We start from the raw sequence: 264,845 nt of genomic DNA, 5'->3' as shown, positions 1-264,845 counted from the left end.
GTACAGGATACCCTAAACGTGGAGGATACGGCGGGGGCATCTACAGAGATGTCGGTCCCTTTCGGGACCTTACCCAACTTATTTTGATAAATTTATTTACAAGGAGTGGGGAAAACCGCAGCGGGCCTTTTCAGTCCCGAAACTTTGAGGAGAGTCTCCTGAAGAAATGGACATCTCCTCCGATTGTTGACCCCCCCCCCCCCCCCCGGTATCCAGGTTAAATAAGGTAACTACGATTCCGGTGGAAAGGACTCCTGCTTTCAAGGAACCTGCCAACAGAAGGGCCGAGGCTGTTGCTCGGTCCATGGTGGGGTCAGCATTGCGGCCAGTGTTAGCCATGGCCCTGGTGTCGCAGGCGCTTACTGAATGGGCTAAATTGTTGCACCGTGAATTGGAGAAGCGACAGGCTTCCTCGGTCTGCGTGGAGCTGGGGGACCAGTTGGTGCAGGGCCTTAAGTATGTCTGTAATGCGGCCTTAGATACGGTCCCCTTGCTCTCTAGAGTTGAAATGGCTGTGCACCAGGCATCTAAGAAAGCACTGGCGGACTTGCCCTTGAAGGGAGAGAGGCTATTTGGAGCCTCGCTGGATAACATTATTAAGAATGTTACTGGGGGTAAGAGTGCATTGCTCCCACAGTCCAGAAAAGGGAAGGAGCCACGTCGTAGGCAAGGGCCCTCCTTTTCCACTCAAAAGCGGATTTTTCGTCTGCCCAGGTTGGCAGGTAAGCATTCTCAGTCCGACAAGGTGCCTGCTAAGGGACAAAAGCGTCCCTGGTTTCACAAGCCAAACAAGCCTGCGAGCAAATCTGTTACCGCATGAAGGTTTGCGCCAGAAAGGTTTCAGGGATTATACTCCAATGTGTTTGTAGTCCCAAAGAAGGAAGGGTCCTGGACCTCAAGGCCCTGAACAGCTTTGTGAAAGTACAAAGGTTCAGGATGGAATCGGTTCGCTCAGTGGTCGCTGGACTACATCAGGGATTTTCTGGCATCCCTGGGCATCAAGGACGCATACTTGCATGTCCCCATATGCATCAAGCATCAGAAGTTTCTGCGATTTGCGGTCAGGGACGAGCACTACCAATTTGTAGCTCTCCCTTTTAGCCTGGCGTCGACACCGATGGTCTTCACCAAGGTGCTAGCCCAATTTTGGCTTTGCTAAGGCAGCGAGGGATCGCAGTCGTGGGTTACCTGGATGACCTCCTTCTGAGGGCAGCATCTGCCTCAGAATTAAGGGAGGATGTGGCAATAACCATGCAAACACTTGGGGAGTTTGGTTGGGTACTGAACCTACAGAAGTCGGTGTTGGTGCGGACCCCACAGCTGGCATTCCTGGGCCTGCTTCTGGACTCCTTGGAGGCGAGAGCCTTTCTTCCTTCGGACAAGCTGCAGACTCTTCAAGCTGCGGTGAAGTTGTTGGTGTCCCGCAGATGGTCGTCGCTGCGTTTTTGCATGAGAGCCCTGGGTCTCATGATAGCTACTTTCAAGGCAGTACCGTATGCTCAATTCCACACTCGAGTCTTGCAAAAGGAGATCCTGACCAATTGGGACAGATCTCCGTTGTCCCTGGATTGTCAAATTTGAGTGAGCCAGCTAGTCAGGGACTTCCTGTTCTGGTGGCTGAGGTCGCCGGCTCTTCAGTCCGGGAAGTCGTTCCTTCCTCTTCATTGGACGGTGATCACAACAGACGGGGTGTACAGTCAGCCCAGGATTGGTAGACCCAGGAAGAATCCCGCCTGCTGATCAACGTGCTGGAACTTCGGGCAATCAGACGGTGCCTCTCCACATGGTCACAGAGGCTGCAGGGGCGTCCGGTCAGTATCCAGTTGGACAATGCCACAGCGGTGGCGTATGTCAACCATCAAGGAGGAACAAGGAGCTTGACTGCAGCACTGGAGGTCTCTCACATCCTGCATTGGGCAGAGCAGCATGTGCCGGCTCTGTCGGCCGTGTACATTCCGGGCGTAGAAAACTGGCCAGCGGAATACCTAAGTCGTCAGATGCTGGACCAAGTGGAATGGTCGCTACATCCGGATGTATTTTGGCTCCTTTGCCTAAGGTGGGTCACGCCAGATGTGGATCTTCTGGCTTCTCCACTCAATCCGAAGGTACAGAGGTTTGTGGCTAGGTCAAAGGATCCCTGGGTGCGGACGTGGCACATGCGTTGGTGGCTCCATGGGGGCACTATCGACTCATGTATGCTTTTCCCCAACTCAAACTTCTACCACATCTGCTTCACAGAGTGGAGGCCGAGGGGATTCCGGTAATTCTGATTGCCCCAGATTGGCCTCAACGTCCGTGGTATGCCAACATAGTACGAATGGTGACAGATGTTCCTTGGTGACTGGCAATGCGATAGGACCTTCTGTCACAAGGTCCAATACTTCACCCTGCTTTACTGTCACTGGCTTTAACGGCATGGCTGTTGAAAGCCAGGTGCTAAGGGACTGAGGTCTGTCTGATTCGGTAATATCCACTATGTTGAGGGCACGGAAGTCATCTTCTCGGAAGATTTATCATCGTACGTGGAAGGACTACATCTCCATGTGTAAGGAGATGGGGTTGCGTCCACTTGCATATTCAGTTTCCAGGATCCTGCTGTTTTTGCACCGAGGAATGGATCAGAAACTTGCATTAAGCACCATTAAGGGGCAGATATCAGCTTTGACAGTCTTTTTTCAGCGTCCCTTGGCGACTCATTCATTGGTGAGTACGTTTGTTCAGGGGGTTTGACATGTGGCCCCTCCGGTTCGACCACCGCTACCTCAGTGTGATTTGAATCTGGTGCTCCTGGTGCTTCAGAAACCACCGTTTGAAAACATTAGGGAGATTCCCTTTTTGACACTCTCTAAGAAAGTAGTCTTTCTACTTGATCCTCCACAAGGATAAGGCAGTGCTGCATCCGCAACCTTTTTTTCTTTCAAAGGTTGTTTCGGCCTTTCATCTAAATGAGGGCATTGTGCTTCCATACTTATGTCCTCTGGGGGTGTATCTGTCTTCTACGGCTCCTTTTCGGAGGTCAGACTTGCTGTTTGTATAGGTGGCTGGTCCGAAGAAGGGACTGGCAGTCTCATCGGCCACCATCTCTCGGTGGATCAGACAGATTGTAGTTCAGGCTTATGCCATAAGGGGACAGGCGCCCCCCCTTTCCTGTTAAGGCACATTCTACGAGGGCAATTGGTGCCTCTTGGACTTTCCGACATCATGTGTCTGTTTCCCAGGTGTGAAAGGCGGCGACCTGGTCATCTGTTCACACTTTAACTACATTTTACAAGGTTGATGTGAGCGCATCTTCGGATGCTTGCTTTGGCCTCAAGGTTTTGCAGGCGGCTGTTTAAGGTTGCAACTCCTCCGTTGAGGAGCTCTGGTTGTTATAGGTGAAGTTATTGTTGTTTGCTGTTCCCACCCCTCGTTTCTTTAACACTGCTTGGGGACGTCCCTAAGGTCAAGATGAGCTGATGTGTCCATCAATGAATGATAAAGAAAATAGGATTTTTGTACTCACTGTAAAATCCTTATCTCTGAAGTTCATTGCCGGACACAGCACCCACTCCTTTTTATGTTTGTACTGCTTTTGATGAACTGAGCTGCTGGATGCAGTGTGAGGGGTTATAGCCAGTAGGACGGCCCCCTGGGCGGTACTGTGCAAATGTTGCTGTTTTTAACACTTTCTGCCTAGTCCTCTCCTAAAGGGGCAATATAACCCTAAGTTCAAGATGAGCTGCTGTGTCTGTCAATGAACTTCAGAGAAAATGATTTTACGGTGAGTACAAAAATCCTATTTTTATTAGTCTTGGAGAGAATTGAAGAGGGATTGGCACCATTCTCAGTTTTTATTGCTTTCTGTGCCCCCGTTAGGAAGATTCACCCTCTCTAGTTGTCCAGTTAGCATTGAAAGTGAAAGTAAAAGAAAATCCCAAATTTTAGGTTGTCCTCAGAAAAGTAATAGAGGGGAAACCTTCCAATGGGGACACTAGTTCTGGTGACCTGGTGGTTCCAAAGAAATTCTCTCAATCTGCAGGGATTTCCACTCACTTCCTGTTTGGTACAGGAAGTGAAGGAATATCTCTGCAATGGGACACAGATGGTGAACAAAATCTGACAAGCCTCATAATGCTCCCTTATCCAAAAAAAAAATACCCTGTAGAGGAAAGATGCATATAATTACATATTCCCTGGGGTCTCCAGTCCAGCAGCTGTCTTCAGTGAGGAGGAGAGATCGCAGACAACAGCTTTAATGCCTATGCAGCAACAACCATAGGCTTACTATGGTGCATCCATTTTCTGCTATCCCTCCTCTATTCTGAAGTAAAGAGGACTGGTGCAAAGATACACACAGGGATTGATTTACTAAAACTGCATAGTGCAATATCTGGTGCAGCTGTGCGTGGTAGCCATTCAGCTTGTTCAATTAAGCTTTGACAAACAAATAACCTGGAAGCTGATTGTAGAGATGTACTAGATTTTGCACTCTCCAGCCTTAGTAGGTCAACCTCATTCTACCTCATTATTTTGGTTGCCTATAGCAAGCAAAATGATAATACAACAAACATAAAGACCTTGTAGGGATGTGCTTCCTATAAGCCTCCACATCCAGCAGACTTCTTAGAAGACTCTAATTTCCTGTGATTGTAACTCACACTATATCCCCAACAGATGTTTCCATTAATAATTATTTTCTATAAAAATATGTTTATTTATCAGGAAACAATTGTCCCGTCTCACAAACGATAGGAAGCACCTGATGTTTACCTAACATCTATTTTGAGAATGTTTGCAGGTCCTAACTGAGACTTGCTTAGCTAAAATGCACAGAGCTGACTTTGGAGAAAGAATGTTAATAAAATTGCATAATATTAGATAATTTGCAGTTGTTAACCACTTCAATACCGGGCACTTAAACACCTTCCTGCCCAGACCAATTTTGAGCTTTCAGCGCTGTCGCACTTTGAATGACAATTGCGCGGTCATGCTACACTGTACCCAAATGAAATTTTTATCATTTTTTCCCCACAAACAGAGCTTTCTTTTGGTGGTATTTGATCACCTCTGCGGTTTTTATTTTTTGCTAAACAAATAAAAAAATACCAAAAATTTTGAAAAAAAATGTTTTTTTTTTTGTTTCAGTTTCAAAACTTTGCAAATAAGTAAGTTTTCTCCTTCACTGATGGGCACTGATGGGGTTACACTGATGGGCAATGATAAGGCGGCACTGATGGGCACCGATGAGGTGGCACCAATCAAGTGGCACTGATGAGGTGGCATTGATGGACACTGATATGTTTACCAAGCCCCAACTCTGTCCTCACCTGTATCGCTCCCCCCGCCACGATCCCCAGCCTGACAGCTCGCCAGAGTTCAGTGCAGGGAGAATATACAAGCAGCGGGAGGGGAAGGGGGGATGTTCTCTGATCAGGAATGAATCAGGGGTGCGGAGGCAGTTGGGGGGGTGATTTGACTGGCGGGGGGCACATATGGACCCCCCAAGCCCCATGCAGAACCTGAAGCCGGTGGGAGTGGAAGAGGAGGGATGCTGCACAGTGTGCAGAGACCGCCCTGTCCGCCGCCGGCTCAGCGAGGACAATGGAGCGATCCCCCTGAGCAAGCGGATCACCACGAGGCGGATCATTACTGATCTGTCCCGTGTGAAAGGTGCCGAAGACTTAATGAACTACCACCGTGCTCAACAGCACGGTGGTAGTTCATTAAGAACTACAAGGTGACAGCCACAAAGGCAGTCGGAGCTTGTAGTTTTCTGATTCACAGAACATTGTAAATGGATGATACGGGCAGGCAGAGCCCATTACGGCCAGGTTTCTTATAGATTGTGACAGCTAGCAGGAGGGAGAAGATTGCCCACTATCTTTCAGACTGAGGGTTGTGGACCTGAATATGGGGCTAACATACTACAAAAGGTGAAATTATCCTTAAAAAAAAAAACTAAAAGCCACATTGCATACATATTTAGGCATGTGTAGTGTGCGTTTGCGTGTAAATGCATTTTTTTCTGCTCTTTAGCTCCTCCCAAGAACATGCCTTTGGTGTTTTTTTTCTGCCTGTAAGTAGTACTCTTCTAATATGCCTGTGCATGGACAGATAGAGGTGCTTTTACAGGCTGATAAAAAAAAAGCACTCAACAGTATTTTTAAGCTCTGTGTGCATGAGGCACATATTGTCATATGTGTCCAAAATAAGACACTAATTTGCAATATATGTCTAGTTTGTTCGTATTATAATGTAAGCACGCCTTGCTGTAGTCTTTTGTGCGAGCTTTATTGTGTTTCTCATGTTTAAAATGCATAGCTCCCAATTGTCCCTGATTTCGAGGGACTTTCCCTGATTTGGAACTATGTCCCTCTGTCCTCCTTTCCTCTTCATTTGTCCCTCATTTTGGTCTGATCTATATAGTTGTATATAAATGCACTTTTTATCTTTCAGAAAAGTATTTCCCAGTGCTAAAAACTGCTAAATGTTCTAATTGCTGCTGCATTTGTAAATTTCAAAAGCCAGTATAAAGGAATAGTAGTGGTAAAAAAACACTTGTGGGTTTAATCAATCATTTTATTTTTTGTATAATTCTCCTTTAAGGGGCATGGCAGGGGGTGCGTCCTATGCTTACATACTTTTGTTAATAGGTGTCGCTCGTTCCCACCTCAAAAAGCTGTGAGACATGAAAATGTCTTCAAAATGCTTTCTTGTATGATGTATCTTTTATATGTCCTGAGAAAATTAAGCCTTGTCATTGTATTTTAATCAGTACAAAGAGTGTACAAAGAAATGCAGAGGTTTGTTAACACTATTAGGCCAATGACTTTCTCTGTAGCAGATGTAGTAAGATTTTGATCCTAATGCGAACAGTTTAAATTCAGCTGTATTCAGGACAATGGCAGAAATACATATCGCTGTGTGTCGCTATGCAGAGTGCGATTCCATAGGTACACCGTGGCAGCCTTTTTAGCGATCTGGCCACAGGGAATTTGTCGCTAGAAGCAGAATCATCTGTGAGCTATCAGCCCGAAGAGGGCAACTGTATTGAGTTTATTTAACTATTTCTTTTTTTTTTTTTACACACAAACACTTAAAGTGGTTGTAAGCCTCAGATGTGAAATATGAACTAAGCATATTCCTCTATAGTATGTACTTGTCTCCGTCCAGAGCACTAAGTGTAACTTCTGTCTGCTGCTTCGTTCCTCTGCAATCTGAATGAGTTGCTTCTAACAAGTTTTCCTGACACAGAGAGAGAGAATGTGACAGGGGTGCGACCTCCAGCTCAGGTCTGGTCCTGTGTGCTGTCTTAAGGAATCAGCTGTCAGACCTCTTCTCACTGAGCTCTGAAAAGTGTAACTTTAGCTCTCCACCCCCTGTTTTATGTACACTCAGACAAGCTTTAAAATTCAAGACTTTGAGCGGATGTAGAGAAGAGACTTCAGATCGCCCCAAATGTAATTTGTCCTCCAGTAAGACCAAGTTTCTTTGGAGATTTTAAGGGATATTATTGGTGCAGAAACTATGAGGTTTGCCAACATAACTGTCAGAGGGAGAGACAGTATCTCTCCTTTAGTTCTAATGTCACTGGTTGAACATATGATGTGGGCTCTTTCATCACATGTTCGATCAAGAACGCAATTTATTTAATTATTTGCCCTTGCGGCCTACATTATGTGGGTCACACTATTCGCAAGTTGGAAACCAGGCTCAAGGAGCATTTGGCGAATATTTTCAAAGATTTTTTGAACCAGAGTTTATCCAAACATTACTCTTTGTGTCATGATAAGAGCTTAAATTGTACATCCTTTAAAGCTATAGACAAGTTTGACCCTCATCGGAGGGGCAGTCATATTAGACGAGAGAATTTATAGATGGAGACCTGGTGGATTTTTTGTTTAAAATCTTATAGACCATTTGGCTTAAATGGGATGTTAATGCATTTATCAACAATAACTGAATCCCTAGATTATTCTTCCTTTTTTTTATATTTGTAATAATATTTTTTTGGTTAGGTTTTCTTCATGTAATTTTTATACATTTGCATTTTCTGTACTAGCTGTTTGCTAATTTTAGCAATTAATTTTCAATTTGTGGATGTTTTGATTACTTCCATTTTTATCTATTGCTTTTGTTTCCAACTTGGCCTGGTTCTTTTTCCCCTACGCTCCCTTCAGAAATCGGATTAGTATATATCATATATTTCTTATCTGCTCTCCCAAAACATGGCTGCCATGGGTGTGTTTTAGCCATGTAAGTCTAAACTGTGGTGTAAACATCCAGTTATGACGAGGTTCCGCTTCCTGTGGTTCTTATTCTGCCCTCCCTCCTATATAATGAGGATATGAAGAGCTCTGACCACGCCCCTGACGATGTTCCTATTGGACGAAACGACACATAGGGTGGAGCATTGACGTCACTGTAACGTGGCGAATGCGGCCATCTTTGTGGTTGGAAACATCTACTATCCATGACGAAATGCAACTTTTGATATGCCTGTTTTTATTTCTCAAAATGTGAGTACCCTGGCTTTTTATAAGAAATACATTTACCTTGGTTTTAAATACTACACCATGAGGAGTTGCTTTCTTGTATCCTATGCTTGTGGGTACATAGCCTGCTGGCTGGATTTACCATGCTTTTTCTAACTGATTCTGTTTGTACACATCTATACTGATGATTGTTACAAGTTTTTTATATTTTTTATTGATTAAATAATTTTTAGATCGGAGTGACCTGCTCTATGTGGAGGCTTTTTTCTTTTTTCTCTGTGTACTGCCTGTGGCATGGATGACTACATCCTCATCGGTACGTGAGCTTGGAAGTTGACTATCTAATGTATGACGACTTGGGTGTCCATCTCTTCACACACGACTTGATGTTCCATCATTCTGCTTGGATGATCCATTGGGGATGATCCTCTTTCACACCTGATTGATTTACCACCATATGTGTGTGTGGGTCCACATCTGAGGGTAAGAGTATCCACTACCTTATTCTGATGCCATTGTACACTGGGAATTTCTCTATATGAAGTGGTATACCTTCTCTGAAGAGGAAATATATACATCTATTCTGGGGTTGTCTTATACACATTGAGCTCCTTGCATGAATTCTAGCTGTGTTCTGAAGAGGAATACACGCATTGAATATTTCTAAAGTGACTGTGTTATTATCACATTTCTGTCACAATAGACAATTTGTGCACTTGCACTATTCTGTTTATTTACAGACTATGTACTGTCGTTCACTCCAGGTGGTGAATAGTGGACACTTTTTTTATTATTTTTTTTATTTGGCTGTGATATGTCAATTTTGATTTCTTCATATGTTTTTGGATAGCACACAATTCCATTTACACATATTTAGGAATTTTTTATGTGGATATTCCCCCTAGTAGGTTTTTCTCTTGAGGGCATATCCTGGTAGCGCTGCATTTTTTATTTATATTCTTGTTTACACAATCCAATCATTGTTGATGCTGGCTGCTGCACTTCACATTTAATATTTTGGTTGCGCAATTATAATTTTGTCTTTTTTTATCCTATGCATGTACCTATGAATTACCATTGAGTGGGACTACAAGATCCAGCCTTCTATGATCCAATTGAAGTGGTTCCGTGGCGCTGTGGATATATCATGCTTGTTTGACCACCTGTAATTTAGTGGTCCATTTTCTTTGGTAAGAGGCACGGTGTGCTGATGTTCAGTTGAAGATAATCTCATGTTCACCTTATTGCATCTCTGTCTGCAGTGGTTCCAGTATTTCCCCTGAACATAGACTCTGTTTTAACACTAGGGACTCTTATTTTATAATTTGATGCTTCTAGCACTGCATATACTTAACCTTTATCTGAATGAGTTGCTTCTGACAAGTTTTCCTGACACCAAGAGAGAGAATGTGAAGGGGTGGGACCTTCAGCTCAGTTCTGGTCCTGTGTGCTGGCCGAAGGAGGGTGCGTCTCTTCCCTTCAATCAGCTGTCAGACCTCTCCTCACTGAGCTCTGAAGAGTGTAACTTTAGCTCTCTACCCCGTTTTATGTACACTCAGACAAGTTTTAAAATTCATCACTTTGAGTGGATGTAGAGAAGAAAGGGCCGCAGATAAATAGGTACATGCAGGAGGATTTACAATCACTTTAAATTGGAATTTGCAATGCTGTGTTTGCGTTTTCTCCAACAAGGGATTAGCAGACTGCTACCCCTAGTTAACGCCTTGATAGAATGTGTCAAATCTGTTTTGCCCTTTTTTACACAGTTTAGTGCTTACAAGAACAAGTTGACCTTGTCTTATCTGTGCGATAATTGGGTAGTTTTGTCTCCTAAAATGAAACTTGGAAAACTTGTGTTATTTTCAGGGCTGTTGGGAAAAGGCTTTAAAGTTATTAGTTGCTACACTGTCATTATTGGGTACACACTCAAAAATGGTGTCTGAAGCACAATGTTTCCTGTATGAGAACACCAAAGAAATTTAAATTGATGGGTTGTAAACTACTACTCCCCTGCCTACTATCACAGTCTTTCATAATGATAAAAAGGGTTAATCTCACCTTCCAGGTGCCTCAACATCTTCTCTGACACCAATAGCCAACCTCTCAGCAGCACCACATCAAATGAAGAGTGCTATTTGATATTTGAACAGTTTTATTGTAATATTATTGTAATATTGGTTACAAGGAGACCCAAGCAACAATTAAAACCTGACAGGATTTCTAACCTTTTGGCACTCTTTTCAAAACCTCAATGCAGGTGTTGTGAATAAGCTCTTAATAAATCAGCGCTGATGTACAGTATCTCACAAAAATTAGTACACGCCTCTAATTTTTGTAAATATTTTATTATACCTTTTGATGTGACAACACTGAATAAATGACACTTTGCTACAATATAAAGTAGTGAGTGTACAGCTTGTATAACAATGTAAATTTGCTGTCCCCTCAAAATAACTCAACACACAGCCATTAATGTCTAAACCACTGGCAACAAAAGTGAGTATATCCCTAAGTGAAAATGTCCAAATTGGACCCAATTAGCTATTTTCCCTCCCCGGTGTCATGTGTCTCATAAGTGTTACAAGGTCTCAGGTGTGAATGGGGAGCAGCTGTGTTATCGCTCTCACTCTCTTACTGGTCACTGGAAATTAAACATGGCACCTCATGGCAAAGAACTCTCTGAGGATCTGAAGAAAAGAATTGTTGCTGTACATAAAGATGGCCTAGAATAGTGAACCTTGGCACCCCCCAGATGTTTTGGAACTACATTTTCCATGATGCTCATACACTCTGCAGTGTAGTTGAGCATCATGAGAAATGTAGTTCCAAAACATCTGGGGTGCCAAGGTTCGCCATCACTGGCTTAGGCTATAAGAAGATTGCCAGGACCCTGAAACTGAGATGCAGCATGGTGGCCAAGACCATACAGCGGTTTTTCAGGACAGGTTCCACTCAGAACAGGCCTCGTCATGGTCAACCAAAGAAGTTCAGTGCACATGCTCAGTGTCGTATCCAGATGTTGTCTTTGGGAAATAGACATACGAGTGCTGCCAGCATTGCTGCAGAGGTTGGAGGGGTGGGGGATCAGCCTGTCAGTGCTCATAACATACACCACACACTGCATCGAATTGGTCTGCATGGCTGTCATTCAAGAAGGAAGCCTCTTCTATAGATGATGCACAAGAAAGCCCGCAAACAGTTTGCTGAAGACACGCAGACTAAGGACGTGGATTACAGGAACCATGTCCTGTGGTCTGATGAGACCAAGGTAAACTTATTTCGTCCAGATGGCCTAGACCAGCGAACCTTGGCACCCCCAGATGTTTTGGAACTACATTTCCCATGATGCTAATGCACTCTGCAGTGTAGTTGAGCATCATGGGAAATGTAGTTCCAAAACATCTGGGGTGCCATGGTTCGCCATTACTGGCTTAGGCTATAAGAAGATTACCAGGACCCTGAAACTGAGATGCAGCATGGTGGCCAAGACCATACAGCGGTTTATCAGGACAGGTTCCACTCAGAACAGGCCTCGTCATGGTCGACCAAAGAAGTTGAGTGCACATGCTCAGTGTCATATCCAGAGGTTGCCTTTGGGAAATAGACGTATGAGTGCTGCCAGCATTGTTGCAGAGGTTGGAGGGGTGGGGGATCAGCCTGTCAGTGCTCATACCATACGCCACACACTGCATCGAATTGGTCTGCATGGCTGTCATCCAAGAAGGAAGCCTCTTCTATAGATGATGCACAAGAAAGCCCGCAAACAGTTTTTTGAAGACAAGCAGACTAAGGACGTGGATTACAGGAACCATGTCCTGTGGTCTGATGAGACCAAGGTAAACTTATTTGGTTCAGAAGGTATCAAGCGTGTGTCGCGGTAAGGTGATGAGGGAGAAAGGAGGTGCTTGACCTAATGCATGAATCAAGTTGATAAAGTATTCCAAACAAATAAATGAATACAATGAAAATTACTACATGTTCATAAAAACAGGTTACAATATTCTCATTTGATAAAACAGTGGAAATTATTAAAAAACCCATGCCAGGGTATAGGCTGAATCAATGGCTTAAACGTTTTGAGGGGATTCCTCTTCATCAGAGCCTTGGAAGACAGAAAATGGTCTGTATCATGTGGTAGATTTTTATAGAGAGCGATGACTGTGTGGGAGATGTTTCACATGACAGATGGTGGATTCTCCTCTGTTCTAGTGGTGTTCCCATCCACATCACAACGCTCTTGGTTCCGTATGGTATGCACGGTAGTTGTAGTTCATTAGTTGTTAATGTTGGTCACCTGGACCGCGGCCTGGAAACCCCGCCTCCCGCACACAACTATATGCAGCCAAACTGCCAACTCAACATCTGTACAGCTCTACAGGCAGGACATGCCCCCCTGGGCCGATCACATGACTCCCGTGTGGCGGCAATCAGGTGAGGAGTACAAAGACAAATAGGTCTTGCCTACAGTCAAGCATAGTGGTGGGAGCATCATGGTCTGAGGCTGCATGAGTGCTGTCGACACTGGGGAGTTACAGTTCATTGAGGAAACCATGAATACCAAAATGTACTGTGGCATACTGAAGCAGAGCCTGATCCCCTCCCTTCGGAGACTGGGCCGCAGGGCAGTATTCCAACATAACAACCCCAAACCCACATCCAAGATGACCACTGCCTTGCTAAAGAAGCTGAGGGTAAAGTTGATGGGCTGGCCAAGCATGTCTCCAGACCTAAACCCTATTGAGCATCTGTGGGGCATCCTCAAATGGAAGGTGGAGAAGCACAAGGTCTCTAACATCCACCAGCTCTGTGATGTCATCATGGAGGTGTGAAAAAGGACTCCAGTGGCAACCTTTGAAGCTCAGCTGAACTCCATGCCCAAGAGGGTTATGGCAGTGCTGGAAAATAATGGTGACCACACAAAATATTGACAGTTTGGGCCCAATTTTGACATTTTCACTTATGGGTGTACTCACTTTTGTTGCCAGCAGTTTAGACATTAATGGCTGTGTGTTGTGTTATTTTGAGGGGACAACACATTTACACTGTTATACAAGCTGTACACTCAATAATTTACATTGTAGAAAAGTGTAATTTATTCAGTGTTGTCACATGAAAAGATATACTAAAATATTTACAAAAATGTGAGGGGTGTACTCACTTTTGTGAGATACTGTATCTGTGACTGGCCAAACTCTGAAAGACGAGCTGCATAAAGATATTCATTTATACAAAATAATGACAATATACATAATAATGTGATACATGTGTGATCATTTTAGTTGCTTTTCCCTATATAATAGAATGGATACATATAAAATGTAATGACCCCCGAAAAGATATAACATTTACCTAGGTGCACAAATTTAGCAGATCACAGCATAACCAATGATACATGTATATGTGAATACATAATATGAGAAGAATAATCAACATTTCAGCTGCTAAAAAGAATAGTCTTCAATAGATATCTACCATATTAATTTAATGTTCCTATAGACTTCAATCCAAATGTTCTTAATTAAGGTGTTAATTGTAGATTCAGATCCACAGTGCTTCATTGGCTCATCTTATTCTTTTTCAGCAAAATCAATTTTTTCCTGTGATATATGTAAGGAGAGTATTGATTTAGAGCATTACCATGTATCAGTTGCGTGAGTAAGCTATGTGGAAAACTCAAGGAAAAATGTGTAATAGTTACTATAGTAACTATAGGGAACACAAGAATACTAATGCCACGCACACGCGATCGGAATTATGCTCGGAAAAGCTCTGATGGTTTTCCCGACAGAATTTCCGACGGGATTACGGGAAGCTGTCTTGCATACACACGGTCACACCAAATTCTGACTGTCAAGAACACGGTGACGTACAACACGTACGACAGGACTAGAAAAAGGAAGTTTAATAGCCAGTAGCCAATAGCTTCTGTCTCGTAGTTGAATCTGAGCATGCGTGAGTTGGAATTGCATACACACAAACGCATTTTCGGATAGGAACTTTTTCCGACCGAAAAATTGAGAACCTGCTCCCAATCTTTTGCTGGCCGAAATTCAGCCAGGAAAGGCTGATGGAGCATACACACGATCGCATTTACCCGACCAAAAGCTCTCATCGGTCTTTTGCTGACCGAATTTCTGATCGTGTGTACACAGCATAAGCCTATAGTGTTTGACTATGTGTGTAAGTATAATAATTAATGTTGCATTCACAGTAAAGACACATGTCCCTCCTAGTTGCGATAGTTAAACTTGATTTTTAACTTCAAATTAAATTGCATCAATTCCATCAAACAAAAGAAAAAAAAAACATTTCGTAGGGCAATTTCCGAAGTAATGATGGCACAGTCATGTGAAAAATGGGTTTTCGTTTAACAGGTCGTTCGGTTTTCTATTCATTTATGGCCTGCTTTAAAGTACTTGTAAACCCACAAAATGAAAAATGAACAAAGAATATCTTCTTATAGAATGCACTTGCCTCAGTCCTGAGCACTTAGTGTGGATCCTGTCTGCTCTCTCTTGTTCCTCGGGTATCTGCATGAGTCACTGCTGACAGACTCCAGGAAATCTCTGGAGACAACCCTGTCCACCACTAGATACAGCAGATGATTAACAGCCTTGAATGTACATGTTTCTCAGTGAGGCTGTGTAGAGGTGAGTCCTCTCCTCCAGATTATACTCAGCTCTGTCCTGTGCAGTGTGTGACATCAGATCTCTGCCTCCTGAAAGCTGAGAAATACCATATAAACTGTATACTTTGGAAAGCCGTAGAAGAGAGGGGGCTGTAGATAAACAGGTGCAACTTATGTAGGAGGATTTCATTCATCACTGTGCATCACCTGAAGCTAGTCACTTCAGTGGGCTTAGGTAAGGGTTTATTATCTATTTAAAGGTCTGATATTTATTTTTCCAGTTTGACATTAGACCTGCCATTAATCTCCATTTGAGCTTCAAGGGTAAATTCGCCTTCATACACTTTTTTTCCCCTAAATTCCAGCTCCCCTATGTACCAATATAGAATTCAAGTACTTTTTTTTTTGTAAAAATATCAAAGCTTTTCATTAAATCTACAGTCACATACTCTTCTTGTCCTAATCCACGTTTTCAGACGTTTCCATTCCTGTCTTCCTGATCAGACTTTAGGTCATGACACAGGAAGGAGTTGACCAGCTTACCTTATTAGTACACACCCTGCATCATCCACCCTCCCATTCCCAGATGGACATTTTTAAAATGCAATCAATCACTGATCACCCTTCTTACTAAATACACAATATACAGATCAGATTGCATAGTGTATGGCCATCTTTATACACCTAAAATTACTAGTTGCGCTTTCAGTGCCATTAATTGTTAACGGCACATCAAACACAGAAGCAAACACACATTTTGCCATGTGAAAAAAATGAGGAGCAAATGCTGCAAAATGCACAGTAAAAACACACAACTCACAAAACGCAAAAATATCCCATTGACCACATGTAGTGCAGCCAATTGAAATCAACAGGCTCCCATATGTGTGTCACAGGAAAAACGAGACACAAAATGTGCGCTCCCACTATGCTAGATGTGAATGGGGCCTGAAAATAAAATTGGTGCAGTAACACAAGAACAGTGAAACTCCATTCACATCTGTGCATTTCCTTGCATTTCAGAAATGTGCTGCACCAAAAATTGCAGTAAAAAACGCACCAAGCTCCACTCTAAAAAAAAGTTCTGAAGCTTCTTCCACATTCAGGTGGATGGGCTGCCCTGTGTGATCAGTGAAAATGCTCCCAAACACCTCCCCCCCTTGCTAAAAAAAAAAAAAGAAAAAAGATGCAGGTGGGAATGTGAGTTTCCGCTATGCAGAGTTGTGAACAGCTGAGTGTTTCTGTCCACTCCCTCCTCCTGTACTTGTATAAAGATGGCCATACACTATGCAATCTGATTGTGTATTTAGTGAAAAGGGTGATCACTGATTGCATTTCATTTAAAACAGTGGTCATCAATCCTGTCCTCAGGGCCCACTAACAGGCCAGGTTTGCAAGATAACTGAAATACACAGTTGATATTATTTGCTGCTCAGTGATAGCAGTATTCTAGTCTGTGTCTCCCCAAGGGAATACATAAAACCTGGCCTGTTAGTGGGCCCTGAGGACAGGGTTGATGACCACTGATTTAAAAACCATGCAGCTGAGATTGGGAGGGTGGATGATGCAGGGTGTGTGCTAACGAGGTCAGCTGGTCAACTCCTTCCTGTGTCATGACCTAAAGTCTGATCAGGAAGAAGACATTACTAATGGAAACGTCTGGAAACGTGGATTAGGACAAGAAAAGTAAGTGACTGTAGATTTAAGCTTTCATATTTTTTGCAAAAGAAGTACATGAATGCGATATTGGTGCATAGGGGAGCTGGAATTTAGAAAAAAAAGTGTACAAAGGTGAAATTACCCTTTCAGTTGACTTTCTGCTAAACTGTATTCATTTGCTTCAAGGTGCTTTTGCATTCCCATTGACTTGTAAGGACGAAAAAGCCATTCTGATGCAGACAAAAGCTTGTCAACACAGGCCCTAAGTCAGATCTAAAGCAGAAATTGTAAGTTCATGTGATCCCTTGCTACACATTGTGCAACATTAGCCAACTTATTATGAGAGATCATGTTTTGCGCTGTATTTTATACTGCATATAATTATGTTTTTTTTTGTTAGTAAGGATTAAATCAAAGGCTGTCAAGAACCCTTGAAGTGTAACATTGGTCAGAAAATTCAGTCCTGATAGACCACTTCAGACTGGCCCCCTTTCTAGGTATAGCTATGCAAAAAATTTAAATAAGTGCCTATAATTTTTAAAATCTAGTATTGCGCTGCCTCACCCTGCTCTGCACATGCTCAGTTGCTATCGAATGTCAGCGCTGTGCTTAAATTCAGAGCCACTAGAGGCCGATCAGCTGACAGTTTTAAGATTTACTGTTTGTTGAAGGGGTAAGAATGCAACAGAAATTACAAAGACTGTGTGGAGGGAACAAATATTAGGGAAGGAGAAAAGAAAATCATGAGAGGTGACAGGACAAACTCTGCTGCCAAGGTGACACAAAACAGTTAAACTTACAAGGATAGTGTCTTATCTTATCTGCCTGATATTCTATCCTTTCTCCCTGAGACTGAGCACTGTAAAGCTTCTGTCAGACTTCCTTTTAAATTGAGCCAAGACACACAAAGGATGTACATATTTTAATTGCAGCAAGTAATGTATAGTTTTTGAGACCAAAGAGAGGGGAAGAGTTGTCAGTGAGGAAGTGACTATTCAACAAAATGGAAGCCTTCGGCAAGAAGACACAAGAGCAATGCTGGAGGCAATTTACAGCGCACACTAATTTTGGTTGCACAATTATTAATGTGGAATGTATTTCCTTTTGTTAAAGAACATTAACTGTTATCAAACTGTTATGGATAAAGTTCCGCTTTAATGCAGAAGATAGGATAGATTTGCAAATATTCTACTTTTCCTAAAAGTTGAAATTTTTCTATGATGTTACCTTGAAATAAGCAATTTGTCAGTGTAAGAGATACAGATTAATCCTTTGTAGATCACTTCAGTGATGTCCTGGCAGATGCCGTGTTGGCACAGGACAGCACTCAGATATCTTCTTCATAGCTCGACCAGTAAAATTAACTTTTCCTCTTTTCTTTCGAATTGTAGTATATTCATAGGATTTTAGTTTGCTATAGTAATCTGAAAACTTGTTATAAAGAATGGAAATGGGCATTCCATTTAGAATGATCCCAAAAGCAATGCAAAGGAAAGCAAACAGACGACCAAGATGAGTTTCTGGGTAAGTGTCTCCATATCCCACCGTAGAGATGCTGACCTGTAAAAATAACAACAGTGTTCATGTGTTCACTTTCTTTATAGCACCGTTTCCTTTTTTAGTACTCATAGGGTAAACCATCCTCTGCACATCCCAGATGTCATTTACATTATTTATAAAGAAAGCCTAAAAGTGCACTAATTCCGTTTTTTTTTTTTAAATAAAATTTGATATGTTGATTGTACTGGAACATTATCTATCTGGTGAAGTATTTAGCCAAAAAATGCCGCAGAATTGTTCCAAATGCCAGGAGTTAAAATATGCAAAAATCTATTCATTTTCTATAGTATAGAAAAAGTGGAAAGGGGGGAAAAAGTGGAAAGGGGGTCCCCTTGTGTAGTTGTTAATTTAAAATTATGTAAAATATATAAACACTGTTTACATATGTGGGTGGGACATATGTATGGGTTCGCTTCTGCGTGCGAGCACGGGCAACATGAAGTGATTTAAAAAATGTTTTTATTATTATTTATTTTATTACATTTTCTTTATTTTTACATTGTCCTTTTACATTGTTTTGATCATTTTTACTACTGTCACAAGAAATGTAAACATCTCTTCTGACAACAATAAAACATGACAGGTGTTTATGGAGAGATCTGGGGTCAATAAGACTCCACGTCTCTCCTCTACAGAGGAAAGAATTAAATAAATAAAAAGAAAAAAAAATTGATTCAATGCTTAGAAAAAAGGGCGTGTTCACATCCGGGCGTAAACTGGAAATGAGGTCATGCCGTCGCTTCAGTTCTCCTAAGCCATAGAGATGAACGGAGGCCAACTTTCCTCTGCTCATCTCTGTGGCCAGCCACCACAAGTGCCGGATCAGTTCTTCGGTCGGCCAGGTAAGCCTGAGAACTACCGGAAAGAGGCAAGAGGGGGGGACCAACTGCTCCCGACACTTTTAAAAGCGATTTAGCAGCTAATGAGCTGTTCGGATTACTTTTAGCAGAAAGAGCAGAGACTGAGGAAAATTTTAATACTGGGGTTATGGCATCCAGCTGAAGCCATAACCCCGGTATTAAGCATCAAAATAATGACGTATTTTCCCAGTTGGGCGGTTAGCAAGTAGCCAAATCCCCTCACATTTAAACCAATTCTCTTTTGTCTTACAATTACTAAATCTTTATATGAAGTACCATCCTATAATAGTGCTACAGGTTATACAGTGCCTACAAGTAGTATTCAACCCCCTGCAGATTTAGCAGGTTTGATAAGATGCAAATAAGTTAGAGCCTTCAAACTTTAAACAAGAGCAGGATTTATTAACAGATGCATAAATCTTACAAACCAAAAAGTTATGTTGCTCAGTTAAATTTTAATAAATTTTAAACATAAAAGTGTGGGTCAATTATTATTCAACCCCTAGGTTTAATATTTTGTGGAATAACCCTTGTTTGCAATTACAGCTAATAATTGTCTTTTATAAGACCTGATCAGGCCGGCACAGGTCTCTGGAGTTATCTTGGCCCACTCCTCCATGCAGATCTTCTCCAAGTTATCTAGGTTCTTTGGGTGTCTCATGTGGACTTTAATCTTGAGCTCCTTCCACAAGTTTTCAATTGGGTTAAGGTCAGGAGACTGACTAGGCCACTGCAACACCTTGATTTTTTCCCTCTTGAACCAGGCCTTGGTTTTCTTGGCTGTGTGCTTTGGGTCGTTGTCTTGTTGGAAGATGAAATGACGACCCATCTTAAGGTCCTTGATGGAGGAGCAGAGGTTCTTGGCCAAAGTCTCCAGGTAGGCCGTGCTATCCATCTTCCCATGGATGCGGACCAGATGGCCAGGCCCCTTGGCTGAGAAGCAGACCCACAGCATGATGCTGCCACCACCATGCTTGACTGTAGGGATGGTATTCTTTGGGTCGTATGCAGTGCCATCCAGTCTCCAAACGTCACGTGTGTGGTTGGCACCAAAGATCTCGATCTTGGTCTCATCAGACCAGAGAACCTTGAACCAGTCTGTCTCAGAGTCCTCCAAGTGATCATGAGCAAACTGTAGACGAGCCTTGACATGACGCTTTGAAAGTAAAGGTACCTTACGGGCTTGTCTGGAACGGAGACCATTGCGGTGGAGTACGTTACTTATGGTATTGACTGAAACCAATGTCCCCACTGCCATGAGATCTTCCCGGAGCTCCTTCCTTGTTGTCCTTGGGTTAGCCTTGACTCTTCGGACAAGCCTGGCCTCGGCACGGGAGGAAACTTTCAAAGGCTGTCCAGCCCATGGAAGGCTAACAGTAGTTCCATAAGCCTTCCACTTCCGGATGATGCTCCCAACAGTGGAGACAGGTAGGCCCAACTCCTTGGAAAGGGTTTTGTACCCCTTGCCAGCCTTGTGACCCTCCACGATCTTGTCTCTGATGGCCTCGGAATGCTCCTTTGTCTTTCCCATGTTGACCATGTATGAGTGCTGTTCACAAGTTTGGGGAGGGTCTTAAATAGTCAGAAAAGGCTGGAAAAACAGATAATTAATCCAAACATGTGAAGCTCATTGTTCTTTGTGCCTGAACTACTTCTTAATACTTTAGGGGAACCAAACAGAATTCTGTTGAATTGAGGGGTTGAATAATAATTGACCCTCTGAATAAACTTTTCACTATTTAAAAAAAAATTAAACAAAGAAATAACATTCTTTTTTGCTGCAGTGCATTTCACACTTCCAGGCTGATCTACAGTCCAAATGTCACAATGCCAAGTTAATTCCGAATGTGTAAACCTGCTAAATCTGCAGGGGGTTGAATACTACTTGTAGGCACTGTATATAGATCTCTTTATACTTTCGTTTTATCCATTACTTGTTAGTGTACCAAGTTTTCACGTCCCAAATCTACATACCAGGAAGTCATGAACTTTTTTATAAAGCAAGCTGGAGCTGGACGGGTAAGGCTTTCTCCAAATACTAAGAAAGCTTTATCTTTTCTGCAACAGAAGTACATGGAAGTATGGAATATTGGTACATAGGGGAGCTGTAATTTAGAAAAGAAAGGTGAACTTAGCCTTTGAAGTGATTGTAAAATCTCGTTTAACTACTTAAGGACCGCCTCATGCCGATATATGTCGGCAGAATGGCACGGATGGGCACAATCATGTACCGGTACGTGATTCTTTAAGTCCTGTGCTTCGTGACCGTGTCCCGCGATTGGGTCACAGAGCTGAAGAACGAGGAGAGGTCTGTGTAAACAAACCTCTCCCCGTGCTTCCCTGTGTTGCTGTCACCAATCGTCTCTTCCCTTTTATAGGGAAGGACGATCAGTGACATCACATGCCAGGCCACGCTCCCCTACAATAAAAAAAACACATAACGTCATACATAACATTACACTGCCCCCTTGTGGTTAACTCCTTCACTGCCAGTGTCATTTACACAGGAATCAATGCATTTAAATGATGATTCGATGTGTCTGCCATAATGTCACAGTCACAATAAAAATCACTGATCGCTGCCATTACTAGTAAAAAAAAAAATATTAATATGATATAAAACTATCCCCTATTTTGTAAACGCTATAACTTTTGCGCAAACCAATCAACAATCTTTAATTGCTTTTTTTTTTTAACCAAAAATAGGTAGAAGAATACGTATCGGCCTAAACTGAGGGAAAAATTTTTTTTATATATTTTTTGGGGATATTTATTATAGCAAAAAGTAAAAAATATTGAATTTTTTTCAAAATTGTCGCTCTATTTTTGTTTATAGCACAAAAAATAAAAACCGCAGAGGTGATCAAATACCACCAAAAGAAATCTCTATTTGTGGGAAAAAAGGACGCCAGTTTTGTTTGGGAGCCACGTCGCATGACCGTGCAATTGTCAGTTAAAGCGACGCAGTGCCGAATCGCAAAAAGGGGCCTGGTCCTTTGGCTGCAAATTGGTCCGGGGCTTAAGTGGTTAAAAAAAAAAAACGTCATACTTAACTTCTCTTTCTTTAGGTGGTTTGCATAGAGTGGCCTAGATCCTCCTCTTCTCTGGTCTCTCTTCTGTGCTCCTGGCCCCTCCCTCCTGTTGAGTTGCCCCACAGCAAGCAGTTTGCTATGGGGGCACCTGAGCCGAGTCACAGCTCCCTGTGTCCATTCAGACTGACTGTCGTTGATTGACAGCAGCGGGAGCCAATCGCACCACGCTGCTGTCTTAGACAATGAGGAGGGGAGTCCTGGGCAGCTGAGTCACTCCTGCAACACTGCTGGATAAAGATGGGCTCGAGTAAGTATTAGTGGAGTTGAGGGGCTGCACACAGAAGGTTTTTTTTTTTTTCTTAATGCATAGAATACATTAAGATAAAAAAACAAAACTTCCACCTTTACAATCCCTTTAAGCCCCACAGGGTCATAATTGTAGATCTTTGCAGAGTGTACAAGGACACTGAGATTTTTCTTTTTCTTAAAATGTTTTCTTCACCCCTCTTCTCATTTTGAGTAGTTTCCACAAAAATATTTTTTTTTCACATGATCATTTTAATATATGTGCTATTACTAATAATGAACTGTCTAACCTTAATTCTTCCTCTTTATGTTTTAGTTTCCTTCCTTTTCTTCTCATTATTTTAGTTTTGCATGCTTTGCACAATGGAAAAAAAATACCAGTGTTTTTTTTAACTCTACCAAACTGATGGTCTTGACTACCCAATTTCATTATAACCACATATTCTATCCCATTTCTTTATTTAAAATTTTCCCTAATAAATTCTGCTCCCTTCAACGTCCTTTCTAATTACTTCTTTGTCTTTTGATGCTTTTAAAGCCCCATACACACTATCAGATTGTCTGCTGATTTTTTCCTTCAGATTTACCAAAACCATGTAGTACAAGGGCCTGCCTGATTGCATACAAATTGAAACCCCTAAGGTTTGACCTCATATTATATGGTTTTGGTAAATCTGATGGAAAAAATCAGCAGAAAATCTGATAGTGTGTATGGGGCTTAACATAAATCTTTTTTTTATTGGATTGTTTATTGTCATCATCAACGATTGAGCAATTTCTTCTAACTCTCAATATCTATCTCTTCAGTATACCCTGGTAATGTAAAGCATGAAAAACTGTAAAAAAAAAAATACAGAAAAGAGGAAGAAGATTAAAGTTAAGGTTAGACAGTTCATTACTTGTAATAGCACATGTGATTTAGATACGTGAATGCCCATGTGGCAACATTTATGTGGAAAAAAAACTGCTTATAAATTAAGATAAAGGTCAAAACATATTAATATTTGGAAGAAAAATATAAATGATGATGTCCCTGTATGCTTTTCAAATGTCTATCATTCTGATTCCAGGGGGGCCAAAACTCTTGGGCATTGAAAAACTGTGTGTCGAAAGTAGAAGGGGGCAAATTTAAAACAAAAAGTGTATCAAAGGTACAGTATACAAATTTGGTGCACTACTAAGCAATGGTCTCAGTATACATTTAATGATTTATAGGTAATAAATGAGGTATAAAAGTACGTACAAAGGTATGACAATCAGGGACGTGTAGAAAAGGTTAATGAGTGCTATACAGTATATATCGTCTAATAAGAGCAATACAAGGTAGAAGTAAACAGGGTAATGTTTGTAAAACTATAGCCATACACAGTAAGAATTTTGTTTGAAAAGTTTTCAAAATGTATTTATTTTTCTAATGGCTAATGATGACAGTTGATTACCATTTCTGTCTGTATTGCTGAAAAAAATCCAAGGATGGAAATTGTTAAGGTCTGAATGACAAACAGGAAATGAGAAGAAATCCCTGCAAATTACTTCAATACTGGGCACTTTTACCTCCTTCCTGCCCAGGCCAATTTTTTACTTTTCACAAACTATGATATATACAGTGCCTGGAAAAAGTATTCATGCCCCTTGAAATTTTCCACATTTTGTCATGTTACAACCAAAAATGTAAATGTATTTTATTGGGATTTTATGTTCTAGACCAGTGATGGTGAACCTTGGCACCCCAGATGTTTTGGAACTACATTTCCCATGATGCTCATGCACTCTGCAGTGTAGCTGAGCATCATGGGAAATGTAGTTCCAAAACATCTGGGGTGCCAAGGTTTGCCATCACTGTTCTAGACCAATACAAAGTGGCACAAAATTGTGAAGTAAAAGGAAATAGATACATGGTTTTCAATTTTTTCTTACAAATAAACATCTGAAAAGTGTGGCGTGCATTTGTATTCAGCCCCTTTTACTTTGATACCCCTAACTAAAAACCGATGGAACCAATTGCCTTCAGAAGTCACCTAATTAGTAAATAGAGTCCACCTGTGTATAATTTAATCTCAGTATAAATACAGCTGTTCTGTGAAGCCCTCAAAGATTTGTTCGAGAACCTTAGTGAACAAACCGCATAATAAAGGCCAAGGAACACACCAGACAGGTCAGGGATAAAGTTGTGGAGAAGTTTAACGCAGGGTTAGGTTATAAAAGAATATCCCAAGCTTTGAACATCTCACGGAGCACTGTTCATTCCATCATCTGAAAATGGAAAGAGTATGGCACAACTGCAAACATACCAAGACATTGCCATCCACCTAAACTGACAGACTGAGCAAGGAGAGCATTAATCAGAGAAGCAGCCAAGAGGCCCATGGTAACTCTGGAGGAGCTGCAGAGATCCACAGCTCAGGTGGGAAAATCTGTCCACAGGACAACTATTAGTTGTGCACTCCACAAATCTGGCCATTATGGAAGAGTGGTTAGAAGAAAGCCATTGTTGAAAGAAGGCCATAAGAAGTCCGTCTTGCAGTTTGCAAGGAGCCATGTGGGGGACACAGTAAACATGTGGAAGGTGCTCTGGTCAGCTAAGACCAAAATTTTACTTTTTGGCCTAAAGGCAAAATGCTATGTGTGGAGGAAAACTAACTGTACTTCACCTGAACACACCATCCCCACTGTGAAACATGGTGGTGGCAGCATCATGTTGTGGGGATGCTTTTCTTCAGCAGGGGCATGGAGCCAAATACAGGGCAATCTTAGAAGGTTCACCTTCCAGCAGGACAACAACCCTAAGCATACAGCCAAAGCTACAATGGAATGGTTTAGATCACAGCATATTCATGTCTTAGAATGGTCCAGTCAAAGTCCAGACCTAAATCCAATTGAGAATCTGTGGCAAGACTTGACAATTTCTGTTCACTCTCCATCCACTCTGACAGAGCTTGAGCTATTTTGCAAAGAATGGGCAAAAATGTCAATCTCTAGATGTGCAAAGCTAGTAGAGACATCCCCAAAAAAGAATTGCAGCTTTACTTGCAGTGAAAGGTGGTTCTACAAAGTATTGATTGACTTAGGGGGTCTGAATATAAATAAATAATGCACGCCACATTTTTCACATATTTATTTGTAAAACATTTAAAAAAAACATTTATCCTTTTACTTCAACTTCACAACTATGTGGCACTTTGTGCTGGCCTATCACATAAAATCCCAATAAAATACAGTACATTTTTGGTTGTAACATGACAAAATGTGGAAAATTTCAAGGGGTGTGAATACTTTTTCAAGGCATTGTATATCTGAAAATTGATCAATCCTGATGTACTGATGGCCTATCTCAGTTCTTGAGGCCAAAAAATGTCAGGATAGTACAAATATCCCCCAAATTACCCATTTTTGGAAAGTAGACAGTCAAAGGTATTTAGTAAGAGCCATAGCGAGTTTTTTTGACTTTGTAATTTTTTTGTCATACCTTTTTGGAAAATCAAGAAATTAAAAAAAAAAGTTAATTATTTTTTTTTAATATACTGTCACCAGTGCAGTACAGCGTGTCATCATATAACTGCTGTGCTGGTAATCAGGGACAGTGACTGGTGACAGTACGAAAAAAAAAAAAAAATATATATATATATATATTTGTAGCACTGGCTTAGTATTGCCTCTGTAATATATGCAGAGAATTGCTCTCTGAATCATTGCATTGCATTTTCTGGCTAAACTGATAGCAGCCCAGGAGAGACACTATGGGGTACAGCTGCACAATTTAAGGCAGATTGGTTACTGCTGTAGCTAAGAAGGAAGCCCACCCCTAACAACAAAAACAAGGAAGGACAGAAGGATTGAATATTAGCCCAGGAGAGCTGTGATTGGGGGGGAGGGGGGAGAGTGGAGGACACAGGAGCAGGGGCAGACAGGCATTGTGGGAGCCAGACAGGGGGAAGTGTCCCATGTGCTTGTCTACTGAGCACTTCCAGAGCCTGTGATTCTTTCCGTGACTCTCCTAAAGGGAGGTGCAGATTTGAGAGGGGATTTTGCAGTGTGTTATTCTGCCCTTTTTTGCCTGATTACCGTAGTTGTGCTAACAGTGCAGTGAAATCTAGAGACGAATTTCAGTAGTGCAGCAATCATCATCATCATCCAATTCAGAGGATTCTGTAGCATGTGTTGCACCCATAACCATCCAGTCGACTGAAACGGCGATCAATCTACCAATTGCTGGAAGGAAGATATATCAAGTGCATCTAATCGTGAGAGATCTTCTGTCATCCTTGTGTGAGTGGATCTTGCTTAATCCTGCTAGGTCCTATTTACCACTAATGCAGCTCTATCTGAAGGTGGATCACTGCATCTGTTAATCTTTGTTACCCTGTGACACTTTGCAAAAATACCCCTTTCCATTCTGTGGATTACAAATATTGCTTCACAAAAGTCTGAGTACTCAAGCGCAGGATTTAAAGGGCCCCAACGCTGGCAGACTTTGTGTGTGTGTAAATAGGCCTCTCACTGGAGGTTAACCACTTCAGGACCGCCGTATTGCCAATGTACGTGAACACAATGGCACAGGCAGGCACAATCACGTAGATGTACGTGCCTGCCTTCCAGCGGGTGGGGGGTCCGATCGGACCCCCTCCCGTTGGATACGACGGTCCGGTTCGCTCCAGGAGCGCTCCGTGATGAGGGGATGGCCGTTGGTTTTTGGCCACCCCCTCTGGATCGCTCCTGGCCAATGAGAAGCTTCCTCCCACTGTGTATTCTTTACACAGGAAGGAGGAAGTGATGTCATTCTCCTCGGGGCGGTCTTTTTGACCGGACTACGAGGAGAAGACAAATAGTAAGTGTGCACCAACACTACACTGACATGTAGGTACACACAGGCACACAAACCCCCCCCCCCCCGATCCCCCCCCGATCGCCCCCCGATCCCCCCCGCCCCCTCCCCCCCCAGTCACAGTGTCACTGATTGCATTGATCATTTCTTTACTGATCAATGCATTCAGTGTCAGTTGTGACAGTAAAAACTGTCAGGACAGTTAGTGTTAGGTCCAGGGTAGCCCCCTATCACCCCCCAATAAAGATTTAACCCCCTGATTGCCCCTAGAGTTAACCCTTTCACCCCCTTTTGCCAGTGTCACTAAGCGATCATTTTTCTGATCGCTGCATGTGTCGCTAGGTAGCTAGTTATTTTTTTAGGTTCACCACCAGGTTTTTATATCGCTAGGTACCCCGATATACTACCCAATAATGGTTTTAACCCCCTGATTGCCGCTAGTTAACCCTTTCACCCCCTTTTGCCAGTGTCACTAAGCGATCGTTTTTCTGATCGCTGCATTAGTGTCGCTACAGTCGCTAGGTAGCTAGTTATTTTTTTAGGTTCACCGCCAGGTTTTTATAGCGCTAGGTACCCCGATATACTACCCAATAATGGTTTTAACCCCCTGATTTCCGCTAGTTAACCCTTTCACCCCCTTTTGCCAGTGTCACTAAGCGATAATTTTTCTGATCGCTGCATCAGTGTCGCTAGTGTCGCTAGGTAGCTAGTTATTTTTTTAGGTTCACCGCCAGGTTTTTATAGCGCTAGGTACCCCGATATACTACCCAATAATGGTTTTAACCCCCTGATTGCTGCTAGTTAACCCTTTCACCCCCTTTCACCAGCGATCACAGTATAAGTGTCACTGGTGACGCTGGTTAGCCAGTTAGTTATTTAGGTTCCCCGTCAGGTTTTTATATAGCGCCAGGGACCCCCATATACTACCTAGCGGGTGATATCAATTAGGTTTTAGGGTCAGGGTCTGCGTCGCCCCAGGCAGCGCTAGGTTAGTGCCAGTACCGCTAACACCCACACGCAAAGCATACACCTCCCGTAGTGCTATAGAATCTGAACAGATCAATAACTGATCTGATCAGATCTATACTAGCGTCCCCAGCAGTTTAGGGTTCCAAAAAAAACGCATTGTTAGCGGGATCAGCCCAGATACCTGCTAGCACCTGCGTTTTGCCCCTCTGCCCAGCCCACCCAAGTGCAGTATCGATCGATCACTGTCACTTACAAAACACTAAACACATAACTGCAGCGATCGCAGAGTCAGGCTTGATCCCTGCCATCGCTAACAGGTTTTTTGGTAGCATTTTATATTTAAATCCGGAAGGCAGTGCTTGGTTTTCGGGGTCCCGTACGTGGCTAGGCTCCCAAAAAGTCCCCCACATGTGGTATCCCCGTACTCGGGAGAAGCAGCAGAATTTATTTTGGGGTGTAATTTGACTTCTGCCCGTAGCATGTGTGAGCAATATATCATTTAGTGACAACTTTGTGCAAAAAAAAAAAAGTTTGTAATATTCCCGCAACTTTTGGCAAAATATAAAATATTCCATGGACTCAACATGCCTCTCAGTAAATAGCTTGGGGTGTCTACTTTCCAAAATGGGGTCATTTTGGGGGGTTTTGTGCTATTTTGGCATTTTATGGCCTTCGAAACTGTGATAGGTAGTGAGGAGTTAAATCAAAAATTTGCACCCTTAGAAATCCTGAAGGTGGTGATTGGTTTTCGGGGTGCCGTGCGCGACTAGACTCCCAAAAAGTCCCACACATGTGGTATCCCCGTACTCAGGAGAAGCAGCAGAATGTATTTTGGGGTGTCATTTCACATATGCCCATAGCATGTGTGAGCAATATATCATTTAGTGACAACTTGGTGCAAAAAAAAAAAAGTTTGTAATATTCCCGCAACTTGTGGCAAAATATAAAATATTCCATGGACTCAACATGCCTCTCAGTAAATAGCTTGGGGTGTCTACTTTCCAAAATGGGGTCATTTTGGGGGGTTTTGTGCTATTTTGGCATTTTATGGCCTTCGAAACTGTGATAGGTAGTGAGGAGTTAAATCAAAAATTTGCACCCTTAGAAATCCTGAAGGTGGTGATTGGTTTTCGGGGTGCCGTGCGCGACTAGACTCCCAAAAAGTCCCACACATGTGGTATCCCCATACTCGGAAGAAGTAGCGGAATATATTTTGGGGTGCAATTCCACATATAACCATGGCATGTGTGAGCAATATATCATTTAGTGACAACTTTTTGTAAAAAATATTTTTTTTTTGTCATTATTCAATCCCTTAGGACAAAAAAAATAAATATTCAATGGGCTCAACATACCCATCAGCAATTTCCTTGGGGTGTCTACTTTCCAAAATGGGGTCATTTGGGGGGGATTTGTACTGCCCTGCCATTTTAGCACCTCAAGAAATGAGATCGGCAGTCATAAATTAAAAGCTGTGTAAATTCCAGAAAATGTACTCTAGTTTGTAGACGCTATAACTTTTGCGCAAACCAAAAAATATACGCTTATTGACATTTTTTTTACTAAAGACATGTGGCTGAATAAATTTTGCCCTCAATGTATGACTAAAATTTAGTTTATTAGATTTTTCTTATAACAAAAAGAAGAAAATATCTTTTTTTTCAAAATTTTCGCTCTTTTTCCATTTATATCGCAAAAAAAAAAAATCGCAGAGGCAATCAAATACCATCAAAAGAAAGCTCTATTTGTGGGAAGAAAAGGACGCAAATTTCGTTTGGGTGCAATATTGCATGACCGCGCAATTACCAATTAAAGCAGCGCAGTGCGAAATTGCAAAAAGACCTCTGGTCCTTAAGGTGTTTATTGGTCCGGAGCTGAAGTAGTTAAAGTGAACAAACACCATTCCTGTTTTAATTTGCTGAGTGGTTGTACTATATCATTGCATTTAATATTGGTATTCTGTTAATCAGTTTATCTCTTTTCAGGGCTTATCGCTAGTTCTAATAAAGCCCAGCTAAAAGTTTAAACTGTGTATTGGTGTTACTTGGATCCAGGTGAGGGACAGATGGGCCGTATATTACAGGTGCTCTTGCACCATATCTCAATGGTGATCCCTCTTTGAGGACAGGTATCCTGTTCCCACTTCCGGGAGTCTGGGCCACGGCCCGTGACATCACCGTGGTGCTTTCACCTCCTCCTCTCCCTGACACCAGACCAGTAGCAGAGAGAAGCGGGGCCTCGCACATGTGCAGTAGGGTTCCCGGCGTGAAGTTGTAAGGCTACACAGCCGGGTACCCTTTTTTGCAATGGCGGCGGCAGCACCCAACAGCTGATGGAAACATCAGCTGCAGTGTCAACATCATGGGACTCCAGGATAGGTAAATGTCCTATTGTTAACTGCCAGCAGCTTTGTATGTGTAGCTGCTGGCTTTTAATTATTAATTTTTTGGGCAGAACACCGCTTTAAGTGTGTACCTGTTAAATGTATTATTAAATATGTGTCTTTCTTTCCAGTCTTTCTTTGCTTTTTGGCAGCTGAGCGAAACTTCAGGGCAGTGTGCCTGTAGTGATTTAGTCCCCTTTCCTGCCATGCCCCCTGCCCAGCCCTGCTCTTTCTGACACTTATTACATAGATAATCTGTCTGATGCTGATGACTTCAGCTGTGCACCTACAATAGAAACACACCCCCTGCTCCATCCTGATGTGATGTGGAAGGAAGCTACATACCCTCCTAACAAGTCTTGGCCTCTCCCGTCCTTACCAGTTTGGAAGATAGACTGGTTAGCAGAAATATAACTGTTTTAAAAAGTTAATTCCAAACGTATTTGACATTTATATTTTAGCATGGGAAAAGTGATTATTGATTACTGTGCTGATTCAGACTGAAGGATTGACATCGGCTCATTAGCATTAACACACACTTTAAGTTTATACAGTATTATATATATATATATATATATATATATACACACAGTTGTGCTCATAAGTTTACATACCCTGGTGGAATTTATGATTTCATGGCCATTTTTCAGAGAATATGAATGATAACACATAAACATTTCTTTCTATCAAAAAACTTCACTTTCACATGGTTAGTGTTTGGCTGAAGCCATTTATTATCAATCAACTGTGTTTACACTTTTTAAATAATAATCACAACAGAAACTACCCAAAATGACCCTGATCAAAAGTTTACATACCACAGTTCTTAATACCGTGTATTGCTACCTTTAACATCAATGACAGCTTGAAGTATTTTGTGGTATTTGTGGATAGGGCTCTTTATCTTCTCAGATAGTAAAGCTGCCAATTTCTCTTGGCAAAAAGCTTCCAGGAGACTGAAATGGCCACTCCAGAACCTTTGCTTTATTCTGCTGTAGCCAATGACAGGTTGACTTGGCCTTGTGTTTTGGATCATTGGCATGTTGGAATGTCCAAGTACGTCCCATGCACAGCTTCCTGGCTGATGAATGTAAATGTTCCTCCAGTATTTTTTGATAGCATACTGCATTCATCTTGCCATCAATTTTGACCAAATTTCCTGTGCCTTTGTAGCTCACACATCCCCAAAACATCAGCGATCCACCTCCGTGTTTCACAGTAGGAATGGTGTACCCTTCATCATAGGCCTTGTTGACTCCTTTCCAAATGTAGTGTCTATGGTTGTGACCTAAAAGCTCAAAATTGGTCTAATCACTCCAAATGACTTTGTGCCAGAAGGTTTGAGGCTTGTCTCTGTGCTGTTTGGCGTATTGTAAGTGGGATACTTTATGACATTTTGCATAGTAGTGGCTTTCTTCTGGCGACTCGACCATGCAGCCCATCTTTCTTCAAGTGTCTCTTATTGTGCATCTTTAAACCACATCACATGTTTTCAGAGAGTCCTGTATTTCGCCTTAACGTATTTAAGGGTTTTTCTTTGCATCTCAAACAATTCTCCTGGCATTTGTAGCTAAAATGTTAGTTGGTCTACCTGACCGTGGTTTGGTTTCAACAGAACCTCTCATTTTCCACTTCTTGATTAGAGTTTAAACACTGCTGATTGGAATTCTCAATTCCTTGACAATTCTTTTTCTTTCCCCATGATTTAGAATCCAGAAATGTCAGTGCAGCACTGGAAAGGGTCTATCAGGAGTCCAGGAACTTATTGACCTTTTATACACAAACACTAATTACTAGCAAACAGATCACAGGTGAGGATGGTTACCTTTGATAGCCATTCAAACCCCTTTGTGTCAACTTGTGTGCATGTTATCAGGCCAAAATCACCAGGGTATGTTTTCTTTTGATCAGGGTCATTTGGGTAGTTTCCGTTGTGATTATGATTTAAAAAGAGTAGACACGTTTGATTTGATAATAAATGGCTTCAGCCAAACACTAACCATGAGTGAAAGAAAAGTTTTTGTGTTATCATTCATATTCTCTGAAAAATGGCCAAGAAATCATAAATTCTGCCAGGTTATGTAAACTTATGAGCACAACTGTATTAATGTAATAAATTCAATATAAAATCTGTAGTTCTTTTATAAGGCAGTGTGCTGTAAGCCCTAGTAACCCGTCTACTTGAGATGCTTTTTACGTGATCGAACCTGTACAGTCTGCTGAGTTTAGAATGGTACCAAAAGCTGAAGGTATGTGGGCTCTTGTAAAATTCAATTCATTCATAACATTTTAATTAGGTTGTATGAAACATTGATTGGATTTGTTGGACCTTTGTTAAGTAGGCCTTAGCAAATTTAAGGACATCGCTTAGGAGAGGACTGCTTTATGTATAGTGAAGATAGGATTGTCTTTTGTATGCTATGGCAAATCTCAGTGGTGCTACCTAACTGGGTACTCTTTTGCATTTCCTGTTTGTGAAGGTAAATACATTTGTTATCAATCTATATATATATATATAGATAGATAGATAGATAGATAGATAGATAGATAGATAGATAGATAGATAGATAGATACAGTATATATTCTTTCTGGAGGGGGTTGTCATATTATTTTGTAAGATTGTCCCTCTAGTGCAGGGGTGTCAAACTGGCGACCCTCCAGCTGTTGCAGAACTACAAGTCCCATCATGCCTCTGGCTGTGGGAGTCATGCTTGTAACTGTCAACCTTGCAATACCTCATGGGACTTATAGTTCTGCAGCAGCTGGAGGGCCGCCAGTTTGACAACCCATGCTCTAGTGAGACTCAAGACTCCACAATGTTAGTAATGTGGCACTTTTATGCACATATATTAGATACTGAAAATATGATTTGTCACGACTCACTCTTGCTCTAACCCCTTACATCTAATTTACAGTATAGTGTATTCTCTCCCTTTTGTCACAATGATAGACATATGGCCAGTTCATAAAACTTTGAAATTTAAACTAGTTTTCTGGAACAGAAAATAGCAAGGGATATTTCTTCTTTGTGCAAATTTCTTTACATACTATAAAAATACTTGTTATTTACATGCAGTTCATTCCTCAGATTGGAAAATGTAGTAATGTATGTATTTAATGCTATTCCATTGTTTTCTTTTTTTATTAAAATGTAACCCTAGTAGTGAAGATCAAACCAGGGGAAATGCGAATTAAATTATGTTTGATTTGTCTGAATATTAAGGCATAAATACATCTGATCTGTAGAGAATTAAAGATATTAAGAAGCTAGACAATCGTGATTCATTCATATTATTTACTAGATTAGTCAAGTGTGTGTGTATGTATATATATATATATATATTTATATTTATGTGTGTGCATTCAGACAAATCAGAAAATTTGCAGCTTTGTGTGAAAAGCAAAAGCAACACTTACTGCTGCCCACCACCAGGCATGAGGAATACTTGTGAAGTTTGTGCCAGTGACATCATGTTCAACCGTGTAGACCATAGCTGAAAAAGAAAAGATTCCCATGGCAATGAAGAGTAATAGACAGCCCACTTGTTGGTAGCACTGTCGAAGAGTAAACCCAAACGCTCTTAGTCCTGTAGAATGGCGTGCCAGCTTAAGGATACGGAATATACGCATCAGTCTCATTATTCGAAGTACTTGTCCAACTTTGCCGACTCGTCCTACAGCCTCTATTTCATGCTCATGGCTGGACCTTTTACCACCTTCATCCTCATCAGAAAACTTTTCAAGAAGCATTTGTAAATAGAGTGGCAATATTGCAATGAGGTCCACAGCGTTTAGAACACTGCGCAAAAAATGCTGTATGTCTGGAGTTGAGATGAGACGTAATATGTACTCTAAAGTAAAGAATGCAATACAGATGGTCTCCACATGCTCCAGATAAGGTCTACCACTAGCAAGCCCAGCAGCATTTTTGTATTGCATATCTTCAACTGTGTTAAGTGTCATAGCCACAACCGATATGAGAACAAAGAAGCTGGATGCTACTGCCATGGCCTTGGCTGTGACTGAAGAGAAGGGTTTCTCCATTAAGTTCCAGATATGGCGTCTCAGCTGTCCATAAAGCATTCCTCTAAAGAGTTCCTCATTCTCCTCAGTCTCCATTTCAGCTTTAAGTTCTCTTTGGATCTTTAACTGTTCACTGAGCTCATCTTGCCTCTCCTCAAATGATATCCGACAGCAACGAGGAGTATGTTTTACCCTTACACCCCAATAGTTGATTTCTTCCAGAAAACTGCGAGGGCACAACTCATTCCTTATCCACAACACCCCAGTACGATAGAAGTTGTAGATATGATGGAATATAGCTGGGTCACGGTCAAAGAAATAGACATCCTCCACTGGGCTGTAATCATCACATAGATCTAGTTTACGTTGCTGATCTGTATATGTTGCCAATCGCCCTATCCGAGTTTTGGGATAACTAGCTGCTACCATATAGGATATAAAGTACGCTGTCCCACCCACGTTGATATGTAGCAAGTTGCTGCGAGCATTTCCAAAAACAGAGGGTGAAAGTAAACGTATGTCTTGGTCATCATCATAGGATCCATGTTCATGGCTAGAAATGAACTGCTTTTTCCATCCATCCAGTCGTTTTTCTTCTCGTTCCGCCCATCTCAGTTCCTCTACATCATCATCTTCATCCTCAATGTAATAAACAAAATTGCTTTCAGAGTTCCACTGATAGCTGGTAGAACCTCTACCCAGTCGAAATCTGTCCTCATTACCACGGGGTCTTCCAGATCCTTCTCTAAAAAATGACAAAGGAGGAGCCCTGGCCCTCTGCTTGTACTGCAGCATGTCTGGTTAAGGTTCAACCATCTCAGACATGAAAAGGAGATCAGTCATACCTGTATGCCAGGACCAATGGCTATCTCTCCAGGGATGTACATCATGTCTATCTTCCCTTGTATTTTATTTGCATGTAAGGAAACAATACCAAAGCATTTTATGCTGTATGTGTCTCTGGCAGTTTTAAGTCCTGCTGACAAAGAAGATTTAAATACTTAAGAAGGGATTTTCATGTTATTATCCTGTTCAGGCTGCAACTTACAACATTCACTGGAGCTCTGAACAAATGTATCACACTGATAGACATATAGCCAGTTCATAAAACTTTAGCACTAAATTAAGATTAATGTGCTTGCTATATTTTGAAAACATATTTATTATATATAGCAGAAAATGAGGATATTTCTCAGTAAAGATGGCACGCACGTGGATGTGGTAACTGAATGTTTGATGCAATATTAAAGTGATGTATGCTAAAGCATTTTTAAAAGAACAATAAATGTAGAGATTAGTAGTAGTATTCAATATAGGTTATCATATTTAAAGTATGTGTGTAGCCAACACTTTTTTTTTGTTTTAAACTACACATTAATATATACAGTTTATTACATATCCCCAAATGCAATAACATATTTGCCATAATGATTTTCATGGGCCAGTTTAATTTTTAAACAATAAGTCCCCCTCCTTATGCTGCAAGATATATGTGCACAAATGCGGCAGTGGAACAAATGGGGGAGGCTCTCACTAATGCTATGGGGATGATTTGGCAATCAGCATTCAATAGAAGGAAATATAGCATTAGGCAATTAGGAACAACTCATGAATGCACATTGTCACTGTTTGCAGAGGAGGGAGGTGGGAAAACATGTTCATAGTAAAGTAAGTAAAGCGATATTAAACCCCCCCCCCAAAAAAAAAAAAAGTCATATATAGCAAGTAACCAATCATTAGATGTGTTCCCTCTGTTTTCATTTGGTGATCTGGCGAGTAACACAACTCCTGTATTAGAGAAGTTGTTGCACCACAGGGTTTTCAACTGCTTCCCTTCCAGCCTATAGCAGAATGACAGCCGAGTGGGAGCTCTTCAACAAGTCATGTTCCTGTGATCTTTCTGGCATGGTGACTACAATATAGAGCATTATCCCTCTCGTTGTGGTGTGCGCCCATTCTCCTTTTACTTATACTGGTCGTTGTCAGTGGTGAGCCGGGGTGAGCACTCTAGCTCCACTGAACATAGTGGATGAAAAATCATTGTACCAGGCTGGTCCCCGTACCATGTGATTGCTGTAACCATTCACAGTGATCATATGACAGTTGTACACAATAAATGGCTTTCATTCATAGCCATTCATTGTGTACTATTGTGATGATCTCTGTGATTGGTCACAGTGATCACATGATACAGACAGGACCAGTCACAATGCATCTGTACCATGTAATAGCGGTGACCAATTGTAGCTATCACAAAAGTACACCCTGTGACTGAATGGATGCCATTCATAAAAATGATTGTTTATAACAATGATCACTGTTTTAAGCAATCATAGTGTAAAAAAAACAAATCCTGATCACCTCCCCAGAGTAGTACAATGTCGTTGTTAGTGATGGCCGAACGGTTCGCCCGGCGGTCGTTTCGCGGCGAATTTCCGACATTCGCGGTCCGCACGTTCGAACGCCTTTTTCCGTCGTTCGCCGCGGCGGACTTACGTGTTTAATGTATACAAGAACTTTAACCTTTGGTGACACGTTTATCATGTGATACAGGACAGCCAATTGAGACATGACAGCACATGGACACTTGTACATTACCCCTAACCTATAAATACACCCGATCCGGTGGCCATTTTACATTCTTTCTTCTGTTAAGATAGGGACAGGTTCCTGTGTGGAGTAGGGAGAGATAAACCACTAGCTATTTGGTACACAAAAGTTCTTTTCAGGACTGGTATAGGTGTTAGGTGTTGATAGGTTTGCTGTGCTGCTGATTCTTGCAGCAGCCTGAGTGTCTTTTGTTAGTTTAGAGAAAGGGAAAGGACGGTGTATGCTACAGGGACAGCCAGATTAGTCTTTCATCATCATCATCATCATCATCATCATTAGCTGTTACTATCAAGGTCCACAAAAGAGCTGTTCCAGTAACCACTAATCGTTCTCTTTTTTTGCCAATTTGTATAGGGACAGGAAGGAAGCAGTGTTGTCAGGCAGTGAGGGTAATTTTAAAGACTTGCTGTTATTATTAGTTCCACAAAGGTTCTTTTCAGGACTGGTATCAGTGGTACAGTAATAGGCTTGTACATGTATAATATTCTTTCTTCCAAATATAGAAAGGATATTATACTTGACTGCTGCCCTTCTGCTGCAGTCTGCTAAACATTCACAACTCACTTGTTCCACAAAAGTTCTTATAAGGACTGGTAACTTGGTATAGGGTGCTACGGTACATAGGCTTGAGTGCGGTACAGTCTGCTGTTCTGTAAGGACCGCTATCGGTCCACAATAGATAGGGTTGACGTGCACCACTGCTGACCGCTGCCCTATACTGCAGCAGTCCTTCAGCGGTATAGGGACTGACGTACAGTCTGCTAATCACTAACACACAACCTGCTTGTTCCACAAAAGTTCTTATAAGGACTGGTAACTTGGTATAGGGTGCTACGGTACATAGGCTTGAGTGCGGTACAGTCTGCTGTTCTGTAAGGACCGCTATCGGTCCACAATAGATAGGGTTGACGTGCACCACTGCTGACCGCTGCCCTATACTGCAGCAGTCCTTCAGCGGTATAGGGACTGACGTACAGTCTGCTAAAAACTAATACACAACCTGCTTGGTCCACAAAAGTTCTTATAAGGACTGGTAACTTGGTATAGGGTGCTACGGTACATAGGCTTGAGTGCGGTACAGTCTGCTGTTCTGTAAGGACCGCTATCGGTCCACAATAGATAGGGTTGACGTGCACCACTGCTGACCGCTCACCTATACTGCAGCAGTCCTTCAGCGGTATAGGGACTGACGTACAGTCTGCTAAACACTAATACACAACCTGCTTGTTCCACAAAAGTTCTTATAAGGACTGGTAACTTGGTATAGGGTGCTACGGTACATAGGCTTGAGTGCGGTACAGTCTGCTGTTCTGTAAGGACCGCTATCGGTCCACAATAGATAGGGTTGACGTGCACCACTGCTGACCGCTCACCTATACTGCAGCAGTCCTTCAGCGGTATAGGGACTGACGTACAGTCTGCTAATCACTAACACACAACCTGCTTGTTCCACAAAAGTTCTTATAAGGACTGGTAACTTGGTATAGGGTGCTACGGTACATAGGCTTGAGTGCGGTACAGTCTGCTGTTCTGTAAGGACCGCTATCGGTCCACAATAGATAGGGTTGACGTGCACCACTGCTGACCGCTCACCTATACTGCAGCAGTCCTTCAGCGGTATAGGGACTGACGTACAGTCTGCTAAACACTAATACACAACCTGCTTGTTCCACAAAAGTTCTTATAAGGACTGGTAACTTGGTATAGGGTGCTACGGTACATAGGCTTGAGTGCGGTACAGTCTGCTGTTCTGTAAGGACCGCTATCGGTCCACAATAGATAGGGTTGACGTGCACCACTGCTGACCGCTGCCCTATACTGCAGCAGTCCTTCAGCGGTATAGGGACTGACGTACAGTCTGCTAAACACTAATACACAACCTGCTTGGTCCACAAAAGTTCTTATAAGGACTGGTAACTTGGTATAGGGTGCTACGGTACATAGGCTTGAGTGCGGTACAGTCTGCTGTTCTGTAAGGACCGCTATCGGTCCACAATAGATAGGGTTGACGTGCACCACTGCTGACCGCTCACCTATACTGCAGCAGTCCTTCAGCGGTATAGGGACTGACGTACAGTCTGCTAATCACTAACACACAACCTGCTTGTTCCACAAAAGTTCTTATAAGGACTGGTAACTTGGTATAGGGTGCTACGGTACATAGGCTTGAGTGCGGTACAGTCTGCTGTTCTGTAAGGACCGCTATCGGTCCACAATAGATAGGGTTGACGTGCACCACTGCTGACCGCTGCCCTATACTGCAGCAGTCCTTCAGCGGTATAGGGACTGACGTACAGTCTGCTAAACACTAATACACAACCTGCTTGGTCCACAAAAGTTCTTATAAGGACTGGTAACTTGGTATAGGGTGCTACGGTACATAGGCTTGAGTGCGGTACAGTCTGCTGTTCTGTAAGGACCGCTATCGGTCCACAATAGATAGGGTTGACGTGCACCACTGCTGACCGCTGCCCTATACTGCAGCAGTCCTTCAGCGGTATAGGGACTGACGTACAGTCTGCTAAACACTAATACACAACCTGCTTGGTCCACAAAAGTTCTTATAAGGACTGGTAACTTGGTATAGGGTGCTACGGTACATAGGCTTGAGTGCGGTACAGTCTGCTGTTCTGTAAGGACCGCTATCGGTCCACAATAGATAGGGTTGACGTGCACCACTGCTGACCGCTGCCCTATACTGCAGCAGTCCTTCAGCGGTATAGGGACTGACGTACAGTCTGCTAAACACTAATACACAACCTGCTTGGTCCACAAAAGTTCTTATAAGGACTGGTAACTTGGTATAGGGTGCTACGGTACATAGGCTTGAGTGCGGTACAGTCTGCTGTTCTGTAAGGACCGCTATAGGTCCACAATAGATAGGGTTGACGTGCACCACTGCTGACCGCTCACCTATACTGCAGCAGTCCTTCAGCGGTATAGGGACTAAGAGTTTTGTCACAGGGTCATTTAAAAAATGACATGCAGAGGAAGAGGCAGGCCCTTCCGCAGGGGTGGTAGGGGTAGGGCAGGAGCAACAGGCTTGAGCCAAAGTGGGAAGTTGCAGAAGGTGCGTTCAATTACTTTAAAGGATGCACCAGACTTGGTTGAGTGGCTCGCTCAGCCTTACTCTTCTGCACCCTCCTCATCCTCTCGATCTGCACCCTCTTCTTCACTCTCTGCTATGTGCACCCCCAAAGACACTACCACCAACAACACGACCACCACCACCACCACCACATACCTTCCGCTTGAGTCACTGGAATTATTTTCCGATCCATATCAAGAGGACATTTCTGATGCGCAGCCACTCTTGGTATTGGATCAGGAAGAGGAGGTAGCAACAAGCGCTACTCAGCAGTCTGACGCCAGTACCCAGATCAGCCCAAGGAGGAGGTTGGTCCCCGGTGTTGCTGCCTACTCCGAGATCTCTACTTATAGCGGTGGGGAAGGTGACGTTGATGATGACGTGTCTAGTGATGTCACGTGGGTGCCCACAAGAGAGGAAGAGGAGGGGAGTTCAGAGGGAGATATGGACCAGCAGATAGGGAGGAGAAGCAGCAATGACTTACATTGCACAGCAGGGACAAAGCAGACTGCAAATGTATCAGGAGCGAGTCATCGACCATGTACGGTCACATCTGGCGCTCCCAGGACACCGGCACATGGCTCCGCAGTGTGGGCTTTTTTTAACGTGTCCGCTGCTGACAATAGCGTTGCCATCTGCAATCTTTGCAGTCAACGCGTTAGTCGCGGTAAGCCCAATACTCACCTAGGGACGACCGCCTTAAGAAGGCACATGAGCAGCCATCACCGAGCCCAGTGGGAGCAACGGAACACACAAAGCCACACTGCAGGCTCTCACCGTCCAGCCTCGTCTTCTACTTCTCCTTCTCCTCTCTCCTCACAATTGTCCTCCACTCCACCTTCCATCACGCCAAGCTCACATTTTTCTGCAAAAAGGCAGGCTTCCGTGGGCCTAATGTTTGAGCGTAAAAAAATGATGATGCCGGATAACCCTCTTGCCCAACGGTTGGCGGCTGGCTTGTCAGAACTCATAGCCCGCCAACTACTGCCATATAAACTGGTGGACTCGGAGGCCTTTCGCAAATTTGTGGCCATTGGAACACCACAATGGAAGGTCCCAGGAAGGAAGTATTTCTCAGAGAAGGGCATCCCAGAGCTATATGGCCATGTTCAGCGGCAAGTGAATGTATCTCTGGCACACAGTGTCGGTGCCAAGATACATCTGACCACAGACACGTGGTCTAGCAAACACGGGCAGGGAAGGTATATCAGTTTTACTGCCCACTGGGTGAACCTTCTGACGGCCGTCAAGCATGTAACCCGTGGCACCCGTGTAGATTTGGTTTTACCGCCACGGATTGCATGCAGGCCTGACTCTTCTTCTCCTCCTCCTACTCCATCCTCCTCCCTCTCCTCCTCAGCTGCCTCCTCCTTTTCCGCTGCTAGCGTCTCTTCCACTGCACCGCCCAAGCTCCCCAGAACCTATTCCACATGCCAGGTGAGACGTTGCCATGCCGTGCTGCGTCTGTTGTGCCTGGAAGCAAAGAGCCACACTGGCCCGGCACTCCTTTCAGCTTTGCGTTCACAGGCAGATGAGTGGCTAACACCGCTCAATTTGACAGTTGGTAAAGTGGTGTGTGACAACGGTGCCAATCTGCTTAGCGCATTGAAACAGGGCAAAATCACGCACGTGCCGTGCATGGCACACGTCTTAAACTTGGTCGTGCAGCGATTCCTTGTCAAATACCCTGGGGTCCAGGACATCTTGCGGCAGGCAAGGAAAATCTCGGCCCATTTCAGAAGATCTTACACGGCCATGGCTCGCCTTGCTGACATTCAGCGGCGACACCATCTGCCGGTCAGACGTCTTATTTGCGATTGCCCGACGCGATGGAACTCAACCTTCTATATGCTTGATAGGCTGCTCCAGCAGAAACGTGCAGTTAACGTCTACCTGTATGAACTCTGCGAAAGAAACGGTTCTGGGGAGCTGGGTTTTTTTTCACCGCGCCAGTGGCTGCTCATGCGCGACACATGCAGACTTCTGCGGCCATTTGAGGAGATCACCAAACTGGTCAGTCGCAGCCATGGCGCCATCAGTGACATGGTACCTTATGCCTTCTTTCTGGAGCGTGCATTGCGTCGTGTCATTGATCAGGCTGTGGAGGAGCAGGAGCGGGAAGATGAGGAAGTCGCAATGCTGGATGAATTCCCAGGGGGGGCTACTCTATCTGAGACAAGTCAACAACAGGAGTCTGATGAGGAGTCAGAGGAGGATGGTGCCGGGGCGGATGAGCAGGAGCAAGAAGAGCATGCTTTAAACCTTTCTGGGATCCCTGTTGTGCGAGGATGGGGAGAGGAGAATGAAGAGGACGACATTATCCTGGATGATGAGCAGGAGCCAGGCCACCACACCGCTTCCACTTTAGTGCAAATGGGGGCCTTCATGCTCCAGTGTTTTAATAGGGACCCCCGTATAAAAAGCATGAGGGTCAAGGACCAGTACTGGGTGGCAACGTACTTAGACCCCCGGTACAAACACAAAATGGCGGAAATGTTACCGCCGTCGCAGAGGGCTGTCAGAATGCAGCACTTCCAGGCCTTGCTTCGAGAAATGCTGCATTCTGCTTTTGCGTGCGCTGGCAGAGGAGCAATTCCCACTCCCAGAGAAGGATTTGCGGGTACCAATCCAACAGCGCCTGCAAGAAGAGGCCGGTTTGAAGATGTGTTGGTGACTTCGGATATGAGGTCATTCTTTCAGCCGACCCATCGACAGGTGTCATCCGGATCCAGCATCAGGGAACGCCTAGACCGTCAGGTGTCCGACTACATTGGGTTAACGGCCGATGTGGACGCTCTGAGGAGTGATGAACCCCTAGACTACTGGGTGGGCAGGCTTGACCTCTGGCCAGAGCTTGCCCAATTTGCAATCGAACTGTTGGCTTGCCCCTCATCCAGTGTCCTGTCCGAAAGGACGTTCAGCGCAGCAGGGGGGATTGTGACCGATAAGCGTACTCGCCTAGCTCACCACAGTGTTAACTACCTCACATTTCTAAAAATGAATGAGGCATGGATCTCGGAGGAATTCAACACATGTGACCAGTAGACCATGTATATGTCTATAAACTATTTTTTTAATCAAGCACACAGACCTTCTTAATTCATTTGGCTCACTTCCTTGACCCAAAAAAGCACACCGTACTATATGCCCCTACCCTCCTCTTTGAAGAGGTTGAGCGGTGTCATATTTCTACTGGGGCTGCTTATGATATCCCTGTGCTGTGCTGACTTCCTCCTGGGGGTTCTTATTATGAAGGGATCACACTATCCCTGTGCTGTGCTGACTTCCTCCTGGGGGTTCTTATTATGAGGGGATCACACCATCCCTGTGCTGTGCTGACTTCCTCCTGGGGCTGCTTACGGTGCTGCTGTCAGTGCTGTATGTCACGGTGCTGCTGTCAGCGCTGTATGTCACGGTGCTGCTGTCAGCGCTGTATGTCACGGTGCTGCTGTCAGCGCTGTATGTCACGGTGCTGCTGTCAGCGCTGTATGTCACGGTGCTGCTGTCAGCGCTGTATGTCACGGTGCTGCTGTCAGCGCTGTATGTCACGGTGCTGCTGTCAGCGCTGTATGTCACGGTGCTGCTGTCAGCGCTGTATGTCACGGTGCTGCTGTCAGCGCTGTATGTCACGGTGCTGCTGTCAGTGCTCTGTATTACGGTGCTGCTGTCAGATGCCTCTATCACGGTGCATGTGTCATTCCGGTATGTCACGCTGCTGGTGATCATCTCCTGCACCCTCTTCTTTGCCTACCCTGGTCCCTGACCTTCCCTCTCCTCCATTGCCTTCATTAGCTCCATAGTCCTGAATTGTTAGAACAATTTCCCAAATAAAATAAAAATGCTTGTAGTTATCGATCCCAAATTCACCTCATACATGTATTATGTCATTGTCCAGATGGTGGGACTACGTTTTACCCCCTAATAATTACCACGTGGCCGCAAATTCGACATGAAGGTTTGCAAAGTTCGCCTCCCATTGAAGTCAATGGGGCCCGCGGCGAACGGTCGGTTTCGCGAACGTTTGGGTCCGTTCGCATTTCGCGTTCGCGAAACGTCCCGTCGGAAGTTCGTCCATCACTAGTCGTTGTGGTAACACTGCAATGCTCTGGTCATAGTGTGTAAAAAAATAGGAAAATAGGGAAAAAATGTTTAAAAGTTTTTTTTTTTTTTTTTAACATACTGTCCCAAGTCAGTATCCCTAATGACTGCCACACCAGTCATATGACGCCATAGTGCTCTGGTGATTGTAGAATAAAACAATATTATAAAAAAAAACCTTTTGTTTAATTTCTCAATTTTACAAAAAATTGTAACAAAAAATGATGACTTCAAAAAACTCACCATGCCCCAATACCTTGTATTACTTTCCAAAAAGGGGTCATGTGGGGGGTATTTGTACTGTGTTGGCATTTTTGGGCTATGGAAAAAAAAATTTTTGCTTAATTTCTTCATTCTACAAAAAATTGTAACAAATAAAAAAATGACTTCAAAAGAACTCACCATGCCCCAATACCTTGTACTGTCTACTTTCCAAAAAGGGGTCATTTGGAGGGTATCTGTGCTGTCCTGGCATTTTAGGATCTCAGGAAATTAGATAAGCAATCAGCACATCAGGGTTAATCAATTTTCAAATATATATACCATAGCTTGTAGACTAACTAACTAGGTAACTTTCACATGGACTAAATAATAAACAATGATTTTTAACCAAAGAAATGTGTCAGGATACATGTTGGCCTAAATTTTTAAAGAAAGATTATTTGCAAAGTGTCATAACAGAAACAACTATTATTATTACAACTATAACAGCTATTATAGAAAACTATACTTTTTTCCCTTAAATAGCAAAAAAACAAAACAAAAAAAACCCAGTGGTGATTAAATACTACCACAATAAAGCTCTATCTGTCTCAAAAAATGATACAAATTTTATTTGGGTACAGTGATGCATGAGCCCGAGTTCACATATGTGCGTTGCGAATTGAAGCTCCAGTTTCACTGTGAAGATAAAAATCAGTTGTTCAGAGGTTCCTCTGCGTTTTGGTTGTGGATCAGTGAGCAGGGAGAGGGGGGGAGGTGTAGTGAGGAGAAGGAAAGAATTTGTGTTCAGAACGGAATGCATCTGCGAATCAGATGCGTTCCCATACAAGATAATGGGTTGTAATTCGCACAGCAATGCCCAGAAAATGCACACGTATTTTGTGCAATGCGCAGTGCGAATGCAACGCATATATGTGAACCAGATGCATTCAAATGAATGTATTTTAAAATGTCCTGCAAATTGGATGCAGTGTAAGCCACATCTAATTTGCATAGGTGTGAACGGGGGCTGTCTGAGCAATTGTCATTCAAAGTGTGACAGAGCTGAAATCTGAAAACTGGCCTGAGCAGGAAAGGGGTAAAAGTCCCCCTATTACATGCTGTGCGTGCATCTTCCTCCGCAGTCAGGTGAATCTAGTTGTAGTACAGGTGGTCTAAGCACAGGATTTTCAAGCACATGCTAATTCAACAAACAGGTCACACATATAATACGCTATAAAATTTAGAATACTTTGTGTATAAAACATGGTTCCACAGGTTTACTACAAAGATTGTGGTCAGACTTTCACACACTGCACTTTCAAACCAGGTTACAAATGATATCGCATTATAGCAAAGAAACACAGAGGTACCTGGCTTTATCTAATCATTCATGGATACTGTACAGTTGCAATAAAAAGTATGTGAACCCTTTTGGAATGATATGGATTTCTCCACAAATTGGTCATAAAATGTGATCTGATTTTCATCCAATGAAACCAGTGTCCGATGAAAACATGGTAACATTTAATTATCTGTGTTATTAGTTTAAGCCAGGGGTCTCAAACTGGTGGCCCTCCAGCTGTTGCAAAACTACAAGTCCCGTCATGCCTTTGCCTGTGGGAGTCATGTTTGTAACTGTCAGCCTTGCAATGCCTCATGGGAATTGTAGTTTCGCAACAGCTGGAGGGCCGCCAGTTTGAGACCCCTGGTTTAAGCAGACTGTGATTGTCTATTGTTGTGACTTAGATGAAGATCAGATCACATTTTATGACCAATTTGTGCAGAAATCCATATCACTCCAAAATGGTTCACATACTTTTTATTGCAACTGTAGGTACTGACTTTCTCCTTACTTGTTTTCCATGCCCCAGTTATGGGAGACAAATCCAGGGCTGACTGTAATGTGACTCAAGTTTTTTTTTTCAAATATAAATTTTATTAAGTTAACTCCGGTAGGGAATACCCCACAATACAGGCAGTAAAAAGACAAAAAACAAGTAGAGCCCTCAGTACAGAAAGCAATATAGTATCAAGAGCGTGTAGTCACTCAAACAGTGCAGTGAACCAGATACAATAAGACAACAGGGTATATAGGAGAGCATTGCTTTCGCAGAAAGTAAAAACAGTGAACCTGCGAGCTCCGTGAAATGCTACAGGAGTGGGGTATAATTTCTGAGCCTCCTCCGACTAACCACAGGGAGGAAACTCAGAGTTACCGGAGATGGATAGGGGTAAGAGTAGGAGGGCGGGAATGAGGGGTGGAGAAGAAGAGGTGGGGGAGGGGGAAAGAGATAAGGGACAGAAAAGAATAAAGAATAGACCAACAGACATGGCGGTGGATCGGGTCACCCGTTCCGTAAATGGGACCAAGGGAGGATCACGACTTTAGCAGGGATTGGCCTTCCACGGAGAAGATAAACAAGCACCAGTTATCCCATGTTTTTTTATAAGTCTCTTGTTTGTGCTGTGCAGTAAGGATAAGGTCTTCAAATTTACGTATGTCCTCCACCTTCCGCAACCAATGCGCCACTGTTGGCGGGGCACTGTGCTTCCAGTATAGGGGAATACATGCCTTAGCTGCATTGAGGAGGTGACACATAAGGGATTTCCTGTATTTTTTAAGGGGAACCACTGATAGATGCAGCAAAAAGAAAGCGGCATCATCCGGGATGGGGTAGGCCGCGAACTGCTAAGATATACGACGGACCTCCACCCAGAATGACCGCAGTCTGGAGCAGGACCAGAACACGTGGAGCAGAGCACCCTTCTCCTCATTACGTGACTCAAGTTTTTTAATACAAAGCTACAAGTAATTAGAACTAATGTCATCCCTTGATGTGATTGGGAAATCTGACTGAATGAAACAATTGGTCTGCCCATTAGCTTAAAGTGGTTGTAAAACCTTATATTTACCCAGTGAAGTGACTGGACTCAGATGATATACAGAGACACATCCTCCTTCATAACGTGTACCTGTTTATCTGCAGTTTTCTCTTCTTTACAGCTATTCAAATTACAGAATTTATACAGATTTTCTGAGCTTTTAGAAAGCAGGGGTTGTGCAACTGAAGTTACACTCTGTAGAGCTCAGTGAGGAGAACTGAGAGCTGACTGGTGGAAAGGGACACACTCCACACAACTTTAATGTGTGCATGTCTTTGGGCATGGCCACATGCACAATCTTCCTGACATGCACTATGCGAATGCATATATCTTTGGTCACGGCCATGTACATTAACTTTCTGACACTAAAACTATGAAAGACCTTGGGCACCCTAAGGAGAATAATGATGTGGCTATGCGTATCGCTGAAAATAGTGGACCATATTACATAACCAGTGGAATGGATTTTAAGGGATGTGGTTAAATAAAACTTAAGCCTACTCTGGTCTGGGTAATGTGTAAGAAAATCACAAGTGTTGGGTGTAAGTAACATGAAGAGCGCAAGGGTCAGGAATAAATAACACAGAGTGTAGGAGTAAGTAAAACACAGACACAAAAATATGTAACGCACAGAGCACATGCAGGGAGTGCAGGAGTCAGGGGTAACACAGGCCAAAAATGCACACCTATGCCACAGTCTTTAAACTCACAAAATACTCCGGCTACAAGTAAGGCCGCGTACACACGCGCGGACTGTTTGCCCAACCTTGTTCGGCAAACAGTTTGTCAAACAGTCCGCTCAAAATTTGCATGAGCGGACTTGCCCACACACGAGCGGACTGTTTGACGAACAAGGTTGGGCAAACAGTTCGCTCAACTTTTGAAATGAACGGACTCGCCCACGTAAGGCGGAGGCAAGTCCGCCCATTTCGAGCGCGTGTACAGGTAGGCGGGGCCCGCGAAGGAGACGTCGCGGGCTCCGCCGCCTGGAATGGGCTTAAAGGGGAACCCCAACGCCGAAAAAAATCGGCGTGGGGGTTCCCCCCAAGTCCACACCAGACCCTTGTCCGAGCACGCTACCCGGCCGGCCAGGAAAGGGGGGCGAGCGAGCGCGCCCCCCCTCCTGAGCCGTACCAGGCCGCGTGCCCTCAACATGGGGGGGTGCCTTGGGGAAGGGGGGGGCCGCGCGGCCCCCCCACCCCAAAGCACCTTGTCCCCATGTTGATGAGGACAAGGGCCTCTTCCCGACAACCCTGGCCGTTGGTTGTCGGGGTCTGCGGGCGGGGGGCTTATCGGAATCCGGGAGCCCCCTTTAAGAAGGGGGCCCCCGGATACCGGCCCCCCACCCTATGTGAATGAGTATGGGGTACAATGTACCCCTACCCATTCACCTGTGAAATAAAGTACAAATAAAAACACAACACAGGGGGAAAAAATATTTTATTGCACAGCCGGGGGTCTTCCGTCTTCGGGGGTCTTCTCGCCGGACTCCTCCGCTATGTGTGTGTAGCTCTTTTGCCAGCGGAGGAGTCCGGCTTTCTTCCTCCCCGCCGCCGGCCTCTTCTCCCGACTTCGGGGGTCTTGTCCCCCTCTTCGGTTCTTCTGCCGGGCCACCGCGCCTGGTCCGGTGGCCCGGTCTTCTGTCGCCGTCTTCCGTTCTTCTGTCGCCGCCTTCGGTTCTTCTGCCGGGCCACCGCGCCTTCTTGTAGCTCTTTTACAGGCGGTGGCCCGGTCTTCTGTCGCCGTCGCCGCCTTCCGTTCGTGTTCTTCTTCTTGTTCTTGTTCTTCTCCTGGAGATGTTGACTCGACGAGCTCTCCGGCCGGAATGCCGGGGACGCGCTGTGCGGTCACTTATATAGTGACAATGGGGCGGGGTCACATGGTATATGTCACATGGGTTGGTCACATGGGTTGATGTCACATGGGGACTATGACATCGTAAGGGGGCGGGGTCACCATGTGACATCAACCCATGTGACATATACCATGTGACCCCGCCCCATTGTCACTATATAAGTGACCGCACAGCGCGTCCCCGGCATTCCGGCCGGAGAGCTCGTCGAGTCAACATCTCCAGGAGAAGAACAAGAACAAGAAGAAGAACACGAACGGAAGGCGGCGACGGCGACAGAAGACCGGGCCACCGCCTGTAAAAGAGCTACAAGAAGGCGCGGTGGCCCGGCAGAAGAACCGAAGGCGGCGACAGAAGAACGGAAGACGGCGACAGAAGACCGGGCCACCGGACCAGGCGCGGTGGCCCGGCAGAAGAACCGAAGAGGGGGACAAGACCCCCGAAGTCGGGAGAAGAGGCCGGCGGCGGGGAGGAAGAAAGCCGGACTCCTCCGCTGGCAAAAGAGCTACACACACATAGCGGAGGAGTCCGGCGAGAAGACCCCCGAAGACGGAAGACCCCCGGCTGTGCAATAAAATATTTTTTCCCCCTGTGTTGTGTTTTTATTTGTACTTTATTTCACAGGTGAATGGGTAGGGGTACATTGTACCCCATACTCATTCACATAGGGTGGGGGGCCGGTATCCGGGGGCCCCCTTCTTAAAGGGGGCTCCCGGATTCCGATAAGCCCCCCGCCCGCAGACCCCGACAACCAACGGCCAGGGTTGTCGGGAAGAGGCCCTTGTCCTCATCAACATGGGGACAAGGTGCTTTGGGGTGGGGGGGCCGCGCGGCCCCCCCCTTCCCCAAGGCACCCCCCCATGTTGAGGGCACGCGGCCTGGTACGGCTCAGGAGGGGGGGCGCGCTCGCTCGCCCCCCTTTCCTGGCCGGCCGGGTAGCGTGCTCGGACAAGGGTCTGGTGTGGACTTGGGGGGAACCCCCACGCCGATTTTTTTCGGCGTTGGGGTTCCCCTTTAAGCCCATTCCAGGCGGCGGAGCCCGCGACGTCTCCCTCGCGGGCCCCGCCTACCTGTACACGCGCTCGAAATGGGCGGACTTTCCGAGCGGGAACAGTCCGCTCATTTCGAAAGTACAGCGGACAGGCCCACACACGGGCGGACTGTTCGCTCAAACACAGTTTCAGCGGACAGTTTTTCGGAATTTCCGAAAGACTTTGTCCGTCCAACTGTCCGCTGAAACTGTCCGCTGAAAGCCCACACACGAGCGGACTGTCCGCCCAAACACTGTTCAGCGGACAAGGTTGGGCGAACAGTCCGCCCGTGTGTACGCGGCCTAACAGACTCACACCTCAGTACAAAGGATCATTAGTTAAATAAGTAAATAAACACTTTCATTGTTTACATTTTTATGGTCACAAAAAGTTATCACTTTACCAGAGCCTACCTATTTAAAGAAGCACCTCTTCTTTAATAGCTGCTGTTGAGAACACTTGGTCTGGACTAAGTAGAGATAGAGAAGAGGAGGATGGGGAGATAAGAGAGATAGAGATGGGTGTGTGGTGGGTCAGGGAGAGAGGTAAGGTGTGGGAGAAAGGGGGTGTGTGAGAGGAAGGCAGAGATAGTGGAGAGAGAAGAGTAAGGTGGAGGGAGAGAAAGAGAGATGGAGAAGTGAGGATGGGTATGTGTGTGTGTGGGGGATGGGGAGAGAGAGAGTGTGTGTGTGAAAGGTGGTGTACGAGAGGAGGAGAGAGAGTGGGGAGAGATGGTGAAAGAGAGAGGGGAGAATAAGCTCAGAGTACAGAAAGTATTTACAGCCCATTCATCAATTATAAACTCGCTCAGGCTCAGTGGCCAAGCTTGGTCTCCCCCCATGATCAGGCAGCATGCAGGCAGCCAGTATCTGAGCTGGATTAGACAGCTTCAGATTGTAATTTTTTTACCACTGGTTCCCAGTAACCACACAACCCCCTTCAGAGTCCAACACCAGGCTGCCATTGTAAATCTGCTGTCCTCACAACCCCCTCCACAAACATGCATGCAGCCATGCACAATTCTTCTGAAGGCAAAGTGGGTACTTGGATGGATCGACACACTGAGCTGCTGGCTCCTGTCTCCACTCACCACCATCAGACCTGCAGTACAGAGCTGAGGAGAAGTTTCAGAGCACCTCCCTTGGCTCTGAGCTGTAGGTCTGACAGGTGGTGAAAAAGAAAAAATGGTGGCCAGATGCTGGTGGCATTGGGATCAAAAGGACCCAGCATGCTCAATACGTCCAATACGTCCCTCAGTACGTCCCCTTTAATTGGCGTGGCATGCCCGCCTCGTACAGCGTGACCATGCCCTGTCATCCGGAGCAGCGATCACTGTCATGTCAGTAGTAGCCCATCCCCCCCACAGTTAGAATCACTCCCTAGGACAAATTTAACCCCTTGATCGCCCCCTAGTGTTTAACCCCTTCCCTGCCAGTGTCATTTACACAGTAATCATTGCATTTTTATAGCACTGATCGCTGTATAAATGACATTGGTCCCAAAATAGTGTCAAAAGTGTCCGATGTGTCCACCATAATGTGGCAGTCACAATAAAAATCACAGATCACCACCATTAATGATAAAAAAAATATATAAAAATTGCATACATCTATCCCCTATTTTGTAGCCACTATCTACTTTTGTACAAACCAGTCAATATACGCTTATTGTGATTTTTTTTTTTTTACCAAAAATATGTAGAAGAATACATATTGGCCTAAACCGAAGAAAATAATGTTTTTTAATATATTTTTGGGGGATATTTATTATAGCAAAAAGTAAAAAAATATTGCTTTTCTTTTCAAAATTGTCGCTTTTTTTTGTTTATAGGGCAAAAAATTAAAACCGCAGAGGTTATCAAATACCACCAAAAGAAAACTCTATTTGTGGGAAAAAAAGGGCGTCAATTTTATTTTGTTGTAACGTTGTATGATCACACAATTGTCAGTTAAAATGGCGCAGTGCCAAATTGCGCAAAGTGCTCTGGTCAGGAAGGGAGTAAAATCTTCCGGGGCTAAAGTGGCTAAATGACAGGACCTAATTCTTCTGCACTTGGTATAATTTATCACATAACTGAGGGGATTGTAAGTCCACTGAGGCTGCTGTATTTCAGGTCAGGTGAAATTAGCGGCCTCTTTCTCTTTTTCTCTGTGTGCAACATTCCTGTGAAAAGAAGAAAAACCTTTGCTGAAATCTAATTTCACTGTGTGGGATGGAGTAAAAAAAAAATCTGAATATTCAGTAGGAAAAGCAACAAAATTCACAATCAAACAGACCTTAATAAATACTTCTGTGTGTGTAAGGAATTGATTATGTGCACATTATATATTACAAATAATCATTATTAATAGGGATGCTTTTATACCTTTCTACCGTGCTCCATTTTACATCTAGAAAGACCATAAAAGCAATTATTTTTCCCAATTACAATAAGATTTTCATTGCAGAGTGTGAGAGTTTCTCATGCCTATTGCTTGCTATGTCTATTCACTCCCCTGATACCCGCTGCCAGCATTGGTGCTTGCACAAATGAGTTTCAACTAATTTGATTACATTTTTTTCAATTCCGGCATGAATCAGAATAACAGGATAACCATGGTTCTTAATCCACTCAGGTGACTGGATGACCGAGAATGGATAATAATTGCTTTCTCCTGGTGTGAAAAAAGGAGGACACTTCAAAATGTTTTCAGACATATAGACAGTGTTCATGTTTTCCAAAAGAATCATTACCAAGGCCTCACCCTGGGCTACAGTATAATAAAGACCTTTACTATTATTCATTTTAGTCATTTAGGGAAAAAAAAGTACATTTTACATGCATGCCAATGTTTTTCTTTTGCAAGATAAAAACAAGAAAAAGCACATAGTGACCTTAAATTACCATAAGACAGACCTTGAGTTGCTGTTGGATGTGCATGAATCACAGCATTTGTTCTTTTAAAAATTATAGTATAGACAGGCATGTGCATACTAAAAGAACAAATGTGTTGTGCTGTGATTCAGGTACTTTTGTTTCCTAAATGGTCAAAATTTCTATGCACTTTGGAGTCTACCCCATGCTGAAGTCTATGCCTCTTTTAATACAAGAAAGCATTTTGCTTGTAAACTGCAGCTTGGCATAGTATGCTTTTATTAGGTCTATGATTTATCAGAACACCCAGATCCGCCTCGACCACTGATTCGCCCAGCTGTTCGTCTAGTGTTTTGTTTGGTATCTAGTACGGTTACTTTGCCTTAAAAGCAAGGAGGCTCAGACCTCTGCAGTTTATTACTGTGCCTTTACTACACAAAAATGCTGTACATACAAACTGCTACAATTATAGGAATACAATACAAGACTGACAGATATACTTTCAGTAAAAGAAACAAAATGCTACCTATTTCCTATAAATTATCAGTCTATAGTCTCTAAACAGTAGACATACACTTAAAAGTTACTTAACTAAGGTTACAGTGGATTCACAAACTCTGTAGGCAATGAGGACCCATGCTTAATCTATAAGCAGTTGCTGGAGATCAGGCAATAGCATTTTCAGGTATAGTTTCTTCTGGCTGTACAGACTTCCCTTGGTGTTAATTCATTATAGAGTCCTCTTGTCAGCTTATGTCTGACGACCTTTGCTGATCTTTTATTTGGAAAATTTACCATCCCCACGTGGATGTGTCCCCTTTCGCATCACTGAGTTTCAAGGGGAGAAACATTCTTCAATTCACTCTCTAGACATGTATATATATATATATATATATATATATATATATACTGTATTTATATCAAACGCAACACACCTAGAATGCTTGATGCATGTATGTTTTTAGCCCACAAGTGCATCATTTTATATTTATCAACATTAAACCTAATCTGCCAAAAAAGTTGCCCAATTAAACAGTGCGTTGAGGTCAGTTTGTAAGTTGGAGTCATCCTCTAAGGATGTTATTCCACTGCACAGCTTGGTTTCAATTTTGGACATCAATTTTGTTCTGGTGCAACGTCGCATGACCACGAAATTGTCAGTTAAAGCAATGCAGTTCAGAATCGCAAAACGTGCTCTGGTCAGGAAGGGGGTAAAATTTTTCAGGGATGAAGCTGTTAAATCTAGGCACCACATTGGCCTTGCGCCATTCTAGCGGTACCGAGTCAGTCATTAAAGTGTCTCTATAAATTGGAAACATTGGCCCTAAAACACTGTTGTCAGCTCTGCACCCCCCATTCTACGTTGCAACAATTCCTTTGTTGCAGTCGGGTGCTGATGCCTTAGTTGTACCTCTTTCTGTAATTCTAAAGTTGGAAGGTATGATGGGTATCTGGAACATCTGGAAGGCTGTGCCGAAACACTGGGGGGGGGGGGCACACCAGCCTTAAAAGTTTGCCTACCCCGCTATAAATTTTCAATAACAAGTGTTTGGAACCCATGAATCCATTTCAACAGTGATTCTCCAAGGGAGATTGTTTTCAGTAAAAGTGTGATGCCGCGTACACACGACCAGACTTTCCGGCAGACTAGGTCTGACAGAATCAGTCCGTCAGACAATCCGACCGTGTATGGGCTAAACTGATCGTTTTTCACATAAAAATCAGACAGGAAAATCGTTCATCTGTATGCTGGTCCGACGGACCAAATACGACGCAAGGGAAGCTATTGGCTACTGGCTATTGAACTTCGTTTTTTAGTCCCGTCTTACATCATCAGATTCAAAAGGAACGGAATTTCGAACGGACTTAGTCCATTCGTGTGTGGCCAATTACGTTCGTTCGGAAGGTCCGTCGAAACTCCGCCGAAAGTCCGTCAGGAAGACCGTCGGACCTAGTCTGCCGGAAAGTCCGGTCGTGTGTACGCGGCATTACACATCATTTTTTATAACAATATGAACTATGGAGTGGAAACAAAAGGGAAGCAAAAAATCCAGGTAAAGTGTCTGCAGATTGAAAGATGGCAAAGCTGAAGCCTTAACTGACCTTTCCATAATACACCAGTCTGCAAAGGCAGCTCTAGAGGAAACATTTACATTGACAGCAGACAACACAGTGGGAAAGCCAAATGCAGTACTTGCCAACTGTCCTTGGGCTGCAGGCAGAATTGAATTATTTCTAATTCCTGCTAGCTTCATTTTAGTTCATTATTACGTATTCATAACTGCAAAGTGTTCTGTGCAAAATGTCATGTAGTTCACACATTTCATAGTATTGTGCTGGGCAAGAAGACACAGATTAACCAATAAATCCAGTCATATAGAGAGCACTATAACAAAGTATAAACTGTATGCACAATTAACAGCATAAACACACAATTTGCTGCATCATAATTGTGCCTATTGAATATTTTATTTTATTAAAATATACATTTTTATATATTTTACCCACCTAAACAAACTGTAGGAGTCCACCATATGATTCCATGAAACATATAATGTTTAAAGTGGTATTAAACCCAAAACCAAAGGTGTATTATAGTGCAGCTTACCAATCTTTAGATCTGGTATAGATGTTGGTTTTCTTCTTTGCTTTTTTCTGTCTGTTTTCTCGTGGTGATCTGGCCTGTAACACACCTTCTGTATTAGGGTTCCCTCCGCTGTGGATGAAGGAACACAGGGGTACCTTTGGATGGCAGCAATGTTAATCTGGCTGGAGGTAAGTGTTAGCTGTACTAACAGATTTTGATACACTAACAATTTGAAGCAAAACACCAGCTTACACTGCAGTTACACAGCAGCTACAGCAACAGTTTTTTTCTCTTTTGGGATAAAGGTTTTATATGAATAAATAAAAGCTAATTATTGTAAGCAACCCTCTCAGTGGTAGATGGTATGTCTCAACACTCATTTTGCAGGACAGCTTGTTCTTTTGTAAAACAGCATACGTATTAGCTAGATAACCATGTGAAAATAAAATACTTTTTTATCACTTCACTGGGATTTTTTGAATTTCATTATTAACACTTGTTATTTATAATTCTTTTTATAAATTATGGTAAATATGATTTATTAGAGGGGTAGATCAACTTTTTTTCACTTCTATTGCAATCAAGGAATCACTTATAGGTTTTTATATTTAATTTTAATTACAGTATTTATGTATGTGTGTGTTTTTTTTCTTTTGTTACCTTATTGTGTTTACATGTATCTTGTAAAACTGAGCTGCAGCAATTTTTAGTTGTACTAGTTTAGATTTAGATTTAGAGCGGTATTTATTTTTCTTTTTGAAAATAAAAGAAAGAAAACTTAAAAAAGAAAAATAACACAGTCACCAAATCTAATAATTGGTAAGCCGCAATATAATAAATATTTGCTTTTGGGTTTTTATACCACTTTAACTCTGGACTCCTTGACTTTGTTGCTTCCTTGTTCTACTTAAAGTGGAGCTCCACCCGATTTTAACACAATAGCTCACGATGATTATGTAGATGTACTAATTTAAAAACGGACCCCCCCCTTTTTTTTTTTTACTGTATTTTACTGTTCCTTTTGTTATGCTGATCAGTCTGTCTACTTCCTGGATGTGGGGACTGCGGATATGGGCGGGGATAGTGTGGCTGGGAGCTTTTGTGATTGTTCCCAGGAGTCTGTGCGATGGCCTGGTGCGAGTTATAGCGTGATTTCGACGCTCCATTGCCATCACAACGGGGCGGGACTTCCGACGCCACAGCCCGTTGTGATGGCAACTTGAGCTGTTGACGGCGTACCTAATTAAAGTTACTTCGCATGTGCAGGAACGGGGATATGATGGGCGGTGCATGCTGGTCGATCAGCGGCACAGTATCCTGGAAGAGGATGCCTGTGGGATTCACATGCCCACAGGCAAGATGACAACAGTCTGTTTGGAGACTTTAAAGTTTATTTTTCCAGAGAAAACGGACATCCTAAAGCCTGAAAAATGGGAACAAGTGAGTTACAACTTTTAACCACTTAAGACCCGCGCTATAGCCGAATGACGGCTACAGCGCGGATCTCCTTTGCCGTGACTACGTCTATTGACGTAGTCCCGTGCACGAGCGGCCTGCGCGCCCCGTGATCGGCGAGTCTATGAGACTCGCCTGATCACCGATCCGTGCAAGGGGTCGATCCCGACCCCTTATCACGTGATCAGCTGTCAGCCAATGACAGCTGATCATGTGATATAACGGAGTCGGTAATCGGCTATTATTCCTCCTCACGCTGACAGCGCGAGGAGAGAAAAAAAAAGCCGATCACCGGCGGCCGTGATCGGGACATCAGTCCCGATCACGGCCAGCCCTGCCAGTGCCCACCTGCCCCCTGCCAGTGCCCACCTGCCCCCTCATAACTATACATAATAAAAAATTAGTGCCCCCCGTCAGTGCCACCCAGCAGTGCCCATAGTGCCACCCAGCAGTGCCCACAGTGCCACCCAGCAGTGCCCACAGTGCCACCCAGCAGTGCCACCCAGCAGTGCCCACAGTGCCACCCAGCAGTGCCCACAATCTGCCTCAACAAAGGTGCTGCACCCCAGTGCCACATATCCGTGCCCATCAGTGTCATCTACCAGTGCCCATCAGTGCCCAGCAGTGCCGCCCATCAGTGCCCAGCAGTGCCACCTATCAGAGCCACCTATCAGTGCCACCTATCAGTGCCCATCAGTCCCATCTATCAGTGGTACCTATCAGTGCCCATCCGTGCCACCCATCTGTGCCACCCATCCGTGCCATCTTATCTGTGCCCATCTTTGCCCATCAGTGCCGCCTTATCTGTGCCCATCGGTGCCGCCTTATCTGTGCCTATTAGTGCCGCCTTAACTATGCCTATCAGTGCCCACCAATGCAGCCTATCAGTGCCCACCAATGCAGCCCATCAGTGCCCACCAGTGCAGCCTATCAGTGCCGCCTCATCAGCGCACTTCAATGAAGGAGAAAAATGACATGTTTGCAAAATTTTATAACAAACTATTAAACATGATTTTTTTTTTTTTTTGCATCTTTTTTTGTTTGTTTAGCAAAAAATAAAACTCCCAGCTGTGATTAACCACTTGCTTACAGGGCACTTAAACACCTTCCTGCCCAGACCAATTTTCAGCTTTCGGTGCTCTCACACTTTGAATGACAATTACTCAGTCATGCAACACTGTACCCAAATGAATTTTTTGTCCTTTTTTTCCCACAAATAGAGCTTTCTTTTGGTGGTATTTGATCACCTCTGGGGTTTTTATTTTTTGCGCTATAAATGAAAAAAGACCGAAAATTTTGAAAAAAAACGCATATTTCTTTGTTTCTGTGACAGAATTATGCAAATTATTAATTTTTCTTCATAAATTTTGGTCACAATTTATACTGCTACATGTCTTTGGTAAAAATAACCCAAATTAGTGGATATTATTTGGTCTTTGTGAAAGTTAGAGAGTCTACAAGCTGTGGTGCGAATCGCACAAAATTGATCACATCTGATGTACTGGTGGCCTATCTCGCTTCTTGTGACCCGAACAAGTCAGGAAAGTACAAATACCCCCCAAATGACCCCTTTTTGGAAAGTAGACATTCCAAGGTATTTAGTAAGAGGTATAGTGAGCTTTTTGATGTTGTCATTTTTTTCCCACAATTCTTTGCAAAATTAAGATTTTTCATTTTTTTTTTTTTTCTCCACAAAATTGTCATTGTAATAGGTTATTTCTCTCACGTGGCATGTGTATACCACAAATGACACCCCCCAAAAAATTCTGCTACTCCTCCTGAGTATTACAATACCACATGTGTGGGACTTTTTCACAGCCTGGCCACATAGAGAGGCCCAACATGCAGGTAGCGCCATCATGTGTTCTAGGAACATAAGTTACACATCTAACTTGTTGACTATTTATTACACTTTTGAAGCACCAGGACAATGACACGTGACACTGATGACAGATGGCACTGATACGTGGCAATGATGACAGGTGGCACTGATGACAGATGGCACTAATATGTGGCACTGATGACAGATGGCACTAATATGTGGCACTGATGACGCGTGGCACTTATACGTGGCACTGATGACACGTGGCACTAATACGTGGCACTGATGACACGTGGCACTGAAACGTGGCACCGATGACAGATGGCACTAATACGTGGCACTAATATGTGCCACCGATGACAGATGGCACTAATACATGCCACCGATGACGCGTGACACTGATGACAGATGGCACTGATAAGTGGCATTGATGACACGTGACACTGACAACAGATGGCACGTGACACTGACAGGTGGCACTGATGACAAATGGCACTGATACGTGGCACTGATGACAGATGGCACTATGTGGCACTGATGACACGTGGCACTGACGGCAGGTGGCACTGACGGCAGGTGGCACTGACGGCAGGTGGCACTGGGGGCAGGTGGCACTGGGGGCAGGTGGCACTGACGGCAGGTGGCACTGGGGTGGATGGCACTGGGGGCAGGTAGCACTGGGGTGGATGGCACTGGGGGCAGGTAGCACTGGGGTGGATGGCACTGGGGGCAGGTAGCACTGGGGTGGATGGCACTAGGGGCAGGTAGCACTGGGGTGGATGGCACTAGGGGCAGGTAGCACTGGGGTGGATGGCACTGGGGGCAGGTAGCACTGGGGTGGATGGCACTGGGGGCAGGTAGCACTGGGGTGGATGGCACTGGGGCAGATAGCACTGCTGGGGGCGGATGGCACTGCTGGGGGCGGATGGCACTGCTGGGGGCGGATGGCACTTTTTATTTCATTTTTTTAATTTTTTTTTTTTCCGGAATCAGAACGGCTGCCGCTGCAGCCGTTCATCTCTCCCCTCTCGCACTGTCTGTGCGAGGAAGGAGAGCGGCGCTGCGAGATGATCTCATATGTTTACATATGAGATCATCTCCCATTGGACACGCCGATCACGCTGTAAACGGCCGCTGTGATTGGCCGTTTACAGCGATCTGTGTTTGCCTGTCCCCGGGGGACACGGCGAACACAGAACTTCCGCGATGCGCGCCCGCGGCGGCGCGCATTGCGGAAGTAAACATCAGGCCGTCCAGGGACGACCGCCCAAACGAACGCGCCTGCTCTACGGCCGTAATTCGGCTATAGGGCGGGCGCGAGGAGGTTAAATACCACCAAAAGAAAGCTCTATTTGTGGGAAAAAAATGATAAAAATTTCATTTGGGTACAGTGTTGTATGCCCGCGCAATTGTCATTCAAAGTGCATCAGCGCTGAAAGCTGAAAATTGGTCTGGGACTGAGGGGGGTTTAAGTGCCCAGTAAGCAAGTGGTTAATCATATAATCTTTGTCATTGTCCCAAAAAAAAAAAAAAAAGTTGTAGGCAATGGAACACCGCTTTAAATCTGCCTATATTTTGCCTTCAGTGGTTTCTCTGCTCCTACTAATAAACATGCTAAGGACGTTTTAATAAACCTTTTAGAATTGTATTATTTACATTATTTTAGATCCAGTGATGTCACCACTGGGTCTCTATGCATAGTTTACATAGTTTATAAGGTTGAAAAAAGACAGAGGTCCATCCAGTTCAGAGTGTGTGTGCTTATCTTTATCTTCTAAGTTTTTTTAAATAGTAGTGCCACATAAAAAAAATATTAAAAGTCAGCAGCTACAAATACTGCAGCTAATAAATGGACACTTACCTGTCCAGGATGCCCGCGATGTTGGCAGCAGATGACGAGCAATCGCTCATCTCTCGGCTGCCCCGCCACCATCCTCTGTCAGGGAATCAGGAAGTGAAGTGTTGCGGCTTCAATGCCCGGTTCCCTACTGCTTATGCGTGAGCGCGCTGCTTGTCTTCACTGGTCCCCTTTGTGTTCTGGGAACTGTGCGTTTCCCAGAACACAATGGGCGGGCATCTGCGGCTAGCTATTCCCGGAAGTGGGGGGTATCTGCACCCCCCTCCCCCCGAAAGGTGCCAATTGTGGCACCGGAGGGGGGGGGGGGAATCCGATGAGCTGAAGTTCCACTTTAGGATGGAAGTCCGCTTTAAGTTGTTGACACTCTCAGCTAGTACCACTTCCTTGGCGAGGGACTTTTAACTGCTCATAACAGGGGAAAGGGGGCATTCTACGTCTAGCGGAAAATAGATTTCATCTCCAAATATATAAAGGTTTCTTCACAGTAAGAGCTGTGAATGTGTGGAATAGACTCCCTGCAGAGGTGGTTCTGGCCAGCTCAGTAGATTGTTTTAAAAAGGACCTGGATTTTTTCCTAAATGTACTGTACAATTTATTTGGGTACTGACATTTATAGGTAAAGTTGATCCAGGGAATATCTCATTGCCTCTCAGGGGATCAGGAAGGAATTTTTCCCCCGCTGGAGAAAATTGGATCATGCTTTGCTGGGGGTTTTTGCCTTTCTCTGGATGAACTGTGGGTATAAGATTGTATACAGTGCCTTGAAAAAGTATTCATACCCCTGGAAATTTTCCACATTTTGTCATGTTACAACCAAAAATTTAAATATATTTTATTTGGTATAATGTGATAGACCAACACAAAGTGGCACATAATTGTAAAGTGGAAAGGAAAATTATAAATGTTTTTTAACATTTTTTACAAATAAATATCTGAAAAGTGTGGCATGCATTTGTATTCAGCCCCCTTTACTCTGATACCCCTAACTAAAATCTAGTGGAACCAATTGCCTGTACAAGTCCCCTAATTAGCAAATAGAGTCCACCTGTGTGTAATTTAATCTCAGTACAAATACAGCTGTTCTGTGAAACCCTAATGAACACACGACCGGACTTTCCGACAGAAAGGCTGGGTTCACACTGCAGCGGTTTATGAGATCGGATGTGATTCGCACCGCACTGCAGTGCAAATCACATGCGATCTCTGTGCGATGCGAGTTCAGCCATACAGATAGTATCGCATCCGGCCCAAACTCGCACAGGACCCTTTTTTTGGTCCGCAGCAGAATCGGATTGCATGGGTGTTCACACCATGCGATCTGATTCCTGTCCAAGTATGCAGATCCCACTGCGATATGTGAACTGATCTGGGGGTGTCATTAACGTTTCACTGACACTCTCAGCAGTTCACATAGGGCAGCGTGAACTGCCGCCGGGAGGCATGCAATGCGGGAACCCGCAGCGGATTCGCAGCGTTCCCGCATTGCTGCAATGTGAACCCTGCCAAAAGGTATGACGGAATCATTTCATCGGATATTCTGATTGTGTGTGGGCTTAATCAGACTTTTTTCTTCAAAAATTCTGACGGACCTAGAAATAGAACATGTTTTAAATCTTTCCGATGGAATCAATTCCTATCGGGAAAACCATTCATCTGTATGCTATTCTGACAGACCAACAATGACGCAAGGGCAGCTATTGGCTACTGGCTATGGAACTTCCTTTTTCTAGTCCCGTTGCACGTATTGTACGTCACTGCGTTCTAAACGATCAGACCTGGTGTGATCGTGTGCAGGCAAGTCCATTTCGTCGGAACTCCGTCGAAAAAACCGCCAGAGTTTATTCTGACGGAAAAAACAGTCGTGTGTGCGCTGCATTAGAGGTTTGTTAGAGAACCTTAGTGAACAAACAGCATCATGAAGGCCAAGGAACACATCAGACAGGTCAGGGAAAAAGTTGGTGGAGAACTTTAAAGCAGGGATTGGTTATAAAAAAAATATATCCCAAGCTTTGAACATGATGGGAAGATGGATGGAGCCAAATACAGGGCAATCTTAGAAGAAAACCTGCAAAAGACTTGAGACTGGGGAGGAGGACAAGGACCCTAAACATACAGCCAGAGCTACAATGGAATGGTTTAGCTCAAATCATATTCATGTGTTAGAATGGCCCAGTCAAAGTCCAGACTTAAATCCAATTGAGAATCTGTGGCAAAACTTGAAAACTGCTGTTCACAGATGCTCTCCATCCAATCTGACAGAGCTTGAGCTATTTTGCAAAGAAGAATGGGCAAAAATGTCACTCTCTAGATGTGCAAAGCTTGTAGAGACATCCCCAAAAACACTTGCAGCTGTAATTGCAGCAAAAGGTGGTTCTTCAAAGTATTGAGGGGGGCTGAATACAAATGCATGCCACACTTTTCACATATTTAACAGTAAAACATGTTTAAAACCATTTATCATTTTCCTTCAACTTCATAATTATGTGCCACTTTGTGTTGGCCTATCACATAAAATCCCAACAAACTACATTTATGTTTTTGGTTGTAACATGACAAAAATTTGGAAAATGTCAAGGGGTATAAATACTTTTTCAATGCACTGTATATGTGATTGTATGATTTTTTTATTGGTTGAACTAGATGGACTTGTGTATTTTTTTCAACCTGACTAACTAGATTGCAGAAAGGATTCTTTATTGTTACATAAAGATAAACCTCCTTTCTCCTAACCTCATGTTTTCTTCAAGGACCTTTGAGTAAACAGTTTATTACAGTTACTGGAGTCACCCTTGATATATGTACATTGTAATCTTATCCCCTCTTCAAGGAGAAGTGTAGCCAATGCTATTTTGGCTATACTTCTCATGTAGGTCACAGGAGTGCAATTTGTTCTGCACTTCTGTGAACCATTTTTTGCTGACACCCGGTTAAAATCTGCTGTTGGCTAATGCCACTCAGCTGGTCCAGTCTCAGGAAAGATTCCACCCAGATACCTAGGCAGGCACCGATTCGCTGAGAGCCAGCCTCTCCTGCCCGCTCCACAGCCCAGCACTCTAGTGAGTGCTGGAGGGGCAGAGCAAAGAGTCGGTGACTGACAGTTACTACTCTCTGCTCAGAGGGGGAGAACTGAGTGATCAGCTGTGTTTTATCGCTCAGTTCTCACTGCAAAGCCACCGGGGAACAGATGCAGCATTAGATCACTGCTGCATCCACCTAGGTGGGTATACAGTAAATGTTTATTTTTTATTTATTTTTTTATTCCAAACTTCTCTTTTAAGTGCCTTTTCTCAAGAGTGAATCACTATAATCTATGCAATTGATCATCATAGATGAGGTTCTTCATCTCCCCTTTCATTTTGTTGCCCGTTGCCAAACTCCTACATCAACAATGTCTTTCTTGAAGATTGGTGGCCAAAACTGCATATTCAAGATGAGGCTAAACCAGTGTTTGTAATGGGGTACATTTTTGATTTATCATATGTCATTTTGAATGCAAGACAGTGATTTGTTAGCTGTGGCTTGGCATTGTAGGATACTGCTAAATGTGTCATCTACAAGCTCCCCAGATCCTTCTTTATCACTGATTTGTAATTTGCCCCTTCTGATGTGCATTTTGGCATCCAAGTGCATAACTTTATATTTCTCAGTATTCAACCTCATTTGCCATGTACCTGCCCAACTCCCTATTTTGTCTAGGTCTGTATGCATTGCAGACATCATGGCTGGTGGAATATTTGGCCTTCCAGGTTCCTTCTTTACCGCTCATCAACCTGCTAAATACATTTTTAAATAAAATTATTTATTTTCCTACATACCTTATTTCATACGTCATCTGCTACCCCAGATGATGTCTTAGAGGACGAAACATGTCGGGTCGACTTACCGACCGCATCACGCTTTTTCTGCAATTTAATTTAAAGGCTCATTTTGTCTTCAAAAATTTTAGTGTTTTTAATTCTATTCAATCTTATTAAATACTTCTTAACGTTACTGCACTATGTGAGTTTTCATATGATTTATTACATATGACCATATGGAGTTTTGATGACCATTTCGCTCCCTCCCACCACTCTGCTTTTAACCAGAATAAGGGGAACATTGGTGATCCCTTTGAAGTAGGAGCCTGCCTTCAATACAAACCTATGGTGACTTGTGAGGCGTATGCCTTTTCAGGTCTACAAATTTTGGTAAGCCTCACTCTTATGGGTGGCGGTACTGGCAAGGATTCTTTTGGGGCACCATAGAGTGTGAACAATTGAATATGCAGAACTAATCACTCTTTCACATGGACTTTTTCTCCTCACAATTTATATGAACAATCTATATGAACTTATATTATGCATCTGTGCACTTTATTATATTTTTTGCACTTTATTGAGATTTTACCATTAAGTTGGCTTATGTTATATTTCAATAAGTTAGAAGGTACTGATGTACTTTATTGTGTTTAGTTTATTATAGTGTTTCTGTCACTAAGTTGGCAAAAGTTACATTATTTTATTTATATGGTAACGTATTGGTTTATTATCTGTTAGCGCAACATTTTTCTCTATATGCACTTTATATTTTATTATATTTTAGGGTCTTTAAAAGAATACATTTACATACACTTCAAAATCTTTTTCTTGAATTTAAATACACTTCAACATCTTCTTCAACCTTCAAACCATTCTTTCCTCCTGTACTTCTGTGCCCTCCCCATTATAAAGAAGTTTGTGCCTTGGAGTTCTGCAGAAATAAACTGTTTCTTCCAGCATCAGTATTTTGGCCAAACATTCATTTCCCAAGCTCTTACTGTTTTCCCTGGTTTATTAAAAACATTAAATAGTGTCCCCATACAGCCACCCTAGCAAAATTTGACAGCAAGCTAGCACTAATTACCGTATGTGTTTCATTTACATAAACAAAGAAAAAAAAAACTGCACAGTGCTCTATATAAATACAACATATGCCATTAATATACAACAAAATAAGGTTTCATGAATGATGATGATCCACCAAATAAAAGTTACACAACATCAGTGTCAAAAATATCAGTGTTCAAATATTTGTTAATTCCAAAAGTGCTTAAATCAATATCCAAACAACTATTACTTCCAAAAAGTACATAAATGTCCACAACAAAAATCTTCAGTGCTCAACCTTGGAGTATGATCAAGATTTCCACTCAATCTGCAGTGCTCCAACTGTAGTGCTTAAAACCAACACCTTCACCTCCAGACTGCGTACAAAATTTATGCTCACCCCAGTCCAAACCCCTAGATTATAAGAGGGCCCATGTGAGCTTATGACAATTGAAGATTTCTGATGTGGACTTTTTGGACATAATATTTGTTTGGAAATGTACTTATGCACTGTTGGAAGTAAAAACTATTCGGACACTGATGGTGTGTAACTTTAATTTGGTGGATCATCATTTTCAAATATTTTATTAAGTTTTGCATCATAATACAGTGTACAATTCGCCATTGTACATTGTGCAACGAGGTCGGTGTGTACATAAAACAGTATACCAGTAGGTACGTGTCCACTAACTTATTACAGGAACAATAAACACTAAGCATGTAATGATAGGATCTCTTGCGCGTGAAGGTATTCTCTCCCCTGATGCAGCACCCAAAGTGGGATCTTTAGTGCCACATGAGTGGAGAGGCCCCGCTAGTGAGTCAAACATTTCAAACATTGCCTATTAGTAGACAAATAAAACAGGTGAGATGTATCTGTTAAAGGGGGTCAGAAGTATTGCTCTGTCAATGTGCGAGGTCAGTTTTCCATCTGTGGTGGGGGGTCAGTTTGACGAAGGTGTCTTTTTGGTGAAGCTTGTTATAGAAATGGGAGATGCCTTTGATTTTGGAAGTTGGATTGGCGAGATATTCCCAGGTGTTGGGGTAAGTAGTGTAGAGGGGAAGGGATATATTACGTAAGCAGTGCCAGATACGTAAAAGGGTAAAGTACTCTGAGGTAGGGAGGCCGTATTCAGATTGTAATTGGGAGAAGGGCATGAGGCGATTGCCTAGGATTAGGTGTTGGAGGGAGTGGATCCCTTTGAGGGTCCAAAGTGAGGTTGAGAGGTCCGGCGTCCAATGCGCAAGAGATTTCGAAGGAATGTTGAATTGAGGGGTGGCGGGGGCTTGAGTTAGGAGGGTAGTCATTTTTTTCCAGGTATGGGCAGAGGCCCTCATGGTCGAGGTCAAATAGGTCGGGATTGAGGTGCCTAGAGGGGTGCTGAGTAACCAGCTTTTTAGGTTAGGTCTGGTGAGTGCGTAGTGTTCTATCTGTGCCCATGGTGGTCTCGGGGAGGGTTGGAACCAGCTAGGTAGTTGAGCTAGAATGGCGGCTAGGTATTAGTCCTCAAAGTCTATGGATCCCGTGCCTCCCGCTAGTTTGTGTTTAATCAATTTCAGGTGGGTGCATCTGGGTTTTTTACCTTTCCAGTGGTACTGATTGTATAATGTTTGGAGGGATCTGAAGCATGAGGTGGGAAGTGGGATGGGGAGCATTCAGAAATAGTATAGTATTTGAGGGAGACATATCATTTTGAAAGGCTGCAAGTCTCCCTGACCAGGAAAGATCATGTTTTGCTAGTTCTTGTGAAGACGATTGGATGGTACGCAAGAGTGGCAGGAAATTAAATGCGTAGAGTTCTGAGTGATCTTGGTAAATGGATGCCTAGGTAAGGGATATCTGTATGTGCCCATGCAAAATGGTATTGTAATTGTAGGAGGTTTTTCGTGGTAGCGTCAATGTTGATGTCTACTATGGATGATTTGGTCGCGTTTACCTTATAGTATGATACAGACCTGAACCAGGTTAAGAGTTTTTGTACTTCAGCCAGGGAGGAAGTCGGATTGGTAAGAATCAGGATGACATCATGCGCAAATAAACTAATTTAATGGGATGTTGGACCAATTTGAAGTCCTGAGATGGCAGGGTGGAAGCGAATATGTCCTGCTAGGGGTTCCATGATTAAGTTGAATATGAGGGGGTATAGAGGGCAGCCTTGTCACGTGCCATTGGTAATGGGGAATACTTGGGCCTCCGGGTTGGAGTATAATGCCATAATGGCGCTCAGGATATGACCTTGGAACCCAAATTTTTGAAGGACTGTTTTGAGGTAGGACCAGGGCACCCTGTCGAAAGCCTTCTCTGCATCCAAAGAAAGGAGCATAGAAGGCGTTCCGGTGGATTCTGCATGGTGGATGAGGTTGAGCATCCTTCTGGTGGCATCAGATGTCTGTCTGTCTTTTAAGAATCCCATCTGATCATGGTGGATGAGAGCGGGCATTATTTCAAGTAGTCTGGCTGCTATGGTTTTAGCATATATTTTGAGGTCGAGATTGAGTAGGGACATTGGGCAGAAATTTTGGGGGACGTTCGACTCCTTCCCTGGTTTTGGTATTGTTATCACAAGAGCTTTTAGGTATTCACTAGTGAATGTAGAAGAGGAGACAGCGTGGTTGAAAAGTTCAGTGAGGTGAGGGGTTAGGTGATGAGAATATTGTTTGTAGTATTCTCCTGTCAGTCCGTCTGGGCCTGGTGCTTTACCACTTGGGAGTGAGTTAATAGCCGTCTTAATTTCTTGCTCTGTGAAGGGAGTATTGAGGACATCTAGTTGTTCTCCGGTCAGTGTGGGTAGATTCAGGTTCTGGAGAAATTTGTCGATGTCCTCTTGTACAGGTTGTGGGGTATGAGGATCTTGTTTAAGATTGTAAAGGTCTTCATAGTAGGTGCTAAAAGAGTCAGCTATGTCTTTTGGGTTAGTAAGGTGGCGTTTCGTGTGGGGGGTGGAGGAATTGGGTAATTTTGGTTATGGCACGTCTGCCTTTAAGGCGTTGTTCGAGTTTTTCCCCCCGCTTTATTGGAGGTGAGTATGTGGTCACTCTTAGGTTCCTTTGGAGGAATTCGTAAGAGTGGAGTAGTAAGGATTTAAGTTCTTGTCTTAAGGACAGTAATTGGTTGGTCAGTGGGTCTCGAGGGTTGGTTTTGTGGTTTAGCTCTTAGGCCGCAATGTCAGCTATTAATTCGTCTACTCGCTGTGTCCTCTTCTTTTTATGTTGGGAACTCAGTTTAATCAGCATCCCTCTCATGTAGGCCTTATGTGCGCTCCATGTCTGTTCCTCTTTAAGGTCTTCGCTGGTATCAATGATTTCATTCACCGTAAGGGTGCAGTCAGATAGGCCTCTTTCAGTGTTGGTCACTCTGTTGCCTAGTGTAGATAATGTATATCTGAGGAGATTTTAGAGAATAGTGAGGAGAGGTCAGTCATGAGAGAGGTCTGGAGAGAGAGGACCATTTCTTTTAGAGTGGTGTCCAGGACTGGCTGGCCTGAGGTGGGGAAGGCGGCCATGGAGGATTGCAGGGCCTGATTGGAGAGGAAGGGAGTTAGAGCCTGGGCCTCGATTTCCGGGTGTAGCATCCGCTGCGGCGGTGTGTCAAGACCCATTTTGGCTTTAGCAGGGCTGCCAAGTAGAGGGTCCACCTCGTGGGGTTGTGGGTGCTCAGTAGAGGTACCTGTATCTGTCTGGTCCTCCGGGATTGCATCTGGGAGATCCAAGTATGGTGCTTGAGGCGCGGCATGGCCGGCACCATCTTGGAATGTCGCGGCCTGCTCCGCCGGCTTGTAGACGAATTCTGTTAGTTTCTGAGGCGTTTGGTCTGTGAACCTTTTCCTGGATGGGTTCATTGTGGTCTCCAGAGTGTCCGGATCTAGGATGGCCATGGATGGCTTGGCGATTGCGGCCTGTGTTGCTGGATGCTTTCCCCCGGCTGACGAGCTGAGAGACTAAGCGTCCATCTGCTTCTCCATTCGGCCACGCCCACCGGTGGATCATCATTTATGAAACATTATTTTGGTGTATATTGGATGGGACATACTGTATTGTTTTTATATAGCGCGCTGCACGTTTTTTTGTTTGATTTTCTCTGGTTTATGGTTTTGCATTTATATTTCTAAAAATACTGCACATGTCGGTCCTAGATTTTAAATTATTTTCTACCTTGGAACTTTTGCATACTAACAATATACATCATATCTGTTAAAATTCTTTCCAGCCCCTCTCAATACATTTTAATACATAATAATTATACATACCTAAACTCTCTCCAGTCCTCAATCAGATCCCTCTTTTCACCCTTCAGCCCATGACCAGTTAGTTCCTCCTCTACATCTCCTCTAAGTGGAATACAGTCTGCAGTGACTCCTCACTCCCCTCCACCCTCTTTTAGTACCCACCAATTCTCATTCTACCTCCTCTATCCCCAGTCCATAACCAGCATCCACTTATCCTCATTCCCATTAGTCGACAATCATCTTGCTCTAGAACTCCAACCATGTTCAACCCCTCTCAGCCTATGATCAATGATAGGATCCCACTTTCTCTGCCTCCTGTACTGTATATAATCAAATCCCACTATCTGAGCTACAGTGGAAAAAACAGTCGGTGACACTTTTTTTTTTTGCACTAGCATCCAAATTTTCAGGACAAGCTTTTGGGGTGTATCCCCTTCTTCAAGGTCCAAGCAGTACTAATACACAAAAGGAAGTAATGTTGTGTACCACAACACAAAAAATGCATCAAAGGATGTTACATTGGCGAAACAGGACAAAAAATAATTCCTTTACACAGACACACCATTAAGGAACATAAGAAAGATGATTTCTGCACACCTGCAGGACATAATTTCTCACAACCAGACCACACTATTGAAGATACAAATGTTTTGGTTCTTAAAGGGAACTTCAAAACTACTCAGGAAAGTAAAACTCTTGACTAAAGCCGTGTACACAGGATTGGAAATTCAAGAGCTTTTGGTCGGAAAATGCGATTGTGTGTATGCTCCATCGTACTTTTGCTGGTGGAATTTTGGCCAGCAAAAGACTGAGAGCATGTTCTCAATTTTTCGGCCAGAAAAAGTTCAGATCTGGAATTCCGATCGTCTGTACAAATTCCTACGCATGCTCTGAAACATTTCGACACATGGTCGGAAGCATTGAACTTCATTTTCTCGGCTCGTCGTAGTGTTGTACGTCACGGCATTCTTGGCGGTCGAAAGTTCAGAGAACTTTTGTGTGACCATGTGTATGCAAGCCAAGCTTGAGTGGAATTCTGTCAGAAAAACCATCCAAGTTTTTTCCGATGGAAAATATGCTCGTGTGTACGGGCATTAGAATGATAATTCTATTTGACACAGAGATAACAGACTAAATGTGGACCTCATATTTCTAAATGCCCCCTCCTATTCCATAGCTTTCTCCCTGCCTTATCTCACTAACTATTCAGGTTTAATTACCAATGCTGTGTACGTTTGTGTGTTTTTTTTCCCCCTCAGATATAGTCCTATTAACAGCCTGCTAAAAGATGGGGGTACGCCCCTAAAGCTTGTCCTGAAAGTTTGGGTGTGCAAATAAAAAAGTATCATGGACAGTACGCAATTGTTTTTGTAACAATGCACAAATACAGCTACAATCACCTCAAGCAACAATAGAAAGATGAAATCTAATCTCACACTCTTCTGCCATAATTGCCACCCGTTATTCAAAATTAATGCATAGTAAAGTTAGACACTTCTCCTGGCTCCAGATAATATATACTCTGATATGGAATGCGTACTGCTGCGTAAGACCTGTGCACATCTGAATGGGCAGTAATAGATACCAGTGTGTATGAAATGTTCACATCTGAAAGGACAGTTAGGTTATACCAGTGTGTATGAAATGTTCACCTTTGCTGGTCTATCACTGATATAAGAACTGTTTGTACAATCATGTTGAAAATGTTCTTACTTGTTGTTTGCCTCTTCATAATAAACGGAAATAGGCCCCTTTCACACGGACGATCCGTTTAGGTCTGCCTGTCAGTTTTTCAGGCGGACCTGAAAGGATGCTCCATAGAGGTCTATGGAGCGTCGGATGTCAGCGGTGACAAGTCCGCTGACATCCGATCCGTTCTGATCGGAAAAAGTGTGACGGAGGAAAAAGCTATTTTTCCATCCGTCATTGGATAAGATGGCGGCGGACACTGCGGTCCGTCGTCACCCGATCTCCCGTAGGGGAGAGCGGCGCTGTGACAGGTCCGTCCCTGCACAGTGTGCAGAGACAGACCTGTCATCTTCCTGCTCAGCGGAGATTGCTCCGGCGATCCCCGCTGAGCAAGGGGATATCCACAGGGCAGATCAGCACTGATCCGCCCCGTGTGAAAGGACCCATAAATTAACAAACACATTTTTTGAACCTAGTTCAAAACCTCAACATTTCTCTAATAGCTAGACATGATGGTCTGTGCAATCAATCAATATGACAACAGCAGCAGTTGGCATGCTGTCTTTACAATTATCAGAGACATAATCTGTTACTATTGCTAAAGGTTACATGCTGCACAGTGTTACTGTTTCTTTTAATCTTATTGCACAGAAGAAGACTCTGGGGGTCTCTCTAATCTGTCCTTGTTAAATTCATAATATAAGATGAAATAATTAACTGTGGGCTGGAACGCTTCACTGAGAACATCAGTAAGCAAACTGAAAACCTGGAATTTTATTATAATAAAAATGAAAGAGCAAGTCTAGACAAAAGGGCTAAAAAAACCTTCCTAAAGAGTTTATCTTTACTTTAGTGGTCTGTAAAATCTAGCACAACCAGTTTACTATTCTCCATATTCCCACCCAAAAGATTTGAAACATTATTATTAGACCGGCCATAAACGGTTCGAATCTCAGTTCCTGCTGAACCGGTCCAGATTTTCTGTGCATGCGTAGTCTTGCTCTTACAATTTTTTTCATACAAAAACCATACTAATTAGACGAAAATCGGATGTTGAGTTCACATCCGACAAAACTTTTATAGTCTGCACATCCAGCTTTTGTCTGACGAAAAAGCTAAATCGGCTGTTGAAAGCTCTGTACTAACGATCCAAAAATCGGCAGACAGCTCGTTGTACGAATTTTTCCATCCGCTTTTCATATCGTGTGTACGGGCCTTAAGTGTAGGACAATAGTTATTGCCTGGGGAAAATGAACACAGATGTTCCATTGAACTTGAAATTTTCCACATTTTGTCATGTTACAACCAAAAACTTAAATGTATTTTATTGGGATATACCAACACAAAGTGACACATAATTGTGAAGTGGAAGGAAAATGATAAACGGTTTTCACATTTTTTGCAAGTAAATATCTGAAAAGTGTGGTGTGCATTTGTATTCAGCCCCCTTTACTTTGACACCCCTAACTAAAATATGAAATGTGTGACCTCACATAAAGTTAAGAGTTACAAAGTACTACTGTGCACCCTCATCCCAATTATGTATAAACTGTGTATGTCGAGATTTCTGGTCTCCAATCAGAGATATCGAAAGAATGTGAGCGGGGGGACTATTACGGTACAGATAAATTGGTTAATACAAAGTAAGAAAGAAAAGGGACAGATATTACACAAAAATAATAATACAATTTATTAGAATAAAAATATTACAAATTCAGATTGTATCACAATTTCATAGGGGAAGGTGAGGTATTTCGACTAGTTTCGCTGCTCAGCTTCTTCAGGAATTACCTTCATCTAAAAATATACATCAATTACTCATAAATATAGAAAATATATAGAAAACATCAAGGATCACAAAATAACAATTAATTTAGCAAAACAATCATGGAGACAGTGAAGGCAAAGTCTTACCTATACGCCCTTACCCCTGGACAGGCCGGAGCCATGTTGGGGAGAAAAAGAGGCCTTACCCGGCGACTGGGAGGGGGATTGAACCCCAGCTGCCGACCGATATATCTAAACAAAGATATTATTTATTGATAAGTGAAGAAAAAATGGGGGGGGGGGGGAGAGAAGGAAGGAAGGGAAGAAGGGGAGAGAAGACTCTCATTTGTGAGTAAGGAGATGGTCATGTGCAGGCCCTGCCTATAACCACCACTGATCCTAGATAGTGCCTCCTAGTGATAATAGTGGTTACTGGAATAAGTGCCACTAGAAAAATGGATAAGTACTGGAGAAAGTGCCACTAGAAGGATAAGTGAACCCAAATCTAATATAGGTAAGTACATCTAAACAACCACCGTGATACCAAGACACCACAGCAATCCGGAGCAACCAGAAAAACCCTTCAGATAAAGTGCAAGGGGTAGTGATAAATGATAAACGTGAATAAAAAGGAAAGAAAGAAGAGAGGCCATGTGAAGTGTGTGCCAGTCTGTTTGAACAAATATATATTTACCAATAAAATATCGGATCAATTAGCTTTGTAAAGAGAGGGATCCCAGGGTATAAACAAGGCTGGTCAGTATCAAATTGAAGACCAGCAACGGCGGCACGAAGCAAATAGGTGTGTGGAACAGACAAGCTCCCAATTGGAGCAGTATTTTAAGGATAGGAACCATCTGTATAAAATCATGAAGTAATGACAGATCAGAATTAATAGTATAAACAAAGCATAATCTGTAAGATATAAAGGGTACCCATCATACCACGTCAAAGTGATCCACTCACCGGTTGCTTAGTAGCCAGATATATCCCCAGGATCCGGTCGGCATGCGGGGATAGCGTTGAACCGCCATTTTATATCCCCCTCAACCCATGATCTCTGACGTCAGAGGGGTCAGTGACCTGAACAGTGCGCGCGCTAGAATATGTTCCACTCACGCGCACTGCGCATCCGGGCACTGCGGCGGCAGCAACGCATAGGCCAACCTAGTTGTCATGCGTGAGCCTGAACACCGTCCCGGACAAACGGCCCACGCGTGGAAACAACGCCTGCGCACGCAACCTCAGGCCCACTAAGAGCCCTAACTAAAATATAATGGAACCAATTGCCTTCAGAAGTCACCTAATTAGTAAATAGAGTCCACCTGTGTGTAATTTAATCTCAGTATGAATACAGCTGTTCTGTGAAGCCCTCGGAGGATTGTTAGAGAACCTTAATGAAGAAACAGCATCATAAAGGCCAAGGAACACACCAGACAAACAGGGATAAAGTTGTGGGGAAGTTGAAAGGAGGGTTAGGTTTTAACAAAAATATCCCAATGCTTTGAACATTTCACGGAGCACTGTTCAATCCATTATCTGAAAATAGAAAGAGTACGGCACAACTGCAAACTTACCAAGAGCCTGGCTGTCCACCTAAACTGACAGGCTTGGCAAGGAGAGCATTAGTCAGAGAGGCAGCCAAGAGGCCCATGGTAACTCTGGCGGAGCTCCGGAGACCCACAGCTCAGGTGGGAGAATATGTCCACAGGACAACTATTAGTCATGCACTCCACAAATCTGGCCTTAATGGAAAAATGGCAAGAAGAAAGCCATTGTTGAAAGCCATGTGGGGGGCACAGAAAACATGTGAAAGAAGGTGCTCTAGTCAGATGAGACTAAAATTTAACTTTTTGAATTAAAAGCAAAACGATATGTGTGGCTGAAAACTAAAATTGCGCATCATACTGAACACACCACCCCCACCATGAAACATGGTGGTGGCAGCATCATGTTGTTCGGGATGGTTTTCTTCAGCAGGGACAGGGAAGCTAGTTAGAGTTGATGGAAAGATTGATGGAGCCAAATACATGTCAATCTTAGTAGAAAACCAGTTAGCCCTTGTACACACGGTCAGAGAATCTGTCGAAATGAGTCTTATCGGACCGCGTCATCAGATAATCCGACTGTGTGTGGTATGCTTCAGACTGATTCCGTCTGAATCTCCGTCCGATCCAAATTTCCAACATGTTGGAAAGATTTCCCGACCAACTGGGCCGGACGGACCTAATCCGATCATGTGTACAGCATTTTCATCGGACCAAGTGCCACGCATGCTCAGATCAAATTCCTACATCAAAGCTATTGGCTACTAGCCTGAATGTAGTCCCATCGTAACGAAATTACGTCATCACGTTCTGAAAGATCGGATTTTTCGCCAACTTGGCCCGACCGTGTGTATGCAACAGTTTCGGACACAATCCGTCGGACTAAATCCGACGGGCAAAATCCGACGGATTTGGTTGGCAAAATATCCATCCGTGTGTACGTGGGCTAAGTCTGCAAATGTCTTCAAAAGACTTGAGACTGTGGCAGAGGTTCACCTTCCAGCAGGACAGCGACCCTAAACATACAGCCAAAACTACAATGGAATGGTTTAGATCAAAGCATATTCATGTGTTAGAATGGCCCAGTCAAAGTCCATACCTAAGTCCAATTGAGAATCTGTGGCAAGACTTTTATATTATTATTATTATAAACAATTTATATAGCGCCAACAGTTTACACAGCGATTTACAATGTATAGGGGACTTGAAAATTGCTGTTCACGGATGCTCTCATCCAATCTGACAGAGCTTTAGCTATTTTACAAAGAAGAATGGGCAAAAATGCCACTCACTAGATGTGCAAAGCTGGTAGAGACATCCCCAAAAAGACTTGCAGCTGTAAATGCAGTGAAAGGTGGTTCTACAAAGTATTGAGGGGGGGTGAATAAAAATGCACGCCACACTTTTCCCATATTTATTTTATTTATTTTTTGTTTTGTTTTTTAATCAGAAAAATATTTTATTGAACTTGTCAGGTTACAACATCATCCAATGTGCATGTACATATTAACGATCCTCAATCATCAACTTATACAGTATCATGTCATTGCCACACATCACAACATCTCTGACATATCCCTTCCATCCCTCCATTCCTCCGCTAACATGGCTCATAGTATTCATGATTTATCCATAAAACATCCCAGACACATACTCACTTCTAGGGACATAGCAGCAGTCGGGACATCACAAGCTCATTGGGACTCAGACCAGGTGTATCCAGCCATCTTGCCCATATATGTTCAAACCTGCCCGGGCATCCCCTATGTTGATAAATGTATTTTTCCATAATTAGGGTGTTTCCCATATGTGTTATCCAAGAGGTGCTAGTAGGTGGCAATGCTGGCTTCCATCCCATCAGAAGTAGCTTCCTGGCTTGGAACAATGCCCTCGAAAGTACAACCCAAACCAGTTCTTCAGGGACTACCTCCTCCAGAAAAATATAAAAAGGGAAAACACTGCGCTATGGTTTGTGAAAAAATGGCCACAACGGCCACAACAGCAGCCAACACCAAAAACAAACAAAGTTCAACAGATAAAATAATAAAAATAGTGTAGCGCTTCAATAATAAATGTAATCAACACAGATTATAAAAATAATAATAACAAAACAGAAATCGCACAGAACCAAAATGCCTAGAAATGAAAGTCCAACATAAGGCACTCATTCAACTATGTTGATGGCGTAGGGGTGACTAAACCGTCACATAGATGGAAAATGGTATACTGGACGAATGTGTTCATGCGGGTAAACTTGATTGTAAGCATCAAATGAAAAGTAGATAAATACTTCTTACCGGAGCAGTTGGACTCACACAGTCATATGACGGTTGAGTCTAAAAGGCTTGGGGTCACACTCTGGGACCGAAGACTGTAAGGAGAAAGGTCAGTTGAGCTGGTGGAGGAGCTCCAGGCGGTTGTAGGCTCAATGGTGGATCCTTTCAGATGGAACTTCAAAGGTCAAGGTAATCAAGCTCAGACGCAGCCCGTTGTACCAATACTCCAGCCTCCCCCGAATGGGGAGGGGGGTGTTTGTGAAGTTTTAAACCAAAGCAATGGAGAGAAGAAAAAAGAAAAAAAGGCTCCACATGGTGCGGGTCAAACGATATAAAAACGTTGGTTTATTGAAGTCAAAAGGTAATAAATGACTTGGTGATCACATAAAAAAACAAAATGAACTAAAAGCAATGTGGGGTACCAACAGCTCGCCCGACGCGTTTCGACATATGTGTCTTCAACTGGGGCATGTTGGAACCCACCACATTGCTGACGAATATATAGAGAATGAGATAGAGGTTACGCCTAAAAAGAGGCGGGACATCCAATCTCAGACAGCCTCTTAAAGCTACAGTGTACAATTTAGTCAAACCAAAGTATACCAATTCAGACACTATAAGCAAATACAAATAACATCTAAGAATGTCACTCATGCAGACTGTTAGATAAATATTGATGGTAATAAAATCTATAAAATAAGTAAAAAGTAAGTCACCATGCTCGCTCGTGGATAGCACTGAATAGATTACATTGTTCACAGCCTAATCAGATATATAGATACAGCATGATTCAATTCACTTATAAAGCATATACAGAGACCACATCAAGCACTAATACATAAAGATCAGACCTGCGTTGTTCGTTATACATAGATTATATTAGACCTTTGCCAAAAACTGCCAGTTTACATTTACATTATTCACAGCCTCATCGGACTTATATATTACAGTCCCAATGCACACACAGAGCACATACAGAAAGCCCGTCAAGTTCTAGTACAAACAATCAGACATACACTATCAATTATACATAAGCTGCACTATACTGTCCCAAGAACGAACTAATTTGTTTATATTATAACATAAATGGAGCTGTAACATTCTCAGTGATAGTGTCTAATAGCGATCTATCAGGATGTCTCTTACTTGTTGTACCAGCAATATATAACCTGAAGATGTGCATGAGTAATCATGGTGATAATTCATACATGATGATCAGTTTCGTAAAATTCAGATCAGATAATCTGAAGTGTCATGACGTGTAATGACACAGGAACGGCTAAACCAATCACTCAATGTGTGTGTCATGTGGCTAAATGTGGGAGTGGTTGAGAAAGGCTCAAGTCTGAGGGGTAGAGGCGTGTATATTTACATGTCATCAAGCAAGAATGTAAGGAGGGAGTGTCATTCAGAGCTTGGCGCCAATTTACTCCTTGTTGTGCGTTCCACTTTGCGGGCCATATCAAGTATCATGAGCGCTTATAGGTGCATGACAATGAAATGGGGCGTGTGTATAAAAACGTCACAAGTTACGTGGTCATGCAAAAAAATAAAATAAGAAGGGGGCGTGTAAACGTCACGCTCTATATCTCTCCACGGAAGCGTAGGGAAGGGGGAGGCATTTACATCTGGCGCCAATTTACACATGGAGAGCGTCACACGCCAATGGGCGTGACCGGCAGCAGAAGGGCCAATCCGAAAGTCTGTCACCCTGCACATGCGCAATGACTAATGACGTAATTACGTCATGTCATGCGCAGTGATGGAGCAAGGGTGGATACAACATGCTAATCCCGGGGAATATAAAAGATGTGACAGTATCACGTCACGTCCCATAATAAAGCCCGACGTAACCGTGGTAACCACGGAAGCGTCATCGCATTTGAGGTCAAAAGGATACCGCAAGTAAAAGGACGCAAGTAAAAAAAAAAAACGAAAAGAAAAAACAAAATATCACTCCACAATCAGAATGTACATCTTACTCAGGAGATTTTTACCAAAAATAGCCAAAGGTTGTGTGAAATAAAAAATAAAAAATAAAAAATAAAAAATAAAGAATAATCACGTGGGTCAGATGCAATGCGTACAAATTACGCACATATTAGCCTAAAAAAATATATATATTTTGAGGTGCCTGAAACCCAAAAATGGCCGTAGAATATGATAAATATGGCATATTCTCAACTAATGCCAAAAGTGAGGCTAAACATAAAAGTGAAAATGTGAAAGGAAATCCGTCACAGATCCCACATGATCTAGAAAAAATGCATAATAAACGCATATATCCAGATTCTGGCAGTGATCTGGAAGGGGATATGTGAAAGTAAAAATATGATGGGAACGCAAAATATATACGGTGAATAGGGCAATGTGTCGCAGGGAACACGGATTGGGTGATAAAATAAAAGGTGAAGGTAGAGTGCCCAATAAATAAATAATGGGTATGTTAGTGTGTAAAACCGAGAAAAAAAGGGGCTAAAGAAATGAATCAGATAAATAATGAAAAATACTAGTGATCCATAATAGGATAGATTAGGCCTGATTAATAAAGCTGTTAATGTCCCAATCTGTATTCATGCCGAAGGGGGAGTAGCACCTCAACTCATAAATCCAAAATGTCTCGAGACGCGAGACCCCCCTCAAGCATGAATCACCTCTCCAGTTTGGGACAAATTTGTCAATAATTTGAAAACGGGTACCCATAGGATCTCTATTGTGTTTTTCAAGGTAATGTCTCGGAACGGGGTGTTTATCGCACCCTTTTTTGATTTTACTAAGATGTTCGTTGACTCTAATGGAGAAATTACGAATAGTGCGGCCGACATATTGTTGGTTGCAAGGACAGGTAATCAAGTAAACAATATACCTCGTGACGCAAGTGGTGAAGTGTTTCATAAGGTATCTACGTGCAGTGGATGAGGATGTAAAGGAGTCACTTTTCCCCTTACCCAGCATATTGTGTAGGCAGACGTTGCATTTTCTGCAGGGAAAGTAACCCTTACTCTGGGGGAAAAATTGTATCGATTTAGGGATATCTATTACATTAGGAGCGATATCATTTTGTATAGATCGAGCTCCCCTGTAAATGGTTCCAGCTTTATCTGGAATCGTCCCACCCAAAACTTTGTCACTTTGTAGTACCTTCCAGTGCCTGTTAATAATTCTCTTTATGTCATTGTGTTGTGTGGAAAAAGTTGTGAAGAAAGACCATTTATATTTATCACTAGTTACTGTTTTGACTTTTTTTTGTGTAAGGGAGGCCCTGTCGGTGTGTAACGCTGCTTGGATCTCAACATCAAGAGTATGTGAATCATAACCTTTGTCCTGGAACCTCTTACGAATGGTGTAGGATTGGGAAATGTAGTCACTAACATTCGTGCAGTTGCGCCTGAGCCTGAGAAACTGACTGCGTGGGATGGAATTAAGCCATTGGCGATGGTGGCAGCTGTCAACAGGAATATAACCATTCCGATCCGTTGGTTTGAAGAAAGTCTTCAGGACCAGGCGTTTCTGCACTATTTTAACCTCTAAATCAAGAAAATGGATGTTAGTTGTACTGGCCTCAAAAGTCAGCTGAATGCCGCGGTCATTGGCATTGAGGGTTGCCATGAAGGAGTCAAGAGAAGGCCGACTGCCCCTCCATAGGAGGAGGATATCGTCTATATACCTAGCCCACAGCACCAGTTCAGGCCTGTTGAGGGCATAGACGACATCCTCCTCCCACTGGGCCATAAACAGGTTGGCCAAGCTGGGTGCATATTTGGCCCCCATGGCAACCCCTCTATTCTGGGTGTAAAAAGTGCCCTGGAACCAGAAATAGTTATGAGACATAGCGAGCTCTAATAGCTGCATGAGGAGATTATTCTTTATTTTTTATTTTTTATTTTTTATTTCACACAACCTTTGGCTATTTTTGGTAAAAATCTCCTGAGTAAGATGTACATTCTGATTGTGGAGTGATATTTTGTTTTTTCTTTTCGTTTTTTTTTTTTACTTGCGTCCTTTTACTTGCGGTATCCTTTTGACCTCAAATGCGATGACGCTTCCGTGGTTACCACGGTTACGTCGGGCTTTATTATGGGACGTGACGTGATACTGTCACATCTTTTATATTCCCCGGGATTAGCATGTTGTATCCACCCTTGCTCCATCACTGCGCATGACATGACGTAATTACGTCATTAGTCATTGCGCATGTGCAGGGTGACAGACTTTCGGATTGGCCCTTCTGCTGCCGGTCACGCCCATTGGCGTGTGACGCTCTCCATGTGTAAATTGGCGCCAGATGTAAATGCCTCCCCCTTCCCTACGCTTCCGTGGAGAGATATAGAGCGTGACGTTTACACGCCCCCTTCTTATTTTATTTTTTTGCATGACCACGTAACTTGTGACGTTTTTATACACACGCCCCATTTCATTGTCATGCACCTATAAGCGCTCATGATACTTGATATGGCCCGCAAAGTGGAACGCACAACAAGGAGTAAATTGGCGCCAAGCTCTGAATGACACTCCCTCCTTACATTCTTGCTTGATGACATGTAAATATACACGCCTCTACCCCTCAGACTTGAGCCTTTCTCAACCACTCCCACATTTAGCCACATGACACACACATTGAGTGATTGGTTTAGCCGTTCCTGTGTCATTACACGTCATGACACTTCAGATTATCTGATCTGAATTTTACGAAACTGATCATCATGTATGAATTATCACCATGATTACTCATGCACATCTTCAGGTTATATATTGCTGGTACAACAAGTAAGAGACATCCTGATAGATCGCTATTAGACACTATCACTGAGAATGTTACAGCTCCATTTATGTTATAATATAAACAAATTAGTTCGTTCTTGGGACAGTATAGTGCAGCTTATGTATAATTGATAGTGTATGTCTGATTGTTTGTACTAGAACTTGACAGGCTTTCTGTATGTGCTCTGTGTGTGCATTGGGACTGTAATATATAAGTCCGATGAGGCTGTGAATAATGTAAATGTAAACTGGCAGTTTTTGGCAAAGGTCTAATATAATCTATGTATAACGAACAACGCAGGTCTGATCTTTATGTATTAGTGCTTGATGTGGTCTCTGTATATGCTTTATAAGTGAATTGAATCATGCTGTATCTATATATCTGATTAGGCTGTGAACAATGTAATCTATTCAGTGCTATCCACGAGCGAGCATGGTGACTTACTTTTTACTTATTTTATAGATTTTATTACCATCAATATTTATCTAACAGTCTGCATGAGTGACATTCTTAGATGTTATTTGTATTTGCTTATAGTGTCTGAATTGGTATACTTTGGTTTGACTAAATTGTACACTGTAGCTTTAAGAGGCTGTCTGAGATTGGATGTCCCGCCTCTTTTTAGGCGTAACCTCTATCTCATTCTCTATATATTCGTCAGCAATGTGGTGGGTTCCAACATGCCCCAGTTGAAGACACATATGTCGAAACGCGTCGGGCGAGCTGTTGGTACCCCACATTGCTTTTAGTTCATTTTGTTTTTTTATGTGATCACCAAGTCATTTATTACCTTTTGACTTCAATAAACCAACGTTTTTATATCGTTTGACCCGCACCATGTGGAGCCTTTTTTTCTTTTTTCTTCTCTCCATTGCTTTGGTTTAAAACTTCACAAACACCCCCCTCCCCATTCGGGGGAGGCTGGAGTATTGGTACAACGGGCTGCGTCTGAGCTTGATTACCTTGACCTTTGAAGTTCCATCTGAAAGGATCCACCATTGAGCCTACAACCGCCTGGAGCTCCTCCACCAGCTCAACTGACCTTTCTCCTTACAGTCTTCGGTCCCAGAGTGTGACCCCAAGCCTTTTAGACTCAACCGTCATATGACTGTGTGAGTCCAACTGCTCCGGTAAGAAGTATTTATCTACTTTTCATTTGATGCTTACAATCAAGTTTACCCGCATGAACACATTCGTCCAGTATACCATTTTCCATCTATGTGACGGTTTGGTCACCCCTACGCCATCAACATAGTTGAATGAGTGCCTTATGTTGGACTTTCATTTCTAGGCATTTTGGTTCTGTGCGATTTCTGTTTTGTTATTATTATTTTTATAATCTGTGTTGATTACATTTATTATTGAAGCGCTACACTATTTTTATTATTTTACCTCCTCCAGAATCCCAAGTATACAACATGTTGGGTCTTTGGGTACCTTCGTTTGGAACACCATGTTAAGCATGTCTATCACCTCGGTCCAGTACTGGTGGACCGAGGTGTAATTTCTTAGGGGTGTAGTGTACTCTTAATATTATATACAGTTGGGAGACTTTTTAGGTTACATTTAGAGAGCAGGTGGTTATTGCCTGTAATGCTCCCTCCCGTAATTTGGCCTAGGTCCTTCTCCCACGCTTTCATTGCCCTGCATGGATATGCCCTTAGGTGCATTTGAGTAACATTTGATAACATTGAGATATAATTCCTTTAGTTGCACAGTTCGATTGCAGCACGTGGAACACCGGGGTGGGGGCGAAAGCACCCATTCCCCTGCACCCCCCTGAGCCACAATCGCATGCCGTAGCTGGTGGTAAGAGGCCACATGTTTGGCCGGTACATTTAGCCTGGTTCGCATTTCCGAAAAAGATAGCAATCTACCATTTTCAAATATATGAGATAGCACCATGTGTCTTCCATGTGGGCCCCTGCTGTAGCTTGGCCAGCTCCACATATGAACGATTGCCCCAATTGGGACTAAAGTCCATGAAGCCCCGTACCTCCTGAAGTTGCCTGCTCTTATGCCATATCTTTTGAATTAGTGACAGTGTCTGGGTCAGTTTATTAGACTTTGCAAACGCTTGTGCCCCTAGTCCCATTGGGATGGTCTCCGCTCCAGAAGCAAACAGCAACAATTTTGCTATTGAACTCTCTTGAGCTGGGGACATAGATCTAACCAGATGTTGCAGTTGAGCCAATATATAGTACAGCCATGGGTTCGGAACCGCCAACCCTCCGCCGTCTTTAGGCTGCTGCAGTTGTTCAAGCCTGATCTTAGGGGGTTTAGTGTTCCACAGCAATCGCCAAAAAAGGGTGTTTACTACTGTGAAAAATTTTAGGTGAATTACTACTGGCGAATTGTGTAAGAAGTATAGTAGCTGGGCATTAGAATAATTTTGATTAAGTTGGCCTTACCTGCTAGTAACATTTTTAGGTTATTCCATGTATTTATCTTATCCCGAAACCGAGATAGTAAAGGGTTTAAGTTTAGGGAGCAGTAGTCCCTAAGTTTTGGCCAAACCTGTACCCCCAGGTATTTAAAACTGGTGACCAAGGGAACGGGGCAAGAGTCGGGAAGGACCACCTCCCGCTCCTCGTCCAGCATCAGCAGGGCTGATTTAGACCAGTTTATGGTTAAACCAGAGTAGTGGCCAAAGTAATTATAGACATTACCCCTAGCAGCAAGTGGCCAGGGTCCCCAAGGAAGAGCAGCATGTTGTCTGCATACAACATAATTTTTTCATGTATGCCTCCATATTGGAACCTGTGGATCTGGGGACTATTCCTGACCATGGCCGCCAGTGATTCTATCGCAATCGCAAAGAGCAGGGGGATATCGGGCATCCCTGCCTCGTTCCCCTGCCCAGAGCAAAAGCCGGTGACATTCTATCTGCCATTCTAATTGTCGCCTGTGGAGAGGCGTATAGCAACTTGACCCATACAACAAACCGTTCCCCCGAAGCCAAATTTACCTAGTACTGCCCACAGGTATCTCCAGTTGACACTGTCAAATGCCTTGTTGGCATCTAGGGATAGGAGGGCTGTATGTCCCCCATTGTCCACCTGTGTTTGCATGTTGACAAATAGCCTCCTTAAGTTTGTGTCTATGGATTTTTGTGGCATAAAGCCCATCTGATCCTGGTGAATAATAGATGACACTATCCCATTGACTCGAAGCGCGAAGACCTTAGCCAAGATTTTTATGTCACTCTGCAGCAACAAAATAGGCCTGTAGGGGCCCGGGGCCAACTGGATCCTTCCCCGGTTTTAATAACAAGATCACATTTGCTCTGGCCATAGAGTCTGGAATTTTACCTTCATCTAGACATGCATTAAATACCTTCAACAATTCTGGTAATATTTGTTCATCAAATTGGGTATACACCTCCATGGGGAGGCCATCCTCTCTAGGTGCTTTACAGGTAGGAAAAGACCGGGCCACCAGGTGTAGCTCTTCTTAGGTGATAGGGGCCTCCAATTGTTTTGTGGCCCCTTCAGACAGCGAGGGTAAATTTATGTTGGATATGTATGCATTTAAATCCTCATCTGTGTAAGCCTCCCTTGACCTGTATAGGTTGGCATAAAAGGAATCCAACTCCTTTACAATAGCTTCTGGGGTATTAACCACCTTGCCAGTTGAATCACGAATGGCACCAATGGCTAGTGACTGTTGTTGGGATCTTATTTTTCCTCCTCTTCGTAAAATGCCAATTTTGTAAAGAATCTCTTGCGTTCTGCAGTGGAGGATCTCAGGTGATCCAAAGGATTTTGGGCCGACATCCATGCCTGCCTTGCAGAGTCACTAGGATTGGTCATCTATGCCAGTTCCATCCGTCTCACCAGACTCCCCGCCTTCTCCAATAACTCTGAGGAATTTTGTTTAACAATTTGTATTTCCTGTATAAACATTCCTCTCAAAAAAGCTTTAAAGGTTTCCCACTTTGTCAGGCTGTCCGTTTGCTCTCTATGTGACTGGAAAAAGTCCTGTATCTGTACGGTCATTCGATCCTGGGAGGTAGTTTGAGCCAGAATGCATTTAGTTTCCATGGGGCTCTGGGTAGGGAGCTTGGTGGTTGGGTGGTTAACCATAGTGCCAGTGGAGAGTGGTCTGATACTCCCCAGGGGAAGTACAAATGACCAGGTCAGGGTGCCCACACACAGGTCAATGCGGGACATTGAGTCGTGGGTCTTGGAGAAATATGAAAATTGTTTACTGTCCGGGCTGCGTATGTGCCACAAGTCCGTCCAGCCCACCTCCGTCATCAGTCGGCTAAGAGCAGTTCCCCAGCCGCCCTCAGGGGGGTCTCTGTCCAGTCTGGGATCTAAATAGCAGTTGAAGTCTCCCATAATCAGAACTGGGATATCAGGCTTGTTAGACAGGTAGGACAGCAGTAACTGCAGCACCTATCGAGAGAACGGGGGGGGTTACATATACAAAAGCTATAATCATGGTAAGTGTATACAGTTTACAATGCAAAAACACATTATAGATCCGCTCCAGTGAACATGAATTACTAAATGATGCTTCACTGCAAACCCTGCCTTGTGCATACAGAAATAAATAGAAAATGAAAAAATAACTTGTATAAAAATCAATTAACACAAATTATTATATAGTGCATATCACCAGATGAATAGTGATGGCAAATACATACAATCTTTTGAAACAAATCACCCTGTGACTAAATAATTGTTCAACACTGAAAATAAATAAACAAAGAATGGGAATCAAGTGAATTGTTTCAAGTTCTATCAAACAGTGTTCACTTCCTAAAAAAATTGTTACAATCACCACTGTGAAGCTTCTTGAGAACGTAATACAGTGAAATCATAGTCCATATGTTGAATCATAATCCATATAATGAAATAGTGAAGAAACGCTGAAAAAAAACATTTATCAGTGTCTCTTGAATAAAAAGCAGAATACATCTACACTCCTCCACCACACCACTCTAGATGTGACTCCTCTCCCTTTATGTGATTACACTCACCCGCTGTATATGCCTCACACTTTCGTGTTTGGCTGGATACGCTTTTCCCCTTAACAGGGTTTAAATGGGATATCCAAATTTCCAATTAAGAATAAAGGGCTGGTGCCACAGCTGTTCTCATAGATGCCACGGCTGTTCTCATAGATGCTCTCATGCAACAAAGAAAAGATTTTCTTCCATAGCTTGATACAGTATAAAACTTTTTAATCACACATAAAAAACCTCTCACCTTACACTCAAATCAAAGGATGAATAGACACGCTAAATATAAAAAGTCACAGCACTCTTGAATAACTCATACTGAAGCATAGGTGGTCACGGCAGACCCAGGATATGCAGGAATGATCGATAGTCTCTCACTGCTCCTTAAAGGGGGAGTTCGCCGGGACTCCGCGTTTTTTTAAATTTTTTTAAAGCCAGCAGCTACAAATACTGCAGCTGCTGACTTTTAAAATAGTGACACTTACCTGTCCAGCGCGCCCGCGATGTCGGCACCCGAAGCCGATCTCTAGATCGTCTCTCGGGTGCTGCCGTCGCCATCTTGGGTATGGGAATCAGGAAATGGAGCCTTTCGGCTTAATTTCCCGGTTCCCTACTGCGCATGCGCGAGTCGCGCTGCGCAATAAGGACGGTCCCCACTGCCTCTGGGATCTGTGTTTCCCAGCAGGCAGTGGGGCACTTGCGGAAAGGGGCGGGCACTTGCGGAAAGGGGCGTAAACTACGCCCCTTTCCGCAGAGAACTATCCCGGAAGTGGGTGCAGATACCTGTACTGTACAGGTATCTGCACCCCCCTCCCCCCTGAAAGGTGCCAATTGTGGCGCCGGAGGGGGGGAGGGTTCTGATGAGCGGAAGGTCCACTTTAGGGTGGACCTCCGCTTTAACTGTACCGCCGCTTTGCAGGGATCGATGTAAGATGTTCAGCATCCTATATGTACCTCTCTCATTCGCCTAGCAGCCAAAATCCGATATGTATCGTCATACAATTGACTTAATCATGGAACTGGTCACTAGGCAAGGTGAACTGACTTTTATTTTCCCCAAACTGCTCTCAATGGGTGGTGTATAATCAGAATTTTAATCTATACAGATATCAGTAGTGAATGGTAGCGGAGAATTTCCACAGAGGCAGTCGTCCCCATAGTGCAGCCTCTCCCCTATCCACACAATTTCTATTGTTATACTGTATCAAATGCTGCATGCATTGGAGAAGGGGGGTGACCTACAGACTTAAAATGAACAGATTGGAAATGGATTTTATTGATATCTATATCTCCATTAAGGAGAACTAAATACCACACATGAAACAAATATAATTAATGCATTCAAGATGCCTTACAACTTAATAACATCTGACCCATTTACATGGATCATGTCAACATGCAGGGACATACACATGCATTAACCCACATGTATATATCACTAATTAAATCACTGGTCCTATTTAAAGGAAAATTCAAAAAAATATATATATATATAAAAATACATATATACGTATATATGTATATATAAATACATATATACATATATACATATATGTGTAATCACACTGCTTATAGCGCACGTACAACACACATATACACACGATGATAACATATATAAAATTATACACAATGACAATTCATTGTATATAAAAAGAAAGAATAACAGCAAGAAAAAAAACATGCTACGAATATAACATCCAGCCCAATCAAAAATTGCTAATGATGCAACCTTAGATCGAGTTCAATATTCATCCCTCTTGGAGAGAGACACCTCATCAAAAAGATCCACCAGGTCTCCCTCTGCGAAAGATCCCTGACCCGGTTGGACCCCCTCCAAGAGGGATGAATACAATCTATGCCACAGAATTAGATGCATGCAGCATTTGATACAATATAACAATAGGAATTGGGTGGATAGGGGAGAGGGTGCACTATGGAGATAGGGCGCAACACATGCCAATGCAGATTGAAATGTTGAGAGCGACTGACTGCCTCTGTGGAAATTCTCCGCTGCCATTCACTACCGATATCTGTATAGATTAAAATTCTGCTTTTTATTATTGTGTAATTGAGCTTCAGATTGTTGGAGCGATATTTACATATTATTTTAACAGTTTGTTATATTGTATCTTGGATTGACTCTGTATTAATGAGCAGTGTGAACTGAAGCATTGATGGAATGGGGACACAGGTGATGCACATGTGCGGTTATTATACACCGCCCATTGAGAGCATTTTGGGGAAAATAAAAGTCAGTTTGCCTTGCCTAGTGACCAGTTCCATGATTAAGTCAATTGTATGACGAAACATATCGGATTTTGGCTACTAGGCGAATAAGAGAGGTACATACAGGATACTGAACATCTTACATCGATCCCTGCAAAGCTGCGGTACAGTTAAGGAGCAGTGAGAGACTATCCATCATTCCTGCTAATATCTGGGTCCGCCGTGACCACCTATGCTTCAGTATGAGTTATTCAAGAGTGCTGTGACTTTTTATATTTGGCGTGTCTATTCATCCTTTGATGTGAGTGTAATGTGAGAGGTTTTTTATGTGTGATTAAAAAGTAATATACTGTATCACACTATGGAAGCAAATCTTTTCTTTGTTGCATGAGAGCATCTATGAGAACAGCCGTGGCATCTATGGGAACAGCCGTGGCATCTATGAGAACAGCTGTGGCACCAGCCCTTTATTCTGAATTGTAAATTTGTATATCCCATTTAAACCCTGTAAAGGGGAAAAGCGTATCCAGCCAAACACGAAAGTGTGAGGCATATACAGCAGGTGAGTGTAATCACATAAAGGGAGAGGAGTCACATCTAGAGCGGTGTGGTGGAGGAGTGTAGATGTAATCTGCTTTTTATTCAAGAGACACTGATAAATGTTTTTTTCACCATTTCTTCACTATTTCATTATTTGGATTATGATCTGAAGATTCAACGTATGGGTTATGATTTCACTGTTACATTATATTACGTTCTCAGGAAGTTTCACAGTGGTGATTGTAACAATTTTTTTAGGAAGTGGACACTGATAGAACTTGAATCAATTCACTTGATTCCCGTTCTTTGTTTATTTATTTTCAGTGTTGAACAATTATTTAGTCACATGGTGATTTGTTTCAAAAGATTGTATGTATTTGCCATCACTATTCATCTGGTGATATGCACTATATACTAATTTGCGTTAATTGATTTTGATACAAGTTATTTTTTCATTTTCTATTTATTTCTGTATGCACAAGGCAGGGTTTGCACAGTGAAGTATCATTTAGTAATTCATGTTCACTGGAGTGGATCTATAGTATTTAACATTTTTAAATTCACTGGTGTGGATTTATATTATATTCAGCTGCTTATTCTATCGTTTAGATAAGGATTATTGTACACATTTTGTTTTTATAAAGTGGCGGCTTAGCTTAAAGTTTGTGCTCAGCGCAGTGGTGATACACACTAGATGGGTAAAAAGTGAGTGTATCTTTGTTTTACAATGCAAAAACACAAATCTACCGGATATGTCAATAAGGGAGTCCAGCTCCTGGTAAACCAGGGCTTTGTGTATCAATATACTCACCCCGTGAGAAAAGGCGGAGTAGGTGGAGTGATAGACCCTCCCAACCCATGCATACTGTAAAAACCCCACCGTGTCCCCCTGCAAATGAGCCTCTTGTAAACCAATGATGGCTGGATGAAATTTCCTCATACCCGCAGAAATCATGGTCCTCTTCAGGTGGTCTTTTACCCCCTTGACATTCCATGTCACTAGTGTTGTAGATGACATGGTAGGCCTAAGTATATCCAGTCAAAAGGATAAATCAGTGACATGGTCTTGGAGAGTGTTCTCACCGATCGACAGGCGCCAGCCCGTGAACAGACTGGAGGAATCTTCCGGCAGTGAAACATGTGTGAGGTAGCAATGAAGTAGCATGCACATTGAAGAGTCATTAAGTAGTTGAGGTAGATCTTGCGCAACTGTGCAACAAAGAAAAGCAGGTATAGGGGTGGCTATGAGCCGTAGGCTTGCTTTCTGCCAGCTGGGCATAGCAGGAGCCTTCCGGCAGGTATGCGGTTTTAACTTTATATGCTCTCATTGTGCCAACTGGGCACAGAAACTTGGGCCACTTCAACCATGACAACAAATAAACAAGTGGTGTTGTGCTCTGTCGGCTTCCACCTGTACCCATACACAGGACTGCAGGAAGGAATTTGTGTGGAGTTGTGCTCGCTGCTACTCATTAACGGGTATGTGCCCTCTTTTGGCCACAACAAGATTGAAGATTGCAAACAGAAATCCTCATCACCCGGCCTGAAAAATAAATGCAACATCAACCTTCTCTGTTTTCTTGACCCCGGCGGATTGCTTGTTCATTCTGATCCAGCCACCCTATGGCATCCTGTGAGTCATTGTACTGCACAGCACCCTTCTCCCTGGCCAGTCGCAGCACCACTTCCCGGTCTTTATAATTCAGGAGTCTGGCCAGTATTGATCGGGGGGGGGGGGGTTGCCTGGTGGGAGAGGGCGTGGGGGCACCCTGTGTGACCTCTCTACTGCATATAGAGGGGAAAAGGCCTCCTTCCCAAATATTTCCTGCATTCAGCTTTTAACAAATTCTGTGGGGTCTCTGCCCTCCACCTTTTCAGGCAGTCCCACTATGCGGACATTATTCCTTCTTAGGCCGTTCTCAATGTCATCTGTTTTGTCAAAAGCCTGACGTGCATGCTGGGCATTTATCCTCACCTGCCGGGACAAGTGTGGCAACTGATCTTCCATGTCACTCACTGTTTCCTCTACTGCAGTAGTTCTCTCTCTAATTTTCTGAATGTCCTGGCGGAGAAGGGACACTCTCTTTTAGCCCCCAAATTTCTCATTTAAATTATCCACAGATGCTGTGCATCTGTGTACAGCATGTAATATTTCACTTAATGTGGGTTGGGGGCTATCCTTCGTTTGCAAGTCAAACAAATCAGGCATAGGATCAGGGACTGACTCCATGGGCTCAGGGTCATCCATGCTGGCTGCACCTTCCCTGTCTGCCTGTTCTGTGTGATGTGCAGAGTGCTGTGCTTTGCCTTGTGAAGCTTCCATAGGGGCTGCTAGCTTCTGAGTGTAATATAACATGTCCCTGGGCTGTTCATTAGACTTACAGGGTTTTTGTTAAACTTACCCCCCTGCTCTGTTTTCTTTTCTGGGCCCTGGGGTCACTTTGGATGCTGTGACTGCCGGGCGCCATCTTGGAAATCCTGTGAGGCCGCAGCCGCGGCTTCTCCTCAGTTTCCATGGGTCATCATGCCACTTTTTTTCGGCCGCTATTTGTTCCTGGGGTGTTAATGGATTAACAGGCTCTGGTTCTGGTCAGTTTAGGGCGTCTGTAATGACGAGGAAAGGATCGATGTGCGGATCACCAGCGGGAGCTCCTTGGAACAGGTCTGTTCACATGCCTTGATAGGCCACACCCCCCATATTTATTTGTAAAAACATTTATTTTCCTTCCTCTTCACAATTATGCCCCACTTTGTGTTGGTCTATCACATAAAATCCCCAAAAAATACATTTACATTTTTGGTTGTAATATGACAAAAATTACAAAATGTGGAAAATTTCAAGGGTTGTGAATACTTTTTCAAGGCACTGTATGGCAGAGTAAGGGTCCACTTCTGCATTGGCGAAACATTAATTCTGAATGATACTCCAATGTATTAAACAGTAGTGGGCAACGTACCCACACTTCAATGCTTAACCCTTTCATGACTAAGCCTATTTCTGACATTTGGTGTTTACAATTTAAAATCCGTATTCTTTCCAAGAAAATTACTTTGAGCCCCCAAACATTATATATTTTTTTAGCAGAGAATCAAATGGCGATTGTTGCAATATTTTATGTCACACTGTATTTGTGTAGCTGTGTTTTAAACACAACTTTTTGGGAAAAGGGACACTTTCACGAATTAAAAAAAACAAAAAAAACAGTAACGTTAGCCCAAGTTTCTTGTATAATGTGAAAGATGATGTTACGCAGGGTAAATAGATACCAAAGATGTCACGCTTTATAATTCACTCTTGGAATGGTTACAAACTACGGTACATAAAAATCTCCATAGGCATTGCTTTAAAAATGTTACAGAGGAGGTCTAGTGGTAGAATTATTGCTCTTGCTCTGAGGATCGCGGCGGTATCTCACATGTGTAATTTGAACACCATTTTCATATGCGTGCACGACTTCTGTATGCGTTTTCTTTGCTGCGCAAGCTTGCGGGGATGGGGGCGGTTTAAAAAAAAAAAAAGTTTTTCTTATTTCTTTTATATAATTAAACTGTGTTTTCAAAAAAAAAAAAATTGATAGTTTTTATTGCTGTTACAAGGAATGTAAACATCCCTTGTGACAGTAATAGGTGGTGACAGGTACTCTTTATGGAGGGATCGGGGGTCTAAAAGACCTCTGATCCCTCCTTTGCACTTCAAAGTATTCAGATCGCTGAAAACTGTGATTCTGAACACTATATATATTTTTTAAACTGGCGCCATTGGCAGTCGAGTAAACCGGAAGTGTCACTGTGACGTCACTTACGTGTTTACATTCAGGAGCCTGGAACAAAGCCGTTTCCGGTCGGAACTCCCGGTGGAACGGGAGGCCCGGTAAGAGTGGCGGGAAGCAGCGGGAGGGGGGGGATGTCCCCTCCCGCTCCTTCGGTATAATAGCCAAGCGGGTTTTAGCCGCATCAGTTATACCTGGAAAGCCGATCGCCGGCTCTAAAAAAAAAAATGGTACCGGGATGATGCCTGCAGCTATCATCTCTGTATAACCCCCGAAAGCCGAGTACGCACATCTGTGTACGCTCAGCGGGAAGGGATTAATAAAGCACATGCTGTGCATTATGGTGCACTTCATTAGAAAAAATAGGTCATGTCCAACCTTTGAATTACATCACAGGACATAGAGCCATAGTAATTACTATATGGGTTATAGGCCACCTTCAGGTGATGGACACTGGCACACCCTAAGACCCTCCCACTACTGGGAGTTTTTGTAGCAAAGCAATAAATGTGTATTTTCTTAAACGTACATCACAGGACACAGAGCCATAGTAATTACTATGTGGGATATCCCAGAGCAATGTTAACTGAAGGGAGGGAGACGCATCAAAATTAGAGCAGCATGAGATCAGAGGACTCATACTGCTGCCTGCAGTACACTGTGTCCAAAGGCGATATCCTCATGACTTTTTACATCTAGCTGATAGAATCTGGTAAATTTATGGACTGAAGACCAAGTTGCAGCCTTGCAGATTTGAGCCATGGAGGCTTGGTGATGCTCTCCCCACGAAGCACTAACAGCCCTTGTGGAGTGCACTTTGATTTGAAAAGGTAAAATCTTATCCTTTAAACAATAATCTTGAACAATTACTTGTCAAACTCATTTGGACATAGTAGATTTTGATGCTGCCTGTCCTCTTTTAGGACCTTCAGGAAATACAAACTAAATCAGTTTTTCGAATCTGAGCGGTCGCCTTCAAGTAGACCTTGACTGCTCTAGAGGCTATTCAGTTTGCATTGTGCGCTATACAAGTATTTCATTCATTCATGCTCTCACCACATCAAGAGAATGTAGTGACTTTTCTTACGTAGAACCGGGGTCTGGAAAAAAGGAAGGCAGGACAATATCCTGGTTTAAATGAAAACTTGACACTACCTTCGGTAGAAAGTTAGGAATAGGAGGCAATACTATCTTATCCTTGTGAATAATTAAATATGACTCTTTTCAAGAAAGAGCAGCAAACTCTGATACCCTTCTTGCAGAAGATATGGCTACCAGAAAAAACTAGTTTCCTTGTCAAAAGGACCAAGGCAATGCGTCATATTGGCTCAAAAGGCTGTTTTTGCAATGCTGACAGAACTAAATTCAAGTCCCAGGAGTTCAGGGGTGACCTAACCGAAGGATTAAGCCATGTTACCCCCTGAATAAAGCTATGAACCAAAGAATGTGAAGCAAGTGGTTGCTGAAATAATACCGACAAGGCTGAGACCTCGCCCTTGATCGTACTCAAGGCCAACTTCATTTCTAACCCCATTTGTAGAAAGTCAAGGATTCTACCTATGACAAGATTCCTGGGGTGCCAACCTCTGGATTCACACCAGGAGACATATGCCTTCCAGACTCTAACAGGGATATGCAATGAGCGGACCTCCAGCTGTTGCAAAACTACAAGTCCCATCATGCCTCTGGGTGTTATGGTTGTAGTTGTCAGTCTCGCTATGCCTCATGGGACTTGTAGTTCTGCAACACCTGGAGGTCCGCTAATTGCATATCCCTGCTCTATAATATGATTCTGGAGGCCGGCTTCCAAGGTAGATACCACTGAACCGGACAGCCCACACTTCTTCATAATGTGCGTCTCAATAGCCAAACCATTAAATTTAACGTTTGTAAGGTAGGATGGAATACCGGACCTTGCAAGAGAAGGTCTGGACATGGTGGTAAGGTCCATGGGTCCCCTACCGCCATCGTTCTGATTTCTGCAAACCAAGATCTCCTGGGCCACAAGAATCACGGACTTTCCTTCCTGCTTGATCCTGCGAAGAAGCCGTGGAAGCAGCAGAACAGGAGGGAATGCATAAATCAGCTAAAACTGATTCCACGGGAATACCAAGGCATCTGTTCCGCAAGCTAGCGGATCTTTTGTTCTTGACACAAAGTTGTTGATCTTTTTGTTGAACCTGGACGCAAACAGATCTATATCCCGAATCTCCAATCTTTACATATTGCCGGGAAGATGTCAGGGTGAAGAGACCATACTCCCGGGAACAACTGCTGGTGACTCAAGTAGTCCGCCTGCCAATTCTCTATTCCTGGAATGAAGACTGCAAACAGGCAAGGTACATTGTTTTCTGCCCAAGTTAGGATATGATTCACCTCTCTCTGGGCTGCACGACTTCCCGTGCCTCCTTGGTGATTGATATAGGCCACTGCTGTGGCATTGTCAGATTGGATCCGGACAGAACAATTCCATAAAATGAGCATTCAGGCTCTCAGGGCCAAGTGCGCTGCTCAAATCTCTAGAATATTGATGGGCAAGGTCATTTCTGACCTGGACCATTTCCCTTGGACAGTCACCTCTTCCAGGGCTGCTCCCCAACCCGAAAGGCTGCCCTCTGTTACCACCTTCCAGGTAACTGGTAGGAAGGATTTTTCTTTCTGCAGATTCTTGATCATCAACCACCAACTGAGGCTCTGGCGCAACTTTGGAGACAAACACATTGGGAAATCTAGAGCTTGGACCTTCTTGTTCCAAGCCAATAGGATACTGTTTTTCAGTGGCCTCAAATGAAGACACCATCCTTCCCAAAAACCACATGCAAAGAAAAACGGAAGGATTCTTCTTTGCCTTGACTACCTGAATCAGCTCCCTTATGGCACTGATCTTTGCCTGGGGTAAGAATACCATCTATGATCAGACCCAAGTATTCCAATCTTGATAGTACTAGGGAAGATTTCTCTAGGTTGAAAATCCAACCTAGGTATTCCAGGTAGTTGACTGGGGTGACCATACTATGGTCCAAGCAGGCTACCGACTGGTCTATCAAGAGCAGATTGTCTAGGTGTGCCAAAATCATTATACCCTGAGCCCTTAATCTGGCTAGAGGAGGGGCCAGAACCTTTGTAAATATTCGAGGAGCAGTAGCTAGTCTGAAAGGCAGAGCTACGAACTGAAAAATGAAGATTTTTCTATCTCGAAACGTAGATATTTCTGGTGAGGAAAAAAAAATAAAAAATGGGAGGTATGCATCCTTGATGGCGATTGATGCCAGAAGTTCTCCACCTTGTAGGATGAAGACTACTGATCGGATTGACTCCATGTGAAAAGAGCATCTATTAAAAAACTGGTTTAGATGTTTGAGATCTAGAATGGGTCTGACATCTCCATTTGGTTTTGGTACAGAGAAAAGGTTTGAATAAAACCCCAACCCCTGCTCTTCCATGGGGACCACCGATATCACCTTTTTTAGACAAAAGATGGTTTCAATGCTTGAGACTTTTTTTTCTGGATCCCTGGGAACGTTTGATCTGAGAAAACGAGGAAATAGGGACTCTCGGAACTCTAGTTTGTACCCTAGCGTTATTGAGGAAGCCACCCATTTGTCTTGACACTCTTTCTGCCATAAGGAGCCTTTAGTATTTTGTTTTGTAGGTTTCCTTCCAGGACTTCTTTTGTCCTTGAGGTTTAACTCTTGAATTTGACGGTGGAGGCCGTCGAGACTGCCTGGAGGCTGATGCTCCTGGCACTGGAGAAGAGGCTAGTTTAAATGAAATACGCTTACTCCTTTTCCTAACTGGCAAAAAGGTACTTGACCCCCCTCCTAACCATAGCCCGATGCACAAATGCAGAGGTACTAACCAGAAGAAATCGCATCCACCGCTTGAGCAAATAGTCCAGCAACTGCCACTTCTATTTAACACTCAACCTGGTGCTTTTCGCAAATGTGCCAAGGGAATGCCTGTGTCACCAACCTCTTACATGCCCCTTTTTGCTCGTGTCCCTCTGACAGCTGCAGCCAGCAAAAAATGTAGCTTTTAAACATACTTCCACGCTGGATGTTGCCGCACAACGCCACGCTAAGCCCACCCCCTTCATCATGTTGCGTCCCCCTCTCTTTTCAAAAGAGTGTCGTCTCACGCAGGCGCAAGCCTCCCATCTGATAGGATCGGCATGTGTGCGGGGGGGGGGGGTCAAGGAGCAGGCCCAGTAATCAAACCGCCATGCAGGGGCGGTAAAAGAGCGGAATCGCTGATCATTCTGGCCTCCCCCATTCACGTGGGAGAGCTTTGTCCAGATGGAGGGTTTTTTGTAAGAAAGTCCCCCCTCAATCTTACCAGAGGCCTGGGCTGCTCGCTGGAGAGAGTCTGCAGCTACTGCTGAGACAGCATGATCTTTGAGGAAAGCATGACAAGGTACGTGCTCTATAAAGTCCCCAGTGGTGACTTTTAGGCATGACAACATTTACTTTAAAGGAGACAATTCATAAGAAACTTTAAAAATTCCTTAGAAATCTCCACTTAACTTTCACGCCACAGGGTTTTCTGTGGTAAAACCAACAAACCCAATCTTCACCCTTCATGGTGGGCTCCGTTTTAAAAACCTTCACGAAACTCCTGGCCCGTAAAAGACTCCACCAGAAAAAAACCTTATGGCTGAAAAAACCCAAAAGTACTGGGATCCAGTTCTCTAAAAAGAGAAGTGTTACGGGCCAAACCTCATTTCTTCCACCACGAGGCCCGGGTACCATTCAATTTGGCCTGAAGAGACACTTTGAATGGATCCAGCTGCATAGCTATCCCCAGCAAGGATTGCTCCAGTGGATCTCAGCACAGTACATCTTTACTCGTGACCAACACCTTAGACACTGGTGAAAAAAAACTGACGTACTCCCAGTAGTGGGAGGGGTTAAATAGGGAGTGGACTTCCTCTCTTAGGCCCCCGTACACACGGTCGGAAATTCCGACGGAAAAAGTCCGATCGGACCGTGTTGTCGGATAATCCAACAATGTGTGGGCTCCATCTGACTTTTTGCGTCGGAATATCCAACCAACAAAGTTTGAGCGCTGGATATAAAATTTTACAACATGGTCCGATCGTTTGTAGAGAATTCCGATCGGACAAAGTGCCACGCAAGCACAGATCAAATTACAAGATCAAAGCTATTGGCTACTAGCCTCAACATAGTTCCCTCGTAATGCACGAACGTCATCACGTTCCGAACGATCGGATTATCCGACAACTTTGTCCGACCATGTGTATACACCAGTTTCGGACAAAATCCGTCAAAAAATAAAAAAAAATAAAAAGCGACGGATTTTGTGGTCGAAATGTTCGACTGTGTACGGGGGCTTAGGGTGTGCCAGTGTCCATCACCAGAAGGTGGCCTATAACCCACATAATTACTAAAGCTGTCCTGTGATGTATGATGTATGATTAAGAAATAAATAAGTTTGCCTTAATGCCATGCATTATCAATCATGGCAGATTGCTAAAATGTGAATGGGTCCTCAGTAATATTAGTTTGTAAATATGTCACATAAGTCATAAGTCTAATTAGTTCAACCAGTAGAAAAAAATAAATAGAATGCATAAATAGAAAACCTCCATATACAGAATTCTATAACCAGTTATTCCAGAAGACAAAAAAAAAAAAAAAAAAAAAGCAAACAAAGCATTATCCAATTTGTTTCAGTGGTGGAAAAATCGTTTTTTTTGTACTCACCGTAAAATCCTTTTCTCTGTAATTCACCGACTGACAACCCATTTTGTTACAGAGAGGAGCTGTGTCGGTCGGTAAATTACAGAGAAAAGGATTTTATGGCGAGTACAAAAAAAATCCTATTTTCTCTTATATTCACCGACCGACAGCTCCTCTAACTACATGGGACGTCCCCAAGCAGTGCCAAACGAGGGATGGGAAAAACCGCATAAAAACTTCATCCACCATGGCAAGTGGGAACTAGTGAAACTAAACCCACAAAAAAAAACAGCAGCATGTGGAAAAACACCACCACATAACCGGGCATCAACATGAGTGATCCCCAAGACTGCAACCATTTGCGGAAGTAATGCAACAGGCATTAACATAACAGTACTGCGTTTTTATCGACAAACCAGGAAAAAAAATAAGGATTGCATATTTAAATTGCAACTACATGGCCGCCTGCAAAACTTTGCGACCAAAACAGGCATCAGCCAATGCACTGATGTCTACTTTGTAGACCTTGGTAAACGTATGGACAGACAACCAGGTCGCCACCTTACACACCTGAGCGACTGACACTTGGTGATAGAAGGCCCAAGACGTTCCGATTGCCCTTGTAGAGTGGGCAGTGACCGGAAAGGGGGGCACCTGCCCCTTCAAGGTGTAGGCTTGTACTACAATCTGTCTGATCCACCTGGAAATGGTAGCCAACGAGACCGCCATACCCGTCTTTGGACCAGCCACTGAAACAAACAGCGAGTCTGACTTCCGAAAGGGAACCGTGGTAGACAAATACACCTTTAGAGCCCGAACCACGTCCAAAACGTGAAGGGCCACCTCCTTAGGATGCTTTGGCTTAGGACACAGATGGTAATACAATGTCCTCATTGATATGAAAAGCCAAGACCACCTTCGGTAGAAAAGATGGTTGCGAATGCACCACCACCACCACCACCACCTTATCCCTGTGGATGACCAGATAAGGCGACTTACAAGGCTGCCAATTCTGAAACCCTCCTGGTCGATGTGATGGCCACTAGAAAGACCACTTTCTGGGAAAGTCAACAGGGGAATCTCCCTGATGTTTTCAAAACGGCAGTTTTTGAAGGGCCAACACCACCAGGTTCAAATCCCATGGGGGTAACGGTGGACACACCGGAGGGACTACGTGTAGTACCCCCTGAATGACGGTACTAAAGGAGTGCGATGCCAAGGGTCGTTAAAAAAAAATAAAAAAATAAAAAAAAAGGGAAGAAGACAGCCAAAGCTGAAATTTGCCATTTGATGGTGCTTAATGCCAATCTATGGTCAACTCCTTGCTGGGAAAAACAGCAGGATCCTGGATATGGAAAAGGAGCACGGGTGCCATCCTTTCTCCTCACACATGGAGATGTACGATGGTATATCTTCCTAGAAGATTTCCATGCCCTCAACATAGTTGGAATCACCAAGTCTGACAGACCCTGGTTCCTCAACACCTGGCTCTCAACAGCCATGCCGTTAAAGCCAGCGATGGTAAAGCAGGATCCTCTCGCAACGGCAGTCGCCAGGGAGCGTCTGCCAACAGATGCACCAGATCTGCGTACCAGGGTCGCTGAGGCCAATCTGGGGCAACCAGGATTACTGGAATCCCCTCGGCTTTCACTCTGCGAAGCAGACATGGCAACAGTTTTAGTGGAGGAAAGGTGTAGATCAGCTGGTACTGATCCCACGGAGCCACCAGCACGTCTGACCACAGATCTCTTGTCCTGCACACAAATCTTGGCACCTTCCGATTGAGACGGGAGGCCAATAGATCCACATCTGGTGTGCCCCACTTCAGGCAGAGCAGCCTGAATATCTCCGGATGCAATGCCCATTCTCCTGGGTCCAGCATCTGTCGACTCAGATAGTCCGCCTGCCAATTTTCCACACCCGGGATGTAAATGGCCGACACGTGTCGCTCTGCCCACCAAAGTATGCGAGCGACCTCCCGAGCAGCGGCTGAGCTTCTTGTTCTCCCTTGGTGATGTATGCCACAACCGTGGCGTTGTCTGACTGTATCCTGATCGGACGCCCTTGAAGACTCGACGATCAGGTGTGGAGGCACATCCTGATCGCTCTCAATTGGAGCAGATTGATCGGCAACTCTGATTCTTCCATCGACCAGAGGCCCTGAGCCGACTGAATCCCCATCACTCCACTCCAGCGGGATAGACTGGTGTCTGTAGTGATCACCGTCAATTTCAGAGGAAGGAACGATTTTCCCGACTGAATCACCGGGGACCTTAACCACCAGATCAGAGAGTCCCCAACTGGTTGGCTCACCTGGATCTATCGATCCAGGGACCACTGAGATTTGTCCCATTTCAACAAGATCTCCTTCTGCAGTACTCGTGTGGAACTGGGCATAAGGTACTGCCTCGAAGGAGGCTACCAGGAGTCCCAGTACTCGCATGCAAAAGTGGAGTGACGACCACTTGCGGTACAACAGTAGTTTGACCGCAGAACTGAGAGTCTGCAATTTGTCTGAAGGGAGAAACTCTCGCTTCCCTGGAGTCCAATAGCAAACCTAGGTACTACAGATGCTGGGTCGGCACAATCACTGACTTATTTAGGTTCAACAGCCACCCAAATTCTTGCAGGGTCTGCATGGTGATCGCCACATCCTCTAATTCTGAGGCGGAAGATGCTCTCAGGAGGAGATTGTCCAGGTAGCCCACGATCGTGATCTCGCGTTGTCACAGCAACGCCAATACTGGAGCCAGTACTTTGGTCTTGGGGGGCTGATGCCAGGCCAAAGGGAAGAGCCACAAATTGGTAATGGGCTTCTCCGACTGCCAAAACGTAGAAATTTTTGATGCCAAAGGCATATGGTATGTGCAGGTACGCATCCTGGGTGTCTAAGGATGCCAGGGAGTCCCCTTGATGGAGTGCAGCGACTACTGAGTGAACTGACTCCATTCTGAACCTCTGCACTTTTACAAAGTGATTGAGGGCTTTCAAGGCCAAGATCGGACGTACCCCTTCCTTCTTGGGAACCACAAACAGGTTGGAGTAGAATCCCTGGAAGCGTTCCAATTCCAGAACTGGTACAATCACCCCCTGATTCAGCAAGTCCCTTACCGCCCCCAACAGGGACTCCTGGCGAACCGGGGATACGGGTATACTGGAGGGGAAGAATCTGTTTGGCAGCCAAGAGAAACTATCTTGTAGCCTGTGGAAATCAGATCGCAGACCAATTGGTCGGAAAACCGGGAGGACCACCAAGCTGCAAACTCCCGAAGGCGACCCCCCACCATGGGTGGGGGCAAACCTTCATGCGGTAGCACTTTTGTTCGCAGGCTTATAAGGCTTGTGGTTCCAAGGACTCTTTTGACCATCCGTGGGCGTCCTGTTGGGCTTGGGACGTTTCGTTGAAGCACCGGACGGACGAAAAAGCCGCTTGTGAGTGGAAAAAGAGGGCCCTTGCCTACGGCGTGGCTCCTTAGTCTTCCTGGCCTGTGGGAGTAGAGTACTCTTACCACCAGTGGCATTTTTAATAATTTCATCTAATGAGGCTCCAAAGAGCCGGTCGCCAAGGAAGGGAAGATCCGTCAGGGCTTTCTTGGATGCCTGGTCAGCCGACCAGCATTTCAGTCAAATCAGGCGCCTTAGCACCACAGCTGACACTGAAGCCCTGGATAACAGAGGGAGTGTATCCAGGGCCGCGTCACAGACTTGCCTAAGGCCTTGCACTAGTTGGACTGCTAGTTCCACGCAGACAGGGGAGGCCTGTTGCTCTCCCAATTCGCAGTGCAAAACTTTTGCCCACTTAGTCAGTGTCTGCGACACTAGTGCGGATGCCAGTACAGGTCGCACGGCTGACCCCACAACCGTAAACAAGGAACGAGCCACCACCTCGGCCTTCCTGTCCGTGGGATCCTTGAATGCAGGAGACCTCAACTGGGATCGTGGTTACTTTGTTTAACCTGGATACTGGGGGGTCCATGACTAGAGGAGCCAACCATTTTTTGAGAAGGCTTTCCTCAAAGGGGTAACGCACCGCCATGTATTTGGGGGACCAAAAAGGTCCGTTGCAGGTGACCCCATTCCTTGTAAATGAACTTATCAAAATAAAGTCAGATACGGGAACACCTTAGGTGAACGTGCTGGCTTGCGGGACCCAAAAGGAACCGGTACATCAGCAGAGGGATCCGCTGGCTCCTGAATCTTCAGGGCATCACGCACAGCTGTGATAAGTGCTCCAACTAGCGCTTTGTTGCGCACAGACCCGGACGGGGACTCATCCTCACTGTCCGAACGGTCCAGGTCAGTGTCATCTGACAAGAGCAGAGGTCACCAGCCGCAGCAGGACCAGAGTCTGAGCTCTCCTCAGAGGATATGGGGGGGGGGGGGGCAGGGGCCGCTTTTTAGCATCTTTCCTCCCACGTACCACCTCTATCTTGGCAACGAACGAATTGAGGACCGCCATAAGGGTGTCCATAGGGACTGTGCAGTCTGCAGGTGACCTGTTGCAACTGCCTGGATTTTGGGGAAGAAACCAGTTTCTGAAGCCATGCTGACCCTACCCTGTCTGCCACCCGAAGGGGACTTAGGACAGTGACAGTCCCACCCTCCTGCTGCCACTGGCTGAGGGGCTGTAACCCGCTGGACTCACCACCCTGGGCCGTTCTGTGCCGTGTTACCACAATGCCTGATGATCCCCAGCGCTCCCAGATACAGAGAAAGCAAAAAACTGTCGGTGGCCGGCTGGTCGCACGATTGGTGAACGATCGGTGGGCGATCAAACACACATGTTCAGAATACAGGATAACCTTCCCAGCACCCTGTGATGACCAAACAGGAAGCAGAGGGCACAGGGGCAGCTGCTAGATTACAAAAAATGTGGTCTGGCTACAAGAAAATGGCCGACTGAAGCCAGAAGCCAGTCTGACCCTTGCCCATACTTAAACAGCGCCATGAGGGACTAGAGAGAACATGTGGCTGGCACAGCGCTGCACCAACACAGGGGCATGACTACACAGGCATGCAGCAGGACTAAGCCTCAGGACCCAGGCACCCAGCACAGCTAAAAGCCCCAGGTGAGAGCCCAGACACACACACCCCGCTCAGCACATGTACAGAAGGAGGGAGTTAGGGACTCTTAAAGGGAGTGCTCCTAATCTCAGCTTGCTACCTGTACAAAAACAACTGTCCACAGAAGCAAGCAGATTCCAATCTCTCCACCATAACCAAGACCAAAGAGCTGTCCAAGGATGACGGACATAATTGTAGATCTACAAGGCTGGAATGGGCTACAAGACCATAACTAAGCAACATGGCAAGGGTGACAGAATGCGTTTCTTCCATTTGTGAATAATTGCACAATATAAAAAAAAAAAAAAAAAAAAAAAAAAAAAAAAACTGTCCATCTCCTTCAGTCTGGGGCTCCATGCAAGATCTAGTGGAGTTTTAATGATCATGAAAAAACAGCCCAGACCTACACGGGAAGAATCTTGTCAATGATCAAGGCAGCTGGGACCAGTCAATATAAATATATATAAAAAAAAAAGTTGCCAACACTACACCATGAAGGTCTGAAACCTGCAGCACCCGCACAGTTCCCCTGCTCAAGAAAGCACATGTACAGGCCTGTCTGAAGTTTGCTAATGAACATCTGATTCAGAGAACTGCGTGAAAGTGTTGGTCAAAATCAAGCTCTTTGGCATCAACGCAACATGTTTGGAGGAGGAATGCTGCCTATTACACCAAGAACACCATCCCCACATTCAAACATGGATGTGGAAACCATTGTGCTTTGGGGACAGGACAACTTCACCACATCAAAAAAAATAAAAAAAAAGGACGATGGATCCATGTACCATCAAATCTTGGGCAAGAACCTCCTTCGTTCAGCCAGGGCATTAAAAATGGGTCATGGATGGGTATTCCGGCACAAAGACCTAAAACATATGGCCAAAGCAGCAAATGTGTGGCTCAAGCACAATAAGGTCCTGGAGTAGTCTAGCCAGGCTCCAGACCTTAATCCCATAGAAAATTTGGGAGCGAGCTGAAGGCTCGAGTTACCAAACGTCAGCCTCAAAACCATAATGACTTGGAGAGGATCTGCAAAGAGGAGTGGGAAAAACTCTCCGGAGATGCGAGCAGACCTGGTGGCCAAAAAGAAACATCTGACCTCTGATTGCGCAAAAGGGTTTTGCCACCAAGTACTCAGTCATGTTTTGCAAAGGAGTCAAATACTTATTTCACTCATTAAAATGCAAATCAACTTATAACACTTTTTTGAAAAGTTTCTAGATTTTAGTTATTCTGTCTCACTGTTAAATGATCATTCTAGTTTAATAGTTAATAATTTTGTCAGTGGGCAAATATTTTACCCATCACTGTATCTGGATGAGGAAGATGGCAACATGCCAAGGATGTATCCTGCCTACTGAAACCAGAAAACCCATAAGGACAATTTAAGCCTTCAGATCCAGAAATGGGACAAATGCCTCCTATTTGGCTTGGGAAAGGCTTAAGTACAAATCTTAACAGGCAAAAAAAAATAGCGCTAGTTTGAGGAGAGACCCTGGAGGTGTACACAGATCAAATAAAATGTGATTAAAAAAAGTCTCAATAGGACGGACAAAGTCCATAGCAACAGTCTCTAAGATCAAGAGGGAGAGGAATCCATGTACCAGCACTAGGGGCAGCCAATGTGAAGAGCTAGAAGCAGTCTCTGCAATACAACAAAGGAAAAGAAACACCACACCTCTAAGTGCAGTACTGGTAAACCATTTAATAAGTCAAAAGTGAAACTACTCAAAGGGTGCAGAAACAAGTATGATAGTAATCCTGCAGCAAAATCCAGAGATGGTTTCTCCTAAACGTCCATGTCAGGCCTGAAGGAGCAAGCATGCTTCGAATGCTAAGCCACCGCCTCTCACCCTGCACCCGGAAGGGACATCTTAGATCACCTGTGTGTTCCCTGCTGTTCTCAGGCTGCAAATGCTGGCATATACCTGTACTTCAGAGACACTGACTTTTAGGAGAAAAACACCTCCGGATTTTGCTGCAGGATTACCATCATGCTTGTGTTTATGCTCCCTTTGTGAGTAGTTTTACTTTTGACTTATTAAATGGTTTACCAATAATGCACTTAGGTGCTGTGTTTTTTTTCCTTGGAGTACAAATCCTGAAAGCCATCTTTACTGGGCCAAGAAATCTCTCCTTCCCAAAGTTGTCTGTGCTCATTTTATTAAAAAGCCTATAGCTTGTTGCACAAATAGGCTAATCTTGTGTCACTACATACCATTGCTCGCATTTACTGTTCTGTGTATCTGATCTGCTTATGCTCTGCAAACTGAAAACGCAATGTAAATTCACACATTTTGTATGGCACTATATTTAATTCTTTCGTTTCCACACACTATGTATCTGCTACATTAATCCCACCCACTCTGTTGGCATTGCCAATATACAGGCTCCTACCTGCATATCCAATAATCTTGTCCCAGAAAATAGTATCTCACACATGCAAGTCAACGCCCTTAAAATGCCATGCGTGACAATACTTTAGTATTCTAATTCTACTGGCAATTTTTTGCCACTGGAATCATTCTATGGATAAACAAAAATGGAAGACCCAACTACATGCACATGGGAAGGAAAAAAATATATAAAAAACACACAAGTTCAAAAACATTGGGGATTAATAGAAGATGGACCAAAGATTTCATACCCTAGTTCATCTGCCTAGAGACCCTAAAGATAATAGATGGAGTTGGCTTGAAGTGTGAACCACAGACGATACTTGGCAGGTCAACATGCCTTTTCCATTTTCCCACCAATGTTTCTTCATTCCCTGTTCATATATTTAGATCCCCTTTCTAAAAAAGTTGAGCATGCAATATTGGAAACCACCAAGCTATTCATACAGCCTGACCCAATAATTAACACCCAAGTAGTCCTGCTGTGTTTTTAGCCCATTGTCATTTAGGGTCATAGTTCAATATAGTATGCATATACAGTATAAGCCTCCAAGTATTGATTGGCATGCATGCAATTTGAAAACCACAAGTATGCCATCTGCCTAGTGCAGATTAGTACGTTGTTGTGCATCAATACTCTTTCCTGTTCCATTCACCAATTGTGCTGCAGTGTATAGACCCATTTGACCACATTGCTAGAGACCTGCACTCTGGAGTCAAGTCAAAGTTACTGCCCTGTATATTGTGTCATTACAAGTGTTTAAGGGTGATCTCCTTTAGGAGGTGCCTTGTATTTCTGACCTTTTCAAGTCAAAGAATGCAGCAAGATGTTTTCCAAGTGGTAGAGTCACTTTTATAGTTTACCCCTTTGGGTGGCACAATACAGGATCTTGGTTTTCCAGTCTTGTATCTAGGCTTTGTCCACTTACAACATATGGTGAGATATTGTATATAAAATTCTAAAGGTTTTGCCAAGTCTTGACTATGCACCAATGTTTGGCATCTCTTCAAATTTGCAGTCTTTTATACTAAACGGCCTTTTGAAGGTTGCAATGTGTCTCAAGAACTAGAGTATTTATATGACTTACTGATCAATCTGTTATGCTTATTCCAAGAAAACCTGGCTGCTATGATTTTGTATAAGGACAGACCAGCAGTCTCAATGCGGTGTCCAAGGAAGGCAGATGCAGTTTCAATGGGCCAGTTTTTAATGTGCTTATTGGCAACATTGCAAATCTGCTACGTTTTTACAAAATTAAGACCTCAGTCCATTTTATGTAAATCCATTTTAATTTTGAAAAGGATCTCCAGTGGTTTATTGACAGGGCATTGACCCTCTGCATACCTCTAGAAAAAAGGTCAGTCATGACAGATTTACAGCTGCATTCACACATACAAAATTTAAAGGTTAAGAAATTATTTGGCAATTTGAATATTAAATAACCCGTTTTGTTTAGTCTATTGCCATCGCCCCAACCATTTCAAAATAACAAAATCCAAAAAAGGTTTACAGAAACATATTTACAAATCAACAAAAACATTTCAAAGTGCTTAAGAATAGCGATTGTGTTCTCTTAAAGATATGTACAACTGCCTATACAAGTATGTACATGTGAATTCACTATATATATATATATATAGCACAATGTTTCTTTGCTGGGTATGGCTTTTATGGAAAGTGCTTTTTACAGTACTTGGGTCAGTGGGAGTGTGAGAAATTGCTAATACTGGCAAAAAAAAAATAAAAAAAGTTTGGGAGAGGACTATAAATACATGGTAACCACATCAAGAGCTGAACAAGATTACTACGAAATATATACAATAGGCTTCCATTTCAATGTCCATTCATAAGAGGCTTGACATGTACAAAATTCCTCACATACGGGGGGTTAGGATTTGTTCAGCTTCTGGTCTGGCTACCATCCAGAAGAATCCAGTTGAAGCAGTGTAGACTGAAGGAGAATGGTGAATGCCAACCATGTGCAGCTTTACTCACGACAGATCATCTTCTGTATTTACAACAGATATCTGAAAAACAAAAAAGTAAAAAAAGGAGGTCATACAAAAATTGTCACAGGTAGTTTTAGAATATGTAGAACAGGCACATGGTGGCAGGCAGAAGCAGAATCAAAGCCTAGGCAGATCATTAAAGTTATACAAGTGGTTATGCTTTTATTAGTGCCACCACTAACCTTCCCATTTCACTTATACTTTAGCCCACTATTCAGATAGCTGCAAGGATAAGGAATCTTGCTGAACGTGTATAAAAAAACCTCACAAGTAGGCAGAAACTATAGTCGTGTCCAACATAAGCACCCCTATAATTTTTTAAACAGGCTATACCCTTATTTCACCACATATTCCCAATTTCCGGGATAAAGCCATGCAAATTCCTTTATACCAGTGGTCATCAACCCTGTCCTCAGGGCCCACTAAGACCAGGTTTGCAAGATAACCGAAATACATTACAGGTGATATTTGCTGCTCAGTGATTGCAGTATTCTAGTCTGCATCTCCCCAAGGCAATACATAAAACCTGGCCTGTTAGTAGGCCCTGAGGACAGGGTTGATGACCACTGCTTTATTGCCCGTCTATGCCGAGGAAAGGGGTTCTCCCCTTAAAGCGTCAGCCATTGTGTTTGAGGTATCGGTCGATTTACTTGACATCAGATCCGGGCTTGATGTTCGGTGAGGTGGATCCCGCTGTATTATGCCTTTTATCAATACTGGTTTGTGAGTAGCCATTTTGCTATACGTTTTGTTTTTATAAAGCCGTCTATGGTAATGCACTAGGTCAGTGCGCCTTCCTTTTTTTTGTTTTGATGACCACTGCTTTATACCACAGTGGCTTACCCCTTATAGTGCTGGTCTCTTGCAGTGCCTAGATTGTCCTTGTGATCCTGGACCATTCCTGCTGTGCTGTACCCACAGTTAAGACTTTGAGATCCTGTACTACCACTGTTGGTCCAGGATTAGATAACCGTTTGCTGTACCATATTGATGTTCTGAATGTGCCCCCTGCCCCTGATGCGTTTCTCATGCCCTAGATTGTTCTGTGGACTCTCCCCTCTCTCCTGCTGAGTCTCGTATGCTTGTGCATCGAATATTTTAGAAATGATCCTCATTTTTAACGGATGGAATGAGATATGGGATACTCTTCATCCCAAGACTCCACTGTGGAGGACTTTTTGGATCCTTTCATCCATCATACCTGGGACATTTTGCTAGAACCAAAAATTCCATGCACATATGCTTTACACCAACATGAACCCAAGGCTTAGTTTGGTCACTGCACTGAAGACAAACATTCCCTGTGTATAAAATCCAAACACAGCAATTTACATCAGAATATATCAAATCATGGCGCAAGCCCAGTCAGTCAATGCACATATTTTTACATACCATCTAGCATTTTGACATAGTTCTAGTAAATACTGAAAACTGCTCAACAAGGTCGAACTAACCAATACTTAAAAGAATGTTATGGCCTAGTTTTACTAGGCTCTCTAGGGGGTCTCCTTTCAAAATACTGTATACAGTGACCCAATTAACTAGAAGTGGCAGACATTAGATTTCAAGAATATGGCCACATTTCAATACAGTTCCAGCTATTCCCTACAACGTAATACAAAGTGTCTCCCTCCAAATGTATGCCTTCTCTCTCCATACCATTAACCCCTCCTATCTGAATTTTCATGCTTGTCGTTTGTTCATTTCATTAGCCAAAATCTATGGAGAAAGTGCTCAACACAACCACCAAATTTACAATTACTCAGTCTTTATTAAGTGTCAAGATATAATCCACAGAAGTATATTGCTTAACTACCTGAATCAGACCTCACGTGCACAGCCTTGGATTTTGCAGCGACGCACACACGATGACCTTCAAGTTCAATAACCTTGTTTCTATATCCAACACGACTAGACATTTCACTGATGTGATAGAATGGTCTCCATTATACTAATGGCTTCTCCCCCACTTAGTCAGTTCAGCTACAGGTTTCATATCACTGATGAAAAACCCCAAGTCAGTTCTGACAAAGTAAACTTTATATGGAGGGCTACCATTGCTCACTTTCTGAAAGCCAGTTGGCCAACTTCTACTGACCCACTAGCTTTCATATGGCAATGGCGGTTATTTACAAAAGGCAAATCCACTTTGCACTACAAGTGCAAAGAGCATTTGAAATTGCACTGAAAGTGCACTTGGAAGTGCATTCACTGTAGATCCGAGAGGGACATGCAAAGAAAATAAACAGCATTTTAGCTTGCACGTGATTAGATGATAAAGTCAGCAGAGCTTCCCCTCAGATTTTACAGTGACTGCACTTCCAAGTGCACTTTGCGCTACAAGTGCACTTGAAATTGCACTAAAAATTTCACTAAAAATTGGATTTGCCTTTCATAAATAAACCCCAATGTGTCTTAAGAATTTGAATATCAACAGTGTTCCCTGTACACTCTAAGACCGTGTTATAGACTACTTATACTATTACCTTCAGGACTGGGAACTTGCAAAGCGTTTGCCTACCCATCTTGATTAGAAGGACATGCCCCATCAGCATCCACAAAGGTAAAAAACAGAACCAACAGGCCCAAACAAATCATGATCTGCTGCAAAAAGCTGCATCTGTAGACTGACATCCACCTGGTACACTTTTTTAAAAAGGTATGAACAGAGGACAAGGTGTTGGTTTTACAAAGCTGGTTTCAGAGGCTTGATGTCAAAATGCCCATGAAACTCCTATAGTGTTAATGCTGGAGGGGCTTTGGCCTTTAGGTGACCTTGTTGGAGATCTAAGGGGAGTACCACGATAGGTTCAAAGGGTGGTGTCTGCAGGGCAGTGAGAATAAGATCCCAAGACAGCACAGTGCACTATGAAAGGTGGTATGATCTGAGAAACACCTTAAAAAGGTTATCGTAAGGAAAAGCAAAGTCAGGTTTTTGGAAAAACTGAGAAGGCTGAAACATGTCTCTTAAAAGCAGACCTGAACCCCCTGGCATTTTAGCCCATTTTGAGCTGCACCAATGTGCTATTAAAATAGGAGTAACAGCAACGCAGTTGCATGTGTTGACTGTGGTCCATTACTTAATCATACAGTGTATGAATGTAGTGTTGCACATTCATGCATAAGCATTAACAGCTACTGACATACAAGGAATCAAAATCTTTACACTTCAATGATTACATATTCCTCTGCACAAGTCAAAGATAATATAATTTTTAGGTTCAAGCATTTCTTCAAAACTGAAGTGAAAAATATAAAATTAATGTATAATGTAGTCTTGTGTCCTTTATTCACCTGCCACTTGCGCTTAGGGGAAGTTTGTCAGGTAATCTGTGCCACTCCACCTCTGCTCTAAAAACTGGCCTTTCTACTTGCACGTAGTATACCGCTCCAGGTAGTAGTGCAGAAAGGTCACAAGTTAATGTCTTTTTTGAATTGAAAACCACACAGCAAAATTGAGTCACAAAATATCTGACATTTCACACCTCTTTACTGGTGCTTAGTCACAGCTATGACTAAGCACCGGTAAAGAGGTGTGAAATACATCAGCCAATCTGCAACGCTGCTGTATAAACGTTTTCCATTCAATAAACAGACGTTTTGGAGTGCAGCTATATGGATTTCTTTGCTTGCTCCTTTCTACTTGCGTATTGGCATGAATCATCCTAGTCCCTGGATCCTCATAGTCTCTCTCCAATAGGGGCTTTTATTATTCTTCCCTCTGGTAATAGCTATTGGTGGGTGCATTTTCCTTTAAGAAGCTTCTCTAAGTTCCAGGGTAGGTCTCACCCAAGGCATGGAGACATGTGAAAACCGCTAAGCGCGATTCTGAATAAACCTTTACATTTATTGGGCCAAAATAAATCACAATAAAACCACTTGGTTTACAAGCATAGACACGTCTGCTTAAGTCACTTCCAGTTCCTTGTGTGGTGGTACATGAGGAACTCGAAGTGATGCAAGCAGACATGCATCTGGAAATAAATGGTGTTTGTCCAGAACTCACATTTACACATATTGTGCTGAAATAGCACTTACAATAAAACCACTTGCTTACAAGCATACAGACACATCCACTTGCATCACTTGCAATTCTTCACATGCCTCTGCTCATGCCCTACAGAGGCCTTAAGAGGGTCCAGGCATTGGGAGAGCGTTTGAGCACAGAGGTGATTGAGTGGCACAGAAACTTCCCCTGAGCAAAAGCGCGATGGGTGAATAACAGACACGAGAGACTACATTATACAGTGTTCATTTATATTTTTCACTAACAGTTTTGAAGATGCACACTATAAATTTAGATTAATCTTTGAATTCTGCAGAGGGATATGCAGTGATATAAACTATGTGGATGAACACCTTTTGGTTTGTTTTAAAATGTATTTGAATTACGAATTGGTAGCATAGGGGTACCACATTCTCTTAGGTTGAGCTGCAGATGTGATCAGTTATGGCACCAGCCATTTGAAGGCTTTAAGGGCTTATTCATGGCATGCCTTATGGTTAAAAAATAAAAACACACTGTCACCAATTAGTGTCACATTAAAGGTCTGAGCAAGTAATGGCAACTAGTTCAGAGAAACCTTGACCCCTAAAAGGTTGTAGGAGTCCAGCCTGAACACTTGTAAAACAAGAGGACTCTGAATCTATAGCCTCTTGTTTTACAAGTGTTCAGGCTGGACTCCTGAAACCTTTTAGGGATGGATCCCTGAATTAAACCCTCCTATTTTCAGTCCAGGAAGCCCCCACCTTGGCCTCTGTTTAATCAACTGCCATGATGCTGCACATGTGATCTGTTATGGCACCAGCCATTGGATGATTTGACAGTTTGGTTGAGAGCACAACCAATGTGATAGTAAGCATTCCTAGCATGCCGGTAATGTAACTTTTGAAGCTTAATTCAATAGATTTACTTCCGTTGCCAATACCTTGTGCAGACATTAACCAATTTGCCACTAGTCACTGTTTAGGTATATGCACGGCTGCCCTTATGGCTCATTTACTATTGCTCAGTTCGCTTACAGTTCTATCACGTCATGGCCCTTTTGCTTGATGTTTAATTCATGAGCCGTTTGAGCTGTCCCTCATCACAGACTCCTTGTGTTATCCCTCATTCATGAATACATTTGTGTATGCGGTTTTGAGATTGGAAGTACTGAAGGAGAACTCAGTAGGTCAGTGGATGGTAACACTTAATAGGGGAGAGGATAAGGTTGGTCAGTAGCGCAGTGCTGTGTGTACAGGGGGATCACAGGAGAGCAGAAACATCCCTCATATGCACAGAAGGAAACAGATAGTGACACCTCTTAGGACAGTGATGACAAACCTTGGCACTCTAGATGTTTTGGAACTAAATTTCCCGTGATGCTTCACTACACTGCAGAGTGCATGAGCATCATGGGAAATGAAGCTCCAAAATATCTGGGGTGCCAAGGTTTGCCATCACCGTCTTAGGACGTGGATTTTGGCCGGCTCTTCTGTCTATCACATGTGATGTGTCACACAAGTGCCTGGGATGCACGAGAGAGAGAGAGAGCGCAAGAGAAGGGCCAGCTGTGATCAGCGCAGCATACCAGGTAGTTCCCTTCCCTGCACTGCATTGCAATGGGAAGGAGCAGTCCAGGAGTCTGCAAAGAAAGATCGCAATCTACCCATCACCTGCCCATGTTTGAAGAGTTGCTGATTCCCTGTGTAAAGTAACAGGGGACATGCCACATACTTGTGTGATTACAGTAAACATGGGCAAGACCCTGTGTCCATGACCATATTGCTGGTCACTATACCCGTCACACCAGCCATACCCCTAAAAATGGGTCTGGCTTTCACAGGGATGGACCATGGCCCTGGACCTGTATAGTACTTTGCAGTGCCGAGGTACAGTGTTGTGTCCACAGCACCATTACAGGCTGTCCCCAAAACATGGGGTCTGAATACATCTAAGGTTTAGCAAAAATTAATGAGGTTGCACTGCTTCTGTTATATAAAGACAGACGAGTTGCTGAAGAATTGGCTATAAAATAAACTTGGCAAGCCAAGAGAAAGCTCTTTTCCATGGAGACGAGATTGATCGCCTCAGGACACCAACAAAAACAGACTCACAAAGTAGGCAGGATTATAGAAGGATACCATGGGGAGGGTCCTCAAAAGCTTTGCCAGTGTCTAGTCACCTGAAAGCCCCAGCCTTAAAACACAGGGTCTCTGAAAAGAAAAAGCATGCGTCTTGTAGGATTAAGATGTGTTGTGTCCTGGGTAATTTTTTTGCATTTGTAATGAATCAACCCTCCTGTGAACCTCCCTGAGTAAATGACTAAAAACAAGCTTCCCCATATTTTGCCTTCTGTACACTTTAAGATAAAGCCTTCTGAAATACATACCGCTGGGTATGTGTGTCCCACACTGGCACTGTGTCTTCCGATATCGATTGTGAGGTCCTCTTCTGTGGTTTTCAAGTAGACAGGATTATCAAAATTCATGCTTTTCATGTTTTTTCTTTGCCAGTTCCGCCACATTAAGTAAGCTCCTGTGGCAACCATCACTAGTAATACTGCAACATGAATGAGTGCATTAAATATTGTAGAACAGCCATCGAGTCACATAAATCGCTTCACTTCTGAACTTCCAAAGTATCTGACATATGTCAGTCAACAGCAAGGATAAAAGGGTCAATGAACATTGTCCCAACTTTTACAAAATTTCTTATGGAAAAATGGTACTTACAGAGAGGAAGAATAGCCCACGCTGCAGACGAGCCTTTGGTGGCAAGATTTGCTTCATGTACTGAAGTATTACCATTAACTTCTAATAATGAAGAAAAAAAAAAAGCACTTTCAAAAACATGATTTTTACACCTACCTGCATATTGTAATACAAGATACTCCAAGTTATATAGCAGTGTCAACCATTTTTCAGTCAATGCGTCCTTTAACCACTTGCCGACCGCCGCACGACGATATACGTCGGCAGAATGGCACGGGCAGGCATATTGGCGTATATATAAGTCCCTGCCTGCCCGCGGGTGGGGGGCCCGATCGGGCCCCCCCCCGGTGCCTGCGGCGGTCGGCATTCGTTCGGGAGAGATCAGGGATGAGGGGACGGCCATTCATTCATGGCCACCCCCTCGCGATCGCTCCCGACGAATGAAAATCCTCGGTGACATCACTTCCTCTCCTGTATTGTAAACACAGGCAGAGGAAATGATGTAATCTCTCCTCGTGTCGGTCTTTTTCGTTCCGGCACGGAGGAGAGAGGATCGGTGAGTTGCACCTAACACTACACTAACAGTAGAACACGCCAGGCACACTTTTCACCCCCCTGATCACCCCCCAATCACCCCCCCAATCACCCCTGCCCCCCCAGTCACAGTGACACCAAGTGCATTTTTTATTATTTTTTTTATTTTTTTTGCATTGGTGTCATTTGTGACTGTAATAACTGTTAGGGCAGTTAGGGTTAGCCCCCTTTAGTTCTAATGTACCCCCCTAACCCCCCCAATAAAGGTTTAACCCCGTGATCACCCCCCGTCGCCAGTGTCACTAATAAGCGATTTTTTTCTGATCGCTGTATTAGTGTCACAGGTGACGCTAGTTAGGCAGGTAAGTATTTAGGTTCGCCGCAGCTTTTTATAGCGTCAGGGACCCCCATATACTACCGCATAGCCCCCTGATTGCCCCCCAGTTAACCCTTTCACCAGTGATCACCATATAACTGTTACAGGTGACGCTGGTTGGTTAGTTATTTTTTTATAGTTTCAGGGCACCCGCCATTTATTACCTAATAAAGGTTTAACCCCCTGATCACCCGGCGGGTGATATAAGTTTGAGGGTCAGATAAGGCCTGCGTCGCCCCAGCGTCAGGTTAGTGCCAGTACCGCTAACACCCACGCGCAAAGCATACACCTCCCTTTAGTAATATAGTATCTGATCAGATCTATATTAGCGTTGCCTTCATTTTAGGTTTCCCAAAACGCATTGTTAGCGGGATCAGCCCAGATACCCGCTAGCACCTGCGTTTAGCCCCTCCGCCAAGCCCAGCCCAGCCCACCCAAGTGCAGTATCGATCGATCACTGTCACTTACAAAACACAACACACATAACTGCAGCGTTCGCAGAGTCAGGCTTGATCCCTGCGATCGCTAACAGTTTTTTTTGTAGCGTTTTGAAACAGTCGCTGACAGGCTAGGTGCTTTTTTACCTGTGAGTCTCACTAGTGTACCCCTAAATTTAGAGCCCAAAATGGCAAAGCGAAGGTACACTAGTGAAGAGGCCTACACGTTTCTGAGCATGACAGATAGTGAAGAGGACGTCACTCATCTGTCAGATTCAGGCTCAGAATACGATCCTGTAGAGGACAGCGGCTCCATGACAGATAGCTCTGACGACGGAGATGAGGCCGCTGCTAAGAACAGGTGTGCCCAATCCCGTATGTATTCTGTTGTTGAGGTGCAGGAACCGCAGGTCACTCGTATGGAGCAGAGACGTACTAGAGCCGCTCAACCTTCTGGTGAACTGGCAAGCACCAGCGGCCTAGTACACCCTGGACGTACATCCAGCACTGCAGTAACACGTGGTGACGTGGCGAGTCCCATAAGTGCAGTTCAAGCTGGCGAGGTGGCAAGCACAAGTAGTGTCCCGCTGCCACCAAGAAGAAGACAAAGACAGGCCCGTCGTACCCATAGTGCCCTTCCTGCAGAATTCGCCAATCCTATTTGGGTGCCCACATCTTCTGCAGAACCCGTACTTCCCCCCATTCACTGGCCAACCTGGCATTAACGTGGAAACAGTTGATTTTACGGCACTTGACTTTTACTCACTGTTTTTCACCGAAGATCTCTATAGATCTATTGTGGACCAAACCAATTTGTACGCTGCTCAACACATCGCCACTATTCCCCAGTCCGCCCTTGCCAAACAATGGAAACCAGTTACGGTTTCCGAATTTAAAATCTTTCTGGGCCTCTCCCTCAACATGGGCATAACCAAAAAGAGTGAATTGCGGTCATATTGGTCCACTGACCCAATTCACCATATGCGCGTGTTCTCTGCTTCCATGTCCAGGGCACGATACGAGATGATTTTGCGGTTCATGCACTTCAGCGACAATGAACTCTGTCGTCCTCGTGGAGACCCTGAATACGATCGGCTCTACAAAATTCGGCCCCTCATAAACCACTTCAACCAACGTTTTGCAGACATGTTTACTCCCCATCAAGTTGTCTGCGTTGATGAGTCCCTGATTAAGTTTTCTGGTCGCTTGTCATTCAAACAATACGTCCCCAACAAGCGTTCCAGATACGGGGTCAAGATGTATAAGCTCTGTGACAGGGCCACAGGCTATACACGTAGTTTCATGGTTTATGAGGGTAGAGATAGTCACGTAGAGCCGGAGAACTGCCCTGATTACATAGGAAGCGCTGGCAAGATAGTGTGGGACATGGTGTCACCCTTATTCGGAAAGGGGTACCACTTGTACGTGGACAATTATTACACAAGCGTGCCACTGTTTAGTCACTTGTTTGATCAGCAGATTGGAGCATGTGGCACCGTGCGACCTAATCGCCGGGGCTTTCCCCAGCGGCTTGTAGAGTCCCCTCTTAGGCTGGGGGAGAGAGCCTGCTTGCGCAGTAATAATTTGCTCGCTATGAAGTGGAGGGATAATAAGAATGTTTTCGTTCTTACCTCCCTTCATGCAGACACGACGGTCCAAATTCCTACGGCGACTGGTATTGTGGAGAAACCCCTCTGTGTCCACAAATATAACCTTAACATGGGAGGGGTGGACCTCAATGACCAGTTGTTGGCGCCGTATCTAGTTGCCCGTAAGGCCAGACGCTGGTACAAAAAAGTGTCTGTTTATTTATTCCAATTGGCTATACTGAATGCTTATGTACTACACAAAGCTTCAGGACGGACTGGATCCTTCCTCAAATTCCAGGAGGATATCGTCAGAGCCCTTCTGTATCCAGACGGTGCTCCACCTCACCTTCCCCTACCAGATGCAGTAAGCCGGCTGCATGAGAGGCATTATATTTATGTCCTCCCGAGTACCCCTACCCAACGAGCCCCCCAAAGAAAATGTCGTGTCTGCAGAAAGCGCGGATTTAGGCGTGACACCCGTTATTGTTGTCCCCGCTGTCCTGACAATCCTGGTCTTTGCATTGGTGAATGTTTTGAACGCTACCATGAACTAGTTGAGTATTAGCGTAGGGTACAGCATTGCACAGGCTAGGCACACGTTCACAGGGTCTCCCAAGATGCCATCGCATTTTGAGAGACCCAAACCGCTGGAACCGTTACAACAGAAGTGTTAAAGTTACATAAAAAAGTGCTTAAAAAACAAAAAACAAAAAAAAGTAAAAAAAACAAAAAAACCAAAAAAAATATAAAATAAAAAAACCAAAAATAGTTGTCGTTTTATTGTTCTCTCTCTCTATTCTCTCTCTATTGTTCTGCTCCTTTGTACTGTATTCTATTCTGCAATGTTTTATTGTTAACCATTTTTTGTTTTCAGGTACGCCATTCAGCTGTAGCGTGGATTTATTTATCTTGACAGCAACAGCGTTTGCTCCCACGATACGTAAAGCCACGACTCCAGCGCTGTCGGAGGTGATTTCACCACCACAGTTAAAAAAAGAGCATATATGCCGAAGCATGGGGGCATAAGGGGTGGAGGAGCGATCTGCTCCTACCTTTTGCGGGAGGATGCCCCCATGCTTCGGCATATATATATTTTAGGCACAGATTGTGTTAAATGTGTTATTTTTTGCGATTTTTTTTGTATTTGCTTTGCAGGTATGGTAAGTCCTACTGTTATACTGTAATGTTACTTTGTTTTATTGTTAACCATCATTTGCTTAGCAGGTACGCCATTCTGCTGCAGAGCGGATTTATTTATCTTGACAGCAACAGCGTTTGCTCCCATGATACATAAAGCCGCGACTCCAGCACTGTCGGGGGTGATTTCACCACCACAGTTAAAAAAGAGCATATATGCCGAAGCATGGGGGCATAAGGGGTGGAGGAGCGATCTGCTCCTACCTTTTGCGGGAGGATGCCCCCATGCTTCGGCATATATAAATGGTGCATGTATGCCCACCATTAGAAAGTGGGTGGATGAAGGGTGGTATCTAATGGTGGGCATACCCACCGATCAATATTTTTTTTTCGTTCAGCCCACAGGCTGCATGAAAAAAAAATTACAATATATGCCCAACCAGTTCCAGCAACATACTGGTATGTTGCGGGACTTTGAGTGCTTATACCAGAATGATGCCTGCAGGTTTAGGTATCATCTTGGTATCATTCTTTTCAGCCAGCGGTCGGCTTTTATGTAAAAGTAATCCTAGCGGCTAATTAGCCTCTAGACTACTTTTACAAGCAGTGGGAGGGAATGTCCCCCCCCCCCGCACCATCTTCCATGGTTTTCTCAGGCTCTCCTGTCCCAACAGGGAACCTGAGAATGCAGCCGGTGGTTCCGCCAGCTGACCATAGAGCTGATCAGAGACCAGAATGGCTCCAATCATCTCTATGGCCTAAGACACCGGAAGCTACAAACATTTCATGACTTAGATTTTGCGGGATGTAAACAGCGCCATTGGGAAATTGGGAAAGCATTTTATCACACCGATCTTGGTGTGGTCAGATGCTTTGAGGACAGAGGAGAGATCTAGGGTCTGATAGACCCTAATTTTTAAAAAAAAGAGTACCTGTCACTATCTATTGCAATCATAGGGGATATTTACATTCCCTGAGATAACAATAAAAATCATAAAAAAATATATATAAATGAAAGGAACAGTTTAAAAATAAAATAAAAAAGCAAAATAAATAATAAAAAAAAAATTAATAAAAAAAAAACACCCCTGTACCCCCCTGCTAAGGCGCAACGTGGAACGCAAGCGTTGGTCTGGTGGCATATGTAAACAGCAATTGCACCATGCATGTGAGGTATCACCACGAAGGTCAGATCGAGGGTACTAATTTTAGCAGTAGACCTCCTCCGTAAATCTAAAGTGGTCACCTGTAAAGGCATTTAAAGGCTTTTAAAAATGTACGTAGTTTGTCGCCGCTGCACGTTTCTGCGCAATTTTAAAGCATGTCATGTTTGGTATCCATGTACTCGGCCTAAGATCATATTTTTTATTTCATCAAACATTTGGGCAATATAGTGATTTTTAGTGCATTAAAATAAAAAAAAGTGTGTTTTTTCCCCAAAAAATGCGTTTGAAAAATCGCTGCGCAAATACCGTGTGAAAAAAAAAAATGAAACACCCACCATTTTAATCGGTAGGGCTTTTGCTTTAAAAAAACACTTCATGTTTGGGGGTTCAAAGTAATTTTCTTGCAAAAAAAAATATTTTTTCATGTAAACAAAAAGTGTCAGAAAGGGCTTTTTCTTCAAGTGGTTAGAAGAGTGGGTGATGTGTGACATAAGCTTCTAAATGTTGTGCATAAAATGCCAGGACAGTTCAAAACCCCCCCAAATGACCCCATTTTAGAAAGTAGACACCCCAAGCTATTTGCTGAGAGGCATGTCGAGTCCATGGAATATTTTATATTTTGACAAAAGTTGTGGAAAAAATACATTATTATTATTATTTTTTTTTTTTTTTGCACAAAGTTGTCATTAAATGATATATTGCTCAAACATGCCATGGTTATATGTAAAATTACACCCCAAAATACATTCTGTTGCTTCTCCTGAGTACGGGGATACCACAAGTGTGAGACCTTTTGGGAGCCTAACCGCGTACGGTACCCCAAAATCCAAGCACCACCTTCAGGATTTCTAAGGGTGTAAATTTTAGATTTCATTCCTCACTGCCTATCACAGTTTCGGAGGCCATGGAATGCCCAGATAGCACAAAATCCCCCCAAGTGACCCCATTTTGGAAAGGAGACACCCCAAGCTATTTGCCGAGAGCTATGGTTAGTATTTTGCAGACCTTCATTTTTGTCACAAAGTTTTGAAAATTGAAAAAAAGAAAAAAAATATACATTATTTTTTTTTTTCTTCATTTTCAAAAACAAATGAGAGCTGCAAAATACTCACCATGCCTCTCGGCAAATAGCTTGGGGTGTCTACTTTCCAAAATGGGGTCATTTTGGGGGGTTTTGTGCTATTTTGGCATTTTATGGCCTTCAAAACTGTGATAGGTAGTGAGGTGTAAAATCAAAAATTTACCCCCTTAGAAATCCTGAAGGCGGTTCTTGGTTTTCGGGGCCCCGTACGCGACTAGGCTCCCAAAAAGTCCCACACATGTGGTATCCCCGTACTCAGGAGAAGCAGCAGAATTTATTTTGGGGTGTCATTTCACATATGTCCCTGGCATGTGTGAGCAATATATCATTTAGTGACAACTTTGTGAAAAAAAAATAAAAAAAAATAAAAGTTTGTAATTTTCCCGCAACTTGTGGCAAAATATAAAATATTCCATGGACTCAACATGCCTCTCAGCAAATAGCTTGGGGTGTCTACTTTCTAAAATGGGGTCATTTGTGGGGGTTTTGTGCCATCTTGGCATTTTATGGCCTTCAAAACTGTAATAGGTAGTGAGGCGTGAAATCAAAGATTTACGCCCTTAGAAAGCCTGAAGGCGGTTCTTGGCTTTCGGGGCCCCGTACGCACCTAGGCTCCCAAAAAATCCCACACATGTGGTATCCCTGTACTCAGGAGAAGCAGCAGAATTTATTTTGGGGTGTAATTTCACATATGCCCATGGCATGCGTGAGCAATATATCATTTAGTGACAACTTTGTGAAAAAAAAAATAAAAAATAAAAAGTTTGTAACTTTCCCGCAACTTGCGGCAAAATATAAAATATTCCATGGACTCAACATGCCTCTCAGCAAATAGCTTGGGGTGTCTACTTTCTAAAATGGGGTCATTTGTGGGGGTTTTGTGCCATCTTGGCATTTTATGGCCTTCAAAACTGTAATAGGTAGTGAGGCGTGAAATTAAAAATGTATGCCCTTAGAAAGCCTGAAGGCGGTGCTTGGTTTTCGGGGCCCCGTACGCGGCTAGGCTCCCAAAAAGTCCCACATATGTGGTATCCCCGTACTCAGGAGAAGCAGCAGAATTTATTTTGGGGTGTAATTTCACATATGCCCATAGCATGTGTGAGCAATATATCATTTAGTGACAACTTTGTGAAAAATTTATAAAGTTTGTCATTTTCCCGCAACTTGTGGCAAAATATAAAATATTCCATGGACTCAACATGCCTCTCAGCAAATAGCTTGGGGTGTCTACTTTCTAAAATGGGGTCATTTGTGGGGGTTTTGTGCCATCTTGGCATTTTATGGCCTTCAAAACTGTGATAGGTAGTGAGGAGTAAAATGACATATGTATGCCCTTAGAAATCCTGAAGGCGGTGCTTGGCTTTCGGGGCCCCGTACGCGGCTAGGCTTCCAAAAAGTCGACCACATGTGGTATCCCCGTACTCAGGAGAAGTAGCAGAATGTATTTTGGGGTACAATTCCACATATAACCATGGCATGTGTGAGCAATGTATCATTTAGTGACAACTTTGTGTAAAAAAAAAAAAAAATTTTTTTTTTTGTCATTATTCAATCGCTTGCGGCAAAAAAATAAAATATTCAATGGGCTCAACATGCCTCTTATCAATTTCCTTAGGGTGTCTACTTTCCAAAATGGGGTCATTTGGGGGGGTTTTGTACTGCCCTGCCATTTTAGCACCTCAAGAAATGAGATAGGCAGTCATAAAATAAAAGCTGCGTAAATTCCAGAAAATGTACCTTAGTTTGTAGATGTGACAACTTTTGCGCAAACCAATAAATATACAATTATTGACTTTTTTTTTACCAAAGACATGTGGCTGAATACATTTTGGCCTAAATGTATGACTAAAATTGAGTTTATTGGATTTTTCTAATAACAAAAAGTAGAAAATATCATTTTTTTTCAAAATTTGCGGTCTTTTTACGTTTATATCGCAAAAAATAAAAATCGCAGAATCAGTCAAATACCTTTAAAAGAAAGCTCTATTTGTGGGAAGAAAAGGACGCAAATTTCGTTTGGGTACAACATTGCATGACCGCGCAATTACCAGTTAAAGCAGCGCAGTGCCAAAGTGTAAAAAGACCTCTGGTCATTTACCAGCAAAATGGTCCGGTCTGAAAGTGGTTAAAATGCTACATTACAAAAAAGTAATACACCTTAATCGTTTTACATAATGCAGCAACAGCCACACATGTAGGATATCCAGGGAGTTATTCTTTCAAAGCAAATACACTTTTGCACCCTGGTACTGAGTAGTATTCGTGTTTTTCCACCCTCAGGCAGTGTGACCCCAGCATTGAAGAGCAAACAAGGATGCTGTGCAGGTGCCAGAAATCAACCAATGAAGTCATTGGTTGTTAGATCTTGGCAGATAGAATGTTGTAATGGTGCACAATGAAAACTTGTGTCTAACTAAAGGGCAGGCTTGTATACAATTTGTAGGCATTTCATCAAGGCACCCCTGAAAAAAAAAAAAAAAAAAAAAAAAAAAAAAAAAAAAATCTGAAGGCACCCTAGTTGAAAGGCTGTATTAATAGAATTACAGATTTTAGGACATTGCCCATGGAAACACTGACAAAAGCTACAGCACACCAGTATTCCTTGCACTGCAATCCAAATAATTCAAGTGAACAAGCGGCGAAGTGAAGCAAGCAAGCTATTCAATAATTGATTGAGGTTGGAGGATCTTTAAAAATAAGGCAAATCAACTAAAATTATTATTTTTTTTTTAATTTTAAACTGGTCACCCTGATGACTAGAAACCCAATGTAAAAAAACCTAACTTCCTGTTTCGAGGCACTGGTGACTTATCTAGAGCTGGAAAGGCTGGATCACCAGTGCCTGTCAGGGAGTTTGATTTGGTCTGAGATCTGTAAGGGAAGAAAAAGGTTTACACATTGCTGGGGTTTCAGCAGCATGCATTTTGTCAAGCTATGGGAATGTGTAAATAAACCGACAAACCTAGCACAAATGTCATTGGTGGGCAGACAACAAAGTGAAGCTGGCCACCAAATTATTAATTTTTAAATGCAAACGTAGGTTCCAAGAATGAGGGGTGGATGGACCAGGGGGACTGGAGACAAAAAAAAAGTGTCAGTACAGTTGTAATTTTTTTGCAATAGGGAAGGTACACTTTACATACTCATTTACTCTAAGCCAGGGGTGTCAAACTGGTGGCCCTCAAGATGCTGTGGAGCTACAAGTCCCATTATGGCTCTGTGGGAGCCATGCTTGTAATAGTCAGCTTTGCAATGCCTCATGGGACTTGTAGGTCTGCAGCAGCTGGAGTGACACCTGTGCTCCAAGTCAGAACGGCTAACAAATGTATGGCTGTGCAGAACCAGAAAGCAGGCACCACTAGAATCCTGAAATGCCTCAAAGTAACTGGAGCCTAAATATTTCACTGTATTTGACATGGAAGGGGCAATAGGGTGCCAAGTCAAGTTCCTGCAAAGTAGTAGGGTGCAAGAATTTCAAGATGCCAGGGCATGTGCAGGTGTTAGCCAAATTCTTCCTGCACCTATTTTTATAGTTTTAAAGATCTACAAGTTTAAAGTGTAGCTAAAGGCTAAATTTTAGATTTGGATAAGGTGGAGAGGGATTTGAACACCTGCCCATTTTCATTACTGTCTGTGGCCCCATTAGGGAGATTCACCCTTTCCATTTGTCCCGTTTACCATTATCAAAAGTAAAGAAAATCCCCAAATTTCCTTGAAGACAGGAACGAATAGACAGATGGCAAAAAAAAAATAAAAAAAAAAAAAAAAAAAAAAAAAGAAAAAAAAAGGAAGTTTTGCCTTTATAATTCTGCAATAAAGCTTTTACATACTAACCACTAAGACTAGAAAATGAAAAGCCCGTGACCCCCCAAGTCAGACACATTAAATAGACATCCAATGTGGTTAATGCCAATAGAGAATGCCGAAGGATGAGTAAATGTATGCATGGACACTACTGTAAAAAAAAAAAATAAAGAAAAAAAACAAACAAAAAAAAAACCAAAACAAAAAAACAAACACACCACAAACTACACAGGCTAGTCCAAGTACACAACTGGGGCAAGGAGTAAAAACGAAGGACTCAAAATTGATTGCCAGTAATACATGTACGACTCAAAAATGTAACATTCTGCTATAGAATAGCAATCTTGTATATTGCAAATGTCCTCTATACTACACATGAGGTTGTGAGAAGCAGCTCAACACGTGACTACTATATGGGAGGGGAAATCTAGGTATATCTAGGTTGGTGTTTGAAACCTAGTGAACCAAATCCATGTAGTATACCATGAATAGGAGACTGATCTTTGCCTAGATGAAGCCAGAAAGGGGCGCTTCTGCTCAATGCTTTAGGCTAGGCAGTATTTCAGAGTTACTGGAAAGAGTCAGTAAAAATGTTGTGCATAAGCTTTTCAAAAACTCTACATTCAAGCACTTACCCCCTGGAAGTGCTTTTTCAGGATGTAATCCTGTAATGACAGCAGTGGGCTCCTCAGCTTTACTACCTTGAAATAAACATAACATGGATTTAAGTACTTGTCTGCAGATTGTGTGCAAGAGGGAAAAAATAAAGGGTGGCAGTGTTCATGCAGTAAACTGAACTGCTCAATAAAATAAATAAAGTACAAATCAAAACACGTGACAGGACAACAGGGAAATGAAATCAACTTTGCACAAACATTAAACAAGAATATTGCAGCTAGTTGTGACACTGGGAATGGTTTACAAAAAGGCAAATCCACTTTGCACTACAAATGTAGTCACTGTAGATCCGAGGGGGACATGCAAGGGAAATAAAAAACGGCAGATTTTATCATCCAATCTAAAATGCTGAGCTTCCCCTCATTTCAGATCTACCCCTCAGATTTATAGCAACTGCACTTCGTACTTGTAGTGCAAAGTGGATTTGCCTTTTGTAAATAACCCCCATGGTTTCACAAAAGACAACACATTAAGTATAAGTAGACCGGTATGGTAGGGCAGCTTTAAAGGACTTAAACCCGTCACTAAAGGTCTCCAAAACCAATCCAAAAATTGTTGGCCTCTAGCCTCCAAACAGATATGGGTACATCAGGTACAGACTAGTAATGTGCCAACATTACAGCTGAAAGTGCTTACTGGTAGACTAGATAATACTGGAATGCCAGTTTCCCCACTTTTCAAAATGTAGATAGCTACACATTCTATATAGAGAAAAAATGACCTTAATACTAGGATATTAAACCTGGGCTACACCAACTAAGCATGGGGGGGAGGGGGCAAATTCACGTGAGCAGAGATTACCACTGAAAACTGCTAGTATTTCCTTTGATAAGGGCAGATATTCTATAAAAATAAAAGAAACCTCACTGTAAAAATTATGCTGGCCTACCTACTATTCCAGCCTAATGATCCCTGTCAGAAGAGATGCAAGGTAGGCTTTCTTGGCTTGTTTACAGAGGGGAAAAAAACTCCCACATTTTACTGCAGTCTCTGGATCTGATTCCATTTGGCATATAGTTTTCACTAAAGAGGACCACCGCCATCTGCTTATTAGGTTTACAATAAGTTAATTTACACTAGGTGACTATTACTATACTGCCTGTATACTGCCTGCCTGTTGACCAAGCCATTTAAAAGCTTTTTTAACTCAATATACCAGAGATGTCTATGTAGTCCCGATGGTTAGGTTGAGAAAAGGTAGAGAACCAAAATGTTTGTGCCACCCATCTCCATGGCAAGATGCTTACTTTGAGTCACTAGAACAGGAACCAAAAAAGGACACAATGTCAATGGTAACAGATCACAATAGAAGCTTGAAAGGTTGTAACCCATGCTCACCAAGCAAAACTAATGTGAATGGTGTTCAGCTAGTGCATCCCATCCATGCTCTTCCTCAACATCAGGCACATGGCAGCACTTTTGGATAGTTATCTAGCAAGTGTTCAATCAGTTGCTAAAATTATTTTTTCCGGAGGAGGAGAAAGGGAGGAGAAAGGGAGGAGAAAGGGAGGAGAAAGGGAGGAGAAAGGGAGGAGAAAGGGAGGAGAAAGGGAGGAGAAAGGGAGGAGAAAGGGAGGAGAAAGGGAGGAGAAAGGGAGGAGAAAGGGAGGAGAAAGGGAGGAGAAAGGGAGGAGAAAGGGAGGAGAAAGGGAGGAGAAAGGGAGGAGAAAGGGAGGAGAAAGGGAGGAGAAAGGGAGGAGAAAGGGAGGAGAAAGGGAGGAGAAAGGGAGGAGAAAGGGAGGAGAAAGGGAGGAGAAAGGGAGGAGAAGCCCAAATGCACACCTTTCACATGTGACAACTGACCTTTTCTACAGTTCCGGCCATCATAAAGTTCTGAGCCATCAGGACATGTGCAAGAATATTTGGGTGAACGATCATTTATCTGTGGAGCAGGTAAACACAGATACTCACAGCCTCCGTTTTCTAGTCTCTCATTACACCAATTTTTTCCTGTTGGTCAAAGTGTTTTATGTTATTACATTTGATTAAAGACAAATGGAGGGGGGGTGTCAGATCAGAACACAAGAGTGTTGCACATACAGTTCTGGTCCCAAACTGATAACACCACTTGTCATGCACAGCAACACTGAGCCAGAAGATATACTGCATACATTAGCCAAAGGACATTCAGAGTATTGATAATACAAATCTATACAGTGGGGACATTTTATCCCTGCAGTTTGCATGTTTGCCCACTTACAAAGTAATGAAAGGTCTAATTATAGGTGTATTTTAAATGTTCAAGACAGAATATCAACCAAAAAAAACCCAAAAACTATAAATGGAGTTGCAGTTCAGTGAGTAAAAATAAAGAAGTATTCGATCCCCAAGCAAAACAGGACTTATGGGTTTCTCTACCAGGTACTGAGGCAAGATGTGTGCAAACCTGGTCACCAACTACAAGAATCAGGAGGGATTTTGGTTCACTCCTTTACAGATCTTTTTGAGCTGCCAAGAAAACCTTAAGGATTTAGAAGTTTCAGTTCCCTCCATACATTTTCTATGAGATCAACATCTGGAGACTGTCTAGGCCACTCCATGACATTGTGCTTCTTCTTGAGCCACTCCTTTGTTGCCTTGGTGGAATGTTTAGGTTCACTGTCATGCTGGAAGACCCATCTTTAAGGTGTTCTGGCTGAGGGAAGGTGGTTCTCATTCAAGATTTTACAATACGTGGCCCCAGCCATTTACCCCTCAATGCTGCAAAGTCAGCCTGTACCTTTAGAAGAGAAACAGCCCCAAAGCATCATGTTTCCACCTCCATGCTTAACTGTAGGGATGGTGTTCTTGGGGTCAGTTCACATTTTTTCTTCCTCCAAACAGAGCAAGTTGAGTCAATGCCAAAAAGCTCAATTTTGGTCTCTAACCACAGCACTTTCAATCATTCTCTGAATCAAGATGTTCATTGCCATGACTGTACATGTGCCTTCTTGAGGGGGACTGGCCACAATTGGAAGAAAAAATGCTAACTGAACCAAAGAAAACCATCCCTACAGTCAAGCATGGAGAGGGAAACTTTGCTTTAGGGGCAGTTCTCTGCTAAAGGTACAGACCGACCTTGCCACATTGAGGGGCCAAGGTTCAGTGCCAATGTATTGTAAAATCTTGGATGAGAACCTACTTCCCTCAGCCAAAACACAAAAGAGCGGTCATGGATGGTTCTCAGCATGACAATGACTCAAAACATACCGCCAAGCCAACAAGGGAGTGGCTCAAGAAGCACATTAAGGTCATGGAGTGGCTTAGATAGTCTCCAGACCTTAATCCTATAGAAAATTTATGGAGGGAACTGAAATTTTGAGTTGCCAAGTGACAGTCAAGAAACATTAAAAGGATTTAGAGAAGATCTGTAAAGAGTGGATTTGATATGTGTGCAAACCTGGCAACTCATAACATTTGTATCATGTGTTTTTTCCTGGATTTTTGGTTATCTGTCTTAAAATACACCTATGATGGGGGGGGGGGGGGGAGAAAGGTCACTCAAATGCAAGGCTTTACCTGTAGGCTGTACGAGTTCATGATAGACTATAATGTCTTGAGCATCATTTAAGTTGTTGACCAAGGTTTCAATCTCTTGTCCAGTAAACTTGTTTGCACCATAGATTGCTTCATTTTCACCATCCACCCAGTACACACGATCCTACACAATGCAGAAAAGCAACTATAGCAAGTGGTAGGATATAAATATATATATTTTTACACCAAGGATAAGGTTTCAAACTCCCCAGCACTGCCATAGCGAAGCATATGGCAGTATTGGGCATGTGCCTACACAGGTACTTCTCACAAAGCAGCACTGGAGTGCCTGAAACCTTTATTTTGGTATAGAATTGCCATGGAGGAGTTTGAGTCTGGATACTGAAATGTGCACTTAAGACCAATTTAAGAATTACGAACCATCTGATTGCTTTGTAACCCATTTCTCAACCTAAAACTGGCCTTATTGTGCATGAACATAAAACTGTACAAGTATTCAGATCGATGCCCAGGCCTTGAATACATCTCCATCCTAGGCTCAGACTTCACCCCAGTCTGAAAAATTCCCACTTCGTCAGGTCATTCAAATGCCAATTCACTACAGGTCACAGGACTTCATCTTGAAATCTTTAGACTGATTTTAAAGAAACATTTTTAGACACCAAAAAGATACGTACAATTCAACATTGTCTGCCTAGGTAAGTGGTCCAATCAGGTTTGCTTATTGTTGCAACTACTTCATTACTGACTACCAATAGTTTACTGCAACTGAAACATGCCGCTTTCAGCCATGGCTGAAGTAAAGGTACAGGCAACCTGTTGAAAAAGCAAAACTGCAAAGTCATAGTAGAGCTCATTTCTAGGCTAGTTGTAAAGAATGCTGCACATCTAAACCACACAGGAGGGCACCAAACACAAGACTATAGAAAGGAAAAACATCCACTTGGAATGCTTTAGCAAGGGCATCAGCATGTCCTGTATATGGTACTTTGTTCTAAAGCTTGTGAACTCCTTGAAAGTCTATGGGGGTCATTTACTAAAGGCAATCCACTTTGTACTACAAGTGCACTTGAAAGTGCAGTTGCTGTAGATCTAAAGGGGGGACCCCAGCATTTTAGCTTGCACATGATTGGATAAAGAAAAAAAAAAAAACAGCATCGCTTCCCTTCAGCTCTATAGAGACTGCACTTCCAAGTGCACCTGTAATATATTATATTGCCTTTAGTAAATCAACCCCTATAGTTGACCTGAGAGGGAGAGTATGCTCTTGAGAACTGAAGATCCTTTAAGTATATGTTGAACCTTTTAATGTTTTTGGTAGAGATGGGAAGGGTTGAAACAAGTGTCCAGTTTTTTCCATTTATGGATGCGAGATTCATTCTTACCTCATGAGCAGAGTCACTAGGACAAGAATTTTACAGTTTACGAAAAATAGGTACGGCCACCACACAAACCAGAATTTTGGCTTCTTCTGCATTCCATGTCACAAGACTGAACTCCTGTACTGTGCTCTATCAGTGTCTGGTTAAAGCTTGTAGTTTTCATTCTACTCCGACTGTCCTACGAGTCGGCAGGACTCCTGACCCTCTGGACTAATTGGTTTGATCAGATGCTTTGGAGACAAGGAGAGGTCTGGAGCCAACAGACCAGACCCCAGCTCTCCCAAAAAAGGACCCGTCATGGCTCAGGCCATCACAAGGGATGTTAATTCCTTGCAATGTCAAAAAAGTTGACTGCTACAGTATTAAAAATAAAATAAAAAAAATTGAGCATCTCCCCATGCACAAATGTGAACATGCATGTAGGTCTCCCACACATGTAAACTGTGATTGCAACACTCAAGAGGCATCGCCGTGAACATCAGAGCGAGAGCAATCATTCTAGCACCAGACCTCCTGTAACTAAACTCAACAGGCTTTTAAAGTATTGCCTATGGATAATTTAATGTACTGTAGATTGTTACAATTCCTCAGGCTTGCGCAGTTTCAAAGTGTGACGTGTTGGCATTACACAAAGTTAATGGATAGCAATTTTTAATTTTAATTAAAAAAAAACCCACTCCTGTGCAAATATTGCACAGGTGGTATCAATGCCCAGTGGCTATGATAAAAATATTGATAAGCAAGAGATCTGTTGGAGATGTGTTCATGCAAGAGGCACAATGCTGCATATATGAAATTTTGATACATGGATACATTTGTTCAGATTTAAGTCCAGCTTACCCCATTTGGGTACGTATGCATGCACACACACAGTGGATATAAAGTCTACACGCTAAAAATGTCAGGTTTCCGATGGGAAGAGTTCAGAAATTTTTTTAAACCTTTACTTTGACCGATAAAATCAACAACTCAGCTGAACCTACTGAAATCTTTTAGGTGGAGGGAAGTAAATATAAAAACCAAGTAAAATATGGTTGCACAAGTGTGTGCACTTTTAACCCTTTCTCTGTCAGGCCCTGTGCTCCATTTTGTACACTCAGGTGGCCAGACCATTTTTGAAATTCCTTTGCTTTTTTTATTTTTCATTTATAGCTTTCAGAGTTTGTGAAAGACCCCCCCCCCCCCCCAACCATATATTTGAATGGGGGAGAACAGTCACATTAGGGGTTACTGACTGATCAGCAGGTTGTAATCCGCTGATCAGAGTCAGAATTGTTCAGCAGGGTCTGCTGAACAATTCTGGTATAAGCCTATGGTCATTGAAGCGACCATAAGCTTAAAGGAGGTCCATACACCTTACAAACTTGGCCACTTCTGTAGGTCCGTACAGTGTACAGACTTAACAGTGAAAGGATTAAATATTTTGTTGAAGCACCTTTTGATTACAGCACTCAGTCTTTTTCGATAAGAGTTCATGAGCATGGCACATCTTGACTTGGCAATATTGTCCCACTCTTTGCAAAAACCCCCCAAATCTGTCAGATTTGGAGGGCATCTCCTGTGCACAGCCCTCTTCAGATCACCCCACAGATTTTCAAATCTGATTGAGGTTTGGGCCATTTCTAAAACGTTAATCTTTTCCTGTGAAGCTGTTGATTTGATGATATGAATGTATTATAAAAGATGAAGTTTCTCTTAATGTTCAGCTTTCTAGCAGAAGCCTGAAGGTTTTGTGCCAATATTGACTGGTATTTGGAGCTCGACTGTGGGTGTATGGTGTTTTTGGTGCAGTGTTTTTGCAGCAAACATCTTTTGGAATTATGGCTAAAAAGTTTAACCTTGGTTTCATCAGACTACCACATTGTCCCACATGTTTTTGGGAGACTTCAGATGTGTTTTTGTAAAATTTGGAATCCTTCCCAACACCCCCGGAAAAAATAAAAAAAATAAAAAAAAAAAACACAACACACACTTCAATCTTGCCACGCTACCTCATAGCCTAAAGTCTGACATATGAAGAATATGGGAGATTGTTGTCACATGTGCCACACAGCCACTACTTGCCAGATATTCCTGCAGGCCTCTAGGCAGCCTCCCTGGCCAGTTTTTTTCTAAACTTAAGGTATGTCCAGTTCTTGGCAATGTTGCGGTTGTGCCATATTTTTTTCCACTTGATGACAGCCTTCACTGTGTTCCATGGTATATCTAATGCCTTGTGCTTTTCTACCATTCTCCTGACCAATACCTTTTAACAATGAGATCCCTCTGATGCTTTGGAAGCCCTCTGCAGACCACGGCTTTTGCTGTAGGATGAGACTAAGAAAGGGTCAGGCAAGATCTACTAGAACAGCTGAAATTTGGGGTTACTCAGAGGCACTTTAAAAATGGTAGGTGTGTACCGACTCCTATTTAACATGAGTTTGAATGCGAGCTACATCCCCAGTTAAGGTGGAAAACGTTCTGAAAGGGTTTGTTTTTTTACATCATAGAAACCTCTCATTTTAACAAGGGTATGTAGACTTTATATTGTACAGTATCTATGTATGCAACTAGAAATGTGATGTTCTCTGCATCCAGCCATTTCTGTCAGTGATTTTCCAGACTTATGGATATTTGGACAAGACAAAATTAACAGACCAAGAACCTGTCTGAGGACGCAACTCTTCTAGAACAATTCCAGCTGAGGCCCTTGGCATTGTGGTGTTGATGTAAAAAGACCTTGACAGCAGTAAAACAAGACAGGTGCCAACCATTCCTTACGATAGCGTAGAAGGGTTAGAACCTGTTAACTGATATGCAGGGCTCCTTTAGCGCAACGATTCTCAATATGAGTGCTCAAGTACCCCCAATGGGCCATGTTTTGGGAGCTGCCCTTAGATAAAATAGCTCTTAATACCAGGTCATTTAAAGCAGCTGTGCAAAGGAAAAAAAAAAACTTGAAACATGGCCCACTGGGGGTACTTGAACAGTGTCAGGAAAGCGAGAACCTCCAAAAAGCAACAGACAAATGCCTTTTAGTAGAATAGAAAGGAAAATCTGAGAGCTTCTAGCCTGACAGTTTAAGATTCTTACTAGTTGTATGCTGAAACTTGACAGGACAGAAGCCTGTGAAACCCTAGATAGCTATAAGACAGGAGTTTTAATCCTTCCCAGCTTAAAACACACACACACACACACACACACACACACACACTTTAAACCCTCCTTTTCCATGCTGTCAAAGATAAAAGTTTTGGCCACACACAGTAACTAATAGCCAAGTCAACTACATGAAAGATTAAATACCTCAAAAATTGTAAGGGCAAGGGGATAAGCCAGAAATTCGTGCGATTTCAAGATCATCCGGCGGTCCTGGCCATTTAGATCCACACTGCAGAGCTGGTGCAACTTCAGATCAAGCCAATAGAGACGACTTTTCACCAAATCTACGGATGTAAAGAGTTTTTAGAGCAAAAAATGAATCTCAATGCTATTGGTAAAGACAGTTTTAAATTCCCTGTAAAAAAATTCTCTTTACACTACAAAAATCAGAAGGGAGAGCCTCATGTCCTGTACTGAACTCCAGGAAACATATTTTACTTGCAAAACAAAAATGTGCTCAGTTGCATAGTACAGGAAAAGCATTTCTACCAATGGTTAAACAGGCCCACGTAACTAAATAAGTTAAGACTCAGAATGAATAATCCACTAAGACTTGTATATCAAGAGGGAGGCCATTACTCTTTTGTTTTCAAGGTTATGTGGCACAGATGGCAAGTAAGCACCTGAGAATACAGTCCTGAAGCACCAACCACAATTTAGAGACACTATGCTACACACGATTGCAATACTGCCCAGCTCTGTACTTGTCAATTTGTTTATTTTCTGGACTGTTTTAGGCTCTTTGTAAAAGGGACAAAAAAATAAATAAAAAAAAAACATCCTTTAGACATGTTTTAACAACTCATCTGGATTTACCTGGCAATGTTGGTGTGAGGCAGGAAGACCCTTGAGGGAACTCAAGCACAAAGAATCCATGTTCCTATAAGCAGTAGAGGAGAGGTTCCCATTATGGCCAGACCGTGGAGATAAAAACTCCGTGGAATGTTTTGGAGCCAGGAGGGAAGGAAGAATATATAAGGTGAAAGGCAAAGTCTACCTTTGGGAGACCATCTAGTCTGTGCAAAAAAAAAAAAAAAAAAAAAAAAAGATATTTCCAGGATTAAAGGCTACCATCTCACTCCACACAAGTGATTGCTACCAGAAAGGTCACAAGGGGAATGTCCCTGGGAAGCAACCCTTTGAATCTCCAAAAAGTCAGATTAAAATCCCAAGGAGATACAGTGGAATGGTATGGTACTCAAGGCTAACTGGTGGATGAGATTGAAGGACAAGACACATCCCACTGAGTACTGCAAGATGAAAGTTCTTGCCTTACAAGCAGCAAGGCAGCCCTCCAGATTTGATTTACCAGACATCCCATGTCCTAAGTTTCAAGAGTGTAGGATTGACAGATCACTGGGGCCCCTTCTCAATCCTGCAAAAAAAGGCAATGGAGAAGTCCAACTAATCCAATGGTGTCAGCATTCAAGGCAAATGCTTGAGGGTCCCTGGACTAGGTGACAAACCTGTTTATTTTGGGATCTTCTGGTATTGGGGATTCAACAATCTGGTGTTCACCCATCTGTGGGCAAGGGGGTTCAAGGACACTTCCACACATGGAATGTGAATGACAGTCAATGTAAGTACTGCCCCATAGAAGAGAAGTTAGCTTTCCTGCAAACAGTGAGTTCTAGTGCCTCCTTGATAAATGTAGGCTAAAGCTGTGCCGACTAGGTGGAGCTTCCTCTGTTGCCCAAAGTCTTCTGCACTTAGTTGTCAGGAATGCTCTACAGCACAACAGACCGACATCCAAGAGAAATTACAAAAAAAAATAAATAAAAAAAAAAATAAAAAAAAATAAAAAGTGTATAGCATTTTTTGTACTCACCGTAAAATCCTTCTCCAATTCACCGACACACAGCTCCTCTCGAACAAATGGGTTGTTAGCCTTATCACTAGGAGACTACTAGGCATTAGTTGTAATACAACACTCGGAACTTGGTTCTGCCCAGGGGGGCGGTCCCTTGGGCAAGAACCCTCCCATCTGCAGACAGACCCCAGTACATCAACAAGCAGTATAACAAAGATAAAAGGGAGGGGCGGGTGCTGTGTTGGTCTGAATTAGAGAAAAGGATTTTACAGTGAGTACAAAAAAAAAACAAAAAAAAAAAAATCCTATTTTCTCTTATATTCACTGACCGACACAGCTCTCTAACAAATGGGACATCCCCAAGCAGTGCCAAACGAGGGGTGGGGAAACAGCAAAAAAAAAAAAAAAAAAAAAAAAAATAAAAAAAACTTCCACCATGGCAAGTGGGAACTAGCAAAACTTTACCCACAAAAAACAGTGCATGGGAAAACTACCACCACAAACAGGGTATCAACAGGAGTGATCACCCAAAACTGCACCAAAACTGCAGAAGTAATGCAACAGTGCATTAACGTAACAGTACTGAGTTGACAAAATCTCTCTCCCCCTCCCCTTTACACACCTGAGTGACAGACACTTGGTGTCGGAAGGCCCAAGACGTTCGATTGTCCTTGTGGAGTGGGCCGTGACTGGAAAGAGGGGCACCTGCCCCTTCAAGGTGTAGGCTTGTACTACAATCTGTCTAGACAAATACACCTTAAGAGCTTGATCTTCCGTCGACCAGAGGCCCTGAGCCAACTGAACCCCCATCTCTCCACCCCAGCTGGATAGGCTGGTGTCTGTTGTGATCACCGTCCATTTCAGAGGAAGGAACGATTTGCCGGACTGAATCACTGGGGATCTCAACCACCAGATCAGCAAGTCTGACTGGCTCACCTGGATCTGTTGATCCAGGGACAACTGAGATTTTTCCCATTTTGTCAAAATCTCCTTCTGTAGGACTCTGTGGAACTGGGCATAAGGTACTGCCTCGAAGGAGGCTACCATGAGTCCCAGTACTCGCATGCAGAAGCGCAGTGATGACCACTTGCGGTTCATCAACAATTTTATCTTGGCTCTGAGTCTGCAATTTGTCTGAAGGGAGAAACACTCTCGCTTCCCTTGAGTCCAGCAGCAAGCCTAGGTAGTCGCCACATCCTCCTCTAATTCTGAGGCGGAAGATGCCCTCAGGAGGAGATAGTCTAGGTATCCCACGATCGCGATCCCACGTTGCCGCAGCAATGCCAAAACTGGAGCCAATACCTTGGTAAAAAAAAACTCGGGGGGGGGGGGGGGGGAGGGGATGGGGCGGCGCTGATGCCAGACCAATAGGAAGAGCCACAACTGGTAGTGGGCTTCCCACTGCAAACCGCAGAAACTTGATGCCGGAGGCATATGGGTATGTGCGCATCCTGGATGTCTAAGGACGCCAGGGAGTCCCCTTGAGTGCAGCGACTACTGAGCGAACCGATTCCATTCTGAACCTCTGCACTTTTACAAAGTGATCAAGGGCTTTTAGGTCCAAGATTGGACATACCTCTTTCTCCTTGGGAACCACAAACAGATGTGAGTAGAATCCTTGGAAGCGTTCTGATTTTACAATCACCCCGCGATTCAGCAAATCCCTTACCACCCCCAAGAGGGCCTCCCGGCGAGCCAGGGATATGGGTATGCTGGAGGGAAAGAATCTGTTTGGCGGCCAAGAGAGAAACTATCTTGTAGCCTGTGAAAAAAAAAAATCAGATCACAGACCCATTGGGCTCCAAACTCCTGAAGGCGACCCCCTCACCCGAGACATGGGTAGGGGAAAACAGTCATGCGGTAGCACTTATTCGCAGGCTTATGGTTCCAGAGATGTTTTTGACTGTCGGGCTGGGGACATTTTGTCGAAGCTCCAGTCAGACGAAAAAGCCGTTTGCAAGTGGAAAAAGGGGGCCCTTGCCTACGGCGTGGCTCCTTAGCCTTCCTGGCCTGTGGGAGTAGAGTACTCTTACCACCGGTGGCATTTTTAATAATGTCATCTGAGGCTCCAAAGAGCCTGTCACCAAGGAAGGGAATATCCGATCGGGACAGGGAAGAGAAGAGAGGGAGGTGAGGGACCCCTGAATCAACCTCCCAGGGAATGCCCAGCTGCTCAGCCCCACCAAGGCAGGGAGAACTGTACTTACCAGTCCTGAAGAGCTGGGAGACATTCCATTGCAGAACTACTCACTGATCAGTACAGGGTAACTGCTGGCCCGGCATACTGACACAGACATCAGTAGCCCGGTCATATGTATGCCCCAGAGCATAAAAGCTCACGACCACCTCTGGAGCTGAGGTTTTGTCGTGGCCTGCTGAGCACGTAGCTGCGGCCTGCACACACTCGATGGCTGGACTGGGGAGACTACAAGGGTAAGGGTATCCAGCCTGTCACCCAGCCGGCTGTTGAAAGCAGATTACAGGATCATTCATCTTGCACAAAAAGCCAAGCTTCATCATATTTATAAAAAAAAAAAAAAAAAAAAAAAAAATGGACTGATGGGCCAGCAGGGTTCCTAGGTTGTTCTTCACTAGGCAGAATAAAACTGAGGTCTGTCTGCAGACAGGAGGGTTGTTACCCAAGGGACCGCCCCACTGGGCGGAACCAAGTTCTGAGTGTTATATTACAACTAATGTCTAATATTCTCCTAGTGACAAGGCTAAACCTATTTGTTACAGAGATGAGCTGTGTTGGTCAGTGAATAAGAAAAAAAAAATTCCACAGCTGCAGCACTGGGTTGACAATCCACCACAGAGTGAAGAAAGAAGGCCACCCCACAAGACCCAAGACCCTCATACAAACAGAGGGCTTCCTTTGGGCTCAGAGACCTGGCATCAGGACAAGGTCTGTCATGCAACAGAAAGGTTCTGGACAAGGTTGTGTCAAGCCTCAGATCCAGGTAGTCAGTCTGTCTTATGGGCTTCAGATCAAGCAGAGGCAGCCAAATGTACCCACTATGAGAAGTCTCCAGGGCAGGTGTAACAACCATGGGTCAAGAATGTTTTAGCCAGTATAGGGAATTTTAGAGACCCCCATACAGGAAGCCAAGTAGACACAAGAGGCATCAATGCTAGAGACCGGGGGGGGCTCTCCTTGAGCTTAAGGGAAGCATTTGTAGTAGACATCCCAGGCACAATGCTAGAGTAAGTGGTATCGGCAAAAGGCTGCTCACTTTCTCAGGCATCAGGTTTGGATATAAGGACAAGATGCAGGAAGGGAGGTCAGAGGGGCATGACCCTGTAGTACAAGGTCAGAACTCATTGTGGATGAAAATTTAGAGGCAAGGGGAAGCTGGGTATTGCTGATGCCCAACCACGAGGAAGAGTGAAAATAGGGGCAACCAGCAAATAACAGGGCACTAAGGCCTTGAACAGATTTACTACAATTCAAAGGCTGAGCTCAAGCTATGGAGTACATATGACCTTCGTCTATGCATTTATAGCCTGCCATGCTTGTGAACAAAAATGTCCCCTTGTAGGCTTGTGTTACTCATGACCTGTGAGTGCAATCGTAATCTTCAAGACCAGCAACCTACACGTGTTCTGTTTCCAAAGAGGAAGCGCATGCAAGAGCAATAACCACCCAGGATTGATGTGGTGCATGCTTGCATGTGCTTTAAGACATGCTCCAGTTTCCTCAGGTACAGCAATTTGGCACTTTTTTAATTGTCTTACCAACTGGCAACTGGTGTGGTACTGTGCTCCGAGTGGCAAACTGCCATCGACCCTGGCCATCTTGCAATCCTCTACTATGCCATTGTAAGGATGAGAGCATGCCCATTACCCCAAAAAAGGAGAAAACTGGGCACCTTTATGCTTTGAATGAGGTTGAGATTACAGGGTCTCAGACCCTGCACTCAACGTCAAGCAGGAATATAGGGGGAAGTAAACTTCATCCTGGCTTCACCCTCCACAATAAGCATACCCAGAAGCTGCATAAAGACCTACAGTGGCTATGGTGCAGCTGGGAGATTTGAGGGAGAGAAAAAAAAAAAAAAGGGGGGGGGGGGGGTGGAGGTTATATGGGATTTTTCTGTAGCCTTATTTTGGAATGTCCAATCAAATTAAGGTAGTTGCATATAAACATGCGTAATGATTGAAATAAGCCCCGTCTCCACTACTCTGACGAGTTACTAAAAAGAGCACAATGAGGCACAGCCGTTAGTCAAGAAAATGTATACTTAAAGCCGCAGGGCATTCTGCCAACTGCCTGCATATCTCAGTGACCACACTAAAAAAAACAAAAACTCAGGTTACCAATCTTGCCAAAATCGAACACTAAGGAGATTTGTCCAAGTCAACTTAAGAAAACCTTTACATAAAAAAAAGGGATTACCCAAAACAATTCCACTTGGGCGTTGGATATCTGCTGTAACCAGTGGATGTCTGTCCATTCCATTCATTCCGGCCTTTTCAATCTTGGCAGGTTCTCCCCAGTCTGACCAGTAAATAAATCTGAAAAAGTCAAACAAAAAATAAACAAAAAACCCCCACACAAGCCACCGTGTCCCACTCTTAGTTAGCTCTCCACAAAAGGAAGCCAAAATGCCTAAAGCTCTGCACATCAAATCTAGGGGGTGTGTTTGTCACTCTCCCATTTCCCCACACATACTTGCCGCTATATTAGTCTGTCAGTGCCCCAAGAATTACTCTGGGTAGGGTGAAGTGAAGATAGGACCTGGACCATTTTTTATTTTTTTAAGTTTATCTACCCGCTCTACGCCTTTAAGCCTAGGGAATCAATGTCTATAAAAAAAAAGGAAACAAAGAACCGCGCAATCCCTAAAAATTAATGTAGGGTGTACGTCCCTCACCGAGAGACTAAAGCTTCAAAAAACCAATAGTAATTAGAGTGTAATGCCCCTTACTACAGGAACAATCTGTGTAGTTTGAGACCACCATATATAAAAAATTAACTTGGTGAATGCCCAAATATTGTGTCATAATAAAAAATTATTCATAAACACACAAGAGCAACAATACCACACATTAAGTGTACATGTGAATACCTGAGTGGTGAGCCCCACTCTATAGTGAAATACAAAATATAATGAACAACATTGATGAACTGATTATATAAGGTAAAAAGTCCTTTCGTTATAGTCCTTGAAATGAAATCAGAAAAAAAGAATGATGAAGAACACCACGTGTTGTAAATAGCATCAACTTTCTGATTTATACTCCAACTTATGGACCATGCTGAAGTGCACCACCACCAAAGGGATAAGATGGCTCCTTACCAGATATCATGATAGATTACGCTTTTAAAAGGTCAAGCCAGGCCACATAGGTGCCTTCGTCTCCAGCCCTGTAATTTGTAATATATATATATATATATATATATATATATATATATATATATATATATATATATATATATATATATATATATATATATATATATATAATTATAATGAAGGTGATGACAATGGACGTCACTTCCGCCTTTGCAGCCACAGTGATCCGATCTCTGATTGGATATAGCGCATGGGGCGTAATCCAGCCTCCCTAAGATGGCGCAGAAACATTTTCTATTGGCCGCTCTGCGTGTGTTGGATGCGGCCATTGGGCAGTCATGTTGGACACATGTGTGTCACTTCCGGCATACGATTGAGAACGAGGCCTGGGCTTCCTATGGAGGAGGCTTAGGCCATTGTTTGGTATATAAGTATGAGGCGAAAGTGGCGTGTCACCCGTACCCCAAGACGACGTGATGTATCACGAAACGCGTAGGGTGGTGTGACACGCTATTGTTTGCCTCTTAGAATCAGTACAAGGATACAATTGTGGACTTTTGTGTTCGGCCGACGCTTCCACTTTGCTATGCCTTCTCTTACATCAATTTTGTAAGTGCATTTCTTCTTTTTTTTATAATTTTAATAAATGGTATTTCACTATTTGGAGCATTTTTCCTTTTTATGGTGAATTTTTGCTCGATTCATTGAACATCTTTTGAACAGGGATTTGATCCGAGAGTGCTAACAGGGCTGGAGACTAAGGCACCTATGTGGCCTGGCTTGACCTTTTAAAAGCGTAATCTATCATGATATCTGGTAAGGAGCCATCTTATCCCTTTGGTGGTGGTGCACTTCAGCATGGTCCATAAGTTGGAGTATAAATCAGAAAGTTGATGCTATTTACGACACGTGGTGTTCATCATTCTTTTTTTCTGAGTTCATTTCAAGGACTATAACGAAAGGACTTTTTACCTTATATAATCAGTTCATCAATGTTGTTTATTATATTTTGTATTTCACTATAGAGTGGGACTCACCACTCAGGTATTCACATGTACACTTAATGTGTGGTATTGTTGCTCGTGTGTATTGGTGTATTGGTTTTTTGAAGCTTTAGTCTCTCGGTGAGGGACGTACACCCTACATTAATTTTTAGGGATTGCGCTGTTCTTTCTGTTTCCTTTTTTTCACATGTATATATTATTTTGGTATATATTAGAACTGCAGCAGTATTGACTATCACACATTTTTCTGTAGCGCAACTTTTTTCTCTTTCCTTAATCAATGTCTATAGTCAACCATGGACGAGAGATAGAATAGTCCAATTGGATGACTAAAGCCAGAGTGAAAATTACTACAATCAAAAGAGGGAAAATACCCACAATGGTGCACAGCCACATTATCTGTGTTCCTTCCCTTACTAAAGAAAACACAATGACTTGCCAAGTCTTACTAATAAAGTTACAAAAAGGACAGATTACCCAGATATTGGATCAACAGCTATGGATGATGGATCAATCAACTCTGTGCTGAATAAGACCCTCTTTTTAGAGCCACTGAAATTGGACACGGAGATAGTCTTCAAGCCAACATCTGCCCAATAAATGTTCTTGTAGACCCAGTCAACAGCAATGGCTGCAGGAGTGTGCAGGCCTTCTACGACCATCATATGGTGTCCTATTCTGTCACGGATATCCACTGAAGCTCTAGGAGAAAAGAATTAACTGTTAGCAGCTTACACATGAAAGTAAATAGGTCATATCCAAAATGTTTCATAAAGCCATATTTGTTTTGCTCCTTCCCCACTCATCAGCCCCCAAACTGATCCCATTGTGAATACAGGATATGTCTGGCAATTGAGGAGCAAAGGTGAACCGACAGCTCCATATAGCAGCACAGATTATGATCCCTCTATGGGTGCCAAACTAACTAGGAGGAGCTATAAGTAAACATTGTATGGAGGTGGTGGAAAAAAAAAAAAAAAAAAAAAAAAAAAAACACAAAGTCCTGAAGGCTATACTACAGGACATTACAAATACAGACTATGCCAATCCAAGGCTCTGAAGCCCGACAGGTCAGTCTATACTGTACATACAATTTAAAGCCAAACATTTGTGGCTCTCAGTTTTTTTTTTTTTTTAAAAGATTGATTGGTCCTAGGGTGGCAATCAGGACACCCAAAAAACATGCGCCACATCTTAGTTTCGAATAGTGAGAAAAGGAATGGCCTTTATAAGGCACGTATAAAACATTGTTACAAAATTTATGAATTGCTCACAAATCAAATACACAACATTTATGAATTTGACAATACAATGAAAAAAAGAAAAGGACCCAATGATTAACCCCATATTGGGAGAATGGCACTTATGCTTCCTGTGGAGTATTGATGACTGAATTAGTCACAGGAAGTATAACAAGTGGCATTCTCCCCATATGGGGTTAATTGTTTTTTTGTATTGTCAAATTCATAAAATGTTGTATATTTGATTTGTGAACTATTAATAAATTTTGTAACAACGTTTTATACATGCCTATAAAGTCCATTCCTTTTTTCAGTATTTGAATCCTCAAAAGTTTTGCATAATTATCTAAAGTAATTATATAGTTATTGTATAAAGTAAACTGCTGACTCTGGAACAAAGAAGTGCCATACACAAGAGTGTCATTAAGATACAGGAAGTCACCGACCTGTTCTAGTACATATACGCCAATTCATGCAGGTGAGCCATCCTGCCACTGTATATGTACAACGGCTCCTTTAAGAGCCATAGCAGGCACCCACTGTACATAGCTGCGATCACCAGCCACCCGTGATAGTGGGCACAAGAGCTGAAATGGGGGATTTGTGTGTAAGCCCATAAATTCCTATTCTGACAGGGAAGGAGAAAGATAGTTGTTCCCACCTAGTAGGAACAGACCATCTGGCTGCTCTAGTCAGTCACGTGCCCAGTGTTAGGCCCCACACACTATTCCATTTTCTGCAGATTTACCAATACTATATAATACAAAGTCAAACCTTAAGTTTCAATTTGTATGCAATAAGGCAGTACATTGTTTTGTTAAATCTGAAGACAAAATTCTGCAGAAAATCTAATAGCGTGTATGGGGAATTAGAAAAAACACTTCACCCCTTGACTGCCCCCCCTAGTGTTAACCCACTCCCTGCCAGTGACATTTACACACTACTCAGTGCATTGTTATAGCATGGATCGCTGTATAAATTTCAATGGTCCAAAAAATAAATAGTGTAAGTCTGCGCAAGCCCGCAAAAAATTGCAGATAGCTGCCATTACTAGCAAAACATAAGCCATAAATCTGTTTTATAACTTTGCGTAAACCAGTGTATGCTTATTGCAATTTATGTTAACACAAATAGTGTTAAAATTTGTTTAACACAAATGTAGAATACATATTGGCCTCAACTGATGAAGAAATTTGTTTAAAAACTTTTTTAGAGGTAGCAAAAAAGTAAAAAAAGGTTTTTCAAAATGGTAATTTTTTGCACTATAAAACAAAGCATAGGCGTTTCAACTCCAGTCCTCAATGTGCCCCAACAGGTCAGGTTTTCAGAATTTCCCTCAGATGAAATGGCTGTGCTAATTACTAAGGCAGTGAAACTGATCAAATCACCTGTGCAAAATAATGGAAATTCTGAAAACATGACCTGTTGGGGCACCTTGAGGACTGGAGTTGAGAAACACTGGCTTAGGTGATCAATTACCAAAAGAAAGCGCTATTTGTGAGGGAAAAAAAAAAAAACCCAAACACACACCATTTGGGTACAGCGCCACACAATTGTCAGTTAAAGCGATGTAGTGCTTGCATCTCCAAAAATGGCCATCCTTGTTACTGGTCAGGTGAAAGGGAATGCAACAAATGGAAGACTCTGGACCAGAAACCAATCAGCCGTGGGCACAACGAATGTGTCCTCCTCAATGGCCACAATTCATGCAGCATCTATTGCTACACCTAGGGTTGGCATGGGCTATACTAGCCAGAACCCACTGTCACTTCATGTGCTGCCTCAAGGGTCATCACGTTAAAGACCTGGCCTTGCGTCAGTCATCTGGATCTCTAGTGATTGTTAGGTCTCGCTCCCACTGTGCCACAAAGCCAAAAGTAGGCTAGGAGGCTCCAGAGAGTGTTGCCAGACATGTTCCAAACTAGTTTTGAGAAAATGGTAAATTTACGTGTGACAGAGGCAATATCTAGTGTCTACTATTGGGAAAATTCCAGAGTTGCCTCATGCAAGGCAAAAGGCAGCCCACGATGGGAAAGTGCAAGTGGATAAAAAGCCATTGTACCTATGTGAAGATAAGCAGTCCTACCAGGAAAATGCCCAAGGTCGTTCCATTCCTGAGAGAAATAAACTTAAAACCTAATCATTTCTTCCTTCCACCCACAAGTGGCACAATTAAAAAGGAAGGAACCTGTATTAGGTGGAATTTGGAAGTAATGAACCTTCTTGGGCAAGCTTGTCATTTTAAAATCATGTTAATGCTACCCATCAAGGAATGAATAGGCCATTGCCAGAGGTCAGCGAGTAGCAGAGGCAAATTAGCTGTAAATTAGGATGAATAAATTGGAGTTAAATGAAACCCAAAGTATTCCAAGGAGGTCACCCAGCAGTAGGGAAAATGTGATTGAAGGCACAACACCGTTAGCCAGGAGATCAATATTTATGGCTGCTGTTTGAGGTGTTTGGCCTTTGAACCCTTAGCTCTGGCACTCAGACAATCCCAGTATTTAATGAAATTCCAAAGTAAAAAAAAAAAAAAAAAAAAAAAAAAAAAAGGCCAGGGAGAGATGGCACTTTGGCACAAGACAAAGGAAGCGAAGAAAAGTAACCAGCATTCTTAACTGATGGAGAAGGAGATGAGTAAAGAACCTTAAAGCCAAGCCAAAATGGCATCTCCAAAGCCAGCACCTATTGAAAAATCCCACAAGAGGGAATCAAAGCCTTGCATTTTGCAGTAATGAGATTGAGGACCTTATAGATATCATCTCTGGCCTGCTGACCTGAACAAATCCCACCTGTTCTCTATGTATGAGGAAGTTAAGCATCTATTGATTCAAGCACTCGGGACTAGGGATGAGCTCAGGTGTGTTCGCATAGAACATGTGCAGAGCCCGCCAGGAGGTCGGCACAGCGCTGTGCTAATGACAGCCAGTGAGACCTTGCCCGATCTCTGCAGCTACGCATTGGGGCAATGTCTCACTGCCTGCGATTAGGGCAGCGCTGCGCTGACCTCCTGGCGGGCCCTGCACGTGTTCCATGCGAACATGCCTGAGTTCATCCCTACTCAGGACTTTCACGTCCACATTTAAAGTCTGGTGGCCCTCCTGCAGACTGGGTTGTAGAAGCCTCTCCACTAGACAATATCCAGAAATCTACGATAAATTCATTCCACTTTTTCAGACTGCTGGAACATTGTACAAATTTAGCTTCTTCACTTGTGTAATTTGTCTACTAGAAAAGACATCGTAAGACCAAACACCTGAAAGACCGAATGTGTAATGTACTGGTTGCTGTGCACTACCTGACTAACCAAAGAAGTAGATGCTTCGCTGTTGATTAGCTTATGGTAAATTACATCACCTTTAGCAGTTTATTGAATTGTGGTTTGAAGTTTGCACTGTCATGAAAATATCCAAGAGGGGAATGTCCTCCTGTGGGGAATAAAGTAGGTGTCGAGTTTTAAGAGCAATTCCTTTGGCTTTTACCTCAACATCTCGTCTGTACGATGCTTGGGGTAAGGGGCCGGTATTAGATCATGGTCTGCTGAAGGGATTTAGAGGGCAGGAGGCATTGTTGGAGGCACCCAGGCAGTCCATCAAATTTTATTTTTTTAAATGCAGAGGACTCATGGTCTGCAGCCAACAGGCTTGATCTGAAAGGGAGGAATCCAGTTTATTGTAAAGAGGGGGAGAGAAAATTCAAAGTGCCCAGTGTAATGCAACAGGTAAGAAGACCCCCATTATGTGTTCACAATTGGATAGACATATGGTCTACCATCAACAGATTTGTGCTTAGCAAGTATAGTTCTTGTTGGCATTTGTGCAAGACTTGTTTAGCCCACCACAGGGATTTCAGCCCTCATTGTAGAGAGGTCTAGCTCCATTGAGTCACTGGCTTTCCTATTAGCTGCAGTAGGGCGTGCCTTCCAGGCCGCATCTGCAACATCTAGGATGGATGTCCATTCCTTTATCCTGTGCGCACCATTCAACTTTATAGAGGCAGCAAGCTGGATAACATGACCATAAATCATGGCTTTGTGGACCTACCAGCCATTCTCAAAAATTGTTTAGATATGAAAGATGGTAGGGTGAGGCCAGAGATCACAACTGCGTTTTGCATTGGGGGTTAATGCGCGTTTACCAGAGCCCCTGCCCTCCATTTTACACTCACAATTCTAAAGCTTAAACACTTTGCTGTTTAACACTGCAAAGCATTAACAGCTGTAGCTCCAGAACGTGCTGGCCCTGGAGTTTTTTTGCAGCTTGAAAATGCCCATGCCACTAAAAATTCCCAAAAGCCTATGTGTGCATCGACACATGAAGGGGTTTTAAAGAGAAGAAAATATAAATAAAGCGCCTGATGCTGCTAAAAAGCAACAGAAAAAAGGCTGTGCGTATGAGGCCATAGGACAAGAGTGTCATGATCAGGGAAAAGTTGGGACAGAGATTCTATGTACTAAGGGAAAGCAATTCAGAGGCATGAACATACAAGGCAGCATAAACTTATGTGAACTGGAATAGAAAAGTGTGGAGATCTAGGGTGAAGTTCCCCCCCAGACATACAAAGCCATTTTTTATTCTCCTTAAAAACACCCCTCAACCACAAACAGTGTATTAATACTCAAAAGTAACTTTAAAACAGAGGAAAGAGTGCAGAATTGCAACATTCCACAGCCGCCTGCAAAACATTGCAGCCAAAGCATGCATCCCACATCTATAAAGTGCGCTTACATCCACTTTATAGAATTTGGTAAAAGTGTGAACAGACGACCAAGTCGCCACCTTACACACTTGAGCGACTGACGCTTGATGTCAGAATGCCCAAGAGGCTTAAATTGCCCTGGTGGAATGGGCTGTGACAGGAAAGGGGGGCACCTGCCCCTTCAAGGCGTAGGCCTGTACCACAATCTGTCTGACCCACCAGGAAATGGAAGCCGACGAGACCGCTATACTTTAGGACCAGCTACCGAAACGAACAGAGAGTGACTTCCAAAAGGGAGCCATGGCAGACAAATATACCCTTAGAGCCCGGACCACATCCAGGGAATGAAGGGCCACCTCCCTAAGATGTGTCGGTTTAGGACATAGATGGTAACAATGTCTTCAAGCGAAACGCCAAAACCACCTTTGGCAGAAAAGGTTGCAGGCGCAACACTACCTTATCTTTATGGATAACCAGATAGATAGGGCGACTTGCAAGACAAGGCCGCCAGTTCCGAAACCCTCCTGGCCACTAGGAAGACCACCTTCTGTGAAAGTCAACAAGGGAATTTCCCTGATGTTATCAAATGGCAGTTTCTGAAGCACTGATAGCACTAGGTTCAGATCCCACGGGGGCAAAGGTGGACGCACCGGAGGAAGTAAATGCCAAACCCCTTGAAAAAAAAAAAAAAAAGTGCTCACGAGAGTGAGATGCCAGGGGTCGTGGGGGGGGTGGGGGGGGAATGGGGTTGGGGGACAAAAAAAAAAAAATGCCAAAGCTGAAATTTGTCCCTTAAGGGTGCTTAAAGCCAATTTCTGGTCTCCTCCTTGCTGCAAGAACAGCGGGATCATGGAAACTGAATTGGTGCAGACGCGACCCCTTCTCACACAGATATGTAAGCCTTCCAGGTACGATGGCATAGCTTCGAGAGATTTGTGCCCACAACAGTTGAAATCAGAGTCCGACAGGCCCCGGTCCTTTACCATCGCTGGATTTAACAGCCTGGCTGTTGAGAGCCAGGTGCTAAAGCAAGATGGAGACTCAGACCGACACAGAATGTCTTCTTGCAACAGTATTCGCCAGGGAGTGTCTGCAACCAGGCGTACTAGGTTGGTATACCAGGGACACGAGGCCAATCTGGTGCAATCCATATCACTGGAATCCCCTCGGCCTCCACTTTAGCAGAGGAAAAACGCAGATCAGTCAGTACTGATCCCATGGAGCCACCAGCACGTCCAACGTGTCTGCCCAAAGATATCTTGTCCTGGATACAAATATCAGCACCTTCCAATTGAGATGGGAGGCCAAGAGATCCATGTCTGGTGTGCCCCACCGCAGGCACAGTAGCCTGACACCTCTGGATACAACGGCCATTCTCCTGGGTCCAGCATCTGGCGACTTGGGTAGTCTGCCTGCCAGTTTTCCACTCCTGGGATGTAAATGGCCGACAAAGCCAGTATGTCGCTCTGCCCACTGAAGGATGTGAGCAACCTCCCGTGCTGCAGCCAAGCTTCTTGTTCCTCTTGATGGTTGACATATGCCACCGCTGTGGTGTTGTCTGACTGGATCCTGATCGGATGCCCTTGTATTCTCCTTGACCATGTGGAGGGGCATAGCCTGATCGCTCAGAGCTTGAGTACATTGGTCAGGGGAGGAACCAAAGTTGCTGATCAGAGGCCCTGGGTCAACTGTACTTCCAGTTCTCCACCCCAGCCGGTCAGGCTAGCGTCTGTTGGGATCCTGTCCAATGTAGAGGTAGAAACAACTTCCCAAACCAAAATGCCGGGGGCCTCAGCCACCAGAGCAGGAGTCCCTGACTGACTCACCCGAATCTGCAGACCCAGGGATAACGGAGATTTGTCCCATTTGGTCAATATCTCCTTCTGCAAGACTGGTGTGAAACAGTACGGTACCACCTCGGAGGAGGCCACCATGAGGCCCAGGACTCGCATGCAGAAGCGCAGAGACGACCACCTGCGGGTCATCAAGTTTTAGAGAGTCTGCAGTTTGTCTGAATGAGAAAAAGTCTTGCTTCATGGAGTCCAGCAGAAAGCCTGGGTACTCCAAGCGCAGAGTCAGTAAGAGCACCAACTTAGGTTCAACAGCCACCCAAATTCCTGCAGGGTTTGCATGGTGATAGCCACAGCCTCCGTCAATTCTGAGACAGAAGATGCATGGAGGAGATCTAGGTAACCTACGATTGCAATCCCACATTGTCGCAACAATGCCAAAATTGGAGCCAATACCTTGGTAAAGACTCGGGGTGCTGATGCCAAAAGGGAAAGCCACAAACTGGTAGTGGGCTTCTCCAACTGCAAATCGCAGAAACCTGATGCCCGAGGCATATGGGTATGTGCAGTTACGCATCCTGGATGTCCAAAGGCGCTAGGGAGTCCCCTTGGAGTGCAGCGACTACTGAGCTAACTGATTCCATTCTGAACCGCAGTACTTTTACAAAGCAATTGAGGGCTTTCAGGTCCTAGATTGTAGTCCCCAAAAAGGAAGGGGTACGTCCAAACAGATTGGAGTAGAACCCCTGGGACCTTTCTGACACCATCACCCCACAGCTTGGCAGGTCCCTTACTGCCCCCCAATAGGGCCTCCCAGCGGGCCGGGCGTAAGGGTGTGCTGAAGGGGAAGATCAGTTTGGTGGCCAAGAGAGGAACTCTATCTTGTAGCCAGAGGAAATCAGCGGGCAGACCCATTGGTCGGACAGTAACCCCCGAAGGCAAACCTTCATGCAATAGCACTTGCTCGCAGGCTTGTGGTTCCAGGGATGCTTTTGTCCTACCGAGGTCGTCCTGTCAGACTGGGAGCATTTAGCCGAAGTCCTGGATGGGCGAAAAAGCCTCTTGAGCAGAAAATGAGGGCCCTTGCCTGCAGTGTGGCTCCTTAGGGCCCTGGCCTGTGGGAGAAAGGTACTCTTCCCACCTGTGACATTCTTAATAAGGTCATCCAACAAGGCTCCAAAGAGCCGCTCACCAAGGAAAGGTAGATCCGTCAAGGCTTTTAGATGCCTGTTCCGCAGACCAGCATTTTAGCCAAATCAGGCACTGCAGCACCACTGCTGACACTGAAGCCCTGGACAGCAAGGGAAGCGTATCCAGGGCTGCGTCACAAACGTACTTAAGGCTGTGCACTAACCATTCTGCTAGTTCCATGCATACGGGAGTAGCCTACTGCTCCAATTTGCAGTGCAAAAGTTTTGCCCATTCAGTAAGTGTCTGCGACACAAGTGCTGTGGCCAGTACTGGAAAATTTTAGTGAGGCTAGCTGGAAAAAACTTCAGTTCTACAAGAGTTGGCCCAATCAGTGGATGAGTAGTCAAGTGGGTGGCCTCCGGCTGCCTCCTGTTCCAGCGACACCCAGAGCTTCAGATCCTCGTGTTGGCACCAGTCCACAACCCTGGTCATATTGTGTCAGTGTAATATAGGGCTGGATCTGGGAATCCAAGACCGCCTTTATTCTTTGGTCGTAGGAGTGCTCTGCCAAGACATGGATATTTACCACGCCAGATGAATCTGATGAATATTGATCGCACTGCATGAAAGAATGTTTGAGGTAACGTGACGGGAAATGCCTGCAATAAATACAGAAGTCTGGGCATTGCATTGATTTTGAGTATATTGCACAGGCCGAACCAGGAGAGGGCCAGAGTCCCACCTCCCAAGGTCAGACGAGAGCGTAAATAGGGTCCGGAAGTGGAGGGCAACGATGTCTTGTAAGTTTGCAGAAATTTTCGTTCCTAGGCATTGAATTGAGCAGGCAGCCCATTTGAATGGGAAGAAGGGGCGTAGGTTTGAGATGGTAGAATCTGACAAAAACACTTAAAGCCTCTGATTTTTGTAAATTAACATTAAAATTAGACAGGGTGCCGTAGCGCTTCAGCTCTTTTAGTAGAGAGGGTAAGGAGGTGAGGGGCTCGGAATAGAAGGTCGTCGGCATACGCGGCAACTTTGGGTTGACACTGGCCCGACTGGATGCCTCTAATGGACTTATTGTCCTTTCCTACAACACAGCAGCAGCAAACAGCAGTGGAGACAGGGGGCAGCCCTGTCTGGTGCCATTCGAGATGGGGAAAGGGCTAGAGTTGTAGCCATTTACACGGACAGTCGCTGTGGCATTATCATATATGGCCGATATCCATGACAGGATGGGATCTGGCATACCCACAAATTTAAGAGTCTCGGAGGAAAGACCAGTCCACCCTGTCAAAAGCTTTCTCAGCATCTGTGGACAGGAGCAGCAATGGTATTTGGGAAAGTTTTGCCTTGTCTATGATGTTCAGTGTCCGGATAGTATTGTTTGGATAAAGCCAACTTGGTCCATTCCAATTAGATGTGGCAGCAAGACATTCATCCTAGAGGCAAGGATTTTGGTAAATAGTTTCATATCACAGTTCAAAAGTGAAATGGGCCTGTAACTGGAACAAAGTGGGTCCTTACCCTGCTCAGAAATCACAGATCTGGAGGCACGCAACATGTCTACCGGAAGGTTGTGTCCGTTGATCGCAGCATTGAAGGCCGGGAAGGAGGAAGGTGCTAAAGTGTCCTGGTACATTTTGTAATAGGAGGAGAGGATGAAGCCGTCCAGACCAGCAGCCGGGCTGGGCGTCAGCTATTGCGGCTACAAATTCCTTCAGTTATGGGTTTAGACAGATCCTCTTGCTCCTCTGTCAGCATAGGAAGATCAGCTTCTAGTAGATAACCACGGATATCCAAAGTGTTTTGGGACAACGACTGGGGGGCAGACATTGGGTCTAAATTATACAATTTGGAGTAAAAGGCGCAGAAAGTATCTGCCAGTTCTGGTGATGAATGAACTCTGGAGCCCAATGAGAGAAGAACTGGTACATATATCTGGGAGCACTTGGCACGTAAAGCGTTTGCCAATAGCCTACCACATTTGTTGCCATATTTGTAAAAGGAATGTCGGGCATTCAGTAGTACAAGTTTGGCCTCGTACATGGAGTGATCCCATATAGCTTCCTGAACAGGGGCCAATTCTGTTTCAATAGTACCATCCAGTCAATTATGTTGGCGTTCCAGAGTGTGAAGTTGCACTAGGAGGTCTGATAAGGTTTTAGCTAGACATTGTTTGGCTGCATGACCGTGCTTAATTAGTATGCCTCTAATGAAGCACTTATGTGCTTAACATACAGTGGCTGGGCTGTCTACAGTCTATATGGACGGAAAGGTAGGACTTAAGGACATCCGTGGCAATCTCAGGGTCTTTTAGAAGTGCCTTGTTAAGTCACCACATGGATGTTCTGGGAGATGCTTGTGAAATGGCCAGTTCCAGTAGAATCGGGGCATGATCAGAAAGTGCTATGTGGCCTATATCCGCCTTGATGACTATGGGAATGGCTGAGTGTTTTAGGAGAAAAAAGATAAATGCTGGAGTAGGACCTATGGACGGCAGAAAAGGAGGAATAGTCCCACTCTTGTGGGTGGACTATTCTCCAGATATCGACCAGTTGATGTGTGTGTAAAAGATTTTTTAGGTGAAGTCGGGTTTCCCTTGGGAGAGAGGACAAGTTTGAGGCAGAATCTTTGTGAGGGTCTAATGTTAAGTTGAAGTCCCCTCCCAGGACAATGGTTCCTTCGAGGAAGGAGTCAAGGGTGATCAAGATAGCTTCAAGGGTGGGGAGAGGGTTGGTATTCGGGAGGTAGATGTTCGCAAGAGTGAAGGTCTGAGAATACATTTTTCCTTTTATGAGCAGGAATCTGCCCTCCTGGTCATTGTATTCGAGAAATTGTCAGTGGAGGGACTTAGAAATTAGTATACTTTAGATTTAAAAGACACAGGCGGACTATAATAGGCCGTTGGGAAGGGTTTGTTAGTTTGGTTATCTTGTCTGCCCTAAAGTGAGTCTCCTGGAGAAATGCAATGAGAGTCCTTTGTCTCCAGAGCTCGGCAAGACCACTAGTATGCTTCTCCGGGGAGTTCAACCCCTTCACGTTCCACGAGAGGATCTTGACCGAAATTTTGTCTGAATCTGTCAATTTGCATCGACTCCCAGGTTGCAAGAGGTGGGCGAAAAGAAATTTTTTTTTTTTTTAAAACAATTGGGGAGGGGAGAGAAAGCTCGAAAAAGAGGAGATCTAGTCAAGGATGTAGGCTCCTCAGAGAGACTACTGCCACCAGGGCAGAATGTGCCTAATGCAGGGAGTAGTAAGGCAGAGCTGAGTTCAGGGTCCGGCCTTTGGAGCCCCCACAGTCTGTTTGTGCAATTAAGGCTACAACTATAAACCGGCAAACAAAAAGAAAAAAATATTGGCAAAGACGGGCTCATAGGCCCAAACCCCAGAGGTAAGCCGTAACTTGGGACAGTACTGACCCTGCACCCCAGTCTCAAGGTGGTTCAGTTGTATTGCGCTCAGATCTAGGCACTGCAGGGCAGTCAGTTCCTTCTCAGAGCAAGGCCTTAGCCTTCCTGTGGTTCATGCGAGGCTGTACACAAATAATGCCTATAACAAGTCAAAGACAAGGTAACAATTAAGAGAACAGATATCTATGCATGTACGTACCCATTTAAATGCTCTATAAATTACATATATATCCGTAAACATACATAGTGGAGCATGCATCATCGTAAGGGAAAGCTTAACTGTTGTGTCAGGTCTCTGCAACGCGCTGGAAAGCTGTGTTTACATTATCAAGCAGCCGCCACCCCCTCACCAATCTCACCCCTCGAGCCCATGTGGGAACAAAAAAAAACTATTTATATTTATATATTTCTCAAAAATGTGATTACCCAGTTCCTGACCGGCGCACGCCAATGTACGCCGGCAGAATGGCACATCCAGCATTTCCCCGTTCTGCCTAGCAACTAGTGACGCTGAACTCTGCTCCATGTGATTGGAGCAGAGATCAGTGTTCACTAGATGAAAGCCCAGCCCCCCCCCAGTTAGTAACACCCCTAGGAACACTTAACCCCTACACTGCCACCCACTGGTTAACCCCTTCACTGCCAGTGTCATTTGCACAGGAATCACTGCATTTATATAGCAGTGATTGCTGTATAAAAAAAAAAAAAAAAAAAAAAAAAAAAAAAAAAAAAAAAAAAAAAAAATCGCTGATCGCCGCCATTACTAGTTAAAAAAAAAAAAAAAAAAAACCAATAAAACTATCCCCTATTTTGTATACGCTATAACTTTTGCGCAAACCAATCAATCGCTTATTGCGATTTTTTTTTACCAAAAATAAGAATACGCATCGGCCTAAACTGAGGGAAAAAAAATGTTTTTTTTATATATTTTTGGGGAATATAACAAAGTAAAAAATGCGTTTTCAAAATTGGCACTCTATTTTTGTATATAGCGCAAAAAATAAAGACCACAGAGGTGATAAAATACCACCAAAAGAAAGCTCTATTTGTGGGGGAAAAAAAAAAGCCAATTTTGTTTGGGAGCCACGTCGCATGACTGCGCAATTGTCAGTTAAAGCAACGCAGTGCCAAATCGCAAAAAGTGGTCTGGTCTTTGACCAGCAAAATGGTCCGGGGCTGAAGTGGTTACTAGGCAGTGGAGCCCATCCCTACGAAGAGCACTTGATCTTGCGCATAGTCTGAGGACCGCTGCACTAGTAGGGCATTCGGGGTATACCAATGTGGGGGTGTTGGGTCAAAGTTAAAGCAACCAGCACAATACTGAGACTGACCAGTACACGTAGGGGACAACCCCTTAACCATGTGAGGTGGCCGGTGCGCACGAGGGGCCTCTGTGCAAATGCAAACCAGTAGAAACTACGTCAAACTTTAGGGCTCCCAGTGTACAGGCCCCACCCACATTTCCCAGCACGTTGCCCATAGAAGGCAATAAAGTTAGTCCAGCACAAAATTCAAAGTTCAACCTGGAAGACAAAAAGAAAAAAAAGTGAAAAATCTGCTGAGCTGGTGCATGTCTGCAATCTGCATATATGTAATCAGCCAGCCACCTCTTGATTTGGGGCTTGTGGGTTGGGATTGCCTGCCAGTCTTGATTGAGTGTGGTTCCCGCAACCACGGCGACTACAGTAAGCCATTTGTGGTCTACCCGGGGGCGCTTGGCGCAGTGGATCTTTGGCGATAACGGTCTGCAGCCAGTTAGGTACTGGAATCAGGTCCATGTTTGCAAAGGTGAACAATTCTGGCAGCGCAAGGGAAAGGTATCTGGGCCCTTGCGGACTTTAAGATGAAACGGGTGTCCCCATTTGTATGCAAGACCTTTCTCCCTAAGGCCATCTAGAAGAGGTTTGAGTGCTTGTTGCATTAGGAGGGTCTTTCTGGAAAGATCAGGTAGGAGGTAGACAGCCGCGACATCAAATTCCTACACTCCCACCCGCCAGGCCCGCTGCAAAATATCCTTCTTGAGCATGAAGGAATGTAAACAGCAGAGGACGTCTTGGTTGGTCAGATGTATCAGATCGTGGGTCCAGGGTTCTATGAACTCTGTCGACGATTTCAGAGTCTGGCGGGTGGTCTAGGTAATGGTTGAAGACATTAACCACTGTTGAGCGCAGTTCTGAGTGTGGGACCCTATCAGGTACCCCCCCTTAATCTGATGTTCTGCCTGCGACTGCGATTCTTCAGGTCATTTTGGAGTAAATGCAGCTGTATGATTTGGTCAGCAAGTTCAGATTGGGAAGTCTGCAGGGTTTGTACAGATTGAGATACAATATCCTGGTCCTGCTCTATTACAGTGACACTTGAGTCCAACACTGCTATGTCTTGTCTGACAGATTGCATCCCAGCCTTCATGGCTGTTTCTATCCTCTGTGCAAGTGACTATCAGTTCTTGTGGGCAGTTGCTGCAAAAAAGTCCAGTCTTTGTTCAGTAGAGGCATGGAACGGGAGACCCTGTGGTTGTTGTGCGCAGTAAAGAGTACTCACTGTGGTCTGAAGCTTGGATGTCTGACTGTCCCTCCATCTCTCCTGGGCTGAATTGGAAGTGAGCTGAGGGTGAAACTGGAAGAGCTGAGCAGGTCTTCCAAGTCTGGTGAAGCTGCCAGTGATCTGGGGAGACAAGGAGAGAGGTGCCTGGGAGGGAAGAAGGGCGGCATGGTGTTTGCATCAGTTCGCGCTGTGCGCTATACAAATACCTCATTCATTCGTTGTTTGCAGAGGGGGATCCATCACACCGGGGGGCCACTACTGTATCCTGTGCTGTGTGATGGGCTGATGCCATCTTGGCAGTTGCGGGTGCCACCTGCTGGAGTGTGCGCAGAAAGCTATCCATGTCGGTCCCCGGAGTGGGAGTATGGCGTCAGGAACCTCTGGCGTCAGTGGGAGTCTGTAAGAGCTGGTAATGCACTGTATTCTGCTTTTATTTGGCTGCAGGGAATCTGCTGGCCGGAAGCCCTGTGAAAATGGGTCCTCACGCTGCCATGCCTAGGCCACGCCCCTGCATTTTTGGGTTTAACAGGAAAGGCCTTCTTGTCTGCAGTACGGTCCAGGAGATTCAAGATCCTGCCAGAACAAGAGGTCTCCTTCAAAGGGCATGCCACAACCTCACTTTTGAAGCTGGGTCCTCTGACCAAGACTTCAACCAAAGTGCCCTGCGAGATGCGTTTATGAAGGCAGCGGTCCTAGCTGACAATTTGACCGACTCTGCAAAGGAGTCTGCCATGTAGCCTGCTGCTTTATGTAGCATAGGAAGGGAATCCAAGATTTCCTTCCTGGAGGATCCTCCTTCCAAATGGTCTTGCAATTGTTCCAGCTAGACCTCCAAATTGTGAGCCACCATTGTTGTGGCCATTGCAGGTTTTAAATTGGTCATGGTTACTTCCCAGCAGTACCTCCATCCTTTTATCCATGGGTTCCTTGAGGACACCCATGTTCTCAAAGGCGAGGTCTGTTGATTTTGCACACTGGTAAAAGGCTGTGTCTACCTTGGGTACTTTGTTCCAGACGCAAGTGTGGTCCTCACTGAAGGGGAATCTGCGCTTCATACTCTTTAGGGGAAAAAGCTTTTTCTCTGGTCCCACCCTCTTAATTGAATCTACCAGTGTGCTGTGAACCGGAAAAACCCTGGCTGAATCTTCCTTTAATGTTTGACACATCTGGTCATGTAAGGACAGGGAGACCTGCTCCTCCAATTTCAAGCGTCTCATAAATCACCCCCAGTAAGGCATCAACGTCCTCGAGTGAGCCTGTATCTGGGAGAGCTTGTCCCTTGAGCAGGAATATCTCTAGATGATGCTGTCTCACTTAGGCCATCCAGAGAATCAAATTCCTCTTACCCCGATTAGTCACCCCCTCTGGGTGAGAAGCAGGGGGGACTGCAGCTGGTTTTGGGGTCTCAAGGTTCTCTAGCATTGTCTTGGATCGCATTTTTCTGTACCCCAGAAAGCAGATCCTTACAAGCCCCCATAGCCTCCTTATAGATCAATTTGTCTATGCAGGGTTTACAAAGGGGTTTAAACCCATCCTTTTCATTTGTTCATACATGGATACCTTCCCCCTGACCTCTCTGGTTCTTTGGGCAGAGACAGGAGAAGGAAAAAAAGAAAGGAAGGGAAAATAGACAAGCCAACATCAGCAAAACCTTAGCAAAAATAGGATGCCTTCACCAAACACCTATGTGCACCCCCGCCAACCGCTAACAGGATTCGCAAGACACATTCGTCCGGCTCCTGTTTTAAAGAGGGAGGGAGGAGAAGCACACCTGGACCATTTCATAATGCCTTTGCATTGATTAGTCCATCACTCGCCCCTCTCCCAGCCCTGTAGGTACAAGACACCCGTTTGCCTACCTGAGCTGGTTCGGCGCCACTGCCACTTTCCATTGCATCCATGTCAGATCGGAATCTTGCCTGACCACCTGGAGGCTTTTCCCTTCGCTTGTGATGCAGACCGTTCGTTATGTGGCCGGGGCTTTTTAAAATAGCTGCCAAGGTTTCCGACTGTCAACGCTCACCACGCGACCTGGAACCGGAAGTCCTATCCCCCTGTGTTCCACAGGCCGGAACGTGATGCCTGTGCCTGCCTGACTTCACGCCAAATGCGAACCCATCGCCAGGCGAGGGAATGCCAGCCCTCCCCGGGCTTTCATAAGAACGCTGGTTTGCAGCTGTCAACCCGACAGGAGGACCTCAGATGTCCGCTACCTGACAGGTACACAGACCTCCTTTCCCGTCTTATGGGCTCTCCCACTGCCAGGGGAAGGATAGCTCTTGATCCAGCCACCTCCTCCGGTGGAGGAAACACAAAGACTGAAGGGGAAGGGACGGAGGAAAGATCTAGATTGTGTTTCCTGCCTCTGGAGGTGGAGACCATCTCTAGTGCTGTCCTGGACAGACAAAAAAATAAATAAAAAAAAATAAAAAAAACTTTGGCATTCTGAAGCCACACACCACTTTGCATATTTTATATATACTGCGATTCTGTACTTGCCAAATATGCCGCAGAAATCTCCCTTCACCGAGTCTGGCTGCAACTATTTTAACTGTAGGGCAGCTGAAGCTGCTGTCTGTTTCCTTCTGGATTTACACAGAGGTCCACATCCAGCTCTGCATCTCTCATTGGCCCTCTTATGACTCCTCCTCCATTCCTGGCAAACTAGGAAGGGAGAGGGATGAGTCAAGAGGGAGAGCTGTGCATAAAAGGTCATAGGCGTAGACATTTTACCAAACAGGAGGTTTCTTGGCATTTACAAAAAAACAAACCCACACACTAGAATTTGCAAAGATCATAGCTTCTAGAATTGATCATCTAGCAGGGGGGTCAGTTATCTGGAGAGTACAGGAAAAGGTGTTAGAACGCCATCACTGCTGTTTTCTCAGGGGACGAGGCCACGTAAAAGGGCAAGAAAAAGAACCAGCACAGAGGGCTTTGAGAACCTTGTCTCCTGCAGGCATACAATGTCCACTTGTGATTGGCAGATCACTTTACATAACAAGCTGCCAAGTTTAGTGGCAATTGAACAAATCAGGAGCCATACCGATGCTTTCACCAATAGTAAAGTAAAGCCCTTTAAAATGTTTAATTCGCAAAGGAAAAATAAAAAAAGTCTGCCATCAAGCCATTTAAACAATAAGCAGACCCCTGACATTTAGAGCCGACTGAAACCCCCACATTTAAATATCTGGTGATCCATGCAGGTCCTCATTTGGCACTTCCCGATACAGGGTGACAACAGTCACCCAATTGCTCTCCTGCATTGCATCATGAAAACATGCACATTGCTCAGACGAAGCCTGAGTAATTAAATGCAGCCGACAATAGGGCATATTGATGTTAACCAAAAGTGTCTCAAACTGAAAGAAACTGAAGCAGTCAATTAGGCCATCTTAAGGCAAACTAAAGGCCATACAGTTAGCGTGTAGATCTACTTTTAGTTAAAACTCTACCAAACTAGTCATTTTACATATTACCAATAGTTAAACTGGAATAAGTTATTACACCTCCAATTGTGTGGAGATTAAATACAGTATATCTAGTGTAACCACTTATACCCCTTTCCTAACCAGGCCAATTTTCAGCACTCACAATTTCAATGGCAATTACTTAGCCAAGCAACATTATGTCAATATGAAAATGTTTTTCACCACACAAAAAGCTTTTTGGTGGTATATCACCACTTTTCTTCATTTATAGGGCAAAAAAATAATTTTGTACAAAAAAGTATTGCGTTTCATTTGTTATTTTTGGCCAAATATATATTGATACATATCTTTGGTAAAAATAACCAAAATCAGTGTATATCATTTGGTCTTTGTGAAGGTTATAGAGTCTATGAAAGCTATGGTGCCAGTTCTTGCAAATTGCACACCTGATGTACTGACGGCCTAGTTTTGCAACAAGCCAGCACAGTACAAATACCATCCAAACGTCCCTTTGGGAAAAGTAGACATTCTAAAAGGGTAACTGCTTAAGGACCGCCTCCTGCACATATATGTCAGCAGAATGGCACGGCTGGGCACAATCTCATACCTGTACGTGGCCCTTTGAGTGCTCAGGCCGACCCGGTCCTGAGCTCTGTAACCGTGGCAACGGGACCAGATCGCCGCTGGTGTCCCACAATCGGGTCACAGAGCTGAACAACGAGGAGAGGTCTGTGTAAACAAACCTCTCCCCGTGCTTCCTAGTGTGGCCGTCACCGATCGTCTGTTCCCTGTTATTATAGGGAAAGACGATCAGTGACGTCACATGCCAAGCCACGACCCCCCCCCCCCCCCCCCCCAACAGAGGAAAAAAAAAAAAAAAAAAAACCCACACGTCACACAACCCCTCCCCACCCCCTAGTGGTTAACTCCTTCACTGCCAGTGTAATTTATACAGGATCCGTGCATTTAAATAGCGCCAATTGCTGTATAAATGACAATAGTCCCAAAAACGTGTCAAAAATATCTGATGTGTCCGCCATAATTTAGCAGTCTAAAAAAAATAACGAAAATGCTATAAAAGCATCCCCTATTTTTGTAAACGTTATAACTTTTCCAAGCCAGCCAATAATCGGCAATTGCGATTTTTTACCAAAAATATGTAGAATATGTATCAGCCTAAACTGAGGAAAATTCTCATATTTTTTGGGGATATTATAGCAAAGTAAAAAATATTGCATTTTTTTCTAATTTGACGCTCTATTTTTGTTTATAGCGAAAAAAAAAAAAAAAAAAAAAAAAAAACACGCAGGAGGTGATTAAATACCACCAAAAGAAAGGATTTGTGGGGGGGGGGAAATAAAAAAAAATACACACATTTGTTTGGGAGCCACATCGCACGACCATGCAATTGTCAGTTAAAGCAACGCAGTGCTGAATCGCAAAAAGGGGCCTGGTCCTTTAGCTGCAAATTGGCCTGGGGCTTAAGTGGTTAATTAGAGGCATGGTGAGTTTGGTAGTTTTTTTTTATCACAATTCTTTGCAAAGAGAATAATCTCTCTCCAATCCAAAATGTTTGTCAGGTCATTTCTGTCATGGCATATGCATACTAGTAACTATGCCTCAAAAAAAAAAAAAAAAAAAAACCTTCTTCTGGTATAGCAATGCCATGTGAGCAACTTTCACAGCAGAAATATATAATAAAATAAATTACATTACAAACACAAAGCATGTACATACCAAAATAAAAAATTGTGCTACTCAGTATGGCAATATCACGCAGCCTGGCCACATACAGGGAGGTCAGGTGTTCTAGGAACTTAAATTGCATCCAATTTCCTAACCACCAATTACACTCGTCTGGCACAGTGATGGCATGGATGTGGCATTTTGAATCCAGCCCACTGTTGCACCGTCTCCCTCACATGTTGTGATCGGTGTGAGGAGAGCTGAACTGGACATTACACATTTTGTTTACCATGCGATTGCTCCCTCCAATGACAGAGCAATCACTGTCAAGGGCTGCTGTGATGCGCTGGGTCCAAGAACCCAGCCATCACAGACACTCCCAGCTGTGTGCGTGAGAAGTGCAAGCATGTCAACAGACACACACACACACACCTCCAGAACTAGCTGGCCATACTGTAGCCATCAAGTGGTTAATGTTGGCAAAATAAATAAAGTTGCACTCACCATAAAATACTTCTGTAGTTCACCAACTGACAGCTCCTTTCTTAGACCATTGGTTTGTTATGCCAACCTTCAGGAGAGAGGACTAGGCAGAACATGTTAACATGTTACAAGACTAGAACTCTAGTTCTGCCCAAGGGGCGGTCCCCTTAGACAACAACCCCTCAGCCTGCTACTCCAGCCTCAGTAAGTCAACAAGCAGTATAACTTAGACAAAAATAGGAGGGGAGGGTGCTGGGTCAGTCGGTTTTACGGCGAGTACAAAAAAATCCTATTCTTACGCTCACAAACTGACTACTCCTTTCTTAGGCCATTGGGACATCCCCAAGCAGTCCAAAATCAGGGGTGGGAACTAGCAAAAAAAAATTGCAATTACACAACCACTTGCAAAAACTCTGCGGCCAAAACAGGCAGCCGATGCACTGACATCTACCTTGTAGAATTTTGTAAAGGTGTAAACAGACGACCAAGTCGCCGCTTTGAACACTTGATGTCGGAAGGCCTAAGAGGTTCCAATTGCCCCTGATGAAGTGGGCCATGACTGGAAAGGGGGGCACCTGCCCCTTCAAGGTGTAGGCCTGTACTACAATCTGTCCGATTCACCTGGAAATGGTGGCCGACTAAACCACCATGCCTTTTTTCGGACCAGCCACCGAAACAAGGAGTCTCACTTCCGAAAGGGAGCCGCAGCAGACAAATACACCCTCAGGGCCAAAACCACGTCCAGGGAATGGAGGGCCACCTCTTTAGGATATGTCAGTTTAGGACACAGATGGTAACAATGTCTTGATGTGGAGCGCCGAAACCACCTTTGGTAGAAAAGATTGCGAACGCACCACCACTTTATCCTTGTGGATAACCAGATAGGGCGACTTGCAACACAAGGCTGCCAGTGCCGAAACCCTTCTGGCCGAAGTAATGGCCACTAGAAAGACCACTGAGAAAGTCAGAGGGATCTGATATTTTCAAATGGCTGTTTCTGAAGTGCCAACAACACCATGTTCAGATCCTACGGAGGTAGCTGGACACACCGGAGAAACTACATGTCAGACCCCTTGAACAAAAGTGCTCTCGAGAGCGAGACACCAGGGGTCACTGAAATAAAGACATCCAAAGCCAATATCTGTCCTTTAATGGTGCTTAAAGCCAATTTCTGGTCTACTTCTTGCTGTAGAAACAGCGGGATCCTGGATATAGAAAAGGAGCGGACACCATCCTCTCTCCTCACATGGAGATGTAGGCCTTCCAGGTATGAAGATTTGTCTTCCAAGAAAAAGATTTCCATGTTCTCAGCATTAGTTGGAGTCAGAGTCCAAAAGATCCCGGTTCCTCAACACCTGGCTCTCAACCATTCCGTTAAAACCAGCGATGGTAAAGCAGGACAGAGAATTGGACCTTGAGATAGCAGATCCTCTCATAACAGCATTCGCCATGGGGTGTCTGCCACCAACCGTACTAGGTCTGCGTACCAGGGACTCTGGGGCAATCAGAATGACTGGAATCCCCTCTGCGGAGCAGACGAGGTAACAGTTTCAGTGGCAGAAAGGCATAGATCAGCTGGTACTGATCCCACGGAGCCACCAGCGCATCTGCCCAAGGATCTCGTCCTGGACACAAATTTCAGCACCTTCCAATTGAGACGGGATGCCAGAACATCCACAGTAGCCTGAACACCTCCGGATGTCACGCCCATTCTCCTGGGTCCAGCATCTGGAGACTTAGATCATCCGCCTGCCAGGTCTCCACTCCCGGGATGTAAACAGACAATAGGGCTGGTACATGTTGCTCTGCCCACTGAAGGATGTGAGTGACCTCCCATGCAGCGGCTGAGCTTGTTCCTCCTTGGTGATTGACTTATGCCACTGCCATGGCGTTGTCCCACTGGATCCTGATTGGACGCCCGCAAAGTCTTATCGACCATGTGGAGAGGCATAGCCTGATCGCTCTCCGCTCGGGCACATTGATCGGCAACTTGGATTCCTCCACAGACCAGAGGCCCTGGGTCGACTGAACTCCCATTACTCCACCCCAGCCGGTTAGGCTGGCGCCCGTTGTGATCACCGTCCATTTCAGAGGTAGGAACGACTTCCCGGACTGAAGTGCAGGGGACCTCAGCCACTAGAGCAGGGATTCCCTGACAAACTGGCTCATCTGAATCTGCCGATCCAGGGACAACAGATTTGTCCCATTTTGTCAAAATCTTCTTCTGCAAGACTCTGGTGTGGAACTGCGTATTATGGTACTGCCTCAAAGGAGGCCACCATGAGTCCCAGGACTCGCATGCAGAAGCGTAGCGACAACCACCTGTGGTTCAGTTTTACCGTGGCTGAGAGTCTGCAGCTTGTCTGAAGGGAGAAATACTCTCGCTTCCATGGAGTCCAGCAGTATGCCTAGGTACTCCAAAAAAGCTGAGTCGGTACAATCGCCGACTTTTTAGGTTCTCTGCATGGTGATTGCAACAGCCTCCTCTGAGGCAGAAGAGGTTCTCAGGAGGAGATAGTCTAGGTGATCCTGCATTGTCACAGCAATGCCAAAACAGGAGCCAGTACCTTGGTAACGACTCGGGGGGGGGGCTGATGCCAAGCCAAAAGGGAGGAGAGCAACAAACTGTACATGTACTTGGGGGCCAAAAAGGTCCGTTGTGGTTGACCCCATTACTTGTATATGGACTTCTCAAAATAAGTCAGATACGGGAACACCTCAGGTGTACAGGCTGGCTTATGGGACCCAAAAGGGACTGCTGCATCAGCAGAGGGATCTGCTGGCTCCTGAACTTTCAGGGTATCACGCACAGCTGTAATAAGTGCTCCAACAAGCACTTTGTCGCGCACGGACCCGGATGGGGACTCCTCACTGTCTGACCGATCCTGGTCAGCATTGTCTGAGACGACAGAGCAGGAGTCACCAGCCTCAGCAGGGCAGAGTCTGCAGAGCTCTCCCCAGAGGACAGGGCCAGTTTTTTTACCACCTTTGCAACGAACCGATTAAGGACCGCCGACAAAGCGTCCAGAGGCACTGCGCTGTCTGCAGTCGAACTGGTTGCAATTGCCTGGATCTTGGGGGAAGAAACCCCAGTTTCTGAAGCCATGCTGACCCTATCCTGTCTGCTACCTGTTGGAGGCTTAGGACAGTGATGGTCCCACCCTCCTAACTGCTGCTAGCTGAGGGGCTCCTCCCGCAGGACTCACCACCCTGACAGAGTTCTGCGCTGTCCAGCTAGGTGTTCCTGTGTCAGCTCCCAGATGCATAGGAGATCAAACCGCGCTGTGTGGAGCTATTCTGGGGAAAAAAAAAAAAAAAAAAAGTGTTCAGGCTTCAACAAAATGGCTGCCAAACTACAGGAAAATGGAGACAGAGCATGCTCACACCAAACATGGCCACTTCATTGCACACAGTGAAAAAACAGGCAGAGACATGGCTGTAAAATAGAGCTACAGCGATCAGCAGACAGCCTCCAGACACCTCAGGGAAGAGACCTACACATCCAGGGCACATCTATCCAGCACAGAGCCCCCTCGGGAAGCCCCTGTCTGACACACACATACACCGCTCAGCAGCGTCCCCCATGGGGGGGGGGGGGGCAAAGATAGGGACAGGGAAAGGAGAGGTAAGTGAGGGACCCCCAAATCAACCTCCCAGGGAATGCTCAGCCCCACCAAGGCAGGGAGAGCTGTACTTACCAGTCCTGAACAGCTGAGAGACAGTCCATCACAGACCCACTCTGATCAGTATGGGATGGCTGCTGGCCCGGCACACTGGCGCAGACATCAGTAGCCCAGTCATGTGTTCCCCCCGGGGCATTACGCTCACCAGCCACCCCTGGACCTGGGGGCATGTCGTCACCGACCCAGCGTGGAGCTCTGGTCTGCACACGCTTGCTGGCCAGGCTGGGGAGACTACAAGGATAAGGGTATCCAGCCTATCACCCAGCCAGCTGGTGATAGATCACAGGATCTTTAATCTTGCACAAAAAAAAAAAAAAATAAATAAAAAAAAAAAAAAACCTGAGGCTGCAGTAGCAGGCTGAGGGGTTGTTACTCAAGGGACCAGCCCTTGGGCGGAACTAGAAAGTTTGTTTTATTATAACATGTTAACCTGTTGTGGTGTAACAACCCAATGGCTAAGAAAGGAGCTGTGTCAGTCGGTGAAAGCAAGAGAAAAAAAAAAAAAAAAACACACAACTTTAAGCATAAATTAAGGTTCCCCCCCCCCCCCCCCCCCCCCCCCAAGTTACAATTAGACTGATTAGCCATACCGTAATATTGCCTTTTGATTCATGTCAGCCCAGAACAGATTTTGTCCTTCAATATCAGCATCCAGGGCAACTGTATTCCGTAACTGCTCCACTAACTGAATATATTCCTTTCTTTCAAGTCCAAATTTCCGGATATCTCTGCGATTTGTAAATATGAGACTTGGCTCCCTACCTATAAGCAGAAGACAAAAGATAAAAACTTTAATTGGATGTGGGGCAAAGGTTTCCATCATCCCATTATAGTATCCAATCATTTGTGACTTTCCCCCAAAAATGTATCCAGTTACACTTACCGGTAATGGTATTTCTGGGAAGTCTTCCAGGATGGCACCCTGAGTGATGACTGGTCCACCTGACAGGAAACAAAGGTTAAAAACCCCCACCCCTCCCCATGCTCCTCAGTTGTGACAAAGTATTGACCCACACCAGTGCACGTGAAGAAACCACCACCACACTATACTTTAAACCATAACTAAAGAGAATGGGAGGGAAGTAGGCTTGCCGTCCTGGAAGACTTCCAAGAAACACCGTTCCCGGTAAGTGTGACTGGTCATTTTTCTCAATTAGTCTTCCAGGACAGCACCTTGAGAGGAGCAAGTAGCTCAGGCCTACCTTAGAGCAGGACAACCGCTTGCAGGACCTTCCTGCCAACACCAGATCCTGAGGGGACAGCAAACTTCACCCTGTAATGCCTCTGGAAGGTGTTCTGGCTTGTCCATGTAGCGGCTCTACATATCTGCTCCACTGAAGCTCTGGCCCTTTCCGTCCAAGAGGTTGCCAGAGATCAAGTGGAATGAGCTTTCAGGTCCCTAGGAACTGCATTACCGGACTGCTCATAGGCTAAAGCAATGGCGTGCTTAATCCTTTTAGCTATGGATGCTTTGGAGGCATGTTGGCCCTTTTGGCCAGAAAAAAAAAAAAAAAAAAACTAAAAGATGGCTGGACCTTCGAAACTCCTTAACTTTTTTTAAAGTAGGATAACAATGTCTGACGTCCAGACAGTGAAAAGAAACTTCCCTCTCATTTTGGGGATTACTACAAAAAGGAAGGTAGCACTACTTCTTGAGTCCTATGGAACTTGGATGCTACCTTAGGGAGGCACAGGGGGTCCTGCCTAAGTATAACCCTGTCCTCAAGTAAATGGAAATATGGTTCCTTGATTGAAAAAGCCTGAATATCGCCTACTCTCCTGGCTGATGTAATAGCAAGCAGAAAGGTGAGGATCCTGAGGGGGGCTCTGGTCTATTGGTTCAAAGGGGGACCATGTTAACCCTAACACCAAGGTAAGGTCCCATGGTGGAAACCTGGACAGGGGACAACCTCTGACCAATAGGAACCTCTTGATCTAGGAGTCTAGTGCCAAGCGTCTCTCCAAAAAACAGGATAAGGCTGAGACCTGTGCCTTAAGTGTCTTGGTTGTCAATCCCGGCTCCATCCTGGAGAAACTCCAGAATGGCCGGGATCTCTTGTTGTGAAGTCCCTCTTGCCTGACACCAGTGAGAAAAAAAAAAAAAAAAAAAAAAAAAAAAAAAAAAAAAAAAAAAAAACACAGGTCTTAGTAGAAAGCCGGTCACAAGGCATATTTGCACTGAGGAGAGCATCCACTACTCTGTCCGACAGGCCCTTCTCCCACAGGTTCTGCTTTCAAGAGCCAGGCTGTCAGCCTAAAGAATTTGTGGTCTGGATGGCAAACTGGACCCTGAAGCAGAAGGTCGTGCCAAACAGGAAGGTGTAGAGGCGGGGCTATGGACCAACCCTGCAGGGTTGGAAACCAAGCTCTTGGGCCACCAAGAGGCTGTCAGAAATGGGGGCACCTTCCGAGTGAAACAGCTTTTGAAGAACCCTCAGAATTAGCCCGGGGGGGGGGGGGGGGGGGCATAGGCCAACTAGAAGTCCCAAACCTGGGACAAGGCGTCTAACCCCTCCGAGCCCCCCTCTCAGGCAAGGGAAAAGAATCTTTACCCTTCTGTTCTTTCTCCAGGTGAATAGATCCATCTCTGGATCACCGAACTGCCGACATACCAGGGAGAATACTTCTGGATTCAACTCCCATTCTCCCTGAAGAATCGGCTGACGACTGACAGTCTGCCTCTACATTCAGGGCTCCCTTTATGTGGACTGCGGAAGTGGAGATTAGAGATGATGGGTTGGGCGGTGCATCGAATTATCTCCAATCTCCACTTCCGCAGTCCACATAAAGGGAGCCCTGAATGTAGAGGCAGACTGTCAGTCGTCAGCCGATTCTTCAGGGAGAATGGGAGTTGAATCCAGAAGTATTCTCCCTGGTATGTCGGCAGTATGTCGGAGATAATTTGATGCACCGCCCAACCCATCATCTCTAAAGATGGGGCCACTAGAGTTGGAGATCTGGTGCCACCTGATTCACAAATGGCACTGCTGCAGCGTTGTCCAGTAGGACCTGAACTTACTGGTCCTTGATCCTCCTTTCGAAAGCTTTTAATGCCTCCCCGATGGCCAAAAGTTCTTGAAAACGGGAGGCCTCTGACTCAGGTCCCAGGACCCCTGGGCTGTTAAGTTCCTGGGGGTGGGGGGCCCACCTGGAGCATCTGAGTCTTATCCTGAGCAGCTGAAGCAGACTCCAAAAGGAGACCCCCTGAAGCCTCTGAGGGAGAAGTCACCAGCGAAGAGTCTTACCTCGACCGGAATGGCTACTTCTACATCTAGATAACTGGAGGGTTCTGGAGTGCAGCTGTGCCCAAGGAACTGCTGGGATAGCAGAGGCCAAGCACCCTCATAATCCCTCTGTATGGAGTTGTCTTTGCAGGCTAACAGGGAAGAGACTGCTGAAATTAGACCCTCTTACCTTGCTCTGGGGTAGAACCAACTTCTGTTCCGTGGAATCCACCAGGAATCCCAGATACATTTTCGTCCTGGCCAGAATCAGCAAGGATTTTTTCCTTGCTGATGATCCATCCCAGGGATTCTAAGATCTCCACTACCCTGGTTAGATCCAAAAGCAGCTGATCGATTGTAAATCAGAATGTCATAAATAGGGAATCTGCGCTACTTCCTGGATATACAGGAAGGCCACCACTTCTGCCAGGACCTTCGTAAAGACCCTTGGACTGGATGCCAGCCTGAAGAAGGCTGCAAACTGCCAATGCTGAACTCCCTCTGGAGAGGCAATTGCGAATCTTAAGACCTCTGACCCTGCTGGCCCTCGGCAACCAGCACTATGATCTCCTGACTGGTCAGTTCTATGTTCGGAAGGATTCCTGCTGCCTTGCCGGGATCCCTGGGAAGGTGGGTCAAGAGAAATTTGGTGGGAGGAGGGGAAAGAAATTCTAATCTGTAACCCTCTTGATCTGTAGAATATGGGGGCTCAGAGTGACCCTTTCCCACTGAGGGACAAAGTAGGAAAGTCTTCCCCCCACTGGAATGTCATTTGGGGGGTCTTGTTGTCCAACTTCAGGCTGGACAAGAGAACGCCTGATTTCTGCTTGTCCTTCCCACAGACACAGACAGGTCTTAGATAAGCTATCCCCGTCCCAAGTTTTAACCCAAAGGGCTTGCCTAGCTGATTTTAGTAAGGCACCGACTTGACAGTTGTGTGCACCATCTTCACCGCCGCATCCGATAGGTAGGCGACAGTGCTGCCTATGACCGCCAATGAATGACTTCTTTAGACTTGGAGGTCCAGGAGATGTGGTCTATCAGCTTTGAGGTCTGCATTTCTAGCGATGCAGGCTGAGGCCAACGCAGGGCTCATAGCCGTGGCGTTAGCCTCCCAGGCCCTGCGTAAAATAGTTTCTGCCCTCCGATCCATTTGATTCTTGGATGTTCCCAGTGTCTTCAAGGGAAAGATTGGATTGTTTAGAAACTTTTACCAGGGAGGAGTCTAGCCTAGTAGTCTTGAAAAATTCTCCTCATCCTCCTCAGTTAAAAAAAAAAAAAAAAAAAAGGGGTATCTACGCTTCCACGTTTTGTACTTTAGGAGCCTCTTCTCCAGTTCCTTCCACTCCCTTAACCACTTTCAGACTGGACCATTTTGCTGGCTTAAGACCAGACCACTTTTTGCGATTTGGCACAGCGTTGCTTTAACTGACAATTGCAGTCGTGCGACGTGGCTCCCAAACAAAATTGACGTCCCTTTTCCCCCACAAATAGAGCTTTTTGGTGGTATTTGATCACCCCTGCGTTTATTTTTTGCGCTATAAACAAAAAAAGAGCGGCAATTTTGAAAAAAACTAATTTTTTACTTTGTTATAATAAATATCCCCCCAAAATATATAAAACATTTTGTTCCCTCAGTTTAGGCAGATATGTATTCTACTTTTTTTGTAAAAAATGCAATAAGCGATTGGTTTGTGCAAAAGTTTTAGCATTTTTATTACTTTTTTAATAGTAATGTGGGCGATCAGCGATTTTTATTGTGACTGCGACATTATGGCGGACACATCGGATATTTGACACATTTTTGGGACCATTATTTATACCGCAATCACTGCTATACAAATGCAGTGATACCTGTGTAAATGACACTGGCAGTGTAGGGGTTAAGTGTTCCTAGGGGTGTGTTACTGTGGGGGGCTAGGCTTTTAGTGAACACCGATCTCTACTCCAATCACATGGAGCAGAGATCAGCATCACTTGTTGCTAGGCAGAACGGGGAGATGCGGTTTACAACAGTATCTCCTCGTTCAGCCGCCCCGTGAGACGCTTGCGGGTATGCCCGCGGCGATAGTCCGCGGGACTCATGCCGGACTCACGGGGGTCCCAACCAGCAAGCGAGCGCGGCATTTAAAACTGGACATACCTGTATGCCTGCCGGTGCCATTCTGCCGATGTACATCGGCGTGCGGCGGTCGGGAAGTGGTTAAGATAATATCCGAGTGCAGGATGTACTGGAAGAACCCTGGCCTGCGGTTTAATTAGGCCCCTATATATTTTGTCTTGGGCAGAGACCTGTGCCGTGGGCTCCTGAATCTCTTCAGAAGCGCAAATAGCCCCCAGCGGTCCCTCCATTTCGTCAGCTGAAAACATACGCCTGCTAGACCTGAAATCCTCCCCCTCATCTAGCTGGCCAACACACCCTCATCTGAGAAACCCTGCCCAAGGGATTCCGATTCATCCTCCTCTGAAGCCTGAGACAGGAGATAGTCTGGGTTGTCTGCCCGCCGTCTAGACCCCCTAGAGGATGCGGAGCCTTCCTGGGAAGAGGTGCCCTTGCTGGTGTGAGCCTCTGAATCTCTAGACTTCAGGGAGGACTGAAAGGCTTTCAGAGTGGACAGTATCTCAGTTTGTACCACGAGAAACTTCATAATCGGAGAGGTTTCCTTCCCTGTCAGCTTCTGTATACATTTAAAGCAGAAGGGTTTGGGATGATCTCGGGGTAATCATTACAGTTCCTACAACGCTTAGAGCAGATAGAAGATTTCATGGGACAGCTGGCAACCCCAAGGGTAGTGGCATCGTCCCCTGAAACAAACAGGCATTACAAGCCAGGAAGATGGTGCTGAGCACTTCTGCTGCAAAGGGGAGATAAATTGCGCAGGGGGGTGGCGGACCAAAAGCTCAGCTCCTGCTGATCTCCCCAGCTACACAAGGACCCTCTGGATTGCTAGACCTAGAGTCTTGAGAGCTACCAGTCCAGACTTGCCAAAACGCGAGATCCTGAGCCGAAAGGGACACCAGTCTCCTTTTCTGCACGGCCACTGCACAGGTAAGGAAAGGAAAATTGGCCCCTGAAGTTCTGGGTACACCACTGTACCCAGGGTTCTTTAGCGCTCAGGGGGGCTCTTCCAGGTCTGCTGCCCCCCTGAGGAAAAAATATAGGGGACCCCCAGGAAGGATGAGAACATCCTGCCGGATCCAGAGGCTTCCCAGGCATTTGGTCCTGCTCCCAGGGGGAGACCACCAGCCCCAGGCTTCGGGTCTAGGGGGAAGAGGGAAAAAAAAAAAAAAAAAAAAAAGTTTCGCTGTGGGGAAAATCAAAAGTCGAGGAGCACAGGGAGGGGCTGGGGCTCTTAACCTCTGATTGCGTTTCCTGTCAGGTGGACCAGTCATCTCAGGGTGCCATCCTGGAAGATGAATTGAGAAAATACATACAATCAAATGTATAAATGCAATAAATTGGTCCAAGCTGTACAAAATTCCCTCATCTGTGCTTAAGAGTTGCTATGAACCTATAGCTCAAAAAAATAAAAAAAATAAAAAAAAGGACACACTGGCTATAGATCAGAATGGATACCTCCCATCTCCTTGTGCTCAGCTACCTGATGCCAGGCTCCAAGGGGTGGCAAACTTGATGGCTAGAAATATCAGGTGGCTTCTTAGCCGGCCACATCGGTTCTAGATGATTTTACCAGTAGTACCTGGCCAATAGCTTTGACATGCCCCTTCAATATGCAAACCCATTTTCCAGGACAGCATGCTCATGTAATCCTCCTGGAGGAGGACTTGGGAAACGTCACTATTTTGCAAGTCTTTGTAATGTCCCTTCCAACTGAAAAACCTGCAAGCGCTTCCAAATACTGCTGGTGAAGCAGTGTGCCAATTGCTGAAGCCACAACACTGAGGTAGTGGAAGGAAGCCACCACTAGAAAAGTGTAGTACCTTGCAGCTATACGTGTCAAGTAGGTTCATGTGCCCTAATATGTACGTTTATTTTTATTTTTATTTTTCTTAAATACATAAGTGTTATTCCCTTCACAAAATGGCTAGCATGATCCTATGTGATTGTACAAGTTAGAGAGTGCCCGTTAATTGGAGTTTTAGACTGAATCCTTATCTACCTGCAGTCCATGCAGAATGTTGCGATCTGGTCTCTTGTAGACTATCCAGGCTTGCACGATGATCAGTGCACAATTTAGTATATTTTTAAGGGTTCACCTGACATTCACAAAGGGGTTGTTGATTACGGGGAATATACTGCAAGTTACATGATACAAATTACTATATAGGCTCTGGAGAATAAGCACAGCAAGTCTGTTGTGCTGTAGTCACAAGATTTCAAAACCTTACCTACTGCCTTGCACACTCCTGTGTACAGGTCCATCTGATACCCTTTGCTGCACTCACACTTGTAACCTCCTTTCAGATTGACACATATTTGACTGCAGATGCCTGGATTTTGGCATTCATCAATATCTAAAAAAATTAAAAAAAAACAGACATGTATAAATTCATAGATCTATTCACCTAACAAGTAAAGCTGACTGGTATATTAGGGCCTGTGTTAACTGCCAAATAAAACCTTTTCATGTGTATGGTATTTTACCGCCAAAGCTGCAATCAGCTTACTTCAAAATGCTTTTGCTTCTAAGATCATGCAGTGTTAATTTAAGTGCGTTTACAGTCATGGCTGAAAGTAGTGTGAAGTGGGAGGGAGGGGACAAATGCACCACTGCTCTATCAAGGGCTGAAAAGTTTATCTAGTAGTTTTACCTGGGCCATTAGGGCCTGTCAAGGGCATCAATTTGAGAATCTTCAGAATGGACGGTGCATCTGCAGTGGAAATAGTCTCCACTGAAGCTTAATCACCAATCCTAGTTTCCACAACAACCCAAATTTTTCAAAATCCAATTGTCACAGGGACAGAAAGTGAGGTGAAATCTTCTGACCAGGGGCAGACAGCAAAACAAATGTTACGGGGGCGTTAACCCTTCCCTGTGTCAAAAAAATATATATAAAGTTTTGGCTTGAGCTACACAAACAAAAAACCCCCCACACAACCCTACACACTTACCACCACATGTCTTTCGGTCAATCAATTCAAAGCCAGCTGGACACTCGCATTCATAGCCAACAACAAGATCTCGGCAGTGGTGAGAGCAACCACCATTATTGACGAAACATTCATTAACACCTAAAAAAGGGAACGAAAGAGGCAAGACCTTTGAGAAACCATTTCCCCTCCAAGAGAATTTAGCAGCCAGACCAGTTTAAAAAACAAAAAAACTGTTGCTTAGTTGCCAACTGCAACTACTCCACAGGCTTTGCCATAACTAGAAATGCCAAAAAGGCAGCAAGTTCAAAAAAGGAGAACTGCAGAATGTGAGATTAAGCATTAGTTTGAGATGCACTTAAAGTATGTCCCCTCATGCGCAGTGAATTCTGTCCAAAATTCTAACTAGAGGTCTAACTTTTACTTGAAAAAACCTATGGCCAATTACAACAAGGACTGCAGTATGGGCTAAAAATGCTCCATACAGGTCACATTCACACACTTCTGGATGCAGCCAGAATACAAAGCTACTTACCACAGTCCTTTGCAGGTTCATCGCTGCCATCTTTGCAATCAAACTCCCGGTTGCAAACCTTGTTTAAACTGATGCACTCGCCAGATCTGCACTTGAATTTACCAGGTCCTGAACACTGAATGACTAGTCAACCAGTATAGGGGAAATGAGGAAAACCATCAGACAGGCACTACGTTTTCTGCACAGACATACACCAGAAATAAAGCCACAATATGTGCCCACCATTTTTACAGCGGATTTCATCAGTGCCATCAAGGCAGTCTCTCACACCATCACATTGTCGAGTGCCATGTATACAGTTCCCATCTTCACATTTAAATTGGTCAGGCTGACATGTACGAGGTGCTAAGGGGAAAAAGATAAATAAAAAATAAACCAAACACCACCACACATCACTTGGAAGTGCCACAATGTCTACAGTTCAGATCATTTTGAAGCTGGCATTCATGGTTTTGAATCACAATACCAATCAGCACATTGATTTTTGTCTAGTACAATAGCAGGTTCTCATAGCAGGCCAAATTCTTTTCGAAAAGGCCTGTACACAGGCTGCACATATTGGATAGTTTATCAAAAAACAGTCCCCCTGTCTGGCTTTGAGCAGACGTGCATGCTGGAAAACATTTAAAAAAACGAAACCTGTACCCATGGCTGTTGGTAGTATATTGGGTTTTCTAAACAGAGCACCGCAGAAGCTGTATTATACCTTCATAATGCTTAGTCTTATGAAGCCATCTGAACACTGCAGAAAGGGTTTCTGCCAAGTCATATGGTCAAACACAATCCCGTTAAAACTTGAAATATGGGACATAACTGCCCTTTTAAACCAGGATTAATGTAGTAGGGATGCAGTATATTTAAAGATCTGTAGAAAGGGCTGTGGCTCTACATATCCCGTGTTCACCGTTTGAATTTCCTGCTCCAATACAAAAATATGAAGATGTTTCACGGTGGAAAAAATTGTAATGTTTGTCAGTGGAGTCATGAAGATTAGGACAGCATTTCTCAACTCCAGTCTGCAAGGCGCCCCAACAGGTCAAGATTTCAGGCTTTCCATTATTTTGCAACGGTGATTTGATCAGTTTCACTGCCTTGGAAATTACCACAGCTGTTTGATCTGAGGGCAATCCTGAAAACATGACCTGTTGGGGCACCTTGAGGACTGGAGTTGAGAAACACTGGATTAGGACACCAGTCATCACCCCAGGCTAACAGGGAATATAAGGGTAGCACTGCTATGAGTAACATTCACAGCACCACAAAATGAAAAAAGCTACTAGGTCAACAAGAACTGCAGTGTTTACTACAAGAATTCAAATTCCTTCTGGATTTTTTTCACAAGCTTACAGACTGTCAGTTCTCATGAAACATCGATGAGCAGTAGCATCCCTGTGGCAACTGGATGCCTATTCTAGCTACAGAATGCAGGTCAAGGAGCTTGTGTGCAGACCATCTGATTAGATTAAAGTTGGAGAGAAAAAAAACAAAACAAAAAAAACAAAAACAAACCCCCTCAATATTGTAAACAAATCCTATACTGAATACAAGATAATTGACTTACGGCAGTTAGTTTCATCACTCTTATCTTTGCAGTCCGCATCACCATCACATCGCCACTTCCTGTGAATGCATTCTCCAGAGCCACAAGGAATCTCACTGGGAGAACACCTATGGGGAGTAACTGGCTGGCGGCCACACTGTTCCAGAGACTCATCCGAGTGGTCGGCACAGTCTGCATCATCATCACATACCCAGCTCAGTGGTATGCATGAAGAGTTCTTGCACTGAAACTCGTGAGCCCCACATGTTGGAGGAGTGCAGTTTGCTTCATCACTTCCATCAGGACAGTCTTTGTGACCATTACAGTAAAAGCTAAAGGAAATACAGCGGCCATTGGAGCAAGTGAACTCAGCTGGACTACAGGTCACATTCTCTGCAAGAGAAGGCAGAGGAAAAAATAAGTAAAAAAAAAAAAAAAATACTGTTGGCATCTTGAAACACAAGTACACATTATGCAAGAGCGTTGGAGAGCATTAAGACCTGGTTCACACCTATACATTTTTTAGCACTTTTTCAGTTTTGAAGAAACACTACAGTCCATTTAACATGGTTTCCTATGGATGTATATTACATATTTCCTTTTTTGGAAAGGGCCGGGTACTTTTCCGGTTCCCATAGAAGTCAATGGATGCAAAGCATGCATTGAAAAATGCAAAATGCACCCGCAAACGGCAACATGTGGAAATGAGAATCAGGCCTAAAAACCTAGACCAGTCAAACCATTCGGGTCTTGCATGAACTCTGAGCCCCTTTTGAAAATTTTTCCCAAAAAGGCATTTAGCTTTCAAGCCTTTCCTCTTAACTTAAATTTTTAAACCAGCCACACTTTATAGCATTACATTTTCAAAGAAAAACCCCCACACAAAAAAGTATGCATATAGATTTTTGGAAGCTGCCAAGTGTCCAAAACGTTAACCCCAGCTGGTCTTAGTCCACCAGAGACACAGCTGCATTGATATTGTCGCAAAGTCAGCCGAGGTGCTTTAAGAATTTTTAAAACTGTCAGCAAAATAATTTTCCACTTCACTGCCATGCTCTGACCCTGCTGGCTTTGCAGACAGCTAAATAAATGATGCCCAGTTAATGCTCATTTGCAGCCGGTTTGTAAAAAACAAACAAAAAAAAAAAAAAAACCCCCCACACATTTCTGCTAGCTACACAGCTTTACAACGCTTCTACTGATTGTAATCTTGATTAAACAGCAAGTCATGTTTACAGTGCTTGGGCTAATTACCCATTAATAGGTTGTCTAAAACAGAACAGTTCAGCCATGTCCACAATAGCTGGATGGACACTGCAAAAAACCCAGCAGGGCTCCATCTACAACCTTAAAGTTGAACCCCCCCCCCCCAAAGTCATGAACTTACGGCAGTTCGCTTCATCCTCTTCACTGTCACAGTCATTTTCACCATCACACACCCAAAAAAGGGGGATGCATTGTGTAGAACTAGGTCCACAAGTTACTTCAGTCTCCCTGCATGTTCTTTGGTCTGCAGAGAAATCAAGTTGAAAGGTTTAAATTTGGGGTGGTGAGTTTACTGTAAAAATATTTAAGTCCCATTAGCAACTTTGACAATGGATACATTTGTGTGCAAATCAGACCCTTTGCTGACTAGAAAACTACAAAAACTTATAACCCCCAGACATGATTTTCTAAAAGCAGGCGGCTTTTGGTGGTAAAGGCACATCAAACTGAAGGTTAGAGGCAGTGGAAGAGCCCCAGTGTGAAAGTTTTAAGCAGCACTGCACATGGTTTCTAAATGTACACTGCACCTATGAGAGGGGCCCGATCTCACCGAAAATTTTATTTGTGGCAGGGGATGCCCAAAATTTGACTTGAATCTTGAAGATTTCTGGGGAACAAAAAATAAATAAATAAAAATTCAGTAATCTAATCAAACCATCAGGAAATTTATAGGGGTCATTCCATACACCATCTGTACTGAACTCCTCTAGGTTTCCATATTGTTTTTCACTTACAGGAATTTAGTACAGATTGAAGAGGAAGGGCAATTTTTTAGAACATTAAAATAGGACTTGTACTGCAATTTTAATATGCCCCATGAAACTTGTAGTTACGCTTTAAAAAAAGCTTTTGCCCAGTCTGGTTCCAGAGTTTAACCAGACTAAAATGGGCAGTTGTACCTGTGGAAAATGCAGGGAAAGAGTCCAACCCTTTTTTAAAACATGTCTGTTGGAGCTGCATAGTTAAATGAGTTTGAGGAGTTTACTTCCTCTTTCATTCCCTGCAAAGGTAAAGCATAATGGACTACTATGCATTGCATAGTAGTCCATTATGTGCCACTTACCTGACACAGGAGCCAGCGAAGTCACTGCTGTCCCCTGTAGTCTGGTGCATTCATCTTCTCGGTGGGTCTCGCTGCTCGGCCGCTGTCATTCGGCAAAGCCGTCACTCCTGCGCATGCGCGCGGGAGCCGCCACTCGCAGCATATCGCCGTTGACCGCAGCGCGCTCAGTGTGCCGCTGTCTACGGCGCATGCGGCGTAGACAGCGGTGCCTGTGTTTCGGCAAATATCTCCTAAACTGTGCAGGTTTAGGAGATATTTCTTGGACCTACAGGTAAGCCTTAATCTAGGTTTACCTGTAGGTCAAAGTGTGTTGTAAGGGTTTACAACCACTTTAATCTGCAAGGGAGCAGCACAATTTGTGAGTTGGGGGAACACATGCAACTAGCACACATTCTTACTATGAACAGACTTGGCATATTTGTGAAAAAAAAAAAAAAAACAAACACACACACACACACGACAATAGTGTAATGTTTGAAACCAGTTGCAGCTTGGCAGGCGTTTATAAATACATATCACAACCCAGGCAGCTTGGTCTTTTGAGTGTGCACATATGCAGCCCCATGAAAGATTATCCTGCTGCTTATTGAGGCTGCATTATGATCAGTAGGAATGGGTTAAACAATCTATTTGGCAGAGCACTACTAAGGTTCATTCTTGATCATATTCCTGTCTGGCAAGAATAGTTACAGCAGATACTGTAAACTGTCTAAAATGTGCATTCTTACTGTGGCTGCTGTTGCATGTGCAAGGCTCAGTTCACACTTGTGCGATGCAGGAAACCCTGCAAATCCAGTGTGGGTTCCCACATCGCACCTGAATCGCCAGTTTACATTGCCACTTACTCTGCAAAGCGCCGCAGGTGTCAAAAGGTAATGACCCCCAGGACCGGTTTGCAGATCAGTGCGAACTCCGAAATGGTGCAGGAAATTTGATGCAATGTGAATTCAGCCGTACAGATTGTATGTGATCGACACAGTGGTGTGAACATGCAATGGCTAACATAGTATAAACACTGAGCCTCAAGGGTCTGATGCATGGCACAGACTGTTTACCTCACCTACAGAGATTCTCTAGGTTGCAGGAAGAGCGCCAGTATTACATTGGTGCCCAAAAAGAAACTGCTTAAGATGGGGGTCTTGATAAATTGACCCCTTTGGAGCTAAACCTGTAATTGGAAGTTGAATCCATGTCAGCTAAACCCATAATACAATTGGAAAAGATTTACAGGAAGCATTTTAGGAAGTCCTTAAACAAAACATCTGCGTTAAATGAAAATATGAAAACCCTACATGATTTGCAGGGGTGAAAGTGATGTGATGTAATATGGGATGATAGACAGCATAAACTACAAACAAGACTAACTGGAATAACAGTGCAGCTTTGTTGGCTTTCAATTCACCATAACTCTTCATACTTAAAACTAAACAAGCCAAAATCAGTGGCGTGCTCTTCAAATATCCCTCTGGCTACTAGCAAAGACCCCCCTCAGCTTCCTGCTTAAAATGTAGCTCCTTGGAATTTCTGGAATGTTCTAGGGGTCCAGGTGACCTTAAAGGACCCATCCGAGAGGAGCCCCCAGAACATTCCCAATTAGCTGTTTTTGACCGACGCCTCCCCCAAAAATCAAATGGAGGGCTTGAAAACTCCTACCACCAGCCCATGAGGGAAAGGGGTGCCTTAAAACAGGCCATCGACCCTCTCCTCGCATTCTGTATGCCATGGTTTGATGACACCTAACCAAGAGATGGCAAGTAATATGGAGTTATCAGAGCTTACCGAGCTTCAAAATTATTGGTGCCTGCTGCCTCAAGTTGCCATTTTGTATGGTTGTGAGGTATGGTATCAAAGGTTAGGACAACAGTTACTGGGAAAACACCTTATATAATAAGCTTTGTCGACATGGTCAGACCGAAAGTGACAAATGGACATTGCACAGGATTGTGAACCAGAATATTTAAATTTCTACGAGAATTCAAAAGCAGTCTTAGATGCCGAATGCGGGCCAACACCATATCAGGTAACAATTTAGTTTTTAACTGGAGTTTCCATACTTTGTCCAACCCCTGTACCTACATTGGCCTTCCTTTTACAGCTGAAGGTCAGACCCAGTGTCAATTTTCTAGGGGTGCACCGAATTTTTTGGTGCCGAAACAGATACTGAAAATGAAAGATACACTAGGCCGAAAACCAAAAAACATATACACACACACACTATATATATATATATATATATATATATATATATATATATATATATATATATATATATATATATATATATATATATATATATATATATATATATATATAAAGAGACTGGGGACATGATCAAAAACTGCACACGATACAAGAGATCAATGCAGCCTCACCAGTGTCCCCCATATTGCAGCCAGAGTGTCTCCCCTCCCCCCCTCGCAGCCGGAGTGTGCGCGCGCGCGCGCCTCTCCCCCCCTGCAGCCTGCCTGTGCAGGGAAGAGAGGAGAGCCACCTCCACCGCCTGTTTGATAATAGTGCCGGGAACATCACAGCTTTCATTTCAGAAGCTGTGTGTTCCTGGCCACGCCATCACATACAGCCCCTCCTGGGACGGATGATCTGTCTAGCAAAGTGCCCGGACAAGGGGGAGGGGCTGTATGTGACGGTGCGGCCGGGAACACACAGCTACTGAAATGAAAGCTGTGATGTTCCCGGCACTGTTAACAGGCGGTGGAGGTGGCCCTCCTGCACTATAGGACACCCCCATGATGGGCAGCACCAGGGGCGGGGGGAGCCCCACCCAGGCCCCACCCCATTTCCGGCCATTTTTTCTCTTTTCGGTTGATATGTTTCGGCGGCCGAAATTTCGGTGCATCCCTACAATTTTCTGATCAACCCTGGAAAAAAAAAAAAAAACCTATTGGTTAACGAATATGCACAACCTTACAGGTCATGGGCGAAGTGTAGCAAGTTCAAAAGCATCAGAAGTATGGATTTGTGACAGTTAGAGGCTGCTGCATGTCAGTGTAAGAGCGTGGAGGTTCTGATGGTTTTACCAGACACCACCACTATGGACATGTACATCTTAAAATCAGCAAAATGTAAGAAGATTCCCCCCCCCCCAAGCAAGCATGCTTTAGAATAGATCACTTACGGCAAAGCTCTGAAGCCTCATCAGATTGATCTTCACAGTCTGGGTCATTATCGCACTGCCATCGTTCTGGAATACACTGGCCATTGTTGCAAACAAAATCTGACTCTGCACAGGTTTTCTTTACTATGGACAGAAAAAAAAATAATAATAATAATAATTTGAAAAGCTTGAACCACAGCAAGTAGGAACATTAAGGACTGTTACATGTAGTTTAGCATTAAAACTACATGACTTATGCCATTTGCAAGTGGAGTTACCCCAAAGCATAAACTGTTAAATTTAAGATTCATCCCATAGATAGCACAGGCAGATGCAACCCTTCATTTTCTCCACTGCAAGTCCTGCCAAAGTCAGTGACAAGATAGAGTTGCAACAAGGGGATACAATTAAGAAAAATGCCATACCTTCTAAATACACACAGTGCATCTGGAAAGTATTTACAGCACTTCACTTTACAGCCTTAGGCCCCTTTCACACATGCAGACATTATGTCCGTATTTCATCCATCCGCAAACGGATGAAATATGGACATGCATTCTTATGGGATAGCGGGTGTCTGCGGATGAACATCCACAGACATCTGCTATAGTCTGCCTCCGCTATTGTCCGATTTGCAGAGCGGATCGGAGGAACACGGACAGACGGTCCGTGTTCATCCGATCCCCCATAGAGGAGAACGGAGAGCTGGCAGGGCGGTCCCTGCACAGTGTGCTGGGACCGCCCTGTTATACGCTGGTTTAGCGGGCACAACGGAGCGATCCCCACTGAGCAAGTGGATCATCACGGGGCGGATCATTACTGATCCGTCCTGTGTGAAAGGGGCCCAACTGCAAAATGGATCAAAATTTGAGAAAGTCTACAAACAATACCCCAAAATGACATGAAAGTGAAATCTTTGCAAAAAAAAAAAAAAAAAAAAAAACTAACACACACACGTCCATAAGAATTCAAAGCCTTTGCCATGACTCAAAATTGAGCTCAGGTGCATCCTGTTTCCACAACTTGATTAGTGTCCACTTGTGAGTTGGTTGGACAGGATTACAAAAAGGCACACCTGTCTATATAACGTTCCAGTTAACAATATGAGTGAGAGAAAGCGTCTCTGCTACAAATTCGCCATGAGATCACTTTCATCGCCCCCCCCCCCCCCCCCCCCCGCCGCGATCCGATTCACTCTGTTGACAGAGGCAAATCGGATCCATCCCATGGCTGTGCATGGAGCTGAGCGAGGGGAAGATGGCCCCCACCCGTCTCCATGACACTGCAGGGCTGAAGCGATGTCAAAATGTCACTTCCGCCCATAGCTCTTAAAGTGCCTTTTTTGAAATGACAATTTAAAAAATACCTCAGATCTCATTTAAGAGGTTTAGTCATGCTTTTTTTTTTTTTTTTTTTAATTACAAGGAATATAAAGTGTCACTTTTAACTCTGTAGGAAAAGTGTTTAAATGCGCCCCGCCCACACAGAAGCGAATGCATACGAAAACTGTTCAAACCACACATGCAAGGTATCGCCGCGATCGGTAGAGCGAGAGCAATCATTCTAAAGAATTATAGCGAGCTTTGCCTAGGAGAGGTTTTGCAGGTGACCGAGAATCCAAAAGGAGTAGCTTGAGACGATTCGGGAATTTGATAATTAGCCAGCTGAGGTAAGCCTTTTGCTTACATTTGAGTTATACTTCCTTGTTAGACAAGGCATTTTTGAGACAAAGGATACCCATTTTACTCCATTTAATTTAACTGTATTGATTGGTGGTTATAGGTTGTCACGGTACTGTCCTGTGCAGTGTTAAGACAGGTATATGTAGTACATCTGCAAGATAAAGTAGTTTAGAGGCAAGAGGGTATAGGCACATGTAGAGAAGACTGGCCAGTCATTAATATAAGGGAATGACGGGTAAGAGACCCTCAAAAATGCCCAGCACAAGAGGAGCGCTTTATATGAACCAAAGGTGTGGTTCGGCCTATACGGAGCCCTTAGATTAATGGGTAAATGGGTTACCAAAGTCCACAGGGACCAAGAATCATGCAGAGTAAACAGCTAGATAAACAGCCATCTATGTGAGCAGGATGGATCCAGGGTGACAACACTAGACAGGAATGGACATTTTGCTTTTAAGTTGTGGGATGAATTTGGGGGTCGGGCACTACAACAGCTAGTAGGGTCAAGAAACAGTATGAGTCGTCAGAGGGAAGATGGAATGAGCACTATGGCTGCCTGTCTGATCATAACAGTATGCCATTTCAATACATAGGATGCAAAGCATATCAGAACAAAAGAAAGCAGAAGTTACAGGGAAATAAAGTTAAAAGTGAGAGAATGATATGCATGTGTTATGCACAAATCTCTAAATTGCCTTTTCCCATTTTTGTACACGTGTGTGAATGATGGAACCTTTAGTTCCACCTCTTGTGTGTCATGTATGCAGATGTAACCCCCTCCTTTGCGCTCTCGTGAAAGAATGTGGCTGGGATAAGAGGTCAGTGATAAACTGGAAGGACACCATGCAAATTTCAGTTTAGACAAAACAAATGTGTTGGGTTAACAAATATGATAAACAATTTGACCAATTTTTGAATCTTTACCCCAAACATGTTAAAAATGAAGGTTACATTTAACCGTGTATTACACAAATTGAATAGCATTTGAAGGTGGAAACAGTGCAAAAAAAAAAAAAAAAGAAATTAAACTAATATTATTTATAGATATATTGAAACTGGTTTAGACAACCTTTGGTTGGAAATTAAATTCAGGTTGATGGGGAAATTTGTAATGAATGGGATTAATTTAGATAATTTTACATTTATACAGCAAGTCCTTATTGAGAAAAAAAATTGATTAAGACGAGGTTAATTGGAATACAGCTGCCATCATATTTAACAAAGCCAATATGGATGGGAAACAAGGTTTTTCTACAAATATGAAATCTTAAAGGGCTAATAACTTGATGTGCGGTCCGTGATGTGACTAATAAAACTTAATATAACAGACCCAGCGCATCAAGTCCACACACCCTGTTAGGATAGACACCTGCAGCCAGAAATTGTTAAATGATGTGCCCCCTTCTTGTGGGTGCAGTGGTACAAGCAGAATATTTTGGATTTATTGGACATCTCTGCAGGGTATTATCATAATGTTGTCTTTTTGAAACCTGAAACTGGAGTTCTTACACAAATGATATAAAACAAGCAATTGTAATATTTATAGAAGCTGGACCCAGTAAGGAAGGGTTCACTCTTAGAGCTGTAGCCAGGGTCAGCTCAAGAACTTCATGGGCCTGGTGCTGAGGATTATGGTGGGGCTAAAAAAAAAAATTAATATAACACCCCCCGACACACACACACACACACACACACACACACACACACACACACACAAAAAGCAAACAATTTGTTATAACAAATGAGGGATGAGCATGCATGGAGGTGACAGCAACACAGCCCGGCCAAGGCAAGTGACCGAAAGCACAGAACCCGGAAGGAAGACCGGGTGAAGATGGAAGTGCCCAGGACCCACTGGATTGATCAGTCTGACAGGCAAGTGTACCCTAATGTGCCAATATGCTGTGCATACTTGTAGATTATGGCATAACCTACCTCAAGGCCTCTAAAAAGTAGTAATGTTAGTGAAGTTTACTACCACTTTAATATCACAGGAGCCTGTCATGGGGCTGCCTACTGACCTGGTGGCTCTTGGGCAGTGCCAACATTTCAAATATATTTTCAGTGACTTTTTTCCCAGTGGTATATTTAGAGTAGTTGATGTCCTATACATCAGAGTAATCACAAAATGAAAGGAGTACCAATAATGGGCAGAACATGAGGACTGAACATTCTTTAGTTGAACTAACAAAAGTGTGCCCATTCTAGAGCTGGTAACATTGAGGATATTCGATATAATTTTAAAGAACCTTTTTTGTGGTTAAGAGACATAGGGGAAGAATGTGGGGGGTATAACAGTGGGTACTATGCACAGCAGAGGAGTGTGGAGGTATGACAGTGGGCAGTATGTACAGGAGAGGAGTGCGGAAGGTATTATGATGGCAGTATGTACAGGAGAGGAGTGTGGAGAGAACGATAGTTGGCAGTATGTACAGGAGGGGAGTGTGGAGGGTATAACAGTGGGTGGTATGATACTGAACAGTATCTATAAGAGACAAGTGTGGAGGGTAAGAGTGCGAAGTATGTACAGGAGAGGAGTGTGGAGGGTATGGCAATGGGCACCATGTACAGATGAGGACAAGGGAACCTGGGAAGGAAACATTTAAAAAGGTTTGTGGAAGGATGTTTAGGGACTGTAGAGCTTAAAGAGGAAGTAAACCCTGATGAGTTTACTTCCTCTTTCATTCCCTACAAAGGCAAAGCATAATGGACTACTATGCATCGCATAGTAGCCCATTATGTGTCACTTACCTGACACAGGAGCCAGCGAAGTCGCCGCTGTCCCCTGTAGTCCGCCGCATCCATCTTGTTGGTGGGGTCTCGCAGCTCCGCCGCTGTCATTCGGCGAAGCCGTCACTCCCGCGCATGCGCACGGGAGCCAACACACGCGGCAGCTCCGTCGCCGAGAATGCCGCGCTCAGTGCGCCTGCGCGCTGCTGTCTATGGCGCATGCCGTAAAAAAAAAAAAATGGTTTTTGTTTCAAAACTTTGTAAATAAGTAAGTTTTCTCCTTCACCGATGGGCACTGATGAAGTGGCACCGATGGGGCGGCACCGATGGGCACTCATAGGCAGCATTGTATTGTTATACTGTACTAATGGATGCCAGTGCCAAACAATGCATGCCAATCAGTGATGCCCATTGTGGGCACTGATTGGCATCCCTGGTGGTCTGGTGGTGTCCCTGGTGGTCCAGTGTGGGCATCCTCGGAGGGGCTGTGCTGATAATCGATCAGCACAGACCCCCCCCCCGTCAGAGGAGCAGCCGATCGGCTCGCCTCTACTCACGTCTGACAGACGCAAGTGAGGAAAAGCCGATCACCGGCTCTTCCTATTTACACTGATCAGCCATGATTGGACACGGCTGATCACGTGGTAAAGAGTCTCCGTCTGAGACTCTTCACCGAGATCGTAGTTGCCGGGTGTCAGACGGACACCCCGCAACAACGATCGCTGCGATGCGCGCCCCCGGGGGCGCGCAGCGGCTCATAATCCTGATCATGTCATATGACGTCCGATCAGGATTATGCAACCACTTTGCCACCGTCAATTGCCTATAGGGCGGGCGGCAAGTGGTTAAGCCAAATAAAGCAGAGACATATTCAATCTATGTATGGGCTAGCTGGTTGTACACAAGTCAATCAACTTTAGTATGACCAGCCCGTCAGGTTTTTCCCAAAAACAATCAGTACTGCCAGCTATAGTTAGCAACACTGATGATTGTATTGTGTGGGTAGGAAAGGCTCCCCACTGGCAGAACACAACACTGCGGGAGTGATTCTTCCATCCCCAGGTCTGCAGGTGAGAGGGTGTGTAGGAACAGGCTTGGAAGGGAGGTCTGTCAGCAGGGGGTGTGAGGTGGTCATGGAGGGATATCAATTAACGGGTGGGGAGTAACATCTTTTGGAGTAAGGCCTGTCATCTGCAGGTTGGAAAATAGTCACCTGTGATACAAGTTGAAGGGATGTGGCTAACATGGGAAGTGGCTGGGGAGTGACCTGGTTGGTGAGGAGTGGGAAATTGATGCTTTTCACGTTTTTCACATTTGTGGTAATGCTTACTGCCATCTTAAAAATGATCAGTGGTGTATTGATTTTCAACCAGTGGTATAGCAGCAGCAGCAGCAGACATTCATGAGGTGCTACTGCTACCTCTTTTACATCACTGAATGGTAGTTTGACATTGTTGGCCTATGTTGCTACTGTAAGCGAGTTTAGCTTGCAGTTGCGCAGAGTGCCCATTTGAAATCAATAGCGTTTGAAAGGCGGTGGTGAAAGTCAAAATCTGCAGGCTACAAGTTTCCCCATTGAGCTCAGTGCCTTTGACAAGTAGTGAGGAGAGGCACTGTGAGCTCATTCTCTCAGTCTGCTGCAAACAGTGTGCCAGCTTGCATTTAAACTGGCTGCTCTGCATGTAGCTTCTGACAGGCTGTGCAAGGAGCCCTGCATTTCAAGGACCATAGGTGATAGGAGCCCCCAATTTTTATCAATAGTGGGGTGGGCCTTCAGCTACCTACCCCCAAATTTAGGCTCTATGTGGCCCCTGGTCATGACCCTCAGTCATTGCGATTTTTTTTTTTTTTTAAATGGGCCTAACTTAAGCTAAGGGGCCTGGAGCTGCAGCTCCAATAGCCCCTATGGTAATCCGGCCCTGGCTTTAGCTTTATGCAAAAGGTGCCATTAGACAAAAAGTAAACATTTTGGTCAAATATTTAATTTTTAATGGGCCCACATTCTGCATTCAGCAAATATACAGCTAACTAAATGAATTTGTTCTTTATGTACAAATATAACAATGAAAAGTGCATACATTTGAATCCAGCCACTTTATTGCCTCTATTGGAGGAGGCCGGAGACGAAGAAAAACCAAGTGTTAAATTGATGACGTAGGATCAGCTGCTGTGAGCCCAGTGCAGGACACTCCCTGAAGACCCAGATATTTAATTTTTTGTAGTTATTCCTGGTTTTATACCAAGTATGCATTTTATCACCCAGAAGGATACCCTGTATTCAGAGCCATTGGATCCTTTTTCCTCCCGCTCAAGAAGCAGAGCTCAATGTTTTAGCAAAGCCTGTGAGCTATATAAAAAAAAGTATATTTTTCTAGATAGGTTGAGATATAGAGCGCTTTTGGGTCCATTTGCAGGGCCAGAAGTTTGGTTTAATTGCCCAAGTAAAATCAATCAAGCATTCCAAGTTGATTGGCTGTCTTCAGCCTTCCAGGTTCTTGCTGAGGTAGCCATACCAAAAAAAAAAAAAGATACACCCCAAACAAACACTCACATGGAAGCAGACCAGGTGACTAAGGATGCTGCATTTACAGCCCTGACACTTGCTGGGTCTGTGCAACTCAGGATGCCACCCTAGTTCTGGCCCAGTATAGCTGGAATTCAACTTTAAGGACTTCAGAACAAGTGGTCCACAGGGGTAAACTTATGAATCAGGATTTTGGAAAAGGTGGCGATTTAGGTCTGCCAGTCACTTTTCCCTCCAGATTGACCGTGTCAGTCACAAGCAATTATGGAAGCCATCAGCCTGTGGTACTGCTGAGTTATGAAGACCAGGATGCTTAAATAGCAGCCTTCAGCTCCTATGCATTGTTCAGTCTCATCTTTCTCTTGGCAATGCCCCATAGATTCTCTATGGGGGTTCAGGTCAGGCGAGTTTGCTGGCCAATAAAGCACAGTAATCCTATGGACACTGAACCAGGTTTTGGCGCTTTTGGCAGTGTGGGCAGGTGCCTGCTGGAAAAGTCAGTCAGCACCCCATAGGAGCTCATACGCAGAAGCATGCATGACGTGCTCTAAAATCTCCTGGTAGAGGGCTGCATTGACCCTGGACTTAATTATGCACAGTGGACCAATGCCAGCAGATGACATGGCTCCCAAAATAGACTGGAAACTTCACACTGGACTAGGGCTGAAACAACTAATCGATTAATTTCATAATCGATTAATCGGCCAGTAACATAATGGGGTTTAAAAAAAAAAAAAAAAAAAAAAAAAAAAAAAAAAAAAAAAACTAAAATGAGCCCTTTATAGTACAAAAAGAGCAAATAATCACTGCTGTAAATATTACTTTCACTGTTCTACAGTAAAAAAAAATGAACTCCTTACAGTAGTGATTATCTGCTTTTTTTGTACTATAAAGGGCTCATTTTAGTTTTTTTTAACCCCATTATGTTACTAAATGTCTTAGCTTCATATCTATGTGTTTATTGGTGCTTTTTGCAGAAATGTGCTACAGTTCATTTACATGGTTTCCTATGGGACACGTTCACATCAGAAAGTGTCAGGGACTTTTAACGCAAAATGGTGCTTTATTGGTTCAATACACTTCAATGGAAAAGCTGCAGAAAAGCATGTAATGGGTTTTTGCAGCAATTTGTGTTTTTTAATCTGCCCAAAAAAATAAAAAATGCAAATTGCAGTAAAATCATGTGTGCAAAAATCAAAACGCATAGCAAAAAGCACGGCAGGAACAGATCAAAAGCAAACTGCATAGGTGTGTACTGAGCCTTATGCTGGCCACACCGATCAATTTTTCAGATGAGAATATTCAGACGAAAAATTGAAATTCACTTGTTTTTAACATTCTGTTTTTTAAAATCTAGTGTAATTTCTGAACGAAAACCACATACACTGTCTGAAAATTCCTTTGACTAAGCAGTTTTCTATTATTTCCAAATTGTCCCGTCACTGTGGTTGAAAATGAAGTCAATTTGACCCATTTTTTAAAAGGTTAATCCAGGGGTTGACAAATTTGCTTGGAATCTGGGAGCCAGCTAAAAAAGTTAGGAGCCAGGTCCGTGACGGCGATCTGGACCTGTCCCTGGCCTGACATGGAGACGAGTGAGGGGAAGATAGCCCCAAGCCCTTCACCTGTCTCCAAGTCATTGCCCATAGCTATTAGGAGGGACATTTTATTTGTTTTATTTTTTTCAAATGACAATTTTTTTTTTTTTTATTGCATTTTAGTGTAAATATGAGATGCGAGTCTCTCTGACCCCCCGCATCTCATTTATAAGAGGACCTGTCATGCTTTTTTCTATTAGAAGGGATTTTTACATTCCTTGTAATAGGAATAAAAGTGACACTTTTTTAAAAGAACAGTGAAAAAAAAATAAAAGTTGAAATAAGAAAAAAAAAAAAAAAAAAAAAAAAAAATTTTTTAAATGCGCCCTGTCCCGCCAAGCTTGCGTGCAGAAGCGAACGCATATATGAAAGCAATGTTCAAACCACACATGTGAGGTATCGCTGCGATCGGTTGAGTAAGAGCAATAATTCTAGCCCTAGACCTTCTCTGTAACTCAAAACGTGCAACCTGTAGAATTTTTTAAACGTCGCCTATGGAGATTTTAAAGGGTAAAAGTTTGTCGCCATTCCATGAGCGGGCGCAATTTTGAAGCATGACATGTTGGGTATCAATTTACTCGGCGTAACATTATCTTTCACAATATATAAAAAAAATAAAAATAAAAAAAAAAAAAATAAAAAAAAAATAAAAAAAAAAAAAAAAAAAAATCGGGCTAACTTTACTGTTGTCTTATTTTTTTTATTAAAGAAATTATTTTTTCCCCAAAAAAAAGTGCGCTTGTAAGTACGCTGTGCAAATATGGTGTGACAGACATTGCAACGACCACCATTTTACTCTCTAGGGTGTTAGAATAATAATAATAAAAAAAAAAGTGTATATGTGTGTGTATATATATATATATATATATATATATATATATATATATATAATGTGTGTGTGTGTATGTAATGTTTAGGTGTTCTAAGTAAATGGAAGGAGATCCATTAGCATTAATGGTTGTAATTCCAACGGCCACCACAAGAGGGCGCCAGATTCCAGAAGGAATAGGATCACAGAAGGCCTCAAAGCCGGGGGCTCAATTACTGGCCGCCGGCGGCGCGGCCCAACGCAATCACGCTGGGGGGGGGTCCACGGAGACAGGATACTCCCAGCTGTGCTGCCCCAGGCGCCAGTCGTTAATTCTAGTCGCCAATGCGACCTGGCGCCCGGGTTTTGTCGAGCCCTGGGTTAATCGATTAAGCGAAACAATCGGCCAACTAATCGATTATGAAAATAATCGTTAGTTGCAGCCCTACACTGGGCTTAAAGCATGTTGCAGCGTGTGCCTCTCCATTCATACTCTGGGTCCTTTATTGCCCAATGAGATGCAAAATTTGCTCGCATCAGAAGAGAGTACTTTGGACCACTGTGCAACAGACCAGGTCTGTTTTTTCTTTAGCCCAGGTAAGACGCTGATGTTGCTTGCTGTTCAGGAGTGGCTTGACAAGACTAATAGGACATTTAAAGCCCATGTCCAGGATGTGGCTGCGTGTGGTGGCTCTTGATGCACTGACTCCAGCCTCAATCCACCACTTTCGAATGGCCTTTTCCTAACAATCCTCTCCAGGCCGTGGTCATCCCTGCTGCTTGTGCACCTTCTTCCACACTTTTCCCTTCCACATAACTTCATTAATGCGCTTTGATACAGCACTTTGGGAACATGCAAACTTCTTTTGCAATTACCTTTTGACGCTTTCCCTCCTTATGGAGGGCGTCAAGAGTGTTTTTTTGCACAACTGTCAGGTCAGCAGTCTTTCCCACGATTGCGATTCCTACTGAACCAGACTGACAGACCAAATTAAAGGCTCTGGAACCCTTTGCAGGTGTTATGGCTTAATTAGTTGATTAGAGTGGGACACCAAGCCTAGAATATTGCACTTTTTTCAAAATATTAGTATTTTCTGAGACTGGATTTGGGGTTTTCATGAGCTGGAAGCCATAATCACCACAATTATGACAAATCACAACTTGAACCATCTTGCTTTTCTTGTAAAGAGTCCATCTCATTAGTTTCACCTTTTAAGTTGCAGTAGTAAAATTAACTTTTGCACAATATTTTAATTTAGAGTATCACCTGTATGTCTTATTTGTTTTTACACAATGAAAAGTCATTTTGTACTGAAAAAAGCTGCTCAGTTGCTTTCTCCAGAATAGAGTTTTTGGCCAGGACTACCTCCACCTAAGCGTGTGGAGGTTTCAGGTTAAAGGTGATAGCAGGTATGGTTAAGTGATCAAAAGGAGACTAATGGAAGTGTGTACGTTTTGTATATAAATTGCATTTTATTTTATATGTATTGCACACTGCCCTCTAGGCATTAATGTTTTCGGCAAGTTTGCATTCTTCCGAGTCCCGATTAGAAATGGCCTATGCAACGCCCCTTGTTACCATAAACGTACAATTGTAATATTAATGTGATACCTACATAATCATGTGTATAAAAACATTCAATTGGGCCATAATAAAAGCAGAACAGTTATTTGGAAAGATGCTGAGCACATCTCATGTCTGTTCCCTACTGTGGTAGTTATTAATTTGGAACCACTAATCAATGAGTTACTCATCTACAAAAATGTCCAATGCCTCTTGTAACGCAAAGCATGCAAACCTGTAGAAATTTTTTTATTTTAATTTTTTTAATTAAATGTCACCTATGGAGATTAATTTTATTTTTATTTTTTTATCTCCATTCCACGAGCAGGCGCAATTTTGAAGCATGACATGTTGGGTATTAAATTTACTCCGCACAACATTATACATTATAGCTACAATGTTTATGGTCATCTACCAGTGCTGACAATGTTGTGATAAGCTTGCCAGGCTGCCTGGTTTTCTTCCCTGAAGTTCATTGACACAGCTCCAGTAATCTTGACTAGGGTTATTACACCACCTTCAGGAGAAGATTAGGCAGAACATGTAATACATGTGATAAACAGAACTTTACAGTTCCGCCCAGGGGGCGGTCCCTCTGGTAATAACCCCTCAGCCTGCAGCTCAGTACAACAAGCAGTATAATGTAAACCAATAGGAGGGGAGGGTGCTGTGTCCATCAATGAACTTCAGAGAAAAAGGATTTTACAGCGAGTACAAAAATCCTATTTTCTTGTGTGCATTGTCAGATACAGCTCCAGTAATCATGACTGTAGGGAAGTCCCCAAGCAGTGTCATAACGAGGCGTGGGAACAGCAACATAACTTCACCCACAACCAGTGGTGCTCCCCAACAGGAGAGAGTCACCATCTGAACTAACTGCATCAGAACTTGCGGTCAACAAATGCAGCCAGGTGCATTAATATTCAAAAAGGTAACAGAAGAAAGTGTAAAATTGCAACATTACATGGCCGCCTGCAAATCTTTGTGGCCAAAGCAGGCATCAGACAATGCGTTTCCACTTAGTAGAACTTTGTAAAGGTGTGAACGGACAACCAGGTCACCGCCTTAGACACTTGAGCAACTGATGCTTGGTGTTGGAAAGCTTAAGAGGTCCCAATTGCCCTGCCCCTTCAAGGCATAAGCCTGGACCACAATCTGATCCACCTGGAAATGGTGGCAGTCGAGACCACCATCCCTTTTTCGGACCAGCTACTGAAACAGTGACTTCCAGAAGGGAGCCATGGCAGACAGATATAACCTTAGAGCCTGGACCACGTGCAGTGAATGGAGGGCCACCTCCTTAGGAGGTGTCGGTTTAGGACACAGATGGTAACAATGTCTTCATTGATGTGAAAAGCCAAAACCCAACTTCGGTAGAAAAGGTTGCAGGATGCAACACTACCTTGTGGATAACAAGATAGGGAGACTTGCAAGACAGGGCCCCACAGTTCCAAAACCCTCCTGGCCGATGTAATGGCCACTAGGAAGACCACTCAGAGTCAAGGGAAATTTCCCTGAGGTTCGCGAACAGCAGTTTCGGAAGCACCAGGTTCAGATCCCACAGAGGCAAGGGTGGACCGTACCGGACCCCTTGAACAAGAGTGCCCACATGTCCCTTAATGGTGCTTAAAGCCAGTTTCGGGTCTACTCACTGTAGGAACAGCAGGATCCTGGAAACAGAATAGGAGTGCGAACACCAACCCATCTCCTCACATGGAGATATAAGCCTTCCATGTATGATGGTATATCTTCCGAGAAGATGATTTCCATGCCCTCAACATAGTTGAAATCAGAGTCAGACAGGATGGAGAATCGGACCTTGAGACAGGTCTTCTGGCAGCAGTAGCCACCAGGGGCTCACATTCTTCAGTGGGCAGATTAACATGTACCAGCCCTGTCGGCCATTTACATTCCGGTAGGTGGACTATCCAAGTCACCAGATGCTGGACCCAGGAGAATAGTTGTTGCATCCAGAGGTGCTCAGGCTTCTGTGCCTGCGGTGGGGGCACACCAGACATGGATATCCCAGGGAATGCACAGCTGCTCAATACTGCCAAGGCAGGAAGAGCTGTACTTACCATCCGGACAAGCTGGGGACATCCCATCAGACCCACTCCCAAGCAAGCTACGGGGTAGCTGCTGGCCATGGCACACTGACAAAGACATTGGTAGTCCGGAACATTGTGCTCACCGGCCGCCCCTGGAGCTCGGAGGGGCATGTTGTGGCCAACCCAGCGTGTAGCTAGGGTCTGCACATGCTTGATGGCCAGGCAGGGGAGACTACAAAGATCTAGATTATCCAGCTCATCACCCAGCTGGCTGTTGATAGCAGATCACAGGGTCTTAAAATCTTGCGCAAAAGGCAAAGATCCAGAGATTCCCAAGACCGATGGTCCTGTAGGGAGCCTAGGTCCTTCACTAGGCAGAAAAAAACTGAGCTGCAGGAAGCAGGCTGAGGGGTTATTACCAGAGGGACCGCCCCCTGGGTGGAACTGTAAAGTTCTGTTTATCACATTACATGTTCTGCCTAGTCCTCTCCTGAAGGTAGCGTAATAGCCCTGCGGTCAAGATTACTGGAGCAGTGTCCATCAAAGAACGAAAAAAAAAAAACTGGGGTTAGACTTACCAGTAACTTTTTCTAGGAGTCTTTCAGGACAGCCTCTGAGACACAGGGCTCCTTCCTCCGGGACAGGACACACACGGTCTCAAAAAAGGTGGTCCTCCAAGCCTCCCCCTTCAGTTTAACCAAGAGCTAATGGAAGGCTCTGAAAGATAACACTAACACAAACATTAAATACATCCAACACCAGTTAATTCAAAACACTGGGTGGGAAACCAGGCTGTCCTGGAAGACTCCTAGAAAAGGTTAGTGGCAAGTCTAACTCCCGTTTTCTCCTAGTCTTCCAGGACAGCCTCTGAGATGAGCAAGAAACTGTCAGGGCTGGACCACTGCCTGGAGGACCTTACGTCCAAAGGTCGGCTCACTTTCAGACAATAAATCCAGACGGTAATGCTTGGCAAATGTAGAGTAGCTGGACCATGTTGCCGCCTTACAGATAACCTCCGGCCCACTGAGCATGAAACCAAGACTGCCCTAGTGGAATGTGCATTAACAGGGCTTGCTTACCTTCCAACTTATAAGCTTCTATAATTGCCATTCCTATCCATCTAGCGATAGAAGATTTAGAGGCCCTGCAGCCTTTGCAGACCCCTGAAAAATTAACGAAAAGAGTCTGAGATCCTAAATCCTTTAGTAATCTCTAAAACTAAAAAGGTGCCTTCTAACATCCAAAGGTAGTTATACAAACTACTCTAGGAGCTTGCTCAATGGTGGCTTGCATGTGGATTTTTGAACTAAAGTGGAGCGTTAATAACCAGCAGTTGTGCTTTTGACTGCTTCTGCTTGCAAGTGTTTATTTTTTTCCCCCTCATTTGATACATTTGCTAGCAGTTTTTAAAAGACCTTTTTTCTGACACTTTTTAAACAGCATTTTTTTTCTCTTTCTTCCTAATTTAGGGGAGGGGTTAATTGTGCACAGGTGTATAAAAGGTAGTTATACAAACTCCTCTAGGAGCTTGCATGTGGATTTTTGAACTAAAGTGGAGAGTTAATAACCAGGAGTTAAGACAGAAGTCTAACCTCTATCCTACCTCCATTTTAAAGATCCCACTGCAAGGGGCAACCAGACAGCTCTCCAGAAATGTCAGGCTGACAGCAAGCCAGATTCACCGGAACCAGAGTGTTTAACTGGGACCACCGCAGCCAGGTAAGCTCGCACCTCCACTCCCCCCCCTAACCAACACCCCATGACACCACTCATTCTACTGTGCTACAGACCACCGGGACCAAAGTCCAATCTCCTTTTACCCCTCATGGAATGCTTCGCAATGCACACCCTAAAATTCAAAAAATTTCCTGGCACGCAGAGATTACAACCTTTGGGCAAATGAGCCCAAAGACCCCATTGCGACTGCCTGCATCAACCAACAAGAACTGGGTCTCCAGCAACTGATAAAGACTCCCACGCATGGGTCAGGACACACCCTGGACCTCATTTTCAAAACAGAACATTGACGTCAACATACTCATCATAACATTGCCATGGATGGATCACCACGCCAAATTCAAAATCGCTACCAACATCACCAACGAAAAATGGAATCCTGTAACAACGCACTGGACCAGATCGCATAAAAAAAAAAAAAAAAAAAAAAAAAAAAAAGGTCTCGAATCCTTCAAATCCACTGTCCAACAAGATAACTACAATAACCTTAAACCACTCTACGGAGGAAACACTCAACTCCCTGAACTGGGCATTGCTGCAATCAGCAGACTTGGTAGCACCAAAATGCAGGGCTCTCATCAGGAAGAAAAACTCTGGATGGTTTAATAGCTCCCTCGCCGTACTAAAGCAAGAACGCAGAAGAGCGGAAAGAACATGAAGAAATACCACCGAGGAAAACCCACTTTAACTGCAAAGGTCTCAGAATTATCGGAAAGCAATCTTCAAAGCCAAAAAAGGACGACTTCTCATACAATCTCAACGGCCGCAAACCAACCACGGGAACTGTTTAAACTGGTTAATCAATGAATGCGGTGTGCCTAGAACCCCCAGAAAGCGAATTCCAGGATTACTGTGACAAACTGTCAGATTTTTTTCATTGATAAAGTCAAAACCATCAGGGAAACAATCTGTCAGAAGAAAACATCTGACCTCAGCCAGCAAATACATAGAGGATGTCTGCACCAACATACCGCAACCGCCAAACTTTTCGCTATCCCCAATTACCGTAGACACCGCAAAAATCATTAATAAACTGTGTGACAGTACCTCACCTATTGACATCATCCCCACAAAACTACTGAAAGAATGCTCTGACATCGTGGCGCCAACCATAACCCACCTCAAACCTCTACTCAAGAAACCAAACCTGGACCCTCAGGATCAAAACAACCGTAGGCCAATTACAAACCTCAACACCATTTCTAAGATCATGGAGAAAGCTGTAGTACATCAGTTACAACTCCACCTGGATACTCAAACTCCTGGACCCGCTGCAATCAGGCTTCCGCCCGGGTCATGGAACAGAAACAGCTCAAGATTTGGGACGATGCCCTTGAAGCAGCAGATGAGAGCCGTGTCTCCTCGTACTGCTAGACCTAAGTGCAACGTTTGATACAGTAGATCACAATACTCTACTCGTCCGCCTCACAGAAGTAGCCGGAGTCCAAGACATCGATCTCCAATGGTTAGTGTCCTTCCTGGGGGGGGGGGGGATTGGGGGGGGGGAGGAAAAAAAAAAAAAAAAAAAAAAAAAAAAAAAAAGAAGGTCGGTCAGACAGTGAAACTAGGAAAATTCCTCTCCGAAACTCGGGCAGTCACCTGCGGAGTCCCCCAAGGCTCTCCTTTGTCACCCGTTCTCTTCAACATTTACATTCGCCCACTCCTTCAAATTATCAGATCTCTGCTTCCACTCTTACGCTGACAACACGCAAATTTCTGGATCAATGGAAAAAAAAAAAAAAAAAAAAACCCGACCACCACCAACAACTTGAAAACTGCCTCAAATCAATATAGAGGACTGGATGACCACCAACTCCCTCCAGCTGAACGAATCAAAGACAGAGCTTCTTATCTTACACCCAAAACCTCCTGGTCTCCACCAACCGTCTTTGGGCAGACTATCTCCCCAAAGACGAAAGCGAAGAATCTCGGGGTTATTTTAGACGCACAAATGTCAATGGATGCGCAAATAGGAGCAGTAGTCGGTGGATCTCACCATCTTCTGCGCATGCTTTGCAGACTCATCCCTTTTATCCCAAAGAATGACAAAGCAGTGGTAGTTGGAACAATCATTAATTTCACGACTGGACTACGCAAATATCAACTTGCGCGATTACAATTGATCCAAAACACGGCGGCAAGGCTGATGACAGGAAAAAACCCTGGGAATCCATCTCTCCTTCGCTGAGGAGCTTACATTGGCCAACCGTAATAAAAAAATAAAAAAAAAGTAAATAAAATATATTATATTTTATATTATATATTTTCAGATCACGTTCGAGACCCTTTGCCTCACCCACAAATGCATGCATAGAGAAGCTCCGCAATACCCAATTGAGAAAATAAATCATTACACACCAAACCGCAGTCTTCGATCAGCCAACAAAAACCTCCTCCTCATGCCCAAAGCCTGGTATAAATCCAAGGGGGGATTGGCGATTCGCTGTCCAAGGGCCTCGACTATGGAATGCTCTACCAATCAACATCCGCCTGGAAGAAAATAACCTGGCCTAGAGGCGCTTCAGTTTGTGCGCTATACAAGTATTTCATTCAATAGACTTAAACATTCCTCCCCACCTACACCCGAGGTGGATCAGAAAGTTGGCAGGACAATATCCTGAGTCCTATGAAACATAGAAACTACCTTGGGGAGAAAACTAGGATCTGTCTTAATCCTATCCTCCCCCGTTAACAAAAATGTCTCCCTAATAGAGAAATCACTTCAGCCAGAAGAGTGAACAATTTTCAGGCTATCAAAAAACAGTCTTGAGTACCACCCACTTTAACATGGCTCCCTCCAGAGGCTCAAAGGGACTACTGGTAGGCGCTTTGAGAACCACAGAGGTCCCAAGTGGGGCAGGATATAACTTTCACTGGTCTGGACCTTGGGGAAAAAAAAAAAAAAAATCCCTAACGAACCGATTCTGCTGAAGAGGTCTGCAAGAAAATTCTCAAAGCCGCAGTCTGCACCTTTAGGGTACTAACAGAAAGGCCCAGTTCCACACCTGCCTGAAGAAAATCCAGGACTGCCGGGATCCCAGGATGATTCAGACTTTGCTCTACCAACCAGGAATTAAATCTGTTCCATACCTTGGCATAGAACGCCCTGGTTACTGGCTTACGGCACTTCAGAAGAGTTCATCACTCCATCTGAAAATCCCTGAGCTCTCAACAGCTGTTCCTCAGATACCAAGCTGATAGCCTGAGGTTCTCTATCCGAGGGTGTAGAATCGGCTCCTGGGAAATCAGATCTTCTGACCAGAAGGGGCAGAGGGCCAGTCTTTAGGATGGCAAAACAGGGTCTTTGGCCAGAATGGCGTCACTAGGATGAGAGCCGTCGATTCTGCAAGAAATTTTTGGAGGACCGCAGCCATCAGCCGAACAGAAAGAAAGGCATAACATGTTGAACTGACAAGGGTTGGCAAAGGCGTCTATTCCCCTGGCCTGATCCTGTGGGTGGACAGAAGAGAATTGTGCACCTTGTTGGCCTCCGAGGCAAAAAAGATCCACCTCTGATTGTCCCCAATGTCCTACGATCTGCTTGAACACTTCTATGTTGAGGGACCACTTGTCCTGACACACCCGCCAGTGAATTTTGGGAGCCTCTCAGGTGAATGGCTGACAATAAGGCCAGATTAACCTCTACCCAGTACAGAATCTTGCTGGCTATAGTCTGCAGGGCAGGACTCATTGTGCCCCCTGCTTGTTTACATATGCGGCAGCTGCCGCATTGTCTGTTCGAACCTGTAGGTGTGATCCCTTATCCGGGATTGAAAGACCTCCATGGCTCTCAGAATAGCCAGCAATTCCCTGATTTGGGGGGGGGGGGGGAATTGAAGAGCTGCCATCGGTGACCAGGCTCCCTGAGCCAAGGACTGCTCCAGATGAGCGCCCCACCCCCAGGTACTGGCATTGGTCATCACTATGGCTGCAGGACAGGCCCAAGGCAGACCAACCTCCAGGTTGCGATGAGCCTACCACCATAAAGGCCTTTTGAGATTTGCCGGTATCTGTATAGGTTGATCTAGGGTTTGCCCTCTGCCGTCCCAGCAACTCAGCATGAGATTTTGCAGAGGTCGCTGATGTCTTGCCCAAGGAACCGCCGGAAAACAAGAAGTCAGACCCAGAACTCATCACCTCTGATTGGGAATAACCGATTGAATTGAAGCTGGGCCACTGTCTGATCCACTTTCAGAGTTTTCTCCCCTGGGAAAACACCTTCATCTCCAATGAAGATATCCTGTACCCCAAATACAGGACCTCTTGGGCTGGGGTAAGCTGGGATTTTTCCCAGTTGATTAGCCACCCGAGAGATAGGAGAAAACTCTGGGCCTCCTGCAACTCTCTAGTTGCTCAATGGAGGGGGCCACAAACAAGAGATTGTCCAGGTAAGGGATCGCTGTAATGGCCCCGAATCTTAATGGAGCCAAGGCCTCCGCTAGAACTTGTGAAAATGCTTGGTGATGACGATAGATCAAAAAGGAAGCGTCTGGAACTGCAGAACTTCTGCACCCATCTTTACTACCAGCCTGAGGAATCTCAGAAATTCCTGATGTATAGGATATCTAGATCTAGCATCCCTGAGGTCTACTGTGGCAATATAGCATCCTGGAAAGAGGCTGGTTATAGTAAAGCTAGATTCCATCTAGAATTGTTTGTACAAACTGATTCGGGGGGGGTCGGAGATTCAGGACCAGTCTGAACTTTCCAGACTGTTTACATACACACACACAGCTCCCTCTTGGGCACCTGTATAAGGACTCAGATCTACCATGTCCCCTAATAACAGGCCCAGGGCTGTCGCTTTTTCCCAGTCTCTGGGCAACTGACTAACCCGAAAGATTGAGGGGGGAACTGGACTCCAGTTTGGCTATAAGGAACGGTTACAGACTGAACTGACTTTGTCCATTGTGGGAGGAATTCCCCCAATCCCGTTTTCTTACATTCACCGACCAACAGCTCCTCTCTGGCACTGCTTGGGGACATCCCATTTAGTTAAACGAGGGGTGGGAAAAAACAGCATTAAAAAAAAAAAACTTCATCCACCATGGCAAGTGGGAACTAGTGAAACTAAACCCACAGAAAAACACAACATAACCGGGCATTCTCAACAGGAGAGATCCTCAGCACCACAACCTTTGTGGAGGTAATACAACAGTGCATTAACAAACTGTTTTTATCGAAAAACCAGGAAAAAAAAAAAAAAAAGTCTCAATTGCAACTACACGGCCGTCTGCAAAACTTTGCAGCCAAAACAGGCATTAGCTGATGCACTGACATCTACCTTGTAGAACTTGGTAAAGATATGGACAGACACTTGGTGTCGGAAGGCCCAAGATGTTCGATTGCTCTTGTAGAGTGGGCCGTGACTGGAAAATTGGGCACCTGTCCCTTCAAGGCATAGGCTTGGACTACAATCTGTCTGATCCACCTGGAAATGGTGGTCGATGAGACCGCCATACCCTTCTTTGGACCAGCTACCGAAACAGTGAGTCCGACTTCGGAAAGGGAGCTGTGACAGACAAGTACACCTTCAGAGCCCTAACCACAGAGAGCGTGAAGGGCCACCTCTCTTGGGTGCTTCGGCTTAGGATACAATGATGGTAATACAATGTCCTCATTGATATGAAAAGCCAAAACCACATTATCCCTGTGGATGACCAGATAAGGCAACTTGCATGACGAGGCAGCCAATTCCGAAACCCTCCTGGCCAATGTGATTGCCACTAGAAAGACCACCTTCTGTGAAAGGGTCAACAGGGGAATCTCCCTGATGTTTTCAAACGGCAGCTTTTGAAGCACCGACACCAGGTTCAAATCCCATGGGGGTAAGGGCGGATGCACCGGAGGGACTACATATTGCACCTCCCTGAACAAAGGTACTCCCTAATGAGCGAGATGCCAAGGGTCGCAAAAAATAATATAAAAAGCCAAGGCTGAAATTTGCCCCTTAATGGTGCTTAACGCCAACTTCTGGTCTACTCCATGCTGAACAGCAGGATCCTGGATATAGAAAAAAGGAGCATGGATGCCATACTTTCTCCTCACACTGAGATGTAGTCCTTCCAGGTACGATGGTATATCTTCCGTGAAGATTTCCACACCCTCAACATAGGAGTCTGACAGACCACGGTTCCTCAGCACCTGGCTCTCAATAGCCATGCAGTTAAAGCCAGCGATGGTAAAGCAGGTTGAGAGATTGGACCTTGAGACAGGAGGTCCTCTTGCAGTGGCAGTCGCCAGGGAGCGTCTGCCACCAGCTGCACCAGGGCCGCTGAGGCCAATCTGGGGCAACTAGGATTACTGGAATCACCTCAGCTTCCACTCTGCGAAGCAGACGTGGCAACAGTTTCAGTGGAGGAAAGGCATAGATAAGCTGGTACTGATCCCACAGAGCCACCAGCATGTCTGCCCACAGATCTCTTGTCCTGGACAAGAAGCTTGGCACCTTCTGATTGAGGCGGGAGGTCAATAGATCCACATCTGGTGTGCCCCCCTTTAGGCACAGCAGCCTGCATATCTCCGGATGCAACGCTCATTCTCCTGGGTCCAGCATCTGACGACTCAGTCCGCCTGCCAATTTTCCATCCCTGGGATGTAAATGGCTGACAGGACTGGAACGTGGTGCTCTGCCCACGAAGTATGTGAGCAAACTCCTGAGCAGCGGCTGAGCTTGTTCCCCCTTGGCGATTTATGTATGCCACAGCCGTGGCGTTGTCTGACTGCATCCTGGTCAGACGTCCTTGAAGGCACAGCCTGATCGCTCTCAATTCGAGCAGATTGATCGGCAACCTGGATTCGTCCGACCAGAGGCCCTGAGTCGACTGAATCCCCATCATTCCACCTCAGCCTGAGAGACTGGTGTCTGTAGTGATCACTGTCCATTACAGAGGAAGGAACGATCTTTCTGGACTGAATCACTGGGGACCTCAACCAACAGATCAGAGAGTCCCTGACTGACTGGCTCACCTGGATCTGTCGATCCAGGGACAATTGAGATTTGTCCCATTTTGTCAAAATCTCCCTCTGCAGGACTCCGGTGTGGAATTGGGCATAAGGTACTGCCTTGAAGGAGGCTACCATGAGCCCCAGTACTTGCATATAAAAAAAAAAAAAAAAAAAAAAAAAAAAAAAAAAAAAAAAAAAAAAAAAAAAAAAAAAAAAAAAAAAAAACAAAAAAAAAAAACAGAGAGACGACCACTTGCGGTTCATCAGTAGTTTGACTGCAGATCTGAGAGTCTGCAATTTGTCTGAGGGGAGAAAGACCCTCACAACCACCGACTGAGAATTTGGGTGGCTGTTGAACCTAAAGAGTCTGCATGGTGATTGCCACATCCTCCAATTCTGAGCGGAAGATGCTCTCAGGAGGAAATCTTCTAGTTAACCCACGATCGCGATCCTGCGTTGTCGCAGCAACGCCAAACAAGAGTTAAAGGACCGCTGCCAGGGTGTCCATGGGCACAGTGCCAGCCGCAGGTGACCCGATTGCAATAGCCTGGATTTCGGGGGGGGAAGAAACACTAGTTTATGAAGCCATGCTGACCTTACCGTCTGCCACCTGCAAGGGGACTTAGGACAGTGAAGGTCCCGCCCTCCTGCTGCCGCCGCGTGGGGGGGTAACTAGTGCCAGACTCACCACCCTGGAGCGTTCTGTGAATGTCACTGTCAGCAGCAGCTGTATAGAATAGCGGTGAAATGATCTGCAGACTTGCACCAGCGTTCAGGGAAGAGCCATCCAGCGTCCTGTATACACAGGAAACAGCATGTGAGAGCACATGTAAAGCTGTCCCAAGAGAATTGCGGTGAAAAGAGCGTTCAGGCTTCAAAAAAATGGCTGCCAATGCAACTAATAGGAAAATCCTATAGAAAATGGCTGCTGAGGCTCACAAGGGGAAAATGCTTTTCCCACACAGTCAAAATGGCCACCGGACAGCGCCATGCAGTGACAGAAAAAAAAAAAAAAAAAAAAAAAAAACACAAAAACAAACAGAACAGTGCTGTCTGCATTCAGCAAGAACACCCACAGACACCTTTTGGGACCCCCCCCCCCCCCAGACCGGGACCAGGACGAATGACAGCGGCGGAGCTGCGAGACCCCACCAAGAAGATGGATGCGGCAGACTACAGGGGACGCTGGCTCCTGTGTCAGGTAAGTGACACATAATGGACTACTATGCGATGTATGCATGCATAGTAGTCCATTATGCTTTGCCTTTGCAGGGAATGAAAGAGGAAGTAAACTCATCAGGGTTTACTTCCTCTTTAATGATCATGGTTTCCTGTGCTTGATTGGCCAGCAAACTGACCTAAACCCCATAGAGAATCTGTGGGGTATTGTCAAGAGGAAGACACCAGACCCTACAATGCAGACAAGCTTAAGGCCGCTATCAAAGCCACCTGATCGCCTCCATGCCACACTGCATTGATGTGGTAATTCAGGCAAAAAGAGCCCCAAGTATTGAGTACATACTATACTGTACATACTTTTCAGTAAGCCAACATTTCTGTATTAAATTTTATTGGTCTTATAAAATGCCAATTTTCTGAGATTCAGAATTTTAGGTTCACTAGCTATAAGCCATAATCAAAATAAGAAATGCTTGAAATTTCACCAATGTGGAATTCTACTACTCAGAGGAATATGTGAGGTTGACAACATAAATGGGAGGGCTCAGGGACCCCTAATCGGGTGTGGCGACACAGATGGGGGGGGGGGGGCTGAAGGATGTGCGAATCCCCCCTACTCCATTTTTCTTGCCCCCTGGGCCTACCCTCCCTGCTGGAGTGTACCCCTTCCCCTACCCCTTTAGCTTACTTTACCCTCACATCTGAGGGAAATCCTGAAAACATGACCTGTTGGGGGGGCCTGAGGACTGGATTTGAGAAACACTGCTTTAAATGAACGTTGACTCATGAGTCGACATCAAATATCACCCCATACTTGCTAATGAACCAAAAGTACCAACACAAGGGACATAAGGAGCTTCATACTCACGAGACTTATCCCAAATTGGGAACACAGTAGTCTCGACCCAGGGATGTAAAAGGTTTTAATTCATATATGCTCTGGAAGTCGAGATGCAGACATTGTAAATACAACAAGTTCTGCCCTTTGTAACCAAGTATGTTTACAGCTACTGTATTGTTATTTTGCAAATAAAGAATTAGAAAAAAAAAAAAAAAGTGAAATATCACCAATGCATCTATATAAATATAAGAGTGCCAATTTAATTACTGAAATTTTGCTGATATTTGACATTCTGCGTATCCAACTCCCCACTAAGCTCAATGTCAATCCATGTGTGGCCATCTAAAGATGGACCAGCAGATTTACATGGACTTACATAAGCAGATCTACAGCCAACATAAGTTTTAGTAACAGGATTAAGGTTGTACATTAAGCCAATCATGATTAGCTTAGTTCCACTGTTAAACATTAAAATGGTCTAATGCAGCCACCAGTGTTAAAGTGGTTGTACAGCCACTTTAACCACTTAACGACCGCCGCATGCCATTGTACGTCATCACAATGGCATGTACAGGCACAAGCACGTACATGTACGTGCTTGCCTTCCAGCGGGTGGGGGGTCCGATCGGACCCCCTCCCGCTGGATGCGGCGGTCCGGTTCGCTTCAGGAGCGATCCGGCATAAGGGGATGGCCGTTTGCTCCTGGCGAATGAGAAGCTTCGCTCCCACTGTATTGTATACACAGGCAGGGAGGAAGTGATGTCATTCTCCTCGGACCGGACTACGAGGAGAGGACACAGTAAGTCTGCACCAAAACACACAGGCACACAACCCCCCTCCTTCCAGTCACAGTGTCACTGATTGCAGTGATCATTTATTTACCGATCACTGCATTTAGTGTCAGGTGTAAAAGTAAAAAAAGTGTCAGGGCAGTTAGTGTTAGGTCCAGGGTAGCCCCCTACCACCCCCCCCAATAAAGCTTTAACCCCCCTGATTGCCCTTAGAGTTAACCCTTTGACTAGGTAGCTAGTTTTTTAGGTTCGCCGCCAGGTTTTTATAGCGCTAGGTACCCCCATATACTACCCAATAATGGTAGTAACCCCCTGATTGCCCCTAGTTAACCCTTTCACTAGCGATCACAGTATAAGTGTCACTGGTGACGCTGGTTAGCCAGTTAGTTATTTAGGTTCCCGTCAGGTTTTTATATAGCGCCAGGGACCCCCTATACTACCCAATAAAAATTTGAACCCCCCCCCCCGATTGCCCCTAGTTAACCCTTATACGGTGATCACTGGTGAAAGGGTTACGGGTGACTGGTTAGTTAGCTTTTTATAGCATCAGGGCACCCACCATTTGTTACCCAATAAAGGTTTAACCCCCTGATCACCCGGCGGGTGATATCAATTAGGTTTCAGGGTCAGAGTCTGCGTCGCCCCAGGCAGCGCTAGGTTAGTGCCAGTACTGCTAACACCCACGCGCAAAGCATACACCTCCCGTAGTGGTATAGAATCTGAACAGATCAATATCTGATCACATCTATACTAGCGTCCCCAGCAGTTTAGGGTTCCAAAAACAAAACAAAAAAAAAAACGCATTGTTAGCGGGATCAGCCCAGATACCTGCTAGCACCTGCATTTTGCCCCTCCGCCCAGCCCACCCAAGTGCAGTATCGATCACTCACTTACAAAACACTAAACACATAACTGCAGCGATCGCAGAGTCAGGCCTGATCCCTGCGATCGCTAACAGGTTTTTTGGTAGCGTTTTATATTTAAATCTGGAAGGCGGTGCTTGGTTTTTGGGGTCCAGTATGTGGCTAGGCTCCCAAAAAGTCCCCCACATGTGGTATCCCTGTACTCGGGAGAAGCAGCGGAATTTTGGGGTGTAATTTGACTTATGCCCATAGCATGTGTGAGCAATATATCATTTAGTGACAACTTTGTGTAAAAAAAAAAAAAAAAAAAAAAAAAATTGTAATATTCCTGCAACTTGTGGCAAAATATAAAATATTTCATGGACTCAACATGCCTCTCAGTAAATAGCTTGGGGTGTCTACTTTCCAAAATGGGGTTATGGGGGGGGGGGGGGGGGTTGTGTTATTTTGGCATTTTATGGCCTTCGAAACTGATAGGTAGTGGAGGAGTGAAATCAAAAATTTGCACCCTTAGAAACCCTGAAGGCAGTGATTGGTTTTCGGGGTGCTGTACGTGGCTAGACTCCCAAAGAGTCCCACATATGTGGTATCCCCGTACTCAGAAGCAGCAGAATATATTTTGGGGTGCAATTTCACATACAACTATGGCATGCGTGAGCAATATATCATTTAGTGACAACTTTGTGTCAATCACTTGGGACAAAAATAAAATAAAAAATATTCAATGGGCTCAACATGCCCCTCAGAAATTTCCTTGGGGTGTCTTTCCAAAATGGGGTCATTTGGGGGGGGGGGGGGTTTGTACTGCCCTGTCATTTTAGCACCTCAAGAAATGATAGGCAGTCATAAATTAAAAGCTGTGTAAATTCCAGAAAATGTACTCTAGTTTGTAGACGCTATAACTTTTGCGCAAACCAAAAAATATACGCTTATTGACTTTTTTTTACTAAAGACATGTGGCTGAATACATTTTGCCCTAAATGTATGACTAAAATTAAGTTTATTCGATTTTTCTTACAAAAAGTAGAATATATTGTCTCAAAATTTTCGGTCTTTTTCCCATTTATATCGCAAAAAATAAAAATAGCAGAGGCAATCAAATACCACCAAAAGAAAGCTCTATTTGTGGGAAGAAAAGGATGCAAATTGTTTGGGGACAACATTGCATGACCGCGCAATTACCAGTTAAAGCAGTGCGAAATTGTAAAAAGACCTCTGGTCCTTAGGCTGTTAATTGGTCCGGGGCTGAAGTGGTTAAGTGGTACCTGTAGGTGCTTGCATTCTCTCCTATGAAGACAAGCACCGATGACAATCGGCGCATGTGCCCTTTTCTAATAGGGGTCATGCTGTGACTTGTGGCTCCCACATGCATGTGCAGGAGTGACATGTGACTCTGGCCAGTCAGAGCTGGAGTTCACGACCCCGGAAGGAAGAGGGGCGAAGATAGACACTCCCTGCGGACAATGGAGACATTGCGGGCTTCGATGTCAGGCAAGCGACACATAAATGGGCTACTATGATGCATAATAGCCCATTATGCTTTACCTTTGCAGGGAATAAAAAATTTAAATCCAACCACCATTTAAAGCAGAGCGCCACCCAAACGTGGATGCTCTGCTTATGCCTCCTCCCCACACTTCGGGGGGGGGGGGGGGGGAAGAGAGATCCCACTGCTGGCCCCCCCTCCTTTGCCCATCAAAGTGCAGCACACTTGGGAAATGGTTTCCCTTACAAGCAATGACAGCCTCCAAGAGCTGATGGAAAAATCTGGGGTGCCGTCATTGCGGGATCCCTGAACAGACAAGGATCCCAATATTAAACATCAGCAACTACAGCATTTTCTTAATTTTTTTCAGAAGGAGGCTGGACTGCTAAGAGGCTGACTAAAACAAACTTTGATGTCAAAATTAACAGGCATCCACCCCAATAATTTATACGAGGCAATTTTTGTAGGTGTAAAGCAGAAACAAAAATAACAAATAGGCAGGCTTACCTGGAAAACATGAAAGGTTTCTTCTGCAAAGTAAATTTACCTTCCTAGTTGCAAGTCCTGAATGTACAGTGAGCCACACATGCACAGCTCACATTGCAAGACACACTGCCAGGATGACTGCAACCAAGAACCTAGAGAGCGTCAGACCATTGAAGGCAAGTATGCATGCTTTTATTGTGATCCGAGAGACTGTTCACATGGACCTGGAACTTGCTACATGACTGAACATGCCAGTAGTAGACATACCAAGACACACAAATCCTCATTCACTTCATATTTCTAGCAGCAAAGATAGCTGCTGCAATGGCCTGATGAAACTTAACGGACTGGGATTATGCGCAATGAGAAAATTGTGCGCCTTACAGGACAGACAAACTGATAGGTTATGGAAACCCTGGCTCACCTCTCTACAAACTGAAATGAGACAAGATACTACATATTGCCTCTCCGCCTCTGGTAACAATGTTATCTACTGTATGTTCCTAGGTTACACCCTCCTGAGGTATAAACACATTTTTGTTCTAGTCTCATTATGAATATCTCAGAATATGTTGAATGTGTGTAATGACATTGTAATTTGTTTTCAATTTTTTGTACTTCCTAATGACATTTCCTTTATTGTTCAAATTACAATTGAAATAGAACTTACTGCATGAGCTTTCATCTGATCCATCAGCGCAGTCCTCATCTCCATCACACCGCCATACTTCCGTAATACAACGGCCATTACTACACTGAAAGTGATGCTCGTCACACAATGTTCTTGCTCCTACAAAGACAAACATTTAACAAAATTCAGGTTCAGCAATAGCTACACACATTCCATTATAAACAAATTTTAAATGCTCACTATATACAGTAGTAAAAATTCTGATTAAATGGAGGGCATTGACAGATCTACACCGACTTTAAGGTTGAGACCACATAAAAGTTCTAAAGTAGTTTTTCCACTTGAGGCTACACAAGCTGGATGGTCCAGCTTAGGTTATGTAGAACTAAAGTCAACCTTCCATCTTTTAGAGAAGATGGTTCCGCACAACTGCAGCCACTAAGTAGTTTGCTACCTGTGGCTAACGTTCAAAGCAGCTAGCTTGGATTCTGACAAACACCACACACACACACCTTTGATCATTGTCTCACACAACCCTCCCCTCCCCCCCTCCCTGTGTGAGGTCTGGCTATATGGACAGAGTCAGAGGGACTCCTACCACCATCTGAATGATCTCGGTAAACCAAGATCTTCTGGACCCCTGTGGCCACCAGAATCACCTCCTTTCGTTCCTGTGGAGAAGACATGGAAGTAGCAGAACTGGAGGAAACAGATCAGTGAAAACCGATCCCATGGGAAGACTAGTGCATCCATTCCTTGACACAAAGTGGTTGACTTTGGACGCGAACAAGTCAGTTTGGAATACCCCATTTCTGACATAGCTAGGAAGATTTCGGGATGAAGAGACCATTCATTGTTGGCAATTTAAGTGGTCTGCCTGCCCTGGAATGAAGATTGCTGATAGGAAAGGAATGTGTTCTGCCCAAGCTAGAACATGACTCACCTCTTGGGCAGGCGATTGATGCAAGCCAGAGCTGTGGCATTGTTGGATTAAATCCTGACAGGGCAATCCCATAGTCCGACCATCCAAGATTCTAGGGCCAGACATACTGCTTGAATCTCCAAAATGTTGCTAGGCAAGGTCCTTTCTAACTTGGACCCATTTACCCTGGACAGATTCTTCCAGGACTGCTCCCCAGCCTAGAAGGCTGGCATCTGTCTCACTTTCCAGGATACTGGCAGAAAAGATTTCCCCTTTTGGAAGTTGCTGGATATCAACCAATTTCAGCTCTGATGTACATCGGGAGCCAAGCGTATTGGAAAAGCTAAAGCCTGAATTTTTGTTCCAGACCAACAGGATGGCGTTTTGTAGCAGTCTTGAGTGAAACTGAGCATAAGGGACGGCCTCAAAGGAGGCCACCATTTCCCCAAACAAACATCTCATGCACATCTGAATGAAGGATCTTTGTTCTGATAAGTTGAATTAGTCCTGTAATGGAATGGATTCTTGTCTGGGGTACGAATACCTCCCTCTGTAAGGCATCTATGACCAGCCCTAAGTACTGTAATCTCCTTGATTGAGGATTTTTCTAGGTTCAGTATCTAACCCAGAGATTCCAGGTAGTTTACAACTGTGACCAGACTCTGGTTTAGACCTGAGACTGAATGATTAAAAGCAGTCTAAATAGGCTAGGACAGTTATGCCTTGAGCCCTTAATCTGGCTAAAGGAGGTGCCAGAATTTGAGAACACCTGTGGTGTTGTGGCTAGACCAAATGGCAGGGCCAAATGAAACTGATGATTTTCTATTTTGAAGCGCAGAAATTTCGGCAGGTGGATATATGCTTTGATATATTATATTATAATCTATATCTCCCCTCCTTGCAGGATGGAACAACCGATCTGATTGACTCAAAGAATCGGATATTTAAGTGCCGATTCAGATCTTTGAGATCTAGAATGGGTCTTGCCTCTGGTTTTGGAACAGTGAAAAGGTTTGAATAAAAACCTGTGCCCTGTTCCTCTAAAGCATGGGTCTTCAAACTACGGCCCTGCAGTTCAGGAACTACAATTCCCATCATGCCTAGCCATGTCTGTGAATGTCAGAGTTTTACAATGCCTCATGGGATGTGTAGTTTTGCAACAGCTGGAGGGCCGTAGTTTGAGGATCCCTGCTCTAAAGGGAACCTCTGATATCACCAACCTGGGATAATAGATCCAGCATTAGAAAAACTTCTCTGGATCCCTGTGAACATCTTAGAAAAACAAGCCGACAGAAAATTCTCAGAACTCTAGTTTGTAACCTAGAGAAGCTGAAGAAGCCACCCATCTGTCTAGACATTGTTCCTGCTAGATCTTTTAAAATTGCAGGAGCGCCCCCCCCCCCCCCCTCCGAACAAGCAGGGACACCCCCTAATAAGGAGGCTTTAGCATTATGCTTTGTGGGCTGCCCCAAGATCTCCTTAGACCCTGGTGCTGAAGAATAAGAGGGTCCTGAGCACTGTATGGGGATCTGCTATGTTTAGACCCACTATGGAGAGATATAGCATCAATCTTTGCCAAAATTACAAATGGTAGAAGAAAAAACCTCTTGTGTGATATATACTGGGATTAAAGCTCTCAGAGGATGACATTTTGGAAATGGATTTAGTTTGTTGTGAAACCATTGACCCTTTAAAAAAGGTAGTACCTGGTCAATTTTCCAGCCATAGCCTGAAGCACAAAAGCAGAGGCACTTCCAAAAAGAATGTACACTTCTAGGATATAGGCCAGTGCTATAAGCTGCTATTAATACCCAGCCTGGTAAAGTAATAATGTGTTAAAGGAAAAAAGCCTGTCACTCAACCTGCAGTAAGCCACCTTCTGCTCATGTGTCCCTCCATGACCAGCAGCAGCTACACAGTGCTTTAAAAACTTCCTCCATGTGTGGCCGGCAGCTGACGCCGTTAAAAAGGTGGGGGGGGGGGTAAAAACCATGTGTTTTTTTGTTTAAAAGACAAGAGCTTTTGGCATATAGGTCCCACAAAGGGAAAGATTCCAACATTGGGGGTGCAGGAGGAGAAAGTCTCCCCTTTTACTGGAGGATCTGCAACGGAGGAGAGGAGGAGAAGTGAAGGCTTCTGACAGCACCATTCAAGCATCAGGCGGTGAGTGCTCAATACAGCCCCCAGTGGTGACAGGCATGACTACAAACACACACAAAAAAAAAAAAAAAAAAAAAAAAAAAAAAACGCAACCTGCAAGGCAAAGGCATAATGAGCTAGTATGCATAGCATACTAGCTCATTATGAATAACTTACCTGAGAAGGAAGCAGTCCTCAATCTTCACCGCTGTCATGTATCCCGGAGTGACTTCCGGGTCTTGCTGCTCCGGTGCTGTGATTCCCGCGCACGGGAGCCAACACGAGTGGCATATTGCCATGATCTACGGCCTGCTCAGTGTGCCACTGTCTACAGCGCATGCGATGTAGACAGTGTTGCCTGTCTTTGTAAATATCTCCTAAACACTAAATAAATAATATATTTATATATATATATATATATATATATATATATATATATATATATATATATATATATATATATATATATATATATAAGAAATTCATAAAGAAAATCTTTCCTCACTGCAGGGTCATCTGAGATAAACCCAAGCTTCACCCCTCACGGTAGGCTCCAAAACCTTCAGGCACAGGGGAACCTAGAGGTTACCCACAATCCTGGACCTGCAACAGCACCCTGCCAGTAAAACTATGGCCTTCCCCCAAAAAAAAAAAAAAAAAAAAAAAAAAAAAGTACTGGATCCCAGGGTCCAGCTCTCCAAAAAAGCATTTGCAAGCAAAACCTTGTTTCTGTGGGCACGAGGCCTGGGTACCATTCCTTTAGCCCATGAAAGGACACTCTGAACAGATCTGGTCAGCATGGCTAGCCCCACAGCTTTACTCGTGACCAACACCTTAGACACTGGTGAAAAAAACCGACTCCCAGTAGTGGGAGGGGGGGGGGTTATATAGGGAGTGCAATTCTTGCCTTAGGATGTGCCAGTGTCCGCGCCCCCCCCCCCCCCCCCACATCAATGGCCCTATAACCCACATAGTAACGACTATGGCTCTGTGTCCCCTGAGGTATGAAAAGTAAAGCATTTTAAAAATTAGAACTCAACTTTTCAGCCAAGGAAGATACCATCTCAGTCAGTTTAATCTACAGCTGCCATGTGGCTGCACATCTGATCAGCTATGACACCAGCCATTTGATGGTTTGACAGTTAGGCTGGCTATACACTATCCCGGCTAGTTCAGCAGGAACCAGCTGAAATTCAAATGGTTAATGGGCAGGCTGAGTGTACCAAGTTGGGCGATCAACTTAGTTGAGCCAGCCTGCTGGATTCTCTTGCAATCACCATCTTCTCCCAGCATATTTTACCAGATCTGGCCCTTTAAAATGGCCCGCATCAGAAAACAAAAAAAAAAAAAAAAAAAATTAAATTTTTTTTTAAACTGCATAGTAAAATTTGGCCTACCACAGCACCACTGTTAGCAGCAGGAGCCGACAAGAGCACATCAAGCTCAGGAGCTGAATATTTGTTTCCTAGGTTTAAAGACACCTGGATGTTAGTATGCCAAGGGACAGTCCACTGCTGGAATAGCAGGTGCCATGTGCCAGAGGATCAGATAAGTAAAAAACAAACATTTTATCCCTTGCAGCGGGGCTGTGCCCACACAAATTTAAATTCTGACCCTGGGTTACAAGCTACTACCTTCAGGTGACTGGACAACAGCTAAACTTTTGGATATGCCCCCATGGGCATGCTTTAACCTTAAATCCAACCTGTGAGTTTTTCTGCAATGTTGAGTAACAGAACAGGTTGTTGGCTTCTATTCCACGATAGTCAAATTTACATTTTAGCCTTTGTAAATCCTCCTCTAACAGTACAGGGCACAGGCTGGATATTCAAAGACCCTGGACATCCCCAAAATAAAGGCAAATAGAACTGTACCAACAGAATAAGAACACTGGTCAAGCGTGCAGAAGAACAAACCTCACGTCTGAACACTGCATTTACAGAGGCCTGGACACCTGGTAGAACTTGAAAGTATGAACTAAAGGCCTTAGAAATTTGAACAAACGTTTGGATGGGGGTATGAAGGGGAGAGATCAGCCAAGAGCAGATGCCTAATGGGTTCAAAAGGGTGGGTATGAAGACTATGAGCATGTTGATTAGCACCAGGGTGGATATCAAAAAAAAGTTTGATTTTCAAATTTTAATAAAATGCTTTTGTAATAAAAATCTAAAGATATTAATGTATCTCAAATAGAAAATGTAGTTTAGTTTATTCAGAATGAAAGGCAGCCTAGTTATGTAGCATGAGGCTGTACATTTTGAAAATTTAGTTCAGGAATATGCCTTTATCCCATTTTATAAAACTCTATGTACACCACAAACTGTACGATTCATTTGGTTCTGATAGCACGGTTTTACTAACCTGACAGCTTACGCCAACTAGGAAACCCTAATTTTGTTTGCAAATTTTAAAGATTTTAAAGCAGAGGTCCACCCTAAAGTGGACCTTCCGCTCATTGGAATTCCAGGATACAGTACAGGTATCTGCACCCACTTCCAGCGTAGATTCTGCAGAAGGTACGCCCCTTTTCCGCAGAAGCTACACCCCTTTCCGAAAGTCTCCCGCTGCCTGCTGGGAAACACAGATCCCAGAGGCAGTGGACCATCCTCATTGCGCAGCGCAACTCACGCATGCGCAGTAGGGAACCGGGAAATGAAGCCAAAATGCTCCACTTCCTGATTCCCATACCCAAGATGGCGGCGGCAGCACCCGAGAGAGTCTCTCGGGTGCCGACATCGCGGGCACGCTGGATGGGTAAGTGTCATTATTTTAAAAGTCAGCAGCTGCAGTATTTGTAGCTGCTGGCTAAAAAAAAAAAAAAAAAAAAAAAAAAGGACTCCTGCTTTAACTACCAGCACAAATAAATCTTTACATTTACAAAGCACCTGTCAGTTCAGATCCATCATGGCAGTGCCTATTAGCAGGCATCCATTCACCTGCTGCTGCATCTCACCTTGTTGTGTCATTGCTGCTTCACCAGCTAAACTAATGTGAATGGGACAGTTGGCACATCAAGAGCAGGTCAGAGGAGCTGCTGTGGGACAATGAGTTGCTCTTTAAAAATAAATTTTTGTACTCACTGTAAAATCCTTCTCTGGAGTTCAGACTCAGCTCCTTTATTCTTGACCATCGGGTTGTTATGCAACCTTCAGGAGAGGACTAGGCAGAACATGCCAACATGTACAAAAACAAAACTTTCTAGTTCCACCCAAGGGCCAGTCCCTTCAGTAACAAACACCCAGCCCGATTCCTGCAGCCTCAGTATGTCAACGAGCAGTATAAAGTAGTCAATAGGAGGGGAGGGTGCTGTGTCAGTCTGAACTCCAGAGAAAAGGATTTTACGGAGAGTACAAAAATCCTATTTACGGTCACAGCTCCTTTATTCTTCATCAGGATGTCCCCAAGCAGTGTCATAAGGGGTGGGAAACAGCATTAAACCCCCCCCCCCCCAACCAGAAGTGCTCCCCAACAGGGAAGTCACCACCTTACCCCATCTGCATCAGAACTTGCGATTAACAATGCATTATACTCAAAATTCAACTTTTGATAAAACTGAAAAATAAAAGTGCAATTGCAACATTACACAACCACCTGCAAAACTTTGCAGCCAAAAACAGGCCTCAGCCAATGCACTTACATCTACTTTGCAGAATTTTGTAAAAGTGTGAATGGATGGCCACCTTACACACTTGAGCGACTGACACTTGATGTTGGAAAGCCCAAGAAGTTCCAATTGCCCTGGTGGAATGGGCTGTGACAGGAAAGGGGGGCACCTTCAAGGCGTAGACCTGTACCACAATCTGTCTGATCCACCTGGAAATTGTGGCCGATGAGACCACCATACCTTTTTTCGGACCAGCTATGGAAACAGTCTGACTGTTTGTATAGCTACAGGCACCATTCAGATATCAATCTTTCCGGCTGGCTATTCTGTGCATAAGAACGATCACAGCGACAGTTCCGCCACTTTATCATTCCTATAGACAATGGGAGGGGACGTTCCCCCCCCCACCCGGTGCTTCTCCGAGTGCTCTGGTGCCATCGGGGGCCCAGAGAAAGAATCGCCTGCTGGATGACCATAGAGATTTCTGGTGACCAGATTGTCATCGGTCATCTCTATGACTGGAGGCCTGGCTGCAACATTATGACATCACGCCCGGGTACCCAGAAATAAATGAGGCTGCTATTACGGCTGTCAGCATGAGATCTGCAAATATCCCCCCCCCCCCCCCCCGATTTCATGCTTTCCAGCCTGGAGAGGTGTGTGGGTCTTCGGTCCTATTTATGGAGAGATGTGGGGTTAATGTCAGATTCCTATTACAAGGGATGTGTACATTCTTTGTAATACGGAAAAATAAAAAGCACCCTGTCCCCGGTAGCTCGCGATCAGAAGCGAACGCACACGCAAGTCCCGTCCACATATGCAAACGCCACTGAAACCACACATGTAATCTATTGCAGCGCATGCAAAAAGTCTAGCACTAGGCCTCCGCTGTAACTAAACTGGTAACAAAAAATATATATATATATATATATATATATATATATATATATATATATATATATATATATATATATATATATATATATATATATATATATATATATATATATATATATATATATATATATAAATAAATAATTTAAAGTGTCACCTATGGAGATTTTTAAAGCGGGGAGTTCCGCTTTTTTTTTAAAGCCAGCAGCTACAAATACTGCAGCTGCTGACTTTTAGAACAACGACACTTACCCGCCCAGCGCGCCCGCGATGTCGGCACCCGAAGCTGATCTCTCGAGTGCTGCCGCCACCATCTTGGGTATGGGAATCAGGAAGTGGAGCCTTGCGGCTTCATTTCCTGGTTCCCTACTGCGCATGCGTGAGTCACGCTGCACAATAAAGATGGTCCCCGCTGTCTCTGGGATCCATGCGTTTCCTAACAGACAGCAGGGGACCCGCAGGAAGTGGCATAAATATCTGCAGATTCTGCGTATCTATGCCGGAAGTGGGTGCAGATATCTGTACAGGTATCTGCACCCCCCTGAAAGGTGCCAATTGTGGTGCCGGGGGAGGGTTCCAATGAGCGGAAGTTCCACTTTAGGGTGGAGCTCCGCTTTAAGTAATCAAGTGTGCAATTTTAAAGCGTGACAGGCAGGCTCTATCCTAACTTTGCGCAATATTTAATTTCCATGAACTAAAAATGAACAAACACTGAGATAAGTTAGTGACCACCATTTTTATTCCCTAGGGTGTCTGCTTAAAAAAAATAAAAAATAAAAAAAAAAAAAACACCTTTGGGGGTTCCGAGTAATTTTCTAGAAAAAAAAATTATGATTTTTACATGAAGAGAAGCGCCAGAATAGGCCTGGTATTGAAGTGGTTAAAGTCATCCAACAAGGCTCCAGAGAGCCACTCGCCAAGGAAGGGTAGATCTGTCGAGGCTCTTAGATGCCTGGTCTGCAGAGACTGAAGCCCTGGATAACAAGGGGAGGGTATCCAGGGCCATGTCACAAACGTACTTAAGGCCTTGCACTAACTGGTCTGGTAGTTCTTACGCAGACAGGGGAAGCCTGTTGCTCCAATTCGCAGTGCAAAAGTTTTGCCCACTCAGTAAGCGTCTGAGACAAGTGCGGATGCCAGTACTGGTCATATTGCTGACCCCACAACCGTAAACAGGCCACTGCCTCGGTCTTCCTGTCCGTGGGGTCCTTAAATGCAGGAGCCTCCCTCTACTGGGACCAAGGTTACTTGGGGAGGTCCACAACCAGATGAGGTTTTTTTTTTTTTTTTTTTTTTTTTAAAGGCTCTCCTCAAAGGGGTAACGCACTGCCATACTTTTGGGGCCGAAAATGTCTGTTTTGGTCTACCCCATTCCTTATGTATGAACTTCTCTAAATAAGTCAGATACGGGAACACCTTAGGTGTGTGGGCTGACTTACGGGACCCAAAAGGGACCGCTACATCAGCAGAGGATCTGCTGTATCCTGAATCTTCAGGGTATCATGCACAGCTGTGATAAGTGCAGCAACTAGCGCTTTGTCACGTGTGGACGGGGACACATCCTCACTGTCCAATCGGTCCTGGTCAGTGTCATCTGAAACGACAGCAGGGGCCACCAGTCTCAGCAGGGTCCAAGTCTGTATCATAGTTCGCCCCTGAGGATTGGGGGGGGGGGGGGGGGGGGGGGGGGAATGACAGTGGGAGTGCAGAGGCTGCTTTACCACCTTTGCGCCGACGCACCGCCTCCATCCTGGCAACGAAAGGGTCAAGGACTGCTGACAAAGCGTCCAGAGGCACTGCATTATTAGCAGGTGAGCCAGTTGCAATTGCCTGGAGTTCAGGGGAAGAAACCCAGTTTCTGAAACCATCCTACCCCCACCCATCTGCCACCTGTTGGGGGACTTAGGACAGGTGAATAGTCCCACCCTCCTAGCTGCTGCAGCCTGAGGGGCCCCCACCGCAGGACTCTCCACCCTGACTGAGTTCTGCGCCAGTCAGCTAGTAGCGAATGTGTCAGTTCAAGTGTCGGAGAAGAACCCGCTCTGTTCTGAGCCTCAGGGATCAGTGCTGGTCATAAAAACAGTGCTGGGCTACAACAGAATGGCCGCTGAGCATCCAGTATAAAGAAGGACATAAATCACAGGGAAAAATGGCCAAACTCCAGTAAAATGGTTCCTGACCATGCTTCTCCTGAGTCAAACAACCGAAGAAAAAAAAAAAAAAAAAAAAAAAAAGTCAGCTACTGACTTTTAAACATTAACCACTTGCCGACCGCCGCACGACGATGTACGTCGACAGAATGGCACGGGCAGGCATAAGGGCTTACATGTACGTCCTTGCCTGCCCGCGGGTCGGGGGCCCGATCGGGCCCCCGCCCGGTGCCTGCGGCGGTCGGTATTCGTTCGGGAGCGATCCCGGACGAGGGGACGGCCATTCATTCATGGCCACCCCCTCGCGATCGCTCCCGACGAATGAAAATGTCCCGTGACATCACTTCCTCTCCTGTAATGTAAACACAGGAGAGGAAGTGATGTATTCTCTCCTCCGTGTCGGTATTTTTCGTTCCGGCACCGAGGAGAGAGCATCGGTGAGTTGCACAAGCACTACACAGTAGAACATGCCAGGCACACTCACACCCCCCCTTTACCCCCCGATCACCCCCAATTACCCCTGCCCCCCCCAGTCACAGTGACACCAATTGCTTTTTTTTTTTTTTGCATTGGTGTCATTTGTGACTGTAATAACTGTTAGGGCAGTTAGGGTTAGCCCCCTTTAGTTCTAAGGTACCCCCCTAACCCCCCCAATAAAGGTTTAACCCCGTGATCACCCCCCGTCGCCAGTGTCACTAAGGCTGGGTTCACATTGCAGCGGTTTACGAGAACGGATGTGATTCGCACCGCACTGCAGTGCAAATCACATCCGATTCGAGTTCAGCCATACAGATAGTATGGCTGAATTCGTGTCGCACCCGCCGCAAACTCGCACGGGACCCTTTTTTTGGTCCGCAGCAGAATCCGATCGCATGGGTGTTCACACCATGCGATCCGAGTTTGCAGATCGCACTGCGATATGCGAACTGATCTGGGGGTGTCATTAACATTTCACTGACACTCCCAGCAGTTCGCATAGGGCAGTGTGAACTGCCGCCGGGAGGCATGTGATGCGGGAACCCGCCGCTGATTCGTGGCGTTCCCACATCGCTACAGTGTGAACCCAGCCTAATAAGCGATCGTTTTTCTGATCACTGTATTAGTGTCACAGGTGACGCTAGTTAGGCAGGTAGGTATTTAGGTTCGCCGCAGCTTTTTATAGCGCCAGAGACCCCCATATACTACCGCATAAAGCCCCCTGATTGCCCCCTAGTTAACCCTTTCACCAGTGATCACCATATAACTGTTACAGGTGACGCTGGTTGGTTAGTTATTTTTTTTTATAGTTTCAGGGCACCCGCCATTTATTACCTAGTCTCACTAGTGTACCCCTAAATTTAGGGGTGTCTACTTTCCAAAATGGGGTCATTTGGGGGGGGGGGTTTGTGCCATCTTGGCATTTTATGGCCTTCAAAACTGTAACGCCCTTAGAAAGCCTGAAGGCGGTGCTTGGTTTTCGGGGCCCCGTACGCGGCTAGGCTCCCAAAAAGTCCCACATATGTGGTATCCCCGTACTCAGGAGAAGCAGCAGAATTTATTTTGGGGTGTCATTTCACATATGCCCATAGCATGTGTGAGCAATATATATCATTTAGTGACAACTTTGTGAAAAAAAAAAAAAAAATTATTTTTTGTCATTATTCAATCGCTTGAGGCAAAAAAATAAAATATTCAATGGGCTCAACATGCCACTTATCAATTTCCTTAGGGTGTCTACTTTCCAAAATGGTCATTTGGGGGGGGGGTTTTGTACTGCCCTGCCATTTTAGCACCTCAAGAAATGAGATAGGCAGTCGTAAACTAAAAGCTGCGTAAATTCCAGAAAACGTATCTTAGTTTGTAGATGTGACAACTTTTGCGCAAACCAATAAATATACAATTATTGACTTTTTTTTACCAAAGACATGTGGCTGAATACATTTTGGCCTAAATGTATGACTAAAATTGAGTTTATTGGATTTTTCTAATAACAAAAAGTAGAAAATATCATTTTTTTCAAAATTTGCGGTCTTTTTACGTTTATCGCAAAAAAAAAAAAAAAAAAAAAAAAAAAAAAAAAAAAAAAATCGCAGAGGCAATCAAATACCATCAAAAGAAAGCTCTATTTGTGGGAAGAAAAGGACGCAAATTTTGTTTGGGTACAACATTGCATGACCGCGCAATTACCAGTTAAAGCAGCGCCAAATTGTAAAAAGACCTCTGGTCATTTACCAGCAAAATGGTCCGGTCTGAAGGTGGTTAAGACATTTGCCTGTCCTGGGAGGCCAGCACCGCAGCTGATGTTTACATCAGCTGGTCAGGTTCTGCCGCCACCATTGCAGTTAAGGGAACCCGGTAGTGTAGCCTTTTATGGCTGGGTCCCTACTGTGCATTCAAGAAGCACACTGCTCACTGGCCCGGCAGAAGGGGGACAGAGTTGCTGATGTAATTCACAGTGGTCTGGTCTCCCAAAAGTGGGGACAGGGTACATGTAAAAACATGTACCTACTCCCCCCTCAAAAAGCTGCCAAATGGGGTCGGGGTCAGACCCATAAGCAGAAGTTCCACTTTTGGGTAGAACTCTGCTTTAAGGAACAAGGCTGCCGGCATCCTTAACCAGTGAATAGCTCTGTCAGCAACAAAGACTACCACCAACTTCCTGCTCTGTGTGACAGTTCCTAAAATGGGTAGAGGGGCGGGCCACCCCAAGAAATCACCTGGTGGCACCGCCTCCTTGTGTTGTCACCGACCCAGCATGCAGCAGTTGATGTCTGAGGGGGGAGGTGTTAAGGCACTGTCAGACAAGAGCCATTCTTTGAGGTCCTGCAGGTATGATTGACGATGGAACTTTTGTTTTTATTAAGAGAATTGTCCAACAGTGCATGTGACACTTTTAAGACTTAGGCTTCATGCACACGAGACGCAGATGCAAACGCTGCTGGACACATGTTGAAACCGGCGTTTAGAAACGCGCGTTTTAGCTGCGTTTTACCGCATTTGCGTCTAGAAGCGTTTAGTTAAGCTATCATAGACCCTCCCCAGCTCAAAAAAACAGTATTAATAACTATTTCAGCAATTTTGTGAGACCAGAGTGAGTAGCAGCAGCTGTGAGAGCTGCAGTGTACTTGTATTTAGCGTGTCACTTGCCACGGCACCTGCCACAAGCTGTGGATTGTCCACTTGCCACATCACCTGCCACGTCACTTGCCACAAGTTGTGGATTGTCCACTTGCCACGTCACCAGCCACATCACCTGCCACAAGTTGTGGATTTCCACTTGCCACGTGACTTGCCACATCACTTGCCACAAGTTTTGGATTGTCCACTTGCCACAAGTTGGGGATTGTCCACTTGCCACATCATCTGCCATGCCACAAGCTGTGGATTGTCCACTTGCCACAAGTTGTGGATTGTCCACATCACCTGCCACAAGTTGTGGATTGTCCACATCACCTGCCACAAGTTTTGGATTGTCCACCTGCCACAAGTTGTGGATTGTCCACCTGCCACAAGTTGTGGATTGTCCACCTGCCACGAGATGTGGATTGTCCACCTGCCACGAGATGTGGATTGTCCACTTTCCACGTCATCTGCCATGCCACCTGCCACAAGTTGTGGATTGTCCACTTGCCACAAGTTGGGGATTGTCCACATCACCTGCCATGTCACTTGCCACGTCACCTGCCACAAGTGGATTGTCCACTTGCCACGTCACCAGCCACCTCACCTGCCACAAGTTGTGGATTGTCTACTTTCCACGTCACCTGCCACAAGTTGGGGATTGTCCACTTGCCACATCACCTTCCACATCACCTGCCACAAGTTGTGGATTGTCCACTTGCCACGTCACCAGCCACATCACCTGCCACAAGTTGTGGATTTCCACTTGCCACGTGACTTGCCACAAGTTTTGGATTGTCCACCTGCCACAAGTTGTGGATTGTCCACCTGCCACAAGTTGTGGATTGTCCACCTGCCACAAGTTGTGGATTGTCCACCTGCCACAAGTTGTGGATTGTCCACCTGCCACAAGTTGTGGATTGTCCACCTGCCACAAGTTTTGGATTGTCCACCTGCCACAAGTTTTGGATTGTCCACCTGCCACGTCACCTGCCACGAGATGTGGATTGTCCACTTTCCACGTCACCTGCCATGTCGCAAGCTGTGGATTGTCCACTTGCCACAAGTTGTGGATTGTCCACTTGCCACGTCACCTGCCACGAGATGTGGATTGTCCACTTTCCACGTCACCTGCCATGCCACCTGCCACAAGTTGTGGATTGTCCACCTGCCACAAGTTGTGGATTGTCCACCTGCCACAAGTTGTGGATTGTCCACCTGCCACAAGTTTTGGATTGTCCACCTGCCACAAGTTTTGGATTGTCCACCTGCCACAAGTTTTGGATTGTCCACCTGCCACAAGTTTTGGATTGTCCACCTGCCACAAGTTTTGGATTGTCCACCTGCCACAAGTTTTGGATTGTCCACCTGCCACGTCACCTGCCACGAGATGTGGATTGTCCACTTTCCACGTCACCTGCCATGTCGCAAGCTGTGGATTGTCCACTTGCCACAAGTTGTGGATTGTCCACTTGCCACGTCACCTGCCACGAGATGTGGATTGTCCACTTTCCACGTCACCTGCCATGCCACCTGCCACAAGTTGTGGATTGTCCACTTGCCACATCACCTGCCACAAGCTGTGGATTGTCCACTTGCCACGTCACCAGCCACCTCACCTGCCACAAGTTGTGGATTGTCTACTTTCCACGTCACCTGCCACAAGTTGTGGATTGTCTACTTTCCACGTCACCTGCCACAAGTTGTGGATTGTCTACTTGCCACGTCACCTGCCACAAGTTGTGGATTGTCCACTTGCCACGTCACCTGCCACAAGTTGTGGATTGTCCACTTGCCACGTCACCTGCCACAAGTTGTGGATTGTCCACTTGCCACGTCCCCTGCCACAAGTTATGGATTGTCCACTTGCCACAAGTTATGGATTGTCCACTTGCCGCGTCACCTGCCACAAGTTGTGGATTGTCCACTTGCCACATCACTTGCCACAAGTTGTGGATTGTCCACTTGCCATTGTTTAAAATATTTTTCTAAAGGTTTTTCATCATTTGCAATAATTTGAGATTTTTAATGTAAAAAAAAAAAAGGTCACCTTTAAAAACGCATATAAACGCAAACGCGGGTAAACGCGGTAGCAGCGTTTTACCGCGTTTTGCGTCTGAAACGTGGAAATTTTTGCTTCTGAACGCATTTTTTGCTTCTGGAAAAACGAGATTAAACGCAACTGCATAAAAACGGAAAAAAAAAACGCGACTGTGTGCATGGACACATAGGATAACATTGAATGAGTTCAGGGGCAGTTGAAAAAAACTGTCCAACTGCATCTGAACACGCGTTTAACTGCGTCTCGTGTGCATGAGGCCTTAAGCCCATTGTCAGCTGAAAACTGGATCACAGGAGTGGGGTTTATTCTGCAGTCCTGTGACCTCAGAAGTACAGCCAAACAAGCTTTGGATACACTTTAAACCTGCGGGAAGTGACACAAGACAGCACATAGCACTAACCCCACCACACAGGTCTAATGCAATGCTCCTGTCCAAGTAAGACCAACTGACAAGACCTGAGGAAGACAGTGATGACTTAACCAGTAGCTTCCCTGTGTCCTGAAAGCCTATTCAGACTGAAACTAGGTAAAAAAGTTTATGGCTGGGTTCAAACTGCAGCATGCTCCAGCTCACAGCACAAGTTCTGGCGTGTCCCCATTCACTGTTTCAGGTCAGATTTCAGCCCCAAAACAGACTAAAAGACACCCAGGACTCCTGTGCAATTCACACCAGAGCCGTTGGAGATGTGTGAACCAGTGACACTCTCCTGCTATGCGAATTGTATGCAGAGAAACCCACAGTGTGAAACCAGCCTCTGTCGCGTCGCGCCAGGGTTGCCACATATAGTCCATAAAGTTTGTGTACTTTACTGATAGCATGGCCATGTCTGTTAGGAGCATGCATTCCTTGCTTCAGATATCTTCAACCATGAAGTGCCTAGTGCACTGCTGGTACAAAAATTGTAGCACACAAGCAGTTTAAAACCTGAAATTATTTTCCCCAACCAAAACCACTTAAGACACACACACACACACACACACACCTGGTTAGAAGGCCCATACAGTGACCATTTAAAGCAAGGGAATCTACAAGCGACATGTGGATTTTCCTGAGAAAGCCAAGAGATCTACACAAATGCTAATAAGACGTATTAATCCTGCCACAAGCACACTTATAGAACAATCATCTACATTGAGCATATACAGAGAACATGGTCACGTTTTCAGTGTCTGGCAAGCTTGTAGCCAGACAAGAAGCCTTATTTGTCCCAAATGCCAGTCACTACACAGAGTTAAAGTGGCTGGTACAAGAGTCAGACACACAAGGAAGACGCAAACAGATGGCATTCAGACCAAAGTCATACTGAATCATTACTTCCAATGAAGCTGGCACTAGCATTCAAAAGCATGATGCTTGTTCACTCCATATTTAACCCACTTTTGCTGGTCCTGGCTCAAAAGTGTCATTGTGTAAGGTGCCCTAAAACAAGCTTCAATGTTATGCCACCATGGCCTAGTGAGAGATTTGAACTGCCAGGGTGTTTGTACTTCATGTTACAGGGAGAGAGAAAAAAAAAAAAAAAAAAAAAAAGTAAGGATTCCCTACTTCCCAAAGCTGCCATGGGCACAACATTTTACATATGCTTATAGCTACAAAGAATTCTTAGAGGATGCACCGATATTTAGTTTAACAAGAGTGAATATCTTTTTACAAATTTATATAAAATGGACAGAAGAAAAGTCTTGGATAGCCGCACACCACTCAAGGCATCTTTATTGAAAGATTAAGATTCAAAAACAGTCATATCTTCTTAGGCATAGAAAAACAGGAGAATAGTCAATGGCATAAATCAAAACTGGGTTACTACGTAAAGGCCTCAACTTTGCCCTGCCCAATTCCCTAGACCAGTTTGAGTAATTTATAGATTTACATGCAACCTTACCCTCAAACTTTTTACCACTATCAAAAAGGATAAGGAGCCTGGGAATACCACTTATCCCTCAAAATATGGAAGGATAGAGAGCAGGGATTATAACAATGCCCAACATATAGCCTACACTAATGTATAGAAAGTGCGTCTTTAATAAGAGTCCATAGCAGAGTCCATAAACCCAAAACTGGTCAGCCAATGTTGGAGCAAGTTTGACCAAAAGGGTAGCTTGAAACATGTCCCAACTGTGGAGCATACCAATACATGTGGCATAGGAAGAAGCAGGTTACAGGTAGTGATTGCCAAACATATGCCATGCGGCAATCAACTGTGGTTCACAATTTGTAGTACATGGTCTAATATGCCCCTGTGGTCTATATATACATACACACATACAAAAGTGTCGACCATTCACTACCGTTACATTTTTTGCATCAACATGATCATAATCCATCTGGTCTTAGGCTACTTTACTTGGAAGTTATGGGTGAGGATGCCGATATAAGACTTTGTAGAAGAGAAACCCTTTGGATACATTGCTTAGGGGCCTGAATGTGGGGTTGGATGTTCAGACTCTTGTGACCCCTTCCCCTTGTTAACCTTCATGTGGGTGTCTTTCCACGAGCTCATACCAACATGTCCCATTTTATTCCTTTTTCAGCTAAGTATTTGTATACGTTTATTTTCATATAGTACAATTTTTACTTGCATCTACCATTGTTTGATGACTAGCTGCTATTACCAATTACTATAGCAACAAACTTGGCTTTTGTGTACTCCAATTAGTTTTTATATTAAATTTACCATTTTCTAGTGGTCCAGTTGTCAGATATATCTATATCCATCTTTGCCTATTCATGTCCATGGGGAAATCGTTGTACTGTTCCTGCCCCGGAAGCAATGTCATGCACCTTCCTGAGTTTCCAGGAAGTGCATTTCCCCCCTGGCACTGAGCTGCTACCCTGGGGTCTGGCAAGGTGCTTGGGTGACATCAGGTGTTCACTGATTGGCACACTATAGTGGGGATGATCCTGCTGGGAATTCTGAAGCTTCTGATCCTAGTGTGTGGTTTTTGGACACCTGAGTGCTCAAACAACCCCCCCCCCCCCACACAACCCCTTGACCTGTGCGTTGCTCTTTAAAGATGGATCAGAGTTCAGACCCTTCCAATGACAGTGTAGGAGCATCTGATTTTAGCAAAACAAACAGCCTTCCTATCATAGAAAGACCCTATAAGAGAAATTACAATTCTCACAGTGAAACATCATTCACTTTAAAACAAAAAGATTTGGGCCAACTACTGTTTTTTTTTTTTTTTTTTTTTTTAATTGACCCAAAAAAAATAAATTGGGTTTGAAAGACCGCTAGGCAAATACAGTGTGACAAATCATTGCAGCAATTGACATTTTGTTCCCTAGGGTCTCTGCTAAATGATCTATAGCTATTAGTTTGGAGGTTCCAAGTAATTTATCAAAAAAATAAAATTTGATTTTAACTTAAAGTGCAGAAAAAGCTTTAGACTGAGTAATTAAACTTCCTGCATTTACACATTGTTAACTTGGCAGACTGCCTGGATTTTCTCTTTACATACAGAAGTTTCTCCCTTTGATCTAAGGAGGAAGCATTAGTTACAATTTCTCATGTTAAACTTGGCAGACTGCCCAGATTTTCTTTTGACAGCTGAGTGAGCAGATAAGCATCTCCACTTGTTATATGAAAGAATCGGCAAACTCTGCAATAGAGATAATTGGGGAGGTTGAATCAAGATCACGATTTTTTAACGATCAATTGTGCAGCTCTACTTTATAGTCACTTTCATGGACTCAGAGGTAAGCTGGATTTTGGACCCCTCTACAAGGCTAGTTGTAAACTCATGACCAACTGCGCAGCTCCCCCATCAGCCAACATCTAGCAAAAACCTTCTGACCTGCTAGGTAGTACTTTTGCCAGTCTGGGGTTTGAGGAAACCCCAGAAAAGACCCAATGATACAGTTTTGTTTTATAAATAAAAAAATTTTACTGGCAAAATCTTCATCTTGAGAAGATCAATGTGTCATAAGGGCAACCGCTTCCATGCCTGGGTTTTCCGATTAAGTTATGCTACCAGTGGGTGAAGGTTTAGGGGGCTTGTAATCCTGAAATTTGAGTGTTAAAAATCACTGCCAAAGTGATAGAGACCCACTGCAGTGGAAGGCCATCGGTCAAATTTTGTGCTTCAGGACCCAGCGGCAGTATGGGCAACTTGTTCCAATTCACCCGTAGGCCCAAAGAAGCAAATGTGTTTAGCAATAGGGCCGTGAGGCGAGACGGTCCCAGATCTGAGGAACAGGCGCAAATCAGCGTATAATGCAAGGACGTTCTTGAATATTTCCCACCCTAATTGCTCCTACCTCTGTACTGGCTAAGAGCTCTCGCTATGGGCTCCATCTGTAGAGCAAAAAGAAACTGAGAGGGCAACCTTGCCTAGTGCCTCTACCCATCACAAAAAAAGTCAGAGGGAGAATGCCAGCTGAATTGCCATCCAAGGGTCACTATACAATGTGATCCATCAGCGGAATACAGGGCTGAAACCCATACCCTCCAACACCTTATGTAAATAGTGCCAAATCAAACAGAAGCAAAAGCTTTTGCGATGTCTATAGATACAATGACTTTGGCTGTGTAGTCTGGGGTATCTAGCTGCAGGTGAGTGAACAGCCTCCTCAAATTTATGTCTGTTAGACATTAACCAGACTGTATTCATGCCTGGAATGCCAACAATGGGAGGACCTTGGCCAAAAACACGATGCCAACTTTCGTGAGGATCTCAAGCTCCACATTGAGCAGTGTTATGGGACGATAGGAAGCACATTTCTGGGGATCCTTGCCAGGCTTCAAGAGTAGTACCATATAGGCCTCCATCACAAAAGCTGGGAGGGCCCCATGTTCCAAACAATGTAAAAGAAAAAAAAAATTTGTTCTGTCTGGACCCGGAGCCTTCAGGGGTGGTAATGCTAGCTTCAATTTACAATACTGAAATGCTATTGTCTAGGAGAGCAATATCAGAATCTGACAGTCTAGGAAGGGAAAGCCCTTGTAGCAACTCGTCCAAGTCTTGGGAATCATGGATTAGTGTACAACTTTATTCAAAATAATTGGCTGGCTCTGTAACCAGTCCCACTCCCATTTTTTTTAAACAACTGGTATGCCAACTGGAGCTTTTTGGTGTGCCAAGTTGGCTAACAGCTTGCCATTCTTATATCCTTCAGCAAAGAGACTCTGCCAAGACTCAGTATGTGCAAGGTTTGTAAAATGTAGCAACACAGAACATCGCATATAGTTTCCCTATGGTGGGGAGTTGGTGTGTATTCTCGCACTCTGGCCAGAGCTCACCCCCCCCCCAGTTATGTTCCTTCCTGGCAGAGATGCTCTCCTCTTACCACTGCCTTAAATTCATCCCAAACCAATTAGTCAACCAGTATGCCTCCATGATAGATTGTACTTGGGTGACTACTTGATCTTCCTGCAGACAGTGGGTTATGATCTGAGGTTCTCTCCCCCCCCCCCCCCCTAAATATTCAGAATCAAGTAGATACTATAGCAAGGGAGTGTTGCCAATGTTAAATACTTGGCTAGAATTCACTTATGTGATGAAGATAAATGATACTAGGACATATTAGGGTGCTGCCAATGCCATAGTTCAGTCAGACCTGACATGGATACCCAGGAGCGAAGTCTGTTTAGACACCTTACATTCCACAATACTAGCTTAAGCCTACTATCCATTGAAAAAAAAAAGTAAAGTGCATGAGAACTGAGGCTCAGCTAGTAGCCAGGAAATAGATTGAGAACTCAAAGACATGCCATGCATAATTAAGATTAGAAAACCTGTAGCTGGTTGGTAAACCCCCTCCCCCCCCACTGTTATAACAAACGGCAACACCCCCCACCAGCAAAGAAATCAGGTGCCATGGAAAGAAATCCATCATGGGTTTTGATCTAGCCAATCACAGGCATTGTGTGGAGAAAAAAAAAAAAAAAAAAAAAAAAAAAAAAAAAAAAGCGCCCTTGTACTGCACCTGAATCCAGCTAGGGTAGAGCATGCTGTATTTTAATTCCCTTTCTCTGAGCCTTCTTCTGACATCAGTAAAAGGAGCAACATTTTCTGTGTCAGAAATCTGGGAATAGCATTATGCATGCATTCTCAAACTTCAAATCCTGATGCTTTCTGGCTTCAGCTAGCAGCATGTCATGGTCTCCAATTAAGAAACCTGACCAGGAATGGCTGTGGTGGGGAGCCAGAGGGCCTCATTTCAGTGGCGACTGCACCCCCTCTTCAACATATGTCCTGCCTGATAAGTTTGCACTTGGAGGCCAGATAATTATGCATCCCACAAGCTCAGACGTGGATGCTGAAAAAAAAGTCTGTGTCCACCTCAATCTCCAGTGGTGTCAGTGAGGATATCTGATTACTCCATGCAAACTGCTACATCCTTGTGGTCTGCAGTCTGGCGGGCTGTGTACCAGACACAGGAGCCAAGATGGCGTGGGTGGAGTTAGCCACCGTGCTGTGTTGAGAGCGGAGCTGTCCGAGCAGCTTTTTGGATGCCAAGGATGTAATCTTCTTGCTCACTGTGGTCTCCACTAGTACTGCAGGGGTATAGATTCAGGTAGAAATTGGTTAGACCAGCTTAAATCAGTGTAATATTCAGGATAGCCAGAGCTCTGGGAAGCTAGGTCCTGCCTCTATCACTTCTGATCACGCTCTCCTCCTTTGCCCTTCCCCCTGTACCCAAGGTCTTTGGTGCTCTAAAGCAGGATCTTTAGTCCCCTCTTTGCCCCTTTATTTTGCTGTGGCTGTCGCAGGCCGATTTATGCTTCAGCATAAATGCTTTGTCTGCCGTGTGATCCAGTTCTTTCTCCAGCCCAGGACCAAACAGCAAGTCCCCTGTAAACGAGATCCCACATAGTTAGGCTCTAGACGTGCAGTCCCCCTGTCTGTACAAATTCCATTGATGCATCTGTGATACAAACGATGCCGCGAAGGAGTATGGGGAAAGAATCTGCTCTTTTGCAGTTTCCTCCTTGATGTGGGTCTGTATTGGAGTCAGCCAAAAGTCCAAGTTTCAGGCCACTAGTTATTGCCATAGCTGGTTTTAGGCTTCCCACAACTTCAAGATGGAGTCCATCCTCTTGTCCATTGCAGCAGACAGATAATTTTAGGAGTCTATTTCTGGTAACAGAACTGGGCCCTGGGGCAGCAGATCCTCCCTCTCAGGCAGCATGAGGGGAGGCTCCTCTGACAGGTATAACAGCGTGGAAAACCACAGCCTCTTCGGCCAATGTGGAACAAATATTGAAGAAATTTCCTCAGGACTAGAGGAATACGTTTGAATGGAGGGGGGGGGGGGGGGCGGTGTAGCAAGTGGGAAAAGCCCACTTCTGAGCCAAGGCATCTATCCCTTTGGCCCCCCGCTTCTCTCTAGCGAGAAGTACATTGGAACCTGGGTGTTTGTTCTGTTGGCAAACAAGTCCACCTCTGGGAGACTCCACTTCTGTACCATCAGTTGAAAAACTTCTGCTTTAGGGACCATTCTGACTCGCACACTTGGTGTTGACTCAAAACCTGCCAGGTGGTTGTCCACTCAGATGGATGACCGACAGACCTCATGTTTCTCTCGGCCCAATACAAGATCATACTTGTTAGTCTGATTAAGGATGGACATCTTGTGCCCCCTTGCTTGTTTAGATACGAGACTGCTACCACACTGTCCGAGAGGACCTGTATGTGGTGACCCTTTAGATCTCTGGCAAATGCTCTTAACACTTCCCAGATCACCTGCAACTCTCTCCAGTTGGCTGAGCTTTGGGACTGTACTTTCTCCCAGTGTCCTTAGGCTATTTTTGAACCCAAATGGGCCTCTCAGCCCCAAGCACTGACATCTGGTGATGTGGAGAGACCATAGACCCTGTACTAGGTTCTCTTCACCACGAGACCTCCTGGTCTTTGAAGATAGGCGGATGGTTGTGTCTAGGGATTCCTGTGCCCCGCCTCAGCTGTTCAGGATGTCAGCCTGAAGGTACCTGAAATGAGCCCTTGCCCAAGGAACTGCAGGAATTGTTGCTACCAGAAGACCCAGTCCCGACATAGCTGAGTGGAGGGAAATCACCCAATTGTTTTGCAAAAAGGTTGCCGTCACCTTCACCTTTCAACTCTCTGCCCTGTGAGAAAGATCTTTTGCGTCACTGAGTTCACAAAGAAACCCAGGTACTGCAAGACTTGCGTCAGGATTAAGTGCAACTTTTTTGTTTAGCAACCACCCCAGTCTTTAGAAAGGAAATGGCTGCCTGCAAATCTCCCTGTAGTTGGAGCTCAGAGGGGGCCAAAAAATAAAAAGTCGTCCAAATATGCTATGACCGAGATCCCTTTCAGTCTCAGGGAACCCAATGCTTCTGCTAGGATTCTTGTAAAAATCCTGGGGGATGAGGATAGGTCGAATGGTAGGGCCCTGAATTGAAAATGTTGTTTCTGCCTTCCCCACTGGATTGCTATCCTCAAATATTTGAGAGTCCTCATAGATGGGGACGTGTAGATAGGCTTCCCTCAGATCGAAGGAGGCCATGAAACAATCCGGGGGGGGGGGGGGGGGGGGGAGGATTGACTTTACCATAAAGATTGTTTCCATCTGGAATTTTTGTATGTTACCCAATTGTTTAGAAACTTCATTCAAAATTAGGCTGGGTTCACACTGAAGCGATGCGGGAACGCCGCAAATCCGCGGCGGGTTCCCGCATCGCATGCCTCCCGCCGGCAGTTCACACTGCCCTATGCGGACTGCTGGGAGTGTCAGTGAAACCTTAATGACACCCCCAGATCAGTTCACATATCGCAGTGCGATCTGCAAACTCGGACAGGAATCGGATCGCATGGTGTGAACACCCATGCGATCCGATTCTGCTGCAGACCAAAAAAGGGTCCTGTGCGAGTTTGGAGCGGGAGCGATGCGAATTCAGCCATACTATCTGTATGGCTGAACTCGCATCGCACAGAGATCGGATGTGATTTGCACTGCGAATCACATCCAGGTCTCCTAGCCACAGCAGTGTGAACCCAACCTTAGACAGAATTTGCCTGACTGTTTCTTCACTACAGACACCTGAATAGAAACCGTGGTTTCCCTCCTGTTGGAGCACAAGAACCTGCTGGTCTACCAAATTGCCAATTTGTGACACCAAGGCTGTCACCTTCTGAGCATCTCTGGGAGGTTTGGTTACACATCCTCAGGCAGAGTGTGCTCGAACTGTATTCGATAGCCACCCGCCACCCCCCATTATCCTCAGTATAAAAGCAGTTGGGGGTAGTCTTTTCCCACTGTGGGAGGAACTGCCCCAGTCTCTTCCAAACCACCACCCCCCCGGGAACCAAGTCACTGGGATTTCGTTTTTTTTGGAGAGGAAAAACAGAACGCATCTGTTTTCCCCCTCCCCCACTTTTTTATTAATTTTTTTGGAGCCGACCCATTGGAGGTCTGTCCTTGGATGAAAAAAAAAAAAAAAAAAAGTTTCCCCTTGTGCTTTAGTCTTAGTAGGGAAGATCTTGCCCAAACAAGAGGTCTCCCTCAAAAAAGGGATGCCACATAGCCCAACTTTTGAGGCCGGGTCCCCCGATCAGGATTTCAGCCATAATGCTCTGCAAGATGAATTTATGAGGGCAGCAGTCTTTGCTGAAAGTTTGACCAACTCAGCAGAAGCACCTGCCATATAGCCTTCTGCTTTGTGCGGCATAGGAAGGGAAACCAAAAGTTCCTTCCTGGAGGTCCCACTTTCCAAATGCCCTTGCAATTGTTCCAGCCAGACCTACAGATTATGATCCACTATTGTGGCCAGCGCAGGCTTTAGGTTTGTCATATCTACTTCCCATGACCTTAGCAGCACCTCCATCCTTTTGTCCATGGGTTCCTTGAGGACACCCATGTCATCAAAGGCAAGGTCTGTTGATTTAGTGCACTGGGAGAAGGCTGCGTCTACCTTGGACACCTTGTTCCATACACAGGTGGGATCCTCACTGAAGGGAAAATAGGTTTCTCCGGCTCCACTTACTCTTTTTAATAGAGTCCACCAGCACGCTGTGAACCGGATAAACCCTGGTTGGGTCTTCCTTCAGGGTTTGATACATCCAGTCATGCAAGGAAAAAGACCTGCTCTTTAATTTCAACCGTCTCATAGATCACCCCCCAAATAAAAGGCAACCTCCTTGAGTGAGCCTGTATCTGGGTAAGCTTGTTCCTCGAGTTGGAATCTTTGGATGATGCCACCTCACTTAGGTCATACAAAGAATCCAATTCCTCTCCCCCCTCGGGCGGAAGCATGGGGGGGGGGGGGGGACTGCAGTTGGTTTTGGGGTCTCAATGGACCGAATTTCTTTCTGCACACAAGAAAAGAGAATTACAGGCCCCCATAGCCTCCTTGTAAACCAGTCAAACTGTCAATACAGGGTTTACAGAGGGGCTTGATCCACCCTTCCTTAAACTTGTTCATACATGGACATCTCTTGGGCTCTGCCCAAAGAACTGGAGAGGTCAGGGGGAAGAGAACGAGAGAAGGGAAGCAGACAAGCTACTATAGTGTAAAACCCTTAGCAAATTAGGATGTCCTTCACCAACACCTACGTGCACCCCCACCAGACGCTGACAGGATTTGCAAGACTCATTAGTCCAGATCTGGTTTTAATAGAGGGGGGGGGCTAACAAATAGACCACATAAATAGTCCATCAATCCCCCCCCCCAGCCCTGTAGGTTCAAGGCACACCTGTATCCACCTACCTGAGCTGGTTCAGCCCCACTGCCACATTCAGCTGCATCCATGCTTTTTGGAAGGTAGCAATCCACTTGGAGACGTTTCCTTGAGCTGTGGTGCAGCATTGTTTGCTTGTGGCTGGCACTTTAAAATAAGGCACCCTGGTTCCACTTTCCATGCATGAACCAGAAGTCCCCACCCTTCTCCTGCGTTCTATAGGCCGGAACTCAAGACCTACGCCCACCCCCCACCTGACCCACACCAAATATGATTATTCAGCAGTCAAAAGAGGGAATGTCAGCCCTCGCTGGGCTATTGGGGAGGAGGACGCCGGTCACAGCTGCACTCAACCTGACCAGTGGACCCCAGATGCCTGCCATCCTGTACGCAAACCTTCCCCTTATGGGCAATCCGTTTCAGGGGAATGAGAACTCAAATCCAGCCTCCTCCTCTGGTGGAGAAAAAAAAAAAAAAAAAGACTGAGGATGAAGGGATGGGAGCCACCCTTTAAGGATCTGGTGATGCGTTTCCTGCCTCTGGAGGTGGAGCCTATATCGCTAGTGCTGGCCTGGACAGACGACTAGAGAAAAAGGTGTTCAAGTATTCAAACATACTAGGAAGTTGCGTTACTGATGTCGCTAGCTCACTGCCTGCTCAGTGGTATGTTACTGTACCAATTTGTACATACAGTCTCTACAGAGTTTTTCCCCCCCAGGAGTCCAAGTGTAGTCTTAAAGGAGGGGCACCCCTTAGAGCTATGAGGGGGGTCTGGGTTTGTCCATTTTGTTCTGAAAGTTGAAAAACCCACAGGCCTTAATGAAATACTTTACATCCCTTTTGTAGTAAACTGCAGGGGTGCAGCCTTTCTCGTGTGGGTTTGCCTCACCAGGGGCCCCATGAACTGCAACACCGGCGGGACTTCTTTCCGGGATGTGGGGGTGGAGATCTTTACCAGGTATTTTTTTTCCTGGCCTGTCCAAAGAGCCTCTTCCCCCCCTTTGAGAACTTTTTGCCTGAGCCTCCCTGGCTCTTCTGGCTTGGTTCCAGGTGGTGTCTCTAGATGAAACAAATAACTGAGGAGCCAGCAGGGGAGGAGGAAATTTAAAGATGGCTGGCATGTCATTTCCTATAGAGGGGAGGAGCCAAGGTCTCAGGTGTGGCACCCAAAATTGCTCGAGAGCAAGAACCAGGATCTCTGTGCAAACACAAATCCTGGTTCTTTCAGAAGAGTAGAGAGATCGTGTACATACTAAGTATGATCACCAATCGATCTCTCCTAGACAGTCCCACCCTTCTACAGTTAGAACACCTAGGGAACAGTTAACCCCTTACCTGTCGGTGACATTTATACAGTAATCAGTACATTTTTATAGCACTGATCACTGTATAGTTGTCAATGGTCCCAAAAAAAAAAAAAAAAAAAAAAAAAAGTCTGATTTGTTCACTGCAATATCACAGTCTGATAAAAATTGCAGATCGCTGGCACTACTAGTAAGACATAAAAATGCCATGATTATACCCCATTTTGTAGACACCAACTTTCGCACAAACCAATATACGCCCATTGCAATTTTTTTTTTTTTTTTTTTATTACCAGAAGTGTGTATAAGAATACATACAAGCCTAAACTGAGGGAAAGGAAAAAATAAAAAAAATTTTAGCAAAAAACTACAACAGTTTTTTTTTTTTAAATGGTCAGCCTTTTGTTTATAGCGCAAAAGATAAATACCAAAAGAAAGCTCTATTTGTGTGAAAAAAATATAAAGTAAATTTTGAATGCACACCACACAACAGCACAACTGTCAGTTAAAGAGACCCAGTGCTGCATTGCATAAATTGGCCTGTCATTGAGCAGCCAAATCTTCTGGGGCTGAAGTGGTTAAGCTGCTTGTTATAGCAAATAAATCCACCAAGGGACAGAGAATACATTGGAAAGCCAGGATAGAACAGCCTGCAAAAATCTGAATTATCCCTAGAGAGGGTTGAATAGAGAAGAAAGCAGTCCAGGAAAGGGGTGCAGTCAGCATGCATTTACATTGTAACATTTCCAAACGTCTGATGCAACAGTAGCAAGTGTTGTCTTATAAGTAGTGACGCAGCATTATCCCCCCCCTTTCTTGTGATCACTTGTGAAGCCAACCCAATTCACAAGCATGCAGGAAGCCTGCCAGGTCATGTCTAGTACAAGAGAATGCTGTGCTGGTCATGGTTTAATCACAACTACGGAGATCCACATACTTTGTAGAATCGCTGGACAGTAAAGAGCCCAAAATACCCAAGTATCTGGATAGCCATTCTGCTTCTTGAGACCCTTTCTGGACGAGTCTATAAACATGTCTTCTGCTTCTCAATATTCCTTCCAGGGGTCAGAAGGCATGACTTTCACCCATTGAAGACACTGGAAGTACAAACCACATGAGGCTGTCACTCTTGTTGACAGCCAATAATTCCACATAGAAGCAATGTGATCACGCTGGATCCTAGGACTAAAATAGAAGCCTTTACTACAACTATCCAAACAAAGTACTGAGAAGCATGCCACTTTCCTGCCTATGCTAGCGACAGAAATGTCACCAGCAATAAAGAGGCCTTGCTTTGGTCAGAGGTAGTCTTTTGGAGCAGATCCCCTTCAATACACCAACACTTCCATTTACTTTAATCTGATGATCAACTGAATAAATACCTTCATTACCCATTAAGACATCACTTATTACAAAGTGATGTGTAAACTAAACCGATCCCCTTTCTTATGCATTACACTTCAAACGGATCGGATTGATCAACTGTATTAATTGAACAGATCCCTTTTAAGGGTCAACACACACTTTACAACCTGATACTACAATCTTTTAGATCCAGCAACTTTATAGTATAGTGGACCAATTTTATAATGAGTTAGCGATTTGGCTTTGCCTTAATATTCCATAGTTTTGCCAACTCCCATTCCATTCACACCAGCTGCTGTGTAATGCCTCGTACACACGTTCCGATTATCGGACCACAAAAGTCGCTTTCGGACAGATCGTGCGATAATCTGATCGTTAGTACGCAGCTTTCGACAGCCGATCGCGACAGTCCATCCAACCAAATCCGAAGGGACAAACAGGAAAACTTTGGTCGGATGACAGCCCGTCGTACGACAATCGTATAGCCAGTACAGTATGCGTCCAATAAATGTCGTTCGACAAACACCACGCATGATCGGAAACACGAAAATAAACCAGAAGGACACACAGGTCACACGTATTTGACATCATTTAAAATACGTAGCTACGCACGACGGAAGATTGTTCCAGAATCGTACGACAAAAATCTTACACACATTTTGCACTGTTGTATTCGATCTTAGTTGTATGCAACAAAATGTGAACGATCGGTCGTACGATAATCGGAACGTGTGTACGAGGCATAACAGTCACTAGTGTGTGATCTGGCTGAATAACTGCAGTGCAGGTGCACACTGTTCATTTTTTTTTTTAAATGAACTTTATTGATAAATGTCAGTGACATTTCATCTAGTTCCATTGGCTGCCGCATAGCACAAGGTGGTGATTTGCTTGCCATATGCTTTCAGCACAGTGCTAGACACTTTTCAGAGCATGCTGCCCACACACCACTGCAATGTGGCAGTTATAACCAGCAGATGAGGCTTTTTGCCTCTTCTTGCAGTGGAGCTGTGCTGAAGTATCCACCCTACAGTCCCACCACACCTAGTGTCTACCAATTATCAGGGGCGATATTCATTTTTAGAAGAATCGGTATCACACTTACCAATATTGGGCTCCACCTGCCGTCATCTTTTTTGGGGACCACTATGTCATTGGCCTAAGTAAAAGTCAAGTTTTGCACTGCAGGCCCAGTGCTTGGAGGCATGCAGCATACGTCATTATGCACGTTATGCTGCATGTCTGCAAACATTCTAATGAGTCATTACTTCTACCCACCTAGAGAAAAAAAAAAAACTAACCTCGTATAGTACATGCCACGGAATGGCTGGACCAGTGAGGACATGCCAGCTAGTAGCCACCCAGACTTTAAATGTACAGAATATTGACACCTGATAGACTGAAAGGTGGCAAAATAAATGCGGCATCAACCCTGAAAAAATGTATTTCAGGTGACCTCCTACAATGTACCCTAAAGGATGTTGTACAAGCAGATATATATAGTGTATGGCCAGCTTTACACTTGCAATACTGTCATCCGACCATCCACTGTACAAACCCTTATTTACCCTTTAACACTTCAGATACTGTGACCTGATGTAGCCTCAAAACAGAGCTCCACCCAAAAGTGGGAGCGCAGCATGTTTGCTTCCTCCCCTTCTGCATGGGGGGGGGGGGGTAGATATCCCCTTCCAGGCAAGATCGCCACAATCATTGCTTCTCCACCTGCCCCCACTGCCCTCTGGGAGACAGGTCCCATAAACTAGCAGGACCATTCGGAAAGCACAGAAGGAAATGGTCTGAAGCTGCATGGCTTCACTTCCCATTTCCCTTAATGCCGATGCCTGCACCCGGAGCGGATAGATCGGCTCAGGGTGCAAACATTGCAGGGTCCCTGGACAGGCAAGTGTCCTATTAAAGAGGAAGTAAACCCTGATGAGTTTACTTCCTCTTTCATTCCCTGCAAAGGCAAAGCATAATGGACTACTATGCATCGCATAGTAGCCCATTATGTGTCACTTACCTGACACAGGAGCCAGCGAAGTCGCCGCTGTCCCCCGTAGTCCGCCACATCCATCTTGTTGGTGGGGTCTTGCAGCTCCACCGCTGTCATTCGGCAAAGCCGCGATGACGTCACTCCCGCGCACGGGAGTCGACACGCGCGGCAGCTGCATTCTTGGAAATGCCGCGCTCAGTGCGCCGCTGTCTACGGCGCATGCGCCGTAGACAGCGGTGCCCGTTTTCGGGCAAATATCTCCTAAACCATATAGGTTTAGGAGCTATTGCTTGGACCTACAGGTAAGCCTTAATCTAGGCTTACCTGTAGGTCAAAGTGGTTTGTAAGGGTTTACAACCACTTTAAAATACAGTATTTGTAGCTGCTGACTCAATATCCTCCACCCCAGGCTGGAACTCCTCTTTAAAAAGCAGAGCTAAACCCATTTCCCAAGACCGTAAAATTCAAGGCATGCCAGGAGAAACTAACATTTACTTTTGCCTTCAACTGTCAAGCCATCAATGGATGGCTGGTTTCAGAACAGATCTTGTGTGCAGTACTATTGCTACTGCAGATCATACAAAGATGGCAGCCTCCATGCTGCAAAGTATTGGAGGGGTTTAGCTCCACTTTCACACGTCAGTTACTGTGATCTGCTGTATCCTCAAAGAATGTTAACCCAACATTTCATATTCTCGACACATGCCTGCTGTACCCTGTACTTGTATGAAAGAGTATGCTTCTCTTTATGTTGCTTCCTTTATGAAATCCCTGGTGTTCTTCCCAGTCTTGCCTATCAAAAACAGACCATGCGCTGAGAACTCAGCCTACTATCCTCCCAGAGGACTATTCCTGACACCCCCTGCACAGCCATTCACTGGAAGAGATCAGTGTGCTGCCGTTTCTCTTACTACTGTTCTCTGAGCACTTATACACAAAAAAAAAAAAAAAAAAAAACTCGAAAATGAACTATACACAAATGTTTTGCCTTTCATTTCTAATTTTAAACTCAATGGGTTGCACCCACTAGCCATAGGCTGGACCCTCTAAAGCTTGAAGGACAGTAAATTGGCCCTTTGCTTAGAAAGTCTGGAGAACCTGGACATATACTAGTTAGGCTGGGTTTCCACTAGTGCCACTTGTTGTGACTTTGCAGTCCCAAGTTGCATGACAAGTTGCACACCATGATTTCCAATAAGTAAGTACCATTCATATCTGAGAGACTTAAAGTTGCAGCAACTTCAAAGCAGTCAGTTCACTGGTCCCACTTTAATGCAACTTTGTCAATAAACCTCAATACACAGGCATGGTTTCAAGTCGTGGCAAAAATCATGCAGCTTTCAGCTAAATAGTGGAAACTTGGCCTACATGTGATACAATTTACATTACCAAAATTATTGGGATACCTGCCTTTACAGCCACTAATGGCATCCCAGCCTAGTTTTAGCAGTGCATTTCAGCCACTAGCAGGGTGCTTTTAACCCCCACTAGCGGTTGAAGGAACGGTTAAATGCACTGCTGCTAATGCGACCTGCTGGCAGTGTGAAAAGGGTCCCACTGATCTGTTAAAAAGTGAAGAGGGATCATCTCAATAGGTACATCCGACCATAGTGACTGAGGGGTTAAAGGGTAAGGAGAGGGATCAGTTGCTGTGATCTGCTGAAATGCTAAAGGGATCTGCTCAGTAGGCAAATCAGATCACAGTAATTTAAGTGTTAAAGTGGTTGTAAACCTAGTTACACCACTTTTCCCCTACAGGCAAGCCTATAAATAAAGGCTTATTTGTAGGTACTGGAAATTGGGTTTAAAGGGGATGAGGTGGCAACCCCAACATGAATTACACGGGTTCTGGGGCCGATTAAGGCGGTAATTAAAAGCACTTGGTGCCTTACCTGCATTAAAACCTGTGTAAGCCTTGGGGGATATTTACGAAAGGTAAATCCACTTTGCACTGAAAGTGCAGTCATTCTAAATCTAAGGGGTAGAGCTGAAATGAGGGGAAGCTCTGCTGATTTTTATCATCCAATCATGTGCAAGCTAAAATGCTGTTTTGTCATTTCCATTGCATGTCCCCCTCGGATCTACAGCGACTTTACTTCCAAGCGCACTTTCAGTGCAAAGTGGATTTTCCTTTGGTAAATAACTCCCCATATGTGTTTGGGTTTAAAGGCAACTGACTGGAAAGGGTGCCGAAACCTGCATGGCTTAGGAGTAGGGACGAGCTCAGGCGTGTTTGCACAGCCCACGTGCAGAACCCGCCAGGAAGTCGGCGCAGCGCTGCGCTAATCAGGCAGTGAGACATTTCCTGATGCATGGCTGCAGAGATCGGGGCAATGTCTCACTGCCTGTGATTAGTGCAGCGCTACATTTCCCGATCTCTGCAGCCGCACATTGGGAAAGCGCAGACTTCCTGGCGGGCTCTGCGCGTGGAGTGCGCAAACACGCCGGGTCTCATACTTTAGGAGATATGTACCACAGACATATGCACACTGTAGAAAGGGCAGTCATGCCCTTTCTAAAGGGACTCGTGCTGTGCCCGGTGGGAGTGACATGCGACTCCGGACAGTCACAGAGCCGGAAGGAAGAGGCGTTAAGCACCAATGATGTCGCTGGCAAGTGCAACATAACGGGCTAGTACACGACACATACTAGCTCATTATGAGTTTACTTTGCAGGGAAGTAAAGCCCATCACGGTTTACTTCCTCTTTAAAGGGATCTATTCCGTTACTGTGATCTGATGTGTCTACTGAGTAGATCCCTTTAACTACCATTTAGCACTTGAGCAGATGCATCAGATCCCCTTTCCTTTAACAGTTTAGTTACTAAAAATCGGATGGGTCCACTAATCTGCTCCATCATCTGAACAGATCCCCTGCAATTGGTGCATCAGATCACAGTAACAGATCCCTTTTCCTTTAACACTTTGGTTACTAAAATCGGATGGATCCACTAATCTGCTCCATCATCTGAACAGATCCCCTGCAAGTAACCATTATGACCTCACTCCCTGTGATCTGCTCCATCATCTGAGCAGATCCCCTACAATTAGCCATTATGACCTCGCTTCCTACGATCATCATCTGAACGGATCCCTTTCTTTATGTGGGATATGATGGAGGAGATGAGCTCTTCTCGGTGTGTGCTCCATTGTTTAGCAATAACAAAGACATGAAATAATGAATGGAGTGGAGTGTGGGGGTCAGGCCGGTATACAGACAGAAATATGGATGGGTAGGAGCCCCCTATAAACAGCAGCCATGGAAGAGATAAGACAAAACGTGACAGCAGTGGGTGCCATACCACCATCACCACCCGGGTGCCACCTAGCAGATTAACCCCCTGGTAGCACATTAACCCCCTGGTAGCCGCGCAGTCCTGATGAATGGTGACAGCCCGGCTCCCTGTACTCACCATGGACCCGGTGCAGACAAGCCGTAAGGATCAGTAATAACAGAAGGTGTAAGCCAACCCCCTGGCACGACCTGTTCATCTCGCTGCGCCCCCCAGAGAGCCGGCTGGAGGGAGGTTTGGACACGGCAGGCAATGCCGTCTTTGTAATCCCGGGGAGAAGGTCTCTGGAAGGGAGCAGATGGCGCTCATCCACACTGACCGAGCCGAGAGGGGGGAGTTCTGTACGGGGACACAGGAGACGTGCACTTCCAGGCGACTCCACAGACGCTCCTCTTATAGCAGCGGCGGCAGCTGGATTTGCAGCAGGCGGCGTGAAGATAAGGAGCTGGAGCGGCAGGCAGGCGGCGCCCCTGAGCGAACACTCACAACCGAGCTCCAGCTAGCGTCTCTGTGATCCGTCTCGGCCGCGGATTGCATGATCCGAGAAACTGGGCAGCCTGAGCCAACTGATGAGCGCCGCCGTACAGCGTGTGGGCATGTGGAGAGCTGTCAGCTGACGGGAGGAAGTTATGTCAGCAGAGCACATGGCAGGGAGGGCACGGCTACATGCTGTATAGCTGCTCTACACTGTACATGGTGTAGTATTCTCAGGGAATGCTGTACACGCGCGGTGGGAGGTGTGGGCCCAGCAGCCAATCACGTTACGCGAGTCGTGTCTCTTCTCTGAGGTGAATGTGACTCTGTGTATGAGGGACAAGGTCACTGGGTGAACGTGCTACATTCACACGGTGAATGCAGCTTCTCCTATTCACACACTCGGGTCAATGGAAGTCTACTGTACACCTGGACATCTACAAACGCTTTTTATACATGTATAGGGCTCATTCATGTGTATTCTCTGCATGAAACTAAGCTTATGGCAGGCACAGCTGCCTAGAATCCTGTCCCTAAGGCTGGATTCACACCTATACAATTTTAGTGCTCTTTGCATTTAGCAGATTTGCACTACAGAACGTGTTCCATAGAAAACCAAGTTAAATGGACTGTAGTGCAAAATGCAAAAAGCACTAAGGTTGGCTTCACACCTAGGCACTTTTAGTGCTTTTTGCAGATTTGCACTACAGTCCATTTACCATGGTTTCCTATGGAACACGTTCTGTAGTGCAAAAAGCGCTAAAAATGCCTAGGTGTGAATCCAGCCTGAGGCCTTGTGCACACTGGACGTTAGGAAAACGCCATTAGCGTTAGCTGTAGAAAGCTGTACAGTAAAACCTTGGACTGCGAGCATAATTCGTTCCCGGAAACATGCTTGTAATCCAAAGCACTTGTATGTCAAAGCAAATTTCCTCATAAGAAATAATGGAAACTCAAATGATTCGTTCCACAACCATTTATTCATAAATCCTTCAGTTTATAGTCCATATAAAAAGATTATAGCAATTTAGAAAATGGATAAGGCGACTCCGGGTATTGCTGTTAATGATTCTCCCCTTGATAGCTATGTCACAGGAACTATATTCTCGTTCAAAAGATTTATTTGTTTTAGAAATAATAAATAACAACAAATACAGAATATTAGACAAAAAAAAATATTAAAATATAACATTAAAGTACAGATGTTATATATAAAAAATAAATAGATAAGTAAATAAATATATGAATAAATAAAAATAATAGCACAAAAACAAGAGAATGTTACTCTATCATTTACAACCTATGGAAATGCATTCAAATTATAATAAACTGCAGTTATCCAAATGGTAATAAAAAGAAAGAATGATCAACACTCCGAAATGAGGTGAGAAGTTTATATAAGATAGAGAAAACTGGAGTATAAAAGTTGTTTATATCTGGAGATTTGAGGAGCTTAATAAATTGGAGAAGGCAAGAACATATCTATTTTACTTATTTGATCAGAAGCGATGTCACGCGTTGTATTTCTATTTAATTTTCGGACGACAACTGTACTGAGTAAAGGAAAATTGTACCATCTGGTATCGTGCGAGCAAAATTTCGTGTTTGTCGGATGAACTGTCGTGATCAGCTCTCGAAAGCTCTGTACTATTTTTTTTCCAGCCAGAAAACGCCCCTGCCAAAAAATGCTAATAACAGCTGATGGGGTCAATTCACTAAGCTTTACCGTATGCAGTAAAGGTATCATGTCACTCATTTGCATCAATTTTTGCATGCGGTAAATAATGTCCAATTAAAGCGGTTCTTCACCCTAAAGGGGAAGTTCCGCTAATCTTATCCCTCCCCCCCTCCGGTGCCACAATCGGCACCTTTCAGGGGGGAGGGGGGTGCAGTTACCTGGATAATCCAGGTAACTGCATCCACTTCCGGCCAGACCGCCGCAGACCCCCGCAGACGCTCCGCCCCCCCCCCCCGTTGTGTTCTGGGAAACACACAGTTCCCAGAGACACAGCGGGGGACCATAAGAGACGCGCAGCGCGACTCGCGCATGCGCAGTAGGGAACCGGGCAGTGAAGCCGTCATGCTTAACTTCCCGATTCCCTGACAGAGGATGGCGGTGGTGGCAGCAGCGAGACGAGCGATCGCTCGTCATCTGCCGCCGACATCGCTGGAACCTGGGACAGGTAAGTGTGATTTTATTAAAAGTCAGCAGCTGCAATATTAGTAGCTGCTGGCTTTTAATATTTTTTTTTTAGGTGCAGCTCCTCTTTAATGAAAAAAAATAAAAATAACGATTTTGGAGTAAACGGAAGAAAAAAAAATTGTCGCCAACTATCGAAAAAAATTGTGCGGTAATCTATTAAGTGCAATTCACAAACGAAACAGGAACTAAAAAAAGGTGCGACATTTAACACCACACTTTTAGTGGCGGTAAACAGTGCAGTAGCAGAAAGAGGGGCCTGTTCAAACCCTCAAAGGGGCATTCTACCCACGAGAGCCTAATTCAACCCACAGAAAGGGGCCTAATTCCACCCACAAAAAGGGGCGCAATACTACCCTCAGTGGAGTCTAATTCCACCCACAGAAAGTTGCCACTATTCCACCAGCAGTGGACACACAAAAATGTGCCATTATACATCAAAAGTATTTTTGTTTTTTATTAAATCAAAAAGACATAACGTGCAGTGCAAATTAAATCGGCTGAAATGTAACATCAAGTACTTAAAAAAATAATAATACATTTTTCAAAAGTGCAACAATGGAGTATGTCAACCATGACAATTACTCCAGCTAGAAGTGAAATCTGTAATACGTTTGCTTATATACACCATTACAACAAGTTCAACTTGGATAGGAACATGAAAAATAAATAAAAATGTTAATAAAAAAATATTTTAAAAAACTATAGTCCAGTTTTCGTTAGTTTCTACAATATAAACATAGGCAGCAGCACAGAATTGTGCCAAAAACATAGAAAAGAGCACTTTCAACAACTCATACATTTACAAAAAAAACACATTTTTATGACTGTATGGCATTATGGATTTAGCAAAGGAGCTTGGATTATCAAACATCAGGAGAGATTTGAGGAGGTAGTTATGCTTTCAAATACAGTTTACTGTAAAAAAAAAAAAAAAAATGTTCGATTAAACGGAGAATAAATATAACACATTTTGGGGGCCAAAACATACCCTCCCCCAATCAGGGGTTCAAAACAAAAAATTCTGACTGTGCTTAACCACTTGCCGACCGCCGCACGACGATGTACGTCGACAGAATGGCACGGGCAGGCATATGGGCGTACCTGTACGTCCCTGCCTTCCCGCGGGTGGGGGGCCCGATCGGGCCCCCCCCCCCGGTGCCTGCGGCGGTCGGTATTTGTTCGGGAGCGATCCGGGATGAGGGGGCGGCCATTCATTCATGGCCACCCCCTCGCGATCGCTCCCGACGAATGGAAATGCTCCGTGACATCACTTCCTCTCCTGTAATGTAAACACAGGAGAGGAAGTGATGTAATCTCTCCTCCGTGTCGGTATTTTTCATTCCGACACCGAGGAGAGAGGATCGGTGAGTTGCACCAACACTACACTACACAGTAGAACATGCCAGGCACACTCACACCCCCCCGATCACCCCCCCAATTACCCCTGCCCCCCAGTCACAGTGACACCAATGTCTTTTTTTTTTTGCATTGGTGTCATTTGTGACTGTAATAACTGTTAGGGCAGTTAGGGTTAGCCCCCTTTAGTTCTAAGGTACCCCCCTAACCCCCCCAATAAAGGTTTAACCCCGTGATCACCCCCCGTCGCCAGTGTCACTAAGGCTGGGTTCACATTGCAGCGGTTTATGAGAACGGATGTGATTCGCACCGCACTGCAGTGCAAATCACATCCGATCTCTGTGCGATTCGAGTTCAGCCATACAGATAGTATGGCTGAATTTGCGTCGCACCCGCCGCAAATTCGCACGGGACCCTTTTTTGGTCCGCAGCAGAATCGGATCGCATGGGTGTTCACACCATGCGATCCGAGATTGCAGATCGCACTGCGATATGCGAACTGATCTGGGGGTGTCATTAACATTTCACTGACACTCCCAGCAGTTCGCATAGGGCAGTGTGAACTGCCGCCGGGAGGCATGCGATGCGGGAACCCGCCGCGGATTTGTGGCGTTCCTGCATCGCTCCAGTGTGAACCCAGTCTAATAAGCGATCATTTTTCTGATTAGTGTCACAGGTGACGCTAGTTAGGCAGGTAGGTATTTAGGTTCGCCGCAGCTTTTTATAGCGCCAGGGACCCCCATATACTACCGCATAAAGCCCCCTGATTGCCCCCTAGTTAACCCTTTCACCAGTGATCACCATATAACTGTTACAGGTGACGCTGGTTGGTTAGTTATTTTTTTATAGTTTCAGGGCACCCGCCATTTATTACCTAGTCTCACTAGTGTACCCCTAAATTTAGGGGTGTCTACTTTCCAAAATGGGGTCATTTGGGGGGGGGGGGTTTGTGCCATCTTGGCATTTTATGGCCTTCAAAACTGTAACGCCCTTAGAAAGCCTGAAGGCGGTGCTTGGTTTTCGGGGCCCCGTACGCGGCTAGGCTCCCAAAAAGTCCCACATATGTGGTATCCCCGTACTCAGGAGAAGCAGCAGGATTTATTTTGGGGTGTCATTTCACATATGCCCATGGCATGGGTGAGCAATATATCATTTAGTGACAACTTTGTGGGAAAAAAAAAAAAAGTTTGTAATTTTCCCGCAACTTGTGGCAAAATATAAAATATTCCATGGACTCAACATGCCTCTCAGCAAATAGCTTGGGGTGTCTACTTTCTAAAATGGGGTCATTTGTGGGGGTTTTGTGCCATCTTGGCATTTTATGGCCTTCAAAACTGTAATAGGTAGTGAGGAGTGAAGTCAAATATTTACGCCCTTAGAAAACCTGAAGGCGGTTCTTGGCTTTCGGGGCCCCGTACGCGGCTAGGCTCCCAAAAAATCCCACACATGTGGTATCCCCGTACTCAGGAGAAGCAGCAGAATTTATTTTGGGGTATCATTTCACATATGCCCATGGCATGTGTGAGCAATATATCATTTAGTGACAACTTTGTGAAAAAAAAATAAAAAAAAATTAAAGTTTGTAATTTTCCCGCAACTTGTGGCAAAATATAAAATATTCCATGGACTCAACATGCCTCTCAGCAAATAGCTTGGGGTGTCTACTTTCTAAAATGGGGTCATTTGTGGGGGTTTTGTGCCATCTTGGCATTTTATGGCCTTCAAAACTGTAATAGGTAGTGAGAAGTGAAATCAAAAATTTACGCCCTTAGAAAGCCTGAAGGCGGTGCTTGGTTTTCGGGGCCCCGTACGCGGCTAGGCTCCCAAAAAGTCCCACATATGTGGTATCCCCGTACTCAGGAGAAGCAGCAGAATTTATTTTGGGGTGTCATTTCACATATGCCCATAGCATGTGTGAGCAATATATCATTTAGTGACAACTTTGTGTAAAAAAAAAAAAAAAATTTTTTTTTTTTGTCATTATTCAATCGCTTGAGGCAAAAAAATAAAATATTCAATGGGCTCAACATGCCACTTATCAATTTCCTTAGGGGGTCTACTTTCCAAAATGGGGTAATTTGGGGGGGTTTTGTACTGCCATGCCATTTTAGCACCTCAAGAACTGAGATAGGCAGTCGTAAACTAAAAGCTGCGTAAATTCCAGAAAACTTACCTTAGTTTGTAGATGTGACAACTTTTGCGCAAACCAATAAATATACAGTTATTGACTTTTTTTTTACCAAAGACATGTGGCTGAATACATTTTGGCCTAAATGTATGACTAAAATTGAGTTTATTGGATTTTTCTAATAACAAAAAGTAGAAAATATCATTTTTTTTAAAAATTTGCGGTCTTTTTACGTTTATATCGCAAAAAAGAAAAATCGCAGAGGCAATCAAATACCATCAAAAGAAAGCTCTATTTGTGGGAAGAAAAGGACGCAAATTTTGTTTGGGTACAACATTGCATGACCGCGCAATTACCAGTTAAAGCAGCGCAGTGCCAAATTGTAAAAAGACCTCTGGTCATTGACCAGCAAAATGGTCCGGTCTGAAAGTGGTTAAATGGACAGATAGCAAATAAAACAGCACTGATAGGAAATGTGAAAGAAAACATACAGTATATCACTGGCAAGAGATCAAAGTGGAAGTTAAGAAGTATATCAGCCTCTGAATCAAAACACTAGAAGACATTGTATCTTTGATTTACTGCTTGGAAAGTTTCAGGGAGGCCCTCTTAAAAAATCTTAAAGCGGAGGTCCACCCTAAAGTGGACCTCCGCTCATCGGAACCCTCCCCCCCCCCGGCGCCACAATTGGCACCTTTCAGGGGGGAGGGGGGTGCAGATACCTGTACAGTACAGGTATTCTGCACCCACTTCCGGGATAGCTCTCTGCGGAAAGGGGCGTAGATTACGCCCCTTTCCGCAAGTGCCTGCCCCTTTCCGCAAGTGCCCCGCTGCCTGCTGGGAAACACACAGATCCCAGAGGCAGCGGGGACCGTCCTTATTGCGCAGCGCGATTCGCGCATGCGCAGTAGGGAACCGGGAAATGAAGCCGAAAGGCTCCATTTCCTGATTCCCATACCCAAGATGGCGGCGGCAGCACCTTACAGACGATCTAGAGATCGGCTTCAGGTGCCGACATCGCGGGCGCGCTGGACAGGTAAGTGTCACTATTTTAAAAGTCAGCAGCTGCAGTACTTGTAGCTGCTGGCTTTTAAAAAAAAAAAAAACGCGGAGTCCCGGTGGACTCCCGCTTTAAGGTATGCTTTCACTTCTTTTATACTTTAAAATGCAATTTCTCTTTCTTTTTTTGCATGCAAACAATGTTTCCCATCTTTTACAATGTGTGGACACAGTGCCTCCCCCTCAGCGCAGGTGTGGCGTGGAGAATTCTGAGATTTTAATGCATTGGTGTGGCAGAATCTGTGTCTCACTGACACTTCCCTGCGCTGCTCTACTGATGGGGAGGGAGTCACGTACCAGCAAAAGAGGCTTTGTGTGCTGCTTCTGGCACCAGTGCCAGGGGTTGACTACCCCCGTTCTAGACAAAGCTATTCATTTAATTCCATTCACAATATATATTGACTGTAATATTGTCCTGTTTTATTGTGATATTGCCAATCATTCTGTTTATTTAACTATTTTTAGAGAGAAAACATTGAAAGTCAACAGCTACAAATACTGTAGCTGCTGACTTTTAGGGTCCCTCCACAGCGGCTTAAAAAACGCTACTTTTAGAGGAGTTTTCTGTATTGCCTGTAGTTGCTGTTTGAGAAGAAAACGAGCAACAAAATTCTGTAAAAGCGCTCAAAAACTCTATGGGGCCAAAAACGCTTGTAATCTGCCAAAAATAAGCTCATGTACCTTTTTGAATGACAGCCGTTATGCTTCAGGTGACAGAATAGTCAGATGTGAACAGGGGCCATTGAAATAAATGGGATTTGGCTTGTTGAGCGTTTTAGAGCTTCAACTAGAAAATCGCTCAGGTCTGAACGGGGACTAAGAGCCGGTTCACACTGCGGGCGATGCGAGGCGACACGACTTGCCTCGCCTCGATCTGACAAGTCGCCCCCGTTCTGTACAATGGAACCGTTCTGAGAGGAGCGACTCGAGTCGCTCCGACTCAGAAAAAAGGTTCCTGTACTACTTTCGGGTGACCTCGGGGCGACTTGCGCTGACTTCTATACAGAAGTCATCTGCAAGTTGCCGCTGAGGTCGCGGCAGGTCGCGGCGAGGCAAGTCGGTGTCGCCTCGCATCGCCTGCAGTGTGAACCGGCCCTTAGAGATTCATCTTAGCTATTTTTACACTTTGTTTTAATGAAAAAAAGAGACCTAGTTTAGAAAATGTTTACAGAAAAAAATAATATTGAAACAAACATGTACAACAGTAAAATAGAAGGGATTAAAAATGAAAAAATACCTAAAGGAAATCAATGGTTACACCATATACGTTGACTTTTATAACATTAACATTGTGATAATAATACAAATAATAGTTATTTTTGACAATACAACATAAACTTACTTGAAAAATCTCCTCTACAAATTTCATTCAGAAGTTATAGGAGTAGGCTAGAAATAATTTAAATACATGAAAATGAATATAATGTCCCACAGGATTCAGGACATTTTGTTAAAGATAACTTTTGTATAAGCTATGGACACTTAATTTTTTACATAGTATTAACGAGCAACAAATGGTCTTTAAATCAAGCCCCACTGACCTCTATAGCTGCAGGTACTGTGGATCAATTCATCCTCGCCCTGCTTCCGCCATCCTTACCAGAGCACCTGCTCTGCCATTCCATTAGAGGTTAGGAGGTTCAAGGCTGCCAAGTCACTGCTGGAAGGGGTATCAGGGAGAGTCAAGCTGCTAAAAGAATGACATGGATGACTATAGAGCTTTGACTGTGATTTCTATATAGGAATTGATCCACAGTGCCCACAGCCACAGAGGTCAGTGAGGGCTTGCTTTAAAACGTATTTACTGCTTGTTAATAACATGTTAGGTTATATGTAAAAGGTGTGCCCTTATCTCATTTAAATGAATTTGTGCTGCTGGGACCTGATCCTTCCTAACTTCATGGCTAAACCAGTTTGTCCAAGAAGACAGAGGCCTCAGCAGTCAGTAAGACATTTTTACCGGATGTGGTTGGCAGTTGGTGGAGATTAGTCAGAGGAAGTCAATTCCTAGTAGCAAAATAAAAATACATCAAAGGTGGCCAGATAAGAGTCTTTTCTGGCTAATAAAAGTAATAGTAGGTAATGGCTGTCCTTAGGCTTTAAAAGTGTAAGAGAGGGGTGTTTCTCTCAGATGAGGACCTTTTTTTTATTTTTATTTTTTTATTTTTTTTAGCATATACTGTAAATACAGACAATTTGTTGTCTTCCACCTTCACATATTTTTAATCCTGGCATTTAGAATAGCAACCACATACAGTACTGTGATCCAAACCTATGACTCTACACAGCCCTAATCATTCAAAGACAAATAATTCAAGGCACTGTTCCAGGCTAAATGCATTTTCAAACACAGCACAATACAAGGAAAGGAGAAATATGCTGTTTTTGGTTGGATTTACACTAATGCATTTTCCTGACAGGCTCCATGGCAGCATACGTGTGGGTTAGCCCCGCCTCCATAATTACCCAATAGGACCTCTACTCCCATAAATCTTTGCTCCAAGCTGCTGTCCGTGTTCCTTTTTTGTCCTCCTCCATAGGACAGGTGTTTCCTATCTGAAGAGATCTTCACTACGATCAAGTCGGCCGACTATCAAGCTTTTGTTCCTCCGATAGGCCCTGTCTGTTAAGCATGGGTATGGAGTGTATGGCAGAGTAGCGCTGAAGGCTTGGTTTGTCCGAAGATAAAGTGCGCACGGCTTATTACCTGCTATGTAAGGTGGCCATTATCTGCCCGGTGGATCGGTGGTGTGTGCTTGAACCTGTTCGGCCAGACGATCGTTGGTGGAGTGGTGAGCTGTAAAAATTCAGTTTTTCATGGCAGCAGTGTTTATGTGTTTTTCTTTTTTCTATCTGTGTCTTTCATATGCCAGCTGGTTCTTGTGTATAGGCGCTGACGCTTCCGCGTTCCAGCAGCCTTTCTCCCCCTGTTTCCGGGTCCAGCGCTGCGTTCTGCGCATGCGCGGACCCAAATCCAAAGCGAGGCTTGGTTCCCGCGCATGCGCGCGGGCATCTCGCGTCTGACGCCGCTGATGATGTCATGGGCGCCATTTTTAAAACACAGTGAGAGATGTCAGAATTTGGGAATGATTGCAGGAAATTCAGCGACTTCCCGGGGCCATTCTCTGGTTGGTGTAAGGTAGGTTATGATCTGCTCTGATGTATTATTGCTCCTGTGTTTTGTATGGCTGCTTATGAGGGTCTATTGTTGTTACAGTCAGCGTTCTTAGTCATGGATGCCTCACTGCCTACTAGTGACCTGCCCGCTTGTAACAGGTATGTGCATGGCTGGATTGCTGTGTATATGTGGAGTATTCCTTAGCATTTGATACCAGCCTGGTCTGTATCTCTCTCTCTTTCTTGTATATTCCTTATAGCCCTTCTAGGTCTGAAGCGCATTACAGTGCGCATAGTCGCAGTGGATCGTCAAAATCGCACCACCGCAAATCATCGTCAAAGTCTGGTTACCGCAGGTCTTCCAGATCTGGACAACGCAGTGGTCACTTGCACTCAAGCAGAGGACCAGATAATTCATGTTGGGGCTGTAAGATGCCCATTTCATCAGACAAATCGCTCTGTGATCATTGCTTCTCTAAAGTCGCAGATGAAAGAGATGGTGCGGATCAACGCTTGGAATCTATGGTGAGAAGAGTGGTAAAGGAATCCCTGCAGCAGAGGGAAGCTCATCACGCTATGGAATTCCCCTCAGACCCATTATGTCCTTCAGGAGGTGAAGGGCTCTTACAAGAGACTGGGGAATCTTCTCAACCAAGCCACCACTCTGTGCTCTTGTCTGACAGCGAATCGGATCCAGAGGATCCAGGAGTAGGATTTGATTATGCTTTAGTACCTGCTCTTGTCAAGGCAGTGAAAGAAGCTTTAAAATGGGAAGAACCCACTTCTTCCCCCCTCCCCAAACAAAGTAAGTTTTTGAAACAACTCAAAAAGGAACGGCAACATTTTCCTTTCCTATCTGAATTGGGAGAAATCATTACTGAAGAGTGGAGCAAGATTGATAGGAAGAGCTCCATGCAATCAAAGGTGTCTAAATTGTACCCCTTTAAGGAGGATGATGTGAAGCACCTTGAATCAGCTCCTCTGGTAGACGCAGCACTTATGCGTTTAGTTAAATACGTGACTCTCCCTTTGGAAGACACGGTATCTTTCAAAGATCCGTTAGAGAGAAGAATTGACTCAGATCTGAAAAGAATTTATCTAACTTCAGGGATGGCTTGTAATCCAACTTTGGCTTTAGCCGCAGTCTCATAGGCTATTGAAACATGGGCCGACAATGTTGAAGAGTTCTTGAGAGGTATCTCAGTGAATACGGCTAAAGACTCTCCTATTCAGGAGATCAGAATGGCATCAGCTTTTTTGGGGGAGGCATCTATTGACATTACCCGCCTTCTGTCTCGGGCTATGTTGGCAGCAGTCTCGGCACGCCGTGCTTTGTGGCTCTGTCCCTGGTTGGCGGATCCAACATCTAAGCAGGCATGGTGTCGTATACCATTTGAGGGTACCTCCTTGTTTGGTAATAAACTAGATAGCGCCATTTCCCGGGCCACGGGTGGGAGGTCTGGGTTCCTCCCTCAAGACAGACGTCTTCAAAACCAAAAACGTATTTTCTCAAGAAGGCAGACCTCGGATCGCGCTAGAGAAGCGCGCAGTTATAGGCCCGGCAGGGAGTTCTCTAGATCTTGGAGGTCCAGACAATCCTCCCTTAAGAAAACCTCAAAGGGGGCTTCCGCAGGTAATCAAGATTCTACCAAATCTTTTTGAAATTGGGCCCGCTCAAACATGTCAGGTGGGGGCTCGCCTTCTTCACTACCGACATGTTTGGGCGGCCTCAATTCAAGATTATTGGACCGTCAAGACGGTTTCCTCGGGTCACAAGTGGACTTTCATCAACACTCCGAGGTTAAGGTTCATTCCCACAACAATTCCAGGCTCAGAGGAAAAGAAACAGGTCCTATTGACCTACGTAAGTTGTTTGCTGGATCAAGGTGCAGCCGTGCCCGTGCCAGAAGACGAACATGGCGAAGGCATGTATTCTCCTCTGTTTATGGTTCAGAAAAGAAATGGCGCATGGAGGCCGGTGATAGATTTGACCCACCTCAATTCCTTCATTCGCAAGGAAAAGTTCAAGATGGAGTCTCTTCTTACAATCCAACAGTCAGTGCAGCTAGGGGATTGGTTAATCTCAATCGATTTGAAGGACGCATACTTTCATGTGCCAGTAGCAAGGGATTTCCAGCAATTTCTTCGTTTCGCAGTTGGCGATCAACACCTCCAGTTTACCTGTCTCCCATTCGGGTTGACGACATCTCCTCGGGTCTTCTCCAAGGTACTCCTAGCGATAGTAGCTCTTTTACGAGTCAAAGGAGTTCGTCTCCATCATTATCTGGACGATTTGCTCCTATTATCTCAGGACAGAGATCAAATTCTGGAACACAAGAGTTTAGTCATCTCCACTCTGCAGACGTTTGGTTGGCTCCTGAACCTAGAGAAGAGCCATCTGGTTCCAACTCAAGTGATCGTGTTTCTAGGGGCTCAGTTCGACACATTAAAAGGCACTATCTCCCTGCCGGAGGAAAAAATCAGTGTGATCCGGGACAGGATTCACAAGGCTTGGGAATCATCTCATCTTTCGGCTCTACAATGCTTGAAAGTGATCGGCACAATGACGGCCACCATCCCTATTGTGAAGTGGGCCCAGTGGCACACTCGTCCCTTCCAGAAAGGGTTTCTGCAACAGTGGGACTCGTCCAATCAAACACAGCGCATACGCCTTACACCAGCGATGAGGATGTCTCTCCTCTGGTGGCTTCAAGGGAAGAATCTACGCAACCATCATTCGATAGTCCCCATTTCCTGGATAATAGTAACCTCAGATGCCAGCAACAAAGGTTGGGGCGCCCATTGCCTTACGGAAGTAGCTCAAGGAAGGTGGTCGTTCCCGTCGCGGTATGTGGTCTCCAACATCCTGGAGTTGAGAGCAGCCTTTCGAGCACTCATAGCATTTCGCCATCTGGTGGCAGGGTCGTCAGTAGAACCGATAATGAACTGGGCTCAGAAGAATGTGGTCAACATTTCTGCTGTATACATCCCAGGAGTCCAGAATGTTCAAGCAGATTTTCTGTCAAGGGTCAAAATAGACAACAACGAGTGGTCCCTTCACAGGGATGTCTTCGAGTGGCTTCTGACTCTGGGAGTATCTCCAGAGGTCGATCTGTTCGCTTCGCCGTACAATCGCAAGATGCACAGATACTACTTGAGGTTCAGGGATCCTCAGGCGTTCGGGATAGATGCTCTCACGGATTGTTGGAAGTTCCAGAGAGCCTATGCCTTCCCTCCAGTTCCTGTAATCCTACAGTTCCTTCGGAGGCTCAGAGGGGAGAAGGTGGAAATCATTGCGATAATACCATTCTGGCCCAACAGGCCTTGGTTTCCTCTGCTGTTGCTCCTCAGCTATCAGGACCCAGTTCCCCTGCCTCTCAGGCCAGATCTACTGTCTCAAGGCATGCTGTTACACCCGTGCCCATCCTGTCTACACCTCAGGGCATGGTTCTTGAGAGGGGAAGGCTAGAAGCTCTAGGTTGCCCAGAAGAAGCGATTCCAACCCTTCTTAGTGCCAGACGGAAGAGTACCAATAAAGTGTACGAACGTATATGGGCCAGGTTTATGGGCCACATATCTTCTAGGTCAAATTCATATAATTCTCCAGCAGTTCAAGATATCTTGTCTTTCCTTCAGTCAGGGTTAGACTTGTCTCTGGCAGTTAGCTCTCTTAGAGTACAAGTTTCTGCCATTTCAGCCTTTACAGGAGTTTCGTGGGCGAATCACACCTTAATTCAACAATTCTTTAAAGGAGCCATCAGGCTTAGGCCTCAAAAGAGGCCCAGGTTTCCCAAATGGGACCTTCCGTTAGTATTGGACTTTCTTTCTGATCTTTGGAAAGGTTTGGATGCTCCCCTGTCTTTAGGAGATCTCACTATCAAGACGGTGTTTCTGGTGGCAATAACTTCAGCCAAAAGAGTGTCGGAAATTAGGAATCTTGGGTCAGTTGAACCATTTCTAACTTTCTTTCCGGACAGAGTGGTCCTGATCCCTATGCTTGGATCAAATCCAAAAGTCACATCAGTATTTCACGAAAATCAGGAGATCGTGCTACCTACGTTTAGAATGTCAGACAACCAAGAGATTCATCCCCTGGATGTTGGTCGCACCTTGAAACAATATCTGGACGCTACAGCCTCGTTCAGACGAACAGACTTTCTTTTTGTCCTTCTTCATGGCAAAAATAAAGGGATGCGAGCATCAGTAAGATCAATCTCATCTTGGGTGGTCCAAACGATTAAAAGGGCATACAAGGCAAAGGGCATGGTTCCTCCTGAGGCAGTGACGGCTCATTCAACTCGGGGCATCTCGACCTCTTGGGCAGCAGTTCGACATGTCGCACCAGAAGTTATCTGTGGAGCAGCTTCCTGGTCTTCAATTAATACCTTTGTTTCCCATTATTGTGTAGAGCCAGCTGCGCTTTCTTCTGTTAATTTTGGTTTACAAGTATTGTCAGTGGACAATGAAAAATAAAATTCTAGTTTCTTTGCTCAACATTTTTAGCCCACCCGGGTGTGTTTGGCGAGTTATTTCCTACACGTATGCTGCCATGGAGCCTGTCAGGAAAATGGAAAATTTATATCAAATACTTACCGTAATTTTCCTTTCCTGATGGGCTCCATGGCAGCAGGAGTTCCCTCCCAAATGTTGGAGTAGGCTAGTTACGGAACACGGACAGCAGCTTGGAGCAAAGATTTATGGGAGTAGAGGTCCTATTGGGTAATTATGGAGGCGGGGCTAACCCACACGTATGCTGCCATGGAGCCCATCAGGAAAGGAAAATTACGGTAAGTATTTGATATAAATTTTCCATTATATACAAGGCTTTGAGAAAATTCCTGCCTGCTGTACTTTTGGTGGTTTAAAGGGGTTGTAAACCTTCATGGTTTTTATCCTCAATGCATTCTATGCATTGAGGCGAAAAACCTCTTGCAGCGCAGCAGCCCCCCAGTGCCCCCGTTTTACTTACCCACTTAAAGCGGAGGTCCACCCTAAAGTGGACCTTCCGCTCATTGGAATCCTCCCCCCCTCCGGCGCCACAATTGGCACCTTTCAGGGGGGAGGGGGGTGCAGGTACCTGTACAGTACAGGTATCTGCAGCCACTTCCGGCATAGCTATCTGCGGAAAGGGGCGTAGATTACGCCCCTTTCCGAAAGTCCCCCACTGCCTGCTGGGAAACACACGGATCCCAGAGGCAGCGGGACCACCCTTATTGCGCAGCGAGACTCGCGCATGCGCAGTAGGGAACCGGGAAATGAAGCCCGAAAAGCTCCACTTCCTGATTCCCATACCCAAGATGGCGGCGGCAGCACCCGAGAGACGATCGAGAGATCGGCTTCGGGTGCCGACATCGCGGACGCGCTGGGCGGGTAAGTGTCCTTATTTTAAAAGTCAGCAGCTGCAGTATTTGTAGCTGCTGGCTTTTAAAAAACGGCAGAACTCCCGGCGGACTCCCGCTTTAACTCTCTTTTCCTTGCACCGGGGTTGAGCACACCAGCTCTAGCCGGTGTCTCGTGTCCTGATTGGCTAGATTGATAGCAGCGCAGCCATTGGTTCCCGCTGCTGTCAATCAAATCCAATGACGCAGACGCTGGGGGGCGGGGCCAAGTCTGGCATTTGTGTCTGTGGATGCAAATGCTGGACTCAGGAGCGTGCCTGCAAGGTAACCCCATGACACGTTTGTTATTTTTGTTTTTTTAACCTTCACATATCCTTTAATGTTTGAATGCAAACAGAAATTTCTGACACCAGAATGTGGAGATTTACTTTACTATAGGCTGTGCAACAAAAGACACCATCAAACTACACGATCAATGCACATCTAAGCCCTTGTACACACGGTTGGAAATTCCGACTGAAGATGTCCAATCGGGCCGCGTTGTCGGATAATCTGACCGTGTGTGGGCTCCATCGGACTTTTTCTGTCGGAATGTCCGACCAACAAAGTTTGAGAGCTGGATATAAAATTTTCCGACAACATGATCCGATCATATGTAGAGAATTCTGATCGGACAAAGTGCCACGCATGCTCAGATCAAATTACGAGACCAAAGCTATTGGCTACTAGCCTGAACGTAGTCCCGCCAACCAACGAAGGTCATCACGTTCCGAACGATCGGATTTTCCGACAACTTTGTCCAACCGTTGGTATGCAACACCAGTTTCAGACAAAATCCGTCGTAAAAAATCGGATTTTGTGGTCGCAATTTCCGACCGTGTGTACAAGGGCTTAGGCAGGTGAAAAACACAAGGTGCAGATAGGAAGGGTTAGAATGCCTTTAAAACAGTGCATGTTAACGTATCATAACAGTGTGACGCTGGCCCTAATCAACATGTCATAACTGAGCTGATCTGAACAAGGAACATATGCTGAGCTCCCTTGAACCAGTAGGAGCTCTCCTTCTTGCACCTTGTCTTTCATTCTGAATGAGGTATTGGTGGGGTCGGATGCAGACACAACACAGCTTCTGCTGGCTCCAAATGATCTTAAAAGCAGGACCAGCAAAGATAAATTATTTTGGATGTTTGCTTTAAGATATCTGCTGATTAGCATATCAGAAGCCCTGTCTCTCCAGAAACAGATAGGATTGTTTAGTGAATTATTAAAAGGCTGAAACAGCTGTGCCATTACATGAAAACAGCACATTTTCATGAGAATGATGCGGAAGGAGATGTGTCCTCTTTTAACATGCTGATTAGTCGATGTATCACCAAAGCGTGTACCGTGGTACCGATGTCTAAACAACCAGAATAGCGACTGTTTATCACGACTGTATTTTTTGCGGTTTGAATGCATTTTGATATATAAAGAAACGGACTCAAACACCTTAGTATGTGTCGCCTTGCAGGCACAGTAAATTTATAAGTATCTTTTGTGACAGAGTGGGCTGCATTGATTGACACAAAGTGCACACTTATGCATTAAGGAAGGGGAGGGCCGTGTGCTCTTGTTCTGTATGGTGAAGGACTATTTGTGTACACACAGCAGTGTACGTTGCCTGACTCCTTGTGAGAGAAGCTTTGTATGAGGGTCTGGCTATTTATACACTGCACTGCATGGTAATGAAGCTCTGTTTCCCTGCTGGCTGTTAAATAGTGACAGGGCATCTTTGTATAGACATAATTACACAAGACGAGGGGCTGCATGCTTACACAGCAGTGGCTGACATAAATTAAATCAAATGTATAGTTGTGTGAGATGTGTGCAAACGCATACTGATGTAAGATTATGCAAATACTGGCATTACCAATACCTCTTCTTTTTTTTTTGCACTAATGCTTTTCTTTATTGATAAGTAAAATTTTATAATGTATTGCATCAAATGCAATAGATTTGAGTGACTTTGAGGATAACACAAGCCTATTCTCACTTGATGTGTATAAATATACATATGATACCTCCCAATTGTCCCTAATTTGGAATGAAATCCCTCAGTTGTCCCTCATTTTGAACAAATGTGTAGGCCTCTATAATACATGCAATACCTAAATTAGAACTATAGGCAAACCTTTTTTTTTTTCATTTTGGATAGAGTAAGCATAGCTCCCAACTGTCCCTAATTTTGAGGGACTGTCCCTGATTTGGAACAAAGTCCCTCTGTCCCTCTTTCCTCCTCATTTGTCCCTCATTTTGGTCTGATCTATATAGTTGTATATAAAATGCACTTTTTATCTTTCAACAAGTGTTTTCCAGTGCTAAACTTTTCATCCAATTTCTAAATTGCTGCATTTGTAAATTTAAAAAAGCCAATATAAAGGAATAGTAGTGGTTAAAAAAAAAGCACTTATGGGTTTAACTACTTGCCGTCTGCGCTATAGTTGAAAGACGGCTACAGCACGGACTTAATTTCCCATAGACGTCTTCCCGTGCATGAGCAGCCTGCGCACCCCCATCTGTGCCACCCATCAGTGCCCACAGAGTGTCATCCCCAGTGCTGCCTATCAATATCACATACCAGTGCCCACAGTGCCACCCATCAGTGCCACCTACCAGTCCCCATCAGTGCCACCTACCAATTCCCACCAGTGCCACCTACAAGTGCCCATCAGTGCCACCTACAAGTGCCCATCAGTGACATCTATCAATGCCACCCACCAGTGCCACCCAGTGCCTTCTTATTAGTGCCCATCAGTGTCGCCTTATCTGTGCCTATCAGTGCCATCTTATCAGTGCCCATCAGTGTCACCTTATCAGTGCCCATCAGGGCAGCCTATCAGTGCCCATCAGTGCAGCCTCATCAGCGAATATCAATAAAGGAGAAAAATTACCCGTTTGCAAAATCTTATAACAAACTATTAAACACGTTTGTTTGTTTTTTCAAAATTTTTTGTCTATTTTTGTTTGTAAAAAATAAAAACCCCAGCTGTGATTAAATACCACCAAAAGAAAGCTAAATTTTTGTGAAAAAAATGCTACAAATTTCATTTGGGTACAGTGTTGTATGACCGCACAATTGTCATTCAAAGTGTAACAGCGCTGAAAGCTAAAAATTGGTCTGATCAGGAGGGGGTTTTAAGTGTCCAGTAAGCACGTGGTTAACTAATAATTTTTTTTGTATAAATCTGCTTTAAGGGGGTGTGGCAGGGGGTGCGACCTATAACTACATACTTTTGCTAATAGGTGCCCTCATACCCATCTCAAAAAGTTGGGAAGTATGAGTAATGCCGCGTACACACGATCAAACAATCGGGTGGAAAAGTCCGGCAAACTGAAGTCCGCCGGACAATCCACCCGTGTGTAGCCTCCGGCATACTTTTTTGACCCGAAAGTACGGCGGACTTAGAAAGTAGTTTTGCACTCCAATCTTCCCGCTGGACTCGCATTTCGGCGGACAATCCGACCATGTGTGTGCCAGTCCGCCGTACTTTTAAAATGAGCGGACTTTTCCCACCCGGAGAAAAGTCCACTCATTTCGAGCGGGTCTCCAGGTAGGCGGGGCCCGTGAAGGAGACATCGCTGGCCCCGCCACCTGGTATGGACTTAAAGGGGAACCCCAACGCCGAAAGAAATCGGCGTGGGGGTCCCCCCAGGTCCACATCAGACCCTTGTCCGAGCACGCTACCCGGCCGGCCAGGAAAGGGGGTAGGGACAAGCGAGCGCCCCCCCCCCGAGCCGTACCAGGCCGCGTGCCCTCAACATGGGGGGTGCCTTGGGGAAGGGGGGGCCGCACGGCCCCCCACCCCAAAGCACCTTGTCCCCATGTTGATGAGGACAAGGGCCTCTTCCCGACAACCCTGGCCAATGGTTGTCGGGGTCTGCGGGCGAGGGGCTTATCAGAATCCGGGAGCCCTCTTTAATAAGGGGGCCCCCGGATACCGGCCCCCCACCCTATGTGAATGAGTATGGGGTACAATGTACCCCTACCCATTCACCTGTAAAATAAAGTACAAAAAAAATAACACACAAGATAAAATAGTTTATTGCACAGCTCCGGGGGTCTTCTGTCTTCGGGGGTCTTCTCGCCGGACTCCTCGGATATGTTCTTGTAGCTCTTTTACTAGCGGAGGAGCCCGGCTTTCTTCCTCGCCGCGGCCTCTTCTTCCGACTTCGGGGGTCTTGTCCCCCTCTTCGGTTCTTCTCTTCTTCTTCTTCAGATGTTGCCTCGTCGAGTCCTCCGCTCACAATGACAGGGACCGGGCACGCGGCGACTTATATAGGGACATCGCCGGATGATGTCTTCGCCCATTATGGTGTCACAGTCCCAGAGGATGCTGGGACTGTGACATCATAATAGGCGGGGACATCATCCGGTGATGTCCCTATATACGTCGCCGCGTGCCCTGTCCCCGTCATTGTGAGCGGAGGACTCGACGAGGCAACATCTGAAGAAGAAGAAGAACAGAAGGCCAGGAGGCGGCAGCGGCGGCAGCGGCGACAGCAGCGACAGAAGACCGGAAGAGGGGGACAAGACCCCCGAAGTCGGAAGAAGAGGCAGCGGCGAGGAAGAAAGCCGGGCTCCTCCGCTAGTAAAAGAGCTACGAGAAGATATCAGAGGAGTCCGGTGAGAAGACCCCCGAAGATGGAAGACCCCCGGAGCTGTGCAATAAACTATTTTATCTTGTGTGTTGTTTTTTTTTTTTACTTTATTTTACAGGTGAATGGGTAGGGATACACTGTACCCCATACTCATTCACATAGGGTGGGGGGCCGGTATCCGGGGGCCCCCTTATTAAAGGGGCTCCCGGATTCTGATAAGCCCCTCGCCCGCAGACCCCGACAACCAACGGCCAGGGTTGTCGGGAAGAGGCCCTTGTCCTCATCAACATGGGGACAAGGTGCTTTGGGGTGGGGGGGCCGCGCGGCCCCCTTCCCCAAGGCATCCCCCACGTTGAGGGAACGCGGCCTGGTACGGCTCAGGGGGGGCGCTCGCTCGTCCCTACCCCCTTTCCTGGCCGGCCGGGTAGCGTGCTCGGACAAGGGTCTGATGTGGACCTGGGGGGACCCCACGCCGATTTTTTTCGGCGTTGGGGTTCCCCTTTAAGTCCATACCAGGTGGCGGGGCCAGCGACGTCTCCTTCGCGGGCCCCGCCTACCTGGAGACCCGCTCGAAATGAGCGGACTTTTCTCCACGTGTGTGGGCGAGTCCGTTCATTTCAAAAGTAGGGCGGATAGTACGGCAGACTTAGTACGCCGTATTAGTCCGCTGAAAAAGTGCCGTGTGTGGGCAAGTAGCCCGTTCGGAAAGTCAGACGGACAGTCTGGCGGGAAGTCCGCCAGACTAAGTACGTCGGACAGATGGCTATGTGTGTACGCGGCATAAGGGAAGGTTATATCCTC

General features: G+C 44.4%; 2 protein-coding genes across 3 annotated transcripts; both read right to left on the bottom strand.

Annotated features, from left to right (window-relative positions):
• Positions 1-17,670: 17,670 nt before the first annotated feature.
• On the bottom strand, positions 17,671-35,645 carry KCNV2 (potassium voltage-gated channel modifier subfamily V member 2). The gene is made up of 2 exons (XM_077475020.1): positions 34,112-35,645; positions 17,671-18,321 (listed from the first exon to the last, which is right to left on the bottom strand). The coding sequence occupies exons 1-2, from the start codon at positions 35,510-35,512 to the stop codon at positions 18,046-18,048; spliced, it is 1,677 nt and encodes a 558-aa protein (XP_077331146.1). The 5' UTR covers positions 35,513-35,645; the 3' UTR covers positions 17,671-18,045.
• Positions 35,646-108,105: 72,460 nt separating this feature from the next.
• VLDLR (very low density lipoprotein receptor) lies at positions 108,106-244,446 on the bottom strand. Of its 2 annotated transcripts, XM_077475018.1 has the most exons (19): positions 243,851-244,445; positions 210,299-210,418; positions 182,365-182,487; positions 178,290-178,412; positions 176,924-177,295; positions 175,585-175,707; positions 175,363-175,485; positions 174,849-174,968; positions 174,125-174,250; positions 167,141-167,312; positions 142,931-143,155; positions 140,549-140,667; positions 134,487-134,626; positions 129,841-129,982; positions 128,146-128,292; positions 126,300-126,365; positions 115,562-115,642; positions 115,219-115,388; positions 108,106-108,862 (listed from the first exon to the last, which is right to left on the bottom strand). In XM_077475018.1, the coding sequence occupies exons 1-19, from the start codon at positions 243,927-243,929 to the stop codon at positions 108,827-108,829; spliced, it is 2,607 nt and encodes an 868-aa protein (XP_077331144.1). In that variant the 5' UTR covers positions 243,930-244,445; the 3' UTR covers positions 108,106-108,826. The 2 variants fall into 2 exon arrangements, with proteins under 2 accessions (XP_077331144.1, XP_077331145.1); XM_077475019.1 differs by lacking the exon at positions 126,300-126,365 and having other exon boundaries at positions 243,851-244,446.
• Between the last annotated feature and the right edge of the window lie 20,399 nt (positions 244,447-264,845).

This window comes from Lithobates pipiens, unplaced genomic scaffold, assembly GCF_037356315.1.
Source record: "Lithobates pipiens isolate NorthernLeopardFrog02 unplaced genomic scaffold, aLitPip1_a1.2 Scaffold_13, whole genome shotgun sequence".
NCBI lineage: Eukaryota > Metazoa > Chordata > Amphibia > Anura > Ranidae > Lithobates > Lithobates pipiens.
This window is presented reverse-complemented; position numbering and strand designations above follow the sequence as displayed.

What these genes read in the sequence shown, in the direction of transcription:
- KCNV2 (XM_077475020.1), bottom strand. Translation starts at nt 35,512, where the DNA reads ATGCTGCAGTACAAGCAGAGGGCCAGGGCTCCTCCTTTGTCATTTTTT. An exon ending in ATGCCTGGTGGTGGGCAGCA is followed by an intron (nt 18,322 to 34,111) that starts GTAAGTGTTGCT and finishes TTATTTTTACAG; the next exon opens with GTCAGCATCTCTACGGTGGG.
- VLDLR (XM_077475018.1), bottom strand. Translation starts at nt 243,929, where the DNA reads ATGAACAGGTCGTGCCAGGGGGTTGGCTTACACCTTCTGTTATTACTG. An exon ending in TGAAATCCGCTGTAAAAATG is followed by an intron (nt 175,486 to 175,584) that starts GTGGGCACATAT and finishes CTGGTTGACTAG; the next exon opens with TCATTCAGTGTTCAGGACCT. An exon ending in CCCAAGTGGAATTGTTTTGG is followed by an intron (nt 134,627 to 140,548) that starts GTAATCCCTTTT and finishes TTACATCCGTAG; the next exon opens with ATTTGGTGAAAAGTCGTCTC.